General features: G+C 35.7%; 16 protein-coding genes and 1 long non-coding RNA gene across 29 annotated transcripts in view; 8 read left to right on the top strand and 9 right to left on the bottom strand.

Moving 5' to 3' along the window:
* Nucleotides 1-8,942: 8,942 nt before the first annotated feature.
* On the top strand, nucleotides 8,943-41,993 carry LOC128214073 (serine/threonine-protein kinase PAK 4-like). The gene is made up of 10 exons (XM_052920326.1): nucleotides 8,943-9,034; nucleotides 20,201-20,416; nucleotides 26,747-27,445; nucleotides 28,464-28,688; nucleotides 31,749-31,934; nucleotides 32,963-33,096; nucleotides 34,134-34,260; nucleotides 35,065-35,190; nucleotides 36,068-36,202; nucleotides 36,589-41,993. The coding sequence occupies exons 2-10, from the start codon at nucleotides 20,213-20,215 to the stop codon at nucleotides 36,748-36,750; spliced, it is 1,998 nt and encodes a 665-aa protein (XP_052776286.1). The 5' UTR covers nucleotides 8,943-9,034; nucleotides 20,201-20,212; the 3' UTR covers nucleotides 36,751-41,993.
* A 7,972-nt stretch (nucleotides 41,994-49,965) lies between these two features.
* On the bottom strand, nucleotides 49,966-53,785 carry LOC128215177 (uncharacterized). Its single transcript, XM_052921889.1, has 5 exons — nucleotides 53,432-53,785; nucleotides 52,551-52,715; nucleotides 51,054-51,176; nucleotides 50,141-50,254; nucleotides 49,966-50,054 (listed from the first exon to the last, which is right to left on the bottom strand). Exons 1-5 carry the CDS (start codon nucleotides 53,769-53,771, stop codon nucleotides 49,966-49,968), a joined length of 831 nt encoding a protein of 276 aa, XP_052777849.1. The 5' UTR covers nucleotides 53,772-53,785.
* A 7,987-nt stretch (nucleotides 53,786-61,772) lies between these two features.
* On the bottom strand, nucleotides 61,773-65,592 carry LOC128213969 (uncharacterized). The gene is made up of 3 exons (XR_008257839.1): nucleotides 65,527-65,592; nucleotides 62,139-62,186; nucleotides 61,773-61,954 (listed from the first exon to the last, which is right to left on the bottom strand). It is a non-coding gene; the product is annotated as an uncharacterized LOC128213969 (long non-coding RNA).
* A 1,386-nt stretch (nucleotides 65,593-66,978) lies between these two features.
* On the top strand, nucleotides 66,979-123,887 carry LOC128213947 (signal-induced proliferation-associated 1-like protein 2). Of its 2 annotated transcripts, XM_052920067.1 has the most exons (21): nucleotides 66,979-67,072; nucleotides 80,069-82,434; nucleotides 86,031-86,176; nucleotides 94,696-94,884; nucleotides 95,713-95,788; nucleotides 99,293-99,391; nucleotides 100,614-100,717; nucleotides 101,924-102,081; nucleotides 103,192-103,298; nucleotides 104,176-104,402; nucleotides 105,085-105,230; nucleotides 106,818-106,932; nucleotides 107,281-107,531; nucleotides 109,555-110,148; nucleotides 111,921-112,213; nucleotides 115,301-115,359; nucleotides 117,445-117,949; nucleotides 118,553-118,697; nucleotides 119,034-119,193; nucleotides 119,318-119,490; nucleotides 120,002-123,887. In XM_052920067.1, the coding sequence occupies exons 2-21, from the start codon at nucleotides 80,997-80,999 to the stop codon at nucleotides 120,507-120,509; spliced, it is 5,493 nt and encodes a 1,830-aa protein (XP_052776027.1). In that variant the 5' UTR covers nucleotides 66,979-67,072; nucleotides 80,069-80,996; the 3' UTR covers nucleotides 120,510-123,887. The 2 variants fall into 2 exon arrangements, with proteins under 2 accessions (XP_052776027.1, XP_052776028.1); XM_052920068.1 differs by lacking the exon at nucleotides 109,555-110,148.
* Nucleotides 123,888-125,454: 1,567 nt separating this feature from the next.
* Nucleotides 125,455-128,706, top strand: LOC128213952 (uncharacterized). The gene has a single exon (XM_052920074.1). It carries the CDS (start codon nucleotides 125,790-125,792, stop codon nucleotides 127,923-127,925), a length of 2,136 nt encoding a protein of 711 aa, XP_052776034.1. The 5' UTR covers nucleotides 125,455-125,789; the 3' UTR covers nucleotides 127,926-128,706.
* A 3,057-nt stretch (nucleotides 128,707-131,763) lies between these two features.
* On the top strand, nucleotides 131,764-134,636 carry LOC128213948 (uncharacterized). The gene is made up of 2 exons (XM_052920069.1): nucleotides 131,764-131,902; nucleotides 132,119-134,636. The coding sequence occupies exon 2, from the start codon at nucleotides 132,125-132,127 to the stop codon at nucleotides 134,258-134,260; it is 2,136 nt and encodes a 711-aa protein (XP_052776029.1). The 5' UTR covers nucleotides 131,764-131,902; nucleotides 132,119-132,124; the 3' UTR covers nucleotides 134,261-134,636.
* Nucleotides 134,637-137,449: 2,813 nt separating this feature from the next.
* Nucleotides 137,450-142,804, bottom strand: LOC128213963 (nuclear nucleic acid-binding protein C1D-like). Its single transcript, XM_052920105.1, has 5 exons — nucleotides 142,600-142,804; nucleotides 140,774-140,840; nucleotides 140,043-140,098; nucleotides 138,911-139,061; nucleotides 137,450-137,932 (listed from the first exon to the last, which is right to left on the bottom strand). The coding sequence occupies exons 1-5, from the start codon at nucleotides 142,735-142,737 to the stop codon at nucleotides 137,772-137,774; spliced, it is 573 nt and encodes a 190-aa protein (XP_052776065.1). The 5' UTR covers nucleotides 142,738-142,804; the 3' UTR covers nucleotides 137,450-137,771.
* Nucleotides 142,805-143,778: 974 nt separating this feature from the next.
* On the bottom strand, nucleotides 143,779-145,595 carry LOC128213959 (palmitoyltransferase ZDHHC21-like). Its single transcript, XM_052920096.1, has one exon. The coding sequence runs from the start codon at nucleotides 145,410-145,412 to the stop codon at nucleotides 144,450-144,452; it is 963 nt and encodes a 320-aa protein (XP_052776056.1). The 5' UTR covers nucleotides 145,413-145,595; the 3' UTR covers nucleotides 143,779-144,449.
* A 768-nt stretch (nucleotides 145,596-146,363) lies between these two features.
* Nucleotides 146,364-149,524, top strand: LOC128215176 (probable cyclin-dependent serine/threonine-protein kinase DDB_G0292550). The gene is made up of 3 exons (XM_052921888.1): nucleotides 146,364-146,908; nucleotides 147,592-148,338; nucleotides 148,369-149,524. Exons 1-3 carry the CDS (start codon nucleotides 146,364-146,366, stop codon nucleotides 149,522-149,524), a joined length of 2,448 nt encoding a protein of 815 aa, XP_052777848.1.
* A 12,878-nt stretch (nucleotides 149,525-162,402) lies between these two features.
* On the bottom strand, nucleotides 162,403-165,264 carry LOC128213956 (uncharacterized). Its single transcript, XM_052920091.1, has 2 exons — nucleotides 165,172-165,264; nucleotides 162,403-164,122 (listed from the first exon to the last, which is right to left on the bottom strand). Exon 2 carries the CDS (start codon nucleotides 164,106-164,108, stop codon nucleotides 162,630-162,632), a length of 1,479 nt encoding a protein of 492 aa, XP_052776051.1. The 5' UTR covers nucleotides 164,109-164,122; nucleotides 165,172-165,264; the 3' UTR covers nucleotides 162,403-162,629.
* A 4,267-nt stretch (nucleotides 165,265-169,531) lies between these two features.
* Nucleotides 169,532-172,222, bottom strand: LOC128215175 (ribosome-binding protein 1-like). Its single transcript, XM_052921887.1, has 4 exons — nucleotides 172,214-172,222; nucleotides 170,627-171,316; nucleotides 170,214-170,478; nucleotides 169,532-169,980 (listed from the first exon to the last, which is right to left on the bottom strand). Exons 1-4 carry the CDS (start codon nucleotides 172,220-172,222, stop codon nucleotides 169,532-169,534), a joined length of 1,413 nt encoding a protein of 470 aa, XP_052777847.1.
* Nucleotides 172,223-176,345: 4,123 nt separating this feature from the next.
* LOC128213954 (leucine-rich repeat-containing protein 74A-like) lies at nucleotides 176,346-208,746 on the top strand. Its single transcript, XM_052920077.1, has 14 exons — nucleotides 176,346-176,514; nucleotides 177,253-177,932; nucleotides 179,171-179,367; nucleotides 182,403-182,510; nucleotides 184,232-184,325; nucleotides 185,229-185,278; nucleotides 194,493-194,574; nucleotides 196,957-197,042; nucleotides 200,583-200,777; nucleotides 202,582-202,674; nucleotides 203,800-203,953; nucleotides 205,130-205,230; nucleotides 207,390-207,475; nucleotides 208,469-208,746. Exons 2-14 carry the CDS (start codon nucleotides 177,266-177,268, stop codon nucleotides 208,647-208,649), a joined length of 2,094 nt encoding a protein of 697 aa, XP_052776037.1. The 5' UTR covers nucleotides 176,346-176,514; nucleotides 177,253-177,265; the 3' UTR covers nucleotides 208,650-208,746.
* A 4,481-nt stretch (nucleotides 208,747-213,227) lies between these two features.
* On the bottom strand, nucleotides 213,228-228,969 carry LOC128213960 (protein YIF1B-A-like). The gene is made up of 9 exons (XM_052920097.1): nucleotides 228,841-228,969; nucleotides 227,758-227,886; nucleotides 225,766-225,914; nucleotides 224,670-224,774; nucleotides 223,734-223,812; nucleotides 223,106-223,163; nucleotides 222,005-222,160; nucleotides 220,322-220,415; nucleotides 213,228-219,625 (listed from the first exon to the last, which is right to left on the bottom strand). The coding sequence occupies exons 1-9, from the start codon at nucleotides 228,866-228,868 to the stop codon at nucleotides 219,473-219,475; spliced, it is 951 nt and encodes a 316-aa protein (XP_052776057.1). The 5' UTR covers nucleotides 228,869-228,969; the 3' UTR covers nucleotides 213,228-219,472.
* A 4,008-nt stretch (nucleotides 228,970-232,977) lies between these two features.
* LOC128215174 (testis-specific serine/threonine-protein kinase 2-like) lies at nucleotides 232,978-235,533 on the bottom strand. Its single transcript, XM_052921885.1, has 2 exons — nucleotides 234,729-235,533; nucleotides 232,978-233,276 (listed from the first exon to the last, which is right to left on the bottom strand). Exons 1-2 carry the CDS (start codon nucleotides 235,531-235,533, stop codon nucleotides 232,978-232,980), a joined length of 1,104 nt encoding a protein of 367 aa, XP_052777845.1.
* A 304-nt stretch (nucleotides 235,534-235,837) lies between these two features.
* Nucleotides 235,838-242,593, top strand: LOC128215173 (testis-specific serine/threonine-protein kinase 1-like). The gene is made up of 4 exons (XM_052921884.1): nucleotides 235,838-236,116; nucleotides 238,890-239,038; nucleotides 239,340-239,547; nucleotides 242,372-242,593. The coding sequence occupies exons 1-4, from the start codon at nucleotides 235,838-235,840 to the stop codon at nucleotides 242,591-242,593; spliced, it is 858 nt and encodes a 285-aa protein (XP_052777844.1).
* Nucleotides 242,594-244,473: 1,880 nt separating this feature from the next.
* Nucleotides 244,474-265,300, top strand: LOC128213955 (uncharacterized). 12 transcript variants are annotated; one of them, XM_052920087.1, is made up of 7 exons: nucleotides 244,474-244,607; nucleotides 255,712-256,239; nucleotides 256,527-256,726; nucleotides 258,438-258,549; nucleotides 263,965-264,179; nucleotides 264,291-264,654; nucleotides 265,009-265,300. In XM_052920087.1, exons 2-7 carry the CDS (start codon nucleotides 255,739-255,741, stop codon nucleotides 265,201-265,203), a joined length of 1,587 nt encoding a protein of 528 aa, XP_052776047.1. In that variant the 5' UTR covers nucleotides 244,474-244,607; nucleotides 255,712-255,738; the 3' UTR covers nucleotides 265,204-265,300. The 12 variants fall into 12 exon arrangements, with proteins under 12 accessions (XP_052776047.1, XP_052776045.1, XP_052776041.1 ...); XM_052920085.1 differs by having other exon boundaries at nucleotides 244,585-244,607; nucleotides 255,650-256,239; XM_052920081.1 differs by lacking the exon at nucleotides 244,474-244,607 and adding an exon at nucleotides 244,652-244,754 and having other exon boundaries at nucleotides 255,650-256,239.
* A 5,333-nt stretch (nucleotides 265,301-270,633) lies between these two features.
* Nucleotides 270,634-275,495, bottom strand: part of LOC128213964 (uncharacterized) — a 14,443-nt gene continuing 9,581 nt past the window's right edge. Inside the window, exon 3 of the mRNA XM_052920107.1 lies at nucleotides 270,634-275,230. Coding sequence (XP_052776067.1) covers nucleotides 275,073-275,230 — 158 coding nt within the window. The 3' untranslated portion in view covers nucleotides 270,634-275,072. The remainder of the gene's footprint in view (nucleotides 275,231-275,495) is intronic.

Below are 275,495 nucleotides of genomic sequence, written 5' to 3'. Positions count from 1 at the left end.
GAGGCAAACGACAAAAATATGTGAGTGAGTCTATCTAACAAATGAATTATATTACTGAGTTTGTAGATTACCGATAAAACTTGAGCGTAGATGTTTGTTAGTCTCTTCGTCGACTGATTGCAGGAATATGGGTGTTCTATTATGGTTTGGTATGTGCAAATGTGTAGGACCACCCTTCTTCAGACACCTGAGCATGATGAATTTTAGTCGCATCTGCACAGGAGCGTAACAAGAGCATTTGAGATGTACAATCACACTAGTTATGGTTACGTTTCAAGGCTAATAAATATGTCATTCCCCGACGTTGTCTTATTATTTATGTGTTATTTAAATGACCTTGACCAGCTACAAACGTTACTATGTTATTGACCTTTGTTCAACCGTTATGGTTCAACAGGAGCCATGATTTGACATTGAGAACCTTTGTTACACAAAATAATTTCCCCAAAAATGATGTGCGTTCATAGTATAACATTCCGTTTTAGACGGAAGTACGTTCATATTAGGTTAACTTGGTTGGTAATATGCAAATAAGCAAAACTCGGGCTCTGTGTGGATTGAGAATTTACTGTTTATAAAGACCAGTGGACCCCTTCAGGGCCGACCATGCTTTTCTCTGAAGGGATCTGTTGGCCTTGTTGGCGTCGCACGTTACACTGAGTCATTAGTCAGCTTAGGTCCACCGTAGTCCTAATACCATAATACAGGTCAAGGGCAGATAAGCTAGGTGTAATACAAAGGTTAATCAAATTTTATGTTCATACCCTGTAAATGGGTGAAATGTCTGACAATAATAAACTGAAAGATACAGGGACAAGTCCAGTGGTCAAACATTAAAAAAATAAACCCTACAAGTATAATGGAGTAAGAATTGTTAACAAAAATGGTCACAGTATTAGACGGGTTTAGTTCAATGACGCTCATTACGGTTGTTGAACATGGCTTCAACGTATTGTTATATCTATTTCACGTGTATGTATTTTGTGTATCTATAACACATCATGTTACATACTTACTGAATTTTGGATGACAGCATGTATCTACTGTTATTGCCGGTCCCACTAAAAGCCACTTAGAGCTACTAAGAGTCATTAAGGAGTTTTTAGAACTATTAATACCTATACTTAAGGGCTATTTGAAATTAAATAATGTAGAAAGGAAGTTTATTCTACAGTTGTTCCATGTACTTGCGTATTTTTAGAAAAACTGTTCATGGGGATTTTCGATGACAGGTTTTATTTTAGGTTGTTCATAGAAAAGGGGTCTCGATAAATACAGCATAATATAGACATACATGTAAAAATGCCCGTTACATTTCAAAGTATTTATTGCTGAGACATATTTTGTCTATATAATGTAAAACTTATAAGTTTAAGTGTTAAAGTAAATATTACTTCATCAGGTTATATTCTTTCATTGTGTATAAATACGCGCGATCGAGGGACGTCCCGGCCTAACAAACAGCTCAATTTCAGATGCGAACAAAACAAACGTGCACAAAATATCACCCTCAAATATTGTCCATATGTTTAAGCTAAATAAATGAAAAAAGTACTTCAGATTTGTTGCATTAAAGAAAAAGTGACCAACGCAAAAATAGACATACATTTTTCCTGATTTCGGACCTTATACCCGAATCCATTAGTCTTGAGAAATATTTTCAATTTAAATACTAATAGCCGTACAGCCGGAATAGTTTTTCAGCCGAAGCAACCATTACCTTCCCGAAACTTTCTTTCTGACCGGAGGAAAATAATTGCATACGGATATTTTAACCGTAACCATGAATATATTTATTACCAAGCGTGAATGTTTCCCTGATTATGAGGTTAACTAGTTATGATGACGACACGCCAAACTACCATCCCATAAAGTTTCGGTTGATTACCACATTGAGGGTGTTGTAGGGGACACATACTTCTAACACGCAATATAGATCACCATTCTGGGAAAACTCGTTAACTCGTTTAAAGCACTAGCAACATTGGCCTCAAATTTACATAAACCCCGTTTTCCGGCTTGGGCTGGGTCTCCCTAGAGTGGAGGAAGTGGAGTTCTATCTAGTAAGTCACGGATGTAGGGGATACGCCCGCCTATCACTCTATATATAGGTGAAACGTGCGACACCAACAAGGCCAACAGATGCTCGGCCTTGAAAGGGTCCGCTGGTCTTTATATACAGTAAATTCTCAACTCAACCCACACAGAGCCGGGGCTTTGCATATTTGCATTTTACCAACCAAGTAAACATAAGTGCTATAAAAGTACTTCCGTCTATAACGGAATGTTATACTGTGAACCGGTCTGGGAAACTCAAAGGCAAGGCAAATCTGTCCCGGCAGGTGTCAACATCCCACCGCTACCACCATTTGTAACGTGCGACGTCAACAAACACCAACAGATCCCTTCAGAGAAAAGCATGCTCGACCATGAAGGGGTCCGCTGGTCTTTATATTCAGTAAATTCTCAATCCACACAGAGCCCGGTCTTTGCATATTACCAACCAAGTAAACATACGTACTATGAACGTACTTCCGTCTATAACGGAATGTTATACTATGAACCGTTACATAGGTAACCATTCTGGGGGAAACTCGTTAAGTCGTTTAAAGCACTAGCAACATTGGCCCCAAATTGACATAAACCCCGTTTTCCGGCTGGGGCTGGGTCTCCCTAGAGTAGAGGAAGTGGTGTTCTACCTAGTAAGTCACGGGTGTAGGGAGTACGCCCGCCTATCACTCTATATATAGGTAACCATTCTGGGGGAAACTCGTAAACTTGATTAAAGCACCCGCAAAACTGGCACAAAATCGAAACAAAACCCGGTTTCCAGCTGGGCGTGGTACTCACTAGAAAAAAGTAGGCGGAATACATAACCTGGTGATCTAATATTAACTTTAACGCTCAACCTTACGAGTTTCAAATCATATACACAAGAAATCTTAGCAATATAAAAGCTTGTATTTAATTGTGTTGGTCATTTTCGACCATTATCATACCAGGTGCTTTCAATTTACTATGTGTATATCCACAGACGTACAGTTCCGTGGTACATTTATATGATGATGCTTTTTTTCGAGACCCCAATGATCGAAGATCTCATAAATAATTTTTCTGTAAATATGCATATACTAGTACATGAAACAACTTCAGAATTATTTTCCTTTCTGGAATTTTAATATTGTCATAATAATTCATTTCCTTACATTGTTATATTTCAAAATGATTTGTAAGCATCTCTGAATGTTTAAAGTATATCTAAGTAGTTCTTAGAAGCTCTTCGCGGCTATAAGCAGGGCCGATTGTCATGGAATACTTGATTAAGCGCTTCAAATTATACCATTGTTTGTACTTCCGATTTCGCTTACCAAATGTTTCCCTAATTATCGAGTTTAGCTGGTTATGATGACAACACGCCAAACTATCACCCCATATCGTTTCGGCTGAGTACCACCTTGAAGGTGTTGTAGGGGACACATACTTCTAACATGCAATATAGATCATCATTCTGGGAAAACTTGTTAACTCATTTAAAGCACTAGCAACATTGGCCCCAAATTGACATAAACCCCGTTTTCCGGCTGGGGCTGGGTCTCCATAGAGTGGAGGAAGTGGTGTTCTACCTAGTAAGTCACGGGTGTAGGGAGTATGCCCGCCTATCACTCTATATATAGGTAACCATTCTGGGGGAAACTCGTAAACTTGATTAAAGCACCCGCAAAGCTGGCACAAAATCGAAACAAAACCCGATTTCCAGCTGGGCGTGGTACTCACTAGAAAAAAGTAGGTGGAATACATAACCTGGTGATCTAATATTAACTTTAACGCTCAACCTTACGAGTTTCAAATCATATACACAAGAAATCTTAGCAATATAAAAGCTTTTATCTAATTGTGTTGGTCATTTTCGACCATTATCATACCAGGTGCTTTCAATTTACTATGTGTATATCCACAGACGTACAGTTCCGTGGTACATTTATACGATGATGCTTTTTTTCGAGACCCCAATGATCGAAGATCTCATAAATAATTTTTCTGTAAATATGCATATACTAGTACATGAAACAACTTAAGAATTATTTTCCTTTCTGGAATTTTAATATTGTCATAATAATTCATTTCCTTACATTGTTATATTTCAAAATGATTTGTAAGCATCTCTGAATGTTTAAAGTATATCTAAGTAGTTCTTAGAAGCTCTTCGCGGTTATTAGCAGGGCCGATTGTCATGGAATACTTGATTAAACGCTTCAAATTATACCATTGTTTGTACTTCCGATTTCGCTTACCAAATGTTTCCCTAATTATCGAGTTTAGCTGGTTATGATGACGACACGCCAAACTATCACCCCATATCATTTCGACTGAGTACCACCTTGAAGGTGTTGTAGGGGACACATATTCTAACATGCAATATAGATCACCATTCTGGGGAAAATTGTTAACTCATTTAAAGCACTAGCAACATTGGCCCCAAATTGACATGAACCCAGTTTTCCGGCTGGGGCTGGGTCTCCCTAGAGTGGAGGAAGTGGTGTTCTACCTAGTAAGTCACGGGTGTAGGGAGTATGCCCGCCTATCACTCTATATATAGGTAACCATTCTGGGGGAAACTCGTAAACTTGATTAAGCACCCGCAAAACTGGCACAAAATCGAAACAAAACCCGATTTCCAGCTGGGCGTGGTACTCACTAGAAAAAAGGAGGTGGAATACATAACCTGGTGATCTAATATTAACTTTAACGCTCAACCTTACGAGTTTCAAATCATATAGACACAAGAAGTCTTAGCAATATAAAAGCTTTTATTTAATTGTGTGGGCCATTTTTGACCATTGCTTTCAATTTACTATATGTATATCCACAGATCTACAGTTCCGTGTTATATTTATATGATGATGCTTTTTTTCGAGACCCCAATGATCGAAGATCTCATAAATAATTTTTCTGTAAATATGCATATACTAGTACATGAAACAACTTTAGAATTATTTTCCTTTCTGGAATTTTAATATTGTCATAATAATTCATTAATCATTTCCTTACATTGTTATATTTCAAAATGATTTGTAAGCATATCTGAATGTTTAAAGTATATCTAAGTAGTTCTTAGAAGCTCTTCGCGGCTATAAGCAGGACCGATTGTCATGGAATACTTGATTAAACGCTTCAAATTATACCATTGTTTGTACTTCCGATTGGGTAAGTATAGCTAATTTTCTATTAAGCATCTACTGACGAAACAAAGTGACTAAGTTTCTGTGAAATACTTTTACAACAGTATTGATCAAGACCACCTCTGTCGTTCTGTGTGACACGCCGTTTTGTTCGTAAATCTATTGTGCATTTGAAGCGGTTGCAAAAACCTCGCAACTAAAGGTACTTTGCACTGCAGACTGTATATTATCCTACAAAACAGGGAAAATAATAAATTGTGCTTACAGTTTTACTTACAAAATACACAAAACGGTTAAAAATATGTATAAGTGTTTACTACCTAGTTTGACAATTTTTGCACATGAGATCCATCCACTATTAGTTGATTTGTATAAACCATATAGTTTCCTTATTCAATACAGTCACGACACTCGCTTAACGTTTTTAACTGGTTCAGTATACCACCAAGAAAGACACGTCCACCGGTCACCTATTCAAGAACGATCGTTAGCTCGTTAAAATCACCCTCCAAGTATATAGGTCATCAATCAGGGAAATTCGTTAACTTATTCAAAGCATTCCGGATTGTCCGGTACTTTCTAGTGAAATAGGCCGACTACCACCTAGTAGTTGTTGATTGTGACACGCTCGCCAAGCTCGTTAATGACTTTAAAGCACTCGCAAAGTTGGCCCAACATCCACACAAAACCCGCTAACCAGAATTGGGCCTTTTACTCAATAGAATGGAGAAGTTGCAGTACCATCTAATATGTATTGTAGTTTGCGCGCCCACCTAACACCCCATTTGTCCCACAGTATGGGAAAACTCATTTACTTATTCAAACTACTTTAAAAGGTGGCCAAAATGGCCACATATCCCGTTTGCCCGCTGCGTCTGGTATAAATTAGCGAAGTAGGCGGAGTACCACCTGCTAGCTGTTTAATTGGACATGCCTAGACCTACCAACCCATATAGGTCCCCACCTTATGAAAACTCGTTCACTCATTCAAACCACTTGCAAACCCAAAATTCGCCAAATATCTATTGTTTTCTATCCGGTCTAGCACTTATTATAGTGAAGTAGGCGGACAACCACCACATATACGTTGAAACGTTCAGGACTACCTACCACCCCATATACATTACCATACTTGGAAAACTCGTTAGTGCGTTGAGAGCACTCGAAAAGTCGACCCTATATCGCCACAAGATCCCTTTTCCGGCATGGTATTTTACGCACAAGAATGAAGTAGGCAAAATACCATCTACTAGATATTTTGGGAGACACGTCCACCTAGCATCTCGTATGGATCATCAATCTGGGGAAAATTGTTATCTCATTAAAACACGGCACATTAGTCAGTCCAATATTGCCACAAACCCCGTTTCCCGGATGGGTCTGGTACTCAGTCGAAGGATATACACAAAGAACTCCTACTATTATAAGTATTATATGGGGACACGGCACCCTACCATCCCGAATAGGTCAGCATCCCTTGGAATACTCGTTTACCCTTTTAAAACACTAACTAAGTCGGCTCAAAATCACCACAGACCCGATTTTCCGTCTGTGTCTGGTACTGACTAGATTGCAGTAACTGGAGTACTACATAATACATGTTGTATGAACACTAATTTCTTCTATACTATATAGGCCAACGCTTTTAGAAAACTTTTAAAGCACTTACAAAGTTGGCCCCAAATCTCCACAAAACCCGTCAATCGGCTGAGTTTTATTTCTCACGTGAGTGGAATTGGCGGAGCACCACCTCCTAGATATTGTAGGGAACACCCACTTCTACCGTCCTATATAGGTCACCACTCTTTAAGTAAATCGTTTACTTGTTCAAAATACTCGTAAAGCCGGCCCCAAATCGCCACCAAATTTATTTTTCAGGTTTAGTCTGGTGCGGACTTGTTGAATCGGACACGACCACCTACAACCCCACCGTCTGGAAAAATATCATAATGGACTCACAAATTAAATTGGTCTATAAAAGCCATAACACCTGTTTTCAGTCTGGGTGTTACTCAATGCATGTGTAGTGGGGGACACGCCCACCTTCCATCCTGTATAGCTCACCCCTCTTGGGAAACACACTACTCGTTCAAAGCACGCACAAAGTTGGCCAAACTCGCCACAATACCAGTATCCGTGTATGGTACGTACTCACTACAATGAGGTAGATGGAGTTCAACCGTAGCTGTTGTTGGGTCCGCTGACCACCAAATATAGGTCACCACTCTTGAAAAACTCGTTAACGCGTTCAAAGCCACAAAACCCGTTTTCTGGCTTAATCTGGCTTTCACTTGGGATACATGTATGTAGGCAGAGTAAACCCTGAACATTTTTTTTCTTAATATGATGTTTGTTAAATGTTTACGTATTCTTAGTTCAGAGAGTAAATAAAACAGTTCGAATGTGTATATTTCTTATTACTTTTTTGGGTAAATATGCTAGAAAATCATCGGATTTCAAGCTATTATGGTTTTAGTATATATACATAAATTAACAGGACCAATATTTCAACAGTGACATGTGCATCGAAGTTAGCCTCGTGGCCAAGTAATAGCATATTAGATGGCCAAGATGGCGTTTTTATTTTTAAAACTCACTAGATAGAAGGTTGTTTCCACAAAGTGGTACTCGCACACATTTTTGGTATATTACTTATTTAAGCCAAATTAAGGTTCGATCTTTCCGATGGCATCAATTCAGCTGTCTCGTCACCTTTTCAATACTTATTTAACCTTTACCAACTGTTTGTTATTAAAAACTTCATCCTCGAAATATCGCTTTTTGAAGATTTTTATTTCCATTTTTAATGAAATCTCTTGCATTCTCATACCGGCTTTAAACCGAGCGAAGCTCGGCAGAGCCCTATTACGGCTACATGTATGCACATATACACTTTGCACTACTTTCTTTCAAAAGTGCAACCACTATGAGCCTGAAAAAAAACCCGTAAAAGTGATGGAACCAGTATTTTTCTGTTCATAAAAAATATAGAGCGCGTGCATGCCGTACACCAAAAATTCATCAGAGCGTGACGACACTGCGTTCGGTAGTTTTCGTCATCGCCAAAACCGGCCGTTTCCATGAGTATGGGTGTTAAATAATAATTTAATGTAGTTTGTCCACTTTATTCCCACTCGATTGTGAACATTATAATATTGAAGCAGAAAGGTGTAAGTGTTTTTGAAGATGCACTCTCACAGATTGAACGATTTGACAACTTTTTACTTCTTTTTCTCAGAATCAGCTAATTTTGGCATCAGTGCTTTCATTTTAGTCATATAACACCAAACAGAATAGATCTGAATTGTTTGGGCAGCCTCATAAAAAATGAGATCAACTGAGGAGTTTAATTTATGATTAGAACGCTACAAAGTAAATTTCAAGATCTATGTATAACGTATACATGCTTTTTAGTCACTATTTTAAGTTCTTAGTAGCTCTAATATTATAGTAGTTCTTATAGTAGCTCTTAGCATCCGTTCAAAAGAGCCACAGACCTATGGTTTAGACATGTAGCTACGTGGCAGGACCCGTTAAAGGCGTTCTGTACAGTATACGTATTGCCAATAAATTGCAGAGTTCGGAGTAATATAATCCAACTTTTATTCATGTAGTAAATATGATTAGAAAATAACGGTCTTGATTTAAAGAAATGGAACAAAAATCTGAGCGACCGATCGAAAAGTTGATCCCGGCGTTTGCGCATAGCGGTTTCGGATTCCGACAGGTATAAATTCGTACCTGGCGCCACCTTGCGGAAGTCGTTGACATAAAGCCCCGGATGTAAGTCACCAATATGGCGTTTAATTGACAGGAAATTGGGTCAAAACTATCTTATTTGGTATTGAAATCAGGTAAATGTTGAGAAAATATATATTGCTAAAATAATTTCAAACATCGTTTCGCCATACAGTGCAAATTGCTCTGTATTTTTTTCTCTAATTATAAATGCACACCTGTAATAGGTGGGTCATAGGTAAACAACAACAAAAAACTTTTCGGTTACATTCAAAGCATCCTAGACTGGACCTTCAAAGTGACTCATTATTGTATTTTGCGATATTTATCCTTGTCAGTCAGTAAGAGCTTCTATCTAGTTAATTCAAGACTTAAACAATACCTGTTGAATGTTCTTTTAAGTTTAAACATGAATTTTCAGCTGTGTTTCAAAAATTTTGACTGACAACAAATTGTTCTTCAATCATATCTTATTAATGCCATGTCTGTAATGTAACAAAGGCAAGGCACTCAGATCAACTATCCTCACTATAATAAACTCTCAAGAGATATATGTCCAGTGCTCAAATTTGGACTCTCAAAATGCTAATGAAATATTATTATTGCGAGTGACTAAAAAAAGCTCTCAAATGTATGCATGTGGTATTATATATCTTATGCACTTGTCAATTGTAACATGACAGCCCCCCAGGTCCAGGGGGATAGCCGGGGAAGTGGGCCGTGTTTTTACCTTTCAGGTGGCCCCGCAGTGCCGGGTGAATGCGCTGGTGTAATGGTCCATTTTGTCGTTTATTCTATTCATTTGCGATTTTACAACATCCTGAGATGTATATAACCATTCTGTAACATGCTAGACAAACTCATGAGTTTGCAAATAGAAACTGCATGACGGCTACTTTGTCAAGATAAATAAACATAGATTTTGCGAGTGTGTTTTGTCAGTTTTGCAAGCTTAAAGCTTATTTTGCAAGCCAGCACAAACGCCTCTCCCCAAATATGTGACTGTACTATAATACAGTGTTATTCTAATCCTTCATTTAAAAAACAATTGATTGATTGGAAAAGTGTTTTTGGAGGGGACGGACAAGTGGTAAGAGTACTATCAGACTCGATCAGAGGGAATTCATTTTACCAGTGCCATGGCTTGAGCTAATTTTGACCACTGTTATTGTCAATTGGTTCTAAATCACATGAATAAATATATTTTTGTCGTTACAAAAGCTCTTCTCTGATTGACCTGATACCAACATACCCTTAAGAACATTTTACATAATGATTTTTTTCTGGTATACATATTTCTTTTTTGTTTTTATGTCGAGTGAGTAGTTACTGTATACAGGGTTCGAATTTAACTTTTTTTGATACCTGCAAATTTTTGCAAGTGCTAAAATTTTCAACCTCGCAAAACCAGACACTCACTTATATTTTTTTAAGGCAAACCTTTGTGTTTGCAAGGAAAAAGTATATATTGTATGAAAAACAATGGTTTAAGGTATAGTGTAATTGTTTTAATGAATGATCATGTAATTGTACATTGAACGATATCAGCATATACCATCATATGTAACACTGACATTACATACTAAGGAAGTCTTGATTAGACAGTATTGGTATGTGCGAAATATTTTGAAAATGTTCCTTTCGTCATGTTCCTTTCGTCATCTGTGTTGAGGGTCAATATAATGTTCAACTCCCTCTTCCACATCATAACAGTTTTAACGGATGGATTATATAATTTTGCCTTCTTTGTTTGGAACTGGTTTATTATTGCCATCAGCTGTCAGTAATTTTAAAATCAACACGCTTAAAATAACTTACCGGTATTTTTTTGCTTTTTATCATTATACAAACTGTGTCTTGATACGATTATAGCTAAAGACCGCCTCCAAAATGGAAATGAAAAACCAGTCTATAAAAATACATAGTAACGAGTACCTGCCACATAGTAACAGGCACCTGCCAGTGTGCGTAATGTTAATCTACGTCATCAATTTCTGTGTGATTATTGGAAAACGAAAGTAGGCATTTCTAAAATTATTTTTATATCTATTGAGAAGGAATTGATCACGGATTATGTTCATATCTATATTTTTGTATTTCGAGGATTGCATATTTTCTGCAAGTTTTGCGAGTGTCTTTAAATTCAACTCACATTTTTCAATTTTAGCTTGCATTTTGCAACTGAGTGAGTGCTAAATTTGAACCCTTTGTATATGTATCTTAAAATACATTTTCTTGTGTTTCCGACGCTGATCAGAATATTTGACCGAAGTGCACATGCAGTAGATAGTAACAAGGCTTGCCATGTTCTAAGCTTCACAAATTGCCTATGGTTCAAATTTTCTGATCCGCAACAGATGCAAATGATTGATACTTTTTATGACATAATTTTATTCTTAATTTTATAAAAAAATGACCTTTTACATTTGGCCAAAACATGATTTGACGTAATACTTACTGGAAATATATGCTAAGTAGTTTGAAATGGCAGTTGATGATAAATAGTTCTATAATATATTGCATATTTGCCAAGATTTAATAATTTTGTGTTCCTAATTATTTTAAATTTTATTCATCTGTGATGTGGTGATGGAATATAAATTTTTCCAGCATTGTGCACATGATCGGAGTAACTGTTATATCTGGTATTCAATAATTGTCGCTGCTTCGTTGTAACCTATTTTGGCCATGTGCATGTTTAAATAAAATTAACTAGCTTACATGTTAGACAGGATTAGCCACCTATGTACATGCAATTGTTATCATTATGTTGGTATCATAACATCAGAATCACTGCAGACCATCATCAGAGTTTTCTCTGATGTCATCCTACTCCAGCATAGATTGGTTCCCAGCAAATGTGATCTAGCTTTGCCTTATGCGGACAATACCGTTGAGATGGGTCAGCAGTGCTTTCAAATGTCCCACACAAATTTATAGCAGTGGATTGACAGGCTTATGGTCGAAACATTTAGAAAAAAATATCAGTTTACGAACAACCAATAGCTTCTATTGAAATTGGCATTCATGTGTATGTTTTGAATCTAATACAACTTGAGGTGCCGGTATTGCAAAGACATATACATATCGACCAAATTGATTAAGAAAGGAGCCCCATTTTCAATGTAATGAATTTTCTAGCTTTGATGAATATATATGTGAGAAAAAAACAAACATTTTTCAATGTTCAGCCATATGGCTCAAAAAACATTTGGCAAAGTGTGTCTGTTTTTCTTACAAATAAATAGGCTCATTTTACTTGCCTCTAAGAGGCAATAAAAGTGAAAGGTAAACAGTTGTTTTATGATTATCAAAGCTTATTGGCAGGCAGATGCTTTTTCAAGAGCACCCTCACCTGGCAAAGACTCTGAACTTGGGTATAAAGACATGCTGTCTGGAAGTACCAACTCCAGCTCTGAGAAGCACTTTAATTTTTACTGCACGTTCATCTTTTGGCCAGATTTAATTCCTGTCAAAGAAACCTCATCTTAAAAGATGGCAGATCATTTTCAGGAACAAATAATAAACATAAATTAGCGGGATAAAAAAGAAACTGCTTAAAACATTGTGTTTTTATCGGAGCAATTTGTGGCTGATTTTCGGACCTATTTCTGTAAAAAAAACCATATACTTAACACTCTTGTGCACATATGGTGAGAAATAGACTTATGATAAGCACATTATAGAGAGCTGATTTTTCTACAAGAAACACACTTAATCACCTTCTATTGTATTATCTGTCAGTTTCTTGTTCATTTCTAGGCAAAATTGTAAGTCCTTAATTTTGGTCAAAAGACCTCAGTGCCATTGATCATAACATGTTGAACACTTCAATTATTTTTAGTGACACAATCAATACATACACATGTATAAGAAACATAAATTTTGATAAACCTAAAACTTCTTACTAAACAATGTTTTTATGGAAAATAGTTATTACTGATAACAAGATTGTAACCATGTTTTTAATAGCTGAACACACAAAAATATTAAATGATTGGTGAGTGCTAAAAGATTTACTGTAATATACTATCATCTCATAAGGTTAAAATACAGTGTTACTTGCACCTTTGCTTCAAATTAAACTCAGTATCCTTCATATGAACCATTGTTTTCAACATTAATTCATCCTTTTTGGTATATTAAAACAATTATATTAATTGTGGTAAATCTTAGTTGGAAGTAAGAGTGAATTTTTAACATTATAACCGATGCAACTCTAAGACTGGTTCAAGTTATTCTTTCTTATGATATGTTGTATTTTACAGCAATATATAATCATTTTGAAGTTGCTTTTTAAGGATGTATTTAAAGGCTTTCACCTTTATTTTGCGTCTTAAAAATAAGTCCGCATAAAACAATTTTCCAGAGAGCAGATTTAGGAAAACAGTGAAGATAAATTGTTATTAATGCTGTTTGAGTGGTAAGGAACTATTAAAAATGGAAGTGATTATACTCTTGTCATAAGAGAGGTTTTTTACATCTGTGGCAAAAGAAATGTCTAATCTGATGTCCAGTGTGGGACAATTGTTTCTATCTATATAAACACAGAACTTGCATGTTTGCATACTTTTATGAGTTCATTTTATGAAATGGTATAAAACACACTGTTTAAACATATTGTGTTTGATAAAGTTTAACTTATCAGATGACCATTTTGAAGAAATTAATAAAATTTAATTACTCCTTTCTAAGGCCTATTAGTTTCTTTAATTATAATGACCTCTGAGCTACATAAAAAAACGCCACACATTTTAGGAGGTTTAATCTTAAAGGAGTAGTTGTTGGCAGTAAAAGCAAAAAAAAATACTATTAGAACAAGAAAATTTTAACAGACTGTGAAATAAGTATTTCAAAATTGAATGTGAGCAGGTTGTGATTGCCATTTAATTCCTCCAAAATGTCCCAAATTCACATTTATTTTTTAAATGCTGTCAGAATTGTTTGTAATCATAGCAAGCAGCGGTCTCTAATATGTGCCACATTGTTTTGGCAGATATTGGCAGTCAAGTTATAAACACATGGATGTTCAGTTCCCTATTCTGCAGTTCATTGCCAGGAAAGTTAAGAAATTATTTCAGTAAAATTCTATAGTTGGTGCACTTTTTGTTTTTGTGGACATTTTGTTTCGATTTTTAGATACATGGAACAATTATCAATTATTATTGGTGTTTCTAAAAAACGCTGGAATTATTTGTGAATTTGCTGTCAGATTTTTTTTCAACCCAGTAACCAGTCTTTGAAGTCTTAACTACATGTAAGTCTGCATAAACTGCAAACCTGGGAACTGATACATCGGAAATTCAGTGTGACACAAATTTAAATGCATTCATTGGGACATATTTTACCATATTATAAAATAAAATCACTTTTACCAGTAAATTGAATGTAAGTATTTTTAGTAAAAGTAGTAAAAATGTGGTAAGAATTAAGAAATAGTGAAAGGTTGTTTAAGTTTAAACACAGTCGTGTTACCATGTATTTTTTTAAGAACATACAAACTATCTTTAAATTTGGTAGTGGTCGACATTATCTTGTGTAAACTAACCATTAACTCAGCCAGCCACTGTTGAAATCTACTGATTCACCTGATTTAAATCCATAATGGCTGACTGCTGATTTACTAAAATAAATGTATTTGAAAACTTGAGAAATACTGCCTCCTCATTGGACAAAATGTAATGTTGACCACTCATTTAACTTATTGAAATATCTGCTCATATGAAGATTTGGACATTAAACAGTTTTGCATAAATGGAGTTAATTTTACCTGTCATTGTGACATTCAAGAATGAAATTACTTTTGTTTTAATTAATGTAAACCATAAAAATGATAATTTTAATCATATTAAATTTTCGGCGGATAATATGAACTAACTTTTTATAGGATTTTTTTTCTTAATTTTTGTTTTATTTTCTGATAAGTAATTTATAAAAATGTTATTCATTGTGTCTTTTCATACTTTAAGATTAATTATTTGCTTGATTTAAAGTTATTGGATTGTTAATGTTGTAATGAACACAAACAAAGAAAGTCCTCAAATTTTAGAGATTTCATTATAGGATTTTAGTTTGTCATGAAATTAGGATTTCCTTTAATTTGAGCTTTCGTGCATCACTTCAAGTTAACTTGGTAATGTCTTTCTAATATTTTTGTAAGCGTTTTAATGAAATATTTGTAACCATTCATTTATTCATGACATGCAAGTCTTATCTTCTGGATGGGTGTAGAAAATGATTGATATTCAACTATGTTAAGTGAATTAACATCTTAAAATGTTTCTCAAGTTACTCAAGCTTGCTTACTTAACTAGGAGTTCACAACTTCACAAATCTCACTATTTTTGACAGGTGGTATAACCTGGGTAACGAGTAGGTGAGAGTGGTCTAGTTGTTTACCTCTCACCCAAGAGGTTGTGGGTTCGATCCCACTCAAAGTTACCTTCTCATGGGGTTTCAAAACAGACAAAAGTACTGGTTTCTGCCGAGGCAATAGACTGGAGTTAGGTTCTGTAAGCTGTCAGCTTTTGTCACAATCGAGCAAAAAGAAATCGTAAAAAAACTAACAACCTGTCATCGTAGTGAAATCAGGGTATTTTCTGTGACAACTGTGTAATTATAGGATTAAGCAAAATACGTGAATAAAAGAAAATGTTAATTTATAAAAAGGAGTATATAGAATCAGTCATGGAAAATAGAATGAAAACACTCAAATTATTACACAATTGCTTTGGATAAAAACAATTGAACACTCCTACGCACAGGGTACAGAAGGTAGAAAATTCAGCTTTCATCAATTAATGCTCACCAAAAAGCCAATTTCTGACCACTGTGCGCAAGGGTGTGAACAGCCCTGCTATATAAAATCCTGATTATGTGCAAGCCAGAAAAGCATTTTACCAGTGAAGGGTTTGCGGGGTTGTGCAATTTGATTGGAATGAACAATCACATAAAAAATACTAATAACTCGATTGAAATGCAATTCCCTATCTACATTGTCCAGTCTGTATTGTAATGCTCAACACATTTATACATGTACATGTGTGTATTTACGCTCAACACACACTCGACACATTTATACATGTACATGTGCGTATTTACACTCAACACATGTATACATGTGTGTATTTATGCTCAACACATGTACATGTGCGTATTTACGCTCAACACATATATACATGTACATGTGCATATTTACGCTCAACACACACCTAACATATATATAAATGTTCATGTGCATAGTTATGCTAAACACATACATACATGTACATGTGCGTATATATACTCAACACGTATATACATGTTCATGTGCATATTTATGTTGAACACATATATACATGTACATGTGGGTATTTACGCTCAACACATATAATATATACATTATCATATGCGTATTTATGCTCAACACATATATTCATGTTCATGTGCGTATTTATGCTCAACACATATACATGTACATGTGTGTATTTATGCTCAACACATATATACATGTTCATGTGCTTATTTATGCTAAACACATATTTACATGTACATGTATGTATTAACGCTCATCACATATATACATGGTTATGTGCGTATATTTATGCTAAACACATATATACATGTATATGTGCGTATTTATGCTCAACTCATATATACATGTACATGTGCGTAATTAGGCTCAGCACATATATACATGTAGATGTGGGTATTTACGCTCAACACATAATATATACATGTGCATAATTACGCTCAACACATATATACATGTATATATATGTGAAATACGGTTTATATTAAAATAGTATCTTAAGTAAGACACATACATTGTAGGGGTCTTTTTATAAAGAAATATTTTTGTTTATAATGTACATACAATTTTATAAAGAAACTAAATAATAACCCCAAGGAATAATTGGGACCAAGGGTATTGTGTATGGTTGTATTGTGTCAGGGAGGTATGTGATAAATTCCACATGCTCATTGTCTGCCTAGTATCTGGTCATCCGATGCCCTTTATCACAAAAACTACTCTATTATCTTGTTCAGTGACTCTGGTATTTTTTAGTTGGAACAGAAACTGAAATATTTGTTTATTTGTGTAGGATTTATCTCTGCCGATGGCCTTCTATGCACCAGAGGTGTTTTAAATCAAAGTATCTCCTTTTCTCCTGGGTCATTTTAGTTGGACAAGAAATAAGGCTGATTGGGGAATCAACAACTGAAGTGCAATGGGGCAATATTATAGAGAGGGACATACATTGTAGTAGATCTAGAAATTGAGATGAAACTCGGGACTTTTTCTGTAGTAGCCACGGGTCTGAATACCCATTCCCAAAGCATAATAATTATTTTATAAGATATTTTTCCAAATCTTCAGATTTTTTTTTTATTAATGACTTTTTACCTGTACTGGTTCATTCAACATCATAATCAATTATGTCATGTATATTTATTTTATTTTTTTTTGGGGGTGGGGGGTGGGGGGTAATTGAATTCAGATATCATTGATTTTCATCACATTCAGAGATCAGTATCATCACATTCAGAGATCAGTATGAAATATTATCAGTCATGATTTATTGCAATTGCTAGTTCAGCTGTTTCAGGTCTTTTGAAAGGAAAAAGAAACTAATATTTAATTATTTCCTCATTCGCAGAAGACTGGAAACCTTGTTCTTTTTACTGTAAAATTTCCAAGTTTCGGCATATTTTGTGATGCAAGTTTTCCAAAAATATCTAGGGTCTTTTTCCAAAAATGGGCAGAAAAGGCCCTTATACAAGGCGAGTGTTGGAACATGAATAAGAATAATTTCTGAATTCAAATCATCCTTGGGTAGCCACTCCATTCAACCCAATTTATTTTCATCCAACCTTCTTTGTTTTAAATGTATCTCATTACACTTCAAGTTTGAAAAAAAGATCATTGGTTGATAAGATTTCCCCATTGTACCTATGCAGGTTGTTAAATTTCTGTAAATTTATTAAAAGATGAGGATGATAAATTGTGAAAACCTGACTCGATAGTTAAAAAAGACATTAAAACAAGTGCTATCAGAATTATTTAGTGTGGTGGAAATGATTTTTTAAAATTGCCTCTCAAAAATGCATAATCATTTTTTAATGGCAAGGGAAGAAATGAGCTTTGAACTAAAAATGAATGAATCTTTGTTTTAAACGGGATTTTTTATGTTTCATTGGTTCAGACTTAGATTTTTTTAGCTTTGTGCGAAATATGAACAAATATTTGTATCAATGATAAAGCATCGTTATTGACTTCAAAGGGACTAGACACCAGCTAGTCCAAAAATCAGCAAATACAGTATTTCCTCAAAACAAACCTAGAATTTTCAGTGTCAGCTATAACTAAGAGGCCAATAACCACTTTACATGTTAAAATAATAAACTTAACAATCATGTATGCTGTCTCATCTGTGTTTCCCCATTTAAAATATAGCACATAATCATTCCCCAGTTTAAATCATATCTGTTTATGAAACACTATTTAAAAGCTGCACTCTCACAGATCTAACCTTTTGATAACTTTTTTATTTTTTGTCTTGGAAGTTGCCATTTTGCACAAACAGTACATTTTGATGTATATGAAAGATGCACTCTAACTCCCAAATAAGATTTACCACAATTAATACAATTGTTTTAATATACCAAAAAAGATGAATAAATGTAGAAAAGAACAGTTTTTATGAAGAATACTGAGTTTATTTTGTAAGAAAGGTGCAGAAAACATGGTATTTCTACCTAATAAGACGATATTATATCACAGTAAATCTTTTAGCACTCGCCAATCATTTAATATTTTTGCGTTTTAAGCTATTAAATACACGGTTACAATCTTGTCACCAGTAATTCATATTTTCCATAAATGCATTATTTAGTAAGTACATGTAGTTAAGGGTTTATCACTCAAAAGTCATATTTGTTATACATGTGTATGTATTGATTTTGAAAGACAGTATTACTTTAATTTTAACTGGCTACCTTAATATTTCTTCTTGTTCGAATTTTAGTGTTTATATTGTAGACATTTGTGACTTTATGGCTGTGACTTTATGGTCAATTTACTTCAAATCTACTTTCTATTTCTGAAGGCTATTTGGTATTGAAATTGTGATGCATAGATTATATCATACTTTGCTTACAACATTATGTACAGTTCACAAGACATATAAACAGTAAATAATTGTCCAATCCAACATTCTTGTGGCGGACATACCTTGCATTTGTTACATTCAATAAATAAGCACTAATTAATGACCATGTGATTTTCTACGTTTTATAATGACTCTCATGGGTCACAGTCCTTTATACAATAAAAGAATGGAACTTGTGGAAATTACACACTATGACTTGTTTTTAAATTATTAATTATCCTAAGCCACCTTGGAATTTTAATGTTGGCAGTAAAATATTTTCTATTTCGTTAATTTTGATACTTCATTCAGCTGTGTATTCTCAAATTTAGTTTTTTGCTATCATTTGATTTTGTTTTAACACTATTTTTGAACTTTACTTTCAGGTAAATAAATAAACCCTGGAAATTCTGTTGCACATTACCATTTGCTCAAAATGAATATATATGAATATATGTGTTTCCCCTCCCATAACAGACCTGAAAAAAACTGTCCAAACCAAATAATTTTATTGCTTTAAGTTTGCAAACAACTTTCATTTGTACAATTCATTTGGTAGAAATTAATCATTTAATCTGTATTTGGGGGGGGGGGGGGGGAATGAAGAAACCTTATTAATAGCCGACTGACCCTCACTGAATTGACATTAAACATGCTTAAGGCCTTAGTCTAAACCCTCTACAGTTATTTCTGTCACAACAATTGGTAATAAGCTGAAGTATTAAAATTCAAAGAAAAAATCAGAGAAAATTCAGATCACCATAAACACAAAAAACATTTTTTCGCCCCTTATTTTAGCCTTTTATCAGTTGTGTTCTCAATCAAATCAAACTCCTGAAATTAAACGAAGGCGAGATCTTTAAGCTGCATAGACTGCCCTTTGTTTTCATTTAAAATGGTTAAGAAAATGTTAAGTTGTCTTTGTTTTAAGTCTTTATTCGAAGCAAAATGCTGCCTTTCTGACGTAGCATTTATGACGTAATTAATTATGTGGTATACACACACTGATGAAGCCCTGATAAAGTGTGCGTTTGAAATTCATTGGCAATGAGCTGTGTCCATTGATATATAAAAAATGGTATCTGGTTAAATCAACTACTTGGGCTTAAAATAGTATTAAATAATTGATAAAGCAATACTTTATTTTTTCAGGAATCACACAAGATGTTCAAGAAGAAAAAGAAGCCTCAGATTTCCGGCCCGTCAAACTTTGAGCATCGCGTACACACGGGTTTCGACCACTCGCAAGGCCAGTATGTGGGTCTGCCATCACAATGGCAGGGCATTGTAAACCCCCAGGAAGCGTCGCGACGGCGACCAATGGTGGACCCATCCAGTATTACACCAATTGAAATTCAACCTCTTAAGGTTAGTTTACAAGTGATACCAAACTTCGCTGTCGATTATATTGGGTTATTTTTTATTTAACCTATAAGTTTCATGCTAAAGTCTATTCTTAGCTGATTTCAGCTTTGTAGGAAACCAAAATACACTGAAAATTATACTTTGTTGATTTGGCTAGGAAAATCTCGTAATCATGAATAATTAATGAGGCAGTTTCATTGGTCCTGCAAGGTAGCAGGTTCTTTCCCATCGAAAAATATTCTTTTCGGTACAATTATAGTAAACAGCAGTTAAGACCACTTGGCCATTGAGACCTCTGACACTACAGGGTTATTGAAGAATAGTTCATGGTAACATGCAAATTCATTGGAAGAAAAGTTGTCTCCCCTGCCTCATTCATATTCATTGAATTGGGATTTTGTCAGTCAATTGTCCCAGCTATAAATGAAGTATAACAGAACTAAGTACAGGGAATGTTGACGATGGATTTCCTTAAAATCTTATCATTCATATATATTTGGAAAACAATTTTTCTAATTCATATTTTTGCCCTGCATGGTTTTTATCCTAGCATTTTATCTATGGCTAAATTGGGTATATAAATAACAAGAAAGTAGAGTAATTTTGGGGTCAGTAGAAATATTAAAAAATATGATTTGTACATATTTTAGCATAGTACGTGTTCTGCGGTATTACACCTTAAATTTGAACTTTCTCTCTTTTCAAAGAAAAAGTCCATGTATTGTCATAATAGCTTTTGTATTATTGATGTGGTCATGGTAATTGTTATTGTGTTGGATCACATGAAACTTGAAACTAAAGTTTGATTTTGGCAATTTGTTAATATGTTTCAAGTACCATAACTCTAGCTAAAATGAGTTATGTGATTATCTTGAGTTATGATTTTCATGACCAGCTGGAAAAAACAACAACACATAGTGGTATATGCTTACCAAATTGCTATCTGTTTGCCGTATTGGCATGTTCTTGCCATTTTGGCATACTCTTGCTGTATTGGCATATTCTTGCCATAGTGACATATTCTTGCCATGATGGCATATTCTTGCCGTATTGGCATACTCTTGCCATAATGGCATACTCTTGACGTAATGGCATATGCTTGCCGTATGGGGCCTAAAAAAAAATTGGTGAGGTAAAGGGTTACATCCATTTCCAAAAAAGGTAGGGTAGGTAGGCTTTTTTTGTTCTGTTTTCAGTTATTTTTTTTGTAAGGCTTTATATAAGAATCTTTTTTTATCATTTTTTTTTTTTACAAACTGACTATAAAAACGGTAGGGTCAGCTCCTGATTCATAAGTAGGGTCGGGTAACCAAAACAAAATGTTGTTGTTTTTATGCCATGGCATATTCTTGCCATAATGACATATTCTTGCCATAATGGCATATTCTTGCCATAATGGCATATTCTTGCCATAATGGCGTATTCTTGCCATAATGGCATGTTCTTGCTGTAATGGCATCTGCTTGCCAGACTCACAGTAACTTTTAACTTATTGAGAATCTGTTACAGAGATATTCTTGTATAATTTAATGACATGAACAAGCAATAATGCAAAAATCACTTCACAATGTTGTCCCAAGACATGCCCGCCTGCAGTAAAATTAATTGGTTTCCAATTTAATAGGATTTCCGGACAATATTAAACCAGATAAATTTTCCGGTAATTGAAAATCAATCGTCCATTGTTTTCTTGAGTCATTATTGTCTCTGATTTTTACAATATATTTAATGCAATTTTGTTACATAAATTATAGAAATGTGCACTTATAATTATTTGAAAATGATGGAAGAATGTTATTATGCCCCCTTTTGAAAAAAGTGGGGTATATTGTTTTGCACATGTCGGTCGGTCGGTCGGTCGGTCTGTCGGTCGGTCGGTCGGTCGGAATACCAAATGGTTTCCGATCAATAACTTGAGAACGCTTTGACCGAGGGACCTCATACTTGGTATGTGTATTGGTCATCACCAGCAGATGAACCCTATTGATTTTGAGGTCAGTGGGTCAAAGGTCAAGGTCAGTGTGACCTTTACATGAAAAACGGTTTCCGATCAATAACTTGAGAACACTTTGACCCAGGAACCTCATACTTGGTAGGTGTATTGGTCATGACCAGCAGATGAACCCTATTGATTTTGAGGTCAGTGGGTCAAAGGTCAAGGTCAGTGTGACCTTAACATGAAAAACGGTTTCCGATCAATAACTTGAGAACGCTTTGACCCAGGGACCTCATACTAGGTAGGCTTATTGGTCATGACCAGCAGATGAACCCTATTGATTTTGAGGTCAGTGGGTCAAAGGTCAAGGTCAGTGTGACCTTTACATGAAAAACGGTTTCCGATCAATAACTTGAGAACGCTTTGACCCAGGAACCTCATACTTGGTAGGTGTATTGGTCATGACCAGCAGATGAACCCTATTGATTTTGAGGTCAAAGGTCAAGGTCAGTGTGACCTTAACATGAAAAACGGTTTCCGATCAATAACTTGAGAACGCTTTGACCCAGGGACCTCATACTAGGTAGGCTTATTGGTCATGACCAGCAGATGAACCCTATTGATTTTGAGGTCAGTGGGTCAAAGGTCAAGGTCAGTGTGACTGTAAGCTGAAAAAAGGTTTTCTGATTGTCCATATTTTATTTTCTGTCGGTCGGTCGGAATACCAAATGGTTTCCGATCAATAACTTGAGAACGCTTTGACCGAGGGACCTCATACTTGGTATGTGTATTGGTCATCACCAGCAGATGAACCCTATTGATTTTGAGGTCAGTGGGTCAAAGGTCAAGGTCAGTGTGACCTTTACATGAAAAACGGTTTCCGATCAATAACTTGAGAACGCTTTGACCCAGGGACCTCATACTTGGTAGGTGTATTGGTCATGACCAGCAGATGAACCCTATTGATTTTGAGGTCAGTGGGTCAAAGGTCAAGGTCAGTGTGACCTTAACATGAAAAACGGTTTCCGATCAATAACTTGAGAACGCTTTGACCCAGGGACCTCATACTAGGTAGGCTTATTGGTCATGACCAGCAGATGAACCCTATTGATTTTGAGGTCAGTGGGTCAAAGGTCAAGGTCAGTGTGACTGTAAGCTGAAAAAAGGTTTTCTGATTGTCCATATTTTATTTTCTTATATAGTAGACAGTAGAAATTTATATGTCACTAAATGCATGAGTTGAAGTATCAGTTTTCAGTGAACATCTAGTTTTGATAATAACTTTGAATGGCTTTGTATAACTTCCAAAATATTGGATTTGTTTACTTAAATTTAAACTGTCTGGTTTTTATGCTGTCTGTAAATTTCTCCTGGAATTAGCAATATTATCTTTTAATGTTGAATGAGATATTAGCTTTTCAAGTTTTTTAGAGAAAAGTTATCAAAGTTTATTTTGAGGACAATAGAAAGAGATCCATCCTTTGCCAGGAATAGAGATTGAACTTCTCAACAAACTATCTATGGAATGTGTCTGTCTACTTGTGTCATTGATTTGTGCACAACAAGAGCTTATTGAAGTCTACTTCTTGACACCATCTTGGCATGGGTACAAAAAAACACAAGTACTTTATTGTCATCAATTCCGGCATTTCATAAAGATTTTCTGAGAATGCTGTTTCTCAGATACACTTTTGTTAATTGCTTCTTTGAACATGGATCAAAAAGGCCCACTTTAAGAAGGCCAACATCTAAAGGGCCCACTTCAAAAATTGCCCACTTCAAAAGGTGCACTTCAAAAAAGGCTCACTTCACAAAAGGCCCACATCAAAAAATGCCCAGGTCAAAAAGGCCCGCTTCAAAAAAAAAAGCCTTCTGAATGGTCCACCGGTCCACAAAGGCCAAGTTAACTGATATAGTTATACTTATTGTTGGAAATTGTCTAAGATCATATGTATTCATTGAAAATAGTGATGTTAGTTTTTTCTTGTACCATAAAGTGCAATTAAATGACTTTATATTTGTTATATTGTGAATGTTTGCACCTCATTTTGAGACTCTGCCATTTTGGGCTTGGCCTTCATGTTACTGGGCCTTTATTGTTCTGGGCATTGATGGTATAGGGCTTTTATCTAACTGGACTTTAATTTTACTGGGCCATTATGTGACTGAGCCATTATAGTACTGGGCTTTTATGGTGATGGGCCTTTATGGATCCATTATGGCACTAGACTCTTTATTAGGCTGCTTATAATGGTTCTTGACTGTTATGGTACTGGGCCTTTTTTGGAACTAAGCCTTTATTTACATAATGTTACTCGGCCTTATAGTTCTTGATCATTATGTTACTGGGCTCTTATGGAACTGGGCCTTTTTGGTACTGGGCCTTTTTGTATTTGGGCCTTTATGGTACTAAGCCTTATGTTTCTGGGCCTTTATAGTACTTCATTGGGTCTTTATTGTACTGGGCCTCTTTTTGGCCTTTATTTTACAATGCTTTAATTGTACATAGACCTTCTGGTAATAGGCCTCCATGGGTCCTTTATGGATTTGGGCCTAATTGGGGCGTTCATGGTAACATTCTGGTAATAGGCCTCCATGGGTCCTTTATGGATTTGGGCCTAATTGGGGCGTTCATGGTAACATGTCTTTATAGTATTGAGCCTTTGTGTTACTGGTTTATGATACAGGGCCTTTTTGGTACTGGGCCTTTATATTACTGGAACTTTATGATACTGAGCCTTTATGGTACTGGAGTTTATGTTACTGGGCCTTTTTGGTAATGGGCCTTTATGTAACTGGACCTTTATGATACTGGGCCTTTTTGGTACTTGGCCTTTATAGTACTGGGCCTTTTTGTTTCTTGGCTTTTATGGTACTGAGCCTTTATAATACTAGGCCTTTATAGTACTGGGCCTTTATAGTACTGGGCCTTTATTTTACTGGTCTTTTTTCCCAACACTGGTGTATTACTCCTGTGATTATTGTATGCCCCTTTGCTAGGAAACACTTGCACTCAAGTATGTTTCAAGGGTTATTACCTTTACCAATTTAAAAATCTGAAGAACCATTCAAACTGATATTGAGGGCATTAAATTTACTGATAATGCCAAGTAGGATAGCTTTGAGGAGAGTCAAGCACAAGACTTTGGTAGACCTTTAAAACAATCATTTGCAGTTGCTGCATTAGTGCATCACTGTAAGTGTCGACATCTGGATTTCTGAGAATACTTTTTGTTCAAGATTGTATTTTAAAGATGATCTGTTCATGTTCAGGAAAATTAACTTGGCTATTAATTTCATGGCCTTTACTCTCACAGATATACCATTTTTACAATTTTTTTTATAATTTTTTTTGTTTTGGAAAGAGCAAATATTTGCGTAAATATCTGCAAAGCAAAGATAAAAGATTGCTGACAATAGATCAGATTGCAGATTTTCATATTTCCGTTCGAATATATTTTATGGCTAAAACTGTTACTAACTGTTTAAGAAAAATGCCTAAGACATCAAATTTTGAACTTAAATATAAAAATCTGCGATCTAATTTTCTGTCAGCAGTCTTGTATAACTGGTTTACATGCATTTTCGCAAAAATTGGCTCGTTCCAAGATAAAATAATAAAAAAGTTGTCAAAATGTTTGTTCAATCTGTGAGAGTGAAGCTTTAAGGTAGAACGCTCGTAATGAAAAACTCCACTTGTAACTCATCAATTTTAATGCTTTAGCCTGTAGGACTACAAATCTTTGGAGGGTTTTAAGCTAGGTTTCGCATTGATCCAACCTAATGCACAAATATTTTTTTCCCCCTTTTTTTTGTTTTCATTAGCTCACAGTTTATTTAGAAGTTTATATTGTATTTTAATTTAAAAGTAATAAATGCATTGCTACTCATAAATATTAGCTTTTTTGACGTTTTCGTTACTTTCAGTTTCGGCTGAAATAGGTGGTTGGGAATTTCTAGCTAATTTTTTTTAATGAGACGAAAATATATTCAGATTTTCGCAATTTGTTTCTTAACAGTTAAAAGTTAAACACTTATTAAGAAAAGGTCATGAATATTTAATATTATAAAGAAAAATCTGAAATGGGGGGTAGGGTAATTCAAGTTTAGACAAAGTTGTTATTTCTTGGTAAAAATCTTTTAAATATTGAATCCAAGAAATGATACACATTTAGAAATTATCCAGCTGATCATAGTTTGAAATGATTTCCATTAGGGTCGTACTACCTTAAATTACAAAAAAAGTTCTACATATTTACAACCCGACTTAATTTAATGAAAAAAATCCATATTGAGGTGATTTTCAGAAGGGGAATTAAAACTTATCTGCATGTTACATAATGTCACAAATTTAAGGATTTTTTTTTTAATATATTCTAAATATTCATCTGTTTCAGACCATAATTCGAGGAAACGCTCAAGGTCAGATGAATGGCTCCAGTGTGGCGATTTCAGTGGCCCGATCAAACTCTCTCCGAAATACCAGCCCACCCTCTCGGCGACGATACCAGCCCGACCAGAACCACCCTCCATTACAAGAGGACGGCCCGATGGGTCATCCTGGTAATAATCACCCGCAGTACCCCGGTCCTCCCCCGTACAATCGGGAAAATCGTGACCCGCGGGAAATGCACCCTCAGGATCAATTCAGCAAGCATGATAACAGAGATCCTAGAAACAATAATATGCATCAAGATAGAAATAATCAATTGCGAGATAATCGCTACCCTAATGACAGATATGATCAAAGGGGCGACTACCCTGATAATGGGAGATTGCAGCCCCCGCGCGACGATTATAGAGGCGGGTCACATCCGAACAGTCGGGATCAGAGTTTCGAGGATCGGCGATCGGAGAGTTCCTATAGGCCACACAATGATTCTTATGACAGTAACACATTACGAAGGGATCAGCATGATATGTCACCCCCACGTCACAATCAAATGCCCCCTGGGGGTCGTAGCCCCAACCATCCCCAGATGCCTGGTTACCATGACAACAGGTATCCACAGCAACCGCAGCATCCCAATGGAACATTACCACGACAACAGCATCAGCCACATCAAAACCTGCCAGGATATGATACCACTAGAAGAGTAAGTATTGGATAGAGAAAAATATTACATCACCTCAATTAAAGCTGCACTCTCACAGACTGACAGTTTTGACTTTTGTCTTAATTTTTGTCACAGAATCAGCTGATTTGGGCATCAATGCATTCAAGTTAATCATATAAGAACTTACAATAGAACAGATCTCAGTTGATCGTAAAATTTCAATTTTCATTGAGTGCTTTTAGCCATTACACATCAAATTTTACCCATAGAGATGAAACACTGCAATCTGAGCATTAGTCCGCCTTCTTATATCACTTCATTCTAGACATTTAGGCAAAAATTGGCTCATTCCAAGACAAAAAAAAAGAAAAAGTTAAAAGCCAAAACAGTCAGTCTGTGAGAGTGCAGCTTTAATAAACACTTCCCACATTGTAAGGTGTGGATAGGTTTTTTTGCTTTTCTTTTCATTTTCTAACCCCTTTATTTGGTATTGGACATAAGTATGACCACCTTTGAGGCTTAAACACTTAGATTGAGTGAAATTTGGTGCTTTGGTCAGAAATGGTAAACAAATTGCCATAAGGTTGTTGGTTTAACAAATTGTATCATTCTCAAATATTGCATGGTTAACATTATCAATATCATTGCCATTTTCCCAACGAAAATCATAATTCATAACAAACATGATGGCTTCTGATAATTGACATATCTCCACTGCGTCTAATGTATGGTTTTAAGTTTTTTTACCCAACTTTTCTCATATTTTTTGCCTGCTTCCTATCTATGCTAGAGTCTTTTATGTAGTATAACAGGGTATTTATGAATTGTGGCTATAATTAGATATATTTTAGAGAAAAAATGGTGGTGTAAAATTGCATGTTCTGGTTGATGTAGAATTTAAAATGTTACAGTTCCATTTCACTTGATTTAGTCACTTTCTGTTCTTAAGGATGAGACGCCCAAATTTTTATACTAACTTTGATCCAAAAATAACCATAAGGAGTGATTAAACAAATAAGGAAAAAATGAGAGATTATGCATTTTTACCCTTTTACAGAATATGCAGAATACGGGCAACCAGCATGGCTATCCCCCGCAACAGCAGCAGCATAGTCCATCTGACCGACTGGCCGCCCAGCAGGTACCCCCAGGAGGCCAACAGGCCCCAAGCCTGACTCCCCGGGGAATGGGTCCCCAAACCCCGCCCAAGTCCCCCCAGCAAAAACCCACCCCTACCCCCCAAGGTGCCTTCCCCGAACAGCAGCGCTTATCACATGAACAGGTGAGTTTGACACATAAATGCTTTGCTTGATTTTTCCAAAATTAATTGTACCAGATTTTGTGTGCTTGATTGAATTTAAGAATGTTTTACTTAGTTATACTTCTCTTCCGATGAAGCATTTATGACGCAATTTATCACACATGTGGTAAACACACACTGTTCTATGACTCTGTGACAGGTATCGTAAATGTTTTGTATTAATCAAATGGCAACTTTTATTAATAATCTGATTATCATTTGGCACATTTGTTTCCCAAATATGAAGAAACTTAAGTTAGAAGAGAGAAATGACATCAATGGGAAGATATATAATACAATTATTGCAATTCAGTGAGTGAGATCGATATGGTAATTTATCGACCTGAGAAAGGGATAATCGACCGAGGTTCTGATGTATTCTTTTATCAGGCTGATAAAATCACCATATCGACCAAATCTATAGTCCAACAATTTTATTATCAAATCTATTGTTTAAGATTAATAACATAAACCCAGAGTAAATCTTTAAAAAATTATCATAGATTTTAAATTTTCATTATAAAATCCTCTGCTTTCAAATTGTCAACATTATTAACTGTTCTATGTAAATCTAGATGACGCTGTAATCCATGCTTGTTTGCTATGAGCGTGGAATTTTTGTACGAATCATCATTTACCAATTAAAACAGTGAGTTTATCGAAAGTTTTCACAGATTTTACCCATTTCGTTGCAAAAATGGTAACATAAATGCATACAATTCCGGAAAGAAAATGCAATGACATCATTTGTTTTTTTCTAATGGACGTTAATATTACTTTTGGTGCTTACGCAGTGAAATATCTTGCATTTCTAAAACTGAAACATACAGTTAACCTCTATATATAGAATTACATCAAAAAGCAGTCAGAATATGGCCCTTTAATGTGACACTCTTTTTCAAAATCAATTTGTATACACATGTATAACAAAAATAAATTTTGAGTGATGCATCTTTAATTACTTACTAAATTATACATTTATGGAAAATATTCATTTCTAATAACAAGATTGTAACCGTGTTTTATATAGCTGAAAACACAAAAATATTAAATGATTGGTGAGTGATAAAAGATTTACTATCGTCTCATATGGTAGAATTACAGTGTTTTCTGCACCTTTCTTTCAAATTAAACTCGGTATACTTTTAGTATACTATATTAAAACAATTGTATTAATTGTGGTAAATCTTAATTGGGAGTAAGAGTGCATCTTCAACTTCTTACTTAATAATAAATTTATGGAAAAATAGAAAAGGTAGAATATTATGTTTTCTGCACCTTTCTTTTAAATTAAACTCGGTATCCTTCATAAAACCCATTGTTTTTTTACATTTATTCATCCTTTTTGGTATATCAAAACAATTGTGTAATTGTGGTAAATCTTTATTATGAGTAAGAGTGCATCTTTAAGTGAACTCTGTTTACATAAAATGAGTAAACCAGAAACCATGATATGTTTAATACATGAAATAAACATTCAGTTGACTTGAGTTGTCAGGTAATTTCTTGCCAATTAGGTAATTACGGCATCTGGTACTTCTAAACTTTATTTGCCCACCAATTACACTGCAAAGTGAGAGCGTGAGCAAGTAATTTATGTTTTGCACCTTGGCAGACGTGCTCTTCAATATGACATGCTGCAAAAAACGATCATTCTGGAATATGCATTTAGTGTAGGATAACATATATGAATTACTCAGAAGAAATAATTGGTTTTACAGTTATCTGTAAATTAGGGATTGCGCAGAATATAATTGCAGTTGATTTCTGACATTCGAAAAATGCAGCGTTAATTCGGAATGCATAATTTAGATAATATTGTTTACAAATTGTAAATTCTAGAACCTGAGGTATTTTTAGACTTACTAAAAGTATTTACAAAGCATTTAGCCGTAGGATGGAGAAATGGGAACACCAGAAGAACTTTTATTTTGTTTTAAATATTTTCAAAATTAGGCAAAAAAAACCATGGTTTGATAAGGGTTCACGTCCTTTTCAAAAACAGGTAGTGTAGGATGAGGCTTTTTCTATATTATCAGAACGTTATTTTCATCATTGGAGAATGGTGTTAAAGTCATCTTCTGTATAAAGCTTAAAAGGTTTTAAACTACATTTTAAAAAACACACACACACAAAAAAAACTGACTATAAAAACAGTAGGATTGGCACCTATTTCCTAGCTAGAGTCACGTCACCCGAATAAAATAATTTTTTTAGGCCTTATACAGACATTTGATGTTTAAGATTTAATACTACTATTTGCAAACAAACTAAGCAAAACATACTTGTTAATTTGTTAAACAAACACTATGCCATTTTGCACATAAGTGACACTCTTTTTGAACAGTTTTTTCAATCAAACATTCAGTTTCGGCACTTCAAAGAGTTTCATTCGTCATTGCGTTGTTCTTGCAAGTGTAAATTTAAGCTACAATTTTTTGGTTGGTTGAAGTGATATTAATGCAAGCTTTAATGTGTTAATGTGTAGATTTTCGCAGTGGGATGAGGGTGCCTCTTCAGGAGTTAGTTCCTCTTGATACATCAAAGATTATGCCAAATTGCTCATGATTAAGTCGGCTTCTTTGATTAAAAAGCTATAGATGATGCCCTTGATTTGAAATTAACTGGTTGTATTAGGACAGACTTAGATCCACGACCATTCATTGCCTTAAGGACTTGAAATTAACTTGAAAACAGTTGCAAATCATTTTCTCTATATGAGTACCAATGATGGATATCAGTCTATTAAGCCATGATCATTCAATGCTTTAAAGACTTGAAATGCCAAGTTTATTTGATAAATGTATTGAACATTTTTCAAATTTAAAAGTATGTTTGATGTATATCAGTTAATAAAGCAATGGTTGGAAAAAACCCCCAAAAGCTTCCCAAACTTTTCCAAAATAAGGAGAGAAGTAGAGTAACACCTTCTGTTAGTCTACAAAAAGGTCGATATTTTATTTGTCAGGAGCTGTTTAAGACATTTGATCAGCTTTATTATATATAAAAAAATACAAAGCAAGTTTTTTTTTATTTTTCCAGTTCCGAGCAGCATTACAGATGGTTGTGAGCCAGGGCGACCCACGGGAACACCTGGACAACTTCATCAAGATTGGGGAGGGCTCGACGGGCATTGTGTGTATCGCCTCACAGAGGAATGGGTCTCAGGTTGCGGTCAAGAAGATGGATCTGAGACGACAGCAGCGAAGGGAACTGCTCTTTAATGAGGTATGAAAAAGATTGAGTTTGATTGTTCACTGCCAATTTCACCGCCAATAACACATTATAAGCAAGTCAAACCAAGTGGAACTGCACCCACATTACAGTCATCGAAATTAGACTTTTGGATGAACAAGCCCGAATGCTTATACTAATTCTTGTCATTAAATTTTGTAACAAGCCCTGCTATATAAACATTTGATCGAATATTCAAATATTCGTTTTCATCCCTAGTTTATTTATATATATATATTGATCTGCATACTATTTATAGCACAGTTAAGCTCAGCTGACAAGTTACCCTTCCATTATGTCAGTGTATGTATAGACAAAAACACAAAAAACATTCTCAAAGATGGTACAAATGTAGTAAATTTAAAGTGACACTCATATTCAAAATCAATACATTCACATGTATAACAATCAAAAAACGTTTTGAAAGTGACCGTCTTGCCATTAACCCCACATTCTATCTACTATAATATTGCCTCAGCAGGTTGTGATATTGACCTACCATTAACCTCGCATTCCATCTCCTGTGATATTGCCTCAGCAGGTTGTGATATTGACCTACCATTAACCCCACATTCTATCCCCTGTGATATTGCCTCAGCAGGTTGTGATATTGACCTGCCATTAACCCCACATTCTATCCCCTGTGATATTGCCTCAGCAGATGTGATATTGACCTGCCATTAACCCCACATTCTATCCCCTGTGATATTGCCTCAGCAGGTTGTGATATTGACCTACCATTAACCCCACATTCTATCTACTATAATATTGCCCCAGCAGGTTGTGATATTGACCTACCATTAACCTCGCATTCCATCTCCTGTGATATTTCCTTAGCAGGTTGTGATATTGACCTGCCATTAACCCCACATTCTATCTCTGTGATATTTCCTCCACATTTTGTGATAATGACCATCTGTTATTAACCTCACAATCTATCGCCTATGATATTGCCTCAGCGGGTTGTGATAATGAAGTGTCATTAACCCCATATTCTATCTCCTATGATATTTCCCTGACAGGTTGTGATAATGCGTGACTACCACCACCCACACATAGTGGACATGTACGACAGTTTCCTGGTTGGGGACGAGCTCTGGGTCGTCATGGAGTTCCTGGAGGGCGGTGCACTTACAGACATTGTCACACATAACAAGTAAGGGAAAATATTCCACGACTGTCTTATGGTTGAACATTTGCTTCGGATGAGCAAGGTAACGAGTTCATTTCCCGGCGACATTTATGGGATATTGAAAATTGATAATAAAACCTTCCCTTGCCTGGCACTTTGCAATTTAATTAGTACTGGAAATTTTGGAGTACTCAGTACTTGTTTATATCCTGAAAAGTTGTATTCCTTGGATCGGTGCTTAACACCAGGTACGTTTAAGATCCGAGAGATTTCTTCAGTAAGAGTTAGAGTGTCACACCAAGATCTCTTTGTATCTCACTCTGTTTCTTTAGCTCACATGGAGAACACATCACTACAGCCTCATGACATTTAAAGGTACTAGACACCAGATGATATCATTGCAAGAAAAAAGAAAAGGTTTAAAACTTACACAAAATTGATATTGCTGGGGACAACACATTGAATCTTACTTACTGATGTATCACATCACTTAGAACATATGTATCTTTAGTAGATTTTGCATATTGTCCAATTTGGAAAATGTCTGCGTTTGTTTACCATGCAAATCCCAATAAATTTAATAATGACGACAGTATATGTTACTGTACTAATCAGGTGAGTTTCACTAGTTAAATATACAAACTATGCTATTTTTAAACGGGTAAACTTAGCTGGGACAGAGAGAAAAATACTATTTTTAGCTGGATTTTTCATCGAAAAATTACGGGTTATAGAATGGCAAAAACAGGGCGGGCGGGCATAAATAATTCTTTTATCATGTAAAATTATGTATTATCAGCCTCAAACTAACTTGTATAGACAATTCTAGACATGATTTGAGGAAAAACTGTATTTTACTGATTTTGGGACCATCTGGTGTCTAGTCCCTTTAAAAACACTTAACATAGAGGTGGTGGTCATTAGCCCATGATGTGAGTAATGCGTAGAAACAGACCCTTTATAAACTGGAACATACAAGCTTTGTTACCATGTCTTTCCTGCTCTGGAACAAGGAAAATAAAGTAGATGCAAAGGATATTCAAATATCTCCTTTATTTCAGGTTGGACGAGACACAGATAGCGACAGTGTGTAAAGCCTGCCTGAAAGCCCTGGCATTCCTTCATTCTAACGGCGTCATCCATCGAGACATCAAGTCAGACTCCATACTCCTACAACACGACGGCAAGGTGAGACGGGAAACTGTTTAAATGATCACAAGGTCTAGTGAATGAAACCCTACGCAGGAAACCTTTTGTTAGGAAAAGGGAAATTTTCGAAATAGATATTAATTCTTATTCGAAAAAATATATGAAGATTGAATGTATAGTTCTTTTTACTTGTGTTATAAGTATGAAGAGAATCATATTAAAGTAATGGAATTCATCATAATGAATACTGGGTGATTTAAAATGCATAAAACTACATGATTATAAAGAAAAAAAAACTATAAGGGAATAGAGCCTGGGGATAACTCTTGCTACACAGGCCAAACCATTTTTTTATAGGTTGGAGGTTGTGGTTTATTTGTTAGAAAACCTTATATTCTTTATGTAAGCAGGCTATTACAAAGCAATATTAAGGTTTTAAAATGGGCAAGGTGCTGCAGAAGAGGTACAGGGTGCTAAGAGAGAAAATGGCACGTTGTATCGGCTGTGGAGAACATGAACATTAGGGTTTTGACAAAAAAAAATTAGGTTTTGTAATTGAAGTAATATCAGAATTCAGATGCCAAAAATGTAAAGTTTGTATGTATTTATAATCATGTTATTTGTTTTAATCAAGACAAAAGAAATTGATGACAGTCTTAAGTATTTTATTTTATGAAGTCAAAAGGGTGCCCATGCTGGTCTCCATAAGGGCTGAAGGGTGCTTCCAAAAATGGAAAGGGTGCAGCACCCTTCCATAACTCATTAGCTAAAATCTCAAATATAAAGTGAGGAAAACCCAGGTATATGATGATTATTCATTCAAAAAAATTTCATATTTTATAGGTGAAGCTATCTGACTTTGGATTCTGTGCACAAGTATCGCAGGACCTGCCGAAACGTAAATCACTAGTTGGTACACCTTACTGGATGGCACCCGAGGTCATATCTAGACTTCCTTATGGTCCAGAGGTAAGAATTTTGAAATACCCATTGGTACTAGCTTTAAAGCAAAAATTAAGTAGATGTTGTCTCGGGTAGTATAAAGTCGCAAATTACAAGCCTGGCGTTCTTGTGAAAGTAATTTCTACTTGCCTTAGAAATGTTTTGGATTTTCTGGATTTTATCATAAATTCTTGCAAAATTTTAAGAGCTTGTGAAACACCATTTGGGCTAGTAAAAAATGGTCAGTGACCTACCTGACTTGATTGTATGTTCAGTGTAATTTCTATGACTGAATTATGTAAACAACTCTCTGTAAAAGTCTCAAGTGATGTTTGAAAAGAGCCATTGTAAAAATACCATGTGTAAATGACTGTTTTAAACGCAACAAGTGGTTGGTATAGAGTACATATGACATTCATCTAGCTCTTATTTTCTATATGCCCTGGTATTTGTGTATATATGTGATGCTATATTGTATATTGAAATATCATTGTAATTTACACACATGCTATATTGCAGGGTAATAACTTTGTTTTATGGTAACTGTTCTAATTAGCCTAGATAACCTCCCCTTACCATTTCATAATCTGCTATGCTACTGTTAAAGGCATATAAGATAACTGTTATTTCGTAATTTCAGCCACTGGTTCATACATATATACTTTTCCCCATACGTTATACTTAACTGCTTGTTGCTTGTTGTTTGGGCCATGCCAGACATACAATTCTTGGACTGAGTAAGCCTGGTACCAGTCTACTGTATCAGACATACCCTTGTTGGGCTGAGTAAGCCTGGTACCAGTTTACCATATATCAATATGAGAATTATTGCAAAAAACGTAAACAATGGAAACTCGATATAAAATGGTACAGTCTACAGTAATTCTATGCTTTTCCCTTGCAGGTTGACATATGGTCGCTAGGCATCATGGTTATCGAGATGATCGATGGGGAACCACCGTTTTTCAACGAACCTCCACTACAAGCCATGAGGAGGATACGGGATATGCCACCGCCCAAGATTAAAAATGCTCACAAGGTAATGGTTTGTGCATTAATTTATTTTTTTTATTGTTCGGGAAGAAGAGGTGAGGGAGTGTGTATACCACATGATAAATTACATCATAAGTGCTATGTTGGGAGGCCATTTTCTCTTTTCATTTATGTTTTTATGGCAATTGTAAGTGATATCATAAAATGTGTAATTTTGCCTTGAATGTTAAACAAATTTAAAGAATCAGAAGTTTTAGAATTTGGTGTTTCAAAAATATGAATGTGTCATAAAATCCGCAAATTCTTATGTGGGGCATAGTTGCTTGAAATTGACTACACATTTGTAATCACTAATTTGTATATTTATTTATAGCAAGCATTTTTCCCGACACATGGCAAATAAGTATTTAGCGATATTTGGTATATTTGCAGGTATCTGCAAGGCTCCAAGGCTTCCTAGAGAGAATGCTGGTTAGAGATGCCTCACAGCGAGCCACTGCATTTGAACTTTTGCAACACCCCTTTCTGCAAAATGCTGACAAACCTAGCTGCCTTGTGTCTTTAATGAGGAACTTTCGGAACAGCCCTTGCTGAGTGATATAAACTTAACACCAAGGGTTGTTTCAAAATTTATTGTAACAATAAAAAAGGGTTGAAAATCTTGACTATGCTCTGTTGAGGGTAGATGTTTTGAACAGCCCTAGCAGGGAAAATCTATGATTAAGGGTCATTATAAAACTAATAATGACTGAGTATCTGAAATAAAAAAGGAAAAACATTCTCAGCTAACATGGTGCAAGAATAGTGTTGAGAGGATATAGGAAATGCTATGGCTTAGGCAAATACAGGGAGCGTTATGAAACGTAAGAAATATTGCAATTTAATGAACAGTGCTTAAAAAATACAAAAAATCGCTATGGACTATTGAGAAAATGTAGTTGACTACCGTATGTTACAAGTAATTGAATTGAATGAAAAGGTGGCCTTTTGAAAGATATCTGCATCAAATGATTGACCTTGATTGATATTTTGAGATGACTGTGGCAACAAGCGGCGAGGGTCGTTTCTTTACAAGTAATCTGATACAGGCATTTGTATATTTGGGCCGGAATAAGAAATATGTAATTCCGCCTCGGGAAATTAGGTTTAGCATATAACCAAGTTTAACAGAAAATGTACACAAATTTAATTTTAAGAAGCTTATTTAGTAACAGGAAACATATTATGCTAATTTAAAAAGCTTAATCAGTTCAATGCTACCAAGCGATTGCTTAATATATTTATTGGCCGGCTTAAAGCCTTAAAAAGATGTATCTGGAAAATACTCCTGCTTTACAAAATCAATCAAAACTAATATTTTTATCTCGTCTTCTTTTCTTCAAAAAACTCTAGGTACTGTCATGGTCTCGATGCTGTTTTGGTTGCCGATGGTGTCCCTGTGAAAATACCTTTAACTGTGGCCATAACTAAAAAAATACTGTTACTATGGCCATAACTCAAAAACCATTCTAAATATTGAAGTGAAACTTGGTAAACATGTTACAAGAGACAAAATGCACATATATTGCAAGACCTGTAACTTGTGCTTTGATAATTGTAGAGTTTTGCCCCTTTTTTTGAATGAAATAACAGATGAGCGTTAACGTTTGATTCATTCTACGTATTGGTTGTAAGGAGTAACAATACCTATAATGTGTATTTGAATAACTCTAAAAGCAGCATACTCTGTATTGTTATGCAGGTCATTCAAACATTCGACGCATCATGCATTTATACTTGTAAAATTTCCAGTTCATTCATGGACAATTTTGTACAAATTTCATTTGTAAATCATTCTTGAATATATATTTTTTGTGTATGTTGCATGCTGTATGTGCTAAATGCCTATACATATCACAAAACCTTAAAATGGTGCACTTTTCATACATTTTCGTGTGTTTTAAACTATGTAAATTTTATATTGAATTCTTGTCGGTTTCATCTGTTAGACATAAAATACATTAAGTTAGATAGTTTAAACCTTTTCAAACATTGGGCCGATTGTTCAGAACTTCCTTAAAGTTAACAACGGTGTTAATATCATTGTTGTTAACTTAAAAAGGTGAATTATTTGATGTGTTGGTATATTTTCATAAAGCAAGTAAAGCTGAAACAGTTGTTTTAAATCTTATAAGAAATACTGCAGATCACAAGTCTATCCATTAAACTTGCAGTTTTAATGGTTTTAAAGTTAACACAGTGATGTTAACTTTGTTGTTAACTTTTACATAACTCAGAACAATTAGCCCATTATACCAGGTATAAAACCTTACCAAACATCTTCATTTCTTAATGACTTTAGGTATAGAATTAGTACAATGGTTTTAGAGCTGTGTTTTTGTAAGTTATATTTTTTTAATCATGTGACTGTGTTTTATTTACATTTTTATCTTTCATTCACATCTGTGTATACACCTGGGTTGGTATTTAAAAAAACATCTCAACTTATTTCTGAACTTAAGTCTTTTTCCAAAGTTAAGTATTTCACTTGTCATATTATATAATAACTTAATAATATCTCAAATACTTTATTCTCATTAATTTTATGAAATATAAAAGCTTCTTTTTTTAAATCGCTTGTACTTCTCTTTAAAGCTGTATTCTCACAAATTTACCATTTTTACAACTTTTTTGTCTTGGAAAGGGCAAATTTTTGTGTAAATATCTGCAAACCAAAGATGAAAGATTACTGACAAAAGATCAGATCGCTGATTTTCATATTTCCGTTCGAAAATTTATGTTTTATGGCTTAAACAGTTACTAACGGTTTAAAAAAAAAATGCACAAAACATCAATTTTTTAACTAAAATGTAAAACTCTGCGATCAATTTTTTTTTCAGCTGTCTTATATAACTGGTTTTAAAGCAGTTTCGCAAAAAAATGGCTTGTTCAAAGACCAAAATTAAAAAGTTGTCAAAACGTTCAATCTGTGAGAGTGCAGCTTTAAATTTGACTATGAATAATGTAGAAATTCAACTTAAGATGAGAAATGGCTAAAGTTGTTTTATTGATACTGGCCCAGAACTGTAGATATGTTTTGTATTGTTAAGCAAAAAGTGTATAGATTGTTATTCAGTTTTTCATTGTTAACCCCTTAATCATACTCTAAGGTTGTTTTTCTTCAGTTAACATTTACTCCGTAACTAGATTTTGTTATCTTTAAACATATCGGAACAAGGTTTGTGCCTATGTGTAATATATGTGATATTTTAAAAAAGAATATTGTTTAACCTTTTTTACTCTTTAATATGAAATATATTTTATATTTATAATATTTTATAGCATGGTTGTTTCCCTATTACAAGTAGATCTCTAATACTTGTAGTTTTTTTTTTTTTAAATTTAACTTATTCAGAAAGTGTTGACAATTTATCAGTAAACACAAGCCTTTTCTTCATTCAATATTTCATTTATGTTAAACAATAATGGGATCATATGTCGTTGTTAAATCATAGCACATGGTAAAATCCAGTAGATTAATTTGACAAACAATCTCGGACAAGGCACAAGGCGGACCTAGGCTTCCACAAGTGTCATGTTTATTATAGACAAGCACTTATTTCAACAACATTTTAAGAAGTCTTTTTATGGATACTCTTGGCTAAAATAATTTTTCCATGGACAGTTTGACTTTATGTTAACAAGTTAAATTTGTCTGATGGTATTTAAAGAAACTTATCTCTCTTTTTTTAAATTTATGATGTAAAAATTAATAATAAAATAATAGGGACTTAAAAAAGTTTAGCATACAAATGCATTTTGGATTCTAAAATTGTTGCTAGTATTGGTTTAGATTTGAAAAAATGCTAGACCAGATTTATTTATATTTGCAAGTATGACAGTGAAAAATTGTGATGTGTACTGCACTCCATACTAAAGTTAAATTTTTAAGCTAAGCTTTTACCCGCCTATTTTGTAAACCTAACATTATTTTTATTTTTTATATATTTTGCTTGTCTTGTGGTGATGTACTTGTGTTTTTGTGCCAGTATCCATTTGTTCAATGTTTCTGTGTTTTTATAATTCTGAGGTAAATGAAGCAAGCTTTTCATTCAATACTGTAATCTCATGTATATTTGACATCACATGTGTATTTGATGCCATTGTACATAATGTGCTGCTAGAAAATACCCCGGAAAATCTTAGTTGCTGCAGATATTTATTTGGGAATTTTGTTTATCATAAAATAGTTACTTATATTATATTTCTTGTAGGTTTGATAACTTATGTATTTCTTTAGATTCAGTAGAATTTGAAAGCTATGGATGCTGTTGCTATTCTGTTTATTTCATCAGTTTCTTAGTAAGAGCAAGTGAACAAATTCTGCTTTTTTTGTGTGTCCATATAAAATCATTTTAGATAAAATACAAAGCAAAATTATGACATGGTAACTTTGTCATATTAGCAAATTGTAAAACACTGCAGACATATTTTCATTGACTGAACAACAAATTATTGTTATCTCCTAGAAATGCTAATGGATACTATGCAAGTGACAGTAAGGTAACTGAAGTTTTAGTTAGCGTGGGCACCCTTCTGCCTTTTTAAAATTAAATGCTTGAAAATGTCAAATATTTTTCTTTGTTTCAATTCAAACTTTTAATAATATAATAAATACTTACAAACTTTAAATATTTGGCATCTGAAATTTAATATTAATGCAATTAAACTCACTCCCTAACATTTTATGTCATATTAAAAATGTTCAAGTTATTCAAGGCAATATTCAATGTGAGCTTTTCTCCTACACCCTGTCCCTCTTCTGCAGCACTTTGCCTTATAAAACCTAGCTAAAACCTTCCAATATTTAAAAAAACTAGCATAAACTTTCCATCCAACCTATTTGTTATAAGATGTGTTAAGAACTTGTAAAACTTGATTGAAAAAGTGAGCCTACGCTTGCACATTGATAAGAAACCCAGTGTTAAAGAATTTTGAATAGCAGTCGGTCTATTTCTCACATTGATGAGAAACCCAGTGTTAAAGAATTTTGAATAGCAGTCGGTCTATTTCTCACATTGATGAGAAACCCAGTGTTAAAGAATTTTGAATAGCAGTCGGTCTATTTCTCACATTGATGAGAAACCCAGTGTTAAATAATTTTGAGTAGCAGTCGGTCTATTTCTCAGATTTATCTTTTGTATATATATCAGTTTCACTGTAAATATGTACAGCACAAATTATATCTTATCTGAAATACATAGTAGCTCTCTAACAAATGATTATTATTTAAGCATAGCATTAAACTATATTATATTATTGCTTCATAAGTTACTAATGTATTTTATTGTTTTCCATAACTGTATAGCTGAATAGAACCTTTTAAAAGTCCGATTTTTTTACTGAATGGCGAGATGCTAAATTCCTTCACTGAATAGTTTGGTCGTAAAAAAAAAAATTGTATGAAAAAATGCATTTTTTGGACACCATTTACAAACCTTATTTGTTTGATCCCAAAACAGTAGCTTTGTACGTCAAAATTTATATTATTTTATGTGTTGACCTATTTGTCATTTCTTCAGATATTAACATCATTATTTACAAATTAAAAAAAATAGTTGCATGTCATTTGTGTTTCATTTAAAAACCTTTTTGTATGTCTCGTTAAGTTAGTTTTTAGAGCCGTTTTACGCATTCCATTGTTTAAAATACTGTTTTCTACTTCTTTATATTCTGTAAATAACAATGTTTTATGGTCCTGCATTGTATTATGAACATTTTACATTCTGTAAAATATTAACCTTATTTACAATCTATACCAGATGGTTATGGAAAGAAATAAATATTTTATAGCAATACCTTTGTGTTTTACAGTTGTCATGTGCAAACCATTATTCTTTCCGGTGTTTAAATATAAATTTAAGGCAGTAATTGCACAGAAAAGTAAACCAAAAAGGATACTGTGAAGCAAATTCCCCGTAGCTGAACGACGGGTTTGTGACTATGTGCCAGTAAACAATATCAAGACAGCCTAAATGGCCTTCACCACAAAGACAACCATGGAATACACATGTAGATAAGATGTCATAATTCTTATGCAGACATATCTTATGCTCCCATTTCCATTGGAGATACATGTTGGCAGAATACCCACAGTTGGCAACGTTATTTCATTCACCCATTTCCATTTGAGATACATGTAGGCAGAATGCACCCATTTCCATTGGCGATACATCTAGGTAGGATACCCCCAGTTGGCAACGTTACTTCATGCACTCATTTCCATTGGAGAAATGTTCCCAGTTGGCAACGTTATTTCATGCACCTATTTCCATTGGAGATTCATGTAGGCAGAAAGCCCCCAGTTGGCAACGTTATTTCATGCGCCCATTTCCATTCGAGTTACGTGTAGGCACAACGCCCTCAGGTGGCAACGTTATTTCATGCACCTATTTCCATTGGAGATACATGTAGGCAGAAAGCCCCCAGTTGGCAACGTTATCTCATGCACCCATTTCAATTCAGGGTAGGCAGAATGACACCATTTGGCAGTGTTATATCATGCACCCATTTCCAGTGGGGGTAGGCAGAATGACACCATTTGGCAGTGTTATATCATGCACCCATTTCCAGTGGGGGTAGGCAGAATGACACCATTTGGCAGTGTTATATCATGCACCCATTTCCAGTGGGGGTAGGCAGAATGACACCATTTGGCAGTGTTATATCATGCACCCATTTCCATTGGGGTTAAGCAGAATGACACCATTTGGCAGTGTTATTTCAAGCACTCATTTCCAGTGGGGGTAGGCAGAATGACACCATTTGGCAGTGTTATTTCAAGCACTCATTTCCAGTGGGGGTAGGCAGAATGACACCATTTGGCAGTGTTATTTCAAGCACTCATTTCCAGTGGGGGTAAGCAGAATGACACCATTTGGCAGTGTTATTTCAAGCACTCATTTCTATAAGAGATAGGCAGAATGACACCATTTGGCAGTGTTATTTCAAGCACCCATTTCTATAAGAGATAGGCAGAATGACACCATTTGGCAGTGTTATTTCAAGCACCCATTTCCATTGGGGGTAGGCAGAATGACACCATTTGGCTGTGCTATTTCAAGCACTCATTTCTATAAGAGATAGGCAGAATGACACCATTTGGCAGTGTTATTTCAAGCACCCATTTCCATTGGGGGTAGGCAGAATGACACCATTTGGCAGTGTTATTTCAAGCACCCATTTCCATTGGGGGTAGGCAGAATGACACCATTTGGCAGTGTTATTTCAAGCACTCATTTCTATAAGAGATAGGCAGAATGACACCATTTGGCAGTGTTATTTCAAGCACCCATTTCTATAAGAGATAGGCAGAATGACACCATTTGGCAGTGTTATTTCAAGCACCCATTTCCATTGGGGGTAGGCAGAATGACACCATTTGGCTGTGCTATTTCAAGCACTCATTTCTATAAGAGATAGGCAGAATGACACCATTTGGCAGTGTTATTTCAAGCACCCATTTCCATTGGGGGTAGGCAGAATGACACCATTTGGCAGTGTTATTTCAAGCACCCATTTCCATTGGGGGTAGGCTGAATGACACCATTTGGAGTGTTATTTCAAGCACCCATTTCCATTGGGGGTAGGCAGAATGACACCATTTGGCAGTGTTATTTCAAGCACTCATTTTTATTAGAGATAGGCTGAATGCACCATTTGGGCAGTTTTACTACTACTTTTTTATGTTCCCATTTCCATTGATGAACAGATAGCATTCAATTGGTGAAATGATAGTATTCCCCCATTTTGTATTTTATTTCATAACCCATTTCCATTGAAGAATAGACACAGAATCGAGCGTGTTGCGTATAATACAGTTGAAACCCATGCCCATTTAACAATATGCCCAATGACACCATTCGACAGATTTATTCCACGCACTCATTTCCATTTAAGAACAGACAGAATGACTACAACTGGCAATGTTATTTCATGCACATATTTCCGTTGGCTAGTAGATAGAATTCCCTCATTTGGTGATATTTTATGAACATATGTCCTTGGAAAACAGAAAGAATGTCTCCTGTTGGTAGTGTTATTTTATGCACCCTTCACTGCAGAACAGATAGATTGCCCTCACTTTGCAGTGTTATGTCGTGCACCCGATTGGCAGTGTTATTGCATGTACCCATGTCCATTTCAGAACAGATAGAATGATCTCGTTTGGCAGTACATTTGCATTATTTCATGCTCACATTTCCATGGAATTACAGATAGAATGCTCCTAGTTAGCAGTGGAGATTCATGCTCTCATTTCCATGGAATTACAGATAGAATGCTCCTAGTTATACCCCCACAAACGAAGTTTGAGGGGGTATATAGGAGTGAGCTTGTCGGTCGGTCGGTCGGTCTGTCTGTCGGTCGGTCGGTCTGTCGGTTTTCATGGTTTCCGGACGATAACTCATGAAAGGCTAGACAGATTTGAATTTTTTTTGGTACACAGGTGTAACATCAGAAGATACAGGTCAAGTTCGATATTGGGGCTGGTGGGGCCAAGGTCAAGGTCACTGTAACTAAAAATAGAAAAACGGTTTCCGGACGATAACTCATGAAAGGCTTGACAGATTGGAAATTTTTTTGGTACACAGGTGTAACATCAGAAGATACAGGTCAAGTTCGATATTGGGGCTGGTGGGGCCAAGGTCAAGGTCACTGTTACTAAAAAAAGAAAAGCGGTTTCCGGACGATAACTCATGAAAGGCTAGACAGATTTGAAAAATTTTTGGTACACAGGTGTAACATCAGAAGATACAGATCAAGTTAGTGAGCTTGTCGGTCGGTCGGTCGGTTGGTCGGTCGGTTTTCATGGTTTCCGGACGATAACTCATGAAAGGCTTGACAGATTTGAAAAAAATTGGTACACAGGTGTAAAATCAGAAGATACAGGTCAAGTTCGCTATTGGGACTGGTGGGGCCAAGGTCAAGGTCACTGGTACTAAAAATAGAAAAACGGTTTCCGGACGATAACTCATGAAAGGCTTGACAGATTTGAAAAAAATTTGGTACACAGGTGTAACATCAGAAGATACAGGTCAAGTTCGATATTGGGGCTGGTGGGGCCAAGGTCAAGGTCACTGTTACTAAAAAAAGAAAAACGGTTTCCGGACGATAACTCATGAAAGGCTAGACGGATTTGAACAATTTTTGGTACACAGGTGTAACATCAGAAGATACAGATCAAGTTCGATATTGGGGGCTGGTGGGGTCAAGGTCACTGTTACTAAAAATAGAAAAATGGTTTCCGGACGATAACTCATGAAAGGCTTGACAGATTTGAAAATTTTTGGTACACAGGTGTAACATCAGAAGATACAGGTCAAGTTCGATAGATCCTTCAAAAACTAAATGAGCAAATATTTACCTTAAAAGTAATTGACACTTGGAAAGATGAACAAACAAAACAAATCCAGCATGCTTCATTTGAACCAGATGCCAGTGGAATACCAGCAGAACTTAAGTGTGGCATATTTGCCACAGTAGTGCTTACTACAAATATTGACGTGTCAGATGGACTTGTTAATTCGGCTACAGGAACAGTCCCGGGATTTATTCCCAGGTGGATAAGGATGCATTCAAGCCCAAATATGTACTTGTAAAATTTGATGATGATCGTGTTGGAAGAAAAGCTCGTGAATGCTCTTATTCCAGAAGAGATCAGCTAGAGCATCAGCTAGTTTTTCTTGTCAGCAGTGTAACTTCTAAATTACTCAACAGATTTAAATAAAACAATACATGCATGATAAAAGAAGATGCAGTGTGCAGTAACCTTGGAGTTATGGCCTCTTTTCAAAGGTATGGTTTGCCATTCCTGTGTCCAGGCGGCATTTGGGGGTATTCGTCACTCCTGTGACAGCTCTAGTTAGCGGTGGAGATTTATGCTCACATTTCCGTGGAATTACAGACAGAATGCTCCTAGTTTGCAGTGGAGATTCATGCACTCATTTACATTAACGAACATATAGAATGCCATGACCATGCTATTTTATGCACAAATTTCCGTTGGCTAACAAGTAAAATGATCTCAGTTGATAGTGATCTTTTAAGAACCTAATATGTCCATAGGAGCACAGCTATAAATCCCTCGTTTGGCAGTTTTATTCCATGCACCTAGTTCTACTGAGAAACAAACAGATCGCCCCAATTAGCAAAGTTTGGCGTACATCCATTTCTAATGTAGAACAGATATAATTCCTTAATTTGGCGGTGTTATTTCGTGCACTTATTTCCATTAAAGAACATACAGAATACCCACACTTGGCAGTGTTATTTCATGCAATCATTTCCATTAAAGAACATATAGAATGTCCACACTTGGCAGTTTTATTTCATGCACCCATTTCCATTAAAGAACATACAGAATGTCCACACTTGGCAGTGTTATTTCATGCACTCATTTCCATTAAAGAACATACAGAATTCCCACACCTGACAGTGTAATTCATGCACTCATTTCCATTAAAGAACATACAGAATTCCCACACTTGGCAGTTTTATTTCATGCACTCATTTCCATTAAAGAACATACAGAATTCCCACACCTGACAGTGTTATTTCATGCACTCATTTCCATTAAAGAACATACAGAATTCCCACACCTGACAGTGTTATTTCATGTACTCATTTCCATTAAAGAACATACAGAATTCCCACACCTGACAGTGTTATTTCATGCACTCATTTCCATTAAAGAACATACAGAATTCCCACACCTGACAGTGTTATTTCATGCACTCATTTCCATTAAAGAACATAAAGAACGCCCACACCTGACAGTGTTATTTCATGCACTCATTTCCATTAAAGAACATAAAGAACGCCCACACTTTGCATTGTTATTTTATTCACGCATATTCGTAAGCTAACAGGTAAAGTGCTCTCATTTGATAGTGATTTTAATGAACCTATGTCCATTGAAGCACAGCTGCCTCATTTGGCAGTTTTATTCCATGCACCTAGTTCTACTGGAGAACAGATAAATTGCCCCAAATTAGCATAGTTATGGCGTGCATCCAATTCTGTTGTAGAACAGATTTAATTCAAAAATTTGGCAGTGTTATTTCATGGACTCATTTCCATTAAAGAACATACGGAATTAGCACACTTGGCAATGTTATTTCATGCACTCATTTTCAATAAGAACATGCAGAATTCCCACACTTGGCATTGTTATTTCATGTACTCATTTCCATTAAAGAACATACAGAATTCCCACACCTAGCAGTGTTATTTCATGTACTCATTTCCATTAAAGAACATACAGAATGTCCACACTTGGCAGTGTTATTTCATGGACTCATTTCCATTTAAGAACATACAGAATTCCCACACTTGGTAATGCTATTTCATGCACTTATTTCCATTAAAGACCATATAGAATGTTCGCACTTGGCAGTTTTATTTCATGGACTCATTTCCATTAAAGACCATATAGAATGTCCACTCTTGGCAGTGTTATTTTATGCACTCATTTCCATTAAAGAATAATAGATATGTCTTACGTTGCAAATGTCGGTTAAGGTGTCAGTCTCCAAACAGTGGTTTTGATGTGTTTCATTTCATTTTTCGCTGGAATGGAGAACTTAACTGACGTTGTTGCAGTTTCTAAGTTGTTAATTTCATTTTATCAAGGTTTGCCCGAGCCCATTGACTGCATTATGGCTTGATCCCGGTATCACGATTTAAATTGTGTTTTAATGTCATAAGTAGTGATGAAACGATTTAATTATTGAGTACACATCGATAAATCATAGCTGGCAATGCTATATCGGCGACATTCGATAGTGGTTGTCCAAAATCGATGTCGCTAATGTTACTTCCGATAGCTACGTACTTTTTGTTTAGTGGTACAAGTCGAGTAAATGTTTTCTTTGTGGTAGATTTTATTTTAACAAGGGAGGCCACTATCTTACACAAATGTGGTGAATGTGAACCATTTTGCTTACAAACTCCGCCAAAATTACGAATTGTTTTAATTGTTTATATATTTACAAAACCTTCTTCAATAACCTGTCTCTTTGATGTAGTGGGTCCGGTCTTATTACCTGCAAATACCGGGGATCCCGGCACGATGCATTTTGTTTTTGAAACCATTTTTGGTATCCTTTGTAACTAACTAATTTTACAGTGGAAGTTTTATGAAATTAAGATATTCTCATGAATAGGTTATTGAATTTTAAGCTGGTTCACAAATATTTAATATGCTTTTACATGGATAAAATGTCAAGATAACTTACTTGATGCGGTGTGCATCCATTTTGTAATTGATGTGCAATTATGAAGTATGTGCCGTGTTGTTATGTTTTTTTTCGTTAAGTTATCAATGACCGAAAAGGTTATGGAAATTTACTAACTGTTGCAAACAGCATGACAATAGCATCACACGTACTGACTCCAGGTTTAACCATTTAAATGATCATGATGATATTATGTATAAAGAATGTATTCCTTACCGATATTATGAACTTTCGATTATTGTCCGATAGTAAATCGAAATGCTTGGTCCGATTCGATTCGATTATCGATAGCAAATGGAGTCCGATTTTCAAACACTAGCCATAAGTGACATGAGATAGAAATGACAGCAATTCGCAGTCAAATTCTGACATTAAAATACTTGAAGAAACAGAGTGAGTTTCAAGAGATCCGGATGCGATACTCTAGCTCTTTGCGAAGAGACCTCTTTGTTTTCTAAAGCACCGATACACGGTATACAACTTTCCTGGGTTGAACCAGTACTGAGTACACTTTTTTCCCAGTACCACCCTTTAAATGGCGAGCGCTAGGCTAGGGAGCTACTGGTGCCGTAATTTAACGCATGTCGGTGTAACGCGACAGGGATTCAACCTTCTACCTTCCACAACCGCATTCGGAACTCCTCGGCCATTTTATCGAAAACAACCTCGGATGTATGCAGGTATGAAGTAGTTCGTAAAATTTTGAATTATATCATAAATTAAATGTAGTGTTTTAGAGTTGTATTTATTGATCTAAGTCGAAATTGATTGCCATTGAATTGTATTATTGCAAACATAATTAAGAATCCCATGAGTTAAGTCACAAAGTTTAAATGCTAAATAAAATTACTACGCGATCTACTTGCAGCGGACTTAAACGTACCACTTTTCGAGTATGTAAACCGTCCAAATACATCCGAGGTTGTTTTTGAAAAAAATGGCCGAGGAGTTCCGAATGCCACAACCGAAGCGAACGCTATACGACTGAGGTATCGGGTGGTCGTTGCAGTATCTAGTAAGTTGATATAAGGCTTGACCAAAATTCCTAAGATGGAATTGCAGTCAAATCCTCATTTCCAGCCAGAGAAAGGCACATTGCACCAGCGAAAAATTTCATCATGCTCATATTCATCATGTTTATAAACATTCTTGATGTGCGGTTAGCGCACTCGCTTCTTACCAAGGCATCTCGAGCTTGGTTGGTTGTCATCAAGCCAATCTAGAGGGTTTTCTCAGTACACTCCGGTTTCATTTACAACAGAAGACACCACTCTCGGGCAACATCGTGCACACGGCAGCGACATTTGCTTCTATATATTTATTTGTAATCGGCAAACATCAATCTATCCAACAATTATGCCAGTAGATATGTTTTTCTCGTAGTAACAGAAATATATTTTGGAGTAGGTTCCCCCACAGTTATGGCCAGCGCAATATGTCATTCCTGGTGTGTCTCCACCGATGCCGCTATGTAGATTCTGCGTTTGGTCCTCGTCATCCCATTGTATGTATTCAACCAACGAGTGCATGCCATTCACTTCTTGACATCCATTTCCATTCGGGAACAGATACAATGGCTTATCAGTCGGCAGGGTGATGGCGTTGTATGACCTGCCGTCAGACCTAGACGAATATATTGATATTGATTGAATGATTTTGAAATGCAGTCAACCGTATAACACAAATAAAAGATATGTTCACATTCTTACAACAAAAGTTGAGCCGTGTATCGCTGCCATACGTCCCGTCAGGCATAACTCCGCCGTGAGCATTACCATTGTCTGTGTCATCATCGTCAAATTGAACATAACCTTCTGTGAAATCTGTGGACAGGAGTTATATCATTCACCCCCGTTTGACTCGAAGACGCTCATATTTTGAATCAATTGTTACTGAGTGGAATTCGTAAATCACAAATAGACTACCAGTTTTATATATTTAATTGGTAACACGAATCTAAGTTAACCAGTTACTTATGCTTTTCATGCTGTACACTACAAGGTTATCTAGTTATGGTCAGCGAATTCTACTAAATAAGTCACAAAATAACTTGTTAACTATTCAAAAAAAAAATCAAAGTCAAAAAAGTAAGTAAAAATATCAAAGGGCAATAACTCTAAAAATACAATATGAAAATAATGCTTCTTATGCACAACATGTCAACGTGTGTATAAAGTTTAAAATCAAAACCTTAAAAACATATTGAGCTATGGAGAAAAAATTACTTGTTTCAGTAAAAAATAAGCAAACATATAATAAAAGGGCGATAACTCTAAGAATACCAAACCGAAATAATATTTCTTTTGCTCAACACCTCTCCTTAACACAGGCAATATGTGTATAAAGTTTGATGTTCATTCGGAGCGATGTGATGTCAAAACATCAAAATATAAAGAGTTATGGAATAAAGTTATCTTGTTCCGATGTCTTAGACCAGAAGAAAAGAGCGACGGACGGGACAATGGGATTCCTATATAGCCCCCACTACCAAGTGGTTGGGGTATACTTAAGTTTGAGGAAACAATAATGGTGCAAACATAAATTATGTAAGCGATTGCATTCAAAATCACAACCTCAAACATGATTATTAACTACATGCAAGCTACATAAAGGCAACATTACCAGTCGGGCAGTTTCCATGTTTTAGCACACAATAGTCTCCTTGTGGCCAAGCAAGTGAAAATTCGTCCGAAGCGTCTGGCTTTACGCAAAAATGGAAGTTGTATTCTGTTTTCGTTAAAGACCCTGGGAAAAATACAAAAACATATATTCATATGTATAGCACATATGAAGTGTTACAATTCAACAATACTTACAGTCCTAAACTGTTGCCATAGATACAATGAAAACATAATTTAGGTTTATATTTATTGTTCCATTACAAGCACATTTAGTCTAGATTCTTATTCAATATTTACGCGTATAAACGCGACAAGGGTTAAAAGTACCAGTCATTGTTTTCTATATCTGAACCGTAAACAATTTTCTTATATTTGGACGGACTTTTGTGCTTTAGAGGGTATGGTATGGCAAACGTTGCAATATTCTATGTCAATATATATTCAATAATAAATATATACAAACGAAAAACAAACTTTTTCTTCAATAATGGCAATATATTTAGTCAATAAAGATATTTATGGACTGAATCCTAAACAATAAAATTGTTCAAAAAAGTATTCATTGGCTCAAAAAAGAATAACATTAAAATGAATATGATACATGATCAAGTCACTGTGTTTTTGGCGCTGCCATATTGTTTGCTGGAGCCAATCAAAACTGATGTTATACGATGTAGATAATATCCCATGTTGCCGATAACACCCAATATACGTATTTTAACCACGTACGTAAATATTTTTACATGCAATATATTTGTATACTTCATAAAAGAAATATTATTATGAATAAAGATATTTCTTATAGAACAGCAGTTCATAATTATCTTTATATTGAACAAATAGTTTTTAGTCCATAACAATCTATATTGTAATTATTTAAAAAAAAAACTTTGTTTTTCGTCGCATATATTTTTTATTGAATTATTATAATTGTCATAATGTCTTGCAACGTTGGACATGTCATAGAAGGGTTATAGAAGGGTCGCTCTTCTAAAATATATTTCAATTTAGCGTATACTCCTACAGAAATGTCCACCTATGCGTTGCACGCAAACCCCGACCGACATTAGCCTTCGTGGACATGTATCGTAACATTTCACGAGGCTTTCTTTTCAATTTTGCTGATAACCACACAACATAAATACATTAACATTTAAAGTGTTTCCTTGACAATACTTTTCATTTTGTAAATGCCACAGCTACAGTAGATGTGGTGCGGCGACACCAGGTTCCGCGGCACAGCTTACAAGCTAAAATAAACTGTCAAACGTGGCTGTACATTTGCACGGCATTTAGCATTTTGCCATTGTGACATTTGAATTCAATAGCCCTGGGCCAGTATTCAATATTGAACTTATCCTTATCCTTAGACATGCCTCAGTGATTCCATTCAGCCTATTGGTCAGCTAAATATACAGGCCAATCAAAACACTTAGTTTCTAATCTTAAATTTAAGTTCAATCTAAGTTGCTTATTGAATACGGCCCCTGGGACTCACCATCAAGATGCGTTGCGTTCCACTCGTTATTTGGCGACTGTCTTTCTGGAGTCTGCTTAAGCCAACCTTCCAGCCAGCGACTAGCGGAGGTGGGACAACCGGTCCGAGGCTTCATTAAGGCGAACGTTCCTTGAGGCCAGACGACTGGGATTGCGAACTTCTCGTCTGAAAGTTTTGATATTAAATGAGTTGTTGCATCTGTTATTCTCGAGTAAAAACTTATATGAGTAAGACTTAAATATTTTACCATTCCCACAATCGTGGTCAATCCTTTGAGAGAGTGTGGGGCTGCAACATATTGCTATATATAATTTCGGTGTGAAGATAACGAGTGCTACAAGCATCGCTCGCTTTGTTTCTTGGGTTTTTACTGTATGAACGCAGTAGGGCACAAGAGCAAATTTCATGAAGCGCGCTATCGCTTCTTGGCTGATTGTTTGCTCATGTCGCTTGAACTATTGCGTTCATAAATGCAAGAAAAAATCCGATCAATACCTATATTTACATTTAAAATAATTATTCATTACGATTTAAAAACAGCAGGAAGTTCTGTTATTGAGTTTTTGTTCTTATAGAAATGTTAACGATAACATACGTTGGTATAAAGTAAAAGCCGATATTTGTAACGTCGGACATCATTGGTTAAAAGACGGTCTGCTTATCCCATCTGGGCGCAATATTAAAAATAAAACACCTTGCGTGTTGTACAATATGAACATCAACTTTACTCTATACAAAGGAATAGGTGATTATTTACAAATATTAATTGTTATTCTAGTCACAAGTAAACAGCTACATGCATGGTTAATTATATATGATAAGTATTTACATGTATATTCTGAAATAAAAATGTTGATTATGAGTACATCCTTGCTGCATACCTACAGGCTGAGATGCATTCTTCATAATTCCGTAATTCGTTAACGCTTGGACTAAATTTTGCCGTCGCTGTTCTAGCATCTGGGAATTTATGCTTGGACAAGCGTCTAAGTAAGAGAGCTCGTTTGCGTCTACACCAAAGTTACTTTGATCCAAAAGCACGTCAATTGACATTAAGCTTAAACCAATCGGCTCAATTGAAGTCGTCGTTGTCCCAACTATGTCGGTGGAAATCCCAGTGTAAAGGGTGGATGTTGGGGACGAGACAAACCCCAGCGGAAATTCTGAACGTAATTTCAATGAGGCGGTGTCCACGACATATGACGTTTGGGACGTATACATCGGCCCTCCAACAGTGACGTCATGCGGAGACTAAAATAAATTATACAGGGGCGGGTACAGTATGTTTGAGTTAAAGGGGGAATGCTTTAGGGCTGCCCAAATTTAAATGTGCGCCCCTACCTCTGAACTGAATTATTTGTTTGTTTTTAGTGTTGAATTAACTAGTCAATTTGCTTTCTTTTAGTCTGAAATGGTAAAGCGCAGTTTAAGGGATACCATATACGAAACATCTCCCTTAACCCGCGAATATAGCCTAGGATTAAATAAGTTGAAACCCCTTAACCATAAAACCCAATACCAAACGTTTTGTATCAATGACGTTGTATACGTAAATCCTTGTTAACGTCATTAAATAAGTTTACAGAAACTAACTTTTTTGACGTAATCCGTTCGAGGTACAATCGTCCGTTCCGTCTTGCGTGTGCCTAACGTCACTCCCGTCACAACGTGCTTGATGAACGAGAGAATAGCGTCGATATATCACAGGGCAATAAAATATCATTCGGAATTCCCCGGCCATTTATATCAAAACGTTGTGTTCGATAAAAATGGCCGAGGAGTTCAGAATGCATGAAATACATGCAATCGAATGTATTAAGATAGTCGTTTACAAAATCTCGGTTAAACGACCTACATGCAGATTGCTTTTAATCAGTGGATTACTTTTAGTATGGCGTACTTTCTTTGGAACAGCAATGGCAGTCTGTGTATACCAAGTGATAAATTACGTCATAAACGCGTCGTAGGGCAATATTTTGCTTCAAATGTAGACTTTAAACAAAGATAAATTTACTAACAAGTACAAAAGTTGCTGCAAGATGCAGCAATTGGATGTTAGCGCGGGCCAACTATTGGTTATGCAAGTCTATATGTAGGGTCAGAACGAAGTAAATAAAGTGAGGACTAACATTGATTGTAGATGTCAGTGAATTGAAGTTACTTAAAAGATGACAGAATTGGGCTGTTGTTTTGAAATGAAAATAAAACTTAACACAATAACCATTGTACAACTGATGGTATATCTAGGACAGAAACCATAATTGTATCAAATAACTTTATTCATGAACTGTATCAATATACACACATTTATAAAAGACAACATGGCCACAGTGTTGGTTTTCTTTTGGAGTGGCTGATATGATAGCTGAAATGTTAAATATGCCAACATGATTTGGTAAATTCTGGGCAAAGTTCGAAACGTTGAGAATTTGAAGTACTTTGGTGAAATGTTGACTTTAAACAGGAGTAGCACCAAAGGTTTATCCAAAAAACTAATTAAGGACATCTGCTTAAAACAATGTTTACTTTTGGCTAATAATCCGCGAAACAAGTTGACCGTTATAATTAAGTGTAACAAAGCCATTGTTTCTAACTGAAAAACACATAAAACTGTTTGCTTATGTAACAGATTTTAACACAATTAAAAAAATACATTTAACATAAACTAAAAGAAGTTGGTTATACATGAGCTGAAAGAAAGAAGTCTGATCATCATTATTAATGTCATTTTCCTTGTTCTGTGGCATAGATGATTTATAGGCATGCAGGATGTTTTAAACAAAGGAAACAAGTTAAGCATATACTGACACTTATAGGTAATAAACATTATGTAATCATCATGCATTATGCACTTTTAAGGCATAAGATATAAGAATGATGAATAGAATGTGATGCAGGTTGATAGTGGAATGACTAGGAAGTTGATCACTTAATGTGTATGGAAATATAATGACACAAAAGATTTATGAAGAAAGTGCTGAAAATTATAGGTTACAATGAAATGAAGTGAGGAATATGTTTTAATACATGAAAAGTGAAGCATTTGTACAAAGTTTGGTGGAAATGTGTTACTGTTATTTTGCCTGTAAAACTTCTCAATTCTTTAAAATATGACATTGAAATATAAGAATAAATACTGCATTGAGTATTACTGAAATGTGAACATATGTAAAAACAAGAAAGAACATGAGCAATATGACATTATATATACATTTTTTATACAACAAAGAGTAATAAGCATGATAACAAAATATACAGAGGTAGTATGTATGCTGGGAATGGCAGAGTTGTACTGAAATGTAACAAACAATAGAAAGAATATTTGTTATAATTTGGTGTAAGTGCGACATATACATTATGACCAATACTTGGAATAAGAATGCACACAGACAAATTAATACAATACTAAAATACATGCTGCCACTATTTCATAAGCAATGAAATAGAACAGATATGAAAGAAAAGAATATAAATGAAAATGCATGAAAACCTAGTAATATGTACCTAGCATGCAAATGCACAGTATTTGAATGAAACTATTTATAGGGTAATAAATATCTTTTACATGGGGGGGGGGGGGGGCTTAAAAAGACTCAGTTTCAGTTGTTATGTTGGAATGAATTGGGTTGAAAATAGGTATATTTGTTAAATGATTTACTAACTTAAAAGTTGAAAGTTGTCAAACCCAAAACTATAAATGATATGCCTGGAGTTTTATATTATCAGTATAAGCATTGCTGATATGGTTGATAGCCAAAAGGCCATTATTTTTTAAGTTTGAAAAGTCATAAATCACGAAAATGAAAAACAACAACACACAATAGAATGGTTAAGGGTCATGCAAAAAAAAGCAGGGTAAGTTGAGAAGTTGAAACAGGCATACTTTTTTAAGCATTATGAATTCTAATGTTTGTAAATGGAGAGTCAGTGCCTATAAAAGAGACATTTAATGATATATTCATCAGAGTTAAAGCTGCACTCTCACAGATTGAACGTTTTGACAACTTTTTCATTTTTTGACTTAGAACGAGCCATATTTTGCGAAAATCCATTGAAACCAGTTATATAAGACTGCTGACAAAAAAAGATTGCAGATTTTTATACTTAAGTTCTAAAATTGATGTTTTATGCAATTTTCTTAAACTGTTAGTAACAGCTTAAGCCAAATTAAAGACATTAATTTTCAAACGGAAATATGAAAATCTGTGATTTGATCTTTTGTCAGTAATCTTAAATCATTTGTTTGCGGATATTAACACAAAATTTGCGCTTTCCAAGACAAACAATAAAAAAAGTTGTACAAATGGTAAATCTGTGAGAGTGCAGCTTTAAGCTTAACAGGTAGTAAAGAAGGGCCACATGGCAAAATGACATAGTGATATAAATACAAGTATTTCTTGTAAATTAACATTTTGTAACTGTTTAAGTGAGATGTTGAAAAACAGAACATTGTTAAATATATGTACATAAGAGAAATTAATTTAAACATTAATGGGAATTAAACTTAGCAAAAGCATAGTGATATCTAGAGAGCATTATGCAATCATCAGTGTTAAGATAGACAAAACCTTGAATGAGAAGTCTTATAATACTTTCAAATGTCTCTGATTTTAGGAACATGTTTTGTAAATAATTATTGAAATCGCAGAACATTTAAGAAAACAATAGGAAGATAAGTAATCATTATGATGAGGTTATTAAATAATGTTACGATTCTGTAAAGTCATATATTGTGACTGTAAGATATTGGCACAACTGTAACTTAACATATTGACAGAATGGTAAAACACAACAATGGCAAAAATGGAAGTACACTATTTTATAAATATCAAATTTCAAATCCCCCGCCACGGAGTGGGGAGGGGATTACAGAAACACTTCATCAGTCTGTCCGTCCGTCTGGCTGTAACATTTCGTGTCCGTGCTATAACTTACTTATGCATTGATGGATTACCATATTGCTTGGTACAAATGTTGTCCTCATTGAGACGATGAGCAGGGTCCATAACTCAAAGATCAAAGTCACACGAGATATTTAAATGTCAGAGTACACATACTCGTGTCCGTGCTATAAACTCTTCCTACATATATCAAGTTTGGTCACGGTATGTCAGCCTTAACTGAAACAGTAATCTATTTTTAGTAACAGTGACAACGACCCTAGGGGGCAAAAAAGCATCCATTAAAGCTCTGCATAAACTTGTCCTATATACCAAGTTTGGTCACACTATGTCAACCCTTACTTGAGTTATTCAGTACTTACCATATTTCTATTTTGACCTTGACCTAGACCATAACTCTCGGGGCCAAAAACACAATCTCAGGAAAGGTCTCTATAAACTCTTCCTATATACCAAATTTGGTACCAATTAGAAAACCCTTACTTAAGTTATTCAAAACCAACCCTTTTTCTATTAATAGTAACCTTGACCTTGATAATAGGGGCCTCAAACGCATTCCCATAAAAGGTCTCCATAAACTCTTTGCATATACCAAGTTTGGTCTCTTTATGTCAAACCTAGCTAAAATTATTCGATACATAAGGTGACTTTGACGCTGCTTAACACCAGCCCGCCCGAACAATGACACAAGTCATTCAAATATCTTGTTTTCCCTTTATGAAAATGTGGTTAGGAATATAAAAATGTGCCTTTCAAAAGAAATTAAAAGAAGAGTTAAAAAGAAAAAAAACCATTCAAGAGCAATAATTTGTATTTAGGGTTAACATGAAGTTATGTTCCTTAGTGTAAGATGGTTGTCAATAATTCTGTGAAGTATTAAGTGCATTGAATGAAGGTATAGAAGTTTTTTTATTAAAATCCCAACTTGCCCTAAAACTTGAACCGGACACCGACACCAGAGCGAATAGTATAGCATACCTTATTCTTAAAATAGTCGAGCTAAAAAAACACAAATGTGATAATATATTTATAACATGTGTTTTCTCTTCAAAAAAGTGAAACAAGGTTATGACATCACCACAAAATATATGTATCACTTTATCGAAAATACTTAAAGCTGGCTATTTCATCGATGTTATGAATCAAGACTCATTTTCCTTTTTTTTAGCCAAAATAACCTTGACATTGATCTTACCTACACTACACACAACATGTATAACTTTAACAAAAACTCTTTTATTATGTTCAAATATTCAAGAATATTTTAGGTTACTGATCATACAACTTGTAAATCTATATTCTTGACCAGTGGTTGTGTACAATTTTGATCAGATTTAACATACCGGTCAGGTTGCGAGAAAAACAAATTGCCTTGTGTTGACTTGATGTAGTGTCAGATAAAGCATTGAGGCAGGTTGTTTCGTTAAGAATCAATTGGTCCTTTCACACTTGCAATGACAAGTTTTTCATTTTCAAACTTTCCTCTAGCATTTATAGGGAAGAGCACTGTGAGGTAGAAGTGAAGTGCAGGATCGTCACCGATTGTTTTCAGTTCAGGTATTGTGATGAGGAGTAACTCAACTGTTGAAGATCAAGTTGGAACAGTTTCCGCATTTCATACCTACTGCTGCGTTTGATAACAACCTCAGCTGTGCAAAAGTAGGCCACTTGTGTAAGGGACTGGCTCTAACATAGAGGACATTTGTCAAGGTCCATTTACTTGTTGCCACACTCTAAAAAGATATGAAAGGAGTTTGTTATGATATCATGATAAGTGAATGTAGCACTGAAGACCTGATAACATGAAACATGAAAAATAAAATAACTCTAAACATTAAACTGAGGTGAATTTGTTAGGTTTCAAGGTTGATTTCATAAGCTTTATTCGAAATGTGAATTGACAGGTAATTTGCAATTTGATGTCAATTCTGAATCAGGTTATACAAATCAAACATTGATGCATGAATTGCAGAATAATAATGAAGATTAAGTATTTATATACAAGTAATGATTTCATTCCTTTATTCAGCTATTGAGTTAAGCAATTTTGTTAGAAAAAGTGAAAAAATGTTATTAATTTTTAGGAAGGCTTGTTTATAGAAACTGGAATGTAGGATGATAAATATAAATATACATTTTATTGAGACAGAATCCCGTAAAACATGTTTATTATTTTAAACTAATGCACCAGTCAATTGCACAGTGACTTGAAGGGAATGTGCTGAATTTTGACCTCTACAAAATTTAGTGACATTTTACCAAAAAATAACCCAAAATATATTTTTTCTTCAGATTCATCAAAGGGGTAAATAATTAGACAAATCGAGATTTTCTGACTTTGTAAAAGTGCCGTAATTCATAGTTATTTATGCTAGATAGTTGGTATGAGTGACCCCTTTGATGAATCTGAAGAAAAAAATAAATATTTTGGGTTATTTTTTGGTAAAATGTCACTAAATTTTGTAGAGGTCAAAATTCAGCACATTCCCTTCAAGTCACTGTGGTCAATTGTAACCACGACCCCCAAGGTCCGGGGGTATACCAGGGATAGCCGGGGAAATGGACCATGTTTTTAACTTTCAGGTGGCCCTGCATTGCCGGGTGAATGGGATGGTTATGTCTCGCTTTAAATATAGCAGGGAATGGGCCTTACCTAGGGCCCCTGGGGTGCGGGGGCATTTGGCGAGATTAAACCATCTGTTCATCCCCGCAGGACGTGATTTTAGCCAAGATTGGCTGGACCTATGGTCAGGGTCCTCGCTATTCCCCTGACCGGGGGGGGCGTGGTTTCAATTGACTGATGCATTAGTCTAAAATAATAACTGGTGCATAATGAAAACGATGCAAAAATTTAATGACTACGAACAAATCACCTTAAACTCGTTACATACAGACTGACATGCAAACTTTGCGCATGCATTACGAAAAAGGGCTTGAAATATCATCCCTACCATTGTGACTCATTCAGTTAGACGCGTTAATGTCCAAATCGAACGTTTTTGTTGCGGTATTTCACTTCGAATCACCCTCTCGCAATTTTGACCTTGACCGCACACTCGCCTATATCTGAAATGCAAGAAGCGTTTTCATTGGACGGCTATCATTCCTGGTTTTAATGACGCAATTTGGAAAAGCCTTCAAATGTTGTCCAAAATGAAAGTAGGAATACCGCAAAAAAAACGTGCTACTGTTTAAATCGAAAGACACGAAACCTGCTTTTAAAATGATAAATATAAAATAACAATAGTTTTCAGTTCACTACGGAAAAAGAAAATGAAAATACCTTTCCCCAACCGCCAGCGTGTTGACCTCGATATCCCTAGTCTACTGGACGCTTGCATCTGACCCGTACGTGTCATAACCGGGTCATCAGATAATAGACTGGTTCACCGATTTTCTAAGATTATTGTAAGATACATTCTGCGCATTCGTGGTTTATTCTTTTATGTAAAAATATTTAAATAAAAAAGAGAAGTTTTCTCAACAACTGTGCATTTGTGATTTTTTTTCTCTAAAAGAGTTATTTAAAAAAATCTCTGGTTTTAATTTGCCTTATATTTTCAAAGTTCACATATTAGAAGATTACCAATCTTCTATTGCAAAAATAGAACAGGAACCAGTCTAATGGCGAACTGCTTCGGAATTATCCGAGAGCGGACGGTAAGAAACGGCGCATGCGCGATCAAAACAATGAAAACGCCGCATGCGCAAGCCCATTGCACCAGGGACACTTCTAAAACAATCAATATATGCGCCGGGCGCCGATGCGCCCGCGCAATTATTCATCATTTGAAATTAAACAGCTCATTCAACGCCGCTAAAATAGCGCAACCTAAAGTTTGATCGAGAATTTAGATTATTCGAAGCAAAATGTTGCCAATTCGGAACTCCTCGGCCATTTTATTTTAAAACAACCTCGGATGTATGCCGGTACATCAGTAGAAATAGTTCGTAATTTTTTGAATTATATCATTAATTAAATGTAGTGTTTTAGCTTGTATTTTTTTATCTAAGTTTAAATTGATTGCCAGTGAAGTGTTTTATTGCACACATAATTAAGACTCCCGATTATTTTAAGTCATTCAGTTTAACTGCTAACTTAAATTACTACGCGACCTACTTGCAGCGGACTGAAACATACCGATTTCTTAGTATGTACACCGTCCATATACCGAGGTTGTTTTCGATAAAAATGGCCGAGAAGCTCCGAATGAATGTTACCTTCCGAAATAGCATTTAAGACGTAATGTATCACTTGGTATACACACACCGAATTAATTATCTCTAAATACTACTTCCTAACCGTTCCCCAAGTGTCGATAAACTGCTCATAGTTGCTGGCGATGTACTTCACCGGAAGACCACAAACGGCGGAAATGAATTCATCGGTGAGGTCGGAGTGTACGAACTGTTGGTAACGCATAGACCCGTGCACGCACGTACTCGTGGAGTCTTGTAACACGTAGTGAATGGCATCCGTTTCACGTGCCACCGCGTCATATGCTGTAAATAGTTTAGAAAAAAATATTTTAAATGTATTACAAACACAACGATCTATTCGAAACACGTTTGTATCTGGCATCAATATGATTTGTAAAAAGAAGCGTATTTTAAACGAAGTATTAAGAAAGAAAAAAAACAACACAATGTTTAATTTTTAGAATACAAATAAAAAATGAATTCATACCTGTACTTTTTGTGAAAGCAAGATCCGATACTCCAGATATTTGTCGTCCTGCAATATAGTAAATAACAGACATTTATAAAGTCATTCAATATAACGCAATTGCATTATTATTATTATTTTGAACTTTGAAAGTTACAAAATTGTCCTCTTTTTCCCGCATACTCCGATTGCCGTGCGCCGTTCCTTTACCAACATAAATTTGTGTGGTGAATCATGTGCACTCTGAAAGCCGTGCGCCGTTCCTTTACCAACATAACTTTGTGTGGTGAATCATGTGCACTCTGAAAGCCGTGCGCCGTTCCTTTACCGACATAACTTTGTGTGGTGAATCATGTGCACTCTAAAGCCGTGCGCCGTTCCTTTACCAACATAACTTTGTGTGGTGAATCATGTGCACTCCGATTGCCGTGCGCCGTTCCTTTACCAATATAACTTTGTGTGGTGAATCATGTGCACTCTGAAAGCCGTGCGCCGTCCCTTTACCAACATAACTGTGTGTGGTGAATCATATGCACTCTGAAAGCCGTATGTCGTTTCTTTGCCGTCGACATTTTCATTTATATTGCACAATCTGATTACCGCCAATTGTTACTTTGAGTTATGAATCACACTCTGAAAGATGCGTCTCGTCGATTGTTTGCCATTGGCACTTTAAACTTATGCATCAAACCCTGAAAGAAGCGCGTCGCGTCGATTCTTAGCTATCATCACTTTGATGTATGCATCACTATCTGGAAGAAGCGCGTCGCGTCGATTCTTTGCCATCGGTACTTTGATTTATGCATCACACGCTGAAGGAAACGCGTCTATTTTTGTCGCGTCGTTCCATTGTCATCGGCACTTACATTTAAACATCACACTCTAAAAGAAACGCGTTGCGTCATTCCATTGTCATCGGCACTTTGATTTATTCATCACACTCTGAAAGAAACGCGTTGCGTCATTCCATTGTCATCGGCACTTTGGTTTATGCATCACACGCTGAAAGAAACGCGTCGCGTCATTCCATTGCCATCGGCACTTTGATTCAGGCATCAGACTCTGAAGGAAGCGCGTTGCGTCGTTCCATTGTCATCGGCACCTTGATTCATGCATCAGACTCCGAAGAAAGTGTGTCGCGTCGTTCCATTGTCATCGGCACTTTGATCCATGCATCACAAGCTGAAAGGAGCGCGTCGCGTCATTTCTTTGCCATCGACACTTTGGTTCATGCATCACACGCTGAAAGAAACGCGTTGCGTCATTCCATTGCCATCGGCACTTTGATTTATGCATCAAACGCTGAAAGAATCGCGTTGCGTCATTCCATTGTCATCGGCACTTTGGTTTATGCATCACACGCTGAAAGAAACGCGTTGCGTCATTCCATTGCCATCGGCACTTTGGTTTATGCATCACACGCTGAAAGAAACGCGTCGCGTCATTCCATTGTCATCGGCACTTTGATTCATGCATCAGACTCTGAATGAAACGCGTTGCGTCATTCCATTGTCATCGGCACTTTGATTCATGCATCAGACTCTGAAGGAAGCGCGTTGCGTCGTTCCATTGTCATCGGCACTTTGATCCATGCATCACACGCTGAAAGGAGCGCGGCGCGTCATTTCTTTGCCATCGACACTTTGATCCATGCACCACACGCTGAAAGGAGCGCGTATCGTCAATTCTTTGCCATCGACACTTTGATTCATGCATCAGACTCTGAAGGAAACGCGTTGCGTCATTCCATTGTCATCGGCACTTTGATTCATGCATCAGACTCTGAAGGAAGTGCGTGGCATCGTTCCATTGTCATCGGCACTTACATGTATACATCACACTCAGAAAGAAACGCGTCGCGTCATTTCTTTGTCATCGGTACTTTGATTTATGCATCAGACTCTGAAACGAGCGCGCCGCGTCGTTCCTTTGCGATAGGCACTTTGTTTTGAGCTACACTTTCTGAAAAAAGCGCGTCCAATTTTTTGTCATTTGCACCTCCAATGCATGTGTTATGCTGTACGTCATGCCATACTTTGGATAAAATTGTTTTGTTAAGTGAAACCATTTTCATAATTTCAGCGTTGGGTTATTTACAAATTATTTGTTAGATGTTTTTACACCTGTTATTTGAAATATGCAACTGTGTTTGTAACAGGTTGGCAAACGCCAACGATTTAGGATGTTGCTTATTGCCAAACAAAGGAGGTGTCATTCGAAGCCATATTGACTTAAGCTAACTGTTTTATTGTTCCTTTGTATCTAATTTAGCACCTTGACATATGTTTTGATTAAGAACTATTTGAAATCAGAAGTAATTAGTTTGAGCTGAGCTGACAGTCTTTATGAAGTATTTCCTGTTTTTCTATTGGTTTAATTTATGGTAGGCTTGACCGGGCTGCACAATATAAGGTAACATATTTTTTAATTAGAAAAAAGAGAGGAGAAAAAATGTAGTTCTTCATAGAAAACAGACTCTTGAAATTTGTCTGTGCTCGGAGGTGGTTTTACCACAGTCCAGCAAACTATAGCGTTGTCGCTGTTGTACAATATATTTGGTGTTAATTTTTGGACTACACACACTGTGTTATTACATCAAGTATTTGTTAATGAAAGAACAACATAATAAAATCGTGAAAAGAACTTTGTCTTGAAAAGGATTTTGTTTTGGACTTCAATAGCTAATTCCCCATAGGTGTCAAATAACGCGTTTATAGTTAAAAACGCACGGCACAACACATGCATTACACTCTTAAAGAAGCGCGTCGTGTCCATTCTTTGAGATAGGCACTCTGGTTAAAGCATCACACTGTGAAAGAAGCGCATCGCGTCGTTCCTCTGTCGTCGGTACTTTGATTTATGCATCACACTCTGAATCGAGCGCGTCGCGTCGTTCCATTGCCGTCGGTACTTTGATTTATGCATCACACTCTGAAACGAGCACGTTGCTTCGTTTCTTTGCCGTCGGTACTTTGATTTATGCATATCACTCTGAAACTTAGCAAATCGCTTCGTTCCTTTGCCATAGGCACTGTGATTTATGCATTACACTCTGAAACGAGCGCGTCGCGTCGTTCTTTGCCATCGACACTTTGATTCATGCATCCCACTCTGAAACGAGCGCGTCGCTTCGTTCCTTTGCCATCGGCACTTTGATTCATGCATCACACTCGGAAACGAGCGCGTCGCTTCGTTCCTTTGCCATCGACACTTTGATTCATGCATCACACTCTGAAACGAGCGCGTCGCTTCGTTCCTTTGCCATCGGTACTTTGAGTCATGCATCACACTCTGAAAGAAGCTAGTGAGTAGAACTTATTACGGTTTAGTATATTGGTGAATTTGATTGGCAACCCGCAGACAGTGCCGTGTAATTTAAGAAAAATATTTTAACTTGCGATAATTATACCATTATATGTTATTCTTGATGCGAGTTTCGTTTGATAGGATTTTGGACTGAATATGATGTCGTCTGCTTTCGTAGTCTGGCAGTTCTCGTGGCTCTCGTATATAACATTAACAGGAAGTTCCGCGGAGTCCTCGCGATCTGAAACATGAATAATATCAGGATAAAGATAATATTCAATGAGAAAAGGCTTCCCTACACTGATCAATCTGAATTCGGACATTTAGTGGATATTTATTCGAATTAAATTAAGGCAGGACGAACCGTTGATGCCACGAATACCAACTGTATTATAGCGGCTTTGGCGTCAAAGGGGGCTTCTGTGACCGAGGTTTGGTTGGGATGGGACGCAACTTTATAAATGCATTCTTCCTAAAGATTAGGAAACAAAGGAATTAAAAGTAGTTATGGAGGTTGGGGGACTTTCCCATCCACAGCCACAAGAAAGGGTTATTTTACTTCGAACTGTAACTTTATCTCACTCATTTTTATTTCTCCGATATTGATTGTCAAGAATAAAATCACTTGGACCATGATCCTTTGTTGTTGTGGGATAGGAGTATGGTTACCCAGCGTGGCAACTACCAAGACGAAGAATGTGTCTAGTGGCCAGCAGCCCTGGGTCATCACCACCGCTCCGCCAGCCGCCGCCGTCCGTGTTTCCGTACAGCAGGTTGTAGCCAAGGCCAAGGTCCGCCAGCGCCGCGGGAGCTGCCCGTTGACTTACCCCGGAAGTGCCCAACGAAAACAGAAGAACGACCGCACAGAACACTGAAACGGTTGTGCTTGTAAAGTACATCGTCAGAAAATGGAGGCGAAAATCGACTGGCATGTGTAATGAAAAAAGTGCATGCAAACCTTTTAACATATTTAACAAAGCTTAGTCCATTCTATGAAAGACTCAATTTAAGAAATGATAAGACATTTCATTACATTCTATATATGACTGCGATAACGCTCCCAAGTGATGCTATAATGTTTTTAAGATTAAATCTAAATATAAATTATATTAAAATGAGGTCGTTTCGCGTTTACAGCTACTGATAAAACTCTTTGATGAATGAATGAATGGATGAATGAATGAATGAATGAATGAATGAATAAATGAATGAATGAATGACTGAATGAATGAATGAATGAATGAATGAATGAATGAATGAATGAATGAAAGAACGAACGAACGAACGAACGTACGAACGAACGAATGAACACGAACGAATGAATGGAATGAATGAATGAATGAATGGAAGGGCGATAGGGCCCCCGAACGAACAAAGGGGGGGGGGGGGTGCGGACGGATTTTGGGCTACAAATATAATTATGTGGTGGTCTAGTTAGTGTTTAGTGTAAAATTAGTTTAAGGGAAACAACTCAACTATGTTCAGAACAAAATTTTCTATGAAATTGTCTCCCATAAAAATAGTTTCCGAAAGGTGGCAGGGTGAGAAAAATGACGTCATGGTGAGTCACGTGGTTTATACTTCTTCCTGTCTATGAAAACAAACATTGATCGATAGTTGGAATTTACAAGTGATATTCTTTACTCTGGGTAAATAATTTGATAAATTACTTCGATCATGCATTGCAAAATATTTCAATTTTTGTAGCGTTTTTTCAAGCTTAGGGTTTGCGAAATTTTGATTGCACACCTTTAAGTTTCAGGTGTGCTAAGTTCACGTGTTAAATTGGTGGGTGGGGTAAAGAACTTATTTCAGTAGATAATGTACATGTACGCGGCATGCACAAACGGATCGTGTTGGTGCCCAAGTTATTGATGTGTTATCAGCGAGACACCTAATATAAAACAGTGCTGTAGTTGTATTTGAATGTCATTGGAAAAAATGAACTTCTACTTTGATTTCAATGTTGTCCTTATTTTAAGGCTTTATAGTGCAAGCTTCATATATTCCACTTCCTAAGTTCTTATAAATATAATGCTTCTTCAGGGAACTTATGACAATTCCATAACCAAACTTGACAACCTCATTTCTGAGATCCGACATGCTTGTCTTTGAAATAAGTATCACTTTATAACCAACCCCTTTATCTACCTTGTGTCTGCTTCTAGGGAAATGTTTAGCCCTTTAGGCTAGTTGATCCCTTTAGATTACTTCTAGGCAAATCTCAACTCCGATCTGATTTTTTATCAATGAAAATATTGAATTCACTCTGGTCTGATTGTTTATGACATCTATTTTGTGTTACTGATAAAACTTACGGACTTATTTACCTTGTTAAAAGTGCACATATAGAGCTATAATGCACCAGTTAATTGTAACCACGGCCCCCAAGGTCCATGGAATAGCGCACCAGGGACCCTAAATAAAGCCCATTCCCCACTATTTTTTGATGCGGTGAATACAAAACCACCGGCACACACCCGGCATACACCCGGCACTGCAGGGCCACATGGAAGGTTAAAACACGGCCCATTTCCCCAGCTATCCCCGGTATACCCCGGGACCGGGGGGGGGGGGTGCATTTGACTTGTGCATAATAGAGTCATGGAAGCCATGACTAACGATTATTATTCCATTATTGTAATTGCCAAATGGTTACAGACTCTTTGTTAGTGTCTAAGAATTGTTATAGGTTAGTGGCTTAGCTAGGTTTTAAAAAAGTACAGGTTGCTGCCGAAGAGGGACAGGGTTCCCTGGGAGAAAAGTGCATATTGTATCAGGCTGTTCATTTAAATGCTTTGAATTTGACAGGTTTGTTAGGAAGTGTGTTTAATTTAAGTGGTGCAAGGTTTCAACTGCCAAAATATGTAGAGTTTGTGTGTATTTATAATAATATTTTAGCTAATCAAATTAAATGAAAAATTTGACAGTCATGTAATTCTTTGAAGGCAGAAGAATGTCTAAGCTGCTTCTCGTGAGGGCAGAAAGGTGCTTCGAAAAACAACAGGTTGCATCCAAACCTTATTGTTTCTGAGTTGGGTTTTGGATAAAGGCAGCCATTTGAATTAAACTTTTTGGAAGAACAAGTCTGAATCCTTTTGCTTGCCCTCAAAAACTTTCAACGAGCTAAAATTTGAGCAAGCCTGGAAGGCATTTTACCAGTCCTTGCAATTTATATTTTGATGACAAACTGTACATTTTTCATTATTACAAGTTTAGGGTTTTAGCTCAAATTATTGAAGGGTGCTGCACCATGTTTTTTCTTGGTAACACCCTTCTGTCTTTATATAATGAAGTGCTTATTAAGGCTGTCAAATATTTGATAAAAACTGATTATCTGTAATCTGAAGGTTATAAATACATACAAATTTAAGGTTTGGCAGTTGGAACCTAGTATTTCTTCATTTAAACACAATTGCTCACATTTTTGTCATAATAAATAATTTAAATTTAATTATATTATTATTCACAGTCTGATGTGCTTTTTTTCTCCCTTAACACCCTGTCCATCTTCTGCAGCACCATTGCGCTTTATAATATTCGCCTATACACTTAATTTTGTTTATTTTCATATGCTATGTACAGTACTTTAATGATTTATTTTCCATCATGTTTCTTGCGACCTGTATTTCAAATATTTTCGAATCAAATAATTTTACAGGACGCGGGAGTGTACAAATTTGCTCAATTTATTGGTAGATCAATAAATAAAACATCAACATACTGTGACATTAAATACCTTTGAGTTCAGGCGATCAATGAATGTCATTGTGATCCACAATATTTCTTGTATAAATGTTTGTTGTGTTCCGCTACAATAGAGATTGACTTGAAGTGAAAAATTTCACCTCAGCTTTAACCACTGACCTGGATTTATGAATTCCGATTTATTATTAGTCATACCCACCATTTATTAAACAGATAAAGTACTATTGGTCGAAATTAACACAAGCCCTGCACTGGTAAAATGTCTTCTGGGCTTGCTAAAATTCTGAATTTTATATAGCAGGGCTTGTTAAAAAAGTTGATGCTATTGCTTAAATAGTATAAAAATTTGGGATTGTTCATTCAAAAGTCTAATTTCAATGACTGAAGTATGGACAGTGTTGTTTCACGTCTGTCATGGTTTGTTACTTAAAAATAACATGACTGCTCTTTGAATTAATAAAGCTAATTGTGTTAAAAGTACACCTTGCATTTGTATGTAAAATGGGGTAGTAAACTGACATTAAAGTACATTTAATGGTTTTTGTACTTCTCTATGTTGCATGACACATAATAAAACTGTATTTATTTGACAATGTAACAAATATTTATCAGTCAATCCTTAAAGGGGTTCGCTCATGTTTTTGTAAAATGCACTTTTTTGTATGCCCAAATAAAGTATGACAAATCATTAGGAGGGCTATTAAAACTAAGAAACTGACCGCCGGAACTCTTTAACAAATGTTGATAATTTATATGTTTAAATATTGTTTTTGAGGTCTACAATTTTGAATAACATTAAAGGCCCGGTCACACCGCCTGAACTTTGTTGGAGCGTTCCTTGAGAAGGGGCCGAATTTCGACAACGCTCGTCACCGCGCACAAAATGGGAAAACAATCAAAAACACGGGCGTTGCCTTAGCGGTGCACCGCTGAAGCCGGCGTTGCAATAGGGTTGGCTTAACGGTAGCGAGCGTTGGTTTAGCGGTGACGCGAGCGTTGATAGAGCGGCGTTCTGCGCATGCGGGCGTTGGCTCGGCGGGGGTTTAAAGTTGGTTTAGCTGCATACCGCTTTTGACTACGGAGCTGAACGGATCGCTTTGATAGAAGTTCTGATAGATTTTTGATAGAAGTCGATAGCTGAAGTTGCAATCTGAGGAGGTTCTGATTCTGCTGCTGGACTAGTGCACCAATCATAGCAAGTCTCTATTTGAGCAAATTTGATGTAAATGAGGTCTGCACTCAACGGCAGCTCGATTCCAAATGGGCTCCTGGTCCATTTCTCCCCGTATTTATAGCCAAATTCTGGTCCCGTACCAACGCCAAACCAAAGTTCATCACCGCAATGGATCGCTGCTTCAACACCCGACACCGTTCCAGCAATCCCGTGTCCGCTCGTAAAACGCTTACAACCACTCCACCAAAGTTTGTGCAACGTTTAATCACCGCCCGGGCAAAGCTGGCGGAGCAGCGGTGGTCCAGCGTTCAAGATTTCTGCATTGACCTAGCGGACCCAAGCGTCCACGAACTTGCGTCTAGCGGTGCCAAACTTTGACTGGGCATTGTTGGAGCGGTGGTGAACTTTGCCGGAGCGGAAAATTGCCCGCTCCTCACCGCTCGCAATATTTTGTGCAGCTCAAAACTTTCGGAGCGGTAGGAGGGACCATAAGCGGTGGCCGAGCGTATACGGCGTTGCCTTAACGGGGGCCAACTTCCGGTGAACGGTAACGAGCGGTGATGAATTTTTTTCACTGCTTCAGGAACGCTCCAGCAAAGTTCTTGCGGTGTGACCGGGCCTTTAAACTAGTAATGTGATTCAACAAACTGGTCTCAAAGGTTAAGTTATCCTTATATTTGGGTATTTTTCCTTGTTGTATGAGATTTTGTTAGCAGTTTTCTAATTTTTCCTTGACTGACATTTTACCTGCTTGGGTTCCCACCCCCATTAAAAGCAGAATATTCTTGTATACTAAAGTGACACTCTTATTAAAAATCAATACATAAACATGTATAATAAACATAACATCTAAGTGATCAGGGCTTCCATTAAGAATTTTAACTGGAAGTATGAAGTTTATCGTGATAATGTAACATTTATGCTTGTTCCAATATGCATTTTCTCTCTTTTTTCTTCTTTTTTTTGATATAAACATATTCTTTACAAATGCACAATTTGTCATATTGTGTTATCTTTCTGCTTGCAAATGTATATCTGATCATATCATTAGTATATCTTCACATGTACTTATCATGACATCTTTTATATATTTATATGTTAATTAATATATGTATCTCGATCAGAGGAAATAAAGAGCATATATGCCTCTCAAACTCTAAGAATTTTCACTATAGTCCAACTTTATACTTAAAATATTCAATAATTTGTAAGTTCAACTTGAATATTTCACAAAATTGTACTTGTAAAAGAATATTTTACTTCAAGACTTTTTAAAAATGTGGCCAGCTTTGACACCAGATTTTATTATTCTGAATTTCCAATCCTTCACTTTTGGAAGTTTTCTCCAAAATAGTGGAAGTTTTTGTACTTTCAAGGATACAATTTTGGAAGTTTTGACACACTTTAATGGAGTACCGTAATATACTTCAAAACATTTGTTAACGGAAGCTCAGTGTCATACACCTTCAACTTCATACTTAATAATTAATGCATTAAATTTTATGGAAAATATTTATTACTGATAACAAGATTGTAACAGTGTTTTTAATATCTTAAAACGCACATATAATAAATGATTGGTGAGTGCTAAAAGATATACTGTGATTTACTTTAGTCTCATGAGATAGAAATACCATGTTTTCTGCACCTTACTTTCAAATTATACTTGGTATCCTTTATAAGTACCATTGTTTTCGACAATTATTGAACCTTTTCAGGATATTAGAACAATTGTAATAATTGTGGTTTATCTTATTTGGGAGTAAGAGTGCATCTTTAAACATATTTTTGCTGCAATTTCGGCATCAAAGAGTATAAAAGTTATATTTTAAGTGTCAGGTTACTATTTACATGTAGATGCATAACCGGGGTTTGGGGGGAATGGTGCGAAAACATGAGTGAGTCCCTTTAAAAACTGTTAAACTACACTATCATGACATTGTGTTCATGCACCTTGATTTGGGCCTGACATATACATGTAATATGTTGTATAAAAAAACACCTAAATTACTTGCACAAAAAATATTTCGGATATGAGTTCTGAACTATATAACTTAATGAATTCAGAACATGATGATATCATAATGTTGTGTTTTTACTGAGAGAAGTTAGTTCCTGGTTTATGAATCAACAGGTATCCCTGCTGGAGATATATTATAAACAGGTGATTTATCTCCACCGCATCTTCACAGATAACTGAAGCAATAACATGGCTCATCTGTCCCATGATAGAAGATTTGGGTTCATTTCTATCGATTTTAGCTTCTTCTTTTTTCTGAAAAAGTGTATTATGTTCATGGTGATACAAATTGGTTTACAAACATTTAAGAAGTCCCTAATATCACCCCCCAAAAAACTAATTAAGTCATATCTTATACCATAGTATGTTTTAAAATCATGCTTGTTTTTATACTTTTTGAAAAAAGGAATTTTTTTTTGGCATAGAATGTGTTGATGTGTTGATAAAAAGATTTTGTCAATATTTCAAAGAAAACTTATTCTAGAACAAAATAAATATTTGAGAAATTGTTAAAAAAAATAATGAATTGTACTCATTTTTGGAATTTTGACCAAAGGCATAAATCAACATATTATATGACATAATTCCAATAAAAGATGTAAAAACATACAATATCTTATTTTTAATGCTATGGCCAACCCAAAAATATGGTTTGGTTAGGGTTACATCCTTGTCAAAAATAGCTAGGGTAGGTAGGCTTTTTACTTATTTTTTTACTATTAGACTATCTCTTTTGGGGTCAAGCAGTTATAATTGTATGTGAAGTCAGGAAAGAAGATTGCATGGATTTTTCTATGAAGCCATCTTTTTGAGTTAATGGATATAAAAAATTTTTTATATACATGTACCACAATTCCAAATGCAATAATGATACAGAATCCTAAGCTTTGATGGCTCTGTCTTTGAACTGACACCATTAACTAATTAACAAATGAGCATGCCTTACAAGGGTTCAGTTTCAAAGTGATTACTGGCATTCTGGTAAATAGCTTTTGCCTTTAATTATTGTGAGTCATTTGGTTAGGCTGCAGTCATGGACATTTGTGGTTGCACAATGGTTTGGATTACAATGAATAAATTGCAAACATTTTTGCTGTGCGAAACTAACATATAAGGTTTTATTTTTTTTAAATTATCAAGCAGTTAAATCAACTTTAAAGATGTTAACTGTCTTGTATGCAATGTGATTAAAGGGATTTGTTCCCCTATTAAAACATTTCTTGTATTCAGTGTTATGAAAGGAACAAGTGAACGTTTTATATGTGAGGTTTCGATGAATCATTGATTGAAATAAGCACAAGCCCGCGAGCCCTGCACTTGTAAAATGCTTTCCGGGCTTGCTCAAATTATTGATTTTGTATAGTAGGGCTTGTTGGAAGTGATGAATGCCAAACACTAGTGGCAGAATTTGGGCTTATTCATTGTAAAATGTTATTTTGAAGACTGTTGATTTTTTTGTGGAATGATATACAAATGCTTGTTTAAATGATTAAATATGATCAAAAGTTCTGGAGCTCTGGTGACAGAAAATGCTCTATTTTGCCAACAAGTGTTGTTAGCGCTATTGAAAATTGAACTTTTTTTTGTTTTGGAATTACGAAGGTTAGCTCAGATGGCTATAATTGCTAGCTGCTGTTAAGTATTTGTTCATAAAAGTAAGTAAATAACTCGATTTCAATGAAGTTTAAAAAAAATATGTTGGCAATAGAATATATCATATATATACAGTTAGTGAGTCACTTTAAAGTACAAGTGTGTTTTAATATGTAGTTAAAAACCTTTAACCCTTTATACGAAGGATTACAACACCGGCCAGATTCTCCAATGATGAAAATAATGTTCTTAAATAAAACCTAAAAAAAGCCTACCTACCCTACCAGTTTTTGCAAGAATGTAGCCCTTACCAAATTATTTTCTTTTGCCGGTCCAACTTTTTTAAGACATGATAGGTTTTGAAGAATTGCAATTTTATAGCATTACATGCGAAGAGCCAAATGTATTACACCGGCAAGGCAACTGTAGGTCACTGTAAACAAGGGCAGGGTGGTGTTTTAAAAACATATCTGACATGTTCAGGAAATGCATGTCACTGCCGAGGGATGGTTAACATGCAGAAAGGTGTGTTCACTAATTATGATGTGTTTTTGTCAGTGTGTTGATGGGAGATTCATGTTTGACCAGAGAAAGGTGAGCCTGGTCAGTGTCGGATGGACACTGGTCAATCCATCTACACCTGTCAAATTCTGTGGCCCCTAGGGGATTTTGTTAATTATACTTGAAAGTAATACATATTTTTCCAATACACATTGCTTCATTATCAATATAAATAGTAATTAAAGGTAAACACAATATATTGAATATTTATTAAATTTAGACCTTTGGGCAGCACAACTTAAAGCCATACCAAATAGTTTCTTTGCTTAGCTTGAAATCTATTTTAAAGAACAAAGACCTATCTATCCTGAACCCCCCCCCCCCCCCAAACAAACCTTGAAAAAAGAAAGAATACTAAATGATAGACATCCTATGCAGAATATAGACACCAGAGCCACTGGTCTGGGGAATAGCGGGGACATCAAATTTCGGTCTAGCCGAGCCCATGTAAAATCTGCGCCCTGCGGAGATTAACTAATGGTCAAATCACCACCAAATGCTCCCGCACCCATAGGACCCTAGGTTAGGCCCATTCTCCACTGTATTTGGTGCGAAGACAAAACCACCGAATTCACCCGGCATTGCTGGGCCACTGGGAAGGTAAAGGCACGGCCCATTCTCCTCTATATCTCTTGCGCAAAGACAAAACCACCACATTCACCCGGCATTGCTGGGCCACTGGGAAGGTAAAAACATGGCCCATTTCCCTGGCTATCCCCGTTATACACCGGGACCTGGGGGGCGTGGCTACAATTGACTGGTGCATAACTGGTGTTTAAGTGTGTTGATCCTGGGAATCACACATAATGCATCATTTTGTGATATCAAATGCCACGAATACTAGAACAAAGTACAAAGAATGTTGTTTACAATTGTGTCCTGTAGTCAGAATTATAGTAAAAGAATAATTATAAATATACTGGCAAGATGGTTTGTTATAAAAAAAAATTATATGAAATTAGGACGCCCAAAACCTACATGTATTCTTAAAAACAAGTTGGCGTGGCATAATGTTTCTTGAGTTAACAGTCTCACTCGCTTGGACAAGAAGACACTGACAGTCCATATTTTAAATATTTTTTTGGTTATGTGATTTAAAGTAAGAATGCATTATTTATTATAAATATAATATTAACAAAAATGGATGTTTTTACTGTATATGAAAGTTAATTTAGAAATGTTTATATATAATTAGGTACATGTATTAAATTTGAAATATAGTCTTTGTGTGAAATGTTAATTATTTTGAACACAAGTCTAATACTTTCAATTAAGTTATGCCAGGTTAAAATGACATATATATATATAGGAGTTGACCACTGGTGAAAGCTTCATTATTTAGTGTCCAGTTAATTCTGGCATAGATTATGTTGAGACCAATTATTGACAGCAGATTTTAAATTCCTGCAATACTTGATAAAATACCAGCCATCTCTTTGTTGTCCAGTATAAATATTTCAATTAAATTCCGTAAATTTGACACCCAGTTTTATGTTGAATATATTGTCCTCTAGGATTTAACATATAAAAGGATTTCTGATAAATATTTGGCTTCATTACCTGAATATGTAAGGTCAGCTTGAAAATTATGGCTATTCATCATTGGCTGTTTAAATATTGATAAATGATAGCTATAGCTGTCAGAATGCTCTCATTCTGTTTGTCACCTTCGCAAATAGCTGGCTTTTCTTACTGTCATGTTTAGATAGGTAAAATATTTTAGTCAGGTTTATTCTTGGCTTTGTTTGTACATGTGCATGTAATTTCATATTGTTAACCCCTTAAGCTGTTTTGGTATATCTCCTACTTCATTCAAAGGTCAACAGATAGCCGTGTTTGTTACATATTTAGTGTCATATATATTTCTTTCTTAATCTTAAGTGGATTGTTTTAGAATGTTGTTGTCAATGGTGGGTGTTTTGTATGAAAATGACTGTTAAACCTTTATCCATTGTTGAAAAAGTACAGAATTGTTGAATATTTGGATTAAGAACAAACTTATTGTGGTATATGTTTTGATTTTTTGGGGTGACTTGGAGTTCTCTGGTATTTTAACTGCTTGTACTCTTTTATATGGTAATTTTATATCATTAGTTTTACTGAGAAAAGTCGGGCTCAGTCCTGGTTGTGATGTTACACCGGATAGTTGAGGCGTTCAAAAACTTTCATCTTGGCTTTAACTGAAAAACAGTTCAAGATACATGTATTCATCTGAAACTTGGTACATGTGTTGCCAAAGACAATGAACTTATGTTCACATATCTCTGGCTCAGATAAATGTCTATAATTATATGCTTTAAGGTTGCACTCTCACAGATTGACTGATTTGACAACTTTTTTTTATTTTGTCTTGGAATGAGCCAGTTTTTGCATTATTGTCTAGAAATCAGTGATACAAGACTGCTGATAAAGATCAGATCACACTTTTTCATATTTATGTTAGAAAATTCATGTTTTTACTGTTTAATCTAAACCATGAAGTCAAAGAGGTTCTATTTTCAATTAGAATAACTAGGAAATGATATTTACCTCTACAATAACATTTCAATCATCTGTAACCAATGTAAAATGTGTTTGTCATTTGTAGCATCTGGACCTCAGGGATAATTTTGGGTCACTTCAAACTGGTGGCCAGATTAGTTTTGCTTCAATATTCTGGACTGTGATTGACATGAGCTTAATAGCTCAAGGGAGATTTACCATACATCATCCCAGAGTTTCTGCTGGTGAAATGGGCTAGAATTATAAACAAGGGCTTTTGCAAAGCTGGCGGCTGCTTTGTGATATGTGGCAGCTAATTTGAAGAAATTAACATTGGATCAAAGCCACTCAGCTGCTGTTTATGCTTCATGGCAATGTGGCTGTTCTTGGAATTCCAGAACCCAACATTGAATAATGCCAGGTCTTCTAAGGGCTATTTATGGTATTCCCAAGTGACCAATTTATGGTTCCCAGGGAATATAAGCTAGACTCACACTAGATTAGTAGCTATAATTACCGATCTTTCAGTACTTTTAACTTCTCTGGAGTTGAAGAACAAATAGAAGTAAAGGCTTGTCAAAACCTTGGTATTGTTGCTGTTGTTGTTGTTGGTGGTCATGGTGTTGTTCATTCTGTAAAAACTTGAATCTCGCCCATAATGAAGAAAAATACTTTCAAGATGGTCACATTTTGCCAGAGAAAGGGAAAGCATTTATTCATCAAGGATCATAACTCTGGCTATTAATAATTTATGAGTTTTCCCTCATTATTTGATTGAAAGAACAACAACAACAACAGTCCGCATTGGCATTCACATGCCAGTGCTCTTTACCATACATGTATTTAAAAGAATGGTCATGCAAGTCCTGAAGTTTTGACCATTAAAACTGTGTGTGATGCATACACAGAGCATTATAAGGCCCGAAAAGATTTGGGTCTGAAGGTTTCTTTTAGTGTTTTTTATTATTATTTATAAGGCATGTGTTGAATAACTGTCAAAGGGCATTTTTAGTTGCCATATGGAACAAAGAACAATGCTGCTTGGTACTGAAATAAAACTTGTTGTGAAATTAGCAAAGTAGCCATATTTTCAGACCCCACATTTTTTTGAGTCAGTGGCAAAATTAATAGGTAGAGTTGGTCGATAACCAGAAACATATATTTTTTTCAGAATAATCTTTTTGTTATAGTTTATATCCAGACTTTGTGCAAAAAGACACAGCCCTGGCAATTATCTTTATCACTGAATCAGTAGACGATCTTTTATTGTTTAACAAAACATCTTTATCAAATAGTTGCCATTGTTAACTAATTCTCAAGTTCTCTGTGTAACATGTTGCTTATCTCAGAGAGAAGATAGTACACAACCAGGGGAGGTATGGCAATGGAGGGTTCTGTGAATGTTGAAGATAAGGAAAGGTTGTATGGAAGTCTTTGAGTGTTCAGGTACAGCCAAATGCTTCAGGATGTGCCAGGCATCGGAATTAATAGGTCTAACCAGTGTCTCTGATCTTTGCATTATTGTGAAGCAATTGTTAAGACAATTTACTGGATAGTCATAATATAATAAGTATGTTGGAAAGATTTCTGGTTTCTTTTAATGTTGTATATAAATCCTTGGATTCCCGTCTTATATGAGAAAAGATGAATTATTTGCTAGAACACTTAAATTTTTCTTAGCAGCTGTTAAAATAGAAGTTATTTTTTTCAACTATAGATCATCACTTCAGTTGAACCAATCAGAACCAGATACATGTATTTTGAGCACTGTATTTTGGTTATTGGCATACATGAATAAATCAGTTCGTTTATCAGGCTTTGATGTTCTCTATAGTTCATGAATTACAATGCAATCAAACTTATTCCAGCGGTCGCTGTTGCTCCCTTCAAATAAATATGTTTTTTATGGTCAGAAGTCTGTGTCCTAAAATGTCCAGAATTAAATAAATATTAGACTATAACTTAATCAAGCTGGACATGAAGTTAATTTAAACCTACACTTCAAAATGTAAAACAGGAATATAATATTTCTGTTCACTCCTGTCACTTATTCTTTCTGATAGATAGATTTAAACTTTTGTGACCCTTTTCAAGGTTAAATGTAGATAGATTTAAACTTTTGTGCCTTTTTGTGACCTTTTTCAAGGTTAAATTGTATTTAAGTGCTACCATTATAGCTTTCAGGGTTCAAAATTATGAACTTTTGAAAGACTTTTTCATGGTCAAGAGTCTGTGTCTTAAAATGTCCAGAATGAAAAAAATGATAAAAATATTTCAAGGTTGCAATATTTTAAGTGCCACCACTATAGCTGTCATGCAGGGTTTAATATACCTTTTAAAGTTTTTTTTTCATGGTAAAAAGAAGTCTATGTCTTAAAACTTCCAAAAAAAAAAAAAAAAATACAGTAAAGATTTAATTTGATCTAAGATTAGATTTTATTTCAGAACTTTATCTGATTGGACATGAATTAATCTTTATTTATAGCTGTATTAGTAGCCTGAAGGAGCTTGTTCTTAGAGATATGTGTCGATAATATCCTGGTAATCATCTGGTATCGATAATCGTTAACATTGGGAGGGTGGTGTTGACCATTAAAGCCAACAAAAAGTTTGACTTTTGTACAATAGAGTGCACATTTTATCTGTAGTCCGCTGGACGCTTCAGGGCAGACACATTCCTTTGTATACCGTAGTGTATTAGATATAATTATATACAACATGTAGTATGCTTGAAGTACATACTATGGACTTTAACACTTCAAAGGTAGATGTTTATCAGTAATATGTTTAATAATATACTAGGTGAATTTGAAATTAATACATTTTATTAGTTCTTTATTAACATACTTGTTTATATATCTATAATGTATAAATCACTGTTTTGAAATGCAAGAGTACTTGAAACTTTGACATTATCACATGTTTATATATTTAACATCATAACTTTTCGATATGATACATATCATCTTAAACGCTCAAGTTTGTATCCATAAGGTTTTCTTCTTCAATGTATATATAGATAGAAATAAAAATTGTATAAAGGGCTGATTGTTAATACTGTGATTAATTTGTTTTCATTATGATTGGGAATGCATTTTATGCTTTCAGAAAGCTACAAGAAGTCTTATTCACAGCGGTAACAATGCACGAGTCATGGTAACAATGCACGTGTCGTGGTAGAAGGCAATAACTCAAGCCAATCAAAGAAATACTGGGGCAGCTGCGAAAGAGAAAAAACTACGCAAAACACAAAAGCAGGATATTATGTGGATGATTAAAATTCAGAAGCCTTTTTCTGCACATGGAATAAATCTCTGGTGATAGGGTTTGTGATTTGGAATGGTCCTGGATGTTTCCCACATGTGCTTAAGAATGTCTGCGAAATTTCAATATTTACATACCTGTATTGATAAATAGACAGGTATAATTCATTCATGATGTAGATCGTTTCTGAAATAACAATTTCCTGGATTAAAAAAATGAAAAAATTCTTCCGACAAAGTTGGATGTTATGTTAATGTTGGTAAAAGACTGCCTTCCTGTTTTTAATGGTACCCTTTTAATTACTCATAATTTTCGGAGGAGTATTAAAGTTAAGGCGGGTGAAGTTTTAATTCCAACCTCATGGAGATTGGCAATGTTTTAACTCAGTGATATAAGAACCTGATTTTAGGATTTCAACCTGCCAGGTGCTTATGATGAAGTAGTTATTTGAGAGGAGTGCGGAAATGCAGACATGATGTTTATTTTTTAAGTGTGCTCTGCAATTTTATGATCGTTTGTGTGAGTTTTCTCATGGATATGAAAATCAGATGAAGGATAGTTTTATTATCTTTATTTTGAATGATTTTGAAGATATATGGTATAAGTATTTATCTGCACGTCTTTTAACATTGGTGTGGAAATAATTTTAGTTGGGTTCTTAATTTTTCATCTAACAGAAATAGAATGCTTTTTGCCTTTTATGTAAGTTTACGAGAGTGTGAAAAACCATTTTCTTGTTTATGAGTTCAGGGTGGTACTGGATGTTTCGATTATGTCAGAGGAATTAATACCACCATTTACTGGCCCAATGTCAAAAGAGACAGCCCAGTACCGAGCTAAACAGGCTGTGGAGTATTACCAGAGGCAAGTAAAGGTTCAAAATAAGCCTGATATTCCAAAACGGAATAACCGTGATCGTCAGGATGTGCGGGAGAATAACGAACATGTGAACGGATACCGAGGGTCACACTATGAAAACAAAAATGTGAACGTTGATGGCCGACATAGTGCGCAGAGTCAGGGATATTCGTACGACTCAGACAGGTTTGTTCGTGGCGGTCATCGCGCGACTGTGCATGGAACAAATGGAGTACGGCCGAGAGAACAACAGGGCTTTAATAACACAGTTCATAATCATGACGTCCAGTTGCAAAACAATAGGACAGTTCACTCGGAACATAGACCCGGGTCCAAGAAAAGATATAGTCGTGGTTTACATAGAAGTAATAGTAATTTAGAAGAAAGTTTGGAATACATGAATTTGGAGAATTTAGACGCTTCTTTAACAACGCGTAAGGGTTATGGTAGTACTTCTTCTTTAGACAATATAATGAATGCAAGTACAAGTAGTGATAGCTTTTTTCAAATGTTGGAAAATTTACGGCCAGAAACAACGGATCAGCGAAGTCCCGCACCTTCAAAATTACACGAAGTATTACGAGGTTCAAAAACAGAGATTAAGAATCAGAACTTTTTACGGAATTTAGAAAAAATAGCAAATGGTGATGTTATAAACAATCGTCCATTGTCAACTGATGAAGTTGACGAAGGTGGTCAAAGCCCAAGGAGTTATAAAAAAGACCGAAAATCACGGTCAAAATCGATAACTCCAGATGTTGTCGGGCCAGGGGTATGGAAACGATTTCGAGGAAAGGGTGATCTGGATATTGGTGCAAAAACTGACTCTGTTCCCGATTTGGAAGTTAAAGGTGACGAACGATGTAGGCGGAAAGCATTTGTGCATTATGATAGTCAGAGTATAGGTTTTGATGTGAATAAAGTGTTGACTAGCAAAAAATCATTGACTTCCTTTAACAATGTGTCAACAGGTGCTTCGGCAGCATCTGGAACAAGGGAAAGTTTTGCAGCAGATGCGGAGGCACCGGATATTGTTAACGATGATGGCGATGGGCAAAATAATGAACTTGTGCATTCTTGTTCCTTTTTCCGCAATGAAATTGGCGGTGAGGAGGAGCGCATTGTGGGATTGACACAAAATAATGCAAATAAACAAAGCAATATTGACAGAATCCAAAACAAAAGTGCAATAACAATGAATCGTTCCCCAGAATGTTGCGGGGTTACTATCCTGGACTGTTCGCCAACGACAGTTGGGCATATTCTTCCGCCCCATTCAAAACACAAGGACCATGTAATCGAATATTTGGATTCTGGGGCATACTATTACAGACATTTCTTCAATGGCCAAGGTGAGTAATATTGGAAGTAAATGAAATAACGCCGAAAAAAACCCTTTGGTTTGGGTAACCCAACGCTACCTATAAAAAATGCGCTGTTTCCACCGTTTAATAGTCAGTTGGTAAAAATATAAAAAAAAAACATGGAAAAAGTTATATATTTTTAAGTCTGTGTTTTAATAAGTACTTTAAAACCTATTTATAAAGCTTTATGCAGGAAACTATTTTGATACCATACGTTTATGATTCTCCAATGATGACAATAACGCTCTTACATAAAGCCTTATACAAAAACAAAATACAACAAAAATAAAAAGGCTACCTATCCTACCTGTTTTTGAAAGGAATGTAACCCTAACCAAACCATTTTTTTTTTTTTTGCCGTAACAAATGTTCAAGTTTACCATTTTTCCAACTATGCCCCTGTCGCGTTAGGTAAACTGTAAATATTTACTTTTTAAGCACAATGCCCTCCTCACCTTATTAACTATAATGATTTACATATATATACATCAGCCAAGCAGAGTAATTTAATCCAGTAAAATGGACTTCCATATTAAACTGACTTCTTTGCTTTAAGTGAATGGCAATGGGAAATAATTACTTATTGTTGTCGTCTCCAAGACTGGCTATTCAAACAATTTTAAGGAGCAATTAGTTTAAAAATATAATAATGTATGAAATTTTAATGCAAATGGAACTAAACGCTGTGGGAAAGATTTGCAGGGCTGGAGACTCATGATAAAAATATCCTTCAATTCGTTTTTAACCAGACTTGGGCTTTCAATTTCATAATAATAAAAAATGCATTGTATTTTTAAGTTTCTATTAATTAATTGTTGAACATATAATTCAGTCATCGTAATTTTAATAGACTTTTGGATTAACAACTCCAAATTCTTACACTAGTGTTTTGTATCATCAAGCCCTGATATATCAAATTCAGGATTTAACCAAGCCCAGAAAGCATTTAATCGTTGAAGGGCTTGTGTTAATTTTGACAATTAGAGTATTCAGTCATTTTTCCTATTAGGCCAAAAAGGGTGGTCAGTTTAGAGTAACACCCTTTTCAAAAACAGGTAGGAACGGCAGTCATCGAAATTAGACTTTTGGATGAACAAGCCTGAATTCTTATACTATTGCATGGAATCATATTTTTGAACAAGCCCTGCTATATAAAATTCAGAATTTGAGCAAGCCCGAAAGTCATTTTATCAGTGCAGGGCTGGTGGGCGTGTGCTAATTTCGACCACTGGGAAGGTAGGTTTTGAAAAAAATTTAGGCTAAAGAGTAGTTCGAACTTTTTTTTCACCCTAGTAAAATGGTGTTAAACTAATTTTCTGTATTTTATAAAGCTAAAAATAAAAGTTTTAAACTACATATTAAAACACACACTTGATTTGTTTTTACCAACTGACTATAAAATGGTAGGGTCGGCGCTTATTTCAGTGGTATTGTTGTGTAACCCTAACGAAATGTACTTTTTGTAGGCAATATGACAGAATTAATGAAATTTAAATGTCTCCTGTGGATGTGAGGTGCACCGGAGTGCAACATGACAGTAGCATACATGTATCAAAGCACGAAATATTTTCACCAGAAATGGTCAGTTTTTGTTCATACCAAACATTCTTGCATATTTCATTTCACAGGTGGATATCAAATTTTACACATAGTTTCCCTGTTTGATATAACACCATCACCTTTAATCTTCAATTTAAAAATGACCTTGTCAGGGTTTTGTACAAATATTTCAATTTAAATGCATGGTCAGGTGTTACAGTCACAGTCAAGTATGCGAACTCAGTGGGGAAAAAATATTCATTCACAAGTGGAAACAGTTACCACTGGGTCTCTAAACATTATCATGATCATAATGTTTAAACAATGAATTTAATGACTTGGAGTGGTATTCCAGTTAATGGCTAAAATGGTGAATTATTTATGGCCGGATAGTTTTACTTTGATGTTTGAACTTGCAAATATTGATAAAGGACTATTATTACCCATAAACCAAGAGATTATCAAAGGAGAGTGATGTTAATGCCAGTTCACAGGAAAACAATTTTAACCACATCTTTGTTATTATACATGCAGATATATTCCATCATTTAACTCAACAATTTTTTGGTTGGGGGGGGGGGGGGGGGGGCATCAGGAAGGACAAGACAGGAATGTGATTTATTTTTTGGCAAAAAGTTAAAGTGACACTCTTATTCAAAATCAATACACATGTATTACAAACATCATTTTTGAGTGCTAAACCTTAGACTAAATACTAAATAATGCATTTATGGAAAATATTATTTACTGATCTGAAAACCCAAAAAGAATAAATGATTGGTGAATGCTAAAAGATTTACTCTTATCGTCTATCGTTTTATAAGGTATAAATACCCTTCTTTCTGCACCTTTAAATTTAACTCAGTATCCTTTGTTTTTGACATCTATTCATCATTTTTGGATTATTGAAACAATTTTACTAAGTGTGGTAGATGATATTTGAGAGTAAGAGTGCATCTTTAACTAGTTGTAATTGGTTGTTACTTTATTTGTTGCTAGTATTGACACTCCAGTTAACTTCAAATTTGAAGTCAGGAGAGGTCTCAAAATGGCCTCTAAAAAGTCTGTTTTGCTTCTGTTGCACGGTTCTTCACCCCAATTGACCCCCATGGGGGCCCTAAAGCACCCCCAAAAACACATAGTCAAAATTTTTACAGCCCTTCAGCTGCCAGGTCATTCACATCTCTGCAATAGCAGCCAAGAAACTCTTTATTTTTGTCTCTAAGACAAAGTTTTTACGAGCTGAGTATCTGCCCCATTCTTATTAATTAATCTAGTCTATGTTTTTTTTTCAATCACATAATCACACACAAATAACAGACTCTGCGAAATAGCTTGGATGGGAAATTAACCGAAATTTCCAAATTGGCGCGAAACAGCTGACAATTTTTTCCAATTTTAGTCCAAATGACACATTTTTTCCGAATTTGAACGGCCCGGGCCCAATTTCCTAAAATGGTGGATAAAAACAACACTGTAATTTTATGAGATCATTCAGGATGTTATGAGTCCTTACGGAAAACAATCGTGCGTTCGGAATGGAAAATTTCGGTTAATTATAAATAGTCTAGAATTATTATTTTTTATGTTTCTTTATTATAGTGGAAACTGAACATAAAAGACAGCTTCATTGTGAATGTAAATGAGAAATTTGTGAGAGAAAATGAGACACAAAGTTTAGCTTAGCCCTAAGCTTATTGCACCAACAACAGGAATATTAGGATCCACCATTTTTTATAAACATGTAAATGAATTAACAAATAACACCAGCCAACTTAGCCTGGAGTTTCTTTGTGGTTGCTGTCATAATAAAAACAAGTGAATTAGTAGGGTGAGAGGGGGTATTATAATGTCCAAGTGATCATTTTATGGTAGTGGCATACTTACAATGCTTTCAGCCTATTTTGGGGGTTCTGGGGAAGGGACACATGCACTCAAACGTGCGCCACTAAAATGATCGAGCCCCTTATGTGAGTCACTAAACAGTGCACCCCCTCTAACTTCGAATCCTTGAAATGCCCCTGATGTCCTTGATATATTTTCAGAACACCAGAACTACTTTGGTATAGATGACGCGCTAGGTCCGCTTGCCGTGAGTATCCGACGGGAAAAGCTGGAAGAAAGGGGAAACAACCTAGGCAAGGGGGAAGCCGGTCTCTACCAGTATCGAGTCATCATTCGAACTAGCGAGGTATAATACAAGAGATATTAATTCTTATGCTCAAATATTAGTAATTCTCTGGTTCTGTTTTTCAGTAAAGCAAATAAATAATATATATATTCTAGTGTTTGGCACCAATGTCTCCTCCTTGTGCGATCAATGAATGACTGACCGGAAATTTGGTGATCGTTTTCATCTGAGCTTTCTTATGATTTTTCTTCCAAATGATCTGGCATTAGGCCAAAAAAAAATAATTGTTTGTTTAGGGTAACCTTCCCAAAATTACTAGGTAGGGTAGGTAGGGATTTTTTTTTTCAAAATATGTCGTAAGTTCAGAGAATTTTCTTGCACATGGCAGTCTTTCCTACGTTACTGTCATGGCCTGACTTTGTTTTATCATATAAACAATAATTCTGATTAAAATCTGCATTTATCCGCCCTTCGTAACTCTCTATTCGCTAACGAATATTTTGTTTGCTCAGAAACGGAAAAAAATAGTTAGGGTCGGTGCATTTTTATAGGTAGGGTCGGGTTACCTGAAACAGACATATTTATTTTTTAGGCCTTATATAGTTTAAGGACTGGAGTTTGCGAAAGTTTAAAAGGTCTGCATGACAGTTCAGTTGGTAGCACTTCTAGCGTATATTCTCCTGTAGCCAGTGATTCGAGTCCAACATCGGAGGCATTTCTTGTACATGTTAAAATCCATTAGTGGAGTCATGAGAGTCAACACTAAGATAATACTTCTAAAAGTTGTTGTATGGTTTATTATATTCTTAACCACTTGAAATAGCTATGACCCAAGGCAAACGTCTTCCCTGGTTCCATTTCATATCTAGTTAAATAAACCAACCAAAGTTTGGTTTGATCATAATGGAGTGTAAAATTCCTTTCTTTCATTGAACACTTATGATTCATACTACCGTACGTTGAAAACAATAAACTATTGTCCCGATCATGTAAAAACTTAGCTGGCAAACATTAATTTATTAGTGTTGTATCATTTTATAGCTTAGCTTGGAGCAAAGTGAACTGACAAACATTTGTTTTTCCCCCCACCTTACTCATTTTGGGAATTTTGTAAACAAGGAAACTAGTACATCTTTTTTATAATGGTACGACACATATATGCAGTTTCCTCCCTTAACAAGGAAATCTATATGTTATTAGCTGAGCATTGCTTGAAATTAGCCCAATCATGATAGTTTGTTGTGATGATTAATTTAATTAACAGGTGAGTGAATGACAGGAGAGATGGTACATATTGACCAGGGTGATTTGTGAACACCTATTTTCCTTCAGGCATTTAATATGTAATGGAGCATGTATTCTTAATAAGATGAACTTGTCAATTATTGATGTGTATCTCTTAACAGCTGTCGTTGGAAGGCTGCATTGATATTTACGTGGCCGTATTAATTGTGTCTAACTAGCTATTTTTCACTGACTTACGCTGGAAATGGCTATCAGTAATGGCCAATAAATGTTAATATGGAACTTAATTGGTTTATCAGTTAGGGGTTTATGAGATAAATGCCATATTATTGCTGTGATCATCTTTCATAAGTGGTCAGCATTATATTTTGTCCAGTTAGAAGGAATTATTTCTCATGTTTTCAAACACATTTATTTTAGTTAATCAGCTGTCAGTCATTATTGATTCTTATCAGGTGAAGCTGTTGATAGGAATAGTTGCTGGCCCAGTTAGTGGAAAGTTATAACAATATAATGTAGACCCCTAAAAAACATATAGATTGTTAGTATGTACTTACTCAAATTTGTGGTTATGCAACTCAGTGTGACACAGTCACACCAAACCATTTATTCTTGTAAGTATATACCAACAATCTTTAAGTTTTGAGTGGTCTACATTATATTGTGTATTTTTTTACCATTTCTTAATTCTTAAGGACACAGTGCAGATGTTTAATCTTAACTTTTTAATAAATTGCCATTTCAAGTGGTCGAAAATGCCTCAGCCTGGAGCCCTGAACTGGAAAAATACCTTTTGGGCTTGTTCAAATTCTTGATTTTAGAAAAAAGGGCTCGTTGAAAGTTTTAGATACCATTCTGAACAAGCAATTTTGCAACATGTTTGAGACGGATTTCTGAATTGACCGGAAATATCATATTTTTTAAAGTTCTATTTTCATTAGATAAAACCGTATGCATTAATTGACAGATTTTGGTCAAAGGTTTGGGTTTTATGTGAAATGTTCTGTGAAGTTTCATGCATGTGTATATTGCAGATTCAATGTACATGAAAGTCTCAGGCATTAATCTTGGGTATTGGACTGTCCAGATTTTTCTCTATAAATTTCTTAATAAGACCTTGGTCGAGATCTAGACAAATATAATCAAGATGTTTTGGATTAATTCATTCGCTGGTCAGGAAATAGCGATGTGGTTCCTGTATGGTAATGTTATTGTATGGTGGGGGAAAATCCATGTCTCAGGCAGCTGTTTCAATGTGTAACATTCGTTTATTCCGTTCATTCAGGGAAATTAAATAGGAACACAGCACTGAATTGAGAAAAAAATCTCCAAAAAAGGAAATTAGATTTCATGAACTTGCACAGCTGCGCGTTAACTCATTTGGAAGAAGCTGGTAACTCGATTTATGCATTTGTAAAAGCAGTGACTGATGAAATTAAGCAGAATTACTTTACGAGCCCACTGGAAAATGAGGGCCTTGTTTCCCTGAACATATTTGTTGCTATATTTAACCTATTGTGATGTGGGGTGTAGACATTATGCCAACAAAAAATATTGGCCAAAATTTGATAACTTGTAAAGTTGATGCTAAAAATTGTTTTAATTTAAATGCATTTTCATGTTTAACTGATTAACACCACCCCACCCACCCCCCCCCCCCCCCCCCCCCCTCCAAAAAAAAATAAAAAAAATACAGATTGAGAAATACTAACTAAGATTATTTTTTTTTAATAAATAGCTATGTAGCCAGTTAAAAAAGTGCCAAACTATCCTTTATATTTTTTTACTTAAATCATTAGCCTTTTTCATTTTGATTATTAAAGTCAAATGATTTAAACATGATAATTCATTTAAACTTTTGGGATCCACCTATATTGTCCGCCTTTAAAGCTGCACTCTCACAGAAATACCATTTTTACAACTTTTTTATTTTTTATCTGGAAAGAGCAAATTTTGGCGTAAATATCTGCAAACCAATAAAATATGATTGCTGACAAAAAATCAGATTGTAGATTTTCATATTTACGTTCGAAAACTAATGTTTTATGGCTTAAATGCAAAAAAAAAAGAAAAGAAAAATGCATACAAATCAATTTTTTGAACTTATAAATATAATAATCTGCAATCTGATTTTTTGTCAGCAGTCTTATATAACTGGTTTCCATGAATTTTCGCAAAAATTGGCTCGTTTCAAGATTATGTTTTTTTAAAAGTTGTCAAAGCGTTCAATCTGTGAGAGTGCAGCTTTAACGTTAAAATTGGTTCATCAGCTGCCATATAAACAATATATTGTATGTGTGGGAGTTGTCTAGTGGTATTGATGTCTGCCTAGATCACCAAAGACATTATTGGTTCAATTCATCAGGGGTAATCTCTCAAAACCTTTGAAAGGAACAACAGCACTGGTTTCTATGAGAAACAGACTCCTGATGATGTTTTAATATGCTGTCAGCCTCTTTATGCCTGGGCCTTAAAAAAAATTACATTTGGTTCGGGTCACCCGACCCTGTTACCTACGATATGGGCGTCAACCCTACCATTTTTATAACTAGTCAGTTTGCAAAAAAAAAATGAAAAACAAAAAAAATATTTTGTCTTAGTTTGTTTTAACATTAATATGTAGTTTAAAACCTTGAAATCTTTATAAAGAAGATTACTTTAATACCATTCTTCAATGATGAAAGTAACATTCTAAAATAAAGCCTGATGAAAAAAAGAATAAATAAATAAAAACTCAGGGTTCTCAATAAGTTTTGGTTGAACCATCTCAAATAGTAAAGTAAACGACCAGCTTCTACTTATTCTACTGAAAAATCATTTAGTTTTCCAAATTTGAACCGGCCCAATTGCCATTTGAACCGTCCATTTTGGCCAGCAGCCAGTTCTTATTGACAACACTGAAAACCCTACCTATCCTTCCTATTTTTGAAAAGGATGTAACCCTAACCAAACCATTTTTTAGGCCCTGGTCACTTGTCCAAGGTCGGTTTCTTAGGTGGTCAATTAATAGTCCATTGGATTATAAAACCATGTGCTGTTAAACATAGACAAATGAAATCCCTTTATTGGTGAATAGATGGTTGAATGGCATCCAGCGTGCTTTTGATTGCGACAGATATTTGGTCGCTTGCCTTTTTAGGTTATCTGTGGCAAATATTTTTTTCTCTTAGCACTTTTCTTTACAAAAAAAATTTGCATGCTAATCCAACTATTTTAAATATATTTGGATTAATTGATTATAGCTGATAAAAGCATTTTTTCTGCCTGATAGCTTCTCTGTTATGTCTAAAAATACACTGTAGTTGTTTGTCAACATTCCATAAAATTATAACCAGCTGGGTTTCCAAAAATTCCAACTTTATTTGACCTTAGAACCAAACGTCAGAGGAGCCTTTTATTTCTGCCTTGTCTGTCAGTCTTATTGTTATTCATGGATAAAAGTCATTTATGCAGGAAATGTGATTAATTATTGTCCATTCTCACTGCCCCTTGTTGGTCATAAATTGGACCAGTAATGGAGCAAATCCTGGCTTGCCGATTTATGGCCTGCCAGAATGGCTAATTGGCTGTAAAAAATGATAAAAATCGATATAGATGTATACATTGCAGAAATTTAAGGTATTTGTTTTGAACAGTAAAACAATCCATGGTCAGTCATCAAAAAAAGAACTTCTGGCTGAACAAGTCCAAACTCTTTAAACATTGCTAAAAGCTGCACTCTCACAGATTGACCGTTTTGACCATTTTTTATTTTATTTTTGTCTTGGAAAGATCCCAATTTTGGGTAAATGTCTGAAAATCAGTGTCTTAAGACTGCTGATAAAGGATTGGATTGCAATTTTTAATATTTTATAAGATTGATGTTTTATGGCTAAAAGCATTATGAACACTTTGATAAAAAATGATTTTTTTGCAGTTTTACTAACAATTGCGATCTGTTTTATTGTGAGATGTCTTACATGACTGAATTGAAAACATTGATGCCAAAATCAGCTGATTCTGAGACAAAAATAAATATAAACATTTAGGGCTGTAACGAGTACCCGAGTAATCGCGAGTCAAAGCAAAATATTCAACACAAATACTTGCCAGTGCTGAGATCGCTGGAGTGCGATTCAAGTGCAAAATTTAATAAAAGAATAAAATTGATTTGATTCAATTCCAGCAAATATTGTGGTTGTTTTAAAAATATATAATGCATTGTTTATCCGAAATACGTTAACACTGATGCTACCGGAAGTTAATTCATACAGAGCTAGCATTCAATTTAGTGTGCGGTGTTCGATTGGAGAATGCTTCTTGTCAAGGTTTTTGTGTCGCCTGAAAAGACGACATATAGGGGTTACTTTTGTCGGCGGCAGCGGCGTCCGCGTCCCATTTTCGCTTGTCCGGGGTATATCTCCTAAACTATTAGTGGTATCAACTTGAAACTTCATATGTACATAGATCTAATTGAGGGCAAGTGCAGTGCACAAGAACTGTTACTCTTGCTTCCATATTTTTAGAGTTTTGCTCTTTGTTATTTTTCATGCTTAAAGTTTTGTCCGGGGCATATCTTGTAGAATATAAGAGTTATCAACTTGAAACTTCATATGTAGATAGATCTCATTTAGGGCAAGTGCAGTGCACAATAACAGTAACTCTTGCTTTCATAGTTTTAAAATTATTGCCCTTTGTTAATTTTCATGCTTAAAGTTTTTTCCGGGGCATATCTTGAAGAATATAAGAGGTATCAACTTGAAACTTCATAGCTAGACAGATCTCATTGAGGGCAAGTGCAGTGCACAATAACAGTAACTCTTGCTTTCTTAGTTTTAAAGTTATTGCCCTTTGTTAATTTTCATGCTTAAAGTTTTGTCCGGGGCATATCTTGAAGAATATAAGAGGTATCAACTTGAAACTTCATAGCTAGATATATCTCATTGAGGGCAAGTGCAGTGCACAATAACAGTAACTCTTGCTTTCTTAGTTTTAAAGTTATTGCCCTTTGTTAATTTTCATGCGAAAAGTTTTGTCCGGGGCATATCTTGAAGAATATAAGAGGTATCAACTTGAAACTTCATAGCTAGATAGATCTCATTGAGGGCAAGTGCAGTGCACAAGAACCGTTACTCTTGCTGCCATATTTTTAGAGTTATTGCCGTGGTAAACTATAGGAGGTTTCAACCTGAAACTTATTCCATAGGTATATCTGATTGAGGGTTCAAATGCCACCTACACTTGAAAGTTAAATGGCAACATCATTGTCTATAAATGAATAAAATGCCAATCTAACAACTATAATGTCGACAGTAAATAATTCGTCAGGCGACACATCCGACTCGCGGAGTTCTAGTTAGGAAATATAATGTTTTAAAAAGAATACAAATATAGAAATAAGAAATAATAAGTCAAAGGGCATTAAAGAAATTATAAAGAAAAGATCTACAATAATAAAATAAAATGCGAAATTTATGTACAGCTATCATTTATTTTCGTCTGCAATTCAATGTCAAAATTGCATCCCCGTCAACAGAAACATCAAATCCATAATATAGAAATGACCCAGCATCCTATTCTTCTACAATCTGGAAATATTTTGGTTTGAATTAAAGGATGACAAAAAATGAAAACTAAACAAAAAAGAAGCGTTTGTTATACTTTTATCATTTATTTACTTTCAAAATATGTATTGCTTTATAACCAGGTGAATCGTGAATCGATTCGTTGATCGCATGTCAAAGATCGCGATTCGAATCAGATCGCCTTTTGCTCGGCGATACACAGCCCTACAAACATTGTAAAATCTGGTAATCTTTGAGAGTGCAGCTTTAAATCTTTGAAAAAGTCCTGTATTCTTGGTACATTAAATCTACAATTTGAGCAAGCCCGAAAAGCATTTTACCTGTGCAAGGCTTATGGGCTTGCTCTAATTTTGGTCAGTCATTTGGTATGAAAAACAAAACATGTGCTGAATAAGCTATATAAATAATATTTCTCACCAGGTTATTAGTAAAAAAAGTGACACCAACTTGACTCAAGTTAGAAAAAAAGGACAAAGATTGAAGCCGAAATATGATGAAGATTTGGACAAAAATCAAGAATGTAAAATGAAACATGATGTCATTTGTTAATTTAAGCCACTTTGAGTGGGTCAGGTTTCAGTAAATGGTGTTTTGTTGTTCTGAGTTTCTCTTTTATGGGTATTCATTCATTCAGCTGCTCGGTCAATGTTTTGAAGTCGAAAAGATGCAAATGTTGATATTAGATTTTCTTTGTTATTGTAATTGGTTGGAGTTCAAAAATGCAGCCTTTCGGAAGTCATTGTTGTCAGAAAATTGATATGAATAGTGAAATTTTATTTATTTGAACAGCTCAGAATGTATTTTAAGGTTCTTATTCATAAATAACTTGTTTAAAATGATGCATTAATTTATGAGTTAAGTTTTAAGACAGTACTATCTACATACATAAAATGTAAACATGAATTAAGTTTAGATGTTCATAACGTTAAACTGCTGATCAAATTGTTAAAAATAGAAGTGTTTTACGCATTTTGAGTTTATTTTATTTCTTAAAATTTATGAAACTATTGGTCTTAGTTATTCCTCTTCTGAAAATGTGAATTAGTCTGTATAAACACTGACCTAATTTTGTTTATCATTTTATAATCTTGAAAGGATTGTATAAGAATGTAGCGGAAATATGCAGCTTTACATACTTGGCAAAAAATGTTTCATGGATAAGTTGGGTACTTAAGATGTTATACAACAACTTGAAAGTCATTTTCATCAAAACAATAGTGTTTCCGTACTGATAATTATGTGGGCGTCTTTGATGGGAGATATTTTCCCACAGAACTGTTTAATCAAAATTAAAGCTTATGAATGATAAACAAGGCAGCCACAATTTAAGAATGGGTTTCAGAAACTCCTGGAAAGATTTCTTTTCTGTCGGTTGTGAAAATTGTCCTTATTTAGTCACAAGCCATTTCTAAATGACCCAAGGGAGATAATTGAGGGCTTGTTGGTCTCCCAGACTTTGTTAAACTGCAGGTACGATGTTGACCTATTTAAATATGAGATCCTTCAAACATTACCTTCGCATTGAACCAGCCAGGCAAATCTTTTTCAGTAGGTGGCTTATGAGTTTGGGCTAATTTTGACCTCCGAATCATGGCTTGTTGCTTGTTATAATTTCGAATACAGGTGCGGGAATTAAGGCTTGTGGTAAATTCAGCCACTGTTTTGGGATTTAAGGCTTCTGATAATTTCGACCACTAAAAGAGTAATAGAATTGTCAAGTCACAAGCATTGATTATCAATTCTCTGACTGTTCTCAATTCTATATTCCAGTTGACAGTATTACGCGGCTCCATCCTAGAGGATGCAATCCCGGCATCAGGACGTCTCAGTAGTTCCCGCGGGATTCCTGTCAAGGATCTGCTGGAGTTTCTCGCCCCTGACGTGCAGGCATCATGTCTACGCCAGGCGACGAGTGGACAGAAAACATTTGACCAGCTGATGAAGCTCGATGAACAGAGGGTAGGGAGTGTAGTAGTTTATTATTAGGCCTTAAATACATCAACATTTGGTTCGGATTTCCTGACCCTACCTACAAAGTAGGCGCCGACCCTTACATTTTTATAGTCAAATGGTAAAATTGGAAGTGTGTGTTTTAATATGTAGTTTAAAATCTTTAAAGCTTTATACAGAAGAATATTTTAACACCATTCTCCATTGATGACAATAACGTTCTGATATAAGGACTAATAATTACAAAGATACCTATCTACCCTACCTGTTTTTGGAAAAGACGTAACCCTAACCAGACCAATTTTTGTGGCTTTATCTTTCTTTGTTGTACAAAGTTTGGTGTATTTTCTTTGATTAAATATTTGAGACATAAATAATTGTTAGATGTTAAGTAATCTAGACCAGTGCTTTAAATATTGAACTATAAATTTCATAGCTGGTTATGTTTGTGACAGGAAAGATAAAAAGCTTAATATATTTGTCTAACTTATTTTTTCCACCCCTTCATTAATTAACATTAAAGAGTTTGTCCATTTGAATTTTATGCGCATTGTTTTCTTTACACTTTTTCTGCTGAAGTCCTAGGACACTTGTGGTTGACAAATTTGGGGTTTCTGGTACATTATTTGGCTAAACCAAATATAGTCGATGACAATCAATGAATACAATTTTGGGTCCCAGGAATGCATAGTTAAGTCAAAATCAGAGTCCCTAGCTTGAAAACTGTGACAAGAACTCAATTACAGTTTCTGTGTCAGAGAAATCAATCCGAAGCTTAACGCGAGCTTTGAAGTTACATTTGTAGTAAATTATTATTTTACCTTTTTTTTTTTACAGATATTCAACACGTATAAGATCGGCATCATGTTGTGCAAGGCTGGACAAACCACAGAGGAGGACATGTACAATAATGGTTAGTTACTGTCTTTCAATTTGTTAGCTCCCCTGTTTATTACATGCTTTTCCGGTGGTTTAATGAGATTTAACAGTGAAATAAAATCAATATTTTACTGTTAAAACAGTGAGTATATCAGATTGATATTTTTCATTGTTATGTAATTTTAGCCCACATTCATTTCCAAATCAAACATCAGCATGCACAGGGCTTGGAAACAATTTCAATGAAGTCATTTCTGAAATGACATTAAGTGCGCATAAAAATTGGCGTGTTTGTCTAAAGAAGTGCTATTAAATGACTTCCAGCTTCAATTTAGGCATATAATAAAAGGAAAAATTGTTTGTGTAAATGTAAGATTAATAATATCTGTCATGTGTTCCCGTTCCAGATAGAAAAATCCGACCCGAGGGCACCTGCGTTGCCAGGTAACGAGGCTTACCGAGTTACCGGCTACGCAGCGTGCCCGAGTGTCGAATTTTTCTATCCGGAACGGACACACATGATAGATATTTTTTCTAGCACACCTTAAATTACATTTTTTTTGTGAAGAAAATACAAAAAAAGCGCGTTTTTGTACATTTCCCCAAAAAGCGCTTGCGATGATATTTTCTGACGTCATGACGCGCAGTAATTTGTATTCACTGCATACGTCAATAAGTTCCTTCGCTATCACGTCTTTTAAGGGTTATTTTGTTTTGTTTTTAAGGAATATTTTTGTAAAGTTAATGTTAATGGATCTTATCTATTGAAATCTCATAACTATGGTTACATTAAGTGTTTAATAAAAGAAATTGAAAGTATTACGTCACAGCGCGTGACTCATCTGGCATGGGGGGATTCATGATGGAGTTTTCCAGCACGGTTGAATTTACCGGAAAGGCCTATCCGGTGTGCTAGAAAGCAAAATATTACACCTTGTGAACACTAAAAGTAAATATTTAACTCGTGGCTACTCTACTCATGAAATAAATCTTTGGTTCTTTGGTTGCTGACTTGATAAAATGAATTTCGATCTTTCACTGAAACAAACGATTATCTTCTACAAGGCTTTTTCACCTTTGCTAGGGGCCAAAATAAGGCTACTTCACAATTGGGAAAAATGGCATTTTTTCCCAATTTCCAGATATGTTTTTCACAAATCCCAGATATTTTTCCCAAAAAGGAAGATCTTACTTCAAAAATTTATTCTGCTTGAGCAAATTATTCTTTTTTATCTTTTAAGTTGACATAAGAAGAAAGCTGTATAATTTAAACGTTATTCGAGGACCAATTACTCCATAGAATTATATTTTTATCAATTCCCCATTTTGAGACGTTAACGCATTTAGATTTCCCAATTTGCAGAATTTCACGCGTGTAAATTTCCCAAAATGAAAAGGTTAGGCCTCTTCACAATTTTTGGTGAAAAAGGTCTGCTCTATGTCTCACAGCCTTGGTGTCGTTGGTGTTGTTGGTGTCTTTGATATGCAAAAACTTCAACCTTGGTCATAATAAAAAAAACAATATTTATATTCAAAAGAAACTTGGTACATATGTTGCTGGAGACAATTCACATATGCATAGCAAGATACATACCTCTAGCATTTTTTTTTCACTAATAAGACAACAACAAAAAATGTCCGTTTCGGGTAACCTATAAAAATGCACCGACCCTAACTATTTTTTTCTGTTTCTGAGCAAAAAAAATATTCCTTGGCGAATAGAGAGTTACGAAGGGTGGATTAATGCAGATTTTAATCAGAATTATTGTTTATATGATAAAACAAAGTCAGGCAATGACAGTAATGTAGGAAAGACTGCCATGTGCAAGAAAACACTCTGAACTTACGACAGATTTTGAAAAAAAAATATCAAAAAATCAAAAAAAATCCCAACCTACCCTACCTAGAAATTTTGGGAAGGTTACCCCAAAAAAACATGCAGCCATTATAGGGCGCGGGCAGACCTTTATAAACTCAACAAAAACAACTAAACAAACAATTATTATTTTTTGGCCTAAGGGAATAATTGTGGGGTCCTTTGATGGGGGAATAAAGCGTCATTTTGGCAAAAAGGGTAAAAATACTAACATGATTACTAAAATGTTGAACTTGTTTTGAAACCTTCCATTCAACAATCTATCGACCTATTCATGAATGGCAATATATTGCTACATTTGCTAAATGTAGAGAGGTCAAATTCTCCTTGGTCAGTTTTTTCTTTTTCCAAAAAATTAAAGGGGATTTTTTTTACCTTGGTAGGGAAAAATTATGTACTTTCTCAGGAGGGGAATGTGGTTTAATTTCAACCCCAAATCACGCCCAAAAACAAAACAAAACTCACTTGACGGCACTCTGGTTTTGCTACTTCCTGAAGTTATTTTGATAGGATCAGATGTAAATTTAAGATACAAGGAAATATTTTTGCAAAACTTGAATAAAAGGAAATCAATTATGAATATATTTGAAAGAGCAATGCTGATATTTCCATAATCTAATGAAATGTACATTAACTTCCAAAATGATCTAATTTTAGGCTGATTGTTAGGACTTTGTTTAAGTTAACAAAGTTGTTAACATCATCGTTGTTAACTTTCAACTTGTTACTGCTCTGGAAGTTTAATCCACATGCTTGTGACCTATTGTATTTCTGACAAGAATCTCCACAATTGTTTCTGCTGTATTTTTTATATATAATTATTTAAGTTTGTGACCACATCATCAAATATTTTCAAATTTAACAATGTCATTAATCATGTTGTTAACTTTAACAAATTTCTGAACAATTGGCCTGTAGTCAGCTCTTGTAATGGTTAACGATTTTTAGTCTGTTTTTTTTTTTCAGAGAAATAAAATCAATATCGTCTTAGGCTAGGTTTCATTATAGTTGGTCGTGTTGTTTTACAAAATCTTGAGCCAAGGTTATAGCTCATAATCCTTTTGGTATATTCCAATGAAACTTGGCACAAATGTTGCCAGAGACAATACTCATATGTTAAGCAAGGCACATAATTCTGGATCCTCAGAACAGAGGAGATGCAATATTTTAAATCTTAAGACATTTCAGCCCTTTTTCCCCAAATTTGAGGAAGTTTGGCGGGGCCTTTTGACAGGGGAAATTTAACTTGTATATTGCAAAATTAGGGAATTTACAAAAATCTTGTTACCATCATGCAAGCTAGATTATCGATTGTTTGAAACTTAACATGGTGCCCACCTGATCTTTACCTGTTTTCACAGTTTGACAATGAAAATATGACTTCTACAGATAGTAGTAAATAAAATTTCCACAATGGGGGAATTTTTGACACAACCTGGGGAAAAATATATTCTTTACTCCATGGGGAATGGGGCCCAATATCGGCCCCAAATTTGCCATAAAAAAATGGGCTGCATTCTGATACAGCTGACATATCCGTCTCAACCATTTTGTCCTAGGTTTAATCTTTTGTATGATCAAAGTGTTTCTTCCCCTTCATTATCCGTGCATGTTCAGTCCAATCCTTCTTTGTACATGTACATAAACATTTGTTTTTTCAAGAGGTGGGATGCCCTGCGTTTGATGAATTCCTTAGTTGCATTGGAGAGAAGGTCCGCTTGAAGGGCTTCGAGAAATACAGAGCCCAGCTCGACAACAAAAGTGAGTGCTAATGTTATCTTGCTGTTTTCTCTGGTTCATCTGGTGTCCAGCCCCTTTAAGAGTTAAGAAAGCTTCTCACAAAATCAACCGCCAAGGTTGCATTTAGTCATTTAATGGTCTTATGAGATGGGTTATTCAGTGATTTGTGTATGTGCGCTAGCTCTCAAAAAGACTCTTATCAAAACTCAAAGATAGTTAATAATTATTTGATAAAATTGGCAGCTGGGTACAGCTAATTTTACGATTTTGTACAGCAAAAAAACAAACTATTGCTATTACTATTGCATGTCATAATGAACAAACTTACAACTGTGAGATTCTGTTGTCAATCATCTTGGGCAAACAAGGTACTTAATTCTGTTATACTTTATAAATACTGTGGGACAACTGACTGACAAAATCTGGTTTAAAATAAATGTGAATGGCCAAGGGGAGGCAACTCTCATGATAGTCTAATGTATACAGGATGTATAATAATTTATTAAGATACTTTCTTACTTGAAATATAACTGTTTCAGCCTACTAATTGTACTTACCCTGTATTAAACGACTTTGAACTAATGTAAAATCCTATTTTTCAGTGGTCAAAATTAGTTGAAAAAAACATTCATTGTTAAGTGCTTCCGGGCTTTCACTAATTCTGGATTTTATATAAAAATGTCGATCCAAAATACTTGTGTGAGAATTTTGGCTTGTTCCTTCAAAAGACAATTTTTGTTTAAGCCTTTAAAAAACCCACCTGAATTTATGACATTCCAACACAAATTGGCCAAAACTCTCCACCAAAGAGGTTTTTCGACCCATGATTAGAAAAAATCAGATTTTCCAAATTATACTTGTTGACAATTTGTGTTGATTGTTGTAAAAACAAACATAGTGTTTTGAGTGATAAGCCTGAAATGTCTTGCTTAATAATGCATTTATGGAAATGATTAATTACTGAAAACAAGACTGTAACCGTGTATTTTATAGCTGAAAACGCACAAATATTAAATGACTGGTGGGTTCTAAAAGATTTACAGTGATCAACTATCCTCTCATAAGGTAGAAATACCGTGTTTTCTGCACCTTTCTTACAAATTAAACACAGTATCCTTCATAAGAACCATTATTTGTGATATTTATTCATCTTTTCTATAAATTTAAACAAAATGGTTTTAATTGTGTTACATCGTTTTGGGGAGTATGAGTGCATCTTTAACAAACGCTCTTACCGTTTCAGCTGACTCTACGGGAACCCACTCTGTGTACACGACCTTCAACAACTGTGAGATCATGTTCCATGTCTCCACCATGCTCCCCTATACACCGAAAAATACACAACAGGTCAGTCTGGGTCAGGATTACTTGCTTGTTTAATGATGTGATTTGTCTGTGATTGGTGGATTTCCGCAGATCTTACTGGGCAGATGCCATATTCCGGACTCTTTTTAATGGTTTCTTTTAGGATTTCTAAACAAGTTGATATTTACAAGCATGAAACTTTCATAAAATAATTTTGGGTTCTTATTTTATAGCTGCTTAAAGTTAAAACAAATAAAAACGGAGATTGTATATAACATAGCCACTAAAGTTGCTAAACAAGAGCAGCCAATTTTACGCAGCAAAATGCCTCAATGTTCAGAATTTTAATCAGTTTTTTTTCTGATAAAATGTACCAAATACCTGAAAAAATGACATTGTTTATTAAAACAAATCAGTTAATCATGGATCCTGCAAGCGTTTTATCACTGCAAGAATTCATATGTGTACAAATTCAAAAATTCAATCCCCTCGACACAGGCTTGGGGACTCGGTTAATATTTAGCCAGTTTAAAAAAAAAATAAAAAAAATATTGCCCATGTTTAGTGATAAATCGGCAATATAATTAGTCAATATAATAGGGTTTTTACCTCCCTTTGCTTCAAATGACTTGAATGTTGCTTCATTTGAAATATTTCATGAAAACAATAGAGTGAGTATGATTCTTTTGTTTATTTAGAATGTTTATATTGTAAATAATGAACTCCCAGGGACCGGCGAAAATACCTCGAGCCTAAGAAAACTCAAGTCATGTGAGATTATTTACCTTCAGTATAAAGAATTGATCCTTTATATCTAGTTCAAGCCAGCGAGGAATTTGAGCCAAGCGAGTTTGAACCAATGGGGTTCGACTGTAAATAAATACTATAAACATAAATTTAGACAATTTTCAAAAACAAAAGCGCTGTGTCATCAACTTAACTATATTTAATAAAGCTCCATCTTTCGCTTTAAAATTTAAATAAAAATGGAAAAATATATCACCAAAATGGTTTCAGCCCTTCAACTGCCTGGTCAATCACATTCCTGTGTTAAGATTGCTCACAGATTGAAAATAATGGAGCCAATACTGGTTTCTATGCAGGAAATGAACTCACGCATTATTCTAAAAGCTATTTTCGTAACATTCCAGCTTCAAGTGTGAACTAAATTTCTTTGATCTCATAACTATGTGACATCTTATACTTTCTCTCCTGCTTTCATCATAAATCACTCTTTCTCTGTTTCAGTTGTTGCGGAAGCGCCATATCGGTAACGACATCGTGACGATAGTATTCCAGGAGCCTGGAGCTCCACCCTTCACCCCGAAGTGCGTCCGCTCGCAGTTCCAACATGTGTTCATCATTGTTAGGGCCCATAATCCTTGTACCGAAAAAACATCATACAGGTATGTGTTCAGAACAATAGCCAGTGTTCGATTGACAAGATTTTACCCATTTGTATTAAACAGTTGTAAATCACAGTGCTCCAGTCAGGGTTTGAAAACGTGCAATGTGCTATGTCAGAAAGGGCACTTCTGATGCGCATTGAATGAGCCTTAAATGGGGCACATGCAAGGGTCAATGTTCAATTCTTATTGTGTATGTTTTGTAACTAATTTCAATACTTATAGTTTGTTACGAAAACATAGTTTGTTATGAAAACCTAAGATGTTATCTTTACTTAAGTGTCAAAATTATGTTTATTAATTATTTTTAAACTTATTTCTGAAAATACTTGGGTTTGACAATATGTCTAATAGATATCAAATTTAGTGTATAATCATAAAAGAGGAGGGCTCGATCAAACAAAAGGGCATAGTAAAAGTCAGCAGGGTGCCGGAAAAAGGCAGCAGGGTGCTTGCCCCTGCTATTTAGGCCTAGCTGGAGCCCTGTATCAGATATATTTTACTATGCATTGTAAGGGCTTAAAACCCCTTATATTAAAGCAATGAAAGGCAAGGTACTCAAGGATCTAGTTACAATCCCTCAAAAAAGGTTGGAAAGGGGGTATGTTGGCATCACCATGAGGTTGTTTGGTATGCCTGTTAGTCGGGCGGTCAATTAGTCGGGCAGTCTATTGGTTGTGCAGTTTGTTGGTCGCGTGGTGTGTTGCAAAATAAATATGGAGTGAACTATTTTTACAGCTTATAACAAACTGATCTAAAACTTGGTACATAGGATCACCATGGATAAAGTGTACAGGTGCATGCATGTTTGATCAAGAGTTATGGCCCTTTGCATAGGATTTTAGAAGAAATGTTCACTCCATTCACTTCTGTTTACCAGGAAGGGGCTATCACAGTTGTTATCATAAAAACTGAGGTAAAAAAGTGTTTTTTGACAAAAGGTTATGTAACGTTTTGTTGAAATGAAAATAAGCGAGATTCTGCTATAAATAATTATTTGCATCAAACTTGCAAATTATAATCAACACTTAAAAGAACAGTTGTACCTGTTGAGATGAGTGTCTAAGTCTTATGACTGGTTTGAAATATTTTTGCAATGATCTTTTACAGCATTGCAGTCAGTCGATCCAGAGATGTTCCCCCCTTTGGTCCGACCATTCCAGAAAACGCCAAATTCTACAAATCAAGGGAGTTTGCGGATTTCCTCTTAGCTAAAGGTACTCATAAAACATGATTTAATTTAGACGAGCTTAATGTTGATTTGAATTCAGGGCAACTACGTATGTGGTAAGAGTTGTCTATTAATCAAACTGTCAGCCTTTCACCCAAGGTTGAGAGTTTGATCGCCACCAGGGGTATTTTCTACTGGCCTCTCCGAACAGGCACTAGTACTGGCCCCATTTTCTTGAAACTTCCTAAGCTTAATAGGCTTAAGTACCTATTTCCAATAAGTCAATATACATACTGAAATTGATATGATTATCATAAACATAACTCCTTTCTTGAGTATAAAAACTCTTAAAGAAGTAAATATTATGGAAATCAAAAATAGTGAGCGTAGCTTAATCCTGTTATAAGGGACTTATGAAGTTTTGAGAAATTGAGACCTGGTCTCTGTCCAGGAGACAAACTTGAAAATGATATTAGCTATCAGCTTTTGTCACAATCAAGATAAAATAAAGATGTATTTATAAAACTTCTGTAATTTTATGTAAGTATGTAAAAAGGAACGTTGACTCCTTTACTTGAATAAAGAATCAAATTTAAGACCTGGGTTCTTATTCCATAATAGTTCTCCCACGTTTTGTGCTATTTACTTCTCCAACTATCTTTTAAAAGGCTATTCAATTTATATGTTAAAGCCACCTCAGGAAGGCACTTTGAAATTGGATCCCCCCCCAACACACACAGCACCCTTAGTAAAAACCAAACTGGAAACTCACTTCATAGACTTGCTTTATTTTGCCTTCCTTTGATGTTGTCGATGATTAAATGGAATATCTTTTTCTAAAACAAAGTTTGATTTGAGTATTTGTACAGTTTTACTTTCTGAAATTGGAAATGAAGCTTAAAATCACCTTTCCTTCCCTACAGTAATAAATGCTGAGAATGCAGCCCACCACTCGGAGAAGTTCTCGGCAATGGCTGTCCGCACGCGGCAAGAGTACTTGAAGGACCTGGCGACAAACTATGTGACGAGCAACTCGCTGGAATCGGCATCGAAATTGAGCAAGTTTGTCAGTGGGAAGAAAAAGGAGAAGAACCGCGGGAAACTGATCCCCGACAATTTCGCCCTCGGTGCTTTAGTCTGGCATGTTAAGGTGAGGGGGATTGGTTTATTGATATTAAGGCCTTAAAAAATATAGCGATATTCTGGCACTTTTTTAACTGAGGAGTTTGCTGCCATGTAGTTATTAATGAGAAAAAATAATATATTAAGGTTAATATTTTTTATCTGTACCTTAATTATATGCTTGATATTTTTATATCATTTTAATCAATAAAGCATTAAAATTAAAACAAATGTTTTGCATAAACCTAAATTGTGCACCTTGAAAACTGAAGTTTCCTTATCTGCAGAGAATACATTAAGCATAACCCTTTGAACAAGGTGGAATAAAATGTTTAAAGAAAGTGTGGAATGTAAGGAAATGGCACTACAGTTGAATCTCTGCATACCAAAGTCTTAGGGACCACCAAATTATTTTTTTGAGATAATGAACATCCGATATATCTGAAATATAAAACATGTCTAACTTAACCCAACACATTAAAAAAATATTCGACATAACCAGAACATTTAGATTACAGAGTTCAAAATAACGAGTTTATATGTAAAGAACTTCGGACACATCTAAAATACAGCCCCATACATTTTTTTCTACCAAGAAACTGACTTAAATTTAATTCCCATAGACAAACAGCTGCATTATGCAACAAATGAGATATTTCCAATGGTTTTCCAAACCCATGTGTATAGCTGAAATGGCTCACTTGATACAGGTGGAGGATGTGAGCCAGCCGTCAACTGTTGTGTGCTACCTGGGTATTGCTGCGGAGACCCTGGTGATCGTTGAAGAGTCGACTGGTCATGTGATCTTTACCACACACTGTGGCTCTGTCATTGGCTGGACTTCACAGGCCATCAGGTAATATAATAGTAGCATGCTAGTATTCATAAGGTTCAATGGCGTATGGGGGATCTATTGTGTTGTGGAAAGCTACTTTCCTGGCAACCAAGGGGTCGCAAATATAAATAAAAGTAACCATCTTTTAAGACAGACGTTAAAGTGACACTCTTATTCAAAATCAGTTCATACATACAGTACACTCAACGAGTTAGACCCACTTTCCTCGCTCACTCCGAGGGGTAAAGTCGATGATCGCAGGTTTCCTCCAAGGGTAATACTGTTGCCCTCGCTAAAATCCCTCCGAGTTCCTCCGAGTGGCTGGCTTACCGCCGAGTTTAATATGAACGATAGCGTTGAGAATCGTCCGATTTTATGACCCCGCGGCGGAACTCCGAGTCTTATCAGATAAGCAAGAAATCATTCTTGTTTAGAAGTTATTTATTTTTATGCTTATGCACATTGTTAAGCGTAAAAGATTCTTACATGTACCAACGTTTAATTTGTATTTATGTCCGTAAACGCCAATTGAATATTGTCTTGATTATAAACATTGAATCATTAAAGTATATCCACTAAGTTATTGCATCATAAAGCAGCCGACTATTTACACGATTCTGAACCATGACCTCTGACGTCAAGCGCGTGATCAATACAATTTAGAATATACTATTTATTATTGGTGGTTAAAAATAGCTATGACGTTTTATGGAATTTTCCACAGAAAAGAGGCAAGAAGGCCTTCAAAACCATGCGCTGTGAACTTTGAACGCGTTGTTTGACCTCCTGATTTTCCGAAAATGTGTAACCTAGAATTTCTCGGACGAAATTTGTTTATCAGTCATTAGCAAAAACACGTTGATAAGATGCATGTGCAACTAGTGAAATACGACTGCATTCTTGTGGTTAGCTAACTTCATGCAAAACGGGCAGAGGAAAAAGAATAATAGCAATTTACTGGAGCCGTATTAATCGGTTGAAAATTTTAATAAAATAAATATAACTTTAGCGTAGATTCTTATCTAGTGTCCGCAGAGTTTCGCGGAGTTAACCCCTCCGAGGAACGCCGAGTTCGTTATTCTTCGGTCGACTGATCACCGTCCGAGGGCCTTTAATTCAAACTCCGAGGAACGCGGACAGTCGATAAAATCATTGTGTTGGCTGCAATAGCAAAAATCCGCGGAGGGAAACGGAAAGTGGGTCCAACTCGTTGAGTGTACTGTATGTATAACAAACATCAGTTTTGACTGATACACCTTTAACTACTTACTAAATAATGCGTTTATGGAAAATATTAATTACTGATAGCAATATTGTAACCTTGTATTTTATAGCTGAATACGTAAAAATATTTAATTGATTGGTGAGTGCTAACAGATTTACTGTGATCTTCTATCATATCATAGGCTTGTAATACCATGTTTTCTGCACCTTTATTTCAAATTAAACCCTGCATCCTTCATAAGACCCATTTTTTTGGACATGTATTCCTCCTTTTTGATATATACTTAAACATTTGTATTAATTGAGGTAAATCTTATTTGGGAGTAAGAGTGAATCTTTAAGTATTTTGAATCTTATTTGAAGTGTCTCTTGTTTTGTTTCCAGCCTGCGCCTGTACTATAGACAGGGGGACTGTTTGGTGTTACAGCCTCTCAGCGGAGATATGGAGGAGTTACAGGAGATTGTGACACGACTCCGAGCTGTTACCCCTGGATGTGAGGTAAACCTTCACATTTAGATCAGGATTTAGAGATTTTATTGTGGAATCACATAGTATGAGGGAACTGTAGAAAATTGTCATGCAACACCAGGGGCAGCCATTTAGCAGACAAAAAATACAGTAAAACAAGAATGTCATCATTTATGTGTGAAAAATGCTCAACCAATGTGCATGGTCACATGATCTTATGATAAAGTGCTTCTAAGATAGTTTTTCTATATTGCACGAAAATGAAACTGTGTCAAAAGTCTTCAGCTGCCAAGTCATTCACATCCCTGTAAAAGTTGAGTATACCAATGTGTTCCTGACCCATTGTACTATCAGTGTTCCTTTATTATCTGTTTCCAGACCCAAGAGCTGACCCTGAAACGGAATGGGCTCCGTCAACTTGGTTTCCACATACAGGCGGAGGGCATCGTCACAGACGTTGAGCAGAACGGGTTCGCATATGTGGCCGGGCTTAGGAAAGGCAGCCGATTGGTCGAAATCTGTAAGGTCGCTTCAGTGACCCTGATTCATGACCAGATGGTGGATTTGTTACGGACGTCAGCTACTGTGAAAGTCGTGGTGATTCCCCCAATGGAGGACGGTTCACCGAGGTAAGATCGCGTTCTGTTTATGGAACTAATCGCAGAGTGTAATCAAGACTGTTCTTACCAGAAATAACATTCCTTCATATTTATGGGAGGTTGATTGGTTGATATTAAAATGCATTTATGGATAAAAATAACTTACATGGTATTTTTGCAGTCATAACCGGACACATATAATGAATGGTACAATATTCAACCAGTCAACTTTGCTTCAAATCATTTGTAATTAAATATATCCTATTAGTTTTCACTTGCTAATATAGAAATCATCTCTTTATAATCAAAGCATAGATAATTACACAGTGAGTGATGCTTTATTCATCAGCCAGCGTGGTTCATCATGAATTTGTCAAAATATTTGTTTTGCGTATATCCATATCATTATTATTTGTCAATTGACTTCACTTCATCCAAGTTTTGAAACGTTCTGATAAGCTTTAACATTTAATACAGTTCTTGAATTTCTACTCTGAATGAAATTGCTATTTTTTAATATAGGCATTATAAAGAGATGACCATATTTTACATAAAAAAAAGATTTTTTAGAGAATATTAATGTAAATCCATTGTAAATAATAGCATGTAAAAAAAAAAAATTGGTGTATAGGAAAATCAGTAGGATCTAATTTGTTAAAGGAATATATCGATCATTTATTCGCATGATATTGAAATTAATCAGCTGTGGTCGAAATTAGCACAAGCCCACAAGCCCTTTATTGGTAAAATGCTTTCTTGGGGTTGTTTGAATTCTAAATTTTATATATCGGGGTTTGTTTAACTCGTCTGTCACAAAGCTCATATGTAAGAATGCGGGCTCGTTTATCGTAAAGTCTAATTTCGATGACTGAATAAGTAATATTGTTGTTGCATTTTAATGAAACAGAATCTTTAAGTATAACACTGCCAGTGTACCAAATCGCTTACCAATATCTTGCGTAAATCATTAAGCACTTAACATCTTGCATATATTAGAATCTTTGTCTTCTCTGAAATTTCTCCCAAACTTATGCATAATGATATTGAAAACTGATTAATATATGTTCCTTCTGACACTCCTGTCTGAGTTGCTGTGATTCAAAGTCCCTTCTTTTACAATATGCACACCACATTATTCATTTGGAACACCTCAGCCATTTTCTATCGAAAACAACCCCAGATGTATGCTGGTACATAAGTAGAAGTAGTTGGTAAGATTTTATTAGAATTAATAAATTGTAGTGTTTGAACATGTATTTGTATTACTAAGTTTAAATTGATTGCCAATGAAGTGTATTATGTCATAAATGATCAAGACTCCCATGAGTTAAGTCATGGAGTATTACTGCTGGATGGAAATTTAAGTCATGGAGTTTAACTGCTGGATGGAAATAACTACGCAATCTATTTGCAGCATAGTTAAATTTAAAGATTGTCAAACCGTCCATATACAACCGACCTTGTTTTCAATGTCAAACCATCCATATATATCCAAGGTTGTTTTCGATGTCAAACCATCCATATACATCCGAGGTTGTTTTCGGTGGAAAATGGCCGAGGTGTTCCGAATGCTCATTAAAAGCTCTATTGATTTAGCTCTTTTGTCTGCTGTGAAATTTCCTGCCCATCACTTAAATTCTGAAGTTTTTTTATCACACATTTTTATGATATCCGTTATATGACATATGACAGAAACTTCAGGCAATAATACATAGCCATGTCATTAGCTCAGGGTGACATGTTACTTTGATTTGTAACACTGCAGCATGAAGTTTAGAGTTAAAAACTGTTTTACCATTAAATTAAATTGTTATTGTCTTGTGGTCTTGTCTGTTTCCTCAGTTTGTTTGCTTCGAACCAAAAAAAATCGTATAAATTAAAGAAAACAACATTGCAAGTCTTGAAGGTCTTAGGAATATCATTTCTAGAACGATAGAGAAGTAAAAGGTTTCTAGAATGATACAGCTAAGATTCAGAATTAAGCAGATTGCTTTTCCATTCCTCATTATAAAGACATTCTCCATTAAACCAAGTTGATGTATTGCATTGGCAGGGGTGTGGTTAATCTCCATGCTAACCACCATTATTCCTCCTTCCCCGCCCTGAACGCCGTAATCCAGGCGGAGTTCTCGCACCACCGACGTCAGGCACGCTCCTCCAGCAGTTCTAGTGACGCCATTCTCTCCCCCATGTCGCCCATATCACCCCATGACCCTTCAACCCGGGACCAGCTACCCCAGGGGTTGTCTCCATGGCAACACAAGTCGACAGAGCACCTGCACCACAAATACACCCTCCACACTAGAGAGTTTTCAACAAATAGCTCTTCAAAAGAAGGTTATGAAAGAGCAAAGGATGCTTCTACATTGAGAGAAATTGGTGCAAGGGATAGTGTCTGCTCTTCACAAGAATACTCCTCCACAAGGGAGAGCACTCCCAGAGATTGTGAAGAAAGATGGGAATTAAGGGAGATAATTAGAATGAACAGCAGGGACAGTCGTGATACACTGGACAGTACGGACCAGGAGGACGGGGATTACATCCATGAGCGGGAATCATCAGTCTCCAGTTCACATAGCCAATCTAGTCAGTGGAACTCAAATACTCTTCCTCATCAGAAAAATTCATCAACTTCATCCGATCATAGGTAGATAAAAGTGAATTTCTTTGGTAATATTTTAAGTGTGGTCTCAATTGGTTTCTATATAATTTTGTTTACAATAATTAGTTATGGGGTTAATTCAAACTTTTATTAAGTTCTTACTTTTGAATGGTGTTACGCATGGCATGACACTTTGCATGTGTGCATGGATGTTTGAACTAAAACTAAAAAAAACTAACCATTGGTTTGACATTTTCATCTCTTCATTTTCATCCATTCTTGCATGGTAATTTTAATGACGTTTATCTTTTCAGTGAATTTTGATTATTTCATTACTTCTATCATCGTGCTAGTTCTGTAATCTTCACCTTTAAATGGAAATATTTGATGCACAATGAATCACCATGTAGATGAACTGGAAATACTGAGCAACTTTTATAATTTTTAACTCATATATTTTTAAATTTAAATAAGTTGAACTATTTTGATTACCTTGGTGTGATCATCTCATCGCCATAACTTAAAAAATCAGTATGGGCCATTAATAGAGGCCATCATAAGGGGCAATAGTAGGGGCCATCACAGTAGGCAAATCAGTATGGGCCATTATCAATAGGGGCAATAAAAATGGGGTCATCAGAGGGTGCCATCACAGTAGGGTAATCAATAGAGGGCCAGCAATAGAGGCAATAATAGGAGCCATCAATAGGGGGCCATTTATAGAGGCCATCATGCCGTATGGGCAATACTAGAGGCCATTAAAAGAGGCCATCAATAGGGGCAATAATAGGAGCCATCAATAGAGGCCATTTATAGAGGCTATCAAGATGGGCAATACAAGGGGCCATTAATAGAGGCCATCAATATGGGCAATAATCAGGCCATTAATAGGGGCCATTTATAGAGGCCATCTATATGGGCAATATTAATAGCTGCCATTAATAGGGGCCATAAATAGAGGCTATCAGTAGGGACCATTATTAGGGGCTATCAATATGGGCAATAATATGGGCCATCAATTGGGGTCATTTATAGAGGCCATCAATATGGGCAATTTTAGGGGCCTTTAATTGAGGCCATCAATTGGGGCCATTTTATCAAGTAGCTTGCTACAAAATATCCTAAGATGAAGAATTTAAGTTAAGATATCGAGTAAATCTCAAAAAGAGTTGAAAATTTTGCTTGCAAACTCAAATAATGTTTTTGGCACAACTGCCCCCAAAGGTTTTTGTTTTTTCATTAACATATCAACTACTCTGAAATAATGATTTGAAAAGGTGATCTAACACTAGTTGATAAGAGTATTATTGCCTTCATATTTCGTCCCTCTTCTGAAGTGTTTGAATTTTTGAAATATTTATATATATTCTTTACGTTATATATTTATATTTTTTATGTTATAGAATCATCCCATTCCTTTTAACTGCAATACCAAATATATAACTTTGCACTTCCAGTAACTTATAATTATTTCCACCTTTTTTTAATTTTCCTTTTTCCAATTATATTTTACTATTCATAACCAGAAGTCTGCATTCTTATATCCGTTATGTAGCCATTTTAAGTATCAGAATGAATTACCATATAGATTAAATATTTACTCTTACTTAATTAGATATATAGATGAATGAAATAATATTAGCCTGAACTTGTGTAAGTAGAGAAACAGTAATATGAACCTTTGTCCATTATAGTCATTTAATAATAAAGTCTGATTAATTAATTTAAGTTCTTTTTAAAAAAAATCAATTTAGATAAAATAAGTATCGAACATGTTTTCAATGCTAAAGTGTAAGTTTTTCTCTCATTTTGTAAAGGGGTGAGATGAAGTCGCCACCCAATCGAACGTTCTACCTTTCCTCTGATTCCGGGCCATGGGCCACCTCTAGTCTCCCAAGGGGCTCGTCAAACATCACACAAATGCCCGCTTTCCATGGTTACCAGGACTCTGTGGTCTCAAGTGGGCGGGGCTCGCTATTTGACGGGCGGCTGGAGACAGGAGACCAGTATGGGTCCAATTCCCGTGGGTTAGATGACAGTAGTTACGGAACCCTAGAAGAGCGACACAAGAAATCCGGATCGAGGGATAGCCTTGACCAGTATCCACATGGTGAGTGCTGAAGGTGACTGTAAATTTGATTGCTAGATTTTCATCACCGCCAGCCCCGCCTTTGTTCTACTGCCCATTAAATCTAATCGACTTAAATAAAAATGTCAAACTCATTTCTGTATTTGTGTTTCTGTCCCGTATTGTCTGGTAATTGCATCTATTCATTATAGCTGGTGTTGATGAAAATATTTACATGTAAAAAGGGAGAATTGTTAAGATGGTGATAGTGGCTTGTCTAGAAACATATCTATATAGTCCCTTTTTCAATAAGAAAGAGCATGAACACATATTCAACGTTGCAGATCGGGCAGTTTGTTCAACATTGTTAAAGCTGCAATCTCACAGATTGAATGTTTTGACAACTTGTTTATTTTTTGTCTTGAAACGAGCCAATTTTTGCAAAAATCCATGGGAACAAGTGAAATAAGACTGCTGACAAAAAAATAGATCGCAGATTGTTATATTGAATTACAAAAAATAATGTTTTATGCATTTTTCTTAAACCCTTAGTAAAGGTTTAAGCTATTAAACATTAATTTTCGGACGGAAATTTGCAAATCTGCGATCTGATCCAGCAATCTTAGATCATTTGTTTGCAGATATTTATGCAAAATTTTGCTCATTCCAAGACAAAAAATAAAAAAGTTGTAAAAACGGTAAATCTGTGAGAGTGCAGCTTTAAAGTGGACAACGTGATTAACGAAATTGTTGCTAACTGTTATTAAATATTTGATGATGTGATCATAGAAGTAAAAACAACAATAAGTAAAGCTAATACAGAAGTGTCAAGTACCATTTGAAATACTGCAGATAATAAGTGTATAATAAAACTTCCAGAGCAATAAAGATTTGAAAATTAACAATGATAGCAACATGTGTTTTGTTGTCTTGAAATTGGGAAAATGTAATCATATTTGACATTGGGAATTGGTCAGATGTTCTGACCTGTGAGATGGGCAGAAAAAGGCCTGTCAAAACACAGTAGGATTTTATCCAATCTATAATTACACTAAATGTAAGCTGAAAAACAAAACTATCAAAAGACAAAATTGCATCAGGCTTTATTTGTTATGTGTATGACTATTGTTGGTTGCGTGTAACATAACTCGGTGGTATTCTATCTAAATGGTACATTGTAGAAATGTTGAAACTTGGTAAAAAGGATGACATTGAGAAATAATTGATTACCAATTGTTGAAATTGTTGAAACTAATTTGTCAAGCTTTAAAGGCAGCTTTTTCTGCTCTTTCAACCGGGCTTTGTGTAAAATGAGCATTTTCAGTAATTGAACATAATTGATACGTCACTTTCCAATACTAATCCATTATGTTAGGGTTATTACTTCTGAATTTGGATTAATGTTGGGAAATTTTGGCAGGAAGAACTATTTGTGAATATATTTTAAGGTCAGTAACATTGTTTTGATTTGAAATAATATTTATTTACAGACTTTCACTGCTTCTGAAATAAGTGGATAATGAAGTTTCATAGCATTTTAATAAATACAGAGTTATGTACAGTACCTTAAAATAAGTGGATATTGAACAAGAAGAACAAAGACATATGCACGCAAGCACACACTCGCATGAAAAAGTTATGGTGCAGAATTTCATGAGAACATTCAGATGTGGGGGTTAGTGAAATATGATGCAAGAAACACGGTAACATCTTGCAAACAATCGAGTAAAGAATATAATATGATTATTGTTAAAAAAACACACATATACGCTCATATAAAAGTACCAAGCACAGATGTCAGAGATAAGTTATAAAAAAATGATTGTGCATTTTTACTGCAGAATTTAATGTAAGAGTAAATGAAACAAAACACAGAAAACACATCTTGTAATCTATCCAGTGGGGCATGTGATATGAGTATAGCCTGTAGCTGGATGATTGTCTCAGTAAATGTAAGCAATATCTTACATTTCTTTACATCGGTGGATGTAAAAACCTGTCATATCATAAAGTGTTTTACAAAGCTGTCAGATCATAACGTGTTTTACATCTTTTCACATGATCTCTTCAAAAGACTGTTGGATGAAAAGTGTATTAAATTGGCGTAGGAAGTATTTTGTGGTGTGTTATATTAACGCGAAGGTTTTAATTTATAATATGTGTTGTAGTAAAGTGTTAGTTTATAAGATTGATGTAATATTTGGAGATTAATTATTTAAAATATATCTTTCTTCCAAGTGTAAGTTTGTCAGATTATAACTGATGATGTAATTTTTTGAGGATTAATATTTAATGATTCAAAAAGGTGTATAGTTGATAAATCCTTCTTATGTAATTGAAAAAAAGGTTTTAATTTGAAAGCATGTTATGGGAAAATAATTGAGGTAAGGAATGGCGAGGTGCAACCTATAAATACTGCGAGAAATATGCAAGGTTATGAATTGTAATTGAAACAGTCGTAAGTTTTATCAAGAAATGCTTGAGAACTTTTCATCTTGATGTTTTAATTATACAAAACAAGATAAATGTATGCAGTCAGAGAATCTGGAATTATAAACCATTGGTATAAAACTGGTTCGAATACAACTTAAATTTTTAGCCAATTAAATGGCAGATAGGCAATCATTTCATACTAGGCTTAATCATGAAGAATTTCAACTTTTGCTGGCGTTAGAGTGCCTACTGCCACTTATTCTATATATTCCCTGAATCATCAGATTTAGCGTTGATAATGTATCAGCCAATGAGCTTATATTCTTAATAAGTTAGATGACTTGAAGTAAAATCTTAGTGATTAAGAAGGGCTTGTTCGCTACCACTCACTTCGCCCATTCTTTGTCATTTAACTTAATGTCATTTAACTATTACTTAAAAATGTCTGATTAGTCAGTGATAGCCAAAATGTTTATTGATTGGTCAACATTTATCCGATAATTACTATTAACAGTCAATGTAAGCCAAAATGTTAATTGATTGGTCAACATTTATCCGATAATTACTAGTAACCAATAAAATCATTTAAGTGTGGGAATTAGCCAAAACATAGCCATAGACAACTACTGGTAATCCAAATTGAATACATCTTGGTGCAACTGTTGTTTTAAATGTTATGTTTTCTTTCTTTTTCAGGAGGCAGTCGTGACTGGCCAGAACCAAACCAACCACGCCGACCACCGCCGCCTAAAGAGGTAAGAGTTACTAAGTACCCAATATAACGATAGATAATATGAAGTTATTCTCAATGGAATATGATTATTCAGAATAACTATAGATGCTATTAATTTACTTGCAATTAATTGTTTCAGTTTTTTTTTTCCTGCGTTGAAATCGTAGTATTAAAGTATTCATACACTTCATTTAATATTTTTTAACCAATGGATACTGACAACAGTAGGGGTCCGCGCCTCTTTCTAAGGTAAGGGTCGGGTTATCCGCACCAAAAGCATTTTTTAGGTCTCATCTATATTTATGCTAGCGTATTATCTTCAGTATGATTCGGTAATTTTGGCTTTACTCAACTATGTAATTGGCCTTAGCAGCGTATAGCCTGTTAGCTGATTTAGTTGTCTAGTGAAGCAAAATAAACAACAGCCGAGTGTTGACGCAGATGTCTCTATACTTGCTGGCGCGCAGGTGCGAAACAACAAAAAACCCATTTACTATTAATTCATGAAATTCATTGAAAGCTTTCTAAATAAGTCAATTAAAATCAGTCCGGTGATACTATTTGCAGACACTTAATTTTGAGCTTTTCTTCCTTCTGAAATCGGAATTTAGAAACTAAATCTGCAATCTAACTTGTCAAAAACGTAAATTGGGCTTATCAGATTAGGATCGAAATATGTGTGGAATTTGAGCAATTACTTAAAAATTCAACACAAAAAATCGCAGACTTCAGATGACTGACACACTTACAAGAAATGATTACTGTCCAGAAATGGTTGCATTTTATTAACTTTGAGTGAAAAGAAGACTGATTTTGAAGTATCTATTAACGTGAAAACAAAAGAAATGAAAATTGATATGACATGTCATTTGTTATATTGTTGACGTTCACAATTATGTACCATAAAGTATTATCGATTTATGGTTCTGAAAAGAATGTTAAATACTTAAAGACCTTGAAGATTACTTTGCTAAACACGACCCTGAAACATTTGGAAGGGCACCAAATGCACACTGTACAATAAGAATGGATAGATTGATTGTTTTGAGATAACAAAAACGTAATGATAGAATTTCTGATAATAATGTATATCAGTTTCAACATAACTTGAGGATGGTGGTAATGCGTTCTTAATGGGTGTGCTTGTGAAGGAGGAAATGTATTTTTGCTGGAGGATACAGTGAAAACGTAAACATATTGAATATCTGTAAAAACTTATAGGTCAAATTTACTACAGTATAAGAAAGTGGGGCATTGGATTTTAACACTTTACTTTGCTTCTTAAATATTGTGTGTTATACTCTTTGTAATTCTAAAATATTTATAGTTAATTTTTGTTTCAGCTTGGCTGCCCAATTAATTGTTTTGTAAAGTGAAAAAAAATAGATTATAACTTTCTTAGTGTTTATGCGGATGTCTCTCTTCTTTTAATGACTTAGCGGAAATTTGATGCTTGTTTTTATCAAATTTTGATTGACAATCAGATCAAAATCTGTCAGGCTGGGACATGGGCGTAAACACTTAGTTAAATTTTAGTTTCATTTTGATGATGCAGATAATAAGTTTTTAAATAAACCATTGATGGATTATCTTTGTTAAATAGATACTTGTGTTCCTGAGATCTTTGTTTACAATGATGTGTTGTTTAAGCTTTAATAAATAATTACTTTGTGTAAGCCTTAGTAAATAATTTCAGAAGTGTTGGATTTCATTATGTCAGGATGCTGTAGAAAACTATATAAATTGATCAGAGGTGTATTGATATAAAAAAGGATGAATAAAATTTAAAAAGTGGTTTCCTTAAAACATAAACATAATTGGTAAGTTATGAAGCAGGATTTAGTAGTTTTTACCATCAATTAAGGGGAAATACTTGAACAAGGATGAACAAAATGTCACATGTGTTTGGACTTCTGGCTCAGTCAATTTATAGCTTTGGAAAAAAATAACTTAGCAATACTTAACAATATGAATTGAACAAACATATCAGTTATTATGTCAAAAACTCATTTTTGACCCCCAAAATGACTTTGGTCACATTTTGTGATGGTTTCCACTTGGTTTATACAGGGGATGTTTTTAATGTGCCTTCTTTTGTCTATCCCAGGTTGCAGGGTGGGCAGAGAGCCTCTCAACTTCCCACAAGACCTACCTCACCAGCAGCACCGAGAACATCTATACCAGCACCACCTCACAGCAACAACAATCATCATTATCACAACACCAGTTTCAACAGTCAGCATTTTCATCTCAACAACACCAACAGTCTGCTGCACCATCCTCATCACAACATCAGCACCAACATTCATCATCGTCATCATCATCGGGGCCTCCACACCCTGCACGCAAACCACTATTGACCTCAACGGGCAGCGATCCCCAGTCCTCCGTCCAGCATGGAAACTATGCGCAGGAACTCCTGAAACAATCACAGAACACCAAATATCTCCTTAGTCAGGGGCATGAATCTAGTCGTAAGGAGGGACTTAACTCTGCAAACTCCAGCTCGGTGAATTTGAGTGATACATCATTTTCTAGCGGTGGATCTGGGCAGGCTGGCGCCATGCCCCAACCAGGGCCTCACATGGATGGGAAGATCTATGGCACTCGAGGTAGGATGACATATGAAGGATAAGAGTTTATTTCAGTGTAAGATCATAATATTTCACGAAGTGAGCACCTAAACCTATATTATAAGCTATGCCACTTGTGAAATATTTACTGTTGGTGTTCATGAGGTTTTTATGTGGCTGTTGCTGTTTCATAATGCTGGTATGATTTCTCTGATTGTGAAGTCGACTTATTGAACGACATATTGTTTTCTAGTTCATAAAAATATTCTGGTGTAATAATTTATAGATAATATTCAGAGATTTTTGTTGTTGAAATTTATTATCTATTAAAAGCTGTTTCTCTTTGTGAAAAAGATGTTGATTTCTCCCCATAATATTTTCCAAAGTCGATAGACAATAATTCCATGAGTGAATGAATGAAAAAGCATAGAAAACCATCTTAAAAGGCTATCTCTTACAGCATGATGTATGCACTAAAAAGTTAAAAACATTATTTGATAAAATTATATTAGCAGTTTGGCTTGATTTTATATTCTCACAATTTGGAAGGCAATGGTGGTGAAAATAAGTCCTAAAAATCATTGATTATCAGACATAATGTTTGAGTGTTGACTACAATTTTCATTTGTTCGCCTCTTTCAGAAGATGCAGTAAGTCGGCGGCGTGCCAATACCACCTCTAGTCAGAGCCAGGGTGGCGGAAAGGCCCATATACAAGGCAGGATTGCTGAGCTGAGCAGTGTGTCCCCCCTCTCAAGTGAACACAGCAGCCCACGATCATCACATAAGTACGCTTCTTTCAATTTTCATGGTTTCTTTTTCTAGATAGTAGTGAACTTCCCATGCCAAAACTATAATAATTGCAGCATTATTATTTTTAAGTGATTGATTTAACCTTTATTTATTTTACAATTGTGAAAAAAGTAACATTAAATTATGCCAAGTATTCTTGATGGCACAAGTTGCATTAGAGTGTAAAACCGGAGTATCCGGAGGAAACCCACTTGACCCAAGTGCTAACCTCCGACTCGCATATGCCCAAGCTGGGAATCAAACTCCGAACATCTTGGTGAGAGGTGAGTGCGCTAACCACTAAGCTTACTAACTATGTATCTCCAATCCAGGAACTTGTCTGGAATGTCGTCAGAGGAGTCGCTTAGCACGCGCCTGCGTCCAGGAGTGACAACAAAGCTGATAAAGTCACGCGCCACAACGAACCTTCAGGACAACCTCATGAAGCTGATTGACCCCGACATCGCTGAGAGTGACCTCGCAGGCATTATGGTAGGAATTTTTGATACTAGTTTTTAATTAAAGTTAGAATCTATAAGGAATTTGTTGTACTTGGTGTGTACTGTTTTGTATCAGATATAATGTATTAAACACCATTATGTGGACTCCATTTTAGACAAGCCAATCAAAGAATCGTCGTCTGTCGGGTCGGCTGGTCCGAACCATGTCTGATGAGAGTTTACACAGCGGAAAGGGAAGCCTCATGTTGGAGAGGGACATTCGGGACGTGTTGTTCACTGACCGGAAACCAGACTCCCAGACCAGCAGAGAACACTTTAGACAACATAGGTATGTTTAATGGCAGATACTTGCAAAGATCAGACGCCAGTGTCGCGAGAATTCTCAAGTTTATGACTCAGCTGAGTAAATTATTTGAAGTCTATATATAACTTAAATGTTAGGAATTAATTCTGGATTTCTGGTTATTTCATATATTTCCTGTCTAAATATATATTTATCAAAATGTTTGTGTTATATATTAAAAAGGTCTTAGATATGCAAAAAACAACAACATTATAGTGCATCTAAAAAGTAAAAACACACACAATTTCAAACCGTGCTAGCAAGTAAAGAGGTAAGGTGATTTGAGTTAGTTATTGAAAAATTATTGAAGTATCTTTGAGAAATTGGGGGCAGATAATGTGACAATTATGTTAATAGCTGCTAACCTTGCACAAAGAGTAAAATCAGCCCAAGGCCGCAAGCACTGCTCAGGTATAAAAGCATAAAATTGATATTTATAAAGCGTTATGAATTGAATTAATTTTATCTTTTGATAAAATAAAACCTTTATTTGCAGACTGTCTCCTAGAGCTCTACCTGATGACACAAGCCGTGTCCCCGTCCCGGATTCCACTGCCTCCCTTGACTGGAGCAGTCTGGTGGACGTCGCCACCAAGGCCATTGAGGGATCACCGGAAGACTTGAAGGATAGAATATCCTCGCCAGTGAACTCCACCATCTCTTCAGCAAGTTCCAGCTCAAACTTGAATAAGTCTGGTGAAATCAAAGTGCCGTCCTTGTACAGACCAAAACATGACCGTCCCCCTGATCCCCCGACTGCCAGTAACCCCCCGGTGTGGAGGTCGGTGGTGGCAAACCCCCAGCAGAGAATTAATGACCTTGAGATGAAGGTTGCCCAACTGGAGGAAGAACTTGCCCAGGAACGACAGGAAAGTGCCGCCTTGGACGGCGAGGTACAACGACTTCGTACCGAAAACGCACGACTTCAAGAGGAATCACAAAACGCTGCTGCCCAGCTAAGGCGGTTTACAGAGTGGTTCTTCACTACCATTGATAGGCAATAGAATTGAACTTGAAATTAAAACCTGACTGTCTTATTATTATTTTTTGATGTAAGGTAGTAATAAGTTGTTACAATGTAGTTTGTATCAAGGGATTATGCTATAGGGCAATTTCGGTGATATTTATACATTTATTTTCATCGCTTCTTCCTAAAACCTAACTGAATGAGTCCATAGGAAATTGATAGAAAGAAATAGATCGGTGCTTTATCGAACCTCCGAAAATGGACACCAGCCTCTAAACAGACTAGGGAGTGATTCAGCTATCAGCTTTCGGCACAATTGAGCTAAGAGAAACTTCATAATTTATTACCGATCTTGTAAGGAGATTACCGTACCATAAGCTTAAAGTGTTTCATTTATTGTTGTTGACATTTGAGTATAAAATACCGACTTGGGTCTCTTGGGTCATATGCATTTAAATTCGAAATAAGGTTGTGAAAAATGATTTTTTGTCAAATGCTGATATTTTATGATAATTTTCATGACTTTGTGTAATATAATATTGAAAATACTTTTGATGGCAGCCTGTTTTAAGTCACTGTTAGTTATGTAATGTCTTTTTTTCATGTAATGTTCTTTGACTTAGTTGCATTGTGTTTTAATTTTAAGGCATATGATTCTAAAACATTTATCAAACGCTTTCTGTTACTTTTTATTTTTTTACTTGAAGCATTCAGGTGCAAACGTTATAGACTTCCCCTCTTAAGTTTTTAAGTATATATAGTACAAATGTGTTAAAGCAATCTTTTATTATTATTTAAATATATGTATATATGTATGTGTATACCATTTTACATATAAATAGTATGAACCGTTTAAGTGTTATCAGTCACATAGTTAATAAAGCACAATGTTATAGACATGTACAATGCTGTGAAATTTGTTGAATAGTTATCGATCATTCTGTTTATCATATATCAAGCGTAACCACTCCTTGTGTTTGTTAAACAATACTAGTCAATTCCATACATTGCTCATTCATATAAGCCAATCCATATAGCCAATGTTTATGTGCATAGTAATTTTTTTCTAAGTCTACATATTTCTGGATAATTTGATGTACGATATTATTCCTAGAATTCTTAGTGAAACAACTCCTAGCGTCATATCTTTAGACTAAAGAAATTATCTTGAACTTTTTAATGAATACGAATATTTTGCATTTTTTTTGCTAATTGCTACAAATTCTACACGTTTAATAGACTTCATTGTTTTGAACTGGGATATGAACGATGTTTAGATTAATTCAAAACAAATATCTTAGATAACCGACTATAAATATGTATTTGTAACATGTATGACTGCAAATACCAAATGACAAGCGTACTTAAAACTTTGCAAGAAAGGATTTGGAAATATTATTACATTAATTGTCAATGTGATTGGAATAAAACATATTAAATAATATTAAGGCGTCTTAAAGAATATTGAATAAGTGTTGAATATTCATGGAAAAGATGATTTTTCAGATATAGAATTAACAAAGAATAATGCTTTAAATGAGGAAGATGTATAATTTTTTACTTCTTAAAATTCAAATGGAGTAAAAATATTGTGAAGGAAAAATATTACATGTGCTTGAATTATTATAATATGTCTATTCCTGCTTTGAAAGCTATTTTATCTGGTTATGTTCGAGGTATTCAATTACGTGTATTGTCATGTGCTAATTCTAATAAATGTAGATAGATATAATAAAACATAAGGATGTATTAAACACCACAGATTAATGAAATATGCATTTTAGTCTATTATATTTGAAATACATGTAAGCAGGATTCCTAGCCTTTGTCAATGGTAAAATTAAGTGTGCAATGAAGAATAAGAACTTGTTCTTACCAGTTACAGTAACCAGGTTTTTTTTTCTCAAGTTCAGGATTAAAGGGACTAGACACCAGGCCCCAATTTCTCGAAACCTCTTAAGCTTAACAGGCTTAAGTCGCTTATTTCAATTAGCCAAAATACATACTAAAAATGGATTTTGATAAATGAAAAATGGTTTATTCTGATAATCTTACAGATTATTCCTTCATAATTTCTAAAAATTCTTGAAGAAGTTAATTTAACAATTCAGCTAGAATTGTCCATTTGAGGTAGTAGGTGACCGATAATAAATCATTTTACATGATTAAAAGAATAAACGCAACAATCCTGTTGCCTGGGTTTCCTGTTTAGAAATAGCGCATAATGGTTTCTCAGTTTAAATCTTACCTGTTTATGAGTACCAATAATTTTACCAACGCTATATTTAAACTTACTGGGATTAAGGTGGTAGACAACCCCAGTAAATTTCCAATTGAAAACAAAAGGGCATAAATTCACGGTTAAAGAGTCTTGTGTCGTAAGCGATGTGATGCAACATGAAGTAAGATTAAATGCGTTGTACACAACGATGCCAATTTTAGGTATGCTTTTGATAGTTTTCTGTTGTTGTTTCTTTGCAATTGTATCATCTGGTGTCTAGTCCCTTTAAACCTGATATCAGGGTTAAGAGCCTTTAACTTCGGACTATTGTTTAGTTGTAAAGGTTAGTTTCACTTGGACATTTGCATCAAAAATAGAAATAGTGTTGTTGACTTTTGTAACATTTTCAACACGAGTTCTAACCTCTTTACCCTGCTTTGGGCTTAAACAGACCCCTGGCCATACTTGGGCATAAACCACTTATACATAAACAGACCCCTGGCTCTTTTTATTGTCTGTTAGAATCTATAGTGACTTAAACATAGATGAATTCATTTTAACATAATAAATAACCACTGTGACGTCAAAATGTATGTGTGCCAGCAGCTAATTGTATACAGCTGGTTAAATGTTTAGTCAAAGTTAGCCAAAATATGTTTTGTTTGGTCAATGTTTACCCAAAATATACTTCTGGTATTAAGAAATCAAGTGTCAAGCTAGCCAAATTCTATCAAGTGGACTACTTAATATCACAGTGTTATATAATTGGGTGAAGATGTTTATAACCATCAAATGATCATATTATTTCATGCCATTTTTCACTGTTATTTTACATATAGCCTTATAAATAAAGCATTATTTATTTTCAAGTACTGCTAAACCATCATTAACCATCTTGTTTTAATCACCAACCAACCATTGTAGTATTCTTACATTTTCCAGTATGCAATTTTTGTTATGTAAATATTCAATGGTGAGTTAAATTTTTCAGTTTTAATTTTAATTTACTGTTCTCATTTCTATAATCTGTTTCCATTTTAGCACCTTGTAAATAGCAAAGTATTTTTCATTTCATGAAGTTATATCTTTTTACTTGTATGTTGTAGAAATAATACTCTATGTACTGGATTCGTCTTTAAAAGATAAACAAAACTATTCTTATAAATACAAAAATAAAAAAGATATATGGACAAACTGTTGTTTTGTTTCTTTATTTGTTTGAAGAGACTGGTTCATTTTGTATATGGTCAGCCATCGAGATAAATAATTTCTCGCGAAATGTAAACAAAATACTTGTAACTATGATAAAACTTTCCAATAAGAGCTGTATTGTTAGTTAAACCCATACAAAACAAAGTTCTTTTTGACAGAGTTCCTGCCCCTTTACAACTTGGAAGTTGCCCAAAAATATATCCGGACAACAAATCCAGAATTCTTTGATAGAATATACTTGTATTTGGTACACTTGTTTAACTCCATGGAATACAGATCGTGTTTGACTTTGATCACAAACCACCATTTTTTGCCGGTTTCAATCTAGGATTTGCCAAAATTTGGTCTCCGGTCCGGACATAAACACCTGAAATGGTTCAAGGATTTAAAAGTGTTTTGGTACCAAGTAGGTTTAATACTATGAAATACAGGTTATGGTCGTCTTTTGTTACAAACCACAAATTTTTGACAGAGTTATGGCCTCTTTTAAACTTTGAATTTGATAAAATACTATTCTGATTCATTAAAAAAGTTGACTGATTTTATAAGTATTAAGTACATTGACACATGTTTAAAACTTATTTAATAAATAAGTATTGGTAAACATGTTATACCACCAATTTTTGATGGAATTATGGCCCCTTTTCACCTTGGAATTTACGGGAACTTCGTGTCGCGGCGATAATGTATGCTATGTACAAGGGCTTCTAATAATGTTCGGAAATCGTGTTCAAAACCATAAAATGCAAATAAGTAGTAGTAGTAGTAGTAGTAGTAGCGATAGCGGAAGAGGTGGTGGTGTGGAGGTAGTGGTAGTGGTAGTAGTAGTGGTAGAAGCAGTAGAGGTGGTGGTGGTGGTGGTGGCAGTAGTGGTGGTGGTGATGGTGGAAATAGTAGTAGTAGTAGCGATAGCGGAAGAGGTGGTGGTGTGGAGGTAGTGGTAGTGGTAGTAGTAGTGGTAGAAGCAGTAGAGGTGGTGGTGGTGGTGGCGGTAGTGGAAGTGCTGGTGGTGATGGTGGAAATAGTAGTAGTAGTAGCGATAGCGGAAGAGGTGGTGGTTGTGATGGTGTGGTGGTAGAAGTAGTGGTAGTAGCGGTAGTGGTGGTGGTAGTTGGGGTGGTAGTAGTGGTAGCAGTAGTAGTGTTGGTATCTGTGGTGATAGTGGTGATTATGGTGGTGGGAGTAGAAGTAGTATTATTATTAGCTAATGTAGTAGTAGTAACACTAGCACAGCAACATCAGTAGTGACAGCAGCAGCACCATTATTAGAAGAGCAGCAGCAGCAGTATAAGTAGAATTAATAATATATTGTTTCAGTAGTAGCAGTAGCAGGAGCAGTAGTTATATCAGCGGTACCAGCACCTCAAGCAACATCACCAGCAACAATAGCATCACCATTAGAAGCAACAGCAACAGTAGTAGAAGTATTACAATGTAGTATATCGGAGAAAGTAGTTTCGTTATAATGGATTTCAAAATAAAATACTACTATTATCAATCGTACACAAACCGGAAGTACGTATATATGGAATTTCCCTATTAATATGCGTATTGTGTAAAAAGGAACTCTTGATCTAATTGTCATATTATTATTTTTGAGGAGGTACCTGTTATTTAAATGTCAAGGAGATTAACGCAATATAGACATTATTATTTGACATAAGTCTTTTATTTACATAGAGTCAGTGTGGTTTTGATTTATATACAAACAGCATGGTTTGATTCGACAGGTTGAAAGCGAAAGTGGAAATGAACGGGAATTTCCCCAAAATGTTGATATTACTTGTAGCCATATCAAACTATATTAAACAATTGTTTCTCTATGAAAGATGGATTATAATTCGTTACATGACATATATAATAATCATTGTTTCTCAGTGAAAGATGGAGAACCCGCCCGACTTTTACCGGATCATGTCTCTCCGCCTGTCCAGGGCGTTAAGCGACATTGGCGTCAACAGGTGGATGGTGAGGAGAAGAAGGAGAACTTTCCTCATGTTAGAGGCGAGCTTGACGATCAGGGATAAAGTACAAGGACTTGATGGGACCAGTTTCCATTTCGGGAGTCAGTCAGAGGGAACAACTACACCGGGGCTAAACTCCGATATTGACACATTAACCTGCATAAACGACACCAACATCATGTCCTCCTGGTCTGAATGGGAAGCCGGGAGGTTAAACATGCTGATGTTGAAGGAGGAGACGTGCTCCCCACAACATTATCTTCTACAGGTGATTAGACATGACTCACCTGAACCAGTCATACATTCAAGACATGTATTCCATGTAGTTGACAGTAAAGGCCGTGTATTATATGCCAACACAGAATTCGGAAATCTCACCAAAAAACAAGCAATAGAAAATAACTGGCACTACTACTCGAGTGGCCCATCTCATAGCAGTTCTAAAATGTATGACCTTGTGTACGCGTTGTTGTGTAGGTCTCTTCCGCTAGAATGCCACGGGTGGTTTGAACGGCCGAGGCCCGGACACTGGCCGACACCGGAACTGTTAAGAGATGTAAAGGAGTGTGGGTGTTTTCTTGTTCCTGATGGACACTTTGACAGCCGTGTCAAATATGTTGAATGGAGAATTTCTCCAAGTCTTATTGAGAGAACACTGATGTTTAACATGAAAACATTACAGCTTAAATGTTATGTGGTTCTGAAGATTCTAAAATCACACGTCATTAACCCATTTTTATATAATGAAGGTAAGCTGACAAGTTTTCACTGCAAAACTGCACTCTTTTTCGCCGCGGAAAGATTGCCATCCGGAATGTGGACAGAACATCGCCTGATGGAATGTATTGTGTATTGTTTGAAACTGTTGCTAGGGTGGACGAATACCGGTATGTGTCCGCACTATATTGTAGCAGGCGTGAATCTTTTCCATGGAAAATTTACCAATCGGCAACTAGCAAAACTTTCTAAGATCCTTTCAAACATCATTGACACTCACTTAGCAATTCTCGCGTGTATACAGGCAGACGATTTGGGCTACCGGATGTTGAGCACAAATATCAGAACTGTTCGCTACAGTGAAGGGTTACACATATCGACAAACAATAGATTATGTAGGTGGCTAAGTGTATTTGCTTTCCACAAACATAAAAAGGTTATTTTGCATACTTTGAAAAAGACAACTGATTTGACATCTGAACAACTATGTAGATTCTTTGTCATGTATATTGAAACAATGCGTGAATATGTACAGGAGTTCCCGAGGTATAATAGTAGTTTATTTTTCATCAATATTCAGAAACAAATTCTAAGTATTATGGCATCAACTGCTGCATCATTTTGTATACAAAATGGTTGTGTTGTTCCTAGAAATATACTGTCCCTGTTTGAAAGTTCCCTAGATACGGATGTAGCGTCATCAAGACTGAAGTTGGCTTCTTTTCTCGTCTGTCATAATGAGCTTGAAAGAGCAGCGGACGTGCTGAATGATGTTGAACGTAGATATGACGACAGCGTGCAAGCTGTATGTGCATGTGGAAGAATGGATCATTTAGATACAGAACATAACAAACCACTGTGCACTTCCGGTGTTGTTGATAACGATGATGTTCTCTTAACAAACAAAACCGCATTATGTGTTCGATACTTGAGACAGGAAGCGTTCTGTGCACCACCGATATTGCGTTTCGAGATGGTGAGGGGAATTGGCGAGGATATCAATCATAGAGACATTGATGAACGTGGTTGGATGAACTGGGCCGTGGTTGACGCTCTGCCTTACCTCTACTACCTGCAATACCTGACGTTTCGCGGTCTCGGCCAGCAAGGAAGACAACTACAAGTATTCAACAACTTACTGAACTGCTTCCTTGACGACAACCTTAGTTCCCATATCTACCACCCGGAGACGTGTGCCAACCTGATAGGGCACTGCATGGAGATGAAGGGCGAACCGTACGAGGCTTTACTATTGTACAGGGCATCAGTCGAAGCGATGCCTAGGAACAACGCGGCGCACTGGCACATTTACAGACGGATTCATGGCATCGAGATTTAGATAGGACAATTTACAGTGACTATATATATTACATAGATATATAATAACAAATGATATTCACGCATTCTTTCATCCTATAGCGATTGTTACATCATCAACTGCATATCATATAACATTATTTTTATTTAAACAATGTACTTCTCATTAAGATTATCATCATTAATATTATTAAGTTAAATTTTTATATGGTTGATTATGACAAAAAACAACTGAATATCATTTAACATTATTTAGTGACTATATATATATATATATATCTGCCAGGAAATTAATATAGATTAAAATAAATCATTTTTTCATTTAATGGTTAGGGTTTTGTATAATAATAATAATAATAATAATTATTATTATTATTATTATTATTATTATTATTATTATTATTGTTGTTGTTGCTTAAAATGACGGATCTATTTGAATCAACTCACTAACGTTTACCTTATGTTTTATATGGCAATGAATGTAATAACATTTAATGACTCATAAACGATATGATACGAGAATAATCATTTAATCACCAACCAACCATTGTAGTATTCTTACATTTTCCAGTATGCAATTTTTGTTATGTAAATATTCAATGGTGAGTTAATTTTTTCAGTTTTAATTTTAATTTACTGTTCTCATTTCTATAATCTGTTTCCATTTTAGCACCTTGTAAATAGCAAAGTATTTTTCATTTCATGAAGTTATATCTTTTTACTTGTATGTTGTAGAAATAATACTCTATGTACTGGATTCGTCTTTAAAAGATTAAAAGATACAAAAATAAAACAGATATATGGACAAACTGTTGTTTGGTTTCTTTATTTGTTTGAAGGGACTGGTTCATTTTTATATGGTCAGCCTTTGAGAAAAATAATTTCTCGTGAACTGTCAACAAAATACTTGTAACGATGATAAAACTTTCCAATAAGAGCTGTATTGTTAATTATACCTGGGACCAATAACAAAAAATCCCAGATTATGACCATACAAAACAGAGTTCATTTTGACAGAGATCTTGCTCCTTTTCAACTTGAAAGTTGCTCACAAATGTATCCGGACATCAAATCATGAATTGTTTGACAGAATGCACTTGTATTTGGTACACTTGTTTAACTCCATGGAATGCAGATCATGTTTGACTTTGATCACAAACCACCATTTTTTTGTCGGTTTCAACCTAGAATTGGCCAACATATGGTGTCCGGTCCGGACTTGAACTCCTGAAATGGTTCAAGGATTTGAATGTTTTTGGAGACAAGTATGTTTCAAACTATGGTCGTGGTCATGGTCGTCTTTTGTTACAATCCACAAAGAGTTATGGCCCTTTTTCAACTTTGAATTTGATAAAAAAAATAGTGTCCTGATTCCTGTAAAAGTTGACTGATATAAATAGAAGTTCGTACAGTTATACATGTTTAACACCATAAAAGACTGGTAAAATTCGACTTTGGTTACAAACCACTATCATCCACAGAATTATTTCCCCTTTAATGCGGGAAATTTGCCAAGAAAACGGTGTCGATACCATATCTTTTTACGGGTTCGTCATATTTAAATATGTATTGATACACGTGTTCAACACTAAAAAATTCAGGTCATAATCACCATTTTTTTAAAACTAGCAATTTTTGATGGAATTATGGCCCCCTTTGATCTTAGAATTTACCGAAACTCGGTGTCGCAGCAATAATGTATGATATGTAGACAGGATTCAAATAATGTTTGGAAATCGTTACAGTACATTACTGTTCAGTACAAGACCAAACGTGACACCCTTGACTCAGCAAGTGCATGTAACGTACGTTCCTACCAATGATGAAATTAGGATAAGTGAAATAAAAGTGGATATATAATATACAGTAAAACTGCGATCGCTCGAGGACTTCGGGTACCGAGCAAAACCCCCGAGGGAACCGATGTTTCGAACAACCCGAATTTCAATTTTCCAGTCTGTTATGAAATATCTTTCAGTGTTTTTAAGTTTGAAGGCGTCAAACCGACTGTTTAATAAGACACCAATTATGTGTTGCGTTGTGGAAATCGCTCATATGTTCAAAGGCTGTCGTATACTAAATGTATAATAAATATAAATGTAAAAGAAATACCAATAAATGAATAAATAGAAATGTTTATTTTTACAAAATTGCCATATTGTGAAGCAAAGTGACAAGAAGGAATTCTTTTCAGAGATTTCGATATTGGATCGATATTGTAGTGTTTATTCATATTATTATTACTCATTTACATTTCTCACAATTAGCTTCTCGTCATTAACTTCTCATAACTATCGTCTCAAATGCCCTTATCAACTAATAGCAGTCATGCGTAAACAGTGATAAACGGTTTTTCACACCATATCAAATTGCCTTTCAACTGTCATTGCAATTTTTTCAACTTGCGAAAATTTAAACACCTAGCAATTATTTGTTTATTTTGGAACACGCGTTCGGGAAAAAGTGTGAAATTATGACCTCGACGGAGCCATAAGGTTTTGTGCATGATTTGTGTACTTGGGACTGACTATATTGCTCGACTCCTCGACATATTTAGGTTTCGATGCAGCGTAGGTATATTTTATATGAAAATAGAGGTTCGGGACCGAGCTCCTTCCTCGAGGAACCGCCGGTTCTCGAATGACCGCTTGTTCAAACGACCGCAGTTTTTACTTAATATTATTCCTATTCGTGGTAGCGGTTGTTGTAGTGGTAGCAGTAGTAGTAGTAGTAGTAGTAGCAGTAGCAGTAGCAGTAGCAGTAGCAGCAGCAGCAGCAGCAGCAACAGTAGTAGTAGTAGTAGTATTAGTAGTAGTAGTAGTAGTAGCAGTAGCAGTAGCAGTAGCAGTAGCAGTAGCAGTAGCAGTAGTAGTAGCAGTAGCAGCAGTAGCAGCAGCAGCAGCAGCAGTAGTGGTAGAAGTAGTAGTAGTTTTAGTAGTTGTGGTGGTGGTGGTGTCTTGGTGGTAGTGGTGGTGGTAGTGGTGAGGGTAGTGGTAGTAGCAGTAGTGGTGGTGTGGGTAATGTGGTCCTGGTGGCAGAAGTGGTGATGGTAGTGGTGGAGCTAGTGGTAGTGTTAGTGGTGATGGTAGTGGTGGTGGTAGTGATGATGTTAGTGGTGGTGGTGGTGGTATTGATGTTTGATGTGGTGGTGGTGGTAGTGTTGGCAATAGTAGTGGAAGTGGTAGTGGTGGTAGAGGTAAAAGTAGTAGTGGTAGTAGTAGTAGCGTTGGTGGTAGTGGTAAAGGAGGTAGTGGTTGTGGGAGTGGTTGGGGTAGTTGTAGTGGTGGTAGTAGTGGAAGTAGTAGTGGTGGTAGTTATGGTTGGGGTAGTTGTGGTGGTAGTAGTAGTGGTAATAGTAGTGATTGTGGTAGTAGCAATAGTGGTAGTGGTGGTGGTGATGGTGGTGGTGGTGGTTGAAGTGATATGTGGAAGAAACGGTAGTAGTGGATGTAGTGGTAACAGTTTTAGTGTTCATACTTTTGGTAGTGGTTGTGCTAGTGGTGATTGTGGTGGTCGAAGTAGAAGTAGTTGTAGAAGTATTAGCACTAGCAGCAGCAGCAGCAATAGTAACATCAGCTGCAGCACCATTAGAAGAGCAGCAGCCGCAGTAGAAGTAGAATAAATAGTATATTGTTGTTGTAGTAGTATTAGTAGCAGCAGCAGCAGCAGTAGGAACAGCAGCAGTACCAGCACTTTTAGCAACAGCACCATCATCACCATTAGAAGGAGCAGTAGCAGTAGTACAATATGTAATAGTGGAGTATATCGGAGCAAAGTATAGTTTCGATATAAAGTATTTAAAAATAAAATACTACTATTATCAATTGTACACAAACCAGAAGTACGTATATATGGAACTTCCCTATTAATATGCGTATTGGGTGAAAAAGAAACTGTTGATCTGATTGTCATTTTATGATTTTTGGGGATGGATTTCTTATTTAAATTTCAAGCAGACTAACGGAATTTATACATTGTTACACAAAGCTTTTATAAACAGTATGTTTTTAATTTATATAGATACGGTATGGTTTGATTAAATTAGACAGTTTGAAAGCGAAAGTGGACATGAACGGGAATTTCCCCAAAATGTTGATATTACTTGCAGAAACATAAAGTTGTTCGTCATATCAAACTATATTAAACAATTTTTTCTCTATAAAAGATGGATTATACTTTGTTACATGAACATATATCATAATCATTGTTTCTCAGTGAAAGATGGAGAACCCGCCCGACTTTTACCGGATCATGTCCCTCCGCCTGTCCAGGGCGTTAAGCGACATTGGCGTCAACAGGTGGATGGTGAGGAGAAGAAGGGGAACTTTCCTCATGATAGAGGCGAGCGAGACGATCGATGATAAACTACAAGGACATGATGGTACTAGATTCATTTTCGGGAGTCAGTCAGAGGGAACAACTACACCGGGACTAAACTCCGATATTGACACATTATTCTGCTTAAACGACTTCAACATCATGTCATCCTGGTCTGAATGGGAAGCCGGTAGGCGAAACATGCTGATGGTGAAGGAGGAAACGTGCTCTCCACAACATTATCTTCTACAGAGGATTAGACATGACTCACCTGAACCAGTCATACATTCAAGACATGTATTCCATGTAGTTGACATTAAAGGCCGTTTATTATATGCCAACACAGAATTCGGAAATCTCGCCAAAAAACAAGCAATAGAAAATAACTGGCACTACTACTCGAGTGGCCCATCTCATAGCAGTTCTAAAATGTATGACCTTGTGTACGCGTTGTTGTGTAGGTCTCTTCCGCTAGAATGCCACGGGTGGTTTGAACGGCCGAGGCCCGGACACTGGCCGACACCGGAACTGTTAAGAGATGTAAAGGAGTGTGGGTGTTTTCTGGTTCCAGATGGATACTTTGACAGCCGTGTCAAATATGTTGAATGGAGAATTTCTCCTAGTCTTATTGAGAGAACACTGATGTTCAGCATGAAAACATTACAGCTTAAATGTTATGTGGTTCTGAAGATTCTAAAATCACACGTCATTAACCCATTTTTATATAATGAAGGTAAGCTGACAAGTTTTCACTGCAAAACTGCCCTGCTTTTCGCCGCGGAAAGATTGCCATCCGGAATGTGGACAGAACATCGCCTGATGGAATGTATTGTGTATTGTTTGAAACTGTTGCTAGGGTGGACGAATACCGGTATGTGTCCGCACTATATTGTAGCAGGCGTGAATCTTTTCCATGGAAAATTTACCAATCGGCAACTAGCAAAACTTTCTAAGATCCTTTCAAACATCATTGACACTCACTTAGCAATTCTCGCGTGTATACAGGCAGACGATTTGGGCTACCGGATGTTGAGCACAAATATCAGAACTGTTCGCTACAGTAAAGGGTTACACATATCGATAAACAATAGTTTATGTAGGTGGCTAAGTTTATATGCTTTCCACAATCATCAATGTGATCTTACGTATACTTTGAGAAAGACAACTGATTTGACATCTGAACAAATATGTAGATTCCTTGTCATGTACTTTGATACAATGCATGAACATGCACAGGAGTTACCGATGTATTTAAGTAATATATTTTTCATCAATATTTCGAAACAAATTCTAAGTATTATGGCATCAGCTGGTGCATCATTTTGTATACAAAATGGTTGTGTTGTTCCTAGAAATATACTGTCCCTTTTTGAAAGTTCCCTAGATACGGATGTAGCGTCATCAAGACTAAAGTTGGCTTCTTTTCTCGTCTGTTATAATGAGCTTGAAAGAGCAGCGGACGTTCTGAATGATGTTGAACGTAGATATGACGACAGCGTGCAAGCTGTATGTGCATGTGGAAGAATGGATCCGTTAGATACAGAACATAACAAACCACTGTGCACTTCCGGTGTTGTTGATATCGATGATGTTCTCTTAACGAACAAAACCGCGTTATGTGTTCGCTACTTGAGAAAGGAGGTGTTCTGTGCACCACCGATATTACACTACGAGATGGTGAGAGGAAAAGGCGAGGATATCAATCATAGAAACATTAGGGAATGTGTTTGGATGAACTGGGCCGTGGTTGACGCTCTGCCTTACCTCTACTACCTGCAATACCTGACGTTCCGTGGTCTCGGCCAGCAAGGAAGACAACTACAAGTATTCAACAACTTACTGAACTGCTTCCTTGACGACAACCTTCGTTCCCATATCTACCACCCGGAGACGTGTGCCAACCTGATAGGGCACTGCCTGGAGATGGGGGGCAAACCGGAGTTGGCGTTACAACTGTACAGGATATCCGTCGGCCGTTTGCCTAGGAACAACGCGGCGCATTGGCATATTTACAGACTGATTCATGGCATCGAGATTTAGATAGGACAATTTACAGTGACTATATATATTACATAGATATATAATAACAAATGATATTCACGCATTCTTTCATCCTATAGCGATTGTTACAATACCAACTGCATAATTATCATATTACATTATGTATATTTATACTTCGCATTATAATCATCATCAATATTATTATTATTAATATTATTATTAATGTAGTTGTTGTTGTTGTTGCTTGCTGTAGCTTAAAATGACGGATATATTTTAATCAACACTCAAACGTTAACGTTTCATGTTCTATATATGGCTATGAATGTGGTAACATTTTATGACTCATCAACAATATGATACGAGAATAAAATCAGTCTGGCATTAAACTCTCCAAATGTCTTAAAATTGAATTAACATAAAATATTGAACTCTTAAACAGGTGTAATCAAGATGTTTTGTTGTTAATCAACACTTGAATACGTGGCAAAATATGGACACCAGTAATGGTTTCTGTACAGGCAAAGGACTCGAGAGTGCTTCTGTAAGCTAATAGCTTTCGTCACAATCGAGCTAAAAGAAATTGGTATAACATGAACTAAAATGTTACATTTCAGTAAGCGGTAGTAATTGGATTGCACACGAGTACGAGTGTGGTTTATTTTCAAACAAGTTAACCAAGAGTTCCTGTTCGTGAATGTTTCGTAGGAAATATTATGTGGACTCCTGATACAAGTCTTTTAAGCACTGTAAGCGGATAAGGGGACAACTCTGGGGTACATTTTGCCTGACCTAGGACTAGTCATGGTTAAACTGTAAACCGTTACAAGTATTGGCACTATGCCAAATTGGCATTTATGTCACAAGTCCGAGATATCATTAACTATGAAAAGTTAAATATTCTATGGTCCTTCAGAATCATGAAATTTTGAACATAATTACCATTAAGTCGATGCTTGGGAGCATTAAAGCTGCACTCTCACAGATTGAATGTTTTGACAATTGTTTAAAGGAGACAATTTTGGGCGAAAATGCATAGAAACCGGTGATAAACAACTGCTGACCAAAATTCAGATTGCAGGTTTTGATATTTACCTGGGAAAAAAATGATGTTTTATGCATTTTTCTTAAAGCGTTAGTAATGCTTTTAGCCAGAAAAAACGTTTCGAACGTAAAAACTGCGATCAGATCTAATGTAAGCAGTCATTATAACACTGGTTAACAAATATTTACCCAAAATTGGCTCATTCAAAAAACAAACAAGAGCTGTCACAGAGACAGCGCGCTCAACTATTCCGCCGCGTTTTGGTGTATGGATTGAAAGGTTTTGGCGAAACATGCATGGATCACTGTTAGAATAGATTTCAATGTAATACAGGATGTGCTGAGATATTTACATTAATTGAATTGGAAAATATTTGAGGTGGTACGCAAACTTTAACATAAATTCTAAGAAGAAAAAGGGGAATAATATTGTCAAAATGCTTGCTACAGTGACCTCCTCCTGTGTACAGGTTGGGGGCATATTGGTGAACAAGCGTGCGAAGTTTCAAAGCCAGATGTCAATGGACTTTGAAAATATTTGAGGTGGTACGGAAACTTTAACGTAAATTCTTAGTCGAAAAAGGGACAGAATTCTGTCAAAATGCTTAATACAGTGACCTTCTCCTATGTACAGGTTAAGGGCATGACGGTGAACAAGCGTGCGAAGTTTCAAAGCCAGATGTCAATGGACTTTAAAAATATTTGAGGTGGTACAGAAACTTTAACGTAAATTCTAAGTAGCAAAATGGGCATAATTCTGTCAAAATGCTTGATACAGTGACCTTCTCCTGTGTACATGTTGGGGGCATGACGGTATACAAGCGTGCAAAGTTTCAGAGCCAGATGTCAATGGACTTTAAAAATATTTGAGGTGGTACGGAAACTTTAACGTAAATTCTAAGTAGCAAAAGGGGCATAATTCTGTCAAAATGCTTGATACAGTGACCTCCTCCTGTGTATAGGTTTGGGGCATGATGGTGAACTAGTGTGCAAAGTTTCAAAGCCAGATGTCAATGGACTTTAAAAATATTTGAGGTGGTACGGAAACTTAAATTCTAAGTAGCAAAAGGGGCATAATTTTGTCAAAATGTTTGATATAGTTACCTCCTCCTGTGTATAGGTTTGGGGCATGATGGTGAACTAGTGTGCAAAGTTTCAAAGCCAGATGTCAGTGGACTTTGAAAATATTTGAGGTGGTACGCAAACTTTAACGTAAATTCTAAGTCAAAAAAGGGGCATAATTTTGTCAAAATGTTTGATAGAGTTACCTCCTCCTGTGTACAGGTTTGGGGCATGATGGTGAACAAATGTGCAAAGTTTCAAAGCCATTTGTCAATGGACTTTGAAAATATTTGAGGTGATACGCAAACTTAAACATAAGTGGTTACGCCGACGCTCGAGTGACTAGGATAGCTCTCCTTATTCTCTTAATAGTCAAGCTAAAAAGTATAAAAAAAAAAGTTGTCAAAACAGGTTTTCTGTGAGAGTGCAGCGTTAAAGGTATTGTTCATATAACTGAATAGGTCTTAATGACTCTTGAACATAGAATACCGCTTTCATCGGTACTAGGTTGACTGTTTTGCACTTGTCACTGTTGTCAATCAACCAGAAACAGTCCCTAATAGGATGGAATGAATATAAACCAGTTTAAACCACCAGTGAATTTCTTTATCGCTGACAGTTTCATGTTGGTCACCCAAATATGTTATTTTTAATGAAATATTTTGTTTTGTATTAATATTTTCCAACATATTGCTGGCACAAGTACATGAAACAACCATTAATTTGTTTAAAGCCTAGTTTAAGCCTTCTATAACTGACCCCCCCCCCCCCAATCCCCCACAAATCGGTGTAGTTTTGAAGGTTTCATCACAATATTAGACCCTAAATGGCCCTAAGCCAATAAACCAATATACAGGAAATTGGCCCCTACTGTGACACCAGTGCAATAAGCAGAAGATGCACAGCAGGGGATTATCATGCCAAACATTTCATAAACTAGGCCTTTAAGGGGAGATGAATTTAATATGCATTCTTAAGCAGTGCACTTTCTCTCATTGTCATCTATATACCTAGTTTGATTCCAATGCCATAAATAGTTTAAAAGTTATATAATACATATTCCGAACAGGGGTGTGACGGACAGATGGACAAAGCAGCGACTATCTGCTCGCCATTAGGGGAGCATTAAAACCATTTATATATTTTTCTTTCATGAAACTTTAATACAACAGGTGTGTTGACTATAACAATATAGCTCAAATGTTACCCAATTCATGATTATTTTCTGGTGTCGCTGGTGTCGCGTTCCAGAGACATAAAGATACCTAGTGTATGCATCTTGAAATTAATGTTCGTGCAATCCAATAAACGCCTCTGCCAACAATAGCAGTCTCTACATTTGTAAATGGTTCAATATGGGTGGTCCAATATGGGTGGTCCAGTATGGATGGGTGGTCCAATATGGGTGGTCCAATATGGGTGGGTGTGGGTGGGTGGTCCAATATGGTCAACTAGGATTCATGTTCATATATCGCTTTGGTGTGTGCGGCTTTTTCATGTGTTTATCTGTCTTCTTCTTTTTTTCACACGATCCATCATCACTTCTGGACTTTCTTTTTCCCCTGCTAGGCGAAGGGCTCTCAGCTTCCACGGGATTTGTCGGGCTGCCTGCAAAAACATTTTAACCTTTTATGTATGTATTCTTAATTAGATATTTTCCTAAAGATAAAGTTTTTTAAATAAAGCAGACTCGCAAAAATTGAAGTCATCAACTTTTTTGCAACAGCCTTTAATTTTGTAAATATAGTTAAATAATCATGACCATGAATAAACATAATCAAGAATAAAATCACAAATTTAGTTCGGTGTTGTAAGGCTAATAGTTAACAAATGGCTCAGAACCTTAAGCTCGTCTTTTCTTTTTGTTTTGTTGTTGTTCAGTAAAACATAGGGAATAGCTAGAAGCAATTGTCAATTGTGGCAATGTGTGAACCAAACAGTCGGGTTCCCATTTAATTGGTGCAGATGGTCGGATTCCTAAAGAACCAACTGCAGGGGCGGGACTAGGCCTTGAGTTAGAGGAGGCGTAACTTAGGGGTGTAACCTTTTTGACATGTGCCCCTTCCTCAGAAATGTATATGGCGTTAACGTTTGTATTTGAATTTCGGTTACTCCCCTGAGAGAAATTAAAAAAAATCTAAAGTAAAATGTTCATTAGACCGCATTTCTTTAGTTTTGTTCTCTGATATTGACATAAAAAGTAAGCTCAAACGCTTTATAGGTGAAGGGGGTAGGGGTGCATCAATTCGGTAATGAACCGGTATCTTGAGCATATATTTTAATTTTGTTTTCTGATATTGACATAAAAAGTAAGCTCAAACGCTTTATAGGTGAAGGGGGTAGGGGTGCCTTAATTCGCTAATGAACCGGTATCTTGAGCATATATTTTAATTTTGTTTTCTGATATTGACATAAAAAGTAAGCTCAAACGCTTTATAGGTGAAGGGGGTAGGGGTGCCTTAATTCGCTAATGAACCGGTATCTTGAGCATGTATTTTAATTTTTGTTTTCTGATATTGACATAAAAAGTAAGCTTGGACAATTTAAGTGAGTTTTGAGGATGCACCCCTTAATCCGGTAGTTTACCAGTCTCCTGATCCTGTTCATTGTCCTGTTTCTGTGCAGCCTGCCACAATGCGCTCTTGATGAAGCGTGTTGACGCCGTAACGTTCAACTTCGGGGCTTTCTCCTTGTCCTGAACTTCCTTTACGCGGTTCATGTAGCCGCGGATACGATCCTGCAGGATACAAATGACATACATGGTGATATTAGTTCCGCTATAGAAGTTTTAACTGGCTCAACTAGGTATTTGTAAAAGCATCCCCAATTAATATCCAATTTTAGTTCAATTACATTCCTCATTAATCTTTCAAAGGCTCTTGAAAACAAATACAGATAACATGTACATTAACATCCATTTATGGATTTAAATCATTTTATTACTGTTTGTAAGCAGACATTTAATTATATTCGATTATTCACAGTATAAGCTAGTTTATGATTTAATGATGATCTAATTTAAAATCTTCGTAAACAAAAAACCCCCATTTCATTGAAACATTCAAAAGAATGTTAAATCTTATTGTCTTTTAAACTTTTATTTCAGTATCATTGAAAACCATATTGCTGGCTGATGAATTTTACGTGAAATAAATGATCGAAAATACTTTACAGATAACGTATACGAGATTGCCGGACACACGCACATACACACACATGCCTACCATAATCTTATGCCTTTGTCTTTTGGCAGGCGATAACAAGAGGCCCATGAGGGCCTATGCTCTACTGACATGGCTCTTGTGGTCATTTTCAATCCAGAGCATGTTTTGTGTTTAGGTTGGCTGAAAACATTGCGTGTCAACATCTGAGGACAGCAACTGTCGTAAGCAGATTAGTTGCATGAACTACTTTAATATGTGCCAAGTAAAGGTCATCTGAGGAGAAGAAAAATGCTTTCACGGGCCATAATATAGGCATGCATGGGCGGATCTTGCTGATTTTCAAAAGGAACCGAGCTCTGATGGATATCTAAACAGTAAATACTGTACAAGTTTTATCTGAAGACTGCATCGTGTTCACAAGCAATTGTTTACAGATGCACTGAAGCACAGACACATTGATGCACATACAACGTACACATTACCATCGCATAAGCTCTTCTGGCCTTTGGACTATGATCATAATTTAATCTGAATAATAAGGACATACTTCATACCAGTTCTTGTTTGATGCCATGATCCTTTGGGTTGACTCCACAAACATTCAAGTACACTGAAACAAATATTTCAATTTTAAACAAGTTTTTTTTCTAATCTGATGCATTACCAAATCTATGATTAAGTACAGAGATGGAATCAAGTATATGATAGCTTATAGGTGCTTGATTGTGATTCAGCTTAAAGCTGCTTGATGTAATTCAGCTAATATTTGCTCAGTTGCAATTCAGCTGCTTGCTGCTTGATAGTGATTCAGCTTATAGCTGGTTGATTGTAATTCAGCTTATAGCTGGTTGATTATAATTCTCCTTTTAGTTGCTTGATTGTGATTCAGCTTACAGCTGCTTGATTGTAATTCAGCTCATAGCTGCTTGATTGTGATTCAGCTTATAGCTGCTTGATTGTAATTCAGCTTATAGTTGCTTGATGGCGATTCAGCTAACAGCTGCTTGATTGTAATTCAGCTCATTGCTGCTTGATTGTAATTCAGCTGCAGGCTGCAGGATTGTAATTCAGTATAAAGCCACTTATACAATAATGAGCATACCAATAGAGCTGTATTGTTAGAAAAACAATATTAACATTTTGATTTGTTTCTTTGATTTTCTTTTACAATAATGTACATCTTTGATTTTGAATAGAAGTGCATACATTTGTAAGCAAGTAGTCAGATTCCAGAGCAAACAGTTAAAATTTTACACAATTACACTATAATAAAATGCATTCTTACTCCAAAATAATGAATTGATTGAATAGGCAGCCACAAGGTCAAGCTTTGCTTTGTCCAAACTACTGAGCTGAAAAAGAGATTACTAAGTTAAAAATACATGTCATACAGGAAGCTAGTCAAAATGTCCCCAAGGCTCATTAGGAACCAACACTATAAATTCATAATGAGTAAGTTTAATGCAATCATCTTGGCTTAATGTTCATATAACTTTTATTTCTTGGTGTGTGTGGGGATTGAAATGTTTATCAGACTTCTTGACATGACCTCTAATTACTTTTGGTTTTGGTATTGTAGGGATTTGTTGACCACTATTTTTTAGGCCATTTTGACTGGATATGATTGTGAGACATACATCAGACATCGGGGAAACCAACAATCCGACAGTCCTGACCAGTAAATTTTGACAACTTCGGACTAAATTTAAAACATGGTAAATCTGTCTGATCACCAGTTTTCACGTCAAGATGCAAAAAAATAAAGATTTACCATTTATCTATTATCCAACATCGCTTGAAAGTACACTATTTGAAATTAAGAATAATTCATTTTGTTTCATAGAAAATCGCATTTTATCAGTGATTGCGTCAAAACTATTAGTTTACAAATCAGATGTCTTTTTCAGTCGTGTAGATGTCAGAATGTGTGAGCCATACACCATGCAGCATTCGCCTCCCTTTAAAAATGTATATTACTGTGTATATTCATTGTAGCACAATGTTTTGCAAAGCTAAAACAATATTATTTTTTTCATGAAGAGTATACTTTTTTAAAGGATTGTTCCAAATATTTTAAACAAAAATCTCATCGGAACATGTATCTTAATTCTGAAATCAGTACCAGTATGGTCCGAAAAATACACATTGCCAACAAATTACCAATCAAATATTGATTACAATAATTGCAAGTGTCGTCTAAATCTTATTTAGCAGCAAAACTGTCAGAAATAAATGGTTAACATCTTAATTCCTTGTTAATTAAGCAACAAAGGCTTTGAAAAATAATTACAAGTTTTAAAATGAAAATTGTTGGACTGGCAAATTTTTATTGTTGGACTGGCAAATTTTTATTTGGGCCGATAAAATATCGGAGGCTGTCGGTCCAAATGACCGTAATTTTAAATGAATTTTCGTGATATCTGTGAACTGGGGGTGAATATTGATGGAATATTAGCATAACACTGATATATCGAAGTAATTGTCAGTAAACAGGCTTACGTAAGCTTACATTGTACTTGTTATATCAAAGTCTGTACAACTCTACATTTCAAATTCATGTTGATTAAATTGCATTGTGACATTCAAGACATGAAAAGACAGATGCCAATGATTAGTACAAAAAAATCAGTTAGACGTGTTCTGGAATTGAAATTGATGTGAACATGAAATGACAACAATATGTTGTTTGCCTATTTGGCTTACTCTCAAAAATAAATTTATTTTGAGAAAGAGTTAATTAATCGTAGTCAAGCCAGCAGGAAATCAGAATGCACAACCGCATTGCAGGTCTTCTTTAAAAAGAAACCTTCAAACTTACAAAATAAGAAAGAAAAAAACAACATATGTCTAAAAGAGGTTAATATGAGGCATAGCCGGGTCGTTGTGTGATAATTGGCCCTTGTGCAGTGCTCATTATGTCCCTCGACTACATCTCAGGCCATTATGAGTCACTCAGGCCAATTATCAACTGCTGGCTATGCCATGTATTAGCCACTAATTGCTACTAATATCAATACATCGTTACTAAAACAAGACAAAACACAGTTATATTAAAATGATTCAAAATTTAAATATCTTTTAAGTTTAGTTAAATGGTTTTAGTTTCATTACTTCAGTATTTATCTCCACTTTTGACATTTTCAAGAGGGGCTCAAACTTATTCTCGACATCGGATAAAGCTGAATCAAACGCTGAAAGTTTTCCTCTTAACTCCTTCGGTACATCGGAGCCTTTTTCGGCGTCAACCATTGTATATCTTATAAATAATACACTAATTTCTAAAATTCACATGTCTCTCGCCTTGGTGACTCTGATCATTTACACAAGCGTTTAGAGAACTCTGACTTTTAAACCGAAAGAAAAATTAAGAACATCATAATCTGTACTAAAAAACACAGTGAGCTCCCCTTACAAGTTGGCACAAGCGAGAGCATGATAACACTGGCTCCGAATTCATATGTGATATTTGTTAGGTTAATTTACCTGAAAAATTCATCATATACGTCATTGAAAAATATCTCCTCGCTGTATTTAAAATTATGTTCACGGCTTATCAAAGATCTTAGAATGCCTTTCATTCAATTGTTTGATGATTCCAAGTTGCCAGATGGAACATCATTTTGGAAAACTTGGATGACGAAAAGGTATGTTATAAAGACCGCAAAGTAAATCAAATCTTGGACTTACAAACGAGCATGGTCCTACAATCAATCGTGATTCGATAAACGGATATGACTTGTCTATTTATAGACATGTTACCAACAAGAGGGCATGTTTTTTTGTTTTGTTTTTTCTTAAATGATTCCCACGCTACGATGAAGTCATTTCTTTTGTTTATTGCAGCTGCAACGAGTATCATGCGAGTATAATGCATTTAGATATTAATGATAAATCTTTATTGCCTCCATTCTCTGAAGTTATACATAACACGCAAAACGGTAGTATATATACAGCAGTTATATGAATGATAAATACACAATGACAAGGTACAATTCTGAAAAAGGACAAAAAAATCAGTGATAAGTTTTAAAGGGGCACACTGAAAGTTTTTAATTGAAGATTTTTGTTCAAAGATTAATATTTTTCCTTAAATGCTTATCAATAAAATATGGCGTTTTATTTGTGAAAAAAAAACAACAACTGTGAACTTATCAAAACATATTTATTCTTACTGCAAACAAAGAAATAAAAATATCAACTTTATGAACTACTCTTTAATTCCATTGAAGTTACTTCCCCTTGATCAAAACTAAACTTGTTACGTTAGAATCAGAAGTGTTGCCAAAATGTACATTCGAAATTAACCGTAACAACTCAATTATCTCCGGCAAGCTTCGGGATAGCTTCGTCAATTCTGTTCGATACTGGCCGAGATGTTCTGAATGTGCATTTAATTTATAAATAATAACCTTTTTTGTATCCACCTAGATTGTGCCCCTTTCACATCGATTGTCAAATAATTGCTTTACAGTCGCTATATATTTTGTTAATTGAACTTGTGCAACAACTAGTTGAAAAAGTCTTAATTTTACAAAGGTTATTTCTTTTATCAAATCATAAATTATGACATTTTCAGTTTCTTTGTTTTATTTTAAGCAGTTACAATGCAAATCAATACATTTTGTGTTTTTCAACATAAAATTGCGTCTGGCTTATTTAATTAACATGATTCACAATGAATTTCGAACAAGCACAATGGTTTGATTCTTGGATACTAATGAAATAATTACATATACCATCTACTTCACATAATATATACATAGACTGGTGCCCTCATTCTTTGTTCTCTAAAAAGTTACTTTTAGCAAAAATTAACCCAGGGTACCGGTCTTGTTATAAATGTAAAGTCATCAACAAATTAATGCACAAATACTTTTTTTTTTAAAAAGCCATCAACTGATTTATTTGTAAAATACTAATAATCATGGCCAATACTTTAATTAATACTCATTTTTTTTTATTCAGTCAAATTTGCTACCTATTCTACAATAGTTCGTCTCCGTGGCGAGGTCCCACAACGGAAGTAATAGGGAGACGAGGGAGCGGGTATTAAACACCTGCCGGAAGTTGGCGAAGTAGCCTCCTTTTGAGTAGCGCGTGATTCCAAATTTAGCCTCAAATGTCGTCTGCCCTTTTAATACAATCATCATCTGCCAAGCAAAAAATCCAAAAGCGACCATCATGGCGGCCAGACTGACGTACAGAAGGACGAACAATCCCATAAAACGGTAAGTGGGGAGTTGCCCTCGGAACAGTCCTATTAAAGTGTTGAAAAATAGCACCAAAAAGGTCTGTGGTCCTTGGAATTGTATATGGTACAAGTAATTCAAATATTTCGCCAATAACAATAAACCATAGAATGTTCCAATACCCATGAATAATGTGAAATATATGAAGTAGATGTGGTTTTCCCGGCCAATGCAGACTCCCATAAAGAAACAGTGATGGTCGCGCTTAACGATACACTCTTCGCACAGGTAGCAGTGGTGGGAGCGGACCGGAACCTGCATATCGCACGGGAGGCAGAACCGCTCACGGCCCCGCCTGCTTACCGGAACTGCTGATTCGCGACCGTTCCTGTGAGCTTTCGATGTCTTGCTTTCTTTCACTTCACTGGCAGTTTTCTGTCCTCCATTTTGTAATGACGTAGAATCCGTTATTGTCGGGATCTTTTTAATGCCGGTTTTAGTCGCGATACAGGTGATGTAGTTTCCAATGGCCCCTATAAATATGTACCAGATGGCCAATCGATGCCAAAACACGGCGGTTGTACTGTAGCAACCCGGCACGATGTGGAAGAAACTCACGTACGTCACTATGAACGTCACCGTCAACATGTACACGGCACAGAAAACGTTCGCAAGCGCCTGAAGACGCATACTGCGTGATACACTTTTCTTGAATATAACATGTAAAACTCCCATATTTGCTTCTATGTCTTCAATGCATGTATAGTTACTACTGGATTAGACGATTTCAGTTAATAGCTTTTAACTAATTATAGCTATACTTGTTTTCGAGTTAATAAGTTCATTAGTCCAGTAGAACATTAAACACAGCCTTTGCAAAGTTTAAAGTAAAGCTATTTCATGTTATGATCTGCTTTCCGTTTTATGTATACATGTATTTACTTCTGGGTTTGATGAGCACTGTTTGGCAATCAATCGATATCCATATTGAATTAGGATCAAGCGGGTATTAACTTGACGTTTTGAATATAAGCTTAGATCAATAATTCGTAAGGTCATATTCAACTAATATTTGAATTTTGTTTGGTGGCAACGAGTTTAAACCAAATTAGAACAAAGTGAAGCAACACTTTAAGGTTATAGATATAAGGAGGGAAATGTTGTGTGTGTTTTTTTTTCTAAATAAAAAGTTATCGCCGGTAAGCGCATTGGTATTGCAAGCATAAATCCATCAATATACGTACAATTACAAAATATTTTCGAACTATGCTGAAAATGCCATGAAATTTAATAGCACCAACAGGCCAACACCATACCACCACCAACAACACCACCAATAACACATACACTAACAACAACAGCACCAAAACCATAAAAATCATTATCACCACCACCTCCACTAACAATAACAAAACCAACACCAACATAAGAACAACTAAGCAAACACTGAGAACATGCTATGAATATGTTTAAGTCATAAACAATTTTAATATATGGGGTCACTGTTCTGGCGGTCAAGCTCGACAACTGGTTCACTTTTTGCTAGCATTACTTTAATTTTGTCATAAGTGAAATTATAGCTCAAACGATCAGAGATCCGAGCCAGTGTAACTGAGGTCGTAGGTTCTAACCCCCAAGAGGGCGCACATATTCCGCCCAGGTCTACTTTTCCTGTCGAACGGCGACATGACGTACAACGACACTTTGAACAACGACCCTTCGAACAACGACATGAGGAACAACGACATGGCGGACAACGACATGTCGAACAACGACATGGCGAACAACGACATGAGGAACAACGACATAATCATCAACGACATGACACACACCGACATGACGAACAACGACACGAGGAACAACGACACGAGGAACAACGAGATGGCGAACAACGACACGAGGAACAACGACATGAGGAACAACGACATGAGGAACGTCGACACGAGGAACAACGACATGACGAACAACGACACGAGGAACAACGACACGAGGAACAACAACATGGCGAACAACGATACGAGGAACAACGACATGGCGAACAACGACACAAGGAACAACGACACGAGAAACACCGACATGGCGAACAACGACACAAGGAACAACGACACGAGAAACAACGACACGAGGAACAACGACACGAGGAACAACGACATGGCGAACAACGACACGAGGAACAACGACACGAGGAGAAATGGTACGAAGAACAACGCATCGAGGAACAACGACACGAGGTGAAATGACTCGAAGAACAAACACAATACCAACAACGACACAAGGATAAACGACACGAGGAGTAGTTACATGAGAAACAACGACATAACCACACAACGACACGAGGAATAACGACACGGGAACAACGGCATGACCATCAACGACTCGAGAAGAATCGCCACAAAGACAACGCGACGAGGAAGAACGAGATGTCAAACAACGACCCGAAATAAGTCGGTCATCAGTCCAGTTCAGTTCAGCGACCGGATTCAGAAAATCTCTTTTTTTTTAATTTTCTATTTAACGACAATATACGGTATTTTAGCGAACAGACATAAACTAATGATATCAATGTGGCGCAATAATTCGGTTGTCGACATTTAATTGTGTTAGCAATATCTAATTCATAACACTGCATCCGAACGCAGTGCAATCTGATTTACTTCACATCCTATATAATATACGCCCTGCTACACCTATATGAAATATCTAGCATATTAGTCTTATTGGACGCAGTGGGAGGGAAATATTTCAAACAAAAGTGTCTCAATCCTTTAAAGGGAATAACTTATTAGCTCTTCTAGGTGGAAATTAGTTATATTATGACTGGAACAATATTGTATGCGTTCGAAATCAGGTGGTCATTGAAAATAATGACGTGCTTTCGAAACGTGTCTTTCTCTTGATTTATATATAAAACGAGGAACGACACGAGGAACAACGACACAAAGGAAAACGACACAAGGAACAACGACACAAGGGAAAACGACACAAGGGACAACGACACAAAGGAAAAAGACACAAGGGACAACGACACAAAGAACAACGACACAAGGAACAACGACACAAGGGACAACGACACAAGGGAAAACGACACAAAGAACAACGACACAAAGAACAACGACACAAGAGACAACGACACAAGGGACAACGACACAAGGAACAACGACACGAGGAACAACGACACGAGGGACAACGACACGAGGGACAACGACACGAGGGACAACGACACAAGGAACAACGACACAAGGAACAACGACACAAGGGACAACGACACAAGGGAAAACGACACAAGGGACAACGACACAAGGGACAACGACACAAGGGACAACGACACAAGGGACAACGACACAAAGGAAAACGACACAAGGGACAACGACACAAGGGAAAACGACACAAGGGACAACGACACAAGGAACAACGACACAAGGGACAACGACACAAGGGACAACGACACAAGGAACAACGACACAAGGGAAAACGACACAAGGGACAACGACACAAGGGAAAACGACACAAGGAACAACGACACGAAGAACAACGACACAAGGGAAAACGACACAAGGGACAACGACACAAGGAACAACGACACAAAGAAGAACGACACAAGGAACAACGACAGGAGGAGCAACGACAGGAGGAGCAACGTCACGAGGAACAACGACACAAAGTAAAACGACACAAGGAACAACGACACAAGGAACAACGACACAAGGAACAACGACAGGAGGAACAACGACAGGAGGGACAACGACAGGAGGAAGAACGACACAAAGAACAACAATACAAAGGAAAACGACACAAGGAACAACGACAGGAGGAACAACGACACAAGGAACAACGATACAAAGGAAAACGACACAAGGAACAACGACACAAGGGACAACGACAGGAGGGACAACGACAGGAGGAACAACGACACAAGGAACAACGACACGAGGGACAACGACACGAGGGACAACGACACGAGGAACAACGACACAAGGAACAACGATACAAGGAACAACGACACGAGGAACAACGACACGAGGAACAACGACACAAGGAACAACGACACAAGGGACAACGACACGAGGGACAACGACACGAGGGACAACGACACGAGGAACAACGACACGAGTAACAACGACACGAGGAACAACGACACGAGGAACAACGCCTCGAGGAACAATGCCACGAGGTCCAATGACACGAGAAACAATAACACGAGGAACAACGACACGAGGAACAACGACACGAGGAACAACGACACGAGGAACAATGACACGAGGAACAACGACACGAGGTCCAATGACACGAGGAACAATGACACGAGGACGTCAACTCGAGAAACAAAGACATGTCAAACCACGAGACGGAACAACCAAACAAGGAACATCGACACGAGAAACAACGACACGAGGAATAAAGACACAAATGATAACGACACGAGAAACAACGACACGAGGAATAAAGACACAACTAATAACGTCACGAGAAACAACGTCACAATGACAACGACCTGCGGAACAAATACGCGGCAAACCACGAGACGGGGAACAACGGAACAAGGAACATTGACACAAGGAACAACGACTCAAGAAACAACGTCACACGGACAACGACACCAGGAAATAATACACGGCAAACCACGAGACGGGGAACATCGGCACGAGGACAAGCAACACGAGGAAAAACGAAGCGACGAGCAACCACATGAGGAAAAAAACGACACAACGAACCACGAAACGAGGAGCAACGACACGAGGAACAGCAACACGTGGTACATTGTCACAAGGAAATACGAAACGAGGAATAACGGCACAAGAAACAACGGCACGAGCAACAGCGACACAAGCAACAGCAACACGAGGTAAATTAACACGGTGAACAACGAACAAGGAACTTCCAAGACACAACGACACGACGAACGACGATTCGATGAACAGCGACGCGACAATCCACGGGACGAGGAACAATTAAAAGGGGGAAACGAGACAACGACACGAGTAACACTGAGACGAGAAACAACGAAGAGAAGAACATAGACAAAACACACAACGAAACAACGAACTATGACATACGTAACAACAAAGTTAGAAACAACGACAAAGCATACAGCCAAACATTGACACGAGGAACAATAACACGAGGGACAATAATACAAGGAACAGCGAAACCAAATACGCCTGACATCAGTTTATCGACCGGATTTTAAAAGACAAATCCGTCAATATTTTAATAATTAAATGAAACACTTAATATAGCGAATAAAGATAAACGCTAAGGAGTAAAAATTATACCAATGGGGCTCATTAATTGGGTGTCGACATTTAATTATTGTCGCAAAAGGTGCGTCATAACTCAGCATCCAACATAACTTACCCGTGAAAATGACATATCCGTCCACTGATAAGTTACAAACATGATGATGGACGCAGTGCAGTCTAATTATAATCATAACCTAATATACGCTTTGACATACTTATGAAAGATCGCTCGCATGAGTTAGATCCCGACTCAAGAAACAACGTCACACGGACAACGACACCAGGAAATAATACGCGGCAAACCACGAGACGGGGAACATCGGCACGAGGACAAGCAACACGAGGAAAAACGAAGCGACGAGCAACCACATGAGGAAAAAACGACACAACGAACCACGAAACGAGGAGCAACGACACGAGGAACAGCAACACGTGGTACATTGTCACAAGGAAATACGAAACGAGGAATAACGGCACAAGAAACAACGGCACGAGCAACAGCGACACAAGCAACAGCAACACGAGGTAAATTAACACGGTGAACAACGAACAAGGAACTTCCAAGACACAACGACACGACGAACGACGATTCGATGAACAGCGACGCGACAATCCACGGGACGAGGAACAATTAAAAGGGTGAAACGAGACAACGACACGAGTGACACTGAGAGGATAAACAACGAAGAGAAGAACATAGACAAAACACACAACGAAACAACGAACTATGACATACGTAACAACAAAGTTAGAAACAACGACAAAGCATACAGCCAAACATTGACACGAGGAACAATAACACGAGGGACAATAATACAAGGAACAGCGAAACCAAATACGCCTGACATCAGTTTATCGACCGGATTTTAAAAGACAAATCCGTCAATATTTTAATAATTAAATGAAACACTTAATATAGCGAATAAAGATAAACGCTAAGGAGTAAAAATTATACCAATGGGGCTCATTAATTGGGTGTCGACATTTAATTATTGTCGCAAAAGGTGCGTCATAACTCAGCATCCAGCATAACTTACCCGTGAAAATGACATATCCGTCCACTGATAAGTTACAAACATGACGATGGACGCAGTGCAGTCTAATTATAATCATAACCTAATATACGCTTTGACATACTTATGAAAGATCGCTCGCATGAGTTAGATCCCAGGCGTCTGAATCATTGTCTGTCACTAAAATGTTGATTAAAACCATTTTGGGTACATAAAATGAGACAAACAACACATTTAAAGACATTTAGTGCATTTGATATACAAAAAAGATGCAAGTATGTGTGTAACTCAAACTTACCAGATTTCACGGTCGAGTCCAGTTTTATTCAAATTTCTCAACTGACATATAAACAATCCATTTTAAAATAAGTGACATGAAAAGGGGAGCCAATTACCTTTAAAATGGTATGCGATATGTTGGTATAACTATATTGTCTTCTGACAAACAAGCATAATTCAATGGCCCATTCTCGTCTTTTTCTTTTGTCGGAAACTGTACAGCAAATTCCAATCTTCAATGTGTTCCCGTGTAAACAGCACTATACACAGAAATATTAAAGTGATTTTATGCTTCTGTACATGTGTATAGATAAACTTAAACCCTTTCCGTAATATCACAAAATTACTAACACCACAATGTTAGACTGTATCAGCCTTCAAATTAAATCCACTTTAAAATTTGGTTTGACTTTGAGGCGGACATTTTCCTGACAAGCGCCCAGACATGTACATATAAACATCTTTGTACCGGCTTGAATGTGAGCCACATCACCGAGGATGGGTCAAGTACTATTCTTTGGAGGTGGATCAGAATCATCTGAGCGCGTATAACCCCCCCCCCCCCCCCACACACACACACACCTTTGCATGTTTGACAGTTAATCATTTGTCTCAAATTTTATGTAAACATGTATATACAGTATTGATTATTTTATTGTATGAACATTTATTTATAAAATATCATTAAATTAACTTCAAATTTATAACTACGTTAATCTTGATTATTCAATTCAAAAGCATACAATTATTCTTATGTGTTGTGTTTAAGGGAAATTGGAAGAAAGTTGATTCTTTTTACGCTTAGTCACTCTCGTTTGCTCGATGTTGCGTCGTGTCTTAAATAATTGAAGAAACCGAAGTACCAAGATAACATTGAATGCGGTGGTGACCACCAACAAAACTCACACACATCCATGCTGACGATCTAATCCGGTACGTTTCGGTGAGAAGCTCAACTCTGCGATAGCCAAAACCTGTTACTGAATTTAATATACTCGAATCTATCAAAAAAAATTGTGGAAAAACTGAAATGAGACAAATGTTGTCGATGTCAGACGAATCCTAAGCAAATATCAATAATGTGTTCAGAAGCATTTCTCAATGAACACTTACCAGTCTCCAAGTCATTTGGCCACTATAAATTATAATATTAATAGTACGCTACAAATTACAAAGTGCATAAAGAATAAAGGTTCTCTAATGGAACCAGTACACCAGTATTCCATACACTTGGGCAAACAAGGTTTAATGAATTGTCGTAGAGTATACCATGTTGCCCTTTCAAATGCATTAAACCATTTGCAGGTAGCTCTATGAATGTTAGACCGAGTTAATGCAATTTACCACAGTCCGTTGCTCTGATGGGCTGGAACATTAGTGGAATTAACGTGTTTTGTTGCTGTACTTTTTTCGATCATTGACATTAAGGACTAAGCCTTAATTCATAATACATTAAAGAAAAAATATTGATGTTGTGGACCAGTGAAAGCAACGGACGCGCCCTGATGATGCTGATCACTCTTGTCAAGGATCTTGCCGTGAGACCACATAAAATGATGATTCGTTCATTGGATTATCCACACCTATTTTCTCAAAAGTGCAAAAAAATAAGTTACTGCTTCAACCTTTTACAAAACACTCGTAAACTTATTCCCAAAACACATGCATTCTTATCAACAGGGCTTGACGGGTAGAAAATTTGGACACGGTTACCCGTCCGCACGATATAGTGTTATGCCCTTAAAACTTCAATAACGAGCGAAAGGGTTTCTGTTTCAGCCATTCGCGGTTAAAATCGACGTGTTTAAGTAACTGCACCCACAGTAAGAGTAAGTAAGAGTAATTTAAAGTAAACGCGAGCACTTCATCGCGAGTGTATAATTCAACTACGTAGGAAGTGGATGGTGTTCCATTTTAGTATTATGTTGTCAAGCACAACGTTCTATAACTAGAGTGGCGGTATAAGTGAAGAGCATTGTAATTTATCCGCACGTTAGTTATTGAACGGTTAAACTCCGCCTCTACACGTTAACGTTCCGACAAAGTGGTTAATAGAGAGTCGCAAATCTTAACCTGCACGGGTAAGTGGATGTGTTTACTTCTGTTAGTGCATTGCGTCATCAAGGCATGTGTCCTGGTACACATCAGAAATATAAGTACAATATTGCACAAGGTAAGTGATGTATGCGATAACATCGAAATTGTGCCTAAACGTGTAGCTTCGCAAAAATTTCGCGTTCACGTCGTTTTATAACGGCCGCCGAATACCTTTGAGCCTGTACGTGTAGCTACACGTACAAGTTCGCGTACACGTCGTGTTACGGCCTGCGGATACCTTGGTACCTGTACGTGTAGCTACAAGTATAAGTTCGCGTACACGTCGTGTTACGGCCTGCGGACACCTTGGTGCCTGTACGTGTAGCTACACGTACAAGTTTGCATAACATCGTGTTACGGCCGGCGGATACCTTGGTGCGCGTACGTGTAGCTACTCACACAAGTTCGCGTACACGTCGTGTTACGGCCGGCGGATACCTTGGTGCCTGTACGTGTAGCTACACGTACAAGTTCGCGTACACGTCGTGTTACGGCCTGCGGATACCTTGGTACCTGTACGTGTAGCTACACGTACAAGTTCGCGTACACGTCGTGTTACGGCCTGCGGATACCTTGGTACCTGTACGTGTAGCTACACGTACAAGTTCGCGTACACGTCGTGTTACGGCCTGCGGATACCTTGGTGCCTGTACGTGTAGCTACACGTACAAGTTCGCGTACACGTCGTGTTACGGCCTGCGGATACCTTGGTATCAAACGTCACAATCAAACACAGTACAACAGTTTGTAAACAAAATGGTTTAACACATGGGTTGAATATGACAGTTTCAAATTCTGGCAGTGCATACATAGTAATTGTCCGTGAGGGTATCGATGTTTGTCCTTGTGTTGCCATTCGCAACTATTGTAAACACGAACAGCACGACCCTTTTGTACTGCTGTATAGCTGGTTATCACATTAGAAAGAAAGATCGAGGTTTATATGCTGTATCTAATAATTGTTGAAAAAAAACACGTCTATGTGATAGATCAAATAAGTTACAAATAACCTTTCTGCCAAACTCTGTAAGATGTCTGCCTTAAAGCTGCACTCTCACAGATTGACCATTTTATCAACTTTTTATTTTTTTGTCTTTGAAAGAGCAAATTGTTACATATATATCTGCCAACCAATGATATAAGATTTCTGACAACAAATCAGATCGTAGATTTTCATATTTCCGCTCGAAAATTAATGTTTTATGGCTTAAACCGTACTTACGGTTTAAGAAAAATCCATAAAGCAACATTCTTTAACTTAAAGATAAAAATCTGCGATCTGGGGTGCGTTTCAGAGACGATCGTTAAGGCGATCGTTAGCTGATTTTGGTAGTACGACCAAAATTACCGATCCGCACCGTTTCAGAGACGCAACGTGCACCTGCTTTATCGTTAATATTGCTCGTAAACCTACGACCGGTAAGAGGCACTCGTTAACTTTACGATCAAGATGGCGGACGAAGATTTTCTCCATATCAAAGTATATTTTTACTTTTTATTAACATTTGAGAGTTTAATATTACGTGTAGCATGTTCGTTGTTGTGGAATTTTCAAACTATGTCTAAAAATAGCTGAAAACAGTACGAAAATGTTCTATTTCCGCCGTTCTGTCAAAAACGGATTTTAACTGTAGAAGATGTAAGCTTTTTGTTATATTTTGTTAATGTGCTGATATTGAGTACATCTAAAACATGGAATATGATGTTGAATTTGATTTGGTTCCATTGTTGTTTAATATGTCATGTAAAACATGTTCTTGAAATTCTTCTATTTCGGATGGTTTTAAATTCGGATAAATAAATGCATGTACATATTTTGTTGTTACATTACCGGTCTTTGTGGCATGTAGTCAGTGAATTATTAAACAGTGTTACCATATTACCATGTCATGATATAACATAATTATTTTCCTTAATTTTACACATCTAAAACTGATGCTTAATATGTAAATATAGATACTGTACAGTAATGTAAACAACACTGTCACAACAAATAAATTGATTATTGGCTACTTTACCATGAACACTATCGGGTGACAATGTAATCATTTAAGTTCACCTTTACTTGTAATTGAAACTTGTATTAGTAAGGTATCATATGGTTTATGTAGAACTTTGTAGTATATATGTACATATGTGAGTTTTCAACTGACAAGGTTAAATCTTGTCTTTTTCAGTCATACCATTTGATGCCAAGTGTACAATGAAAATTGACAACAGAAGTGTCATGGTCTTGGTGGAAAAAGCCTTGCTCTTCATTGACCTCTGTTTAATAATGGTATGGAAAAGGGAATTTAATTCTAATGTTGGTTTTATGAATAATAATGGAGGTATATTCAACATATGAACACATTGTCATAAGGACTAATGTAGAAACTAAACTGCAAAACCATATTATGTACCTGCAGTTAATGCACAGGCTATGAACGGATGCTTAATGATATTCTATGTTTATTTTTTTTAGTGTTTTTGCTTGTTAAATATTGTTTAAGTTAATTATTTCAGGCTGGTGATAGAAAACTATCAGGAATGCTTCAAGCTGGCAATGGAGGGAAATATAAAAGTAGGTAGGAAATGATAAAATGCAATAAGATATCAACCGATTTTATGAATAATACAATAAAATGAATTTCATATTGATACAATGTTGGGCATCTTACTTTGAGCAGTTAACTGGTATAGCATAATTGTTATTTAACTTATATGAACATTAAACAAGAAATAAAATGTGACCAGAATGGTGTTTTTCATGTTTTCTTAAATACCCTACTTATTTATTTTTTTAAAAAGACAATAATTTTCATAAAATATCCAACTATTTCAGTTGAAAAATGGGAATGAAAATTATGTGTTTCTTGTTGTTTAACCATTAAAAGGCGTTTTCATAAATGCATTATATTGTGCTGTTTTAAACAATATTTTATAACTTTTTGTCTTTTTCAGGACACTGAAAAATCACAAGGTTTAGAATATGCTCACAGTCAGTCTTCAAGATACTCACCTTAAAGGTTCCAGTGTGTTTTAGGAGACTTTGTCAGAACAGTACTTAATACCTACATACACTGGAGATACCAGACCCAGCAGATAACTACAGATATATTGACACAGAACCTGAAATTAATTGCATATCCCAACACAACATAAAACTTTAAACTGTTAAATAGGCAGTGAGGAATTTGTGTGAAACTTTCATTATTTGAAATCAAATTTCTTATTTATTTTTTAAGTTTGACTTTGCAGTTAAAAGCCATTGGCATTAGATTTTCCAAATATATATATATATATTTATACAGTTTCAACTGTGATGTATATCCAGTTGTACATGTTTCCTCTAAGGATTAAAACACTTCTGAATTATATAGGAAAATCTAAATGATTCATTTATTCAAACTTATGATAGTATATAAAACACACACTACCATGGTTGATCATGTAAACATTCATACTATCTTATTATAGAAATTAAGTGCATCTTTTTTATATTTCTGAATACATTTATTTTTACTTTGACTGTCTCGTGTATAAACACAGAATGCTACATAAAGTGTATACTCCAGTGTATATCATGACATGACTGAAAAAGATAATAGATAATATTTGCATGAAACTCTGAACACTTAACCACTATGACAATCTGCACCAGTTAAGATACTTTTTGTTAAATAATGTGTTTTGAAGAGACAAGCTTGTAAAATAGCTGTATTTCTTTTAGTAATTTTGTGTATTTGAAGCATGTCTGCAAATGTAGATTTTATCATGTATTTTGAATGGATCTGAAATGCTGTTTATTTAACTGTTATAACAACGATTGACACGAATTGTCTTCATACAAAAAATCCAACCAGTCAAAATTGTATTTTCGAACTATTTCCCAATACAACAACTCTCAGTCACAGTTTTGGTGCATAAACGTATGAACTTTACTCGTTATCCGAACTAAGGCTGGTTGTTGATGATTATTTTCATCACCATCATCATCATCATCATCATCATCATCATCATCATCATCACCATCATTCATCATCATCATCATTTTCATAATCATCATCATCATTAGCATCATCATCCATCATCATCATAATCATCATCATCATTCATCATCATCATTATCATCATCATCATTCATCATCATCATCATCATCCACCGCACCCACCACAACAACCACCACCACCAACTTCACCATCTTCATCATCATCCACATCATCAATCATCAGCAACATCTACATATCATCATCTCGTCATGATCATTGTCGTCATCGTCACATCATGATTAGTATCATTGCCGTCGTCGCACTATCATTATTATTATCTTCATCTTAGTCGTCGTTGTCGCATTATCATTATAATACTGATAATATTCGTCTTCGTCGCCGCCGCATTATCACTATCGTCGTCATCGCATCATCATGATAGTGTCGTTGTCGTATTATTATTATTAAATTATCATTGCCGTTGTCGTCGCATCATCGTGACTATCATCATCAGCACCATTCTGCACGTTTGCATTTACTTTACAGAACATTCATAATACGCATACTATAATATTTCACTTATCAAAGACGAATTCAACGAAAAATCACCAGCCTGAAAAAACAATGTATTTTGTTGTTGTCCAATTTTCATTATAATCACACAAATTTTAAAATGAGCGTCGGAACCCGCCACCGCCTCCATCACAGAAAACCCTGATGAAGATGTACTTAAGATACAAATGTAACATTAATAGCAGAATAGAGACCGCGAGTTTGTATCATTTGTGCAAATCATTATAAAAATTTATAATGAGAGTTACATTAATTGATTCCCTTCAAGAGGTTATCATTATTATTATTATTATATTATTATTATTATTACTATTATTACTATAACTATCATTAATAAAAAAGACAGGTGCGCTCACCAGGTCAAAGTGACGTAACGTCATTTAACTTCAGACTGGGTCACTCGCTTTAACGCTGTGCTTTATCGTTATTTTTTACGTACGACCGGAGAGTTTACGAGACGTTTCTGAAACGCCTTTATGATTATCGTTAAGTTGGTCGTTATTACGATCGCAAATTTACGATAATGGCAGATCGTAAAATCTATCTGAAACGCACCCCTGATTTTCTATCAGCAAAAATTGTTAAAAAATGTTTAAAGACAAAATATAAAAAAAAGTTGTCAAATCGTTCAATCTGTGAGAGTGCAGGTTTAAAGTGTCTTGACTTTAGGAATGGCAGAACACCAATCGAAGATGGTGAAAGACCTGGGGTCTGTTTCCGATAGATTTTACGTTCTGCCATTGTCGTAAATTTACGATCATAATAACGACCAACTAAACGATAATCATAAACGTATCGTAAACTCTCCGGTCGTTCGTAAAATATAACGATCAAGTACAGCGTTAAAGCGAGTGACACAGTCTGAAGTAAAATGACGTCACGTCATATTACCTGGTGAGCGCATTATAATAATAATAATAATAATAATAATAATAATAATATTAATAATAATAATAATAATAATAATAATATTAATAACAAGAATAATAATAAAACTTCAAAACAGTGCGAATAAATTACTAGTAATGTAACGATTCAAACTGAATGACAATCTCTCTATATAAATATATATACACACACACACAAACATAATTGGCGTTTTTTACGGTTGTGTTCACCCCAGTTATGAATTCCTGTAGCCACCACCGTGGGGTGGGTATTGCAATCAAAATTAACGATAAAGCAGGTGCATGTTGCGTCTCTGAAACGGTGTGGATCGGTAATTTTGGTCGTACTACCAAAATCAGCTAACGATCGCCTAAACGATCGTCTCTGAAACGCACCCCGGATCGGCTTAACATCGTAATGGCTACAGGGTGGGAGGACGGTTTTCTACAAGTATCATGAAGACTTTATGAAGGTAGAATATCTATCGTATATGACGATAGCCCAGATAGAGATTGACCTATCCATAAACATTTTGAATAACTTGGACCAAACCGAAAACTTAACACGTTTAATACACATGATAAAATTTTGACCGTCTCCGTGGCCTTGTGGTTAAGGCGTCCGCCTACGGAGCGGGGGTCGTGGGTTCGGTCCCGGGCCGCGTTATACCGGTAGACGTTAACATTTGGTACAAGTAGCTCCCTTGCCTGGCGTTCGGCATTTAAAGGTAGTGATTGGACGGCTTCAAATGTCCAGGAAATTGTGTCAAAACGTGAAAAAACACGTCATATTCTTTCGAACGAAATCAAACTGCCAAACAACGTTGCTATTATTCTGTAGAACCTATTCCCTTTTCGCATTTGACATAAAGATGGCTGATCTGTTTATTAGACTGTAAATGTTGCACCAGACTATTTAATGCAAGGTGGCTGGATTTTTAATGAATAGCCGCGGAAATGAATAGCGATTGTTGCAGACTACCAAGTCAAATTAAGAAGCCGAAGGACACTGCCAATGTAAAATCAATGTCCACGAACAACAACATATCAGTTGGCTAGAAGCTGGAAAGCATATAGTTATTTTCTACTGACTTCGAACAATCCTATCATTATGGGGTTGCAAGAAAGCGACATCATAGTATAAATGTTAATAATTATAGCAAGATTATTCTAATAATAAGGATAGCTACTCATCCTGGCGTCGTCGTCGTTGGTTACAAGTCCATTATATTTTAGAAACCCTTTGATATATTGAACTGATACTTCGTACAAGGCTTCCAAGACGCCACACCTGCTAAAACAATCAAGTTAGACAACTCAAGTGGCCATATAATGTTTTCATTGATAAGTTGTACAAATCTTTGCAGTTAGGCAAGTCATCACTACATATAATGCAAGTCATGGCCCTTGTTTGACAAACGATGTCTGTTAAAGAAAAAAATCATATACCATCAACCACTCAATGTGTTTGATTGGATTTTAAAGCTGCACTCTCGCTGATTTACCGTTTTACAACTATTTTTTTGTCCTGGAAAGGGCAAATTTTTGGGTAAAATTCAGCAAACCAGTAATGGAGGACTACTGAAAAAAGATCAGATCGCATATTTTCATATTTCCATTCCAAAGTTAAGGTTTGATGGCATAAACCATAACGAACGGTTGAGAAAAAAAATGCAAAAGGTTACGCCCGTAAGCTACCCCCCCCCCCTTCTAACGTAAAATCATGTACCTGCCCCTGAGTCGCAGGCTGAGTCTGAGATTGAGATAGAGTCTTGAGAAAATGTACATGAATACAGCCCATGACCTTGACTGTGGTACTGGTATCAACGGACAGGGGCTTAGCTAGAGGATTTTAGTTTGGATTCAATCGGAACTACTCGGCCATCTCCTGCAAGCTCATTTCTGTGGAGATTAGCCAAAAATGTGCCGCTTGAGTTTGGATGAATAGGAGAGGATCCATGCTTGCAGCACCCAGGACGTTTGTACATTAAAATTACCTATTTCTATTGAAAGCTTCATACTTTATTACAATTTTACTAAACAGCCGATGATCCGAACTCCCAGGGACCGGCGAAAATACCTCGAGCCTCGGGAAATTCGAGCCAAGCAGGAATGTTTACTTTCTTATAAAGATATCGGTCCTATTTAGTCATTTCGAGCCAACGATGTCATCGAGCCATACGAGTTTGACCCAACGGGGTTCGACTGTGGTTGAAGTTCACCATACTGAATACGTGGACGTTCATCGACGTTGCAAAACGCTATACCATATATTAACGTTATTTATTAACTGCACATTATACTTCTGGGCCGATATTTATAAAACATTCTTAAGTGACACTTTTATTGAAAATCAATACATACACATGCATAACAAACCTAAATTTGAGTGATAAACCTTTTACTACTTACTAAATAATGTATTTATGGAAAATATTAATTACTGATAACAAGATTGTAACCGTGTATTTAATAGCTGAAAACGTACAAATGTTAAATGATTGGTGAATGCTAAAATATATACTGTGATTAACTTTCGTCTCATAGGGTAGAAATACCGTGTTTTCTGCACATTTATTTCAAAATAAACTCGGTATCCATCATAAGAACCATTGCTTTTGGCATTATTCATCCGATTTGGCATATCTAAACAATTGTGTTAATTGTGGTAAATCCTATTTAGGAGTAAGAGTGCATTTATAAGTAATTTTCTTGATACTATTTTCAATACATTATTTTCAAAATTTTATCAAAAATACATACTTAAAAGTTAAAAAAATATCACACTTTCTTTTAAATTTGATTATGTAAACTTATGGATATTCACTTAATTTAAGAAATTTTATGGCTACCGCCCAGGCGGCATTTATATTTCGGTTAGTATAAGGCTTATACTTCGGGCGGTGGATTAAGTTATGACATTTTGTATATGTTTATATATATTTATTTCTGAGCAATGACAATAAATATTTTTAATGCAAATATTTTTTTACCTTGACACACATCAATAAGCCTTCGTTAGTGGTACAACATGGTAAGTTATACATGTTCCAACAGTTGTACACCAACTTAGCCATACATAAATGTATGGTTTAATAAGGATTCATGATGATGATGATGATGATGATGATGATGATGGTGGTGGTGGTGGTGGTGGTGGTGGTGGTGGTGGTGATCATGATGATAATGGTGGTGGTGGTGGTGGTGGTGATGATGATGATGATGATGATGATGATGATGATGATGATGATGATGGTGGTGGTGGTGATGATGATGATGATGATGATGATGATGATGATGATGATGATGATGATGATGATGATGATGATGATGATGATGGTGGCGATGATGGTGTGGTGGTGATGGTGGTGGTGATGATGATGATGATGATGATGATGATGATGATGATGATGATGATGATGGTGGCGATGATGGTGTGGTGGTGGTGGTGATGATGATGATGATGATGATGATGATGATGATGATGATGATGATGATTTTCATCGAAAACAACCTCGGATGTTTGCCGGTACATCAGTAGAAGATTTTCGTAAAATCTTAAGATATAATAGTATTAGTTAAAAGCTAAATGCAGTTTTTAACAGTGTATTTTGTATTACTAAATTCAAACTGGTTGATGGGGAAGGGTTTATTGCAGATGAAGATTCCAAAGAGTAAATTCATTAAGTTTAAAAGCTAAATTGAAATAACTACGCGATCTATTTGCAGCGTCTTTAAATGTAAAGATTTCTGACATTGTAAACCGGCCATGTACAACCGAGGTTGTTTTTGGTGGAAAATGGCTGAGAGTTCCGAATGTAAATGTACGCAATCGAGCATTAGGGTAAGCTGAGCATAGGATTAGCAGAAAATAGGAACAACTCGTTTAATTTACTCTGACTCGTCAAACCAGTCTAGTTCATTGACACTTTTACTCAAGTCTATGTCTTGAAACCCGAACGAGTCAATAGAGGGCGAGTTTGAGATAGGAGCTTCCCCTGCCTCCACTTCCCTGGGCCACCGAACCACTACCGGTGTCTGAGAGTCAAGCGGCCGTGACACGATAAACATAGTCTCTGATGAGGTTGACTCTATGCTGTCCAGAGAATGGCTTCCGACAGATGCACGGCTTCCCCGCCGCTCAATTTCCGGTCCTTCGTAGCGGTGTTCCGATTCCATTTGCGAGAATGATGTGGATTTGCGCTGGCACCTGATCGCAGGATCAGTGAACGTGTAAGTTGAAAATGGTAGACCGGAAGAAGGTCTGATGACGTCACGATTGTGACGTTTGTCTGCAATGACGTTAACAATTCGGTTGATGCATGAGGAATGGTAAAGATGGTGATAGGTCAATGCTAGACCGAACTCATCACTGATCAACCGGTCAATGTCGTCATCATTACTGTGGTCGTACGAGCTACAGGGCTGCTTACCCGAAACCGGAGACTGCTTACCCGAAACCGGAGACTGCTTACCCGGTACCGGCGACTGTGGATCAAACCCGGAATCTACCGAACGGCTGGACAAGTGATGGTAGCGAATGGGCCTATGGATACACAAATCATTTATGCGAGACTTCCGTGAAAACATGAGCGGAGAATTTGCGCCTGCGTTTAAAAGAGTTTCATCGATAAAGTCTTCCCGTTCTTGAAAAGTTTGCTCATTTCTAACGTGATCCATATTGAATTCCATGTCTCGAACAAAAACCAGCGGAATATTCAAATTAATGGCTTTCCTTAGTGCGTCGCGACATCTTTCATTTAAGAACGATTTGCTGTCTAGTAAATACACAAACGTCCCCACTGCATGCATATCCAATCCGGTTCCCAGCTCCACCCCATGGGTATCAACCTCCGCAGGGTGACAGCGGACCTGGAACCTGCATGTCAAGTTGACCACTAGGCGGTGCCATTTTTCGTTGTCCACGTCACCACATATACACACACACTGGCAATCACCCCTTTGGGTTGAGCACGGATCCGACAAACTACTGTTTTCGTCTTCGGGTTTAGACACGAGTATCTCCGGAACATTCGATACCGACATCGATTTCTGAGTTTCGGAACCGTTCAAAATACTGGAATTCACTTGATGCTGATCATTAATATCGCTGTGACGAAACACATCGGAGATGCGCGTGGAAGTGTCCGTGTGCACTGCAGACAGGAAGTTCCTCAGTTTGGTGCAGGGTTCCTGGTAGATGAGGGATGGATGCACCTCAAGCAGCCCGGTGATTAGGTCCAGCGTTTCCCTGTTTTTGTTGAACCAGTTGACGGCGTGTCGGTATGTTGGGACCAAGATTCGCTGGCCGCGCGTTTTGCCGGGCACCGAAGGCAGGCGCCGGGCGTCACGGGTGGCTATGGACGCCATCTTTACTTTGGTGTCTGTAAAGAAAAAAATAAATAGAGTAAACAAATACATTAATCCAGTATTTAAACATGAGTTCATTAATTTCGTAACAATTTATTCTTAACAGTCTAATAAGGTCTGTATCGTTCACATTTTAGATCATTACCCATATATAAGAGGTGTTTTTTAGTACAAAACAAGGAGGCTTTACTGTGCATATGTAAACTGGTCATGACAGCGTTCCAATCGGAAAACACTCGGCTATTATTATCCAAAGATTTATTATATATTCCGAGCTTCCAGGAGATGAACATTTGCTTTGTATTTTTATTTCTTGCCAATACAGGTTGCGTAGCACCACGTGTATGTACATGTAGCTTTTCGTTATAATAGTTGCAAAGGAAACACCTCAGCCATTTTTCATCGAAAACAACCTCGAATGTTTGCCTGTTCATCAGTAGAAATAGTTCGTAACATTATTAATAATAATAATAATAATAATAATAATAATAATAATAATAATAATAATAATAATAATAATAATAATAATAATAATAATAAAAATAATAAGAATAATAAGAATAATATCAATATTAATAATAAGAATTATAGTGATAAAAATAAATTATTATAATAATGATATTAATAATAATAATAATAATAATAATAATAATAATAATAATAATAATAATAATAATAATAATAATAACAAAAATAATGAATATAATGATAAAATAATTAATTAATTGTAGTGTTGTTGATGTTGTTATTTCTGTTGTTGTAGTTTTTGAAGTAGTAGTTGTTGTTGTTGTTGATGATGATGTTCATGTTGTTGTTGATGATGATGTTCATGTTGTTGTTGATGATGATGTTCATGTTGTTGTTGATGATGATGTTGTTTTTGTTGTTGATATTGGTGTATTTCATCACGCACCTCTCGCTATGAGTGCTGTTGTTCGATAGGTGTGTCCATAACCAACCGACTATCAAAAAAGTCTTTACCAAAACTCGTCCCTACCTGAAAACGGTGTAACTTATTGTTCTCGTCCTTAAGCTAACATAGACGATAAAAATATACCCGTACCTATAAATCCAGCCTTTGTAAATAACCAACTTTCGCGCGAATTATCTTCCTTTTTATTAAACAGAGTTTTAACCTTATTAACAAATCCCTTCATTATTAGACACTGCACATCCAATAACTCTGAAATGTGTGGAAACTGGAAACAAACCACTCTATATAAAGGCAGAATAAGGCCTGAGAAACCAATATCGGGTTCTACAATCAATGACGTCTACGACTGAAAATACTAGCCGCCACAAACACCACTGCAATGCAGTGGTTTCTAGTATTTGTTGTTTTCAATATTGAGAACATGATTTTGTACGAAGATTGTTTTGGTTAAACCATGCATCCCTGTTTTCGAAGAGCAGTACAGCGTTCCAAAATTGTCCGGCGGGGAAACAATTACAAGAACATTAGCATTAGGAAAGTGTTTTTAGTTGTCATGAACGAGACGGTTTCCACTTTGCCATAATGGAAATAAGGCATAAACAGTAATATTCAATGTTGATTGCGCTGTGGTTGCGTTGTTGGTTGCGCTGTTAGTTGCGCTGTGGTTGCGATGTTGATTGCGCTGTTAGTTGCGCTGTGGTTGCGTTGTTGGTTGCGCCGTGGTTGCGCTGTGGTTGCGCTGTTGATTGCGCTGTAGTTGCGCTGTTGATTACTATTAAGGTCAACATTGTTTGTAGTTACAATATATATGAGGAGACGACGCTTAAAGGGACACAATACAGGTAACACTTAATAGACCGGGCGCACTATAGGTTTACACTTCATAAACAGGAGCAAAATGATGGTACACACTTGATAGATAGGGGTTAATATTAAGTAACACTTGGAAGATAGGGGCACAATATTGGTAACACTTGATAGAAAGGGGCACAATATATAGGTTACCCTTGATAAATAGGGGCACACTATAGGTAACATTTGATAGATAAGAGCACACTATGGGTTACACTTGATAGATAGGAGCACACTATAGGTAACATTTGATAGATAGGGGCACACTATGGGTTACACTTGATAGATAGGGGCACACTATGGGTAACATTTGATAGATAGGGGCACACTAAAGGTAACACTTGAATGATAGGGGCACACTATGGGTTACACCTGATAGATATGGGCACACTATAGGTAACATTTGATAGATAGGGGCACACTATAGGTTACACCTGATAGACAGGGGCACACTATAGGTTACACCTGATAGATAAGGACACACTATAGGTTACACTTGACAGATAGGGGCACACTATAGGTTACACTTGATAGATAGGGGCACACTATAGGTTACACCTGATAGATAGGGGCACACTATAGGTTACACCTGATAGATAAGGACACACTATAGGTTACACTTGATAGATAGGGGTACACTATAGGCTACACCTGATAGATAGGGGCACACAATAGGTTACACCTGATAGATAAGGACACACTATAGGTTACACTTGATAGATAGGGGCACACTATAGGTTACACCTGATAGATAGGGGCACACTATAGGTTACACTTGATAGATAGGGGCACACTATAGGTTACACCTGATAGATAGGGGCACACTATAGGTTACACCTGATAGATAAGGACACACTATAGGTTACATTTGATAGATAGGGGCACACAATGGGTTACACCTGATAGATATGGGCACACTATAGGTAACATTTGATAGATAGGGGCACACTATGGGTTACACTTGATAGATAGGGGCACACTAAAGGTAACACTTGATAGATAGGGGCACACTATGGGTTACACCTGATAGATATGGGCACACTATAGGTAACATTTGATAGATAGGGGCACACTATGGGTTACACTTGATAGATAGGTGCACACTATAGGTAACACTTGATAGATAGGGGCACACTATGGGTTACACCTGATAGATATGGACACACTAAAGGTAACACTTGAATGATAGGGGCACACTATGGGTTACACCTGATAGATATGGGCACACTATAGGTAACATTTGATAGATAGGGGCACACTATAGGTTACACTTGACAGATAGGGGCACACTATGGGTTACACTTGATAGATAGGGGCACACTATAGGTTACACTTGACAGATAGGGGCACACTATGGGTTACACTTGATAGATAGGGGCACACTAAAGGTAACACTTGAATGATAGGGGCACACTATGGGTTACACCTGATAGATATGGGCACACTATAGGTAACATTTGATAGATAGGGGCACACTATAGGTTACACTTGACAGATAGGGGCACACTATAGGTTACACTTGATAGATAGGGGCACACTATAGGTTACACCTGATAGATAGGGGCACACTATAGGTTACACCTGATAGATAAGGACACACTATAGGTTACACTTGATAGATAGGGGCACACTATAGGTTACACTTGACAGATAGGGGCACACTATGGGTTACACCTGATAGATAGGGGCACACTATAGGTTACACTTGACAGATAGGGGCACACTATGGGTTACACTTGATAGATAGGGGCACACTAAAGGTAACACTTGAATGATAGGGGCACACTATGGGTTACACCTGATAGATATGGGCACACTATAGGTAACATTTGATAGATAGGGGCACACTATAGGTTACACCTGACAGATAGGGGCACACTATAGGTTACACTTGATAGATAGGGGTACACTATAGGCTACACCTGATAGATAGGGGCACACAATAGGTTACACCTGATAGATAAGGACACACTATAGGTTACACTTGATAGATAGGGGCACACTATAGGTTACACCTGATAGATAGGGGCACACTATAGGTTACACCTGATAGATAGGGGCACACTATAGGTTACACCTGATAGATAGGGGCACACTATAGGTTACACCTGATAGATAAGGACACACTATAGGTTACATTTGATAGATAGGGGCACACTATAGGTTACACCTGATAGATAAGGACACACTATAGGTTACATTTGATAGATAGGGGCACACTATAGGTTACACCTGATAGATAGGGGCACACTATAGGTTACACTTGATAGATAGGGGCACACTATAGGTTACACCTGATAGATAGGGGCACACTATAGGTTACACCTGATAGATAGTGGCACACTATAGGTTACACTTGATAGATAGGGGCACACTATAGGTTACACTTGATAGATAGGGGCACACTATAGGTAACACTGGATAGATAAGGACACACTATAGGTCACACCTGATAGAAAGGGGCACACTTTAGGTTACACCTGATAGATAGGGGCACACTATGGGCTACACCTGATAGATAGGGGCACACTATAGGTAATACCTGATAGATAGGGGCACACTATAGGTTACACTTGATAGATAGGGGCACACTATAGGCTACACCTGATAGATAAGGGCACACAATAGGTTGCACCTGATAGATAAGGACACACTATAGGTTACACCTGATAGATAGGGGCACACTATAGGTTACACTTGATAGATAGGGGCACACTATAGGTTACACCTGATATATAGGGGCACACTATAGGTTACACCTGATAGATAGGGGCACACTATAGGTTACACTTGATAGATAGGGGCACACTATAGGTTACACTTGATAGATAGGGGCACACTATAGGATACACCTGATAGATAAGGGCACACTATAGGTTAAACTTGATAGATAAGGACACACTATAGGTCACACTTGATAGAAAGGGACACACTATATGTTACACTTGATAGGTAGGGGCACATTATAGGTTACACTTGATAGACAGGGGCACACTATAGGCTACACCTGATAAATAGGGGCACACTATAGGTTACACCTGATAGATAAGGACACACTACAGGTTACACCTGATAGATAAGTACACACTATAGGATACACCTGATAGATAGGGGCACACTATAGGTTACACCTGATAGAAGTTGCCTTCACCCCGACGAATATCTTAGAAATTGCTTCAACCCGACGTATATCTGAGAACTTGCCTTCACCCTGACGTATATCTAAGAAGTTGCCTTCACCCCGAAGTATATCTGAGAAATGCCTTCACTTCGAATTATATATTAGAGGATTCCTTCACCCCGACGTATATCTGAGAAATTGCCTTCGCCCCGACGTATATCTTAGAAATTGCTTCACCTTGACGTTTATCTTAGAAGGTTCTTTCACCCTGACGTATATCTTAGAAGTTGCCTTCACCCGACGTATATCTTAGAATTGCCTTTACCCCGATGCATTTCTGATAAGCTGCCTTCTCCCGACGTATACATAAGAAGTTGCCTCCACCCTGACGTATATCTGAGAAGTTTTCTTCAAATGACGTGTATCTGAAAAGTTGCCTTCACCCTGACGTATATTTGAGAAGTTGCCTTCACCCTGACGTATAACTGAGAAGTCGCCTTCACCCTGATGTTTATCTTAGAAGTTGCCTTCATCCTGACGTATATCTGAAAAGTTGCCTTCATCCTGACGTATATCTGAAAAGTTGCCTTCATCCTGACGTATATCGGAGAAGTAGCCTTCATCCTGACGTATATCTGAAAAGTTTCCTTCACCCTGACGTATATCTGTGAAGTTGCCTTCATCCTGACGTATATCTGAGACGTTGCCTTCACCCTGACGTATATCTGAGACGTTGCCTTCATCCTGACGTATATCTGAGACGTTGCATTCACCCTGACGTATATTTGAGAAGTTGACTTCACCCTGACGTATAACTGAGAAGTCGCCTTCACCCTGACGTATATCTGAGACGTTGCCCTCACCCTGACGTATATATGAGAAGTTGCCTTCACCCTTGCGTATATCTGAGAATTTGCCGTCACCCTTGCGTATATCTGAGAAGTTGCTTTCATCCTGACGTATATCTGAGAAGTTGCCTTCACATTGATGTATACCTGAGAAGCTGCGTTCGCTTTGACGTATATCTGAGAAATTGCCTTCACATTGACGTATATCTGAAAAGTTGCCTTTAAATGACGTGTATCTGAAAAGTTGCCTTCATCTTGACGTATATCGGAGAAGTAGCCTTCATCCTGACGTATATCTGAAAAGTTGCCTTCACCCTGACTTATATCTGTGAAGTTGCCTTCATCCTAACGTATATCTGAGACGTTGCCTTCATCCTGACGTATATCTGAGACGTTGCATTCACCCTGACGTATATCTGAGACGTTGCATTCACCCTGACGTATATCTGAGAAGTTGCCCTCACCCTGACGTATATCTGAGACGTTGCCTTCACCCTGACGTATATCTGAGAAGTTGCCCTCACCCTGACGTATATATGAGAAGTTGCCTTCACCCTTGCGTATATCTGAGAATTTGCCGTCACCCTTGCGTATATCTGAGAAGTTGCTTTCATCCTGACGTATATCTGAGAAGTTGCCTTCACATTGATGTATACCTGAGAAGTTGCGTTCGCTTTGACGTATATCTGAGAAATTGCCTTCACATTGACGTATATCTGAAAAGTTGCCTTTAAATGACGTGTATCTGAGAAGTTGCCTTCACCCTGACGTATATCTGAGAAGTTCCCTTCACCCTGACGTTTATCTGAGAAGTTGCCTTAACATTGACGTTTATCTGAGAAGTTGCCTTTACATTGACGTGTATCTGAGAAGTTGCCTTCACATTGACGTATATCTGAGAAGTTGCTTTCACATTGACGTATATCTGAGAAGTTGCCTTTACATTGACGTTTATCTGAGAAGTTGCCTTCACATTGACGTATATCTGAGAAGTTGTCTTCACACTGACGTGTATCTGAGAAGTTGCCTTCACATTGACGTTTATCTGAAAAGTTGCCTTCACATTGACGTTTATCTGAGAAGTTTCCTTCACATTGACGTATATCTGAGAAGTTGCCTTCACATTGACGTTTATCTGAGAAGTTGCCTTCACATTGACGTTTATCTGAGAAGTTGCCTTTACATTGACGTGTATCTGAGAAGTTGCCTTCACATTGACGTGTATCTGAGAAGTTGCCTTTAAATGACGTGTATCTGAGAAGTTTCCTTCACCCTGACGTATATCTGAGAAGTTGCCTTCACCCTGACGTATATCTGAGAAGTTGCCTTCACATTGACGTTTATCTGAGAAGTTGCCTTCAAGATGACGTGTATCTGAGAAGTTGCCTTCAAAATGACTTGTATCTGAAAAGTTGCCTTCACACAGACGTATAACTGAGAAGTTGCCTTCACCCTGACGTATGAAACAATTGCGTAAATGGTACAATTAAACCGTAAGAATTTGTTCATTAAATGTGTAAAGCGAATTTAAAGAAGATAGACTTACCGTATATAGTGTAGACGTTTCTAGTTTCCACCTGCTTACTTATATAAGTAATGTAGTTTACCTTTATCAATCAGAACTTGTTATACATCGTGTTTTTCTCTTATTTAGATAGTTATGAATTTATCAGAAATCGGTTACCATAGAAACAATAATAATTGTGGAATATAGACAAACCTGCAAGTTCAATACCGGCTGAAAATTCTTTCCTCTGTAACAGGACACGGCGTCAAATATGTTAGCTATATAAAGCTTCTGTTGGTTCCAATAACTGGATAGTTTTTCATTACTGTAATTGAATATGTAGTGCAGACAGCTTTCTATTTATTCTAAATTCAAGAATCTTCTAAAAGCCTCTTTTTTAAATCGCTGTAATAGGAATACTTTATCTAATTTCATCTCGACCAATGTAGGTGTGTCGATGTCAACCGAGCTTTGTTAATGAAAAAAACAGCATAGTGGGTGCTAAGAGTTATAGAAGTGACTACAGATTCACTGGGCCGACTATTCATAACTTAGTTTAAGTTCAAAATGTTGTAAACGTCACTGTTGTTAACTTGTTTTGTCAAATCGTTACTGCTCAGGACGTGTGTAATTTATATGCTTGTGGTCTGCTGTATTTGTTACAAAGTTTGTGAAGACTTTTTCAGATGTACTTGTTTCTTTTAAATATATGAGTACATTTACTATATATTACAATATATATACTGTTTCTCTTTAAAAGTGCAATATTTCATTTGCAGGCCTTTTACCCATCTGCAACTTAATTTGCAAGTGTACGTGTACGCATGACCATCCCACTCATACCAGAGTCATCAGCCTAGATCCTCCCAGTTCTAGTAACAGATTTGTTTTGATATTGAGCTTTTCGCGAAGCACCTTGTTTTGTATGCGACTTGTGAAAGAAGACGGTAGGACTTGCCCATCAACCTGAGCACTTTAAGTACCATAAGCAGATGTTTGTTTTGTTATTGAGTTAAGTGGCGGAACACCTTGTTCTTTCATGACTTTTGAGTGAAGATGGAAAGATTGCCCATCAGCCTGGAGACTTCTAGTTCCATAAGTAGATATTTGTTTTGTTATTTAGTTTAGTGCGGAGCACCTTGTTTTGTGTAAGAATTGTGAATGTAGATTGAAAGATCGCCCATCAGCCTGGAGAGTTCTATTTCTTTAAGTAGATATTTGTTTTGTTATTTAGTTTAGTGCGGAGCACCATGTTTTGTGTAAGACTTGTGAATGTAGATTGAAAGATCGCCCATCAGCCTGGAGAGTTCTATTTCTTTAAGTAGATATTTGTTTTGTTATTTTGTTTAGTGGCGGAACACCTTGTTTTGAATAAGAGTTGTGGAAGAAGATGGAAAGACCGCCCATCAGCCTGGAGACTTCTAGTTCCTGACATACAGACAGATACAGACAGATACAGACAGTCAGACAGACAGATACAGAAAGACAAACAGACAGACAGACAGACAGACAGACAGACAGACTGATCAAATTGTTATCATATGTAAAGAAAGGCAATTCAGCGTTGTTGTTTTTTGTTATATGAGATTTTGACCACTAAATTAAAGATGTACCATCAACATGATCGTTGCAAAATTACACCAATAATACAGTTTATTTCTATTAAATAATATCCAGTAATTTATATAAAATTATCAGTGAAATGAAAAAAAGCATATATATGATTTAGGTACGGATTTAAAATATTAAACTTTATAAATGTTCTTTTTCAATTAATAGTTGAAAAGGCGCCATAATATCGCTTTTATTTTCGCTTAAAATCTTGCGTTTCTTTTTAATAGAATCAACAGAAAAAATATTGAAACACCAATAAAACACTGCATTTTGTTTATTTCAAGGGCAGTTTCTTTTTAATACATTGATATGTATCCTCCTTAAATATTACGAGAAAAACGTAAACAAGTTATCACAGCTCAGCGCTCCTTTTGGATTTAGGGAGTATAATTTTCACGGTTTGTTGCCAGCTCTTAATATAATTTTACCAATATAACCATGAGACGTCAATAAACATGTTTAACGGACATTTCGTTTTACAGTCTGAGTCATGAATGAATATCTGAATTTTAAACGTTTTGGCAATTTTCTTTTCGGAATATATTTTGGTGACCGTTTTGAAAAGTCGTGCAATGTACATCAGCCAATTAAATTCCAGTAAATTATAGTCGGTTTATTTTTCTATACTCATCAGTGTGTGTATACCACGTGATAAATTACGTCATAAATGCTACGTCGGAAGGCAACCTTTTGCTTAAAATGGAGACTTAAATCAAAGATAACTTTTCTTTTACTACAGAATTTTACATAAAACAAAGGGCAGTCTATGCCACTTAAAGAGCCCCACATTCGTTTTATAAACGAAGTTTGATATGGTGATTAGTTTCATCAAACACTTCGACAAACCTGTTTCCAAAATAATGTTTTCACAGTGCTCCGTCAGACGGTCGTATTTGTGAAAAGGTTTGTCGAAGGGGTTTAAGAAACTACACTCTCAATCGAACTCTGATAAAGACCGAAGGCGGGGCTCTGTAAGCGGCGTAGACTGCGCTTTGTTTCATTTAAAATGGTGAAGAAATGGTAAAGTAATATTTGTTTAAAATCTTTATTTGAAGCTAAATATTGCCTTCCGATATAGCATTTATGACGCAATTTATCACGTGGTATACACACATCGCCCATAAACAGATATGATTTAAACTGGTATGTTTAGCGGGGAAACTCAGATGAGAGAGCAACATTATTATTGCGTTTATTCTTTCAATCTTTTAAACCGATGTATTATCGGCCCGCATTGACACTTGTTTTGGGGGAACACCGTGTATGCCGATTTTTGGACCGTCTGGTGTCTAGTTCCTTAAAGCTGCACAGATTGAACATTTTGACGACTTTTGTAAATTTTGTCTTCGAACAAGGCAATTTATGCGAAAATGCATGGAAACCAGTTATATTAGACTGCTGGCAAAATACGATCGCAGATTTTTAATTCAAGTTCAAAAATTGATGTTTTATATTTTTTTCTTAAACCTTTAGTAACGCGTTTAGCCATAAAAAAATCAATGTTTGAACGAAAATATGAAAGTCTGCGATCTGATCTTTGGGCAGCAGTCTTTTATCAGAGGTTTGCAGATATTTACGCAAAAATTTGCTCTTTCCAAGACAAAAAATATTTGTAAAAACGGTAAATCTGCGAGAGTGCAGCTTTAAGCGCAACCATTAAAGTGTAAGCTTACTTTATGTATGATGTACTGTTTGACATTTCCTTGACATATAAGTTATCAACAAGCGAAGAATCGGTCCACTGTATACGTAATGGCCATTTTTTCAGACTTCCATCGTAGAAAGTAAGATCTTAGGTGTGGTTTTCAATATTTATCTTAAGTAAACCATAAAGGCTTAGTTTAAGCCTTCCATAAGTGACCTGCCTCCCCCCAAAAATATGTGTTAAGTACACAACCTCTGTGTATTGATCTTAATCTACTTGTCTTGTGCCCTCTTATCAGATCTCAGATCTGAGTATCCTGCTGTGCATTTTTATCATAGAAATGGACCCCAAATGACCCTGAGCCAATAAACAAATACACAGGAAATTGGCCCCTACTGTGACACCAATTCAATCAGCAAGATACACAGCATGAGATTATGATGCCAAACATATCTTAAACTAGGCTTTTAAGGTCATACATCATTGACTTCATTGACTCTTTTGGTCAGTTATCAATAACAAGTAATCCGATTAGCTAAATCGTTCTTAGATCTAATAAAGACCGATATTGAATACCAGCCCAGGAATTACAATTAAATAAACCCGCAAACCGAACTATGAGAACGTTTCATGTTTCTTTTCTTTATATCGAATTATCATTTAAAGTAAACACATAAACAATTCAATATGAATCACTTGCTCTGGTTGTTTTAATGTGAAATATATGGCACAAGAGAATTTGCAACAAAGAAAGTCATCGATTTCTAATTATGGAAGATTATAGTTGTCAGGATTAAATCGAAATTAATTGGCTTATAATCCTCGCTATAACATTTCGTTAAAGGTTGTAGGTTTGATGTTTTCAAATATAAAACTGTTTTTGAAAAATGGTGAAAATGTTCTATATATCAAAATTACCTTTAGTGTCTGCAGCATTTGGATATGCTTGTTGAAGTTATACAAATACATGTTTCAACAAAGAAATCTAAAATGGCGCCAGTATGATCATTTTAAGAAACACTGGAAAAAAGTGTCTGCAGTGTAAAAACTTAATACAGAGACCTGAACCAAACGTTCATGTACAAGTTGGCATTTTTAACAAAACAAAAAAAATCGTAATGCAACAGTCAATTTTAACCACGACCCCCTAATCCGGAGAAAAGAGAGGACTTTGACTTTCGGTCCAGCTAATCCCAGGTAAAATCTCCGCCCTGCGGGGACAAACTGCTGGTGAAAATCCCCACAACATCCCACCTCTCCTCGGGGACATCATAGGTAAGGCCCATTCCCTGCTATTTTCGGCGCGAAAACAAAACCACAATATTTAATCGGCACTGCGCGGCCACCTTGAGGGTAAAATACGGCCCATTTCCTCCCGCTATCACAGGGATACGCCGGACCTGGTGCATAAATATAAACATATATGCCCCTCAAAAAAGAGAGTGCCGCTTTAAAAACAATTTCTCAATCGAAGGCTAGATTGTACGATAATGATATAATTGACAATAAAAACGAGATTTTGAAGCAATTTTCTCCATATTGACATATTGTATCATTAAAATTTTGGTCTTCAATGTTAATTGCATGGTCTGACGCGTAATTAAGTATTTATTTGATTTTATAGTGTATGAAAAGACCGCTGTCTAATAAGAAATTCAAATTTATTTGGATTATGGTAATACGGTTTTAGAGACCCGATAACTTAAGCCACAGCGTATTTTGGAGTTGGTTTTTAATCCCATTTATAAACATAAACTACAAAATTGTTGAAAAATAACAGGTTAATAGCGTGGACATTTTGAACTATTGTGATATGCTTCGCAATGACTGTAAAAGACACAATCTAGTTTGAGGAATTATAGGATTGATGCCATGCTAAATAAAGGTATGCTTTTACTATAGAACATTGATCACGGTTAATGTTACAATTGTAATCTTCATTAGTTGATTGTAAAACCTGTTCATTAAGGGTGACATCAAAGCAAAAGAATGTTCTATAATTGTTATTTGTCATTGTTTTAAGTTTGCTTCTATAGCGCAATAAAACTCTGAAATTGTCAATCGATTTTCATACTGCAGCTATGGTGATGCAAGTAGGTTTCTTAATTACGATCAACACATGTACTGTTGGGTCCATACTGTAATTAATATTCCATCATCGATATGATCACGGCTTGTTTTGCATAATGATTGCATGTATTTAGTTGATGTGTTTTTTTTTATTGTTAAACCCATGTATAATCTTTAGTTCGTCCTAGTTGAAGATCACTTTCGATGCAACTTCATACACTAACGTTGTTATAATAAATATCATAATTATTTCTTTATTTTTTTGATATTGATGATGATAATGATGATGATGTTGATGTTGATGATGTTGTTGATGATGATGATGATGATGATGATGATGATGATGATGATGATGATGATGATGATGATGATGATGATGATGATGATGATGATGATTGTGGTGGTGATGGTGATGATAATGATGATGATGATGATGATGATGATGATGATGATGATGATGATGATGATGATGATGATGATGATGATGATGATGATTATGATGATGATGATGATGATCTTATTGTTTTCTTTCATCCATATTCATCTCTTACAGACGAACGATTAAAATGAGCGCTCCTGGCGTGGATATGTCGCGGGGAAGCACGCCTCATCTGCCCCCTATAGACGCTGGATACGACACTCCGGGAAGTGATTACATGAGCGCCATGCGTGCTAGACAGACGCTTGCATCTGGGTCCGACAAAGGAAGCTTTTGTCACGTGAAAACCAGTTCAGCCAGGCGGGGCGATGATCCATTTGTTAATAGGAAAACGACAAATTGTGGATGTTCAAGGGAACATGATATCACAAATATAAAACCACAGGAGAACGGACAAGATCCGAACGAAAAACTCATGTTAAGTCGAAAGTCAATCGTCCGCGAGTTGACGATGCCGGCTACAAATTTTGCAAAACATGGCGTTGCAGGAAAATCGGCATCGGATGCGGGGGCTTACGCGTGCACCAGCCCTCATAAGCACAACCATCCCGGAAGTGGTAGCACAAAACGCCGGATGTCGGTAAGGTCCATACCGAAAATTCGGCTCACGACGGCCTGGAATGCACCACCGATCACGGACGTCCGCTACCAGGAGGCAAAGCGGCGGCTCATGGAGGGCAGCGGGAAGTTCAGCGGCCAGATGAGGCGCTACTTCCGGGAGGAGGTTCCGTGGTGGGAGCAGGTGCCTGACAGCGACGACGATGACTACGACACCGACCTCGACACACACATAGGTGAGCAATTGGGTCTCAAAGCGCATATAAGGGAACGAATTAAAGAAGAAGAAGACTTTATTATGCAAACAAATCTGACAAGATCCATAGCATAGCAGAATTAACAACAAAGTATAATAGTAATATACTGGTACAGCAAGATGTCATCTGGCATAATAAGTTTACATAATATATTCAAAATAGCAATATGAAACGTATATACTTGAAGGAAAAAAATCATTTCGGGAGAGACAACATGTGTTCGATTCAATTTATATTAGGTAAAAGCACGTCAGTCATATACTAAATGGCGTCTTATTTCAAAAGCCTTAAAAGTAAATGTGGCAAGATTTATTAATTTGACTGAACTTTCACTATTTATCAATTGCATAAACTTAAAGAAACTTGGATTACGCCAAAAGTAGTTGTTCATATATTTTAAGAGTTAGCTTGTATATGTTACGTGTGAAATAAGCGCAATAAACGACTCTCGGCATTGAATGCCGACCTGTATTGACATACGACAATGAATGTCGAGTTGTCTCGGAAAACGACATTCAATTTTGCATATCGAGCTCGACATACGACATTCAACAATGTCGAGCTGGCTCAACAAACTACATTTATATTGAATGTCAGTCCAGCTCGATATTACACATTCATCATGGACTGTCGAGCGCGACATTTTACATTGAATGTCGAGCAGGCTAAGCAGTTCTCACATCGAAATTGAACATTTTAGTTCTTAATTCAAAAATGTATGAAAAATAAATTTCATTGGCGTAAATTGGAAAATTGCGAGGGAAAATACAATACCATTTTGCGATATCGTTTCAAACAATCTGTCCCCGTCATTATGAAGTAACACGGGAACTTTAAACTGTACCAGGAGTGAAAATAACAACGATGAATATAACAGCAGTTAAATATAGATTATATTTTTTGTGTCTGTGTAAGATCGTTTATTTAACGGAATGAGCACTTAAAGGTAGCCACAAGTGAAATATTCACTTTTGGTGTTCACGAAGTCGAAAAATAAAACAGTTGTAAAAACGGCAAATCTGTGAAAGTGCAGCTTTAACTCTAAATTTACTGTATTTCTAACAAAAGTTGATACACAGCGGTTTTAAGATGTACTTGCTTATTTATAAATATGAGAGCTCTTCATTAAATAGGTCACGTTAGAAAGTTAACAACGATGTCGTTAATCACGTTGTTAACGTTAACAAAGTTCTCAACGTATATTGTTCTTTTTTCAGGATTTGCGCTAATTGCAGACGAAAAATCACGAGAAATCATTCAAGAGGGCATGTTTCCGGAATACAAGCAAGAATGCCGGAAGTACAAAAGTAATCCGAATTCGTACTTGATGCGGCATGGCTTGGACGACGAGGTTTCCATGAAACACAGATATCTAAACGAAGGAGATTCCAAAACAATTTCAAATCTAGTCAAGGTAAAACAATATTATTTATTTGTTAATCAACTATCACGTATTTGACGCGATACGGGGACAATCGCGGCACCAATACCAGACAACTGAAGACAATATATTGCCAAAACCAAATTCGGCCAATATCAACCAAATTCGGCCAATATGAGTTTCCTCCGTTTTGATTGGCTACAAAACTCGTCAAATATCGGATTTGAGAAATGGACCATTTGATTGGCTGTCGAAACTCATATTATATGAGAAATATGCTGGAAATTATTTTAAAATGTAGCCATTTTGTTTTCCGCTTTACCGACAGTTTTGAAAAGTTTGTGTTTCGTTATAACCTTTTTGGAAGTCTTCAATCACTTTGCGTACGGTTTGATATTACAGTTGTATTTAACCCGTTGGTGGATTTTACCACTATTATGTTTTGGTACACCGACAAAACGGACGACGTAGATGAAAACATTTGACGTTTTGGCAAAATATTTACGAAACTAAGACGTAAAGGCATGCTTCCTTAGACTGCACACTGCTTCATTCATAAGTATGTGCTATGCCACTTAGGATGCCTGTCAAAATCAGCATATGCAGGTCTGGAAAATCAGACACCATGAATGAGAAACGAATAACTACGGCTTCAATGTGAACTTAAGGCAAGTTAATTGAATGTTTTTAACCAACATGTCGTACCATATGTAATAGTTAATTAATAAAATACTTATTAAATCGGTGATTTCATATTGGCCAAGTTTTTTGTCCTCGGTCAGATTTGTTTGCCTTCGCCCTTTCGAGTTCAGGCAAATACAGCTAACCTCCGTCACATAAATCGGCCAATATCAGTAGGTGTATACCATTTGATAAATTACGTCATATATACTACGTCGGAAGGCCACAATCTGCTTAAAATAAAGACTTAAATCAAAGATTACTTTTCCTTTACTATACCATTTTAAATGAAACAAATGACAGTCTATGTCGCTTAAAGAGCCCCGCCTTCGTTTTATTTGATAAGGTGATAAGTTTCATCATACACTTCAACAAACCTGTTTCCAAAATAATGTTTTGACAGTGTTCCGTCAGACGGCCGTATCGTGGACAGGTTTGTCGAAGTGTTCTAAGAAACTAAACTCTCAATCAAACTCTGGTAAAAGACCGAAGGTGTGGCTCCGTAAGCGGCGTTTCATTTAAAATGGTGAAGTAATAGTAAAGTTATCCTTGTTTAAAGTCTACATTAGTAGCAAAGTATTTCCTTCCGACGGCATTTATGGGGCAATTTATCACGTGGTATACACACACTGCAATATGAAATCCCCTAATTAATAATAACATAAAATTTCCTCATTAAACTTTAAACTATATAACATTATGAATTTCTCCAATTGTAAAGACTACAACGGACAGAAGCAAACTATATTTATGTTTTCCTAGCTTGAATTATTCTATATACAATATTACAGTAGAGTTGTTTTATTTAATCGAAGAAGATTTCAAAACAATTTCAAATCTAGTCAATATAAAACAATATATCTCCTTGCTAAACTTGACGAATCTATCAAAAGTCCATTACGAATTCATCCAATTCCGTTAGACTTGTCTCCAGTCGAGTCAAAGACTACAGCGGGCAGAAGCAAACTATTTACGTTTTCCTAGCCTGTATTATTACTATATACAGTAACACAGTAAAGTTAAAGGAAACTTGACTACGGGGTGCTTTTGTCCCTTGTCTCGAAGAGTGAATCAGCATGTGTTCATTTAAAGCACACTTAAGAAGTACTGCAAAGATGAATATTTAATTTTAACATATTGTGCAAAAATAAATTCATAAATACTTATTTTTTTAAGTATTCTTATTAAGCTCGATTATTTCAACACAGACTTTTTCGTTCTAGCAGCCAGTTTAACTATCACATTTGTTAAAATCTTAACGAGGGATGACGTCATCTCTGGATCTTAATTTTACTATTTTTACAATTTCAGAAATGAAATAATTTTGTGCGTTTTTAATTTCACTTTGTGATGGTTTTGGTTCCGATTTACAATGGTACAAAGGTACTTGTGAGTAGACGTTAACCATGATCTCAAAATTAGTGTTCGGTATCCGGTCATTCGATTAAAACAACCATTTGGCAGGACGATGAAGGAATGACGTCACCATTACGTCATATGTACTTCCGTTGTGGAAAATTCTCAATATTTTTTTTAAATGTTTTTATGATTGATAGACATGTTTTCACATGCTTCAATACACTGTAAATCAAAAATATCATTATACCTGAAACTTTTATACCTTAAGTATCTATTCTTGCTTGATTTATCATTTAGAGTAGAGATTAAAGCATAAACCGCTGCCCTATAGTTGAAAGGTCATTTTGGAAGAACCGTCATGGCGGACGGTGCAATTTTTATTGTTTGTTTTTCAAGTGGAGTGATTGTTCTTAGGAATAACTTGACCCCCCTTTTTTATTGGCTTAAAAGGTAATTTAAAGCTTGTACTTTAAGAATATATGTGGTTATCATAACCTGCATTCGCTCGAAATGCCTTTACATGTTGTCTAAAAATTATAATTTTACATTAAATTACATTGAATTATATAGGGAATAACAATGGTGGTGTGTAACCTGAAAGAGTAAATGGCATTCGGAGTTCCTTTGCCGTTTTATCGAAAACAACCTCGGATATACGTCGGTACATTAGTAGGACTAGTTCGTAAATTTATCATTTTTTTAAATTATATCATTTATTAAATTTTCTGTCTTGGAAATAGCAAATTGTTGCATAAATATCTGCAAACCAATAATATAAGATTGCTGACGAAAACCCCCAGATCGTATATTATTATATTTTCGATAGAAAATTCTTTTATGGCTTATACCGTTTCTAACGTTTTTGAGAAATATGCATAAAAGATCATTTTTTAACTTTAAAATAAAAATCTGCGATCTTATTTTGTAAGCAGTCTCACATAACTGGTTTCCATTGATTTTTTACAAACTCGAATCAAAGGGAATACAAATTCTCGTGTGTGACGGCGTGTTCGGTTTGCATGTTCCAGAATCATCTTACCCTTGGCTGTCTCAACCTGGACGACAATGGACTTGGGCCGGAGGGGATGCGCCATCTAAGCCTCATTTTGCATGGCAACGCACATCTTACGGAGCTGGTAAGTATTTGGTTTACATTCCAACTATACAAGTTATGATTTTTGATGTGGTCGTCGTTCATTGGCGTTGCTGGCCACAAGCACTGCCACTGGCAATAATGACATATGTGGTTAACAGTTGAACTATACAAGCTATGATTTTTGAGGAAGGTTGCATTTGTCTGTTGCCGCGGCCGGCAACGACCATGGCCGCTGTCAATAATGACATATTTGGTTTACAGTCGAACTAGTTAAGATTTCTAGTTATGATTTTAAATGTAGGTGACGTTTGTCTGTTGCCGTGACTGGCCACCAATATGACAGCCGTCAATAATGACATATTTGGTTTACAGTCGAACTAGTTAAGATTTCTAGCTATGATTTTAAATGTAGGTGGCGTTTGTCTGTTGACGTGGTATGGCCACCAGTATGGCAGCCGTCAATAATGACATATTTGGTTTACAGTCGAACTATAGAAGTTATGAGTTTTGATGTAGCAGGCGTTTGTCCTTTTGCCGTGGCCGGCCACGACCATGGCCGCCGTCGATAATGACATATTTGGGTTACAGTAGAACTATACAAGTTATGATTTTTAATGTAGTTGGCGTTTGTTTATTGGCGTGGCTTTGTCACCAGGCTGCCGGCAACCGTCTATAATGACATATTTAGGTTACAATCGATCTAGTTAAGATATTTTTAAGTTCTGATTTTTAATAAAGGTGGCGTTTGTCTGTTGGCATGGCTTGGCCACCAGTATGGCAGCCGTCAATAATGAGTATTTATTTTAATGACATATTTGGGTAACTATACAAGTTATTATGTTTGATTTAAGTGGCGTTTGTCTGCTGCGGTGGCTAACTACCAGTATGGCAGCCGTCAATAATGACAATGTTCATAATCTATAAAAAAAATCAGAGGAGCATATATGGTATACGAGCTTCTTACTTGATATGGAAACTGATGCATATTCAATTTCTTACACTACATGGTTTTATTGTTTAGTTTAAACTTATTTATTATACAACAATTGTGGAACAAGTTATTGCAAATTTATATCAATCACTCTCGTTCTCACGTTATAACGCGAGTGTGTGGTCTGTTTTGTAAGAGAAACCGGAGTTACTGGTGGACACCCACTTGTCCAGCTTGATGACCACATACCAAACTCACATGCGCACATGTCGAGAATCGAACCAGGGACGTCTTTGTGGGAATCAAGTTCTCTAACCACTGTGCTGAGCGGACAACCCGGTCAATTTATTGTTCAGCATATACGTTTATTTCCGTGTTACCCCTGATAAATTGTCACGCCTCCAACATACATGGCATAACGCCATTTGTCCAGGACTGGTCACGCGGTGACCCTATAATTTTCCATATTGGGTCACCAAATTTATATCGTACCAAAATGGCTTCTATTTTCTGACTCCGTTGAACATTCCGATGCAAAAATGAAACATTAAATTATGTAAAAAGGTTGTCGACGCGATTAATACGTTACGGGGTTATTAGGTGATCCAATAGGGGATATACGGGGCCCAGGAAACCGTATTCAGGTTCGAGCTTCGCTCTTACCCGATATGGTTTCCTTTGCCCCGTATATCCCATATCGGGTCACCTTCGAACCCCGTAACTTTAATATATACCTGATATAGTTACAATCGTGTTTGAAGATATATAGTAAAGCGACGGTGAAACATCATATAAACATTTGTGACCGTCCTTGCCGTGGGTTATTACAGGTGCTGTCGCGGAACAAACTGAGCCCTATGGGCGCAAAGCAGCTCCGCCTGGCCCTCATCCATAACAGTTCCCTCTCCAGACTCGACATTTCCGGTAAGCCGCCATTATGGAGGATGGTTATTGTATATATATATATATATATATATATATATATATATATATATATATATATATATATATATATATATATATATATATATTTATATATATATATATATATATATATATTTATATATATATATATATATATATAAGTCTTGATTGTATGTAATTGTTCTATTTACCATAGTGGTTTATAGGTATAAGTATGGTATAAGACATGTTGTCAGTGTATATATGTAAATGGTCGAAACTTGTTGTTTTAACATGTTGATATCATACGTGACATTGAAGCCGAGTTTCATTTAAGTTTAAAATGTGATTGTTTTATAAATACAAGAAAACGTTGCATTGGTTACAAGATTTGGCGAATATGAATTAGTTGCTGAATTTCCATCGTCGTCAGCCCCCTCTGTTACCCCCGCCCCCATTTAAATATAGCAATTGATTTAGTATATAGGCCTTACTAACTGTTATACAAGATACTTACCTTTGTAGAAATTGATAAAGCTATTGTCATCAAACACATGTTTCGTTCAACCTTTTTACTAATAGTGTGTGTTAAAACTATGTGTATGGATGAGAAAAGCTATGTTGAATTCCAAATAAAGCATATTTATTATGTTCTGTTCCGTTCTTTTCTGCTCTGTTCAGTTATATTCCGTTCTGTTCTGTTCTGTTCAGTTCTGTTCTGCTCTGTGTTTTCCCCAGTTATTTCCTATTTTAATCACGAAGATAGCATACATAAAAACTATTAGTGGCACAACAAAGTATTTATTTAGAAAGCAATGAGAATAATGTAATGGACGTCATCCCTAAATCGCCTACTAGCAATTTCGATAATGGTTGCCATAACTTGCCGACTTCCCGCTTATTTGTGTCAATATTTCATTTCAGAGAATTGCTTCGGAGACAAGGGCGGGAAATATTGCGGAATGATTATTGAGGTATTTTTTATGAGTTTAGATAAAAACTTTGTATAATTCAAATGTTTGTGATCGATTCGTTTAGCCCGTCCAATCAACTAGAACCCACTCAATATAATTCATGTTTTAAAATAATCGGAATAATACAGTGGCACAATGTGCTAGCAAAACTTCGTAATGCATGAATATTCGTATCCAACCGTAACTTAGTACTCGGCTGTTTCCGTATCGTCTAGGCATCCAATCAACTGTCAGGATATCAACACCGTATAATTCACGAACACGAGGTTTGTAAAGTCAATTGGCCCAGGTACTATAAGAATGACGACACCATTACGTCATAATTATGTACTTCCGTTGTGTGGAAAATTCTCAATAATAAAAAAATGTTCTTATGATTGATAGACATGTTTTCACATGCTCAATGCACTGTAAATCAAAAATATCATTATTCCTCAAGCTTTTAAACCTTACGTATCTATTCTTGCTTGATTTATCATTGAGAGTAGAGATTAAAGCATAAACCGCTGGCCTATAGTTGAAAGGTCATTTTGGAAGAACTGTCATGGCGGACGATGCAATTTTTAGAATTTGTTTTTCAAGTGGAGTGATTTTTCTTAGGAATAACTTGACCCCCCTTTTTTATTGGCTTAAAGGGTAATTTAAAGCTTGTACTTTAGGAATATATGTGGTTATCATAGCCTGCATTCGCTCGAAATGCCTTTAAATGTTGTCTAAAAATTACAATTTTACATTGAATTATATAGGGAATAACAATGGTGGTGTGTAACCTAAAAGGGACCAAACTGCTTTGTTTAAAAAGTGTTATTTTTGGTAAGAAATGTATTGCATTTCACTATTTCTGGCAAATTTTCACCACTACATGCATTTATCTTGTCCGGTTGATCAAAATATGCTATTTCCTGGTTTTCACAACTTTCGCCTATTTTTTTTTTTAAAAATGAGTCGTCTGCAATCTTACGAGCACTGAAAATGTCCAAATTTGGTGAAAATTTGACTGCGAGAACTTGAAATGTGTGCAAAGATGTGTAGAACTGCCCAGTTTGATGCTTAGAATGCCATTTGAGTCAAGGTTCAGTTGAAAAAACTCAAAGAATGGCATTTTGGGCCAAAACGCCTTAGAAAATACAGACGCACAGGCACTTGGGTGACAGGCAGTGAAACTGGAAAACCTGACACAGACTATCAGATTGAGCTAGCTTTGGGTGTATTTATGTATGAAAAACTAATTGAAAGTGTTTTCCATAAAAAATGCAGGGACGGGTTTAGTTATAGGAATGACGACACCATTACGTCATATGTACTTCCGTTGTGTGGAAAATTCTCAATAATAAAAAAATGTTCTTATGATTGATAGACATGTTTTCACATGCTCAACGCACTGTAAATCAAAAATATCATTATTCCTCAAGCTTTTAAACCTTAAGTATCTATTCTTGCTTGATTTATCATTGAGAGTAGAGATTAAAGCATAAACCGCTGGCCTATAGTTGAAAGGTCATTTTGGAAGAACTGTCATGGCGGACGATGCAAATTTTAGAATTTGTTTATCAAGTGGGGTGATTTTTCTTAGGAATAACTTGACCCCCCTTTTTTATTGGCTTAAAAGGTAATTTAAAGCTTGTACTTTAGGAATATATGTGGTTATCATAGCCTGCATTCGCTCGAAATGCCTTTAAATGTTGTCTAAAAATTACAATTTTACATTGAATTATATAGGGAATAACAATGGTGGTGTGTAACCTATATGTTATGAATAGGATCACAGGCATTTTAAATGTTTGTCTTGGAACGAGCAAATTTTTGACTAAACTTCTGCAAACCATGACAGACTGATTGCAAAATATCAGATCGCAGTTTTTCATATTCTGTTGCAAAATTAATGTTTTTATGCATTTTTCTTAAACCGTTTAAGCCATAAAACATTAAATTTGGAATGGAAATATGAAAATCTGCGATCTGATCTTTTGTCAGCAGTCTTTAATCACTGGTTTGCAGGCATTTACGCCAAAATTTGTTAATTCCAAGACAAACTATAAAAAAAGTTGGAGAAACGGTAAATCTGTTAGAGTGCAGCTTTAAATGATAAATTAAAGTAACTATAGTGTTACCGCTTTTGTCACGTTCGCAATTGAGTTTGATCACGAAGACCAAAACATGTAAAATAGCAGACTTATTTCTTCCATATTAAAGCTGCACTCTCACAGATTCACTGTTTTTCCAACTTTATTTTTTGTCTTGGAATTAAAAAAAAATTGCGAAAATATCTGAAACGATTTGAAACGACCTTGTGCACCGAATGAAGAGCACTTGTTTGTTTACGTTGACGCTTGTTTTTAGATAAAAATCATGTCTGTGTTGAAATATTTTGTGTAAACTATGCACGGCCCTTTATTCCTCAAAACAATTTTATACCTTTCTCTTGGTGCAATGTACCAGTCAGTTGTAACCACGGCCGCCAGGTCCGGGGGTATACCGGGGATAGCGGGCGAAATGGGCCGTGTTTTTACCTATCAGGTGGCCTCGAAGTGCCTAGTGAATGAGGTGGTTTTGTTTTCGCTCCGAAAATATTGGAGAATGGTCTAACTTAGGTATCCCGGGATGCGGGGGGGGGGGGGGCATTTAGCACGGATTTTACCAGCAGTTTGTCACCGAAGGGCGGGAATTTTACCCGGGATTGGCTGGACCGAAAGTCAAAGTCCGCGCTATTCCCCGGACAGGGGGCCGTGGTTACAATTGACTGGTGTATAAATCTCATCCTATACCTTGTTTTGGTCAACGAAGGGTATTATCATTGTCTTCCGAGTGCAGATTGCCAGTTTTGGAGATAGATCGGCACATTTAAGAAAATGCTTACGTGTTCATTCTGGTAATTTTAAGAACCCCTGTTCATCACAAATTTTGTCAATCTATGGCACACTTGAATACCGATGAAAAGGCACAGTTAATCTTTAATTGAAATAGTGTTTACTTAAGTTGTGACAAACTTCATTTAAGACGTTAAATTCTTGACTAAAGAATATCTAAACTCTTCATCTGACATGCTTGATTATGTCCATATTCGACGTGTCTTTTACACCATATACGTCTGTAATTCATTAGTTATGCGAGTATTAAAACACCTTCATGTATGAAAACAAAACGATTTTCAGCACATTAACCTATATTCTATTGAATCTATATGATTATAGAAAATAGAAGGGAGGGAGAAAGATAGGGAAGAAAGGATGGAAGAAAGATTGGAGAGAAGAGAGAGAAGAAATATTGGGAAGAAATATTTGAGGGAAGGGAGAGAAGAAAGATTGGAGAGAAGGGGGAGAAGAAAGATTGGAGAGAAGGGAGGGAAGAAGGAGAGAAGGGAGAGAAGAAAGATTGGAGAGAAAGGAGGGAAGAAAGATTGGAGAGAAGAGAGAAAAGAAGTATTGGGAAGAAAGATTGGAGGGAAGGGAGAGAAGAAAGATTGGAGAGAATAAATAAAGGAGAAAAGAAGATTGGACAGAATAAATGGAAGAAAGATAGGGAAGAAGATTGGAGAGATGAAAGATTGGAGAGAAGAAAGATGGGGAAGAAAGGAGGGAAGTAATTTTGGAGAGAAGAAAGATGGGAAGAAAGATTGGAAAGAAAGATTGGAGAGAAGAAAGATTGGAGAGAAAAAAGATAGGGGAGAAAGATTGGAGAGAAGAAAGATTGGAGATAAATGAGGGGAAAAAGTTAGGGAACATAGAATGAGGAAGAAAGATAGGGGAGAAAGATTGGAGAGGGGGGAAGAAAGATTGGAGAGAAGGGAGGGAAGGGAGGGAAGAAAGATTGGAGAGAAGAAAGATAGAGGAGAAAGAAGTAAGATTGGAGAGAGGGGAGGGAAGATGATAGGGTAGAAATATTAGAGAGAAGAAAGATAGGAAGAAAGATAGGGAAAAAGATAGGGGAGAAGGATTGGAGGAAAGGGGGGGGGGGGAAGAAGATGGGGGGGGAGATTAGGGAGAAGGGAGGAAATTAAGATAGGGGAAAGATTTGAGAGAAGAGAGGAGAGCAAGCTAGGGGAGAAAGAATATGTGTAGTAAGAGGGGAGAGAAAGGTGAGGGGAGAAAGATGGGGGATGAAGAGGGGTAGAACGAGGAGGGGTAGAAAGAGGAGGGGAGAAAGATAGGGAGGGAGATTTGAGTTGGGAAGGATTTGAAAGAGAAAGATTGTGGGAAAGAAATAGTTGGAGGTAAGGGAGAGATAGAGGCGAAAGTGTGAAGTGACAGGGGAACAAGAGCGAGGAAGGAGATACAATGCGGAGGTTGAGGTAGAAGGCACTTCCGAAAGTTTTTGAGATTTAAGAGGAAAAGATGGGAGGGTTTGTAAAGGGAAGAGGGCGTGTGGGGAAAGGAGACAAAGATAAGAAAGTAATCAAGATTTGATAGATCTCGAAACATGTGCGACCACATACACATGTTCGATGGTGGCTCAAAGAGCCAGAAGGAAAGACCGAAGAGAGGAGACAGATCTCGTACCATGCACGACCACACGTACGAGCGGTGGCTCTGAGAGCCAGATTCGAGAACCAGCACCGCTAGTTCCCGTACAAATTCATCCAAGATTTGAAACCCTGGGATTTTCTCATAAATCAAAACTTGAAGGTTTAAATGGCAGATTTATTATACATTTCCGTGGAAATGTTATTTGTATAAATTCATGCAGTGTTACGAAAAAAACACTACCGGTTATGATATTATATTTGAATATTTATATTTTGGAATTATAATTCATCATAAATGAGTTTATTGCCTTATTTTAGCGATTTGTTTTTATTTTTATACCTTCCGTTTATTGCGTATTCGGTCTATTTATATCATTAATAAATATTCTATAAATAAGTGTATTATTATAATATCAATGATATACTGTAACGCCGTTGACCATCACAATGAAAGGTGCAAAAATATAGCCATGATAGAAATGAAAATAAGACTCTAAGTTATATACACCAGCAGTAAATAATAGATGAACTCTTGAAATATATGAAGAGTTCTGAAACAGTGCTGTATACAGTGCGACATGGAGGCACCACACCAGCGCAAACGGTGTGCAGCAGACATATCACTGCATTTAGGTCGCGTAACGGTGCCCCGAATACAGCACAATTTGGAATACCTAAAAACCTTATGAAAATGTTCGTTTATCGAGTATGGACTGTTTTAGGCAAAAAAAGATATAAACATGAAGGAAATAAAAATCCATTATGATTCGAAATTGGAAGCAAAAAAATTGAATTTTATTTCACCTCATATGTAGCAGGCTAAATAACATTATATAGTTGTGTAAAACTCCGGTCATTCCTGTTTACAATCCTACCATTCAAAAGTTAACCAGACTTGCTGAGCCTGCATGGAAAGATTTTCATGATGATCTGTAGGTGAATCAAGGCTTCCTCGTTATCGTTGGTGAATCACGGCTTCCTCGTGTTCTAAGTTGAATCACGGTTTCTGCGTTATCGTAGGTGAATCACGGCTTTCGCGTTATCGTAGGTGAATCACGGCTTCCTCGTTATCGTAGTTGAATCACGTCTTCTGTGTAATCATAGGTGAATCGCGTCTTCTTTGTCACGTAGATGAATCACGTCATCCGCGTTATCTTAGGTGAATCACGTCTTCTGCGTCGCTGCTTCCTCGTCACGTAGTTGAATCACGGCTTCCGGTTTATCATAGGTGAATCACGGCTTTTGCGTTATCGTTGGTGTATCACGGCTTCCGCGTTATTTTAGGTGAATCGGGGCTTACGCGTTATCATAGGTGAATCACGGCTTCCTCGCTAATGAAGAACCGTTCTTCCACGTGTTATAGTACACATACATCGAAAATAATCGACGCCTTTTCATCGGTTTTCAAGTGTGCCATAGATTGACCAAATTTGGGATGAACAGGGGTTCTTAAAATTACCAGAATGCACCAGTAAGCATTTCCTTAAATGTGCCGATCTATCTCCAAAATTGGCGATCTGCACTCGGAAAACAATATCAATACATTTAATTGACCAAATCACGGTATCGGATGAGATATTACACCAAAGAAAACGGTATAAAATCGTTGTTTTGATGAAAAAAGTGCATTGAGTTAGTCGGTAAGCCTAGTAAGAGCTAATCGGTAAGCCTAGTAAGAACATGCATTGTTTTCACGAGATATTTTAATACGGACATGCTTTTCATTCGGTGCACATGGTTGTTTCTTAAATTATCGTGTTAACATAAAGTAAACAATTCTTACACTCACCAAATTGAGGACGTTTTTCAACTCAAACAACGAACCAGGCCCCAATATCAAGAAAATACTCAAGTCATATCGCAATCTCAGTCTCAACTATCTTTTTATCAAATAACAGCATCATATGATTCGACATTGTACATGTTTTACCCCTTTTAACATCGCAATATTTTATAAAAAAAAAAGAGCAAAAATGGTAATTGAGACCAATTTATTATTTTTTAGTTTACTCAAGTACATTTTGTGCTGAAGAAATAGTTTTGTTTAGAATATTGAGCAATCATGTTAATAAACATAATGCGTGTGACAATGTGCTTTTGAAAATAGTAAAAACATTAGTAATTTTTAATAATGTCATACTGTAATGTAGAAAAAAGAGTTGAGATTGAGATTTGACTTAAATAATTTCGTGATATTGGGGCCAAGAGACCTGGACGCACATGACATCACTGCCCTTGAATATAGAAAAATAGTATTGTTTCGCTGGAACTATTTTGTGCGGAGTGAAATAATCCGTTATCAGAGCGACAGTGCTATGCACTGGTGCATGTTAAAGAACCAGGGTACTCTAACCAGGATTACATTCTGTTTGTGCACTATGCTCAAAACCCTTAAAATGACTAACAATCTTATCGGATCACTCTAAGTTAGTTTGAGAAAGGCTCATCTCAACCCGTAGGGTGTTTTGCGGAGACGAGGTTTACCGAGGGTTTGGGTGAACCTATCTTTTACGAGCGGCCATGGTAGATGCTTTTTCTCCCACCTCAGTTGAGGAAAATATAGTTCCCTGAATACCATTCTATAGCCTCCTATAGAAAACAACAAAATCAATACTTTTCAATGGTATTATTTTGGAAGTCACAGTGAGTGAAGCACTTGGGAAACCGATGTCGGTTTCCCAAGTGCTTCACTCACTGTGACTTCCAAAATAAATCCAGAATGGCCAAATATTTGGATCTACTTATCTGGGGTGGGAGAAAAGAAATTCCAGCATGACCAAATAATTGGATCTACAGATTTGGGATGGGAGAAAAGAATTCTAGCATTGCCAAATATTTGGATCTACTTATCTGGGATGGGGGAAAAGAAATTCCAGAATGGCCAAATATTTAGATCTACTTATCTGGGGTGGGAAAAAAGAAATTCCAGCATGACCAAATATTTGGATCTACAGATCTGGGATGGGAGAAAAGAATTCCAGCATGGCCAAATATTTGGATCTACAGATCTGGGTTGGGAAAAAAGTATTCCAGCATGGCCAAATATTTGGATCTACTAATCCGGGGTGGGAGAAAAGAAATTCCGGAATAGCCAAATATTTAGATCTACTTATCTGGGATGGGAGAAAAGAAATTCCAGCATGGCCAAATATTTGGATCTACTTATCTGGGTTGAGAGAAAAGAAATTCCAGCATGGTCAAATATTTAGATTTACTTATCTGGGGTAGGAGAAAAGAAATTCCAGCATGGCCAAATATTTGGATCTACTTATCTGGGTTGAGAGAAAAGAAATTCCAGCATGGCCAAATATTTAGATCTACTTATCTGGGGTAGGAGAAAAGAAATTCCAGCACGACCAAATATTTAGATCTACTTATCTGGGGTAGGAGAAAAGAAATTCCAGCATGGCCAAATATTTGGATCTACTTATCTGGGTTGAGAGAAAAGAAATTCCAGCATGGCCAAATATTTAGATCTACTTATCTGGGGTAGGAGAAAAGAAATTCCAGCATGGCCAAATATTTGGATCTACTTATCTGGGGTGGGAGAAAAGAAATTCCAGCATGGCCAAATATTTAGATCTACTTATCTGGGGGGGGGGGGGGGAGAAAAGAAATTCCAGAATGGCCAAATATTTAGATCTACTTATCTGGGTGGGAGAAAAGAATTCCAGCATGTCAAAATATTTGGATCTATTTATCTGGGATGGGAGAAAAGAATTCCAGCATGGCCAAATATTTGGATCTACAGATCTGGGTTGGGAGAAAAGTATTCCAACATGGCCAAATATTTGGATCTACAGATCTGGGATGGAGAAAATAATTTCATCATGACCAACTATTTGGATCTACCTATCTGGGGTGGGAGAAAAGAATTCCAGTATGGCCAACTATTTGGATCTACTTATCTAGGGTGGGAAAAAAGAATTCCATTATGGCCAAATATTTGGATCTACTTATCCGGGTGGGAGAAAAGTATTCCAGCATGGCCAAATATTTGGATCTATTTATCTGGGATGGGAGAAAAGAATTCCAGCATGGCCATGTCGTATATTTTTACATATTAAATATTTTAAAATTTCATACAATCTTTAGCAAGATTGTATGACATTTTTAAATATGTGAAAATAAACGACTAAAAGTGGATAATTTGTTTATTGTGTGTACCATAGAGTACTTAAACACATTTTTTATGATTCTCAGTCCAAGACATCTCCCTAGGGACCAAATCGCTCGAATCAGGTAGCTCGACTGGCCAAAAATGCTGTCCAAATACCAAGTAACAGTAATTAACATAATCTGAATCACTGCGCGCATATCTATGACAACCACGAATTATCGCATATCCATACGCTATTATTTTCACTATGCACAAAAGAGTTCCAGCAAAAAAAAAACATTTTTATTTAATTTTGTTAAACTGAGGTGGGAGAAAAAGCATCTACCATAGCCGCTCGTGTAAGATAGGTTCATCCCGACCCTCGCGCAGGCTGTTTTGCGGAAACTCGGTAAACCTTCTTTCCGCAAAACACCCTACGCTCGGGTCTGAATGAACCTATCTTACACTCTCGGCCATGGAAGATACTTACAATCTGGCTTGGGAAAAAATAAGATTGATATTGAAACAGGCATGCAGGCTCCTGTATCGCACAATTCAATACGGTACCTCAAGTGTGACAACAAAATGAACAATGATCATAAATAAAGGCAGTCGTATATTTACCAAAAGCTTATTAAGTGTCTTTCTTTCAGGAAAATTCATCCATTAAGGAGCTGTGTATTTCCGGGAACGGGATTGGGGATGAGGGTGCTCGCTATATTGGAAAGGCTTTAGGTAATGAATTGTTTGTGTGTTTGTCAGTGCTGGAAGTTACATGAAAGCTGCACTCTCACAGATTTACATTTTTTTGTCTTGGAATGAGCCAATTTCTGCGTACATGCCTAAAACCCAGTGATATAAGACTGCTGACTAAAGATCAGATCGCCGGTGTTATTATTTATGTTCGAAAATTATTGTCCATGGTAAAAGCGTTACTAACGCTTTGAGAAAAATGCATAAAACGTGTTTGATCATAAGAATGAAAACCTGCGATCTGAATTTTGTCAGCAGTCTTATATCACTGGTGTCTTTGCATTTTCGCAAAAGGCTCATTCAAAGACAAAAATAATGTACAATAAGCTGTCAAGACGTTCAATCTGTGTGAATGTAGCTTTAAGAGGGTTTAACATTATAACGTCTTTGCAACTACACTGGTTGTTTTGAGTGTCACTGTCTCTTGTTTTGGTGTCCGCCTCCTTCCATGGCGGTCGTAGATTCGAACCCCACCTGGGCTGGTAATTAATATTAGTCTTAATTGAACGATGTAGCTAATCGGATCACACGCTATAAATAACTGACCAATAAAGTGAATGAAGTCAATGATGTATGACTCTAAGATTAACATAAGCTGCATATTGAATACCACTCCAGAATTATGCTGTCTTTACCTTTTAAAGCTGCACTCTCACATTTTTACAACTTTTTTATTTTTTTGTCTTTGAAAGAGCAAATTTTTGCATAAATATCTGCAAACCAACGAAAAAGCAAAACGGTTTTATGGTTTACTAACGGTTTAAGAAAAATGCATAAACCTCATATTTAGAACTTAAATATAAAAATCTGCGATCTAATTTTCTTGTTAGTAGTCTTATATAACTGGTTTCCATGGATTTTCGCAAAAATTGACTCGGTCCAATACCAAAAATAATAAAGTTGTCAAAACGTTTAATTTGTGAGAGTGCAGCTTTAAAACGAACACTTTAAATACAAGAATCGAACTCGTTATCAATTATATTAGCTTACACAGCATTTTTTAACAAATGCAAAGATCTTTCAAAGATCGTGATGTTATACCCAAACTAAGAGTGGATTACTTCTGTTCAATTGAATACACACTGAATAAGTGTGACTTAATACCCAAACTAAGAGTGGTTTACTTCTGTTCAATTGAATACACACTGAATAAGTGTGACTTAATGCCCAAACTAAGAGTGGTTTACTTCTGTTCAATTGAATACACACTGAATAAGTGTGACTTAATGCCCAAACTAAGAGTGGTTTACTTCTGTTCAATTGAATACACACTGAATAAGTGTGACTTAATGCCCAAACTAAGAGTGGATTACTTCTGTTCATTTGAATACACAATGAATAAGTGTGACTTAATACCCAAACTAAGAGTGGATTACTTCTGTTCAATTGAATACAGAATGAATAAGTGTGACTTAATACCCAAACTAAGAGTGGATTACTCTGTTCATTTGAATACACAATGAATAAGTGTGACTTAATACCCAAACTAAGAGTGGTTTACTTCTGTTCAATTGAATACAGAATGAATAAGTGTGACTTAATACCCAAACTAAGAGTGGATTACTTCTGTTCAATTTAATACACAATGAATAAGTGTGACTTAATACCCAAACTAAGAGTGGATTACTTCTGTTCAACTGAATACACAATGAATAAGTGTGACTTAATACCCAAACTAAGAGTGGATTACTTCTGTTCAATTGAATACACAAAAAATAAGTGTGACTTAATACCCAAACTAAGAGTGGATTACTTCTGTTCAATTGAATACACACGGTGCTAGTGTGATTTAATACCCAAACTAAGAGGGATTTAATTCTGTACAATTGTATCCACATTATACTAGTAAGCTTAAATAGCAAACTAAGAGTGGATTACCTTTGAACAATTTTATGTACATTATTCTAGTGTGATTAAATACCCAAACTAAGAGTGGATCACTTCTTTTATTGAATACACAAGATTCTCGTGTGATTTAAAATCCAAACTAATAGTGGGTTAATTATGTACACATATCATATACTAGAGTGATTCAATACCCACATTTAGAGTGGATTAATTTTGTAAAATTGTATACACATTCCGCTAGAATGGTTCAATACCGAAACTAAGAGTGGATTACTCTGTTCAATTATATACACATTATACTTGACTAACCCAATACCCAAACTAAGATTTGATTAAATTTGTTCAGCTGTATATACATTATACTAGTTTAAAATTCAATACCCTAACCAGGAGTAGCCAATTTAGTATGTAAAATCGTATGTATATTACACGTGGTTAAAAATAAATGCATTAAACATCTTTGATTAGCAAATAACCCTTATATTAAGTTGTCACGTGCTCGGTTCGTCTTTTCAGGGGGTAACAAGTGTCTGAAGGCCTTAGACATCAGCTGGAATAACATCCGGTCTACAGGGGCCGTCAGGTTGGCTGACGGACTGAAGGTACACCCATATCTTGTATTTATCTACGGAACATGTGTTTATGAACGGTTTAACATAAATGTTTGGACAATCTGTTTTTAATTGAATATTTCCTTCCCGCAGAACATTGGTGGTGAACAGTTACCTAAAGTGGCCAAAAGTTGCACCACTCGTTAACATGTCGGTGCCACTTATTACTATCTCGTTCCCACGACTGAGTTATTTTTTGTAAGTCGTGGCCACGAACTACTAATGCACCAGTCAATTGTATCCACGCCCCCCACAGGTCCGGGGTGTACCGGGGATAGCCGGGGAAATGGGCCGTGTTTTTACCTTCAAGGTGGCTCCGCAGTACCGGGTGAATGCAGTGGTTTTATCTTTGCGGCAAAAATAGCGGGAAATGGGTCTTACCTAGGGTCCCTGGGGTGCGGAGGCATTTGGCGGCGATATTACCAGCTGTTCGTCCCCACAGGGCGGGAATTTTACCCGGGCTTAACTGGACCGAAATTCAAAGTCCCCGCTATTCCCCGGACCGGGGGGGGGGGGGCGTAGTTACAATTGACTGGTGCATAAGTCGTGGAAACGATTTGGTCGTGACAACGAAATGAAAAAAAATAGTATGTCAATTTTACGCTGTCGTCAAAACCATTTGAAAAGAAATTGAAATAAAATGGGCAACCCTGGATAAACTAATCAAATTATTATTGAATATAATCTCTTAAAGAGTACCATAACGAGTTCTTGCAAAGTAAATTTATTACATAGAGAAGCTTACATGAGTGGATTGGTCATTATTAAAAATTGAATTTATTAAACTCATTTTCTAAAATGGATAAAAACATCCCTGGCATTTTTATTGCAATTTTAGAAATTGATTTTAATAAATTTTGTATTGAATGACCACGAATAGGGCATTCTTTTTATAGCATAACGCTATTATTATGGGCCAGTTTAAATCGCTTAATACATAAAAAGTCGCCGTAAAGCACGGCCATTTTCAGCGCTATTTATTAATTACGTAACGTCACGTTTTTTGTAAAGTTATTTCACCAGTATTATATATCGTTCTATAATCCACATTATAAGCACTCAATTTTGATGGCGAAATCCGTTATGCTCAAAATGTTTCGAGGAACTGGGTACAGGATTCCCAGAAAGACATTGTTTCTTGCTCTATCGAACAGTCATAAAGCCTTATCCTTAAACTAGAACTTTTCATGAAATGATTACGCAAGTCATTATAGCACTATTGATATTACAAAGGATTGTTCTACAAGGTGGCTAACAAAACTGTTTGTCTATCTGCTCTCCCAAGTTGCGCCACAAGGCCGCAAACCAAACTGTCTTTCTATATTCTCTCCCAAGTCGCACACGAACCAAAGTACTTCTCTATAACAAACAAAATAAATTTGCTTCAAGAATTAGAAGGATACAAGCTGATGCGCGGTATTTCCATCCTCTTTCATTATAACGTCTTTGCAACTACAAAGTTTATACAAAACAAGGTGCTCCGCACTAAACTAAATAACAAAACAAATATCTGCTAATGTAATTAGAAGGATCCAGGCTGATAAGCGGTCTTTCCATCTACTTTCATAAGTCGCATACAAAACAAGGTGTTCCGCACTAAACAAAATAACAAAACAAATATCTGCGTAAAGAAATAGAACTCTCCAGGCTGATGGGCGGTCTTTCCATCTTCATTCACAAGTCTTATTAAAAAACAAGGTACTCCGCCACTTAACTCAAAAAACAACAACATCTGTTTATGGTACTAAAAGTATCCAGGATGATGGGCAAGTCCTACCGTCTTCTTTCACAAGTCGCATACAAAACAAGGTGCTCCGCGAAAACTTCAATATGAAAACAAATCTGTTACTAGAACTGGGAGGATCTAAGCTGATGACTCTGGTATGAGTGGGATGGTCACGCGTACACGTACACTTGCAAATTAAGTTGCAGATGGGTAAAAGGTCGTTTGCGATATCTTTGTTTAAACTCGTACTTGCAGACTAGCGGTAAAATCATGAATCAATTTGCTCGTGTTATCGTACATGTATTATAAATTCTGAATGTCTACAATGTATACATACATGGATGACGTAGAGCACAAAATGAAATCCACACATACACGTATTTAAAAAGGTTAAGCGCAGATTTAGCACAGAGGTTATCCCCCTCGTTTTCCCCCAATGCGTCCCGTGGTTTGATTCCCGGCTTGGGCATATGTTTGATTGGTTGTCAACAAGCAGGCCAAGTTGGTTTTCTCCGGGCACTCCGGTTTGTTCTTCGATATTACAAGATTCAACAATGTGCTAACGAGAGTGACTTAGCATAAGTTTATATAACTTTCATGGCAGTAGTTGAACAATAAATAAAGTTTGAAGCAAAGGTTCAGTGATCTTTTGTAGGTTCACACCGATTTCTGATATTCATAAACAAGTTTCGATGTCAACTTCACATGTCTGTAAGTCTGTACGTCTGCCTATACGTCTGTCTGTAAGTCTGTCTGTAAGTCTGCCTGTACGTATGTACGTCTGTCTGTACGTATGTACGTCTGTATGTCTGTCTGTACGTCTGTATGTCTGTCTGTAAGTCTGTACGTCGATCTGTACGTTTGTCTCTCTGCCGGTCTCTGTCTGTCTGTCTGTCTGTCTGTCTGTCTACATATGTCTGTCTGTCTGTACGTCTGTCTGTACGTCTGCCTGTCGGTCTTTCTGTACGTCTGTCTGTACGTCTGTCTGTGCGTCTGTACGTCTGCCTGTACGGTTGCCTCTCTGTCTGGCCGTCCATTGTATTGACAAAGCTTGATTAGCTACTAAATAGAGTTAAATTTAACTACTAATTTAAAATTACTACGCGGTCTACTTGCAGCGTAGTTAAAGTTTTAGGATTTCTGACATTGTAAATCGTCCATATTCATTAGTTTGAAATTATAAGATTTTTTTTGAATTTTTAAAAAAATAATTTGAGTTTGAAAATCCGGTGCCAGTGGGTTAACCCGAAAAAAAAACATGGATCATATTGAAGAAACAATGAAATGCTTATTTGGCGTAAGATATTAAACCAAAATTATTACATTTCATTTTATCCGATGATAAGTTTTGAATTTAACTTAATAAAGGCAAATGAGTAAAACAAAATGATGCATTAAAATCAAAATAAATGAATTTGGCATTAACCTTTATGTGCTTCTTTCAGTATTTTTTTAAATGGCTTTCCATTGGTATTTTTTCAATTAACCGCTAACATAGACTTGATAAAATAAACATAGACTTGATAATATAAATATTGACTGATGAACATTACACGGGTAGTGTGAATGGTCAATAACGTGCCTGGAATGTTCTAGTCTACCAGACTGACCAATATATACATGTATGAACGTGTGAAATTGGCCCGCCAGTTGAGGCTTTTTAAAAGCATTTGAAGTATCTGGCTCCAAATTCTTGAATCGTCTTAAGTCTCTTATAACATGATTAAGCTAAACTCACTATTTTTGATTTGGTATGATTCTTACGAATTTTGGACTCACTTTATAATCGTATCTTTTCCCAACAGAGAAACTCTGGAGTGGAGATATTTCTGGCATCACACAACGGCTTCGGTGACGAGGGTGGCAAGGCCGTCATCCAATCGTTCCGGAAGAGCGGGGTCATCAAGGCGCTTGACCTGGCCGCCAACCGGATGACGGAAGTGGTGCTCAAGTCGCTCACTCATACTCGAGACAATAATGAAAGTCTTTGTTCGTTAAACGTGAGTGACGTCTTATTTGTAGAAACCAACCATACTTAATTACAGTCGAACCCCGTTGGCTCGAACTCCAAGGGACTAGCAGTAATACCTCGAGCCTCGAAAAAATCGAGCCAAGCGGTAATGCTTATCTTCAGTTAAACCTCGTTGGCTCGAACTCCAAGGGACTAGCAGCAATACCTCGTGCCTCGAAAAATTCGAGCCAAGCGGTAATTCTTATCTTTAGTTTTACCTCGTTGGCTCGAACACCCAGGGTAGGCGGCAATACCTCGAGCCATTTATGTGTACCTTCATTATGAAGAAATCGGTCCTTATACATCCAGTTCGAGCCAACGAGAAATTCGTGTTAAGCGATTCGAGCCAACGGGGACCGAATGTATAACAAAAAGTCAACTGCTTGCTGCCAGAAATGAGTGGGCTGAAAATCTTCATCACTAAACATTTAGAAAACAGAGTATCTGTTAACTGGGATAAATAAGGATAAAGTTTCGTTTTATTTTTTTTACCAAACAGAAACCAATTATCTTTTAACATATGGCGACATTCAGACTTCCTGGAATCTTAAGGAAGCTTGATTAATTTCTTATCTTCCTATTTTTTGTCGTTAAAGGTTTGGTTTATGTTATGATATAACGTGGCTTGGCATGTATCGGCTATATATCCACCGAATCGAGGTACACGTACGACTCGAAATTTCGGGGAAAGATTGCAAAATCTCACAAAGGCCGCAAGGATGTCGTAGCTATCCTGCGGGCACCACGGCGTTCTTTCCTTGCCGTAGGGCGCATATTGGGTTTAAAATGCGCTGTTTAAAGTTTACGATGTGTCAGTATAAATTGTAACGTATCGTGGTTCAGTAGATACATCGTGGTCCCCCGGCAACATTCATACAGTTGCCGTTCAATTTTTGGATGAAATGTCAGGCCTTTCAAATCGGATCTATTCGATTTCAATCTTACGATGCCCATTCAAGACCCTTAAAGGGTCCTGTACATTTTTTTTTACATTTTTAAACGTTTCACTTTAAACATGAACTTGTACGATATATAAACATATCTGGATATCTGGATGACGTAGTGCACAAAAGTAACAAGCATGTACACTCCTGGATGACGTAGGCACAAGTAGCTTGTACGATATACACATATCTGAATGACGTAATGCACAAAAGTAATAAACATGCACACCATTCGGAGCTCCTCGGCCATTATTTTCAAAAACAACCTCGGATGTATATGGACGGTTTACATACTTAAAAAGTGGTACGTTTAAGTCCGCTGCAAATAGATCGCGTAGTAATCTTATTTAGTAGTTAAAATTTATGACTTAACTCTTGGGAATCGTAATTATGTTTGCAATAATACACTTCACTGGCAATCAATTTAAACTGAGAGCAATGAATACAACTCTTAAACACTACATTTAATTAATGCTTTTATTCAAAAAAATACGGACTACTTCAACAGATGTACCGGCATACATCCGAGGTTGTTTTTGAAAATAATGGCCGAGGAGCTCCGAATGACATGCACACATACCTGGATGACGTATGGCATAAAAGTAGCCACCATAGACACATATTTTGATGACAAAGTGCACAGAAATACTCCAGCATGAACACGTACCCGTACAAATTGTGTATTTACTACCGCTCTTAATCCCGATATTATTATTATTATTATTATTATTATTATTATTATTATTATTATTATTATATTATTATTATTATTATTATTATTATTATTATTATTATTATTATTATTATTATTATTAACGATATTAATAATTTATTTATAATACCCTCCAGTTGACTGGTAACTCGTTCCCTGCTAGACAGACGATAGACTTCTTGACGGGGTTACTCTCTTCTCCGGGATCGCTGGTCTACATCGGACTACAGGTGAGTGCAACTGATTTACAGATGGATTTAACTGCAAGTGAGTGCAACTGATTTGTAAACAGATGGATTGGTCTGCAGGTGAGTGCAACTGATTTACAGATGTGTCGCGGCTAAGCGGTTTTCGCAAAACGACCATTGACTTCCTGACGGGGTTAGGCTCTTCTTCGGGCGTTCTGGTTTACGTGGGTCTGCAGGTGGCTACATATGGTTTATCAAGCAGATGTTTCCCGGTAAAGAGTTTCCCGCAGTGTTGGTCTCCTATCTTGCTCTGCGTTATATTTTGATTAAACGTGGAACGAGGGTCAGACCGAAGTATATACTAGACGTAAAGAAATTAGTTTGGGTACTAGATATTTACAGAGTTAAGCTTTCTTAGTCCTAAGATGGGTTTAGATATTTAGTAGTCACAATAATGCGCGTTCAGGGAACTTTTTTTAACATTTTGATATTCATTTTGTTCCCTAAGCCCGTAGAGTCGCCAAAACAAAAATCGTCAAAGACTCTGAAGCGGCTGTTAATATGGACTAGATATTAAGCAGAAATTTTGCGTTTTTTTGTTGAAACCAAACTAGTTTTAGTTTTTGTTTCAAGGATTTCGGGGGAAACCAGTTTCGAAGTTTTGCTTGAAGTACAAATGCATGATTTAATAAACAGCTTCGACAGCATGATGGAGATTCTACAAGTAGCCATTATTTCCATAATTCTCCAAAACAATGATACCGTAGATGGTCGTTCGTCTGTGTTGACTCAATGAAGTTGGATCACTGTCTGCAATGTTTTTGTTGTTGTTTTCTCAAAGTCACATCCGCCTCCGGAGAGGTTTCTATAGTTTCAATACCACTATCGGGTTTTCATAAAACGATAAAACTGGTTTTTATTTTCATTCAACTCACAACAAACACACATTTCGTGAAACAAATATAAACCCTAAACTAGTTTATTACCAACACAAACACCCTTATTACACTGGCGTGTTGTTTCACCTGTTTAAATGACGCCAGTGACTGAACCTCCACAATTGACAGTATATCGTATAAATCATTGGTTTTGATAGTATGTATATATAATAATTGAGTATACACCTCAATAATTACACTCCAAACAACAATGACCCCTCCCCTGCAGGTGACGCCGGTGACGGAGGACGTGCGGGGCGTGGTTAAAGCGTTGCAGACCGTGCATAACATCGTGGTGGAGTTCGCGGACCCGCCCGCCCACCGTCACGTGACTAGAGACGTCCTCACCTCCAACCTTATCCAGGTTGCAATGTTCATGGACCGTAAGTTTTCGTTTTAAGCTTAACAATGGTGAGACCAGAGTCGCAATAGCATTGTAATGTTATGTTCTAAAATTAGTTTGTATTTAATAAATATTTATTTATACAGTTGAACCCCATTGGCTCGAACTCGCTTGGCTCGAATAACTCGTTGGCTCGAGCTAGATGTAAAGAACAGATTTATTTATACTGATGAACAGTTAACTATTCCGCTTGGGTCGATTTTTTCGAGGCTCGATTAGTTCGAGCCATCGGGGTTCGACTGTAGTTCCACAAAACAAACTACATACCAGAGCCGGTATTCATAAAACCTTTTAAGTGATTTCCTAGCTAAAGTCACTTTCCTAATTAGAGTATCTCAATAATCATGAAAACTGGCCTTAAAGCGTGTAAGGGCGTGCCTTTTACATTCGTCTCCCGGCGTGTGAAAATCTTTAATGAGATTGGTTTCGTCATATTTAAAAGGTTATTACAATATTTCCATGCAAAATGTTAAATAAAACCTTTACATTATCCTTCGGTATTCGTATTATGTATTGCCATTTTTTCTGAATAAAAAAATGGTGATATTTTTTGCCCTCATGGTTGGGGGGGGGGGGGGGGGTCTTGCGGTGGATGACTGTTTCCCGAACTTCTCCCCATTTTGACGCGATATGTTTTGCCCTGCAGGGGAGAGTCGAGCGGTGGATGACCTGTTTCCCGAAATACTCCCCAATTTTACGTGATATGCTTTGCCCTGCAGGGGAGAGTAACGCGGTGGGTGACCTTTTTCCCGAATTACTCCCCATTTTGACGTGATATGTTTTGCCCTACAGGGGAGGGGTCGTGCGGTGGATGACCTGTTTCTCGAGTAACTCATCTTGTTAACGTGATATGTTTTGCCCTACAGGGAAGGGTCGTGCGGTGGAGGACCTGTTTCTCGAGTTTCTCCTCTTGTTAACGTGATATGTTTTGCCATACAGGGGAGGGTCTTGCGATGGATGACCCATGTCTCGAGTTACTCCCCATGTTCCAGTGATATTTTTCCCTGCAGGGGAGGGTCATGCGATGGAGGACCTGTTTCTCGAGTTACTCCTCTTGGTAACGTTATATGTTTTGCCCTACAGGGGAGGGTCGTGCGGTGGATGACCTGTTTTTCGAGTTTCTTCTGTTGTTAACGTGATATAATTTGCTCTACAGGTGAGGGTCTTGCGGTGGATGACCTGTTTCCTGACTGGGAGGATGAGGATGAGGACTGCATGCTTATGATCACGGTCGATGAGGTGTTTACCGCTATCGAGGTGAGTATAAGTCCTCCGGTTGTTTCTTGCTTATTTTTAACAAACACAAAATCTATTTCCGGGCCAGAATCCAATAGAATTCTTATCACTGTCATTAGATTCACTAGTGGTGCAGGGGAGGGGGACACCCCCTCCCTCAAATCGTCCTAGTTTACTTTTCATTTCATGAGAGGAGAAAAAAGTAATAACAATCGCTCAAAATGCACTATTTAGGACTAAACGAGATTAAAATGTTTAAAATATTGATGGCGTATCCACATGCCAACCTGTCAACACCTTAAACCATATATATTTCGGTCAGGAGGGAATAGCGCAAGTCAAAAGGTTTAGCCCCTTATCTACGCCCCCTCTTTAGTCAAATCCTGGACCCGCCCTTGGTGTCTGGTATTCTGTACCAAACTCACAAATAGTTCCCGGCCAGACTCCAATAAAAGTCTTATCCTTATCCATAGAAAATTGCCTTAGAGATCCCATTTAGTCGTTTGGCCAAGTAATTCTACAGCATAATCATATTATATTCTTAAAATCTAAGTTGGTTATTCAATACGGCTTACTGTATTGTTTCTGTATTGATCAAGAAATATTCTGTGTGTTTCTCTGAAATTTTATATATAATATTTGTTTGCCATTTAAAGCAGTTCAATACTTCAATGTATAGGTTATATTACCGTAGTTATGTCCATAAAGGAGCAATGCACTTGAAGACATAATTTTTGACAGAAATTGTCAGAAAATTTGTAAAAAAACTTGCGAGATGAAACCAATATTTGGCACTCACAGTTATAAATCTAGTTAACTGTATTAAAGCTGCACTTTCACAGATTTATTGTTTTGACAACTTGTTTATATTTTGTCTTGGATTGAGTAATATTTTGCACAAATATTTTGAAATCTGTGATATATGACTGCTGACAAAAGAGCACATCCCATTTTCATATTTACGTATAAAATTGATGTTGTATGGCTAAGAACGTTACTAACGCTTTAAGAAAAATAAACTTTTCGGCAGTTTACCAAACAATTGAAATCTGTTCTGTTGTTAGATATCTTCAATGACTGAATTAAAGGTCAAAACTATCGATTTGGGAGACTGCAAAACATTTTGAAGAAAGTTTACCAATGCGCACACGATCTCAAGGTTCATACTGTTATTTCAAAGCATATTTCCTATTGCTATTAAGTAAACGAGCCCTTGTTTATGTTCAAACATATATTTCATTATCGGTTTTTGAATAAAGCCAAATGGTGCTAATGACATCGTATAAGCTTGCGAAGGTGCTTATGAAAGGTGTCTGTGACAAGCAAGAGGTCTTGACGGGCTTGGTGGTACCGGCTGTAACTGGCTTGTTATGAATCGCAGATTAGTTTCAATACGTCATTCACATGCAGGGGTGTCATATTTTACACCCTGGTACACGCATGTTGATCAAAACAAAAAAGAGTTGACATTTTAAATCACAACCAGCATTTATTTATTTATTTATTCATCCACTATTGTATGTGACAATAACCATATTGATTACACTGGTAATATAATATTCATTATCAAACGTTTGTAATATAAGAACTCAAACCTTTAAATGTACCCATTTCACTCGTTTGCCTTTGTGACATTTATCATTTGATATTACCTTTATCCATGTTTGTATTGGAATGAGTGAAATAAAGGAAACTTGACTTGACTTGACTTGACTTGGCTATGATCGTGGTAATTAATTAGCAGAACATTATTTGCCATTACTTAATGGTTAAAATGTTGTTAGTTTGTTCTTACAAGTAGAATAACATACTTGTAACAATCTTATAGTTCTACATTGTATTATGTAAACTATCCACTTACTGGGCCAGCCACTGTTTGTATCTATCGCTTCACCTGATTAAGACCAATAACGGAAATAAATGAATTGGGAGACTAGAAAAATACTGCCTTTTCATTGGATTAAATATAATGTTGACCACTAAATGTACTTGACCGGGATTTTCTACCCACTTACTGAGCCAGCCACTGTTTGTTTCTACCGCTTCACCTGATTAAGATCAATAACGTCTGACTATTGAAATAAATGTATTGAGGAAACCTTAGAAATACTGCCTTCTCATTGGACAATATATGATGTTGATCACTTAATGTACTTTACCGGCATGTAATTTTTTTTCAGTGTTGTGGAAGGCTAGCCAAATTCGACAAGCTACAGAAACTGAAACAAAAACTCCTTTTCGGGAAGAAACGAAAATTCTCCATATAGTAAGTGTAACAACGCCTAAACAACAACAACAACAACAACAACAACATCAACATTTCCCAGCATGTTAAGACATAAAACCTTACACCATTAGATTTTAAATGTACCTTATAAAATTGTCGTTAGTTATTATATAGTAGAGATATCTGAAGTTTTCTGTACAACGTTTGTCTTTTACGATTATTTGAAATGAAAAAATCGAGTAACTCTTTTTATTACGCTATTTATTTTTTGGGGTTACGATAATAATTCTCAAACACACCCAGTTACATTAAAACGACACTCGTATTCAAAATCAATTCATGCACATGTATAACACACATAAATTGTGAAATGATAAACCTTTAACTACTTATTAAATAATGCATGAATGGAAAATACTAATTACTGATAACAAGATTGTAACCGTAGCTGAAAACACGAACATACTGAATGATTGGTGAGTGCTAAAATATTTACTGTGATCTAGTATCATCTCATATGGTGGAATTACCAAGTTTTTTTTTAACTTCTTTCAAATTTAACTCGGTATCCTTCAGTAGAATACAGCCTAGATTTTACGCCAATGAAATTGCAGAAAGGCAACCATTGAGTAGTAGACTTAATCATTAAGAATTTCAACTTTCGCGCGTGTTAAAAAGTCCGCCTTCTGCCAAACATCCTATACACAATTCCTGCGTCAGATTTTGCGGTGACAATGTATCAGCCAATGAGGTTGTATTCTAAGTCAGTTAGATGACATGAAGTGAATTCTTAATGATTAAGAAGGTCTCGCTACGCTCACTCCGCCCATTCTTAATAAGTAAGAATGCATTCATGTCATCGAACTATTACTTAGAACCATTGCTTTCGACATTTATTCATTGTTTTTGGTATATTAAAACAATTGTATTAATTGCGGCAAATCTTATTTGGGAGTAAGTAAGAATACATCTTTAAGATATGGGAGGTTTTATTATTCTCTGGTACTGACACTGCGACCTATGCTTTTTCAGCGAGTTCTCCAAAGTGTACGAACAAATCGTGTGTGGAAAAGATCCCATGCGGGAACAGCCGCTGCGCACGCACCTCCGAAGGTCGCTCAAGGAGGAGCAGGAGGAAAAGGAGCGACAACAGCGGAAGAAGGCGCGTAAGCGACGGCCTGTAGGCGGACTGACGGACACAGCAGACGCATGACACGAGCACCTGATTGGACAGACGTGTTACGCGTAGATAGTGACAATTATTAATGGATAAATTTTGCTAAAAGATCATTTGTTTCTGAAATAAAAAGTTATTAAAGTGGAAGTTATACTGTATTATTTAAGACCATTGTATGCGTCCATTCGAGTTATCGGCGTATATCTGAGCCTTGAACGTCTACGACCATTAATTTATTGAAAGATTTTAATTTATTCGAGCGAAATCTTGTTATATAAATACAAGATAAATTAAGTGTAAAGCTGCGCTTTCACAGATTGACCGTTTTGACAACTTTTTTTTAAATTTTTGTCTTGGAATGAGCCATTTTTTGCGTATATATCTGACAACTGGTGATATAAGACTGCGGATAAAAGATCAGATCTTACTATTCAAAATTACGTTAGAAAAATAATGTTTGATGGCTAATTGCGTTACAAACGCTTTAAAGCTGCACTCTCACAGATTGGCCATTTAAACAACGTTTTTATTTTTTGTCTTGAAAAGAGCAAATATTTGGGTAGATATCTGCAAACCAATGATTGAAGATTGCTGACAAAAAACATATCGTGGATTTTCATATTTCCGTTCGAAATTTATTGTACATTTTTTAACTTAGATATAAAAATCTGCGATCTGAATTTTGTCAGCAAACTTATATAACTGGTTTCCATGGATTTTTGCAAAAAAGGCTCGTTCCAAGACAAAAAATAAAAAAAAAGTTGTCAACACGGCCAATCTGTTAGAGTGCAGCTTTAAGAGTAAAGGATTTTTCGGCATAAAAGATCACCAGAGAGACGAGATAGAAAATACGGAAACAAATATTAACAAACAGAGTTTGTTAGAGTTAACAACGTTGTTAACCGGATCGATGTTAACTTTTGTAATACGTTGAAAGTTTCATGGATACGCATGTGCTCTAAAGTTTTTTTTACAAATATTTGAGGCAACTCATTCAGCAATGCTTATTTAACTTAAATATATGAGGACATCATCACATCGATCACCATTAAAAGTTAACAACGACCCCGTTAACAACGTTCTGAACAATCAGCCCAATGTGTTGACAATGCACGGATAACAACGGACTACCACAATACCATATCATGAACAATTTGTAAACAAACTATTCCGCTAATTTGTTTTGTCGTTTGTATTACTTGTAAAGGTTACCATGGCCTTGACCTTTGACATAATTATCCCCAAAGAAATAAGGACTGTACATTTAAAATTTTGTAATCAGCTTCCACAAACTAGAATGATTCCGCCGAGTGTATGCGTGGCCGGTTGCGAGCGATCTAAATATATTTATTGTGAAGGTCACTATGACCTTGACCTTTGGCATAATGACACCCAAATCAATTAGGTTTATCTTCTTACCTTGAACAATATGCATACTACTTTCGAAAACTCTTCAAGTCGTTCTAAAGTTAATAATCGAAAAACAAAGTTTAACACCGATGAGGCACGAATAAGAAATCCCTAACTGTCTGCAAGTGATATAAAAATGCAAAAAAATAAGACTTGTTCCAAGTTTTACGTTCAACCCGTCATTTGCAGCTAACATGTAATGTTTCACGTGGGAGGATGTTTTCTACTCGCTTCCGGTGTACACATCAGCTGTCGTCTGCTGCGTTGCTAAATTAAGCTATTAAGAATCTATAACCAACCAAAGGGCAACAGACGTGCATTTGAGAACGGAAACCTTTATGGCAACAGTCCCCGCTATTATTCATTTGGTTTCGATGGAATTATGCAATCCGAATCAATAACATTTGGAAACAACCTTAAAATCCTCATCTTTTTGCAAGTAAAAATTATTTGGAGTTGTTTTCTTTGGATATTCTTAAAGTGACACTCTTACTCAAAAACAATACAAATACATGTATAACAAATTTCGAGTGATAAACCTTTAACTACTTACTAGATAAAGCATTGATGGAAAATATTAACTACTGATAACAAGATTGTAACCGTGAATTAAATAGCAGAAAGCTCAAAAATATTAAATGATTGGTGGATGCTAAAAGATTTACTGTGGTCTACTATAGATTCATAAGATAGAACATGTTTTATGCTCATTTCTTTCAAATTAACCTTAGTATCCGTCGTAAGAACCATTGTTTTTTGACATTTATTCATCTTTTTTAATATCAAAACAATATTATTTATTAATTGTGGTAAATCTTATTTGGGAGTAAGAGTGCATCTTAAAATTCGCAGACATGTTCAATGTTGTACACAGGGTAAATATTAACAGTTGAAAACACAGTTTCAAGTTTTATTTCTTCAAGTAGATGCAAGACTGCATAAGTCAATAAGTATATACATCCAACCTCAATTTCTCTTAAGTTCTTAAGCTAAAAAGCATTTTTAAATAGCTTATTTCATTAAGACAATTTTCTTATTTAATCTTGATTTTACTAAATGAAATGAAGTTTACAGTAATTTTCATACAGAACATTTCTTTTTAAAGTCCAAAAAATCTTAAAAATAAAGATAAGGCACAAAATCATACGAAAAAAAAAATAGCAAGCTCAGCTTAATCCTGTAATAAAGGGACTTAAGTTGTTTAGAGAAATCGGGGCTTTTTTTTAAAATGAAAGCATGCATATACATGTAGCATATAACTCAGGATTTGCTAAGAATCACATTAAACTAATATTAACATATTTATATTTTATATATAATAGGCATTGATCTTTAAAGAAATGGCGGACTGATTCTACTAATCCGAAATCTAAGCTTAAAAAATATATTTTAAAATATTTGTTTACAGAATTACATAAATTTTACAACACATGCACTCAAAATGTGTTGTTTCTTTAACAATAACAAAGGCCACAATTCAAGTAAGAGTAATGCATTACATGTAGTTATGAACTTTCAAAGATTAAGCTTTATTTTCAGTTGTGTTTAACTATTAAAGCTGCACTCTCACAGATTGATCGTTTTGACTCTTTTTATTAGTTGTCTTTTAAGGAGCCATTGTTGCGAAAATGTCTGTAAACCAGTGATACAAGACTGCTGACAAAAGGTCAGATCGCAGTTTATCAAACTTACGTTAACAAATAATGCTTTATAGATAAAAGGGTTACTAACGCTTTATGATAAATATCTTTTTTCAAAGTCAACAAATCAATTAAGATCTATTCTATCGACTGTGAATTGTTTAATTGAAGGCATTGATGCAAAAATCAGCCGGTTCTGAGACAAAAAAATTAACAAGTGTCAAAACTGACCATCTGTGAGAGTGCAGCTTTAAGATTATTCAACGTCCTTCAAAAATCCAGATTTCTGAAAAAAACTATATGGCAGAAATGTTTCTAGCAGTTGAGTTCTATTTTGAAGTAAAGTGAAGTGGTACCATTGTTTGGTGATGTGACACTCTCTTAACAAAACTAACTGTAGTCATATATATCATATTATATTTTTTGCGCATGCGCATCGAACAAGACCTTGATGCTTTTTTTACATTTTTCGCCTGGACAACATCTTGTGCCGGATTATTCTACATATTAACTACACGGGAAGAAAACTAATGAAAGGTTAATGTGGTCGTTATACGCATTAGTGTTTTAAGCTTGAATGAAAGGCCTATAGTTAATGACTTGTAGATTATCAATTATAAAAAAATTGATATTACCTTTATCCATGTTTGTATTGGAATGAGTGAAATAAAGGAAACTTGACTTGACTTGACTTGACTTGACTTGGCTTGGCTTGACTTGACTTGACTTGACTTGACTATGATCGTGGTACTTACAAGTAGAATAACATACTTGTAACAATCTTAAAGTTCTACATTATATTATGTAAACTATCCACTTACTGGGCCAGCCACTGTTTGTATCTATCGCTTCACCTGATTAAGACCAATAACGGAAATAAATGAATTGGTAGACTAGAAAAATACTGCCTTTTCATTGGACAAAATATAATGTTGACCACTAAATGTACTTGACCGGGATTTTCTACCCACTTATTGAGCCAGCCACTGTTTGTATCTACCGCTTCACCTGATTAAGATCAATAACGTCTGACTATTGAAATAAATGTATTGGGGAAACCTTAGAAATACTGCCTTCTCATTAGACACTATATGATGTTGATCACTTAATGTACTTTACCGGAGTTGTTTTCTTTGGATATTCTTAAAGTGACACTCTTACTCAAAAACAATACAAATACATGTATAACAAATTTTGAGTGATAAACCTTTAACTACTTACTAGATAAAGCATTGATGGAAAATATTAACTACTGATAACAAGATTGTAACCGTGAATTAAATAGCAGAAAGCTCAAAAATATTAAATGATTGGTGGATGCTAAAAGATTTACTGTGGTCTACTATAGATTCATAAGATAGAACATGTTTTATGCTCATTTCTTTCAAATTAACCTTAGTATCCGTCGTAAGAACCATTGTTTTTTGACATTTATTCATCTTTTTTAATATCAAAACAATATTATTTATTAATTGTGGTAAATCTTATTTGGGAGTAAGAGTGCATCTTAAAATTCGCAGACATGTTCAATGTTGTACACAGGGTAAATATTAACAGTTGAAAACACAGTTTCAAGTTTTATTTCTTCAAGTAGATGCAAGACTGCATAAGTCAATAAGTATATACATCCAACCTCAATTTCTCTTAAGTTCTTAAGCTAAAAAGCATTTTTAAATAGCTTATTTCATTAAGACAATTTTCTTATTTAATCTTGATTTTACTAAATGAAATGAAGTTTACAGTAATTTTCATACAGAACATTTCTTTTTAAAGTCCAAAAAATCTTAAAAATAAAGATAAGGCACAAAATCATACGAAAAAAAAATAGCAAGCTCAGCTTAATCCTGTAATAAAGGGACTTAAGTTGTTTAGAGAAATCGGGGCTTTTTTTTTAAATGAAAGCATGCATATACATGTAGCATATAACTCAGGATTTGCTAAGAATCACATTAAACTAATATTAACATATTTATATTTTATATATAATAGGCATTGATCTTTAAAGAAATGGCGGACTGATTCTACTAATCCGAAATCTAAGCTTAAAAAATATATTTTAAAATATTTGTTTACAGAATTACATAAATTTTACAACACATGCACTCAAAATGTGTTGTTTCTTTAACAATAACAAAGGCCACAATTCAAGTAAGAGTAATGCATTACATGTAGTTATGAACTTTCAAAGATTAAGCTTTATTTTCAGTTGTGTTTAACTATTAAAGCTGCACTCTCACAGATTGATCGTTTTGACTCTTTTTATTAGTTGTCTTTTAAGGAGCCATTGTTGCGAAAATGTCTGTAAACCAGTGATACAAGACTGCTGACAAAAGGTCAGATCGCAGTTTATCAAACTTACGTTAACAAATAATGCTTTATAGATAAAAGGGTTACTAACGCTTTATGATAAATATCTTTTTTCAAAGTCAACACATCAATTAAGATCTATTCTATCGACTGTGAATTGTTTAATTGAAGGCATTGATGCAAAAATCAGCCGGTTCTGAGACAAAAAAATTAACAAGTGTCAAAACTGACCATCTGTGAGAGTGCAGCTTTAAGATTATTCAACGTCCTTCAAAAATCCAGATTTCTGAAAAAAACTATATGGCAGAAATGTTTCTAGCAGTTGAGTTCTATTTTGAAGTAAAGTGAAGTGGTACCATTGTTTGGTGATGTGACACTCTCTTAACAAAACTAACTGTAGTCATATATATCATATTATATTTTTTGCGCATGCGCATCGAACAAGACCTTGATGCTTTTTTTACATTTTTCGCCTGAACAACATCTTGTGCCGGATTATTCTACATATTAACTACACGGGAAGAAAACTAATGAAAGGTTAATGTGGTCGTTATACGCATTAGTGTTTTAAGCTTGAATGAAAGGCCTATAGTTAATGACTTGTAGATTATCAATTATAAAAAATATTGACATCTATCTTGACGTCAGTTTTGACGTCGGCAGCTATTTGTATAAAAAAAAATTGACAGGTTATCTTTCGGATTTTGTTTACAAATTTAAATGATTTGATTGGTTAAAGCTGCCCTCTCACAGAGTGAACGTTTTGACATATTTTTATTTTATTTTTTTTTGTCTTGGAACGAGCCATTTTTTGCGAAAATGCATGGAAACCAGTGAAATAAGACTGCTTACAAAAAATTAGATCGCAGGTTTTAAAATTGATGTTTTATGCATTTTTCTTTAACCATTAGTAATGGTTTAAGCAATAATATTTTAATTTTCGAAAAGAAATATGAAAATCTGCGATCTGATCTTTTGTCAGCAATCTTTTATCATTCGTTTGCAGATATTTAAGCAAAATTTTGTTCTTTCCAAGACAAAACAAGAGGCCCAAAAGGGCCTATGCTCTACTGGCATGGCTTTTGTGGTCATATCAATCCAGAGCATGTATGTATGGGTAAAAGGCAACAGACATATATACTTTATGTTTTGTGTTTGGGTTACCTGAAAACGTAGCACGTTCAACATCTGAGCCCAGAAAGTATTGTAAGCAGATTAGTTGCATGACTATTTTAATATGTGCCATGTAAAAGTCATCTGACAAAAAATGCTTTCAAAACTGTGCTCATAGTAAAAAAAATTGTAGCTTTAAAAGTTAAAAAAAAGTTGGTCAAAAGGTCAAAGTCAAGGGCATCCTAGGACAACATTGATCAATTTGAACAAACATTCACAATCAATTGTGCTGAGATGGATGCACGAACACACAAAAAGATTTTCAAACCTTTCCAGATTTATGTTTACCAAACCTGTGAACCCTGAGTGTGGCCAGTAATGACACCAGGTGCATAACTTAAACATTCACAACCAATTTTGTTAAGATGAATGTGCAAACTACAGAACTTAAAGCTAAAAAATGGCCTTTGGGCTTTCAACAAGAACAAGGCAGAGTAATTCACAAAATCAACTGCAGAAGCAAAAAGCAAATCGTCTCTCAAAATCCTAGACTTGCAAATTGTCTCCCTTAACTCTAGACTTGAATTTACATGTACATGTAAACTTGGCTAAAATAGAATTCGCTCATGCAGACCTGGCTAAAAATAGAAAGCATTTCTTTAAAACTTTCATGATCCATAATCTAGGCATTTATGGACGGATCTGGCTGGTTTTCGAAAGGAACCGAGCTCTAATGGATATTTATATACTGTACAAGTTTCATCGAGATACAATCAAAACTGAAGACTGTATCGTGTGCACAAGCAATTGTTTACAGACGCACGAACGCACGACCGCACGGATGCACATACTACGTACACATTACCATCGCATAAGCTCTTCTGGCCTTTGGCCAGTAGAGCTAAAAACAAGAAGTAAAAAGGTATTTCTGTGAAATGCAGCTTTATTTTTTTGGTATAAATATTGGCCAATCAAAAACATTTCGGGTAACTGTGACCACAACGAAAACTTGACCAGTTTACACAATCAGCTGCAGTTCACAAAATACTTTCATTTTGACAATGGAATTACTTTTGTGTAAACATTTATATTTTTTACAACGATAATGAAGAAAGTTACATAACTTATACTAAGTCACTCTCGTTGACACGATGTTGCGCGAGAGTGTGTGTGGTCTTGTGTTGTGGGGAAAACCGGGGTACCCGAAGAAAATCCACTTATCCGGCTTGATGACCGTAAACAAAACTCACATGCGCCCAAGCCGGGAATCAAACCCGGGTCGCCATGGTGAGAAGGGAGTGCGAGTGGAAATACTTTGTTCCAACAAGACATGTCTAATAACTTTTAATCCAGAAAAAAACAATAGTATGGCATTTGACATCAAAATTAGTACCAGTGGTCCTTAGCAAAACATTGAGTAGTACATAAGAAAACAAAAGTTCACATGTGACCTTAAAATGACTTGTCATGTATTATACAATTATTAATATATCAACTCACACACTTTCAGTAAGCACACACACTCATATTAAAGTCTTTTTTAAAGGTAACCCATCCACAAGTATGTGAATTTTGGATGACTGGTTTCCCCATATAATTTTGTTTTGGTATCATTTTAAAAGACGTTTTTTATGCATAAAAAGAAATAAATACATGCATTTTGAATTACTGGTGAGCGCATATTGGTTTGGTATTATCTGAAAAACTTTTTATGGCCTTCAAAGATTGCTGTAAACGTCATTTTACCCTGAATTCTGGAGAAATAAAGAAGAGAGATACAAAATTATATTTTCATGTATAGCTTATAATTGGTTGCTTTTTTTTAACATATTAGTAACCAGCAATCATATACTTGTAAAATGATACCTACATTATATGAGATTTTTAAACGAAAAAAAATGTTACAAAAATGCTTTTTTCAACTTGAAGTATTGCAAAATGAGTCACTTCAGGTCTTATATAATTGAAATACATAACAAAAATACAAATTGCAATCATGTTATCTATTATGATATTTCAGTCATTAAGTTTACATCTTAGTTATCAATAAGCAGTTTTCTTTTAAATTATACAAAATTATATTGGGAAACCAGCTTCATATTTTTAAATATTTGTGTTAATTGAGCCACCTGGGAGTCAGCTTATTTGGGAGCCCAATAACTTAAGACTTTTTTTACAGTTTTTTTTTTATTTAGAAACAGAATGCCATGCTAATCATAAAATTCCTATACAAGGAAACATGCAAATTAACACATTAATTTTTTTAGAGCAAAAGAAAATTTACAAACTTTTGAGGCAATGTTATCAATAAGTATAAGCACATATTAAACTTGTAATATGATTTTAGTTTAAAATTAATTAAAATATAACCTACATTTACAGCAAATGAAATTGCAGAGAGGCTATATGCTATCATTAAATACTAGGTTTAGTTATAAGAATTTCAACTTTCGCCGGTGTTTAAAGGTCCACCCACTGCCACACAATACCTACGTCAGATTTGCGTTGACAAAGGGTCAGCCAATGAGGTTGTATGAAAGTCAGTTTAAAATAGATGACCTGAATTAAATTCTTAATGATTAAGAACGGCTCGTTTGCTAGGCTCACTCCACCCATTCTTAATCATTAAGATTTTAATTCATGTCATCTAACTATTACATAAACTATAGGGACATCAATGAACATATTGTAAGCTCTGTGATGCAATGGCACCATAGAATTTGAACAATCATATGTATTAGTAATAATTTATTAGAGAAAAAGTGGTTATTACAACACAATTAGCGTAGGTCTGCAATTTAACATATTTAATACAGTACAGAACAGAACATTTATTGTTAACTTGAATATACATGTTTACAGTTCATCATTGTTACAGTGATGTAAAAACATGACATGTAAATGTTCATGTTAACAATAATGTTCTGTTCTGTCAGAAAATAACATTTTTAAAGCTTTTTCTTGGTTGGATATGTTTTGTTTACACAGATGTAGATATAGCACTCTTATCAATCGTAGATCTACATATTAATATAAAGAAATTACAAAGCCACATATAACTATAGGTTTACATTCTCCAGGCAGCAATGCAGTTTTCATGCTAAAATGAATGTCGGAGTCTGTTTCTATGCTAGAAACTGGTACAGACTACAGTTAAATGTATACAACTTTGAATATTAGTCCATGGGCTATCTATGGCTACTTGCACAGGTAAGTAATGTGATTGGTTAATGATCTAAATTATTCAAATATTATTGACCAATCCATAAACATTTCGGCTTACTTTAACCAAACCAAAGCATTGGACAGTTTCATACAAATAGCTAACCAGGCTGTAAGGAAATACGGTTGTGGAATTCGAACCCACGCACTAGCCAAATTTAACTTTATTTAAAATGAATTGGTACGCTTTTGTGTTGATTTGTAGATGGTTGTCTGTAAACAATTGTCATAAGCTCTTAAATGAGGTTACTTACAAATTAAAGCCTGAAAATGTAGAATTCAAACTCGTTGTTAACAAGATTTATATAACCAATTCACTTGAAACATTAACGAAAATGTTGCAACATGACAATCTATAAGCATATCACTCTGTTTTTATGACACATAATAATGTTGTATTATACAAATTAGAAACAGCACTCATTTATAAATTATACATTAAACAATTACATTAATTTGTCTTACTCGATTTGGCAAAATAATACAGGAAAAAAACACTGAAAGATTAACATTTTTGGAAGTGGTGTGACTTTAATGTTTTCATTTTAGAGAAAAAAATGAAGCAGTAAAGCATGTTTGTACAAAGTGGTCAACATTATATTTTGTCCAATGAGAAGGCAATATTTCTTATTTTTTTCAGTACATTTATTTCAGTAAATCAGCAATCAGCTGTTACTGATTTTAATCAGGTGAAGCAATATCTGTGAACAGTGGCTGGCCCATTAAACGGGTAGTTTACACAATGTAATGTAGACCACTAAAAATGTTGAGATTGTACTTTGCATCACATCAAACTATCTATTTTTGTAAGTACCTACTAACATTTTGAATCCATGTAATTTTAAACATATTTAAAACAAAAGCATGGGTGTAAATCCATGTTATACAGAAACTGCCACCCCTAACATCAACCCAACATGACATTGATCACATGTGTGCCATCTTTACTACACTTTCCAAACAAACACACGATGTGTCATCACACGCACCACGTCAAACATGCATGCAAGACAGACATAGTATCAAATCACACATACCATGTCAATGAAGTATGAAATATTATTGTCACATGTCAATCATGCATGTTAGACGGACGTCACATGTCATCATGTGGATCACTCATGCAAAGCAACGACTGTTGAGTAATTATGCGCCCGATCACAATCACTAAGCAAACACGATGTGTCTTGTAAGCCACCACATAAGTAGCGGCTGCACGAGGGAGATAGACAGGACGAGATAAAGGCTGCGTTTTGCCCCACCCCCGTGGTACTCATCCCCGTGACTGTGGGGCAAGATCTTTACTTTCAATGTTCTAACCTGAAAAAAGAATCATAATTAAAACTACATGTATCTAAAAGGGCCAATGCAAGTCTGTTTGTTTTCAACATAAATCCATTGCTATCAAAGCCTAAGTTATTGGCCTTTCTACATGCAAGTATATTGTCTCTCAGTCTGGCAACGTGTGTACCAAGTTTCATTTCAAAAGTTATGACCAAGGTTAAAAAAAAATCATATAAACGCCAACAACATGGTACTACGGCCATCAATATGCCTCATCTTATTTCTTAAAAAATAAACACAAGAGGCCTATGTAGTCCTATGCTCTATTGGAATTACTTTTTGGCAATATCCAAAGTATATACATACAAATAGGCAATATACTGAATCCACATTCAAAGTGAAGCAATAAAGCAGTTATATATTTAACAAAGGGCAAAGGGAGAGAACACTACAATAACACAAAACTCTTTGTACAAGTTGTCTCCCTTAGAGTATACTTCAACAAGGAATGAATTATTTCAAGGGCCATAATCCAGTCATTCATAGGCGGACCTGGCTGGTTTAAGAAAGAAACCAAGCTCTCATGGATATCTCACTACTGCATAAGTTTGAGTAAGATACTATCAAACATTAAGACTTTATTGTGTCAACAAGAAATGGCTAACAGATGCACATTCGGAGGGACACCTGACACCGCGCATAAGTTGGTTAAAACCAAGATGTAATACTTACTAAAAAGAAAACTATAGTGAGACTAAACCAGGCTAGAACGCAGTAAAATCCTGAGCTTTGAAACAGCATCCCTCCAAGTAAGATGAATATCATCCTGAAACATTACACCCAGTTTATGAAACATATAAGAGGCATTTTTAAAGGCACCCAATTGAGTATGATGCAAATACATGTAATATTTTTAAAAGCATTATCAAACACATGGTCTTGTTGAACTGATTTGACTTAAGTGATCGGAACTACACAAGAGCTGTCACTTTAAGTGATAAATGCCCAAAGTGGTACTCAAGTGTGTGATACTAAGGTACTTTGGAATGGGGAAAAAAGCAATAAAATGTGTGGATAGAGAAATAAATTGAGCTGGATGCATCGACAGACTGCCGTCCTTCAGAGGCAGGAACACTGGTCTTGCACGCGACATGTCATCTTGTTATGTCAAACACAAGTTTTTTTAAATCTGTCCATACATGAGAACGTTACAGTCTGGAGAAGACAGTACCACCTGTACTTTACCCTTTGCCCTTATATGCAGCATTGCATAGTAAACAAACACTAAGCGTGACCTTGACTTTAGAGGTAGGGACACAAGTCATGCATGCAACACATCATGTTGGTATGTAGGGCAGTAACGATTCATCGGTGCATCATGAAATCGCGATTCGGTACCCGACGATATACTGTATCGTATCGCATTGTAAAAAATCATGTGTATTGCGTATCGTAGATTCGTTACCTCGACTTAAGATTTGAATGCTTAAAACACTTTCCAAACATCTTTGCAGGATCCGGTCATTTGTTAACTTTCATTATTTTTAACTGTCGAAACAGCGAAAGCAACTTCAGCCGCATTCTCGCAAACAGCAGGTAGAGCTAGCAAAATACGTTACAACTAGTTATCTTACTTATCAACACCGTGTTTATTTTTCAAACTAAAACATGAAAATCAAATTATTAAAAAATATGCAATTTAATTTTCTTATTTAAATTTCATTTACAAAAGTCCAACATGAAAAAAAAATATATATAAGCGTATCGTGATATATCTTGAATCGCGTACTCCGTATCGTGATACGTATCGTATCGTGAGTTGAGTGACGATACACAGCCCTATTGGTATGTCAAATACATGTGGCAAGATATTTTAAAATCTGTCCAAACAAGAGAAAGTTTAAATGAGGACATAAGAAATGGAGCCGGACACACTGCAATTTTTAAATGCCAACCCATAGGGGCATCAAAAAAAGGATCTTTACCTATTTAAAAAATATATATTTCATTTTGTTTAAACCTGTTGTACCCAAAGCAAAATAATATGACCAAGTTCTGTCAAAAAGTGATATTCGTATATGACTGTACTGAGCTGAGCTGGGTAAATGATAACAGACATACCCCGATACTCAAATCTGAGTTTAGCTCAAATCTGAATCTAGACTCAGACTCAAAAAAGCATTTTTATGAAGGACCCAAAATTAATCTTTATCCCATTTCTGTTTAAAAAATATATGTCAATATAAGTAAAATAGCAGTAATAGAATAATAGTAAATATTTAAATAGCAATTGAGCAAAGTTCATTATCAATGCTTTGCTAGAGGGTAAGCTACATTGAAATGAAGATTCGTTATTTTGAGCCTTGAGACTGAACAAAGGCTCGAAACTGTTCGTAATTACTGCTCCTGGCTTACCCAACAAACTTGTAGCCATTGTAAGCGAGAACGTCCATGTACGTGAGCTCAGATTTCATGTTCATGATGTACAGGCTCATCATGACGGCCACCAGCTCGATAATCAGCCAAACAAGAGCGGTGCTAGCCTGCATGCCCAACTGCTCTGGGGAAAATCTGCATTGTATGAAATAAATTGACAGGTTGAATAGTAGTTAAGGGTAGATGATTAATTCATATTTACAGATAAGGGTTTAAATTGGTGTAAATATGCTTACCATGTGCAAATTAAAATATAAAATCAAACATCTATTCATATTGGAACAAAACAAAAAGGGCTTATCGTTACTACAATCAATTTATCACAATTTCCAGAAATAACTGTTTTGACCAATTTCGAAGATGGCCCCTAACCCTGTCTATGATAATATTCCTGTGACAGGGCACATATAATGAATGAAGAGTAACCTACCTTTCCTGTATCAGCCAGAATCTAATTATGAAGGGAGATAATACTCCTGTGGCAATGCACATGTAATACAAGCACAGTTACCTACCATTCCTGCATCAGTCAGAATCTGATCAATCAAGTGAGATAATGTTCATGTAGCATGGCCCGCATTATACCTGCAGAGTTACTTACCTTTCCTGTATGAATCAGAATCCTATGAATACAGGGTGTTATATATATTATTTCTCTGACAATGCACACAAAATGCATAACATGTACATACCCTTTCTGCGCCAAGTTTATCTAGTCAGAATCAAATCCACAAAGGGAGATAATATTTCCGTAACAAGGCACAATTAATATCAGAATCCTATCAATACTGGAAGACAGATATTAAATATTCCTGGAACAACGCACACATAATTTATAACATACAGAATCTTGTCAATAAAGGGAGATAATATTCCTGTGACAAGGACACAAAATACTTGTAGAGTTACCTACCTTTCCTGTATTCATCAGAGTCCAGGGAGATTGGTACTTTTCCTATGACATCACACATACCCTACATACATTACTGTGCCATGTTTATCAAAAGTCAGGATAATATCAACAAAGGGAAATAATAGACTTTGTGACAACGCACAAGCATTGTATACAGAGTTAAGTACCTTTCTTGTGTTCCCAAAACCAACCCAGACACCAAAATATACGTCACAAAGGCCATCACTGAAATATAATATAAAAAACCTTATTTATAAATTGTCCTTATAAAAATAGTTTCAAATTTACTTTGCAAAATTAAGGCATTCAGGCAAAACTTGTTGGCTCAATATTGTTTGGCTTGATATTCTCGTTGGCTTGATCTGGATAAAAAGGGCCCATTTTTGTTTTAATATATTATATTCATATCAGATTTGATCAGATGGCTTGATTTCTTGATGGTTAACATTTCTCCACGCTCAATGCTACTTTCGCGGTACTTTGTAAAAATTTCAAACCTTACTATGTTTGCTTGGCTCAATTTTGCTCAATTTTACTTTTGAAAGTTTTCATATAGATGTTTATATAAATCTTTTATTGTGTAAATAAATCATAAAAAATTATTTGGTGCGGGGCAACCTGGAAGGCAAAAACAGGGCCCATTTCCCTGGCATACCACTGGACCTGGGGGGGGTTATGGTTACAATAGTTTTTTTAGACTGATGCATTACAACAACACCAAGCCAATCAAAATAAAAAAAATAAATTTACCTTTGACAAACAGACATCCTAATAAGTTAGACTGGAGATTTTTACCTGGTATATACAAGTCAGGAGCGTTGTCATCAAATCTGGGAGCCACAGGCTGGTCCTGGTCATATTTTATAGACCATTCCTGAAGAAGGAGGCAAATAGGATAAAAATAAGGAATACGGAATATTCAAGCGAAAAACTTCTTTAATTCTCTTTTAATGAAATCTGTTAGCTTATAGAATCACTATTAAGTCTTTTTCCTGGTAGAAACCAGTACTCGGGCCGTATTCAATATACTTCTTAGTTGAAAATATTTCTAAGTTTGTAATAAAATTTCTTAAATAAGCATTTTTTTCCTAAGTTTTAAGGTTTTTTCTTATGTCTTATTCAAGATTTAGGGAAAAATCTTACATAAGTTAAAAATTGTGAACTAAGATATTTTCTTAAAAAATAACTAAGAAGTATATTGAATACGGCCCCTGGTGTCATTTGGTGGGCTTGTGATAATTTCAACCACTGCAAAATAGTCTCTCCCAACCCTTGAGAATGAAATAATACATTCTCTCGAAAGCACTCAAGAATAATCTCAGTTACTTAGGTTTAGGGAGCAGTTTCTTTTACATAGACTTAAAAGACTTAAAAAAAACATTATGAATGACGTCACCAACTTGTCATAACTACATATCGTTATACAGCGAATTATTCAACAGCAGACATCTTCATTAAGCTTCTTACTGATTTTTTTCAACCTTTTAACTATCAGTATTTTAAATACTCTCACAAACATCTTCTTTAAATATTTATTTTTTTCAAATAAATTTTTTAATTAGAATTTTTTTAACAGTTTTTTTTTATATTTTTGGTTCAAAAATAATGATTGTTTTTTCTTTGAATTAAACTTTAAATAATTTTCTTAAACAATATATTTTTTTTCACTAAAATAGCCTTTATGAATACCATCTTGGTATATGTTTTATTGTCTTATCTTAGGCAACTCACCTTTTTAGTGAAGGGGAAGATCAAGGTTAACAACTTCTTTCCTACGTAAGATGTATCCACAGCAAAATAATACTTTAACTTCGAAGTTGATACATATTTCTCAAACTGAAACAAAATAAGACAAAAACACTCCATTAATCAAAACAGAGGAAAATGTTTAAATAAGATGTTCTATAAACCATGATTAAAACAGTTCTTTGCCTTTCAAAAATATTCCATTTCCTCAGCAGTGATTTTTCTTGGTGCAATTAACTGCCTCCTAAAGGCTGTTTCTCCTAATTTAAGAAATGCAGATTATGTTAATTAATAAAAAAACAATGAATTTCTTGAAAAATAAACAAAATCTTGATAAGACTAACTCTTTTACAGCATAATGTATGCATAAAAAGTGAAAACATGTATATTTGCCATTTCATTTCAGCTATTTTGGCCTGCTTTTGAAGTTTTCCTGAAGTCAAATTAATTTCAAGTTTGCAAGGCACAGGCGGTGAAAATCACTTGCTCAGTTTAATATATTTCAAGAAATTGGGGCCAGTTTAACCAATCGCTATAAAGATTTAACAAGCATTTGATCAAAATAAATGGATTGGCAGTGGTATTGAAGATATGCATACTTACATTTTTGTATATCCTTAAAGATGCAATCTTACTCCCAAATAAGATTTACCACACATTAAAATGTTGTGTTAATATTTCATACAGGATGAAAAAGCGTCGAAAACAATGGTTCTTACATGTATGAAGGATACCGAGTTTAATTTGAAAGAAATTAGCACGGTATTTCTACCTTATGAGACTTTAGTAGACCACAGTAAATCTTTTAGCATTAACCAATCATTTAATATTTTTGCACTTTCTGCTATCAAATACACGGTTACAATCTTGTTATCAGTAATTAATATTTTCCATAAATGCATTATTTAGTAAGAAGTTAAAGGTTAATCAGTCAAATTTAATGTTTGTTATAATATATACATGTGCATGTATTGATTTTGAATAAGAGTGTCATTTTAACAATAAGATTTTACAAACATTCGCTAGAAATTAATGATTTGACTGTGGTATTGAGGGTACACATATACATATGCCTACTTACATTTTTGTTAACAATATCTTTGCCCTGCCCAGCGAGAGAGGTGCCATACTGCATCGCCATGTTTGCCATGGGGTCTTGGAACATTTGCTGTCCTGGAAACTGTTGCCCCCACCCTGGAGCCCCGGGCTGGGGCTGATTTCCAAAACCGCCTGTAAACCAATGATTGATTAATACTATACAGTTATTGATTGATGAGGCGTATTCCCTGTTAAAAGGACTATATAAGGTAAATACCACTTTTCTGAGGTCCATTAAACAAGATGTTTACATCTTATCAATGTCATCAGTCTGTAAGAAGTTTTAAAGTATTTTTAAATGCTTTAAGTACATGTAAAATCTCATTATAAAAATGATTTACATTGAATGCTTATAAAATGATGTCACTGACATTAATTCTTCTTTAAAAGACGTAGGTGTTTATGTCATATCCTGTCAGCCATGTGTGTTACTTAGTTTACAAAAATACCACATTTTGGTTGCAAATTTCACATTCTATGCTATTAATATCAAACAACAGCCTTTCGACCAATGAATAAGCGAAGTTGATCAAGCAGAAAATAAATTATGCTATCCATTACACTTGGTTTCCACTCAGCACTTGATACTAAATGCGAGTTGGGCCATTTTCCAATTTCTACTGGCTTACTGCAATAGTTAAAGATGCACTCTTACTCCCAAACCCGATTTACCATAAATAAAATAAATGTTTCAATATACCAAAAAGGATGAATAAATGTCGAAAACAATGGTTTTATGAAGGATACTGTGTTCATTTTGAAAAAAGGTGCTCAAAACACGGTATTTCTACCTTATGAGACTATAGTAGATCACAGTAAATCTTTTAGCATTCACCAATGATGCGCAATCATTTAATATTTTGGAGTTTCCAGCTGTTAAATAAAAGGTTACAATCAAGTTCTTATTAATTAATATTTTTCATAAATGCATTATTTAGTAAGAAGTTTAAGGTTTATCACACACATTTTATGTTTGTTATACATGTTAACGTAATGATTTTGAATAAGAGTGTCACTTTAATTAAACAAATATACACTTATTCAGTGTTCAAGTATATATTGTTGTAGCTCAATATTTCACTACAGTATTTTTTAGGATAATTTACCAGATGAAAAAAAAATGATTGAACAAATAGTCATCAGTAGTTACGTTATAACTAGTGTTTGAAAATCGGACTCCATTTGCTATCGATAATCAAATCGAATCGGACCAGGTATTTTGATTTACTATGATTATCGGACAATAATCGAAAGTATATAATATCATTTAGGAAAACATTTTTATACATAGAATAATCATGATCATTTAAATGGTTTTTTGATTTGGAATCATTACGTGTGATATAATCATGCTTTTTGCAACAGTTAATATCCATAACCTTTTTCTGTCTTTAATAACGAAAAAACATAACAACAAAACACATAGTTACTTAATAATTGCACATCAAATGCAAAATGATGCACACCGCATCAAGTCAGTTATCTTAGCATTTTATCCATGTAAAAGCATATTAAATGTTTGTTAACCAGCTTAATATTCAATAACCTGTAATACTGAAGATTTCATTAAAATATCTTAATTTCATAAAACTTTCACTAAAAAGAGTAATTTTGTTCATAACAAAAGATTCCAAAAAAGGTTCCAAAAACAGCATCGAGGCGGGATTCCTGGTACTTGTAGGTAAGACAGGACCCACTACAGAGTGTGTAAGTTTTAAAGCAAAAGTGTTTACATTCAGCGCATTCGTTTAAGAGAGTGACCTTCCTTGTTAAAATGAACTCGACGAAAATTTACTGGAAAGAAAAATTGACATTTACCACATCACAAAAAAATAACATAGTTACCGGAAGTAACATTAGCAACATCGATTTTGGACAACAACTATCGATTGTCGCCGACATAGCATTGTCAGCGACAATTTATCGATTGTACTCGATTATCGTTTCATCATTAATTATAACATTATTATTATACCCTGGTTTTGTTCCATGTATCCTGTTTGTGGTGGGCCATACCCTTGATTTGGCGGGGACTGAACACTTGTGTCATCAAACAACTGTGGTTTTGACCCTCCCTTTTTTCCTCCTTTTTTCTTCCCAGCCGCTGTCAAAAATGTACTCACATACAATGATACAAATTACAATGTCAATAAAATCAATATCTACTTTTTAAAGTATCTTTTGAAGATTTCATTCAACTGACTCTTTATTCTTTAAAATTTGAACATAAATAAAATCATTACAAAGGGATCATCTGTATTACATAACAATGCCCCAGCCAGGATTTGAAAAGGGCACTAGGTCAAAAAGGGCACTTTTGATGCGTATTGAAAATGAATGAGCCTTAATGGGGCACTTGCAAGGGTCAAAATTCAATTCATATTGTGTATACATTTGTTGCAGTGATTTTTTTGGAATTATTTTTACTGCCTGTGCCTTGCATATTGGGAAAAAAAGTTGAAATTCAAAATCAGGCCAAAATAGCTAATAGAATTGAAAATGTAGATGTTTTAACTTTTTTTGCATACATAATGCTGTGAAAGAGTAAGTCTTGTCAAGATTTTGTTTGTATTTCAAGAAATTAATTGCTTATTTATTCATTAACGTAATCTGCATTTATCAAATTGGGAAAGAATTATAAAATTTTGGGGAAAATGGACAGTTTTTCGCAAAGGGAAACAGCCTTAAGAAGGCAGTAAATTGCACCAAAAAAATCACTGTGTTGTAACTACTTTCAATACTTATAGTTTGTTATGAATACCTTAGCTGTTATCTTTACTTAAGAGTAAAAAATATGTATATTTATATTGTTTTACACTTCTTTCCAAAAACTGACCCTTTCAAACGAAAGGGCACAGCAGGGTATAGTAAAAAGGCAGCAGATTGCTGGAAAAGAGCAGCAGGGTACATCACCCTGTTCTTATAAGCTATGAGCACATGCTCGGTGATAAACAAATGTTTGTCCGAAATGTATACATCCGAAACTTTCATAGTAATGTATGAGAGTAAGTTGTACCATTTCTAAACATATTTCAATAATTATATATGTTTAACGTACATTGCCTATAACTGGACGGTATATCCATGACGACTTTTGTACAAAAATACGTAATTTAACAACGAAAAAGATAAATTTCTACTGCATTGTTGGCAGTTAATTCCTTCGGCATTTTCTTGTACGAATACGAAAGTCGTTATCAGTGAACAATTTTCTTCTTCACTAAAATCATCATCATCATCATCATCATCATCATCATCATCATCATCATCATCATCATCATCATCATCATCATCAATCAACAACAACAACAAAAACAACAACATCATTATCATCATCATCATCATCATCATCATCATCATCATCATCATCATCATCATCATCATCATCATCATCAATCAACAACAACAACATCATCATCATTATCATCATCATCATCATCATCATCATCATCATCATCATCATCATCATCATCATCATCATCATCATCATCATCATCATCATCACCATCATCATCATCATCATCAAAAACCCTCTTCTTCTTCTTCTTCTTCTTCTTTTGAAATGCCATACCCCGAAGTCGGTAAGAAAACGGCAATTAAATGGGAAGTATGTGAGTTTTAAAATTAAGAAAAACAGAACAGCGAAAAAACAGATTTATATAGAATAACAAGACAGCTGCGGTCCGTAGGAAATTTCTTGTAAATTGTAACTGTATGAAGAGGTGCACCTGTCAGGTTTTGCAGGGTAGCGCTGGTTGCACGGGGTTTATAAATACTTAACAAAAAAACAACCATAAATTAATACAAATGCCTGTTTAGTGAGATGTCCAGTGGCCTCTAGATATGTACAGCTCTTGCACGGGATACGCCGTCTTTCGACACATATGTGTGTGTGTTATTATCGAAATCAGCAACAATTAATGTTGCAGTTTGAACAAGCCAGAATACAATGACGTTTGACCAATGACCTTTACTAAGACCTTGACCTTTGACATACAGACACCGGTATTGAACGCATCATTTCGTCTCCGTATGGTGAGCATGTGGACATCCAGGTGCGGGGGCTCAACCGGCTTTCCGGTTTTATTTGTAAAGACTTTTCAGTGTACGAGAATGTCTCCACCAAATCCAATATTCGGAACTCCTCGACCATTTTTATTGAAAACAACCTCGCATGTGTATGGGCGGTTTACAATGTCAGATATCGGGTCTTTTTAAGTCCGCTGCAAGTAGGTCTCAAAGTTATTTAATTTAGCAGTTAAACTTAATGACTGAACTCTTGGAAATAATCATTATGTTTGCATTATTACACTTCACTGGCAATCAATTTAAAATTAAATCAACACATACAAGCTAAAACACTACATTTCATTAATGATATCATTCAAAATTTTACGAACTACTTTTACTGATACATCCGAGGTTGATTTCTATAAAAATGGCCGAGGAGTTCCGAATGCAAATCCAAATTATATATCCAAGTAATATTGGCTGTTTTTAAGCTGCACTCTCACAGATTGAACGTTTTGACAACATTTTTATGTTTTGTCTTGGAACCAGCCAATTTTTGCGAAAAACCATAGAAACCAGTTATATAATACTGCTGACAACAAATTAGATCGCAGATTTTTATATTTAAGTTTCAAAAATTGATGTTTTATGCATTTTTCTTAAACCGTTAAGAACGGTTAAAGCCATAAAACATTAATTTTCGAACGGAAATATAAAAATCTGCAATCTGATCTTTTGTCAGCAACCTTTTATCATTGAAGATGTTTACGCAAAAAATTGCTTTTTCCAAGACAAAAAATAAAAAAAGGTAAAAACGATATATCTGTGTGACTGCAGCTTTAACAGAACTGGTGAATTAAGGTATGCATGTACTTCAGTAACTTGTTATTCCCATACGGGGCAGTAAAAGTGAACATGTACAATATTGGGGTGGGGGAGGGGGGAAGGAGGCGGGGGATCCTTACAAGGCTGGACAAAATAATGGTGGAAATCATTTTAAACATTTTTTAATTGCTTCCAACGCAAATAATCGTAACAAATTTTATCATGCAACATACGACATAATACAACATGAAATATATTATACGATATGAATATGACACTTCACAAAGCAAGTGGGGTTAAATTTTCAACTGAGTGAAACAAATCTCTATTTTTAAGTTGAATGCAAAGGCTATTGCGAAAAAAATCAGCAGTACGGCAAAAAAAGTGCAGGGTCGGGAGAACAAATAAAGTCAGTTTAGTAAGTGGAAAGAAACAATTTTATTTTTTAAGCCTATAGCATTAATCACATGGCTTGAATGTGTAGCTATTGATCTTTTATGAAATTAAAATTGATTACAGATACAATAATGTATACGTTGTTTAAAAAGCATATTTATGTTGAATAGGCTTTGGTTACACTTATTTATTATATATAGTCATAAGACCATCAAATGTAAAAAAGTTATATGGACAAGAGCTTTTTGTATATGGCCTATAAATTTTACATTTTTTCGAGTTAAGGAAAACCATGTACAATTATGTGATAAAGTAGAAACTCGTTATGTCGAACTCTGTTATCTCGATGTTCTGGTTATGTCGAACCTTTTTAAAATATGTTGGCTCTAGTTATACACTTTTTGCATTTTGTATTTTCGTTATCTCGAAGTATTCTCCAATGTCTCAACGACTTCGAAATAGCGAGTTTTGACTGAATTGGAATGCCTGATGACCCGAAATTATTTTGGTGTTATTTGAAAGGGTTTAATATGCAGATGAAGAATATGTAAAAAATTTACCCCCAAAAACATTTCACAAACATTCTTTTTCACCTTGAAGTACTTGCAGAATGAATCATTTCAGGGCTAAATTCTAATTTCTAAAAAATAACAATAAATACACTTTGTAATATATATAAATAATAATGATATTTTAATGATTGATAATACTTTTAAGTAATCAGGGGCCATATTTATGAGGCATCTTATTTAAATATTTCAATATAGTGGAAACTTTTTATTAAAAACACACACATGAAAATAGGCAGAAAACCGGTCCATTTATTAACGGCATATTACAACTAGTGATTGAAAACTAAATTCAAAAAACAATGTTGCTTAAAAATCGAAAAAGTTTACTAAGTTTTCCTAAAAAACCCACAACAACAACAACAAAAAAATCACTAAGAAGCTTTATGAACAAGGTCCCAGTAATCAGGGGTCGTATTCATAAAACATTTTAAGTCATTTCCTAACTTAAGTCACTTCCTTAATTTAAGTATCACTCTATTCACATGAGAAAATGGCTTTATAATTTCTGAATTATTTTATTGCATTTCTTGATTCAGAAGTACATAATTTTATGTTGAAACACTTATATATTTATTTATATTTAATTAAAAAAAACATGCGAAAAATACTTAAGTTAAGAAATGACTTAAGATGAGTTATGAATACCGGCCCAGCTCCCTTTAAGTAATATCACCATGTATTGGGTCATCAAGCATTCATAGTCAACACAGCTGACAATAGCTCGATACAGTGACAAGCTCATATGTACATGCAATACCTTAAACGGCATTCGGAAACACATCGGCCATTTACTATCGAATACAACCTCGGATGTATGTCGGTACATTGAAAAAAGTAGTTCGTAAAATTTTAAATACTTTTTTTAATTAATTGAGTTTTAACGTTTATTTTGTATATCTAAGTTTAAAATGATTGCAAGTGAAGTGTTTAATTGTATGAACACTTTAGATTCCCACGAGTAAAGCCATTAAGTCTAACTGCTTAATTGAAATTACTACGCTATCTACTTGCTGTGTAGTTAAATGTAAATATTTCTAACAGCGTAAATCGTCCATATACATCCGAGGTTGTTTTCGATGAAAAATGGCCGATGGGTTCCTAATGCTTAAACGAGTGATTCTGTAACCCCATTACCAACATTGACAAATTCAAGAATGGGAAAGAGAACAAAAACAGAAGAAAACCCACATGCGTATGGAAGATAAGTATATCTGGTTGGGCTAATAAAAATCCAGTCTAGAAAAAAAAATCAAATTTATACAAGTTCACGATTTGAAATTTTCTTACAAGCAACGTAATTTTAAGTTTGTCGTAAGTACATTACAAGGTCATGATTTTATCAAGTTATTTTCCAAAAAATCAAAACTGATGTCAATGTTTCCCCCCTTCTATCATTTAGACTTGGTTCTGCTTTGAAGTGCGATGGCAAACTCCCGTTGAATATCCGGTTTGTCCTGGTTTTGGATGGAGGAGTGATGGGACTTCCGGTTGCCCTGGCGCTCGGTGCCGTCCCCAGGGATCAGGTCGGCGGAAATCCAAGTGAGATCCATCACGTCATCTATCCCGGGACGCTCCGTGTAGCTGCTCTTGAACAAGGTTAGAATGATGGCCTTCACTTCCGGTGTGACGTATCTGAACTTTTGCCAGGGAAAGTTCAACTTCCGTTGTTCTTCTAGAACGCCAGTATTTCCTAGCAATATACAGGGGGAATAAAAAATAACGGCATCGTACATTGTAGATTAAACGAACGACCGTGGGCACCGGCCGATATGAACAGAACAGAACAGAACAGAACAGAACAGAACATATATTTTATAAAGACTTATACTAATGTACATCGTCTAATCACATAATTATTCACTTAAATATGTCATGTGTATGTACAAGTAAAGTTTTAAATTTGAATAAATATTTGTGTTACAGGAGCGTTATTCAATTATAATTAACTAATATAAGGTATACATATGTAAACGTAGTAGTGTAACAGCTTAATAAACAGGTTGTAAAGAAGATGAACAAAATTATGTATCATTGTTTAGAATACAGTTACGGATATATAGTGATTCCTTAACGTATTTACAGAGCTTAATAAGCTCAGATCTATTAACATATTTTAATAGTGAATGATATTTAAACACGGAAGGGCGAACATAATATGACATTGACGGTATGATAGCTTTTCGGTACGCGAAATCTGATAGGAAGCGTATACCACGGAAAACTGACAGGCCGTTCCTTAAAGCACAAAAGATATTTGTCAAGCATAGTGTTCCCTGAGCGCCGCTGTTAGAAACAAGTGCACGTTATAAGGACGCTGATTATTAATTATTCATAAATTATTTCCCCTGAGCGCCGATATGTTAGAAACAAGTGCACGTTTTAATAAGAGCGATGATTACTAATAGAATCTAAGTATTAAAACGTGTTTATGAATATTAATACAAACATTTCGACTTTTGAACTGCGGACAAACATTTTACAAGACGGTTGATCGTGACCTCGACCTTTGACCTACTCACATAAAACACAACACGGGTAATCACCTGGTCTAGGGAAACCTACCAATTCAATTTCATGGTCCTAGGTCAAATAGTTCTCTATTTTTCTTATGCAGACAAAGCTTTCATAAGACTAATGACTTTGACCATGACCTATTACCCTCGAAAACTATAGGGGTCATAAACTGGTCAACGGCAATATACCACTGAAGTTTGATGATCATGGGCTAGACCGTTGACGAGTTATCGTACGGACCAAGTTTGTTTAAGACTGATGACCGTTACGTTGGCCTTCGATCTACTGATATTAAAACAATATAAAGGGTCATCTACTGGTCAAGGGCAATATTTCACTTAAGGTTCGGTCAATAGACCGACCGACCGACTGACCGATCGACAGACCGCCCAACCAACCATCCGAACTATATACATTTCAAAACATATATGCCCGTTTTTTTTAAAAGGCAATAATAATACAAGCGGATTATTGTTACGCAAGAGAAAATGTTGATTATAAACATTAACATTATATTAGCAAACCTGAAAATCTCATTAAACTCATGCAGAAATTTATCTGTATAACTTTCTTTTACTTTGAAATAAAATTTACACGGCTATTTTTTAAAGCAAGTTTTTTCACTTACCTTTGCTCTCATCAAAAGGCATTTTCCCGGTGATGAAGATGTATAGGATCACTCCCATGGCCCACATATCTGCTTTCTTCGGGTCGTACGGCTCCCCGCGGAGAATTTCCGGTGACGCGTACGACTTGGAACCGCAGTAGGTCTTGCTTAGCTCCTTCATGGAATGGCTCTTCACAAACCCGAAATCGCAGATCTTGATATTAAAGACGCAGTCTAGCAAGAGGTTTTCTAGTTTTAAGTCTCTGTGTGTTATATCCTGGTCATGGAGATACTTCACGGCGTCACCTACTTGCCGTATCCAGATTCTTGCAAGGTGATCTTTAATTGCGCCAGATTTTTGAATGTAACGCAATACATCGCCATTTTCAGCGAATTCAAGGATCATATAGACACGAATGTTGTCTTCAAACATTTCATACATTCGAGCTATGTTTGGATGTATCATTCGAGGCCAAATTGAAAGCTCGCGGGGCAGAAATCGTGTCTGAAAATCTCTTGGGGCTTTGTTCCTATCGATGATCTTAACGGCAGCTTTTTGGTAATCATAATTATCCAGACAGTAGGCGAATTTCACCTTGGAATAACTTCCGCTCCCCAGCGTCTGCTTAACAAGAAGGCCTTTCTTGGCGAGAACAGCGCGGTAGGTTGGTCTGTATGTGACTGTTTCCATCTTGGTTGTTGACGACTTCTTCACATCAATAGGTTCAACTTCACCTTTCATTGTTTCGAGGTCATTTTTCAAGGCCAGTTCCCAGGAAGACGACTCCTCACTGGACTCAATCTTTGGTCGTTTTGACGGCAACATCTATACATACAACGCCAATACAGATACAATAAACTTTTCAACTACTTTACTATTCTGTCCACCATTTTGAATTTTGGAATCCAAGCAACTTCAAAGTGAGGTTCTTGTGTATCATGTGATCAAAAACATGCGACGTTATCATAGCGACGTCAAATAAACAAACGCCATATTGGTTCCGGTACAATGACGTCACAATCGAAACAGCGCGACAGAGAACAACGCTGAACGCAAGACAATCATTTCCCGCATTATTTTCACAATATCTTCCTTAATATGTAATATTTTTACATGAAAAAATACTAAAATGAGCGGAAAAGATACAGTTGTAATCTCCGACGAAGAATCAGAGCTGAAAAAGCGCGGGTACGCCCTTGGAACTACGCTTGGAGAAGGGTCATACGCAAAAGTTAAGAGTGCCTTCAGTGAAAAACTTCAGTTAAGGGTCGCTATCAAAATAATCAACAGGAAAAAGGTCCCAAGAGATTTTAGAGAGAAGTTTTTGCCGAGAGAATTGAAAATATTCGCTGCTGTTGAGCACAAGAACGTTATTAAGATGTACGAGCTCATGGAGTTCCATAACAAGGTTTGTTTTTGGAGAAATACAATTTTTTTTTACTATTATGTATATTTAAATCTAAAAAAGACCCTCGTAACGAAACTTTTAATTACTGATAACAATATTGTAACTGTGTAATTAATAGCTGAAAACGCATACATATTAAGTGACTGGAGGGTCCTAAAAGATTTACAGTGATCAACTATCGTCTCATTAGGTAGTGTTTTCAGCACATTTCTTTCAAATTAAACACGGTATCTTTCATAAGAACCATCATGTTTATTCATCCTTTTCGGTAAAAAAAAACAATTGCATTAATTGTGGTACATCTTATTTGGTAGTAACAGCGCATCTTTAAACTTTTAGGGTTACAACTTGTCAGGCAAGATTTAACCTGGTCCAGATTTGATCGGATGCCTACAATATTTCTGTCTGACCTGTTGCATGGACTTAATGAAAACATGTTTATTCTGGATGTTAAAAAATTGTCTTTTTTAAAGCAATGTGAAGTATTTTCTACATTTAGCTGCACATGTAATGCACTAGTCATTTGCAACCACGGCCTCTCCAGGTCCGGGAAATAGCTGGGACTTTGACTTTTGGTTCAGCCAAGCCCGGGTAAAACCTCCAGCGTTAACTTTTCATATTACTTCATGCACAAAACATACTCGATAGCGCCACCACTACTCGACAGCGCCACCACTAGGGCAACAGCGCGACCACTTTTATAAATATGTGCATTTTTCCTTTTTAAGAAGTGCTTATTAATTTTGTTGTGTTCCGGCATAGGTACTTTACATAACAGTTATGTTTGCATGCATGAGAATGTTCTTACGGGGTGTGTAAGCACTGAAATATAATTGCTATGCAATCAGATCTCAAAATATGCACAAGTCTGATTCGGGAGAAAAGCTCCTGACACCACAGTTTGCACAATATTGAAATGAAATAGTAACCAGCCTACAGTAGAAGTGTTCTTACACGGTACCACATTCTCCGATTTTCGAAATATGTCCGTTAAATGAAATTATCAAATAAAATATAAATCATACTCACGTTTGTCCATGTCTACATAGGGCACAGCTCCACCACGAGAGTGTCGACAGCTCTTTTTCTTTGCATCACCGTAAAGTGGTGACATACAAGTTACCATCTAAGCCTCATGCAATTGCACAATACCATGCATTTAGGATGGACTATTTTGTTCACAATTGTATACACATGGTTGAGTCTTAGTTGCCTTAGTCAATTCACTAGCGGACCACCCGGAGCGCGACCCCTCGCTTAAATCGTTCAAGTTTATTTTCTAGTTCCACTTAGGCCACTCCTTTTTTATTTTTTGGTTTACAAGAATTTTTGGAAAAAAATGTCCACCGGGTGGTCGAAAAAAAAAGGAAAAAGGTTACAAAATATACTCTTAAAAGGTGAAAATCAGAAAACAACATAAAACATTGAAAAATTATATCATTTACTTGACATTTTAAATTTTTAAACTGCTATTAATGCATGTTTTAATACACACAAAGTTTCAAAGTTCTAATACATAAAACACACAGTTTAGATCTTACATACTGTGCATATAAAACATCAATGAAATTGACTATAAAACATGTTTACATGTATAAACTACACTTTTTATCAAGATACATTGGATATCACTCAGCAAGACATTTGTTTAGCTTTAAGGGTATGCTAAAGCAGAAGTGAATGCAGAACACTTAAAAACTGACCAATATTAAATTGAAAAAAAAAAAGAGAAGGCGAATTTTACGCATTAAAATACACAAAAATTGCACTGTATTAAAACAATACATTACATTTTCTAAACATTGTTTCAGTTATTTCAATATTGAAAAATGTCAATAAAGTGAAATAATTACCAATTTTGTAAATAAGAAGTAACATTTTATGAAGACATTTGAGCTTTAATATTGTGAAAACAATTCATGAAAAACTAAAAACCAAACTAGACCTAGATTTGAGTTGTATAACCCTTACCATGCGTGGTCCTAGTTTTATGTAACCCGGTCCATGCTAATTCCGGATATTTTCACACCGAGATATTTACCATGGGATGTTCACTAAATCCATTTCAAATTCAAATCTTGCAGCAAATTACCACATCAGTACATAAAAATCACATAGCAAAATAATAAATCTAGCATGTGACTTAACTTCATGTACCAATGATAGTAAACTGACAGAGAAATCCATAATTATGTATCGGATATTTTCATCTTCTCCAAACTCCGCCATTTTGTGTATACATGCGTTCACAGAGCATATATACTTCATGCTTGTTTATGAACCTGGATCCGCCCCGGCTATTTTCAATATCACACCATCCAATTTTATTAGAATATTATGATTTCAAATGATATCTACTTTCTTATTCATGTTTAAATTAATTGACTTTGTTCTGAGGAGTTTGTAACTTTTTTCGATTGCTAGGTATGACCTTTGTCTGTACAAGAACTTGAACGTACTTTTCACATTCCTTACTTAATCGTCATTATCAAGAGAATTAACAGAAATATCATTGCCAAACACAACTCCAAGTAATAGTTAGATGACATATATTAAAATTACTATTAATTAAGCATGGGCGGAGTGAGCGTGAATTAAAAAATCTTTTGGGAGTACCCTAAAACTCACCTATCAACATTTTACACCAAAGTTTGGTTCTGAGGGAGGGGCGCATGTTAAAAGAATTTGGCCGGGTGCGTCCTCCAACCATGAATCCGCTATTGATTTTTTACCATTTTGCTTATTTGAAGTTATTTCAAAACGATCTCTGCAGGTGTACATAGCTATGGAGCACGCGGGCCACGGGGACTTGCTCGAGTACATCAAGTTACGTGGCGCCATCCCGGACGAGAGGGCTAAACAGATGTTCAGACAGGTGGCCAGCGCCATCAGCTACCTCCATAACATCAGCATCGTCCACAGGTATGGGGCACCTGTATTCCCTATTCTTTGCGATCTGCTATTTATATTATTCCGATTATGCATACTATAGATTGGTGCATTTCAATTTATTTAAATGCATTATTGTATAACTCATTTGACTTCATTGATATTTTTTTTAATCAATGTGCATGTGATTTAGGTAGAAATTAATTAATATTTTCTCATTCAAGACCTTCTTGTATAGCGTCGCGGTAAAGCCGTCTGGTCGAGAGTTCGATCCCAACCATATAAACGTAGCGACTTGTGCAGTCTTTTACTGATGATTATGCACTTTTTCTAGAGACCTCAAGTGCGAGAACTTACTACTGGACAACCAGGGCAATGTCAAGGTCACGGACTTCGGATTCGCGCGCAATTTTATGGCGGGTGACATCAGCAAGACATTCTGCGGAAGCGCGGCGTACGCGGCGCCGGAAATCCTCCAGGGGAAGCCGTACAACATGCCGCTGCATGACGTCTGGGCCATGGGAGTCATCCTGTATATTATGGTGAGGATTTTGATTACTATTGACCTGGGACCGTATTCAGTTACCAACTTAGATTTGACTTAAATTCAAGATTAGAATCTTAGTGTTTTGATTGGCTTGTATATTTAGCTGACCAATAGGCTGAGTGAAATCACTGAGACATGTCAAAAGATAAGGATAGGATCGATATTGAATATTGGCCCAGCTGTCTTAGGATATGATATTTTTAATAGTTATTCGCGTTCAAAGCAACATATTTTAAAGATCTGTTATATGCAAATCTTTTCTTAATAATAATATTATTATTAATAATATTAAAATTAATAAAAAAAATAAAATAATAATAATAATAATATTTAATAATAATAATAATAATAATAATAATAATAATAATAATGATAATAATAATAATAATAATAATAATAATAATAATAATAATAACATATAATAATAATAATAACATCTTTATTTTAAGAAGGTAACACAGTATGCATAATTACAGTGCTATTTAAAGCATAAATGAATACTTAAACATATTGATTATGTTAAACACAAGTATAAAATTCAAGTCAAGTCAAACAACGTTTATTCTCTCATACCATAATATATGGCAAATATACAATGAACATCAATGACATGGCGGCAGATACATGTTTAAATCTAGAATACAATACCCAACATGGGTATCGGATTCACACATGTATACTATCATTGAAATTTGCTGTTTTTGAAGTCTATCGGAGGGTTAGTGAAAATCAGGCGTATACATCTCCTTTCTATATGGATTTACAACTGTGTTGCGTTTCAGTATTCGGTACTATATGATTTGTGTTTATTGAAGCTAATATAGGGTATAAGCATTAAATAAATCTCAATATTCTTGACATCACGGTCAACTACAGCTATAAGTTATAAAGATTTAAAATAGATTTCTGTTAAAGCTGCACTCTCACAGATTTACCGTTTAGACAACTTTGTATTTTATTTTTTTGTCCACTCGGAACTCCTCGGCCATTTTTGTCGAAAACAACCTCGAATGTTTATATGGACGGTTTACAATGTCAATAATCGGGTCGTTTTTAATTCCACTGCAAGTAGATCGCGTAGTAATTGAATTTAGCAGTTAAACTCAATGACTTTACTGACTTTGGGAATCTTAATTACGTTTGCAATAATACGCTTCCAAGGAAATCAATTCAAACTTAGATCAACAAATTTATACAAGCAAAACACAATATTTTATTAATTATATAATTAAAAAAATACGAACTACTTCTACTGATGTACCGGCATACATCCGAGATTGTTTCGATAAAGATGGCAGAGGAGCTCTGTCTTGGAATGAGCCATTTTTTTGCGTAAATATCAGCAAACCAATCATATAAGACTGCTGACAAAAGATCAGATCGCAGAGTTTCATATTTCCGTTCGAATGTTAATGTTTTATGGCTAAAAGCGTTACAAACGGTTTAAGGAAAATGCATAAAACATCAATTTTTGAACTTAAATATAAAAATCTGCAATCTGATTTTTTGTAAGCAGTCTTATATCACTGGTTTCAATGTATTTTCGCATAAATTGGCTCGTTCCAAGACAAAAAATGTCAAAACGTTTAATCTGTGAGAGTGTAGCTTTCAAGGCGCACGTTCTAGGTCGATGAAAAAACAACTTTTTAAATTTTAATGCATTTTCGTGTTAAACCCATTTGATTTTAATGATGTTTTTTATCTGTTCCTTATGCACTAGTCAATTGTAACCCCCCCCCCCCCCAGTCCGGGGAATAGCGGGGACTTTGACTTTCGGTCCAGCCAACCCCGGGAAAAATCCCCGCCCTGCGGGGACGAACTGATGGTCAAATCCCCGCCAAATGCTCCCGCACCCAAGGGACCGTAGATAAGGCCCATTCCCCGCTATATTTCACGCGAAGACAAAACCACCGCATTCACCGGCATTGCGGGGCCACCGGGAAGGTAAAAAACACGACCCTTTTCCCCAGCTATACCCGGTATACCCCCGGACCTGGGAGGGCCGCGGTCACAATTGACTGGTGCATTAATCTAATGCATTTTTATGAATTAGATTAAGGAACCAAACAACGGTACGGTATTTTAACTAGGGGATTTGTGGCCAAGTAGCTATTTACAAATAAAACGCACAAATAAAGGCTACAATTTTATCTGTACCTAAATGATATGCTTTTTTATCTTTAGAGTCAAATAAGTTTAACATGATAATGCATTAAAATTAGAACATTTAATTTTTGTATCAACCTTAAAGGGACTGTACTCCATATTATGAAATAGCGAGAGAAAAAATGAAAATTGTCGAAAACTGACATAATCTTGGAATCGATGTGTACAATGCATTGAAACTTACTAACTGAAGTACCACATAGTTACAATTAATTTATTTTTCGCAGTGTTTTCGTATTTTTCCATTAAAAAAGATTACTGGGTATGTCTACCTAGTAGAATTCATTCCTTATGCGTGTTTGGCTAGTCGATGTTATCACGTGATATTACCGAGTTAGGTGTAAAGCTTATTTATATCACCCGTTTAGAGTAAGCCTTCGTAGCTCAGTGGATTCAACGCTGGACTACAATTTTGGCAACACCGGTTCGAACCCGGTCTTCGACACATTCTTTTTTTAATTTTGGTATTTTTACAATTATGATATCAACGGGTTAAACATTGTATTCAATAATTGTCCTGAGATAAGTCAGACGTTACAGAAAAAAAAACTTCTGTTGGTGCCAATCTGGTGTACAGTCCCCCTAAGTGTGCTCCTTTAATTATATACATGTATGTATATCTACGTAAACATACTGAATCTATTGCCCAACAGGTATGCGGCTCCATGCCGTACGACGACTCCAACATCAAAAAAATGGTCAAAGACCAGACGGAGAAGAAAGTGGCGTTTTCAAAGCACAAGAAGGTCTCCGAGGAATGCCAGAGCTTGGTGAACGCCATTCTGGAAGTCAACTGTAAAAAGCGCCTCCCCATGTCCCTTATATTGACACATAAATGGCTGGAAATGCCAACGTGTAGCAATGAGCAGCGATAGCCGCTTGATACATCACTATAGTCTAGAATATGAATATTTTTTCGTTGAGAGAATAAAAATTCAGGTGAAAGATATATTTTTTTCTGTCAATATTAGGACAACTCACATAACCATTCGGATCATCTCGGCTAATTTCCATGGAAAACAACCTCGGACGTATGCCTATACAGCTGGTGAAGTAGTTCGAGAAAAAATATAGAATTAATTAACTGTAGTGTTTTAACGTATATTCTATATAACGTAGTTTAAAATTATTTTAAATGAAGTGTATCATTGCATAAATAATTCAGAATCCCAAGAGTAAAGTCATTAAGTTTAACCAATATAATGAAATTACTACGCAATTTACATGCAGCTTAGTTAAATATAAAGATTTCTGTTTCTATAAACCGTTCATATACATCCGAGGCTGTTTTTGATGGAAAACTGCCGAGATGTTCCGAACAAATAAACATGGTCTGTTTAGCACAAAAGAAGAACAGTAGCTTGAATTATATAGAAATCCCCACTTTTTTAGTAATCCGAGCACTTTCTGAACATATTTTCCATCCCGGTCGGTGGAATTACCGAAAACCCGAAAATCCCCGTAAATACCGAAAATCCCTTCCATTCTCTGAGGTATATAGCGTTTTCTTTAATACGCCCGGATTTACTACTTTATTGTGTTCGAATATTGTATGCCGTAATCTTTCCATCCCTGTTTTCCATTATGATACAAGCACCATATCGTCAGTAACAGTAGGTGCGCATATGTTAAAATTATGAATGCACTGTCCATTTTCATTATCTTCAAGTTTATCTATCAAGCCATCAATGTATATTTAGTAGAGAATAGGCGAGCTCATGCCTCCCTGGCGGGTTCCTGGTGTATCGGAAGTTCCTCTGAGTACAATTCTCGGTACAACACATGACTTGTAGCGCCAGAATACATGGTCTGAAGCCCTTTGAGACATATGCCTATTCAAATTCAACAATTTATAAAAAAAAGTTGACTGGCCACACCCGCTCAAAAGCTTTCCGGTCGTCAATGAAACATATTCTTAACAGCGTTCTAGTAAAACACATTCAACTAAGTATATAAAGTTGAAGACATTGTGATTGCACTATAATGGTTCGGTTCGGCGTTTCACTTTTTACCACCTATATGAACAGTAATATATCGTATGGATCTATTCTGAATGGACTCTAGATTTTTAAGGCGCCCTTTGATCAATGTCAAACACAAATTATACAAACAATAATCAGCAATTCTCATAATTCAAAATACATTTAGAATAAAACTGGTAGTATTCATTATTCAATTATTGATCTTTAATAAGGTATTGTAACGTGAACCCTTACGTAGACGACTCAATTTATACGTTCGATTTGTTGTTTACCTTATTTCATGCGAAACGGACAGCAGATGCTCCAGTTGACATTTAAATTTACTAGATACAGGACCAACGATCGTGACATGTGTAATAACTTTTATTTACTCATAAATAAATATCAATCCTTGCAAACAAATATGATACTGTAATAATATTACTTTGATTAAAGAGTAAATGTTCTTTTAATGATAACGTTCCTTTTTATCTATTATCTATAATGATATAATATAATATTTACATTGCTGCAGGGTGGCTCTCTTTCTTGTTAAATAAACTTGTATGAAAAGATTTGAAAGTTAAGTTTTTAAAGTTTCCAATATGGCCGAAAAGTTGTGAAAGCTCGCGTCTGCTGCGCGGTCTTGTATTTATACTTTCCCGCGCCTTGATACTTGGTGATGAGGACATGGCAATCATTTGCCCCCAAACCAATCAGAAACCCGGAAAATCCAAAATGGCCAATCTCATCCAATCAGCAGCCGTGCGGAAAATCCGTAGATTGTAGTCCTCCGCCACATCAATTCTAGTGCCATGTACGGAATCCGGACGAAATCCCTATGATACGTACTCCGGTCACGTAAGCGTGATCCACCGTGACGTTAACAACTTAAAGTAATGGTTTAACGTAACCTTGTATTACAGAGGTATAGCATTTTACCTATAAAGCATGTTTTACGAATAGAGATTATTCCAGTAAAAGAGGCCACCCCAAAACAAACTGTTTTTTACTTCCGTGTTTCAATTACAACGTGAAATTACTAAATGGAATGACATAATTAAGAGAGTTTAACGTAAGTACATTAAACTATAACCATGAGCTATTGTAAAGCCACTGACCGGTGTATGCAACACAACTATTATTGCAGGTAGGGGGAAAAGTAATGTATTTTCGCGGCCAATGAAAGTTACTGTTGACAACAAACGCAGGCAGTATTTTAATATACTAACTGGATAAATCATGTTGAATATTATAAAATGTAAGAAGAGTTTGGCAAATATGCATAGCCAATTACATTACAGTATGTTTGATGGAAAGCTTTAAAGTATTTAATGTAATTGCTAGTCGAATTTGAACTGGAATAGTGTTCCATACATCTTTGGATAGGAAAGAAACAGATTTCTTACTATATTGTTTTGTAACAAAGTGATATTTTTGTGGTAAGTGGGCTATAATGAGTATTTGTATTGCTTGTAAATTGAATAACTTCGCTTAAATATGTTGGCACGAGCCCAAGCAAATATTGAAAGATAATTAAACAATCTGTTATCAAAAGATAACCAATCTATTCCTTTGCATGCGGAACAATGTAAACATTTCACCACTCGAACTCAGGGGGTCCAACGTAAGTTAATTTTGCGAAGTTTTAAGTGAGGGACATGGTCAGTGCGGAACAAATTGGCGGATTCTTTGGGTATTTTTTATATTTTCGAAGGATGTTTTTACCACTGATAAGTAGGTTTATGTCACTGTTCTCCTATTATGAAAACGCATACCAGGAGACCAGACGTATAAGTTTCTCTGTTGTTTTTTAACCCATTTAGCCCAAAAAGATATTGAATGAATAAGCTGAACGATTGCTTGTTTACAATGAGGAATAGAACATTGACACGAATCTGTGTTACCGGCATTTTTCAATACATTTAACCGCGGGCATAGGGAATAAGTTAAGATGCCGGCCGGAATGAAACAAAACAAAACAAACAACAACCACCACAACAACAACAACAACAACAACAACACCATAAGCAGTAATAGTTATAGCGGTTCCGGCTTTTATAAACAAGCCATTCCGGTAGCTAACAGCTAATGTCTCGGCCACAACAGTCGTAGCTTTTCTCAATAATCGATCCCGGCAGTTTAATTGATCCGATCAGTTTATCTGACAGCGAAGGTTCCGGCCACACCGGTCTTATTATCCCGGCAGTTATCAGTCAAGGCGTTTTTATAGATTATCATGGTTAAATTATCATTATGCAGACGCGCCACGTTTTGAAGCCGAACATAATTACAATACTATAATACTATTTCTTAAGAATACAAAAAATACATTTTTCTCGGACAGAAAAATTACTATCGATAATCGGTTTATGAAACCGATCAATGATCGATTATTAATTGATTTAATTGTCATTTAATTATATTTGGTCATTTATAATTAAGGCATGCAGATATAGTACATGCACCAGTTTTAAGCACCAATGTTCCCTTACAATATTGTTTGTACATTTCTTTGTATACATTACATTATTTATTCAGAACGCAACTGTTCTCAAGTCAAGTCAAGTTTCCTTTATTTCACTCATTCCAATACAAACATGGATAAATGAGGTAATATCAAATGATAAATGTCACAAAGGCAAACGAGTGAAATGGGTACATTTAAAGGTTTGTTTTCTTATATTACAAACGTTTGACAATGATTATTATATATAGTAAATTACCAGTGTAATCAATCTAGTTATTGTCACATACATTAGTGGATAAATAAATAAATAAATGGAGAGTCAATAAAATATCGTAGCAATTAGAAACAAAATAGCTCAAATTCTGTATATGTCAACAGGCATGTCCTACAACTATAATGATTTCAATGAAATTGCTTTAATAAACATTATTAAGTCTGCGTTTTATTCCGGGTAATTATAAGTTTCTCTAGTTTAAAAATATTCGCGTGTCTATAAAAGTAGGGTTTCAAATATGTTTTTTTGTTCTTCATCAAAAATTCCACATTCTAAAAGATAATGAAATTCATCGCCTAATTTATCGCAACGTGTACACACTCTTTCATTTAGAGGCGTTCTGTTCCAGCTACCAGTTTCAATTGGGAGTCTATGGTTTTTTGTTCTGAATTTAACTATAAAATATAAGTTTTTAGTCGGTTGATCTAAAATGTATGGCTCAATGCCGAATTTTGTTTTAAATATTCTGTAAAACGTTGCTTTATTGAATGTTTCAGTAGCACTAAACCATTCATTAATAAAGAGTTCTTTTAACTTTTGCTTAACCGTTGCCTTCAACCACTTTTGATTAATAAAGTTTTGGCCTTCCCATATATTAATTAAACCACATTTACTTAAAATACATTTTAGATGGTAGATCCATGGAAATTTTCTTTTTAATACTTGCTCACTTTAGTTGATTGAGTAATTATAAATACTCTTATATATCAAAGACGAGAGTTTCGTAATATTGTTATCAGTATTTGTTAATAATTTTGTCCAGAAGGCAATCATTTTATCTTCAATATCAACCGAAAGCGGCATTACCCCGGTTTCACCATAGACCATATAATTTGGAGTAGATCGTTTTAGCTTTAAAATATACTTAAGGAATCGAAGTTGAACTCTCTCTAAAACATCGTTTTTTTCCATAGCCCCAAATTTCAGCTCCATAAAGAAGTATTGGTTTCACAGTTTTATCAAAAATTTCAATTTGTAAGTCTATTGGTAAAGAAAGGCGATTTGCGTTCCGTAATAAACTGTACATTGCTCTTGTAGCCTGATTTGCAATATGTACTTTGCATTTTTGAAAAGAACCAGTTCTACTAAAGTATATACCGAGGTATTTATATTCATTAACTATATCGAGTTGGCTTGCTTGAAATGAGAAATTAAATGTAACCGGTCTTCCCTTTCCAAATACTAGTATTTTAGACTTTGCAATATTAACTGTTAGTTTCCATGAATCACAGTATTGTGCGTAGGCATCGAGTGCATTTTGTAAACCTGTTGGAGTTTCAGACATTATAACTGTATCATCAGCATATAGAAGTATGAATATTTTTATGAAATTTTGCAAATTTTGAAAATGGTTCGGATTTGGTAATTGTACACTGCTGTCTATATTGTTACTTACAAAATACTCGTGTAAATCGTTTAGAAACATGGAAAACAGAAGTGGAGACAGCTTTCCCCCCTGTCTGACACCTATATTACTTGGGAAATAATTTGACAATTCTGAGTTAACTGTGACACACGATTTGATGTTGTTGTACAAATTTTTAATAAGAGTTTTTTTTTGTTACTGTTCAAATATTGAATTATGTGGTTTATGGCAAACATGTGATCTGATGTCGAAAAACCAGCTCTAAAACCTTCCTGACATTCATGTATGATATTATTAGATTCGATGTAATGTTTTAGCCTATTATTTATTAAGCAAGTAAACAATTTCCCCATACAACTAAGTAGAGTAATAGGTCGATAGTTTTCAGGTTGTGTAGGGTCACCCTTATTTTTGAAAATAGGATTAATAACTCCAACAGTCCAAGATTGAGGTATAACACCGTATTCAAAAATTAAGTTAAATAATTTGACATATATGTTCTTAAGAGCGTCAAAAGTAGTTTTAATATGTTCATTTGTTATTTTATCTAGTCCACTTGCTTTGTTATTTTTTAATGATTTTGCAGCTTTGTCAATTTCTTCCAATATAATTGGAATATTAATTTCATCATTAGTTACCACGTTTACATTAAGTTCACCAGACTGGTTACTTGTGGATTGGATATCCTTATAGTTAACGCTTTTAAAGAAATTAGACAGGTCTTCAAGTCCTGCTTCACTTTTGCTCTTACTTTTGTTATTTAATATTTTCCAATATTTACGAGGTTCTGTGACCTTAAGATTTCTTAACTTTAATATGTCATTATTTTTATGTTTATTATGAAAAGTTCTCATTGTATTTTTATACATTTTACTTTTTTCGTTTAAGTTAATTCTATTTGTTTCGGTTTTTCTGATTTTATAAAGATATCTTGCTCTATGGAAATTGTTTCTAGGCTTATTGCATTTTGGACCAAACCATCCCCGTGTAGTTTTGCAATCAGTGCTATTTCGAAACGTTTTGAAGCCAAATGTCGGTTTGCAAGCATTTACAAAAATGTCGGAAATATTATTTACAATTAGATTAGCATCCTCTTGCGTGAATGATTTTGATTGATTATGAGTATCAAGTTGTTTTAATATATCATTTAATTTATGCGATTTAACATTTTCTATGAACTCATTTTGTTTTGTGTTATCCCATAATTTTAATGTTTGCTCTATCGTTTCTTGGTTCTGTTTGTATTTAGACAAATTGAAATTACACGTCAACGATATAGGATTATGTGCATCCGAATAAAGAGAACAAAATTCTTGTATATTTAAAGATAATACATACTTAAACATGTTAGCGTTGCACAGGAAATAGTCCACAGTACTGACTCCTTTACATGCTGCTTTACCCGGAATATCACCCTTTGTTCTACCGTTTAGAATATATAAATTATTTAACTGGAGGAACTCAATAAATCGGTTTCCATAATTATTAGCAGATTTGTCACAACTTTCTCTGTTTAACTCTACATTTTTGGCGCACTCAAATTGATTTATCGCATGTATATATTCATCATATATCTCTTCGAAATGGTTTACTTTAGACAAATCTTTGTCAACTGGGATAATATCGTATATATTTTTAGTTCTATTATTGTTATCCCCAAATATACATATAAGCTTATGTTTAGAGATCAATTCATTTAGCTCTAATTGAATATCATTAAAAGGGTCTTCAACAGAGTACAAAGAATATTCAGGGGGGACATAAACAATACCACATAAAATATCTGACTCAGAATTTACATACTCTTTGTCAATGCTAAACCATAAAACCATTTTACAATCAGTGTCGATAACATGTACATACTTAGAAATACTTTCTTTAACTAAAAGAGCTAGGCCACCCGACTTTCGGGTATTTAATACGACACTTCGTCTGTTCTTTGTGAAAACCACAAAATCATCAATATCAATACAATCAATGTCATCTAATTTTGTTTCTTGCAAGCCGATAATATCATGATTGTTCAAAATATTGTTAAATTCAGGACACATAAGCTTTGATTTCAGTCCACAGACATTTAAAGATAAAAGACGCAAATTTCCGTTATCACCTTCGTGAAAACCGTTAGATAGTTTATCATTTGCATCAAATTTACGAGTACCGTTAATAGGTGGTTTCAAAATATTACATGCAGTATGGCTATTTGTATTATAACGGGAATTATAACTATAATGTAAATAATGTAAATAATGTGCATAATAGTTATTACAGTATGATAAGTAGGCACACATATTTATGAACAAAAGGTTCCAAACATTCATCATTACTAAATATTCACCATGATTGTTAACAATTTGCCGTGTGGTCAACAGACCGAAGAGCTAAGTCACCACTGTTTATTGGGTCAGAGATCAAGCATGACTCCCCGTGACTGTCCTATAAACGGGACTCTTCGATGGACGGAGGTTCCTCGGGGGTATCCATAGGTTGCGCAGATGATATGTGATTGTCATGGACACTATTTATTGGCGGCTCAGTGCAGCTTATCGGAGACGCTGAGTTGTCCGAGCGCTTAATAACACATTCATGTACCTGGGACAGCGTCTGTGGGTCGTAATAGCTGGGAGGGGCCCCATGCACTCGTTGGCCCGATGGGTGGGTTTTGGTTTGTGGCGTGTAGTAGGTATTATGCATAGGCGGGGGTCTGGGGATCTGCGGCATCCCTTGTCCATGAAATGGTGCCCGAGGTGGGGACTGGGGCGCGGACCGTGGTCCTTGGTTTGTCGGTCGCAATGTTGGCTGATCGCGAATGCCCGGTGCAGACAACTGGTGGCATGAGCGTGAGAAACTCTTTGTTTAGGGGTCATACAGCCAACTGTTTACATACAGCCGGTCCCTAACAATCGAGACCTTGTTCCCAGTTTCACCGTATTGTCGAGCTAGTGGATATAACACTTTTCCTCTACTTCTCTTGGGAAATGTTCATAAATCTGATGTTTTCTCTGGGATTTGTTAAGGATGAGGCCTGCTTTGCGAATTTGTTCCCTTTGCACATAGCGTTCGAAAGTTGCGACTATCGGCCTAGGTCTATTATTTCTAGGCTGTGCGTTCGGTCTACCCACCCTGTACACCTTGCTGAATAATATACCTTTTATATCGGTGCTGATTTGGTCGGATACAACTGAATTTTCCTCTAAAGATGATTGCAACATTCCCATGAGTTCGCTCTCAGTCTTTTCTTGGGGAGTTCGATTTCCCTGACCATTGGTGGAGTCCGGACGGACCTCATCCACACCAAAGAAAATAAGGTCGTTTTCCATGAGGCGTGTTCTCAAGTGTAGACATTCGGATTTTAGATCAGCGTTTTCTTGCTTATATATTTCAACATTATAAGATAAAACATTGCTTTGTGTTTTCAAATCGGAGAGTTGTTCACTTGTTTTACGTTTGTTTTGCGTGTAATCGTCAGTGACATCACTAAAAGACTGGCAAAATGCTTCACAATCAGCTAACCTGGATGTCGTTGCAGTGTTTACATTCTGGATATTATCAACTATATGTCCTATAGTGTTTACAAGCTAATCTTACAGGACGTAAGACCACAGGCTCTAATTTTTGTCTTGCATTTAGTATTGTATACATGTGTAAAATAATAACAAATATCAATTTGTTTTTAATAATCAGTCAGTAACAAGTACAACAAGCAGTTGATTATTCTATATATTTTACAAGAACATATTCTCTCAGAAAACTGAAAAAACTAAATTCTTACATTGTAAAAAGTAAACGGGAACATATTTTAAAAATTACTTTTAAACACAAACATGAGAAGTTGAGAACCAATCCTTTAGCAGTTAAATTACAAAGAAAATTTGTAATAAGATACTGTAGTGACATACTGACTTGATAAGAATATGACTAAATAACTTAACATAGTAACACCTTAACGTTTCAACATAAACTAGCATTAATTAACCAGAAAAAGAAAATTAGTCGGTAGCGGTTACGTCCCTTGTTTCTACATTTGATTGTTCAAATTTCACTATCGATTGTCGCCGACGTAGGCCTTTCCGATCAATTGTCGATTATAATCGATCATCGACACAACACTAGTCTAGGATCGTTGTCTGTAATATTTTTCGAATTTCTGGTATGTTTAATTACATTATTTAATATTAACTGAACATGTTTCAATGAAAAGACAAATACTATTTAACATTAAATATCTAGTGTTTATTGAATTCATAAACACTTGAAATGCATCTGTTTCATGTGTTCTAATGACATATGTAGATAAATCATGGGTGTGTTAACAATATGTTTATTCAAAGAAATTTTCCATTTCAAATCATTTGTACCAACTCGGACAGATAAATCCGATATCAAATGTTAGTCCCAGGTCCCGGGTCCGGCAGATTAACGCGGTATAATATCTTTCAGTTAGATATACATACAATCGTAACAACTCGGCCATCTCCGGTAAGCTTCGAGATAGACATTATCTTGATACTAGCCGAGGAGTTCCGATTGCTAGATATACTTAGCGCTGGTATCTTGAGTGGAAAAAAACCGCAACTGATAATGGACGTGTCGTGTATATACAAAACATTAAAATCATATCGTGACGTTCACTTCATTTCATTACGATCCACATAGCTTAACGTCGTGAAGCGTGTATTGGGGATCTGATTTTAATGAGATTGGTGTATATATGGAATAGCAATATCTGTTTTCGCCTTGTGTTCAGCTTATACATTCAATTACTTTTGTGTTAAGGCCTCAAGAAACAAAGGTAAACAAACCGAGAGGAGCTTTTACATTAGCTACAATAATGAGCGACCAGGGATCCTTTTTTTACATTTCTTATGTATCCCTGTAACGCACAACTTTCTACCATTTAATTAAAGCTGCACTCTCACAGATTTACCATTTTTACAACTTTTTTTATTTTTTGTCTTGGAAAGAGCATTTTTTGCGCAAATATCTGCAAACCAATGATAAAAGACTGCTGACAAAAAATCAGATCGCAGATATTCATATTTCCGTTCGAAAATTGATGTTTTATGGCTTAAAGCTGCACTCTAACAGATTGAACGTTTTGAAAACTTTTATATGTTTTTGTCATGGAACGAGCCATGAATTTTGTTCCACTGACCCTAAAATCAATAGGGTTCATATCTTGGTCACGACCTTCCCATAAAATGAATTATTTTCGACATAAAATTGATAAGATCGTGGTTCTGTACTTTGACAGATGTTGTCACATTAACCAAAGATGTTTTAATATTTTTTGACTTACTACAAAAACACTTGTTTTTGACTTTTGACCAACTGATATTTAAATAATCAGAGTGCTGGTCACGTTTGAGTAACGTCTACCAAGTTCGAGGTCTCGGGGCCCATGCGTTTTTTTGTCTAATTATTTATAGGAAACTACGTATTATCAGCTTACGGTCACAAAGACCTTGTTTTTCATATATTGATCGGAAGCCGATTTTCAGCTAAAGGTTATCTTAAGGTCAATTCTACATTGACCTTTTATCAACTGACCTCAAAATCAAAAGGCTTTATCTGCTGGTCATAACCAACCTGCCTACTAAATCTAAGAACCCTGGACCGTAGCGTTCTTCAGGTATTGATCGGAAACCGTCGGGACGGACGGATGGACGGACAGACGATCAGATAACACTATGCCACGCTTTGGGGCATGAACATTTTAGGTGTTGTTATACAAAAGATTAAAAACTTAGGGTTTAATGTTTTTAGTGAGGTAAGTGTGTCACAAGCTTTGTATGAAAAATGGAAATTATATACTCTTCCAGTTCATAAGGGGTATGATAATAAAAACTGAGCTGGTATTCATAAAACAGCTTAAGCCATTTCTTAAATTAAGTCGATTACCTAAAATCCTCATGGTCAAATAATGAAAAAGATGCACGTTTTTTATTATAGAATTATGTGTTTACATAAATTTAATGAAAAAAGTATTTTAGATATAAATAAGTTATTATATCATATGACAAGTGATAAATTTAACCTAAGAAAATGACTTAAGTGAGGAAAGGACTTAAGATGTTTTATAAATACCAGACCTGGGGCATATAGGAGAAAAGGAATTCAAAGTATAACATTCATGATATTAATCATCAAAAAGAGCAGTTATGATAATTAAATAACATTGACATTATTGTATATCCAACAACTACCAAGAATCCAACAAACGGTACTGCATTGAGAGGAATGTCAGAAATACAACAGGGCCAGTTTCACAAAAGCATCTTAAGTAAATTTTAATATTTTCAATTAATTATATAAAAATGGTGTATTTCCAAAATCATATTAGACCTTCAGGAACTTCTTAAGCATAATGAATTAGTGTTATTATATTTATCTAAATTTAACCATACATTAAAATCCTATATGTTTAAAATCCCAGTCCCAGTGTCTTCAAGTAATGAACTGTATGTTTATTTAAATGACTTCTCTTAACCCTTTTATCATTTGTAGCCCCTAGTTTGATAAGAAAAATGCAATAACAAATCGAAAGTATAGTAAAATTTAGCGCTCTACACGTTACTACGAAATTTGCATATCACGTGACTTTCCTAATGCTGTTGTACCATATTGCCTTTTTGCTTTATATATAAACAGTTTTTATATTATGACTAAGAAGTTATTCGTTTCAATATTTGTTTAAAGAAAATAATCATACTTACTCTGTTATTTTCATAAGATATTTTGATTGAAAGCTAAGTAATAGTTAGATAACTTTTAGTAAATTCTTAATGAATAAGAATGGGCAAAGTGACCGTAGCGAACGAACCCTTCTAAATCATTAGGACATTACTTCAAGCCATCTAACTGACTTAAAATACAGCCTTATTGGCTGATACATTGACGACGCAAAATCTGACACTGGGAGTGTGTATCGGATGAGTGGTAGTAGGTGGACCTTTAAACACCCGCGAAAGGTGAGATTCTTAATGATCAAGCCTAGTACTTAATCATTGCCTATCTCATTATTCATTTCATTGGCTTAAGATAAAGGTAGTAATCTAAATTATACTCATTTGAAGAAATGGAGGTAATAATACAATGACACAGCCATGCTTATTGCAAATTAAAGTTGGGTTACGCACGGTTCATATTTATATCATTCATACTGTTTTTTTTATGAATTGTCATTGATTTATTTTTTTTAACCCACTTATTAAAAATCAGAATATTTTAGAGAAGCGAAGCATCTTCCAAAACTTTTTGATGAATCGGGTCCAAAAGTTCGTTAACCAAGCAATGAATAACCCTTAGCCTACGAGTATAGGGACCAGTTATTTAATACCCAATGAATGTGCCCAAATGTTTGAAATAACGGTCTAAGAAATACGTTTATTGCATTTTGATAGTTATTTTTTTATCCAAACCTATTCCAACTTCTCTCTCTCTCTCTCTCTCTCTCTCTCTCTCTCTCTCTATATATATATATATATATATATATATATATATATACATACATATATAATTATATTTATTTCAAGTTAAAATCTTTGGATTGTATTGATTGAAATGTCATTCTATTAGTTTTTAAACAATATCAAGGGACTGAAAGGCCATATTAAAGTGTCCAAGCTATGATCACCTTAGCGTCTTGCCTCCAGGTAGGCGTATTCATATTTCGATAGCAGTGATTTAAACCTACTTCAGAGGGCAAAATTTCCCAATTTCCCTCGAAAATACAAAAATAATCAAAGAATCCACCATTTTGTTCCGCATTAAACATGTCCCTCACTTAAAATTCCGCAAAGAATAATTTACTTTGGTCTATCGTGACTAATAAAGGTTTTCATTAATTAACTGATAAAGGTTCCATATATTGACTTCAATCTTAATATGTCATCTAAAACTTGGCAACTCTAACTTAATAGATCGATTTTGCCAAAACATCACCAAGAATGGAGAACTTTTTTGAATATACAAATGGCGAGTTATTTTGTGAAAGTGTCAGTGTTAGCAGTATCAAAGATTTTCTACAGAAGCAAAGTTTTAAAACAGTGTCACCTGTTTTTGTATATAGCAAAAATCAGATCGTTTCAAACGTCAATGCATACAAACTAGCGATGAAGAAGCTTGAAATTAATGCAGTCTTAAACTATGCCATGAAAGCAAATATGAACCCGACGGTTCTGAAAATAATGAAAGACTTGGGCTGTTCTGTGACACTGGTAAGCGGAAACGAACTGGCCCTGGCTCTGAAGGTCGGGTTCGATTTGAGGACTATGATTTTGAACGGAAACGGAAAACAGAAGTGGGAAATAGAATTGGCAGTAAAACATGGCTGTCTTTTGAATATTGACGGCATGTTTAACCTGGAGCAGACGATAGAGGTTTGCAGACGACTTGGAACGAAAGCCCGTGTTTTGTTGCGCGTGAACCCAAATATACCGCTAGATGATGTAAGTAAACACACAATATTACATGATATGTTATTAAAGTCGTTTGCTACTATCTTCGTTTTCAAATTTGATTTTATTGAAAGCGTAGTGAAATTTTAAAGGCTCTCTTTTTTCTTACATATTTGGCTGTTTATATTCACAAGTCTAAAAAATTTTTTTTTAGATTTCTTTACCAAACTGTCTGGTCAATTTCAATATATATATTTATTCAGATTAGGTCGTGAACACATCTTTTTCGATAATAGCGACTTCGACAAAAAATGTAAACAAATTCGTTTATAATCCAGTATGTCCGGAACTTCACGAGTATTGCTTATTCCCAGGGCGTTCACCAGTATAACAGGACGGGCGTACATGGGTCCAAATTCGGTATTGAGCGGCGGGAGCTGGCGGCGATGGCGGAAGTGGTTTGCAGAGAGCCGTTACTGGAACTACAAGGCCTCCACTGTCATCTGGGTTCCACCATCACAGACATCCGAGTGTTCAGGCGAGACGTTTTAACTGAATCTAAAATATACATTGTTGCCATTCGGAACACCTCGGCCATTTTTATCAAAAAACAACCGCGGATGCATGCCGGTACATCAGTAGAAGTAGTTCGTAAAATTTTGAATTATATCATTAATTATTTGTAGTGTTTCAGCTTGTATTTGATGATCTAAGATTAAATTACTTGCCAGTGAAGTGTTTTATTGCAAACATAATTAAGATTCGCACTAGTTAAGTCATTAATATAACTGCTTAATTAAATTACTACGCGATCTACTTGCAGCGAACTTAAAAAGATCCGATTTCTGACATTGTGAACCATCAATATACATCCGATGTTGTTTTCGATATAAATGGACGAGGAGCTCCAAATGCCTTATTGCTTAATTCATTATTCAGCACTCTGTTCAATGAAATGGTTATGAGTGTGGTCTTACCACATGGTTTGTGACGTCACGTTTCGATACCGCCTTAAGAAAGTGACCAGATTCAAAATGAAAGTTTTTTTATTGACTTATCAGCTTTATCGAAACGACACGCAGGACTCCACGCATTCTTTGACTAGCCAAATTGGGTTCATATCCCCGATAATTACATCAAGCCCGCAATTCATTACTCATTTTTACACCAATAGTGCATCATTGCATTCAAGAATTGTTAAAAAAAACTTTATTTCATTTAAGAAAACTTTTCAGTAATCCTTTCTTACCCATTCTGTAAATAGAACGACCCGACTGTAACAGGAAACGTTTTATCAAATGACGTCACGATATCGCGGGAAAAGATCAAACTCTTGAAATCACTTATAAACGTAAAATTAAAACACTTATGGCAACGATACATTTAACATATCATAATTTAACACTTTCTAAAATGTTGATTTATATTTTACGGGATCTGCTGACACAATACAAACAATAACAAGATCAATAGTTTTCATGTAAATTGTTATGCGATGAATTGCGACCCGAACATATCCGAATATGTTGCGTTCATCGATTGATAAACGCAATTGCCGGAAGGCAGTTCATTTAAGGAATGGAAGTTGAGGTGTAAATATAGAGGAATATATGTACACTTATCACTCAGTTATTGGGATAAATATTATGCATTGCATAAGGGCTCCCAAAAATAGTGGGCAACAGCTTAAAATGCATAAAAATAGTTTTATTCGAAAGCAAACCTCTTTCCATTTACAAAAGAGGATTACAATCACATAAACAGTGTTTTTACAACCGAAAGCTTCAGATATCATGTTTATCAACAGGGAATTAAAAGAAATTAGAAATCCGACTAAGTTAATATAGAAATATGTAATTGTTTTTTTTATTAATTTAATCTTAGCATTTGCCCACAATTTTTAGGGAACAAAAACCCTCTTCAGTTGAAAACATGTACCTCAAGAACCAAGTGTATTGTATTGTATACAAACTTTTTTTTATTCATTTTACCCAAAATCCAAATGTGACGTCACAAACCACGTGCTATGACCATCTTGAGTTATGACTATTTTCCATTTTTGTTTCAAAATAGTTCCCCATACATGTAGTTGCAGGTTTTAAATATAATAAATGTACGTAGTACATATAACAATTATGCAAAACGAAAACCGGAAAAAGCCACTAGTGCGTGAACATTCAAAAAGTCGTTCTTAAGATTTCTTAAACATACGTAATTATATACTAAAAATAAGTTTCTAACTTTTGCAGGTGCGCAGCCGAGGCGATGTTGGCCGACATCAGGGAGTTGAGGAAGCACGACTTCCCCAACATCCGGGTCATCAACCTTGGAGGGGGCCTCGGGATTGACTACACTAAACGCGTGGGTATCTTCATGAGTTGCGTCTTATTATTCTTACATCTTTAATTTTGCTCTCATTTAAAAACATAATATATATTATTATAATATGCTAAATACCCCAAGTGAATTTCATATTATAGTGCTTGGATTAAGCGTTCCAGGACGGTAACACAAGATGTATTAATAGACAGCTTGTTTCGTTAATGTTTATTATATGCATTCGGAACTCCTCGGCCATTTTTATCGAAAACAACCTCGGATGTATGCTGGTACATCAGTTGAAGTAGTCCGTATTTTTTTAATTATATCATTAATTAAATGTAGTGTTTTAGTTATATTTATTGATCTAAGTTTAAATTGATTGCCAGTGAAGTGTATTATTGCAAACATAATTAAAATTCCCAATTGTTAAGTCATGAAGTTTAACTGCTAAATAAAATTACTACGCGAGCTACTTGCAGCGGACTTAAACTTACCATTTTTTGAGTATGTCCAAATACATCCAAGGTTATTTTCGATAAAAAGGGCCGAGGAGTTCCGAATGTATTATATGGTTCCCGTTTGAAGCGTCATCGTTTGTACCCACATAATCTCAGACACTTTGGTTACAAATGTTTGACAAGTATGAGGTTGGGTGCCCCCAAACTGCACGTAGTTTACCTCACCCTCACCCAAGTACCCTCGGCATTCAGCACTTATGTCATTCGGAACTTCTCGGCCATTTTTCATCAAAACAACCTCGGATGTATGCCGGTAGATCAGTAGAAGTAGTTCGTAAAATTTCAAATGATAATATTAATTGAGTGAATTGTTTTAACGTATATTTTGTATTACTGTTTAATTTGATTTACAGTGAGGTGTATAATTGCATTAATAATTAAGATTCCTATGAGTAAAGTCATAAATGATAACTGCTAAATTGAAATTACTACGCGATCTACTTGCAGCGTTGTTAAATTGTATAGATTCCGGACATTGTAAACCGTCCATAATCATCCGAGGCCTCTTGTTCATGGTCTGTTAGGGCAAATTACACCTATTCGGCTGTGACTTCTCAAAAACCTATCTATCTATCTTGAAAAAGAAACAAGCCCAGGAAAAAAAGGAATACTAAATGAGTGACAGCTTATGTAAAATATAGACACAAGGGCCTCCTTAGTCAATCTGGACCATTCTCAATTGTAGATATATTTCCACTGCAAAATGAGTTCTAGTAAAACTTGTATGTACGTGTTTTGATCATGGGAATGACACAGAATGCATCATTTTCGATTATCAAATACCAAGAATACTATTGTAAAGTATGAAGGACGTTGATTTCACCTGTGTATTGTAATCGGAACTACAGTAAAAGGAAATTGAATTTAATCGACATGATCATTGATCATATAGTATGTGTTTATTTGGATCAAGAAGCCTTAAGCCCGTCCACGGACACTAAACAAAGAAACGATTTTGTATGGCCTTACATGTGTTAACACATGGCTATATGTATCAAAGTATGGTTGTACAATATCAGACCAGGCTTCTGTTATCTGATGATTTTTTTTTGTAATTTTGATATCTTGCTGTTCATGTATGCTGGACAAACCCCTTTTCGGTTTTCATTTTTACCGCATTATTTGTACTTCTACGCCAGAGGTGGTCGTATGCATAGTAGTTCTACGTTCAGTATATTGTATCATTCTGATAAGACATGTTACTTTGTCCCAAATGTTGTCTTATCGTGTCTTCCTTACCATATATGATCTTGGGGTCGAGAGAAACTAGAACTTAGTGTTATATTGTGTGCAAAAGGGTCAGTGCATTATCAAATGTAAAGGGCAAGTACTTATTGGTCTATAATATATGTCAGGTTTTTACCTTGCGAAGGGAAAATTACACCATTCGGAAGTGCCCACCTATTGTTACATGCCTTTTTTCTTTTATCACACAGGACAGCGAACCAATGCATGGTTATACCATCGCGGACCATTGGCTACCTTCCATAATTATAGGTTTTAAAGCTGAGTGGTTTGTGATTTAAAAAAAAAAAAGACCGAACACGCTGGATCTACTTGATCTTCTTTTTTGTTTACATGTTCACCTCATTATTTGTACTCGTACACCGGATATGGGAATTTTACCGAATAGACAGTGGTTACGTTCAACCAATTTTATTTTTTATGGGAAACGTAACTTTTTCTAACGTTGTTTAATGTCTATTACGCAAGAGGCGCTTTCTCCCCATATATGGTGTTGGGGGTCGTGAAACACGAGAAATCAGTGTTATCTTGTGTGCCAATATTATTGGTCAATTGACATTCGAATACAACGGAACGTATTTAATGGTCTATAACCTGCAAAGCTCTTACATTGTGTCTATTAAAGAGCATTCGCTAAATGTGCTTGTCCCTGTAATTTTCACATTCGGAACACCTCGGTCATTTTCCATCGAAAACCACCCCGGATGTATGGATGTACGTCAGTAGAAGTAGTTTTAAATAAGAGTATTAATTAATTGTAGTGTTTTATTGTGTGTTTTTTGTATATCCAAGTTTAAATTGATTGCCAGTTAAGTGCATTATTTAATAAATAATTAAGATTCCCAAGAGTATAGTCATTCAGTTAAACTGCTATATTGAAATTACTACACGATCTACTTCCAGCGTAGTTAAATGTAAAGAAGTCTGACATTGTTAACAGTCCATAAACATCCGAGGTTGTTTTCGATGAAAAATGGCCGAGGAGTTCCGTATGGTAATTTCCATTGTATAATTATATTATTTTAGTCGTATCTAAAATAATCTTCAATCTGTATACGGTTAACAAATGGCAACACAACTTTTTTTGTTTATTTCCTCTATTAAACTTCGTGTTTACTTTTATTAATATTGGCTTATATGGTAGTGCTGTATAGCTAAAAAGGGTGATAAGTGGTAGTTATGGGCACCTTTAACCCTTTTTTAGCTCACCAGAGCACGAAGTGCTCAAGGTGAGCTATTGTGATCGGTCTTTGTTCGTCGTCCGTCCGTCAGTCTGTCCGTCAACAATTTCTCAAAAAACCCATCTCCTCTGAAACTACCTGGCAAAATTCAATGAAACTTTACAGGAAGTTTCCTTGGGTGACCCTCTACAAAAATACAACAAGGGGTCACGATTGATCAACAACAACAACAACAACAAAATGGCCGACTTCCTGTTTTGCTTTTAAAACTTCTCCTCTGAAACTACCAGTCCAAATACAATGAAACTTTACAGGAAGCTTTCTTGGGCGACCCTCTACAAAAATACAGCAAGGGGTCACGATTGAACAACAACAACAACAACAACAACAACAACAACAACAACAAAATGGCTGACTTCCTGTTTTGCTTTAAAAACACATATCCTCTGAAACTACCACTCTAAATTCAATGACACTTTACAGGAAGCTTTCTTGGGTGACCCTCTACAAAAATACAACATGGTGTCACGATTTATCAACAACAGCAACAACAACAAAATGGCTGACTTCCTGTTTTGCTTTAAATACACATCTCCTCTGAAACTACCTCTCCAAATTTAATGAAACTTTACAGGAAGCTTCCTTTAGTGACCCTCTACAAAATTCAACCAGGGGTTACGATTGATCAATAACAACAACAACAACAACAACAACAACAACAACAAAATGGCCGACTTCCTGTTTTACTTTAAAAAGCATCTCCTCTGAAACTATCTGTCCAAATATAATGAAACTTTACAGAAAGCTTTCTTTTGTGACCCTCTGCAAAAAACCCCACAAGTTTTCACGACTGATAAACAACAACAACAACAACAACAACAGCAACAACAACAAAAATGGCTGACTTACTGTTTTGCTTTAAAAAAAACATTTTCTCTGAAACTACCTCTCCAAATTCAAGGCAACTTTACATGAAGTTTCTTGTGTGACCTTCTACAAATATAGAACAAGGGGTCACGATTGATCAACAACAACAACAACAACAACAAAATGGCCAGCTTCCTGCTTTGCTTTTAAAAAACATCTCCTCTAAAACTACTGGTCCAAATTCAATGAAACTTTACAGGAAGCTTTCTAGTGTAACCTTCTACAAAAATACAACAAGGGGTTGCGATTGATCAACAACAACAACAATCTGGCCAACTTCCTGTTTTGCTTTAAAAAGCATCTCCTCTGAAACTACCAGGCCAAATTCACTGAAACTTTTCAGGAAGCTTCATTGCATGACCTTCTACAAAAATACAACAATTCATTGAGATTGATCAACAACAACAACAACAACAGAATGGCCGACTTACTGTTTTGCTTTTAAACACATCTCTGAAACTACCAAACCAAATTTAATGAAACTTTACAGGTACCTTCATTGCATGACCCTTTACAAAAATAAAACAAGGCATCGTCATCAGTAAAGATATGTTTAAATTGCAACATTTTTATTAATGCTTTATCACAGAGTTGTGGTCCGATGCTTAGGTGAGTGTTTTAGGGCCATCATGGCCCTCTTGTTTAGTCTTATAATATTTATATTTCCAAAAATGTTTTGCGAAAATAAAGTGGTTATCATAAAACAATTCTCGAACGTTAACAGGTTATCTTACGGCAGTTATATGCCACCATAGGCTTTAGTTCAATTCACTCAGATATGTAACAAGATAATGAAACTATGGATCTAAGATTATATTTTATGCATGAACACACGACACTCGCGTCTACATTATACGCATGTATATGTCATGTCTGGTTTACAACTGAAAATAAAACTGGAGTTTAAAGCTGCATTCTCGCGGATTGACAATTTGTCATTTTCTGTAGTTTTTTGTTTAAGATTTAGCTGGTATCAATGCCTTTAATTTAGTTATGTAAGACAATTCCTAATAAAACAGATCTCAATTATTTGGAATACTTCAGTTTTCATTAGCAACGCGTTAAGGCAAAAAAACATTACTTATCGAACGTAAATATGAAAAACTGCGATCTGATCTTTTGTCCGCAGTCTTGTTAAAGCAATTCGAGACATTTGCTCAAAAAAGCTCATTCCAAGACAAAATAAATGTTGTCAATGCGGCCAATCCATGAGTGCAGCTTAAACATTGAAACGCAACATTGACTACGTCGTCTGAATTATGCACACGGTGTGTAAGTTAATTCATACTCGAACTTGGACAAGGCCCATTTTACCAGTATCCTATAAGATTGATAGTCATATAAGGGTTTTGGAGCAAAGTGCACAAACAGAATGTAACCCTGGTTAGAGCTACCCTGGTTATGTAACGTGCGTCAGTGTTTAGCACTGGCAAAGGGACCCCCTCCACCAAATTAACGCCCCTCCCGGAAGATGATTAGTGTTTATAGGAACCAGCGACCCTTGGATTGAGTGTCAAGTGTGTTACCACTGGATCACGGATCCGCCACAAATAACCACATGCTTATGTCAAGTCTGTTTATAGTCTTCTTCGACGCAGAATCCCTGCGCCAATGAAAAATCGGCCATCGATAATGCCAAACGCGGAATACCTACCCCGTCTGAGGTCATCAGCGTGATTGACTCAGTGTTTAAAGATGATGACGTCAGCCTTATACTGGAGCCCGGCCGCTCACTGATAGGGAACGCTGTTATTCTACTGACGGAAGTGATCGGTGTCAAACACGGCCACCACATGAAGTAAGACTGCTCTTTTAATAACCTACCCCTCAAATACTTTCCCTTATTTAATTATTTTCACCCTTAAGCGACCTTATTCTTAAGTTCATAATCATTGCATTATCTCCGCAGCTATATCGTGGTGGACGGCTCTATGACGGAGGTGGTTCGACCGGCCCTCTACGGCGCCTACCACCATATTGATCTCGCCCAGCCGAGCCACGTGACAAACGCTGATACACATACGAACGACCGCAGCCATGTGACAACATCCGATACACAATATATAACTGCTCAACATCGTCAAATGACCAAAACGGACGGACAAACCGAAAACCCGTTTTCTTTTACATCGGGGAAGGAAAACCCAGCTGAGCTCGGGAAAAGGACACCAGCTGACGGACGGTCGGACGAAGTAAATCAAGGGTGGGGCTCGGGCAGACAGACGTACGAGGTGGTAGGGCCGGTCTGTGAAAGCGGAGATTTCCTTGGACATGTAAGACTAATTGAAGCTAAAACGCTGTCTAATTTGGCTGCACTTTATTACTATTAATTAAGTTTTCAACGACCAAATTTCAGCTTTGCAGCGTTTTACAAAATTCCTTCAACTTGAAATTATTGCCAAGGATTGCATCATGAAAATACAAGCAAATCTAAAATATTTTACACGTGTATGCTAAGAACTAGTTATGTTCATATCTTTTCTTACATTGTTATTTAGAATTTAACGTCACTTAATAGTTTGTTTACATCGGTTGTGACCCGTGGTGATCCATATGAGAACCCCTTTAAGTCACGTGATTCCTCACCCTGTACATGCTAGTATACCACAATTCCCATTTCCTTCTAGGCCCGGTTCCTGAGGACGCCACACACTGGCTGTTTGATGGCAGTGTTTGATGTGGGGGCGTACTGCGGCTCCATGGCCTCCAACTACAACATGCGGCCCCGACCCGCGGAGGTCATGGTGGACGGCATAGAGGTCAAGGTCATCAGGAGACCCGACACATTCGATGATATACTGAGGCCATATACGTGGGACTAACTTAACTAACATGAATCTTAGGGCGGTTTTGGTTTTATATCGGTTTCACAAACTGCGTGTTTGTTGTGACAGTTTGAAATAAAATGAAAATAAGTTTTATCGTTATTTTTTGTAAGCATCGAAACCCTTTCCGGAGGCGGTTTTGTCCTTACGAAAACAAGCTCCCTTTGATAAATCAACATAATTACATGTCGGACTGTGATCCAAGGGGTGTGTTGAAACGCAATTTATTTAAAACATGAAAACGACTTTCTACAGTATCATTGTTTTGAAGAAATTAAGAAGTAATGGCTACATTTGAAGAAATTAAGAAGTAATGGCTATATTTGAAGAAATTAAGAAGTAATGGCTACATTTGAAGAAATTAAGAAGTAATGGCTATATTTGAAGAAATTAAGAAGTAATGGCTATATTTGAAGAAATTAAGAAGTAATGGCTATATTTGAAGAAATTAAGAAGTAATGGCTACATTTGAAGAAATTAAGAAGTAATGGCTATAGTTGAAGAAATTAAGAAGTAATGGCTATATTTGAAGAAATTAAGAAGTAATGGCTTTATTTGAAGAAAATAAGAAGTAATGGTTACATGCAAGCTCAACCATAATGTAGAAGCTGTACACAAAACCATACATTTGTTACTTCAAGCAAAACTTTTAAAACATATTTCCAAACCGCCGAAACTTTTGACACCAAAATTAAATCTAGGTTGTTATCAACAAAAACGCCTTAAAGCTGCACTCTCACAGATTGAACGTTTTGACAACTTTTTAATTTTTTGTCTTGGAACGTGCCAATTTTTGCGAATTTCCATGGAAACCAAGTTATATAAGACTGCTGACAAAAAATTTGATCGCAGTTTTTAATAATTAAGTTCAAAAAATGATGTTTTATGCATTTTGATGTTTTATGCATTTTTTCTTAAACCGTTAGTTTAATATGAAAATCTGCGATCGGATTTTTTTGTCAGCAATCTTTTATCATTGGTTAGCAGATATTTATGCAAAACATTGGTCTTTCCAAGACAATTTTTTTTTTTTTTTTGTAAAATTGGTAAATCTGTGAGGGTGCAGATTTAAGATTTGCTGTATAAATAAAACTAACAAGAATTAATCAGATGCATACAAATAGAGGTCCGTTGAAGCGTATTCGCCAAATTTGTCTCACTCAGATGCCAATGAATTCGCCCGACCTAGTCTCAAAATATATTCATTTGAACTATGCAAACAACTGGGTTGTGACGGAGCGCGAGTTCATTCAAAATTTAAACGAAGTAAGCTATTTAGAGATAATTCCCCACACTAAATGAAGTGCATAACAACCCGAGTATTAATATCCTGCTTTATCAACAAACTTGACTTTTTTTCAAAGATGCACTCTTACTCCCAAATAAGATCTACTACTATTAATAATATTGTTTTATTATTCCAAAAAAGATGAATAAATGAGACATAACAACATCAGCTTTTCAGCTTAAACCTTTTTTGAACGGCGTCACCTGCAAATATGACGTGATATTGCATTGTTGTAGAACAAAATATTCATGCTGAAAGACTACTGAATCATTTCATAAATATGTTTTTATTCCCCTTTTCTGTGATTGAAACAAGTATAGGAATGAATTAACCACTCGTATTTAACATGTATATCATACATTAATATTATGCAAATATATCCCTCTGAATATTTACAAGCACAATCGCAAAATTAAGATATTTAAATGAATGCCTGCAAGAGGAATATACACTTTGAATAAATTACACTGTGTATATATTGAGAGAGAAAGTATTTGTTATTCAATATTTTAAAGTGGTTTTCTTTGTTTTTGTTTGTATATATAAATGCATCGATTCTGATATCAGCAAGTATGCTAAATGAACTCTTAACATGCAATAAGTATTTGTAAACTTTAAGAGTGCAATAGGTATTTGTACGCTGTATCTATGCAATAAGTATCTGTAAACTGTATCTATGCAATAAGTATTTGTAAACTGTTACCATGCAATAAGTATTTGTAAACTGTTACCATGCAATAAGTATTTGTAAACTGTTACCATGCAATGAGTATTTGTAAACTGTTACCATGCAATAAGTATTTGTAAACTGTTACCATGCAATGAGTATTTGTAAACTGTTACCATGCAATAAGTATTTGTAAACTGTTACCATGCAATGAGTATATGTAAACTGTTACCATGCAATAAGTATTTGTAAACTGTTACCAATGCAATAAGTATTTGTAAACTGTTATCATGCAATGAGTATTTGTAAACTGTTACCATGCAATAAGTATTTGTAAACTGTTACCATGCAATGAGTATTTGTAAACTGTTACCATGCAATGAGTATTTGTAAACTGTTACCATGCAATGAGTATATGTAAACTGTTACCATGCAATAAGTATTTGTAAACTGTTACCATTGCAATAAGTATTTGTAAACTGTTATCATGCAATGAGTATTTGTAAACTGTTACCATGCAATAAGTATTTGTAAACTGTTACCATGCAATGAGTATTTGTAAACTGTTACCATGCAATGAGTATTTGTAAACTGTATCCATGTAATAAGTATTTGTAAACTGTTACCAATGAAATATATATTTGTAAACTGTTACCATGCAATAAGTATTTGTAAACTGTTACCATGCAATGAGTATTTGTAAACTGTATCCATGCAATAAGTATTTGTAAACTGTATTCATGCAATAAGTATTTGTGAACTGTTACAAATGCAATAAGTATTTGTAAACTGTTACCATGCAATAAGTGGTGTGCTGATAAATAACAATCTTCATATACGCCCATAACACTTATGGCATGGTGAGCTCGTCAATATGATAATAAACAGTTACTCCATCCAATCCACCTGATTGAAATTACATTTGTTGCACATTTTGTTTACTTTAAATAACTCATGCATTTTATGCAATAACTATCAAAATGCTGTAATTGACAAAGCATTCACACATTTAGAACGAACTGCAAATAATTAAATACAAATTTATAACATTGCAGTCATTACTTTACAACACTTCAATTCACGACGTACCAATTTTTTTAAAATTGAGATTTTGTGTGTAGTTAAATGTGTCTGCAAATTTCAATTTAATGCTTTCATTATATACAATTTAAAATGTACAACAACAAAATACCAGAACATAAACCGTGGCATAACACACAAGTTCACATACTTTTAATGGAATGACATTACATTTCTTGTGACTGCACAGAGTACTTTACAAACTGACCCAAACTAGCTACAGGTAACTTGAATATTAAATAGGCTCCAGTTTAAAGGGACTATACACCAGATTGGCACAAAAAAAGCTTTTTTCTTTGATGAATCTCAGAACAATTAAATTAATAAAATGTTTTACTGTTTGATATCATAATTGCAAAAAGTACCAAAAACAAGAGCTGTCACAGCTTGACTATTACCCTTTTCAGTGTTAGGATTGAAAAGTTTTGACGAAACATGAATCACTGTAAAATTCGATAAGATTTCAATGCAATACGTGATGTATTTGCTGAGATATTAACATGAATGTGGTTACATGAAAAAAATTAACCAGAATTTCTAAGTCCAATAATAAAGGGCCATTATTTGCAAAATACAGTTATCTAACTTGGTTATTCAAGTAGGTTGGGTGGTTGAGTACCATTGTATAAAGTCTCAAAGAAGTGGTTGCTGAGATATTAACCTTTGTGTGCTAACATGTAAAACATTACCAGAATTTCTAAGTCACATAATAAAGGGGCAAAAATGATAAAATATAAAAGATAGAGTTATCTTTCCTGATTAATTAAAAAGCTTGAATGGTTGGGAGCCTGCGTATAAAGTTTCAATGCAATACATGATGTATTCGAATTTCTATGTCAAATAAAAAAAGGGCCAAAATTTGAATTTTTATGTGAAGTAGAGTTATCTAACTTGGTTATTTAAGTAGATTGGATATGTGCCAGTGTATTATTTTGCAATGCAATACATCAAGTAGTTGCTGAGATATTAACCTATGTGTGCTAACATGCAAAACCTTAACCAGAATTTCTAAGTCAAATATTAAAGGCCCATTATTTGCATTAAATACAAATAAGAGTTATCTTACTTCATTAATTTAGTAGGTTAGATATCTAAAGTTTCAATGCAATACATGGTGTATTTACTAAGATAATGACTTAAAGGTGCTTACATGCAAAACCTTAACCAAGGTGTGACGACGACGCTTGGGCAAGTAGTATAGCTCTACTTATTCTTTGAATAGTTGACCTAAAAATCGAGTTGGAGACCGGGTTCAACAGGTGTTGCCAAAATTGAAGACCAGTGTTGTATCCACTGTGCTACGAAGGTTTACTCTAAACACTTGGAATATTTAAGCTATATACCTAATTAACCTGGTAATATCACGTGATGACATTGACTAGCAAATCACACCTAAGAATGAATTCTGCTAGGTATACATACCTAGTAATCTTTTTTAATGGAAAAATACGGAAAAATAACTAATCGATGGTAAACTATGTGTTACTTCAGTTAGTTTAAAAGTTTCAATGCATTTTACACATCGATACCAAGTTCATGTCAGTTTTCGACAATTTTCCTCCTTTTTTTCGCTATTTCACAATACGGTGTATAGCCCCTTAAAAACATCCATTGCAACTTTGTCAACAATTCCATTATAGGTGACATAAATGATAATAATGGCAAAAATGCCATGGAACTCAACATATTAAGGACAATTGCTACTTCATTGCTGTTATGTGATTATCAGGCCCAATTTCTCGAAACTTCTTAAGTCCCTTATAACAGGATTAAGCTAATCTCACTATTTTTGTTGTTCTATAATATGCGTTATATTTACTTCTTTAAGACTTTTTAGAAATTGTATAAGAAAAATCTGTATGGTAATTTGAAGAAACCATTTTTCATTGATCAATATCCAATTTTAGTATGCATTTTGGCTAATTTAAATAAGCGACTTACGCCCGTTAAGCTTAAGAAGTTTTGAAAAATTGGGGCTGGGTGAATTAATCAAAATAATACTTGAATTAAAATGGATTACATTGGATATTTATTTCTACAAGAGGGCCAAGGAACAAACACAACATGCTTGTCTGGATAAACAACAAGAGGGCCAAGGAACAAACACAACATGCTTGTCTGGGTTGCTTTTTATCGAAAAAGGAGCATAACTGTATAAATATTTTAGTCAGAGTTACGGGCCTTGCCATATTTTGCATTCTGTTACTGGCAACATGTGTACCAAGTTTCATTTAAATATCTTCAAAATTGGTGTTCTCATTTATTTATTTTTATTTATTTTATTATTTTTTGAGGGGGAGGGGGGGGGGGGGGGGGGGGGGGTCGAAATTTGGATATACAAGTCTGAAGTATTTGCTATGTCACTGACAAAATGTATACCAACTTTTATTTGAAAGATGCACTCTTACTCCCAAATAGGATTTACCACAATTAATACAATTGTTTTAATTTACCAAAAAGAATGAATAAATATAACAATTTATATGGTCCTATGAAGGATACAGTGTTTAATTTGAAAGAAAGGTGCAGAAAACATGGTATTTCTATATTATGAGACGATAGTTGATCACTGTTAATCTTTTAGCACTCACCAATCATTTAATATTTGCATGACAATGGATTGTCCGTCACATTACTTAAAACTTTTTCTAAAAAAATCAGCCAAGCTTGTAAAATGAAATACAGTTTGGGCAAAGCTTTAAAATAGAATAAATATTTATATGATAGAACATACACATATGTATTCATCAAGAAAAAGAGTATTTATAATAATAATGATGTGATATCAATTAATCGGACTTGTTTGCATATTTGTGGTCTGACTTCAACAAAAAAAAAATCTATGAGATGTGAAAAAAATGTTTGTTCCAATGATAAAACATCAACAATTCAAATTAGCATTTTATTTCACTAACTGAGTTAGTCACAAATGCAATGGAGACCTTAATACTTTTATGCTTGATTATCAAGTAAATCATTTATTGATAAAGCTTTTTTAAGTATGTTTGGACAATTTGTGATGTTTGTATTTGTGTATGTGTTGTTTTTTGTTGTGTGTGCCTCTTAAACAGGTGTATTTTAGAATTGTAGACAACTAGGCTTGTCCCTGTTGTTTTCATTATATTTTTCATTTTCAAAATTCTGTTTAATCGAGTATATACCAAATACTGTTTGGTGTTTATAATATTAATACCGAAACAGAACAGGACATTTATTGTTTACTTGAACATATACAGTTCATCGTTGTTAATAAGTCTCTAAACTGAATTTCACAAAGTTTAGAATTTGAAAGATGCCACAATGAAATATCTGAACCAGCCCCTTAAAGGCCAATATAAATCAATTGCTAGATTTTCATCCAAATTATTTTTAAATAAGGGCGTGGGGTGACATTTTTTTTTTTTTTTATGATAACCATTTTACGGTTGAATATGTGTTCATGTTCTTTCTTATTGCATAAGGGACTACCTTCATGTCAAATTAGTTAGATAGTTGACCATATGTCCAGGAATTGTTGAGTTTGCATTCAAGGTCACTGTGACCTTGACCATTGACCCCTAAAAACAATAGGGGTCATACACTGGTCAGGCCCAACCTCCATGTCAAGTTTGATGACCATAGGTCCAGAATTTGTAGAGTTTGCATTTAAGGTCACTGTGACCTTGACCTTTGACCCCTAAAATCAGTAGGGGTCATTTACTGGTCAAGCCCAACCTTCATGTCAAGTTTGATGACCATAGGTCTAGGAATTGTAGTTTGCATTCAAGGTCACTCTGACCTTGACTTTTGACTCCTGTATATTCGTGTTTATGACAACCCACAAACATGCTCGTAACACATCAACACTGTAGGTTTCTGGAACCCTATTTCAACATCGTTATTTGAGTTAATAAAATTGAAGAAGTGGAGGAAAAAGTGGGAGCGGACGAAGATGAAAATCTAGCAATTATTTTGTTCATCTGCAAATGCATACACTATTGTTTATAAATAACAAGCAAATTATCATTATTTCATTTCATATTTATAGCATTAGAAATAAATAAACAAAATACATTCCAAACACATGACTTGATATATATACATGTTTGTCAACAACTTAAACACTTTCAATCTTTCTGACAAGTATCTATTTCCTTTTTCTTTACATTTGATGACCATTGATAATCATGAGACATATTTAAAAATACTTTTGTAGGGTCAAAAACTCTATCTAAAAGCATGTGATTCTAGCTCAATTGAGAACATAGCTTAAATCTGATATAAGTCATACTCGGGCAAAATTGAATATAACACAAATAAAATATATTGAAAAAAGTATTTTTGTGCAAAAAGAAACATAGTTGCTATTTCAAAACATTGTTCTTTATAAACTGTTTTTTTTTTTTTTTAATTTAGTATCACAATATAATAGTTTAATAATTAACATAACAAATTTTAATAAATAAATTATGCATGGCCAAAAAAACCTTAAGTTCACTGATGGGTAGAGATAAAATGCTACATTTGGCTGGATTTTAACATCATGCATGAGCAATCACAAAAATAACACTTAAGTTAAAATAGTCAATCATCTACATGTAGTTATATTTAAAGATTGTTGGTATGTACTTATATAAAAATAAATAAATAGCATAATGCGATGCAGCCGTAACCATTTTATTTAAGTAAGTCAGAGCATAGAATCTATAATTTTCTTAGTGGTCTGTATAATATTTTGTAAACTACCCACTTACTAGACCAGCCACCGTTTATATCTACCACTTCACCTGATTAAAATCATTGATGGCTGACTACTGATTTACTTAAACAAATGTGTAGGAAACCTTATCAAAGGACAAAATATTATGTTGACCACTTATTACTTACTTAATTAAACAAATAAAAGGATTATGTATATACATTTTATATAAAGTTCATGGTCGGATAATACAATCCAAGAATTCCACATGACTTTAGTCTATTGATCATTTGGCATGTGGTAAATAAGAAATATATATGCATCACATAACATTAACATCTTAAGACTAGAAAAACAATAAAACTATGGTTTCGTATTGACAAAATCATTGACAATATTAAACGCATTGTCATCAACTACAGTACATTTTCTGTTTCATTTCATATACATGTTTGATACACAACAAAGTAAAATGTAGAAGTGTATTGTGGGTATCCAATGATATATTAAGCCAGGCTTTAAGGCAATCCATCCACAATTAATACAAATACTTGCTAAAGTTAAAGTTTAAAGTAACAAATTGTTAAGTTTGAATACATTCATTTCTTTTTTTTGTTTTCAATGAGAGCCTTTCTTATAGTAGATATTAGATTATTTAAGAAACAGGTTAATTAAACTGCTTTATAATAGTAATATATTGTTAGATCCAAAACATTTTTGCATCCTTATGATGGATGACTTACCCCAATGCCCTTTTATAATACATCTTTGCATTTTAATGATGGATAAGTTATGCACCAGTCAATTATAACCACTGCCCCCCAGGTCCCGGGATATACTGGGGATGGCCGGGGAAATGGGCCGTGGTTTTATCTTCCAGGTGGCCCCGCAGTGCCGGGTGAATGCGGTGGTTTTGTCTTTGCACCGAAAATAGCGGGGAATGGGCCTTACTTAGGGTTCCTGGGGTGCGGGGGCATTTGGCGGGGATTTTACCAGCAGTTCCTTTCCGCAGGGTGGGGATTTTACCCGGGCTGGACGGAAAGTCGAAGTCCCCCCTATTTCCCAGACCTGGGAGGGCCGTGGTTACAATTGACTGGTGCATTACCCTAATGCCCAAACACATGTTTGCATCCTAATGATAGATGACTTACCTTAATGAAGTATGAACATAAATAATTTTCAATGCATATTTTGTACATTTTAAATGATTTATGTGGAACCATCTATGATATCTACAGTTGTACAATGCGTCAGTTTTGAGTATAAAGTTGTTTGAACTTCTCTTTCTCAAGGGTCACATTTAGGATTTATTTTCTTTGCGTAGATGTCTTTTCATCCATCAAGAACAATGTCACAAGATAACAAACAGATTGAGCATGTCCTATTCCCATTTGAGTAACGTGTGTATCCTGGTTTGAAGTTTTACAAGTATTAAAGTAAACATAACTCGTTCACAACCCACTCAAAGTTGAATTGTATCAGGATCTGTTGCTTTTTGTCTCTATGCATGTGAAACTGTTATAATTGCCCACAGCAAGAGCCAAATGTGATGAGAAAATGGTCCAGTAACTGACATTTTAACACAAGTACAACTTGAATAGGTAGGGTTTTGAGCTAGAGGGTTATGGGAGGGAGCAGTTCCCTGTGCTGATTTGAAAGCACCCTTCTACCCTAATGGAGACCAGAATGTGCATCCTCCTGCCTTCAAAGAATTAAATGCTTAGGATTTATAATCAAATTCATCTATTGTTATGATTAAAACTTGAAAAATGATTAATATGAATTCAAACAAACTTTACGTATTTGGTATCTGAAACTGAATATTACTTCAATTGTCGAACATTTTCTATGAAATTCAACATCCCCTTTAGTCCCTCAGCACCCTGTCTCTTTTTAGTAGTTTGTAGCACACTATCTTTTTTAAAACCTGGCTAAAACCCTTATAGGGTATATTTAAATATGCGTAGTAATACAGTACAACTGTCAAGAGATTAAGTTTAAGTCAGTTCAACAACCAAAATATGGTAAACATCTGTGGAAATGGTTAATATCTGCATTAACACTGTGAATGTTGTCTTGAGATTTCATTATTACCACCAATTAACACTGGTGAAAAAGGGTCTACTTCAGCATGAGTAATAAGAATGCTGTGCTCAGGTCTGCAGTAAAAGTAGTCCCGCAATAAACTGCAGCCCACAAGATATGCCTGCAAATCCCCCTGCCCAGTTCATCTTGGGCAGTTTGTCGATTTCTCTTGGAAAGTTATTCAGCATATGGTAGAATAGGAAGAGACTTCCGTTCAAAATAAAAGCTGGAAGTAGAAAACGATGTACATGGTCAGGTGAAATGACAAACATTCATTGTAAATTAAAGGACTTGGTATAAAAATGAGGAAAATTATGGGTCTTAAATGTGAGGACATTTAATATTTTGATCAAAATGTTACATTTTGAGGTTTAATGGCAATCCAGTTTAAACATGAAGAAATAAGACTACTTGTAGAACAGTGCATTCAATAAAAGCCTGTTATTCCAGCCTGAATCACAAAAGGGCATAAAACAGGAAATGAAAGGGTT

This window comes from Mya arenaria, chromosome 13 (genome assembly GCF_026914265.1).
Source record: "Mya arenaria isolate MELC-2E11 chromosome 13, ASM2691426v1".
NCBI classification, from domain to species: Eukaryota; Metazoa; Mollusca; class Bivalvia; order Myida; family Myidae; genus Mya; species Mya arenaria.
The sequence above is the reverse complement of the archived record's forward strand: the minus strand, read 5'-3'. Positions and strand labels throughout refer to the sequence as shown.

Excerpts from the sequence above, each read along its gene's own strand:
- LOC128213956 (XM_052920091.1), bottom strand. The coding sequence starts at position 164,108 with ATGGCGTCCATAGCCACCCGTGACGCCCGGCGCCTGCCTTCGGTGCCC.
- LOC128215175 (XM_052921887.1), bottom strand. Across the intron at positions 170,479-170,626 it reads CTTCTCAGATATACGTCAGG|GATGAAAGCAACTTCTCAGA; the intron begins GTGAAGGCAACT and ends GATATACGTCAG. Across the intron at positions 169,981-170,213 it reads AGGCAACGTCTCAGATATAC|ATATACGTCAGGATGAAAGC; the intron begins GTTAGGATGAAG and ends GCAACTTCTCAG.
- LOC128214073 (XM_052920326.1), top strand. The coding sequence starts at position 20,213 with ATGTTCAAGAAGAAAAAGAAGCCTCAGATTTCCGGCCCGTCAAACTTT. Across the intron at positions 27,446-28,463 it reads GATATGATACCACTAGAAGA|AATATGCAGAATACGGGCAA; the intron begins GTAAGTATTGGA and ends ACCCTTTTACAG. Across the intron at positions 34,261-35,064 it reads TCCTACAACACGACGGCAAG|GTGAAGCTATCTGACTTTGG; the intron begins GTGAGACGGGAA and ends CATATTTTATAG.
- LOC128213952 (XM_052920074.1), top strand. The coding sequence starts at position 125,790 with ATGGAGAACCCGCCCGACTTTTACCGGATCATGTCTCTCCGCCTGTCC.
- LOC128213959 (XM_052920096.1), bottom strand. The coding sequence starts at position 145,412 with ATGGGAGTTTTACATGTTATATTCAAGAAAAGTGTATCACGCAGTATG.
- LOC128213947 (XM_052920067.1), top strand. The coding sequence starts at position 80,997 with ATGTCAGAGGAATTAATACCACCATTTACTGGCCCAATGTCAAAAGAG. Across the intron at positions 105,231-106,817 it reads TGGACTTCACAGGCCATCAG|CCTGCGCCTGTACTATAGAC; the intron begins GTAATATAATAG and ends TTTTGTTTCCAG. Across the intron at positions 118,698-119,033 it reads AGCCCACGATCATCACATAA|GAACTTGTCTGGAATGTCGT; the intron begins GTACGCTTCTTT and ends TCTCCAATCCAG.
- LOC128213963 (XM_052920105.1), bottom strand. The coding sequence starts at position 142,737 with ATGGTTGACGCCGAAAAAGGCTCCGATGTACCGAAGGAGTTAAGAGGA. Across the intron at positions 139,062-140,042 it reads ATGGCATCAAACAAGAACTG|GATCGTATCCGCGGCTACAT; the intron begins GTATGAAGTATG and ends TGTATCCTGCAG. Across the intron at positions 137,933-138,910 it reads TGAACAGGATCAGGAGACTG|GCAGCCCGACAAATCCCGTG; the intron begins GTAAACTACCGG and ends ATGTTTTTGCAG.
- LOC128213954 (XM_052920077.1), top strand. The coding sequence starts at position 177,266 with ATGAGCGCTCCTGGCGTGGATATGTCGCGGGGAAGCACGCCTCATCTG. Across the intron at positions 179,368-182,402 it reads CAATTTCAAATCTAGTCAAG|AATCATCTTACCCTTGGCTG; the intron begins GTAAAACAATAT and ends TGCATGTTCCAG. Across the intron at positions 202,675-203,799 it reads TGGTCTACATCGGACTACAG|GTGACGCCGGTGACGGAGGA; the intron begins GTGAGTGCAACT and ends CCTCCCCTGCAG.
- LOC128215176 (XM_052921888.1), top strand. The coding sequence starts at position 146,364 with ATGACGTACAACGACACTTTGAACAACGACCCTTCGAACAACGACATG. Across the intron at positions 146,909-147,591 it reads TCGAGGAACAACGACACGAG|GAACGACACGAGGAACAACG; the intron begins GTGAAATGACTC and ends ATATAAAACGAG. Across the intron at positions 148,339-148,368 it reads ACGAGGAACAACGACACAAA|GAACAACGACACAAGGAACA; the intron begins GTAAAACGACAC and ends CAACGACACAAG.
- LOC128215174 (XM_052921885.1), bottom strand. The coding sequence starts at position 235,533 with ATGTTGCCGTCAAAACGACCAAAGATTGAGTCCAGTGAGGAGTCGTCT. Across the intron at positions 233,277-234,728 it reads GCCTTTTGATGAGAGCAAAG|GAAATACTGGCGTTCTAGAA; the intron begins GTAAGTGAAAAA and ends GTATATTGCTAG.
- LOC128213948 (XM_052920069.1), top strand. The coding sequence starts at position 132,125 with ATGGAGAACCCGCCCGACTTTTACCGGATCATGTCCCTCCGCCTGTCC.
- LOC128215173 (XM_052921884.1), top strand. The coding sequence starts at position 235,838 with ATGAGCGGAAAAGATACAGTTGTAATCTCCGACGAAGAATCAGAGCTG. Across the intron at positions 236,117-238,889 it reads TCATGGAGTTCCATAACAAG|GTGTACATAGCTATGGAGCA; the intron begins GTTTGTTTTTGG and ends CGATCTCTGCAG. Across the intron at positions 239,548-242,371 it reads GAGTCATCCTGTATATTATG|GTATGCGGCTCCATGCCGTA; the intron begins GTGAGGATTTTG and ends ATTGCCCAACAG.
- LOC128215177 (XM_052921889.1), bottom strand. The coding sequence starts at position 53,771 with ATGTATACGTCCCAAACGTCATATGTCGTGGACACCGCCTCATTGAAA. Across the intron at positions 50,255-51,053 it reads ACATGGAAACTGCCCGACTG|ATTTCACAGAAGGTTATGTT; the intron begins GTAATGTTGCCT and ends TCCTGTCCACAG. Across the intron at positions 50,055-50,140 it reads TACACGGCTCAACTTTTGTT|GTCTGACGGCAGGTCATACA; the intron begins GTAAGAATGTGA and ends ATATTCGTCTAG.
- LOC128213960 (XM_052920097.1), bottom strand. The coding sequence starts at position 228,868 with ATGGATATACCGTCCAGTTATAGGCAAT. Across the intron at positions 225,915-227,757 it reads ATACATGGAACAAAACCAGG|GCGGTTTTGGAAATCAGCCC; the intron begins GTATAATAATAA and ends ATTGGTTTACAG. Across the intron at positions 224,775-225,765 it reads AAGATATTGTTAACAAAAAT|TTTGAGAAATATGTATCAAC; the intron begins GTAAGTAGGCAT and ends ATTTTGTTTCAG.
- LOC128213955 (XM_052920087.1), top strand. The coding sequence starts at position 255,739 with ATGGAGAACTTTTTTGAATATACAAATGGCGAGTTATTTTGTGAAAGT. Across the intron at positions 258,550-263,964 it reads GGATTGACTACACTAAACGC|TCTTCTTCGACGCAGAATCC; the intron begins GTGGGTATCTTC and ends GTCTGTTTATAG. Across the intron at positions 264,180-264,290 it reads AAACACGGCCACCACATGAA|CTATATCGTGGTGGACGGCT; the intron begins GTAAGACTGCTC and ends TTATCTCCGCAG.